Source organism: Symphodus melops (genome assembly GCF_947650265.1).
Source record: "Symphodus melops genome assembly, chromosome: 14".
In the NCBI taxonomy this organism is placed as follows: Eukaryota; Metazoa; Chordata; class Actinopteri; order Labriformes; family Labridae; genus Symphodus; species Symphodus melops.
Window position 1 is genome coordinate 4,667,444 of NC_136704.1, and position 288,358 is coordinate 4,955,801.

Consider the following 288,358-nt stretch of genomic DNA (forward strand, 5'->3'; position numbering starts at 1 on the left):
ATAAGTCTGGATATTTCCCAAAGCTGCAAAAAATATTGCCTGATCCTGTGAAGCCAGTATATATTACGGAATTATTTGAGGATGTCAATTAATATGTTCAGTTGGACTAATCAATAGAGCAAAACTAATGCACCAACATAAAATGACTTCAGTTCAATCAGGAGAGACAAGTGATATTAAGAATGAATTTATTACAGTGAAAGAGTGATTGACAGAATGAGATTTGACAGAACGTTTTGGCGCTTGGACTCTACGGGGTGGAAGATGCGATTTAGTGATGAAGTCCTGCTCGTCATTAGGATAGATCCCCCCATGGAGTCCAGACCCTGGTGGTGGAGGACTGATGATTTGGTGAGACCGAGTTGGAGAAGAATTGATGGGAGTCGACTCTGCTTCTGAAGATGGCGGTGATGGGGAGGTGGAGGGGCGCACGAAGCCAGCTTGAAAGAACTAGGGAAGAAAAAGATTCATATTTAAAAGGAGAGCTGAACGATGATAGGCCGAAAATGAAGGAGGAACGCTGCGCCATTGGCTAGATGAGGTCCGGTGACAGAACAGCTGATTAACCCACAGACAACCCAAACTGACAGCTCGAGAATGACAGCGGAAATGAGATAGTGTGAATAACGGGTGACTGGGAAAACTGATTGTGGATCACTTAAAGTCTTCCTTACGGAACTTTCGCTAAGCTTTATGTGTTACGTACAACAATCAAAAGCAAAGTTGTAAACCTAATGGACACACACACACCTACACACACACATACACAAAGAGTACAGAGATGTGCTGAGGTAAGTTCAAACTTTTAATTCATTTATTGATGTGCAAACTCCACAGTTTTAAACTGTATAAATCTGTTCCTGCAGCTGTTTGAAAAGCTCGTGAAAAGTTTCCCATTAAGTTCAAAATCTTCTTTTCTGTCATATGTTTTTAACGTTGTGTTCATTTTCTTTTTGAACTGTAACAAGTTCCTTTTTGTTGAGGTTTTTTTTTTTCATTTTTCGACATAGGTATGTATGTCGTTTTTTCCAATTTTATGACATAGGTATGTGTGCCGGGTTTTTTTTCTTTTTTTTCGACATAGGTATGTATGTCGTTTTTTCAAATTTACGACATAGGTATGTCTGCTGTTTTTAAAAAAATTTCGACATAGGACATGCATGTCGTTTTTTTCATTTTAAAACATCAGTATGCATGTTGTTCTTTTCATTTCTCGACATAGATATGTAAGTCTTTTTTCCAAATTTTCAACATAGGTATGCATGTCGTTTTCTTCATTTTTCGACATGGGTAGGCATGTCGTTTTTTTCATTTTAAAACATATGTATGTATATCATTTTTTTCCAATTGTACAACATAGGTATGTATGCCCTTCTTTTGTCATTTTTCGACAAAGGTATGCATGTCGGGTTTTTTTTCATTTCTCGTCATTGGTTTGTATGCCGTTTTTTCCACTTTTACAACATAGGTATGTATGCCGTTTTTTTTTTCTTTTTTTTCGACATATGTATGCTTGTTTTTTTCACTTTTTCGACATAGGTATGTATGCTGTCTTTTCATAATATGACATAGGTATGTATGTCGTTTTTTCAAATTTACGACATAGGTATGTCTGCTGTTTTTAAACATTTTTCGACATAGGACATGCATGTCGTTTTTTTCATTTTAAAACATCAGTATGCGTGTCGATTTTTTCATTTTTCGACGTAGATATGTAAGTCTTTTTTCCAAATTTTCAACATAGGTATATATGTCTTTTTTTCCCCCAGTTTTACAATATAGGTATGCATGCCGTTTTTTTCATTTTTCGACATGGGTAGGCATGTTTTTTTTTTTCACTTTTCGACATAGGTATACACATAGTTTTTTCCAATTTTACGACATAGGTATACACGTTTTTTTCAATTTTCGACAAAGGTATGTATGTCGTTTTTAAAATTTTTCGACATAGGTATGCATGTCGTTTTTTTCCCCTTTTCGACAGGTGTACACGTCGTTTTTTCCAATTTTACGATATAGGTATACACGTTTTTTTTCAATTTTCGACAAAGGTATGCATGTCCTCTTTTTTTTCATTTTTTCGACATAGGTATGCATGTGGTTTCTTTCCATTTTTCGACATAGGTATGTATGTCGTTTTTTTCAGTTTTTCGACATAGGTATGCATGTCGCTTTTTTCAATTTTACGACATAGGTTTGTATGCCCTGTTTTCTCTTATTTTTAACATAGGTATGCATGAGGTTTTTTTTCACTTTTCGACATAGGTAAACACATAGTTTTTTCCAATTTTACGACATAGGTATACACGTTGTTTTTTTCAATTTTCGACAAAGGTATGTATGTCGTTTTTTAAATTTTTCGACATAGGTATGCATGTCGTTTTTTTCCCCTTTTCGACATAGGTGTACACGTCGTTTTTTCCAATTTTACGATATAGGTATACACGTTTTTTTTCAATTTTCGACAAAGGTATGCATGTCCTCTTTTTTTTCATTTTTTCGACATAGGTATGCATGTGGTTTTTTTCCATTTTTCGACTTAGATATGCATGTACTTTTTTCCACTTTTTCGACATAGGTATGTATGTCGTTTTTTTCAGTTTTTCGACATAGGTTTGTATGCCCTTTTTTCTCTTATTTTTAACAGGTATGCATGAGGTTTTTTTCACTTTTCAACATAGGTATGTATGCCCTTTTTTTCATTTTTCGTCATAGGTATGCATGTCGTCTTTTTTGTTTTTTTTAACATGGGTATGCCTGACGTTTTTTTCACTTTTCAACATAGGTATGTATGCCCTTTTTTTCATTTTTCGTCATAGGTATGTATGCCGTTTTTTTTTTCATTTCTTTCGACATATGTATGCTTGTTTTTTTTACTTTTTCGACATAGGTATGTATGCTGTCTTTTCATAATATGACATAGGTATGTATGTCGTTTTTTCAAATTTACGACATAGGTATGTCTGCTGTTTTTAAACATTTTTCGACATAGGACATGCATGTCGTTTTTTTCATTTTAAAACATCAGTATGCATGTCGTTTTTTTCATTTTAAAACATCAGTATGCATGTCGATTTTTTCATTTTTCGACGTAGATATGTAAGTCTTTTTTCCAAATTTTCAACATAGGTATATATGTCTTTTTTTTTTTTCCAGTTTTACAATATAGGTATGTATGCCGCTTTTTTGATTTTTCGACAAAGGAATGCATGTGGTTTTTAAAAAAAAAGTTTGACATAGGTATGCATGCCGTTTTTTTCATTTTTCGACATGGGTAGGCATGTTGTTTTTTTTCACTTTTCAATATAGGTATGCATGTCGTTTTTTTTCACTTTTCGACATAGGTATACACATAGTTTTTTCCAATTTTACGACATAGGTATACACGTTGTTTTTTTAAATTTTCGACAAAGGTATGTATGTCGTTTTTTAAATTTTTCGACATAGGTATGCATGTCGTTTTTTTCCCCTTTTCGACATAGGTGTACACGTTGTTTTTTCCAATTTTACGATATAGGTATACACGTTTTTTTTCAATTTTCGACAAAGGTATGCATGTCCTCTTTTTTTTCATTTTTTCGACATAGGTATGCATGTGGTTTTTTTCCATTTTTCGACTTAGATATGCATGTACTTTTTTCCACTTTTTCGACATAGGTATGTATGTCGTTTTTTTCAGTTTTTCGACATAGGTATGCATGTCGCTTTTTTCAATTTTACGACATAGGTTTGTATGCCCTGTTTTCTCTTATTTTTAACATAGGTATGCATGCGGTTTTTTTTCACTTTTCAACATAGGTAAACACATAGTTTTTTCCAATTTTACGACATAGGTATACACGTTGTTTTTTTCAATTTTCGACAAAGGTATGTATGTCGTTTTTTAAATTTTTCGACATAGGTATGCATGTCGTTTTTTTCCCCTTTTCGACATAGGTGTACACGTCGTTTTTTCCAATTTTACGATATAGGTATACACGTTTTTTTTCAATTTTCGACAAAGGTATGCATGTCCTCTTTTTTTTCATTTTTTCGACATAGGTATGCATGTGGTTTTTTTCCATTTTTCGACTTAGATATGCATGTACTTTTTTCCACTTTTTCGACATAGGTATGTATGTCGTTTTTTTCAGTTTTTCGACATAGGTTTGTATGCCCTTTTTTCTCTTATTTTTAACAGGTATGCATGAGGTTTTTTTCACTTTTCAACATAGGTATGTATGCCCTTTTTTTCATTTTTCGTCATAGGTATGCATGTCGTCTTTTTTGTTTTTTTTAACATAGGTATGCCTGACGTTTTTTTCACTTTTCAACATAGGTATGTATGCCCTTTTTTTCATTTTTCGTCATAGGTATGTATGCCGTTTTTTTTTTCATTTCTTTCGACATATGTATGCTTGTTTTTTTTACTTTTTCGACATAGGTATGTATGCTGTCTTTTCATAATATGACATAGGTATGTATGTCGTTTTTTCAAATTTACGACATAGGTATGTCTGCTGTTTTTAAACATTTTTCGACATAGGACATGCATGTCGTTTTTTTCATTTTAAAACATCAGTATGCATGTCGTTTTTTTCATTTTAAAACATCAGTATGCATGTCGATTTTTTCATTTTTCGACGTAGATATGTAAGTCTTTTTTCCAAATTTTCAACATAGGTATATATGTCTTTTTTTTTTTCCAGTTTTACAATATAGGTATGTATGCCGCTTTTTTGATTTTTCGACAAAGGAATGCATGTGGTTTTTAAAAAAAAAGTTTGACATAGGTATGCATGCCGTTTTTTTCATTTTTCGACATGGGTAGGCATGTTGTTTTTTTTCACTTTTCAATATAGGTATGCATGTCGTTTTTTTTCACTTTTCGACATAGGTATACACATAGTTTTTTCCAATTTTACGACATAGGTATACACGTTGTTTTTTTAAATTTTCGACAAAGGTATGTATGTCGTTTTTTAAATTTTTCGACATAGGTATGCATGTCGTTTTTTTCCCCTTTTCGACATAGGTGTACACGTCGTTTTTTCCAATTTTAAGATATAGGTATACACGTTTTTTTTCAATTTTCGACAAAGGTATGCATGTCCTCTTTTTTTTCATTTTTTCGACATAGGTATGCATGTGGTTTTTTTCCATTTTTCGACTTAGATATGCATGTACTTTTTTCCACTTTTTCGACATAGGTATGTATGTCGTTTTTTTCAGTTTTTCGACATAGGTATGCATGTCGCTTTTTTCAATTTTACGACATAGGTTTGTATGCCCTATTTTCTCTTATTTTTAACATAGGTATGCATGAGGTTTTTTTCACTTTTCAACATAGGTATGTATGCCCTTTTTTTCATTTTTCGACATAAATATTTATGCCCTATTTTTCATTTTTCGACAAAGGTATGTATGTCGTTTTTATTCATTTTTCGACATAGGTATGAATGTCATTTTTTCCAATTTTTCAACATAGGTATGTATGCCCTTCTTTTCATTTTTCGACATAGGTATGTATGTCGTTTTTTTCAATTTTTCGACATCGGTGTGTATGCCCTTTTTTTTTCCATTTTTCGACGTAGGTCTGTAAGTTGTTTTTTCCAATTTTTCGACATAGGTATGTATGTCGTTTTTTCCACTGTGACGATATAGGTATGTACGTACTTTTTTACGTACATACCCATGTCGTTTTTTTTTACATTTTTCAACATATTTATGCATGTCGTTTTTTCCTTTTCTTGACATAGATAGATAGATAGATAGATAGATAGATACTTTATTGATCCCGAGGGAAATTCAAGGCATCCAGTAGCAGTATACAGACAGGCAGGACACAAGACATTAGTTACAATACACACCCGCTGCCCCCCCCCCCCCCCCCCCCCCTCTGTATACAATAATCCCCCAAACAAGATTTAGCAGCCACTATGTGACTAAGAATAAACATAATTATATGTTATGACTAAGAATAAACATAATTATATGTTAAAATAAAAGTAGAAGTTGGCACAGAGCCAAAACAAACGAATAACATATCGGACAAGTACGACAGGGACGGAGCTACTGAAAGTGCGGCCACTCACGTCGGCGCACAGGTGAGAAGTGTCGAAATTGAGACATTGGTATGTATGCCGTTTTTTTCAGTTTTTTGACTTAGGTATCTATGTCATTTTTTCAAAATTTTACGACATAGGTATGCATGCCCTTTTTTTTCATTTTTCGACATCGGTATGCATGTTGTTTTTTGTCCTTTTTGACATCGGTATGCATGTTGTTTTTTTCCTTTTTTCGACATAGGTGTGCTTGTCTTTTTTGTCCTTTTTGACATTGGCATCGTTTTGCTCCATTTTTTGACATAGGTATCTATGTCATTTTTTCAAAATTTTACGACAGGTATGCATGCCCTTTTTTTCATTTTTCAACATAGGTATGCATGTCGTTTTTTTTCATTTGTCGACATAGGTACGTATGTCATTTTTTCCAATTTCACGACAAATGTGTGCTGTTTTTTTCTTTTTTTGACATAGCTATGTATGTCATTTTTCGATATGGGTATGCATGTCTTTTTTTGGTTCATTTTTCGACATAGGTATGTTTGTTGTTCTTTCCAATTTTATGACATACTGTGGGTATGTATAATGTTTTTTTTCGACATAGGTATGTATGCTGTTTTCTTCATTTTTATGACATACCTATTCATCGTTGTTGTTTGGAGGTTTTTTAAGTCACCTTGTGCGTGTTGGTTTTGTCAGAGAAGTAAGAGAAGACACTCAGGGTCAAATTGAACAAACCAGAAGGTTTAATGACGGAGTACAATGCACATACCAAGGGTTATTCTCAGCGGAGAGGTCCTCCTCGCTGACAGAGCAGCCAAATACCAGAGAATGGACCTCAAATGTTAGAAGTCACAAAATTATATAGTTATGTGTTTGGTACTTCTTCTAGAATATTTGTATACTGTGTCAGCAGAAGTTTTAGCAGAAATGGCGTGACGCCCTTGAGATTGTGGCACGAGTGGAGAGAAGCGCACAATGTGAAAAAGAAACTAACACCCGACCCCAATCATAACAATGTACTAAATTACCCAACCCTTTTAAATCCCATTAAAAACACAATAATAATAAAAAGTAAAAAGCAAAAGCAATCCTTCATAACTGGGACTAAACAAAATCTGTGTACATCCTGCAGCACCACTCAGTAGTTAACATAACAGCAATGAGCAAAACTTTATTTAATCATGAATGCAAGAAATGGAGTAAGCTTAAACATAGCTGATGTAACATTATGTAATGCGACTATGTGTTGTGAGTGTTGGTGTTCTCAAAAGCGGGAGAGCACGCCAGTCTTGGTCTTTTTCCTCAGCATCAGCATCATCACCATCACCATCTTCATCTTCATGTGGTTTGTATGTATGTTGTGTGAGCGGAATTGTCTCAAGGCCATTTGATATGGGGGGGGGGCTGTTTCTGCAGAGGTTATACACCACTCTGCGAGCGTCCGAGGGGAATGGGATACAGCAACACCCGTAGAACGCCAGCAGGGCCACAACTGTAATGACAGACAGAAAAATAGACGAAATAAGAGCTTTCCATTTACCAAAATGAGAAGTCATCCAATCGTTAAAGGGATTGTCAACACCTGAATGCTCTGCAAGCGTAGTCGACAGGGAACGAAGGCCGTGGAGAGCCCTGGTGACAGAACCATCAGGGGCTGTGTTGTTGGGGATAAACGTGCAACAGGAAGCTCCAAACATGCTGCAAACACCCCCTTCTTTGGCCAACAGCATGTCGAGCGCCATTCTTTTCTGTAAGGTCATAAGTGAGGTTGCACATTATAATGACCGTAATTAATTCTGTCAACATTTTTATTAGGTGTAATCCCAACAAAAAGAGATTCAAAGCCACTGGCAATTTGATCAGAAAGTTTATACTTATCAGGCACTCCACGAGGGACCCAAATAGCAATAGCAACAATATATGTGGGGCCCTTGGAGAGATCAAAATAGTCGGTGAAGCCCGTGGAGACGCCGACTGCTGATCTCCTCTGCCTGGAGGTTTTGTGAGGGATAGAAACATTATAATGGGTTCCCATCAGGGTCACAGGCAGGATCAAGGTCTCCAGGGAACAAACACGAGTCCAATCATTAGTGATGGGTTTCCTAAGGAAATGAAGAGAAGAATGGCAGAATAAATCTGTACAGGCTTCCAGTACTCCATTACATTCATTGTTAACATTAATTAAATGAGAGGGCTGAAAACATACATAAAGTTTTCCATTCTCTTGTTTAGACACTGACACACAAGGGAGGGTTTGACAAACAGATACAACACTTAACTCATTCACACATTTATTCAGAGTCTCTTAGGGAGTCTCTTCCAAAGTCTCAGACTTATGTGAGTAAACCTTCCACCTTGATTTTGCCCAGTCCAACCTTGTGGCTTTCTGCCACACCCAGCTTCATTCCCTTGTTGGTTGGGTGGGATCTTTTGTCCCTGTTGGGAGATACTGTGTGCAATATTACTAAGCTGCTTTAAATAGTCAAAAAATCTTCAGCATGTTTTGTATGCTCTGGTTGTCTTATCTCTATTTTGTCAAGTCTTGAGCTATAACACATTAAAGATGTTTCTGACTCCTCCCTCCCCCTTTTGAAATAGCACAGAATTTACAAAGCCGTGCTTTTCAGAAACATCCAAGTGAAAAGGTTTTAAGTAATCAGGGGAGTTAACCAGGTAACACCTGTAATAATGATTATACCTTTGTTATTCTCAATTTATTTTGGGGGGCATCCTATCCTGCGTCGGCCTCATTACCCCTCAGAGTTCATGAAGTCGTCATGATGGAGTCTAGCCCCCAAAAGACTTTTCATTGTTCATTCTCAATTAAGTCTCTCCTGATTGAACTGTATTTATCATGGCAATATACAATTTTACATTTTACCGCCTTCGACTGTTGCAATTTGACAGTGTTTTACCGTAAATTCTACAGATTTTTTTTACAGTGTGTTTCATGGCCGTATTGCAGTATTGAGTTTTGTTTCGCAACCTGTACCGATGAATTTTAAACACAAGCCTGATTTCCCTACAGGGATCATTAGTGTTTCATCTCAGCTTTTCATCTTAACTTGGAAACCTTTTATATTAAGTGCCGTTGTATTTGCCAATAAAATATGCTTTGATCTGAGTCTAATTTACTTCCTTTGACAGGCGATGATTCTCTTCACAGGATTCCTGAGCTTAACCACTTAGTTGTCAAGGAGAGAAGGAAATGTCCATAAATTGACTTTGTGTGAAACATTGCCAAGTTGTCAGAAGTATAACAAGAGGGCTGTATGAAGAAAAAAAAAAAAAGAAGACATTTCCATTAGGTTTCTAAATAATGGTCACCATGATGTCACTATAAAAGATCTATTCTCTTTAATGACTGAAAGAAGTCCAATCCGACTCATACTGCACCAAAGGTTTAATCCTAACACAGCCCTGTCAACCTCACTGTATCGGCCCTGTCTCGAGTTTGTTCCCCTCACGCCCTTAGCACTCCAATCCAAACACGAGATATGACTCAGCGGATTTGGAGCCCCTTGAGGAAAGGGTCTAATCCAACCCAAAACTGATTTGGTGCTGGTGTGTCCTGCAGTCTTGATGAGGTGCCAGCCCCCACTGGAACTAATGCAAGAGGATTCCAGCATGAGCCGACAGGAGGGAAGATGGAAAAGTTGGTGTAGCATAGTCTCCTAGTATGTGTGCAGATTGCTGGTGTTTACAATGACAGTGCAAGGTTAAAAAGGCAAGTACAAAAGTATTCACTCCCAGGCAACGAAGTGGAGTTAGTTTTTCTACTGGCCACCCTCTATTTGAAATCCACATGCAAACAGTTTGCAAACAATGGATCCTCATATATTAGTGCAAAATCTATAAATATCAGGGCACCATACCAGGCCACATGATTGTTTCTCACCCTCGCCACCCTCTTCTTTGTAACAAACACACTAAGGCGCTGTTCACTGACAGTATGCTGGTAACTTCTTGGCATGTGTTGAGCAGTCTTTAAATCAAACCTGCTCCACAAGGTTTATTTGCTTTTCAGCATATCACCTTTTTCTTTAAATGCAGGACAAAAACGAGAGAGAAAAACTGTTCAAAAAGTGACACTTTTCTCCGTGTGCACCCATACGTTTTTAACAGCAAAGCGTCTACTTGTCACGCCTTTGTTTCCTTAATTTTGTACAGTAAATTTTGTAAAGTACAACATCTGAAAATGAATCAAATAACATTAAAACAGCAATGTGACCTGCCAAACAAAAAACTCTGATCTAAACAAAAAGTCAGAATTTTGCAGAACTTGCTTGAGTTTGGTGTCATTGCTGTTTGATAAAAGGTCAGATATATTGCAAACCCACCCATACAATTTTTACACATTCAATGGTTGAAAACAAAAAGGAAAGCTGTGAAGACATCAACCTCACAGAAGTGTCTAACCTCCTCAGTTAATGTTAAAATGTCTTGGAGGAAAAAATACTTTGAAGTTCGATGGTTTGATCCAAGCAAGTTCAACATGCTAAATCAATATTCATTGCTTTAAGCTGCAACCTCCTCTAATTACTAACCTGATGAGAGCATTAGGTTTGGTGTTGTAAATGGTACAGGTCATTTGTAGGGATATATGTAGCCGATAGCTTCATAATTATGCCCTGATTTTGCTCGTTAATCTTTAATAGCTTCTCGCCGATGCAGCATATCAGAAGTTGTGCTGTCAAAGGGTTCACCTCAAGCAATGCTATGAGCAGCCACTACATGTAGATTTCCAAATGGACTGCAACATGCATGTGCACCAGAGAGTGTAAAAGTGCAAATGCATAAATGCATAAACAGATTACATTGCTGTCATATGCTTCACTTGCTCAAACTTAGAAAACTTAGAACTTAGAACACAACTCTTTTAATCTGAAAAGTCAACATTTCCATTCACTGTTTTTTTTTTAAATATACTTTAGTAATCCCACGGGGGGAAATTCGGTTTTCACTCTGTCTAATGAACACACACATAGGCACTCATGCACAAACAGGGTTCTAGTGACATGCATTAATGGAGAGGTCTCAGAGTGAGGGGGCTGCCTACAGCGAGCGCTCCAGAGCAGTTTTTTGGGGTTCGGTGCCTTGCTCAGGGGCACCTGCTGTGCTCAGGAAATGGACTGGAACCTCTCCAGCTACCAGACCAGTTTCCGGACTTGGTCCGTGCTGGGACTTGAACCGGCGACCCTGCGGTTCCCAACCCAAGTCCCTACAGACTGAGCTACTGCCGCCCCCTAGTTAGATAGTTAGTTCTCAGAGAGCCAAAATACTTTCCTAAATGGCTCTTATTTAAAAATGCTTATAAGACAATGTAGGTTTGTTTTGTCGTTCGTTGAAAGCTATAAACGGCTCAATGTTCGCCAAACACACAAAGCAGGTAAATGACTTTACTCATTGTTATATTTTCTACAAAGACCCGACATCAATCCATCATGAACACCACCATGAGTAACTCAAAGAAAGACAAACCTAAGAATAAACTCAGGGTTCAGGGAGGAAATTGAGATTTAGCTCAAGTTGTAAACAGTCCACAACATTTCACTCCCTGTCTTTTTGTTACAGGTGGTTCGTAAGCCACTTGCCCTGATTTTTGAGATGTGTAACATTTGAGACTTGGTCATGATCTCAAAACATGCTTTAATTTGAGAGTCTTTAATAATTTTCCTCACTTGTTAGATGCTGATGTTTTGAATCCAAATAACATTTTGTTTTCACCTCTCTTCCAACAAATGTGCTGTGGTGTGATGACAGATTTCTGCGTTTCACTTCTGATGTTGTTGTCAAACACAAGTAACTATGTGTGGAGAATTCTTAATATTCACATTAACAACTCCTTAAACAGCGCTGCCTTTGACTATTGCCTTGATCTTGTGTTTACCCTGAGCCTGTCACTCAGCTGTTAACATGGAGGATTTTTACTTCTGATCACAAATGCATTCTCTTTGATTCGGTTCTTCTATCCGCCGCCTCCTCTGAGAGCCTTTCAAAATGCTTTGGCTGATTTAATGAACAAGTGCCTCTGAATCTTCATGTATTTTCATGTAGTTTTTCTCGCTTTATTTTAATGAAGTGTGTCTGTCTGGTTTGAATGTTATTGCACCTCTCAAGCCCACTCATGATGTAACCTGTTCGCCTCAGAGAAGCAACGACCTCCACTGTGTCAGATTAGACTGAAGCTGTGCAAAGTGGAAACTGAATTTTTTTCTGTCAAAGGTTCACTGTTTGAATCTCAGTGTTCACTCGCTTAAAACATTAAATGCCAGTGCAAAAATGAGGCTCTGTTACTTTAGCATGACTGTTAATCTTTTTAACCTGCTGGGGTGAAAGAAAATGAAAAAACAATCAACAGCACTTTTACTGTGAAGAGGAATACACTCCTCTTACTCAAATAAATCATTTGAATAAAATCCTGTTACATTTCTCTCCCTAACCATGTTCCTGATACGTCCTGAGTGTTTTCCTTGTGGCTCCTCGTGGTTTCTCTTTTGAACCTTTGATGAACCTTTACTCCTTGAAAACAGTAAGGTTATGTTTTTGCATTTTTTATCAACGACAAACATGACAGTGCGATTGCTTTGTTGTGGGGAAATATGTTCCCTGCCAGGTCAACCTCGTTTCCATGTTAGTGCCGGAAGAAGGTGAAATGTTTATTCCTTGTTTCAGAAAATACAATGATCAGAAGAAGAAAAAAAAAAGGAGCCAAGAGTAAAATCACAAAAGGAGCACAGGGAAAATCGAACAATGAACTGACACATAAGGTGAGAAACACGGAGTTTAAATTCAAACACAGGAGAGACCGACAATCTCTCACTACTCATTAGTGCTCACTACATAATGAAAAGCCTTTTTGTAGCTTATCATACTTTAAGGTCTATAGTCTATTCACTTGATCCCACAATGCATTGTGAAAATCAGTGTACAACCAATGCTCAATAACTAAGTAATATATACCATCATGCATTGCGGTTCAAAGCTTTTTGTAAGCGGAAAGTGGCGTTTGACTCGGCTGCTTTCAGACGGACGAGAGGAGAGAGCAGCATGAACACAATACATTTTAATATTTTGGGCTTTTTTTACTGAAAGTTGTTTTAATCAAGAGTAGTTTGTCCTAATAATAAACAGATATGAGACAAGAGTGACACGAGTTTTGGTGCCAAAATATCTTCAATCGTTTATGAATCCTTGTAAAGGGAAAATGTTGTGTAAAATCCACTTTGACTGTATTTGTGAACATTTGAGTGTCTACTGACCCACAAAATGTGAATTAAATTCATCCAGTCTTTTGTTTGTTGTCTGCAGAACAACAGAGAGAAAAATGCTCCGTTTTAAATGTTCTCTCCTTGATACATCACAAGTTGGATTGTAATAAAACAATCCCCTCCCCTGATTGTAAGGACTCCACCCCCAGCCTCGAGCTAACTTTTGTGCTGGGCCGCCATTTTCATTCTCGCTAGTAAAGGAGTGATAAGCGGAAAACTCAGGGGGGGTCATTACATTTAAAGAGACACACACACCAAAACAGAGCATTCAGAGAGAGCTGATCTCTACAGGGTCACAAACTTCCTCTGCTGCTTGATTCATGTTATATTTGGACCAAAACACAGAAACACAGATGTTTCATTTAGACCACAGGAGACTGTTTGAAAAGGTAAAAAGTATCTCAGTATGATCTAGTTATCAATAAAATTCATGCCATTATTTACTATTCGCATGATCCTTGGCCACAGTTTACTGTTGTGCGACAGTCGTGCCATCACTGTCAGCAGCCGGTAAGTCAGCAGATAGTGTCTGAAATGTTTTTAATTATCAAGCTGAAGGAATGCACTATATAGTAAACTACATATAACTCACTATACAGGGAGGAGGCAGGTGGGATGAGTGGTTGAATACGGGCGCAACCAAAGGGAGGACGTAACATCAGACCTGAAACACAAGGAGGCAAAAACTACAAAATAAAACGGGAATCAAAACGATGACAAGAGTGAATAATGATAACATCTGCATGATGTGATTATTTTTCTGCCAAAACTCTGCCCCCTTCTCGATTAGATCTCGGGGAGCACATCGAGGAGGCAGAACTTGTTGGCAGATCTGTCAATAAACTGATGAAGACAGGAATCACCGCTTTATTGGCTCTTAATCTTCATTTGACAAGGTTCTGGATCCTTTGTAGCTTTTTGCAGGGCTTGCTTAAGATAACAAATGAGACAAGGTAGAGACAGATTTAAGCCACCATTGAACTGGTTTGGCAGATTTCCTGTCTCAGTAATGAGGCCAAACAGTATAGATTGGATTTCAGCTGGATGGAAAATACAATCCGAACACATTTAAAGGTTGTCTGGCTGATATGTCTGTATGGGTTTGCTTATGTCAGCCTTTCAAGCTCTGTTTTCACATTCAACACAACAATGTGTGACTCAACATTTTTTAAGATGTAAATCACTTTGGGCAGTTTTCTTTCGGGCGGTGGAAGGTGGAAAATTCCTATTTGGTGCGGCTGAAAGGCCAGAAAGAGACAAACTAAAAAAAGGAACTGGATGTGAAGACTGGATGTCACACACTCATATAACATCTGCCATGAAGATGTGTGCGGCACGGTGATCGCCATAGAAGACACTGAACTTCCTGCTGCCCCGATGATTTCATGTCAATCTATATTCCCCTATAAAGTCTTTGTTCCTCACCAAAACACATCATGTGTTTCCTTGAAGATAAAGATGTTTTATGCATTTCATTAACATAACATTTTTTTATTTTTTTTATCAAGCAAATGCTAAATTCTGTATTTCCGTGTTGGTGTTTCCTTCTTTTGCAGCCTTTTCAGAATCAGTTTATGTATGCAGAACATTGAAAGAAAACATGCAAGAATATCCAAGCATATCCAAACAGCACACATCCAGACTGGACAAACTGATCGGGCGGGCCGGCTCTGTGGTCGGCATGAAGCTGGACTCTCTGGTGACGGTGGCAGAGAAGAGGACACTGAACAAACTGCTGGATATTATGGACAATGCCAGCCACCCTCTGCACACCGTCATCAGCAACCAGAGGAGCCGGTTCAGTGAGAGACTGCTCCTTCCCAAGTGCAGAACCAACAGACTTAAGAACTCCTTTGTCCATCATGCCATCACACTCTACAACTCCTCACTTGGGGGGAGGAGGACTAGAGCACACGGGACAGAGGGGTAGGAGTTGGAGCGTCTTTCCTTCTACCCTCATTGTGCAATAACACATGGACACTTTCACTTGTATGTGCAATAATCTCAACCAAGTGCAACAATCGCAATAATAATCATTGCCTTTTTTATAGCCTTTTTTTGTATATTTTTTTCTGCTTCTTCCATTCATATTTTTTTTCCAACGGAAGAGTGTTCTATTATTTATTCTATCTTATTCTTTATATTGTTACTTTTTGTTACCTGCTACATTTTTATTTTATTGTATATGCTGCTGGAACCTAAATTTCCTTGAGGGAGTCATCCCAAAAGGATCAATAAAGTTCAGTCTAAGTCTAAGAAATGTAATGACATCACCAACAAACAAAAGCGTAACCTCTACCCACACACACCGACTCCTGAGGAACAGATCTCTATCTCCTTAGCAGCTAAACGTTTAACTGCTCGTCAACAACATGTCTGCTGAAAGGTCAAAGGACAGAGGTTTCGGTCAACGGGTTTTCTCTGAAAAATTGAACCAACAGTGTGCTACCCATGACTCACACTAGGCAAAATTGTACCGTCCTTGCGCACGACTGTCACCCCTCCCCATTCCTTGCCGGCCTGCACGCAAACTGCTCCAGGACTAAATGGGACTTAGCACAGTTACCTCTTGTACATAACGTCGTAATACACTACATGAAGTGCTTTACAAAGCTAATTATGAAGCATGCTCGGTTTATAAGGTAATGAAGGTTGTCCACATTGTGTACCCGTGCTTGTGCTCGTGCATGACCTGTACTGTGCTGAAGCACTTTCAATTCCATTCAATTCAAAAAACTTTATTTGTCCCCGGGGGGAAAATAAAAAACCCTTCTTCCAAGGGTTCCAGGGCCAAGGACATGTACCTTGCTTGAGCACTAACACTAGTCAAACAAATGTAGGAGTGAAGTGTCGCTTTGGCACAGTACAGATTGCCTTGTGCAACACATACTGTAAGTGACGTCTCCTTTTAGCTGGCACCAAGATACATTTTCTTTAATTTGGCTGATCTGTACTGCATCAGTGCATTCATAAACAAGTGTTTTGTTTCATACAATGTTGACTGCAGGCTGTGATGTATTGCTTTAAACCCTTATTTGAATAACATTAATTTGTTACAGATGTTTCCTGTTGGCTTTGCATACAGCACACTGAACATCTAACAAGTCATCCAACCTCAGAGGTGAACTGAGGAAATTAGGTTACTTCCAACCATGTAAACGCCTCATTCAAACTGCTTTAATCTCCTGTTATTCATTTCAATGAGGCCTCAGTGTGTATGCCAAAGTGTCGAATTACTGTGCCATGGTGGACCTCGTATGGTAATCCATTAAATCGTTCTGCAGACTCATCCTCCTGGTTGTGTGTCTCTTTACTTTCACTGTCACCGCCTTCATTTTTCAATTTTTGTGGAATAATGGAGTGTATTATTAGAAGTAGAAAAGGAAATAGAATCCTTTGCTTTACGCAGCATCGAAAGGTGCTGCTATTTTCTCATATGAGTGATTCTGTTGATTCTCTGACAGAACAGTCCGACTTTAACGAGATCAAACCTGAACTGTCCCCGTGGTGGGACGTATCTGCTTTGATTGACTTATGATATTACTGAGTGAAAGTGACAAGTGGAAGGTAAGAACAGAACAGAGACAAAAAAGAAGAATAGCACTACTTTCCATCTCGACAGTACCCCTTTAGTATGAGCAGATCATAAGAGGCAAAACAGAAGCAGAATACATGCTTTGATTTTGAATGTTGGCAAACTGTTTTTTTGTTCAAACATACCCGTTTCTCATTTTCAATTATCCTCTCCAGTACACAATATCATTTGCATGTGAAATAGGTATTCACTTTTGGTTCAACCAGCTAGTAAGTGCAACAAAAAAATGGAAAGACAAAATGTTCTACAGGGTTTGCCAGATGTTTTTACTTTAGCTCATGCATGATGGGTCAAATATTAGGCCTTAATAAACTAAATTAAAACATTCATAGTGATACATTGATCACCAGATAAAACCCTGCAAATGAGTCAGCAGAGCTTGAACCCCTCTTGTATCCCCAAAATAAATGAACACAGCAATTCAACGTCAGGCCAACAAAGCGCACACACATGCAGTACACTTCAATTTACAATTGATTCAATCATGCAAAAAAAAAAAAACTGTGCCAAAAATACAGCCCCAAAAGTCACTTTTTCAGTAGACAGTCTGACGTAAACACGGTTCGTTGAACATTGGACAGGCAGCGAGCTCTGAGGGAAACCCAACACAAGTAACTGAAGCAGAGTTGTGAGTGTTGGGGGACTTTTAGGGCCTGATTTACTAAACGCTTGCGTGTATTAAAACGTGTGCAAACTTGATACTAACAGCAAAAAATGTGCTATCTGATTTACTAACAGCGTGCAGTGAGAATTGCGTCTTTCATATGACCAAAATAACACGTATTGTCCAAATAGGACGTTTGCCTTAATGAATATGCAACACGAGGCGTTTCTGCCTCAGCGTGCAAAATACTGGGAGGAGAAAATGTAAAGAAGTTAAGTTAGAACACGTAGTGTGATTTATCAAGCCAGGCAAAGGTGATTGTGACGGTGTCTGAATTTAACACCTTTGAAAAGAACGTGCTAACCCAAGAGCCCCAGTGTTACGCACTGCAGGCTGCAGTTAGGGGGAGACATAGGCACAATAAAAGACGCGTTAACATGTTTAAATGACAGAAAAATAAATGGTACGCATTGTCTCTGGAGCGCTCGTCTCTTCACTCTGCAGCCCCCTCCCCTGCTGCTGCGCTGTGGGACGCTCACCATGCTTGTACCCCCAACTTCAGTACCTGTTGCCATGAGATTTATGTCCGATCAGACACAACGCTGACCAGCTTCTGGTGCGCAACGATGGCACGAGTGGCACACACACACTGCGCACCACTGCCACAGAGGACCGTGTTTAATACTGAGGTTTTCTTATAAACCACTTTTTCCTTTTGTTATATTCACATTTATCTGCTATCAATTGAAAATACTGGACGTTCATTTGCCTCTCACTAACACCTATTTTGCGCTTGCAGTCGTCCAGCTTTCCGTCCAAACTCTCTGTGACGTAAACCAGTAGAACATCCAAAAGCCTGACAGAAATACTACCGCCTCCACAAGGTTTGCACCTGACGTCATTCACGCAAATGTTCTTAGTAAATAACCCACAAAACGCCCACAAGCCAAACCAGCAAACTTTTGCAATGAGCACGCAATTTAGTACTCTTTAATTGAGATCTTAGTAAATCTTGCCCTTAGTGTGCAACCAAGGGCTGCCAGACGAGCATTAATCCTTGTATTTACGTTTGAGTTTGGGCCATATTTTACGGACATATTGATCGATTCTTTAAAGAGGTTTTGTCTCTGTGATGTAGGGGAGTTGCATACTTTAAGCCATTTCTTTTTTTTTTTTTCAGAGAATTTTGAAATTCTTTCACTGTTAGAGATATAAATTTGAGGACAAGACACAAAGTTGGCTAAAGGGTTTTTAATAATCTGTAATGGGCTTCATTATGATATTGGCCATCGACCATTTCCAGAAGAGCCACACTGGGATAAAAGTACTGCTCCTCTATCTACATTTTGATACTGCAGATGTACTGTAGCTGCATAGATGATCATGTAAATGACGATGTAGTCTTCGTGACACTTTTGATTACTGAAGGTCAATTTTGAAGCCTAGCAAAGGCGGTCACGTCTTTGTCTGAAAGACGTGACATATTCAGACCAAAATTGTTTTTGTACGAGGCTGTAATTGTGCACTTCTGCTGGAGAAATTGTTTTTTTAACATGGCTGTTTACGGGACTCAAGCAGCTTTTGGAGCAAGCCTTGATTGGAATGCACTTTTTGCCCTTCTGCATTGGCTTCACTTTTTTCAACGCTGGAGATTGCTGCTTGTACTGTGAAAAGATGTGCTGCTAGTAATTAATGGAATCTCAAAAAAATGTGTTCTTGGATTAATCTATGATATTTTTTGTTTCTTATCCAAGTTGAAATGGTCTTTAAAATATGTCAAGCTTCATGATGGAATAATTCAAGTTGCTATTTTGGTGCAGTCAAATATGTCTGATACAAGCATTAATTGTTAGAATAAGATATAGACTACATTTAAGAACTGGTTCAGTCACAGCTTTCAAAGAATATTTTTCTAACTTTACAGCTCAGCTTTTAAGAATTAAGAGAAAGAACCCAAGGTGAGTTCATGAGGTGTAGAAGCCCACCAAAATACCAGAAGGCCAAGCAATTTGCTTGATAATGATTACCTGATTGGCGAGCACCACTGACCTAGCTTCTCCAGCCATTAAAAAAAAAAATTTTGGACAGAGGAGATTGGATTGGAAAGGTTTTCGTGGTTTGGTGTTACTCAGGTTTGGTTTGCTGTGCTATGACAGAAGTACTAACCTTTCTTTGTGGAGATGAAACAACGTAATGTTCTGTCCCATTTCAGCAGATGGAAGCCTTATTTAAACGGCACCCTGACATTTAACATTCAGACAAAGACGATGACATTTTGTTTGCGTTCAGGCATGTTGATCTGTATTCATGAGAGCACATGCACGTGTCATATATCTTTAAAGCAGAACACATGTTTATGCTTGGATCAAATGTTACCTTGCAGCTATTATCCCGTCTTTCTTTGAATGGATTTGGTTGTCTGCATCGATTTGTGCTGCGGTGAGGACACAGATTGACTTTGACATCATATCAAATGATTAGAGGTTCTGTGTTAGGAGCTCTTTGCCTGAATTGATTCTCTTCGGCAGATTTTGATGAGATTCTGCTCAACTGATGTATTTTTCTGCTAACAACTATTGACATCTTTATTCCAAAATAATAGCTTCAGATTTGAAAAGCTCAATCCGTCAAATCCGAGTCAGAATAGTATGTTCTTTAAGATAATGTTGCTCATTTCTCTCATGGTGGATATTTGGGGAAGATTGTCCTGTCACATTGTTCGCAGCTAAATAAAGACATGAGGTTTTTTAGGTTCACAACCCTGTTAGGAACACAAACAAGTTCTGTGGCCTGAGTTTCACTGAACGTCTCCACATTTATAGCTGACTCACTCAGACATCTATCCTTTAATATGGTTTGTATAAAAAAAACCTCAGGGTTGTCATCCGACAGTAGGTGTTAAAAATACAAAGGCATAGATTCTCCACTCTCTTCAGAGGTAAGAAAAGTCTTTTAGACGCATGCATGACCAAAATGCAAATGTCATTGCTCTAAGACACGGTTGGGCACTAGAGGTGTAACTTCTGCACATTTAAAACATTTAGAAAAACACTAAACACTGAACTAGCCAACTGTTTAAACATTAATTAGCTGTTTTTTCAAATGTGGTAACGTGCACATGTCACTGCTGTCACAAGAGGGATGTACGGACAGTGGACCTTATCGCTCTCTCTCTCTTCTGATGCGATTCTGGACTCTTGGTTTTGCTGCGTATTATCTCTCAGCAGGAGTCAAGAGTGAAGGTTTTTATTTTTTTAAACCCGATTCAAGCTTCTTGTGGATGGCGCGCTCGGTCCCTACGACTGTTGAGTCGTTCCATACTCATTGCAGTCAGAGCAGTCCGAAGAACATGAATGAACTTTATGAATAGACTAAATGAAAAATGTAATAAATACAGGTGTGACAGGGCGGGCGTGGGGATTTTATGGATTTTCTCTTAAACTACAAAATAAACTACAGACAACGCCACCTGGGGACTTGCACCCCAGGAGATACACAAATAAGGAAACCAAAACAGGAAAATTAAGGACACATAAGTTCGAAAGAACTGAAGAGGCAGTCGTGTTATCAAAACATAAAAAAGGTATTTATTATAGTAAATCAAAAGGAAACAAAAAGTAGGTTGAACCAAAGCTGTAGGGAGGGAAAACTAAACACAAGGACCAAATACTAATAAGTGGATTAAAATAATTGTTTATTTTAATACAAATTATAATAGTCAAAATCAAATTTACTAAATATATTAAAACACTAATCAAACAAAGGAATAAACAAAACTGAAGCAAAATAAGGCAAAACTGAAGCAAAATAAGGCAAAGCAGGGCAAAACTAGTAACAAAACTGAAGCAAAATAAGGCAAAACAGGGCAAAACAAGTAACAAAACTGAAGCAAAATAAGGCAAAACAGGGCAAAACTAGTAACAAAACTGAAGCAAAATAAGGCAAAACAGGGCAAAACAACAGCAGTTAAAACACCTAAAAAAAGAAGAAAGAAACCATTAATAAAAACACTGATAACGTGTAAAGTAAAACCAAAGCCACCCTACTCACCAGGAACCCTTCAAACAAATGCCAGGCTGATCTCAGGCACTCAGGTGCATTAAATATGCCGACCTGATTGATGAGCAAAGGGGGGAGGGGCAGGTGAGAGGCTGTGTTCAAGAGCAGCATGGTTGGACTCTACTACAATCTACCCCTGGGCTTTGAATCGTCGGCCCGACGATTGTATCACTACTGCCATGGTCTAAACATAGCACAGACAATTGGCACAGGCACTTGAGAGTTCGTAGCCCCTATTGCTCTACTCCTTGCTGCCTGAGGGAGGTGATTAACATTCGGGTGCTGCCCAGCGTTTGTGCGGTTGGTCCTTCTCAGTGCCTCACTGTTGCCAAGGGCAACATGGGGCAACTCTGGTAGTGGGTTCCTCCGACTTCGATCCACAGGAGGTTGTGCTATAGTCTCCAGCTGGACGGGTTGAGCAGCATAAGTCGGCTGACTTGGTGGACCGGTTTCTGGTGTCAGAGTGGGTTTGGAGACCAAAACAAACCATTCACCCTCCGGTGCAGGTTCATCGTCAGGCAGTGGTTCAATCACTTCAGGCAGCTCTGGAAGGTGGCCGTCAATCTCACGATCCAGCTTGCTTTTCAGCAGTGATCGATGGACATGTTTTACCTGGTCGAGGTCATTCACAGGGGCAATGGTGTACACAGACCCTCCTACTACTGGAGCCCTCAGGACCTTGTAGAGTTCTGAGCTCCAGATGTCTTGGATCTTGTGTCGGCCTCTGAGTCCAGTGTCTTTGAGGTACACAATCTGACCTTCTTTCAACGGGACACCCGTCACACGCTGATCATGCCGTTTCTTTCGTTTTTCCGCCGCTTCCTCCAGATGCTTGGTTGCTGCTTCAAAGGCGTGGTGGAGCCTGGTCTGATGTTCTATGATCCATGCATGGGTGCTGCCAGCAACAGGTTCCTGCACTCTGCCCAAAAGGAAATCAACAGGTAACTGAGGATCTTGGCCAAACATTAGAAAATATGGGGACTCAGCAGTGGATTGGTGTGCTGTGGTGTTATAGGAAAAGGTCACTTGTGGCAGATAACAAGCCCAATCCCTCTTCTTGGTAACAGGTAGCGTGCGTAGAAGGTTGTGCAGTGTACGATTAAAGCGCTCACATTGGCCATTGCCAGCTGGATGGTACGGGGTAGTGCGACTTTTCTGTATTCCGTACATACTGCACAGCTGTTGAATTAGGTTGCTCTCAAAATTTCTACCTTGGTCCGAGTGGATACGATTTGGCACCCCAAACCTGCAGAACCAGTCATTAACCAACACCTTTGCAACTGTAGAGGCTTGCTGGTCCCGGGTTGGGACTGCCTGGGTGTATTTGGAAAAAACATCCGTCATCACTAGGACATTCTCAAACCCGTTCTGTGATGGTTCCAGTATCGTGAAGTCAACAGCAAGGATTTGGTTGGGACGGGAGGCAAGCAAATGACCCATGTATGCGCAGGCAGCTGGTTGCGTGTTCTTAGCTACCTGACAACGTTCACACTCCTGGCACCATGTCCTAATGTCATTGTGCATTCCTGGCCAATAGCACCGCTGATGAACCAGATCCGTTGTTCGGTCGACCCCTTGATGTCCATGTTCATGGTGTAGCTGATGCAAAACCTGGTCCTTTAACGACATTGGCAATATCAATTGTAATACCTCCTCACCCTTGGGTCGACAGACTCTCCGATATAGCACTCCATTTCTCTCCACAATCCTGTCCCACTGTCTGACCAGAACCAGAAGATCCTTGGAGGTTTGACGCCGTTCAGTTGCATCGGGGCCCCTCTTCCTGGTCCAAAACTTCCAGAATTCTTGGATGGTGGGATCTGCTTCCTGCAACACCTGCAGGTCAGAGCTAGTATGACAGGGGAAAGATGAGATGGTGGCTTGAATAGCCTGGGTTGCTGTGTTATTTGCAAGGACTTGCTGTAGTGGCGCTGGGAGTCTGACACCAGAGACTTCACAATGTGAAGCATCTGACATGGCTGGTAGCCGTCGTGACAGGGCATCTGCATTTTGGTTGTTCCGACCAGGCTTGTACTTCATGGTGAAATCAAAAGCAGCCAGTTGTGCAGCCCAGCGCTGTTCTGTAGCACCCAGCTTTGCTGTAGATAGATGGCTTAAAGGGTTATTGTCAGTGAACACAATGCATTTCTGACCCAGCAGATAGTCTCTGAATTTTTCAGTCATGGCCCATTTAAGGGCCAGAAACTCAAGTTTCATAGAGCTGTAATTGCTCATGTTACGCTCTGTAGGCTTGAGGCCACGACTAGCATAAGCTATGGGTCTTACTTTTCCATCCTGCTCTTGTGAAAGAACAACACCCAGTCCACTGTAGCTGGCGTCAACCTCAAGTACAAAAGGTAAGGAGAAATTAGCATAGCCTAAAATTGGAGCAGACACAAACCTGCTTTTTAGTCCCTCAAAGCTTTGTTCGCACTCTTCTGTCCATGCAGCAGACAGACTCCTTCCTGTCGGTTTCTTTGACTTTGAGCTAGTTAGTTCAGCCACTACACGATGCAAAGGGGCAGCCAGTTTAGCGAACCCTTCAATGAAGCGACGATAGTAGCTAGCAAATCCTAGGAAGGACCGTAATTCAGACACCTGGTTAGGCCGTGGCCACTTTGACACAACTTCTATTTTTGCAGGGTCAGTGGACACACCTTTACTGGAAATGACATGTCCCAGGTAGCCTACCTCTGACTTGAAGAAAGAGCACTTCTCCAGTTTGGCTTTGAGACCTTCTTTCTGGAGGCGGCCAAGTACAGCGTCCAAGCGTTCCACATGTTCAGCTACGGTAGAAGAGAAGACAACAACATCATCCAGATATAACAACCATGACTGGCAGTGCTGATCTCCGAAGATCCTCTCCATTAACCTCTGGAAAGTGCTTGGTGCATTGCACAACCCAAATGGCATTCGGTTCCATTCAAACAGACCAAAGGGAGTGCAGAATGCAGTTTTCATTTTGTCTTTTTCGGCAACGGGTACTTGATTGTACCCAGCCGCAAGGTCGAGGGTCGAGAACCAGCGGGCCCCTGAGAGGGCGTCGAGGGACTCCTCAATGCGGGGCAGAGGAAAGGCATCTTTACGGGTCTTATTGTTCAAGAGTCGGTAATCCACACACAAACGGAGGCTGCCATCTTTCTTCTTGACCAACACGATGGGAGAGGCAAAGGGGCTACTACTTTCTCTGATTACCTGTGCCTCAAGGAGCTGGTGGATGTGTGCCTTTGCTGCCTCATACTCCGACGGAGGGATCCGCCTGTATCGCTGACGAACAGGGGCCTCATCAACTAGAGGAATTTCATGAAAAATGAGGTTAGTACAACCTAAATCACCTTCATGTGAAGAAAAGACACCACTGTACTTCTGCAACAGAGCCCTGACCTGCACCTGCTCTTCCTGCCTGAGGGCTGTTAAATCAATCGCGGCAATTTTATCCTGCACTGAACTAGTCACAGACTGGGAGGACACTGTGGCAGCCATCTTCCCCTCTTCGAGACCTGATGGAGAGCTTACAAGATCGGCATGACTCAGGGTACCAAGAACAGTGCGAGGGTACAGTACAACATCCTGAGTCCCTACATTGACAATCGGGATATACGCAGTACCTCTTACCACTCGTACAAGCGCTGGGGATGCTAACAGACCTGCAGGCAAGCCATTGCTCAAGGGCTCAAACAACACGGCATCCACCAGGTGTTGAGAGCAGGTGGCTGCCACGATTTTCATGGTACCCCCAGGAACTCTGCAAACTCTCCCCCCCTTCACCTTTGCACGACTTAAGCGATCGGGAGGGGCTTTGGCCTGGGCCTGGTGACACTTTTGGAGAGCCTGCTGAATTTGAGTGGGAGCCTGCAACACAGACGGTAAGTCAAAAAGTGCTGCACCATGCTGTACAAACAACTCCCAGTAACATTCCTTGATAATGTTCATACCAAGCACACCTGGAACTGAAGGTACAATGCCTGGGGGATCTTTGACCACCAGCACCCCTCGTCTGGCCACATTCTTACCACAAAGTTGACCGTTCAGCTCGAGGTAGCCGACATATGGGATAGCCAAACCATTAGCAGCACTCAGATTTAACCAGTTACAAGATTGGAGTTTGTCAGGACCCCATGGTTCGAAATGCTGTGCAAAGAAACTTGCCGTTATAGTGGACACCATTGACCCGGTGTCGACCAGACATGGGACTGTAACACCACCCATAAGCACCGCTAAGGTGGGGCAATCTGCCACCAAACTTTCAGGGTTATCCATTGCAGACTCTGAGCCTAAGGGGCCCCCACCTGAACTTTGGCTCAGTAGTTCAGGGGGCGAAAGTTTTCCTGGTTCTGAGGGCGCTGCCTGCCATTGGAACTGGGGCGCATTGGAGCGGGAACTGGCAGTGGAGCAACATACTCTCCCTCGCACTCCCTGGCAAAGTGGCCTGGCTTTTGACACCTTCTACAGATTACTGTTTTCTTACGATTTGGTTGGGTTCCATGGGGGTTGCTTAGGGTGGCCAGACTTTGCGTCAGGTGATTCAGTTGCTCTTGTTGATTTTTAAGAATGTCTTTTAGTTCACCTAACTCAGCACTAAAAGAGTTACCTGCCTGGCCATAGCTGGGATGGCTTTGCTGAATGGTGTGTTGCAGACCAAATACAGAAGGGACAGAGTGGCTTCTACTCCTCCCACCCCCGGGCACCCCCTCTTGTTCCCACCTAATTGCTTCAGTGCGGACAATGATCAAGGTGGAAGTAGGGTGGCTTCGAACATATTGCTTCAGCTCCCTGCGAAGAGCACAATCAGAAACATGCTCAACAAATTGATCTCTGAGTAACATCTTTGTTTGGCAGGTCATTCGGAGTCTTCAGAACAACTTTTTCCATGAGACACATTAAAGCATGAGAAAATTCTTGCAATGTTTCACCTTCTTGTTGCTTTCTTGAAAAGAACTCTTCTTGCAAAGACACATATGACCTAGTACACCCATACAATTCCTGTAATATAGCTAAGAGCTGTCCTGGATCTTCCTTCTCCTCTCTGGAGCGGTACTTAATCTCTTCCCGAGCCTCTCCCTCTAAATGGTCGAAAATGAAAAGTGCCTGCTCGGCTGGCGACAGGTGTCTGGCACGAATGCTAGCCTGGACCTCCTCGACCCACTCAACAATGTTTAAACCAGTCCTGCCCCGAAACATTGGACATTTCCTCTCTCTCGGTAAATAAACCAGTCTCTCAGTTACCAGACCATTGACTGAAGGGTTTCCGGAGGCAGAGGAGCTTGTTGAGGCGGAGCTGGTCCCAGGAAGACTGTCGTCCCATCGTTGACGCATCTGTCGATTTTCAGCCTGCAGCTGTGCAACCAAGTCCTTTAATTGGGCCATTTCCTCCTCCATGGAAAAGCAGAGCAGAAAGGGTTAACAGAGTACCAGGAGGCAGCGCGGAGATCCTTCCAGGACCTGCTGCTGTTTTGCCCCAAATGCCAAAATTAAACAAACCAAAAAAAATTTGCCTTAACAGTATCCTGCCGACAACGGCAAGAATGTGACAGGGCGGGCGTGGGGATTTTATGGATTTTCTCTTAAACTACAAAATAAACTACAGACAACGCCACCTGGGGACTTGCACCCCAGGAGATACACAAATAAGGAAACCAAAACAGGAAAATTAAGGACACATAAGTTCGAAAGAACTGAAGAGGCAGTCGTGTTATCAAAACATAAAAAAGGTATTTATTATAGTAAATCAAAAGGAAACAAAAAGTAGGTTGAACCAAAGCTGTAGGGAGGGAAAACTAAACACAAGGACCAAATACTAATAAGTGGATTAAAATAATTGTTTATTTTAATACAAATTATAATAGTCAAAATCAAATTTACTAAATATATTAAAACACTAATCAAACAAAGGAATAAACAAAACTGAAGCAAAATAAGGCAAAACTGAAGCAAAATAAGGCAAAGCAGGGCAAAACTAGTAACAAAACTGAAGCAAAATAAGGCAAAACAGGGCAAAACAAGTAACAAAACTGAAGCAAAATAAGGCAAAACAGGGCAAAACTAGTAACAAAACTGAAGCAAAATAAGGCAAAACAGCAGTTAAAACACCTAAAAAAAGAAGAAAGAAACCATTAATAAAAACACTGATAACGTGTAAAGTAAAACCAAAGCCACCCTATTCACCAGGAACCCTTCAAACAAATGCCAGGCTGATCTCAGGCACTCAGGTGCATTAAATATGCCGACCTGATTGATGAGCAAAGGGGGGAGGGGCAGGTGAGAGGCTGTGTTCAAGAGCAGCATGGTTGGACTCTACTACACAGGCAAGAAATGTAGGCTACTTTGGCGGCCCATCATTGTCTGTGTGAGGGAAACACTGCGTTTGTTTAACAAACTAGACAGTCTAGTGGCCATCACATGTTGGCCATCACTACGTTTGAGATAAGATAGCCTCCTTAAAAAGGACCTGAAAGGTGGGAAGTGCAAATTTTATGATATTTATGGTGTTAGCTTCTGAAATGTCAAAAAGGATGTTGGACAGGACTGGAGTTTGGCCCTTAATAGGGACCAACATTCAAATAAGGAAAGTGAACCCTTTTGCATATGTATTTTAAGAGCTTAACAAGTTTGCAAAATTTGATGCTAAAATATTGGAGTTGCCCTTCAACTTTTGGAGCCTGTCAAAAACATGGCTCTTGAAAAAAGAGCAGCATATCAGTGTGAAGTGTACTTTATCTGAATGTTGGTAAAGATGGATGGGGAGGCTAGAACAGAAAACCTGAGGGATCTACAAATATACGACATTCACACACAACAACACACACACATTCACACACACAGTCAGTCATCCTCACTGGCGTATGGCCAAGCTTGATTGAGTATGTAGACTTTGTAGCTTAAGGGATAATTTCACACTCGCATATTAGAATAATTTGCTCTGTGTGGAAATGACATGTGTGGAGGGCATGTACCCACAATGCAACCTGCTGATTCTTTTCCCACTGGGAGCATACAAAGCTGCACAAAATACATGTTGCAGAGACTCATGTGTGTTTGTTGGAGAGTGTGTGGGTCATGTTTATTCAAGACTGAAAGATGTAACAGCAAAACAATGTTGTTGTCACAATGATCCCATTTTCTGCATCACCCCTGTATCACTTTGGTGTTGGGTGTAATTGTAGTTATTATCCTACATCCTTATCCAATTTAGAAGAAATCAGTTCATTTAACATCTAATTATTGTTCAACTGACATGCGCACATTATGGTAAATGGATAATTACACACAGTGAGAAGATGAGGGAACTGGCCCCTGCAGAATAAATGGCCCCGTCCCATTTACATGTATACTTACACATGTACATGAGGGTGTGGAAAGGGAAAGTTTTAACATCAAAGACAGAAAAAACTGCTTGGCTGAAAGTAATGCAGTGAGATGCTAATACAATGATATTTAGTAATCAAAATAAATCAATACCATTGATATAAAATGAAATTCACAGAATGAAAATATGACAAATTGCTTCTGGTGTTTGGTGTTTCTTGCATTTATCACAATAATAATCGATATTGACCCATATGGCAATTTTTATTGTGATAACATTTTTAGTCATATTGCCTATACTCCAAGGATCAAACCACCAATCTTCTAATTGAAAACACAAACTTACCCCTCAGTCACAAATTTCACTTTTGTTTTGATTTATTTTATATAAAAAAAATAATGCTGTTTGAAAGCAGCTATGGACAATGGATACTTTAATGAGCTCTTTTGTTAATACATTTCTGAAAAGAAAAAAATACTTCCTGAATAAATTAGTCTATTCCCCATTGATCTCATTCCTTCTGACCAAGTCTGAACATAAAAAATAAAAATACTAAAATCTGTGTTTGTGTGTCAAACGTATTTATCCACCCATTCTACAAGGCTTAAATACCAAACCGTGCAAAACATTCAGAAACCAAGTGTCCCAAAATGACTGCATGTCAACTGGAGTTTGCAAATCCTTCAAAGTTGACTGAATTAGTTCTCACAACTTTGCTTTTGAAATGTACAGATCTGTCATTGTTACTGGATCACATGGTCCTACCTTGTTTAAGTGTGTGTGTGTATGTGTGTGTGTGTGTGTGTGTGTGTGTTTGTTTGTGTGTGTGTTCATGGCTGGCTGGCTTGGGCTCTTGGTGTATAATTAAGTCAGTGTAGTCCGTACTTGGTGGAAACTTGGAGATGACAAAATCTAAATATGGAAGAGGAAGCAGGAGATGTACGGGCTTTGGGCCAACCGCCTGAGGCGCCCCTAACAGGTTTATTTGGTCATGTGAGTTAACAATAGAGCCTTTTTTCCTGGCAAACATTTTGACATTTGTCATAAGAGAAAAAGCACAGGTGTCAGTCAGAAAAATAATAATGGCTTGGTTCCATTGAAGTGTCACAGTAGGCGACATTTGTGTGCCAGCAGCTACAAGGATCCTGGAACAAGCCCACCGAAATAGCACACAGCTATCACTCAGGTATAAAAACTACCCGTGTGTTTCCTGTCGTGACAATCAAAATGTTTGTCCTTTGTTTACTTTTTGCCAATTTTGTCTTGATTCAACCTTATGCCAAGAATGTAAGCTACATTGAAAAGAAAATCCACATTTGGAGTCTACCTAAATGTTTTATTTGAACCTGCAATCAATTAAAAAGAACCTATTTTCTGAGCGCTGGGCTCACATCATATTTTACGCTAGATAAAAAGACATTCAGCTGACTGAAGTGACTACATTTAAATGTCTCCTGTATCCTCAGCTTTTTTTTTAGAAGCAGCACATGTCAGGAACAAAGCCATTGGGAACAGAGGATAGAAAAGGATCTTTCATGAAAGGGTTTCTTCCATATGAAGAAGTAAACCCAGGTGAATGTGTGTATATAGCAGAGTTACCTTCACCCCAGAGAACTACATCTGAATGACAGAGGTTGTGAGTTGGAGAACTAATAAAAAGCTGTTAAAAAGCTGCACTTGTTACAAAAAGGGTATCAAATAAGTGGGCCTTGGGTTTCTTCAGCATAGCATCGCCCTCCAAAAGCAAAAAAAATAAAAAAAATTCTGATGATTAATGATAGACAAAAAGATACAAAAGACAAGTGGGAGTTAATGAACAGAGGGGTGATGGAAGGAGTCACAAACAGCTGAAAGAAATATGTGTTGTCAAACCACAAACAAACACGACTGAGATTTAGTTAAAAAAGAAATCACAGAAAGCCAACTGATGGTGTTGACTCTCTGGAAACACAACCAACGAAGCAGAGAAACTTCCCCTTCCCTATATAACCTCTAAGCCCAGCTGATCATCATTAGGTGAGGGAGAGCATCATGTGTGCAGTCAATAGCTTCTGATGAGCAAGGAAGCCTGTGAGATTATTCATTGGGAATCTATCCCTAACAATCATATCGGCAGCTATGTTTGCTCACCTTATCATCTGTAAAGTGTTGTGCACGAGAAATCTGAAACCTTTCCGACTCTGCCCTTGAAGGCTTTATCGCTCAGAATTCACCGCAGTTTTCAGAGTAATGGACCCACATTTAAGATGGCAGCAGGATCCCTAAAGAGGCACTGCCCAGGGCAAGTCAGAGTGGGCATGTTTAACAGCCAGCGGGGTGCATTCCATTTCTCGGTGCTCTCCCTGTCTTGTTTTCAGTGTTTGTGCTTATACACTGCAAAAAATAAAGTAATCATGGCAACTCATATCACAGAGCTAGAAGTTAGCGTAAGTGTTGCGATAACTCAAACTCCTGGGCTAATATTTTCCAACGTACCAAATCCGACTCATTTGTAAATTAAGAATGTGATTAAAGGATAATCTGTAATGTAATATTTTACTGACATAACATTAAATGAACGTTAAAGTTGAGAGGCTACTGCTGTTGCCTCACAGCAAGAAGATTTACATCCTGGTTGGGCCCTGAACAAACTGAGTTTGGCAAATAATGTTGTTGTTTTGTTTTTTTTTTGGCTGGTTTAAAACCAGTATCTGCAATTCAGCTTTTCAACTACAATTCAGTCAACTTCAAATTTTAAGGTCGATATTTTACAAACTTTTTGAAGTTTAAAAAAATATTTTTTGTTTGTGTCTGGCACAAAGGGGTAATCCAAGCTCAGAACTGACACAACCCTGTTGGTTACTGTTGGTTTGTCTGCAACTATTAATGTCATCATTTGTTTTTTTACGTACTGTAGTAACAAGTTTGAAAAAGCTGTAGAGGGTAGAGATCCATTGGCAGGGAGTCTTTGTAAAGGAACAGACCTGATTGTGAAGGAGCTTTGACTGCAGGATTTCTGCCAATCAGAGCAGCAGCTCATTAGCAGAAGAGCTGCTGATGTGAAACAGCACCCGATAAATTATAGGTGGAAAACGAGCGCAGGGAAGTGAATTGTTAAGGTAGAGCTAATGGATTTTTACTGCAAGAAACTTAACAGACACGTTCCATCGGCACAAAGTAATTAGAAAACATTGCAGGGGGAAAGTAAAAGGTAGCCAGCTTTAAATATCCATTTTCAGACGCTCTTCTGAACTTTTCTGCTTCGCTTAAAAATGCTGAAGTTTGCAGATTTCATCAGTGGTGGAGACGAGAGTGGGGGGGCTCACACAATGGCTCATGATGGGAGGTTATGGTGCAGATGGCTTCCCTGCTCAGAAAAGGAGCAGAGCAGAGGAAAGTCCTTAAAAGTCATCCAACCCAGGGAAAGGGACCGGCTCCTGATAAATCACAAGCACATCCCCCTCCTCTCTGTCCTGCACTCGCCTCCTCCCTCTCCTCCCGAGGCGTAAAGCTTTATTGATTCAGCTCGCTAACTGCTCTCCCTGTGTGCCCTGTTAGGCAGGCTGAAGTCTTTCTTTAGTCATTTACAACTTTCCACCCCGAATACAGACTTTCAAGACTTGTCTCATTTGGCTGTTATTTTGCACAGCATCTCAACAAGTCTCAAATTTCACTTTCCTACTTCATCTGCTGATTTATTTCAAGGTTTGAAGAATAAAAAGTATTCAAGGTATGACTATAAAACAAAGGTGACAACCATTGGGAAGCAGAGCGGATGTGATAGAAGCTGTTGCGCTATTGCACTTTAGCCCCAGGCCTAGCCGTTGGCTCCAAAAGGGAAACAAAGTGTTGACTCGACCTTTCCCATCTACATATCATCCTCTCTTCACTTTGTTCAGTATAAGCACAAATATTAATGCAGAATCATCGAGAAGAGGAGTCTGAGTGGAGCTTAAAAGACACACTTTTCTGTTTTCATTGAGTGCTTCATCTAACAAACAGAATTCTCTGCATGCACGCTTAAATTAACAACAACACGACAACTTTCTAATTCATGCTTTACACTTGTGTCTGGCACTCGACCGCAGTGACGTTGTTAAATGCACGTTTTGTAATTGAAATGGTGTTTTGGCGCGCATCACGGTGGTAACTGCTCGTATACGTGTTTATAACTTCACCTCGCAAGTGTCAAATTAAATCTTTACAGTGTCTTCAAGTGACTCGCCGCTCAATTTTTTTTTATCAACCTAATCAGTCGAAGTGTCAGCCAACGTGTTACAGTCCAGTTATTGGACACTCTCATCTGCATATACTGCCTGAAGAGTGGATTAAAACCAGAACCAGACTTTTATTAGGACATGAACAAATAAAGCTAAATGTCAGTTGCTCTGTGTAAAACAAAACAAACAAAAAAAATAAACATTGCTTGTATTTATAAAGTGTCCGGAAATCTTCATATTAAACCTCAGTAATCACAGAAATCAAACAGTTCTCCTCCAAAAGTGAGATCTTTTTCAGAAGCATATCCTCCGGAGAGAGAGGAACGGATTTTGCACTGAAGGAACTGTAACTTTTAAAGATAAGAACTTGATTTGACAGACCCAAACTGAAGCCTCGCACTATCTTCAGTAGTGTTGGAATTAACACCAGGGGGGTCTTGGCTTCTCCAGGGAGAACGCTGTAGCCAAAAAGACATCCCACATTCTTCTTTTAAAACATATTCATGCTGCAATGACAGAAGAATGTCCCGTTCTGTCACTTGAAAAATGTGTGCGCAGCTTTGCCCTGGAGAAAAAAAAAATCTGTCTGATTTCTATCCTGTGTAAATAAGTTGAAAATGTACTATCTGGACATGTTGCATTGGAGATATCCATGCGCTCTTTTTTCTAAATGCTGCAATTTTCAGACGTGCAAGCCGAGTGTTCCCTCCTTTCATCAGTGTTCAATAAGCGTTGCTTCTTTCCTGATTACACAGCCGTATGACTGTCAGACGGAACTAAATTTGGGATTGTTGAATAAAAATGGACGGTAGGTAAAACTTTCATTTCTTCCACAAAGGACAACGAACCAAATACAACCTGGTAATTAAAAGCTAAAATAGGCTTTAAACTGTCAGTAAGTGAAGGAATTTTTTGGACTATTATTCATTGCTATATTAGATCTCTCTCTCTCTCTCTCTCTCTTTCTCTCTCTCTCTCTCTCACACGTCTACAACATTCAGATTGAAAGCCAAACGTCAAAGGGGCGTTAACATCTCGGTTTGAACCAGCAGATTGAATAGGGCTTCTCTCTCTTTGTCCCGACTTCTCAAGCTGCTGTTCTGTGACAGAGGGTTGTTTCTCCTCTAGAACTTGAGGTCCAGAGAAAAAAACAAAGATCAGGATAAAAAAAAAATAAAAAAATTGTCAGATCAAAGTAATAGTGTCTTCAGACACTTCTTTCATCCCTCAGCTCCCCCCTTCCCTCCTGTCACCAATCTTCCCCTGCCGCTCCCGTCCGGTTTCACCTGCGAGGTTCTAAGACAGAAGACGGCCACACACAAGTGGAAAGGATAAGCATGCATCTCGAAGCTGATTCGGTTGTTATATGTTTGTCTATTACTGCCATTGGAAATATTCCCTTCTGCTTAGAAATCCTGCACTTTATTATTAAGTCTTAGGCACAGCTTTCTTGAGTGAGTGGGGCTCTTTACCCACTTTGGGCAGGGCTAGATGTTGGAGAGGGAGGGGTTAGATGGATTCATTAAAATAGATATTTTAGTATTTATCTAAAGCAATATGCATTGCCTCTTGACTGATGAGAGAAACATATTCACTTGACTGTGTCCTGATAATCAAGAGATCGAATCATATTTGATCGTAGCTGTTCTGACACTATGTGACTGATCAGCATTCATCAGAGTGACAACTTACAGGAACCAACTGTTTCTGTGTCTGGTTGTTTTGGCGGACAGTCCTCTTTTAAGCCTGCCCGTTTCCTAACCCTGGATCAGTCCTCCTTGGGTCTGTGTCCCCCGTTCTTATAGACTACGGTCAAACCATGTCAGCATTGATGTCATCTTCTGTTCGTGATTTGATTGAAAGCCCCCTGGTGGCAGAATCTACACTTTTTTTTTTTTTTTCACAACAAACAAACATATTATTTTATTTACCAACAAGAACAAATGAGACAAAACACATTGCCCCCTTGAAATCTAGCATTCAGCCTCATAGCTTTTTGTTTTAAACTTTCATTAACATTGTCACAGGGATTGAATATTTGACTAACGTGCATATTTCATCATACCATAACTATCTTACAATAAAAGAAATGGCCGCCATAATCCGACCTGTTCTCTCTACCTTCGTCACTGCTTCTGGCAGGAAAAACACTTTTTTTTATTACAGCAACTGAATGGCAACTTTCTGCTCCGCTACATTACATCATATTATCTTAGACGTAACATTCAGTGTTTCCATGACAACGATAACATGTTGTGTCTGTCATGGCAGCCGCCATGATAATACACATCCCGTTCCAACCATTAAATGAAGGATTTATCTGACTTTGATAACTGTTTGAAATATTTGATTTCATGTCAGTTCCCTACAAAAAGAAAATATAATGGGTGAATTTTAGATTTTTTTTAGACGTTTGAATGTAAAATTGGAATAACATTTTACATACATTTAAAAAGGCAGCTTCTTACAGGTTAAACATTGTTCAAGATAAGAGTTAAAATCTCTGTGATATTCTGTTTCACAAAGCCGGATGGTGGTGGTTCACAAGATGCCAATGAGTATTACTTGTCAGTCAAGATCATTTTTCAGCTCCAAACAATTGATTGATAGCAGCTCAGAATTATATTTTTAACACACTGCTATGTTTGTTTTTTGACAAAAACTAATCCTATAAATAATGACTTTAAAAAAGTGATGTGATGTTTTGAAGGGTATATATACAAGTAAACTGATATCTCAGATATCAGAGACATATAGTATACTCTCCCTGCTCAGAGATCCCCCACCTGTGAGGACCACAGTCAACAGCTGGAGCAAGGAGGCTGTGGGAGAAAAACCAAACAGTCTTGGATGACCTGAGACGCTTTTGATTGAGCGAGCAGCAGTTGTGTGACATACTGTCGACCGTACACATCTCAGAGAGAGCAAGGGAGAAAGAGATGGCTGCAGAATACAGCATCCCCGATCCTCAGTTTGCCAAGGAGCTCAGGGAATAACAGTCAAAATTTATGGCTTTTCAAGGCGATGATGATTTTTTCTTGTGCTTCCACTTTCCACAGTTAATAATGAGAAAATATGTGAAATCTAATTAACATACAACGAGAAAATCCATTTGGGTTAAGGTCATCTCATAAACATCTTCCTCAGCATTCATCAATAATGTAATAAATGTGTGATATAAAAAAAAGCTGTGTCCATGCATGACACTACAGCATGTCGACTTATTAAAGATCAATACAGGACTCATATCAGGCCAGCGATAATGTAGTGATTTAAGGTCCAAAGACAATCTGCACAGAAATGTTCTTCATGCTGAAATCACTTATTAATCACAGGATGGCTCAAGCTCCACCCCCTCTAACAACCCACTCTGAACCCTACATTACATGGATGTAAATGTGTGTCTGCTGAACACAGCCACAAGATCTCTGACTTCCAACTCAGACCTTATGAGTAAAGCTGTGTCGATGTGTCCGAGCATTAATGATAGGAAACATAAATAAAGCAGCTTTTATAACAGAACTCAGGACGACTGCCCCTGAAATGCTTCTCGTCTAGTTATCACCTATAACAGAGGAGGTCTCCTTCAGCAAGACAGGATGTAGACATGACATGACTAACAACATAAAAGTTAGAGAAGAAGCAACAGTGTGTGCTATAATGAGAATATTTGCCTTTTTTTTATCAGTGCTATCTGTAATCCGACAAAATCAAACATCACAAAAAGAGCAGAGAAAAACATTCTGAGAGCAGAAATAACATAATGCAGCAGTTTAATTACGTGCAAAGAGATCACAACGGTCAAGTGCGGATGGTCTATGGTCGGGTTTTTTCTCGTTTCTCGTATATGTAAATGTACTTGGCAATAACAGACGATTCTGATTCTGATTCTGTGCACTGGTTGCCGGGAATTAAAGCACCACCACCTCCCACTTGTTCGAGGTGATTGCCTCCTGCTGAATTCTCACATCGGCTCACTCTGACTTTTCCCACGAAGGGGCGAGCAGGAGAAACTCTCATCAGGTCGAAGTGAAAGACTGAGAACTTCAGGGATTTTCAGGAGTTTGTTTTCCATGTGAGAAAGCAGTTTATGCCTTGCCTTACTCAAAGTCATGAGACCTGACAGGGAATATATTGGTAATGCAACAGAACAACAGAACTGTATCCAAAGACATGAAGAAGACAAATCCAACACACCAGAGGCTGCACCAATTTACAGCTAATGTTCATCAGACATACAGGTGAGGAGACACACCTCCACACAATATAATTCTAATGTCCATATTCCCTTCTTGCCTGCTTCATGAAGACGATCATAACATACTTCTACATTCTATCTTAAAGACAACTGGGCCTGGTTAAAGATCACAAAGCTGTTCGCCTCTCCTCAGAAAGGCTTCTTCAGTTCAAAACTGTCTGCAGTATATTTTCCTTACACAGGAACGGTGATAAAGAAAAGACGAAGCACATGCATTCAAAATTACAAATAAAACTCCCCACAGCGAATATCATGGTGGAAGGTTCTTTTTCTTCCTTCAGATGTTTCTTGTAAAGAACAGCAGGAAACATACAGAAACACCAGGGATAGCATCTGTCAGCTAATAGCATCTAGTCACTAGAGTGTGACATCTTAGTGTGCTTGTGTGGGTGTGTTTGAGCTTTATGCATTCAGAGTACCAGTTTGTGTGAAGCAGTTTGAGCTTTATTCTCTCGGAGTGGGGACTTTGACTGCTGCTTTTTTTTCTTTAAAGAGTAATTAGAGTCTCTGTTTCAGCCTTTTATTTGTTAAACACAGACTTCTAAAAAAATGCTTGTTGAAAGCAAGTGAGGGTGTGATTGTAAGGAATCGGGATGTAGAGATTCTAATGTTTTCTTTTCACTGAATCTCTTTGATAGTAGGCTTATATCTGGAATCACATCTATGGCCGGATATACATTGAGCAAATTGAGGCTGTTTCTTATCCAATTTTTTAATTTGCACGACTGCTTTTAAAGTCAGTAGAACTTCAGCTCAATTGCCAAACAGATCAGATGCTACCAAACTGGTTGACTGGATTTCTGGCCAGTCAGGAATTTTGTTCAGCACTGAAAACACAGCTATAAGAACAGTCCTGGGCTTTTGGGTTTACCCTGATTATGCCTGTGCAAAATGACGTCTTTAACACACACGTCTGAAATCTCCATGACCACAAAGTTGACTCACCTCCATTTCTCTCTGCAAAATGGAAAAAAGGTATTGTCTGGAAGGAGATCCTGTAGACCCGGAGTTTGCTGGAGGGATTATACCGTATATCCGTCTGGCCCCAGAAAGCCTCAATCCCCCAGGAGGAGCTGGAAAACGTTGCTGGGGAGACCTGGTTGACTTACTTGGCCTTCTGCCCCCATGACCAGACCTTTGATAAGCAGAAGAAAATTGATGGATGAATAGATGGATATAATAATAATAATAATAATAATAATAATAATAATAATAATAATAATAATAATAATAATAATGCATTTTATTTAAAGGCACCTTTCAAAACTCTCAAGGTCACCGTACAAAGCAAAGAGATAAAAACAAAAGATATATAAAAGCAAAGTTATAATTACATTTAAAAAAAATAATATTAAAATGAAAAAAAAGGACGTATTGGATTTATGAAACTGGAGAAAGAATAAGGGAATGATCAAACAGAATATGCCAGTTTAAAAAGATGTGTTTTGAGATGAGATTTAAAAATGGAGAGCGAGTCGATGTTACGGATTTGAGGTGGGAGGGAGTTCCAGAGGTGGGGGGCAGATCGACTGAAGGCTCTGGACCCCACATTGTATTGTTTTAAGAGGTTTTAAGCACACAGGATAGGGCAGATCACAGGGCAGCACAATTTTGTTGTTTTGCAAGCGCTGTAGCAATCAGTTTTCTGCAGACTAGCGAAACAACATCTATGGAGAATAAGAAACTGGCTTCATCCCAGTACCGTGTGAACACTAAGGTCATGCATTAACCACTGGATCATACAATGTTAGGACATTATTCATTGTGCTTTTGAAAAGTTTTGCTTTTTCAGAGCGAGTTGTAATTCCAACTCAATAGCCATACAGTTGTACATGACATGTCCAATGTCACGTTAACAGACAAGGCGGCAGAATGAGGAGTTCTTCTGCTGCACGAAGATACAAAAATCACAATCACATATTGTCATTACAGCAGTGATGATATTGGTTGGATTGTTTTCCCATGCTGTTGTATTGGCAGTGCTGTCAGTGTGGCCTCACTCTTCTGCATTGATACTAAAAGGATATGTTTAAGAAATTAGGCTAAATACTTTTTTGATAAACTTTGTTGAACATTTATTTTATATTACTTCAAATGTGCCAAAATGCACTATATCTACTTTTCTTTTTTTTACTGTGCATGCTATCTTTAGCAGTAACTCAAATTGGACCATTAAACAACAAACAACAAACAAACAGTCATGTTAGCAGGTCGATTAGACTGTTGCTCAATGCTGAATGGTGGTATCAGAATGCTAATCTGCTGCTAACAAGACTGGCAAAGTGCTTCACAAGCTGAAGTCTATTTACTATTGGCTTTCAAACATGTGTTTTTACTTCTCTTTTGGAGTTGTATTTACTTCCTAGTCCAAACACTGAATTGAAATCCTTTGTCATATAATAGAATACAACAACATTAAGATCTCCACTCATGGTTGGTACATAGAAGTGAAAAAGTCACACTTTCATACAGTGTTTAAAACATTTGCACAGTCAAGCACATCCTGCACAAAATAACACATTCACGTGGGAAGCCATTCACACTGAATCGTCACAGTTCTGCAGGAAAAGGACCCAATAGATGTATTGCAACAAAAGACCATAAAGCAAAGACTTTCTTTAGAGTTGAAAGATGTCTAAACAGAAAAAATCCACAAAAGAAATCGAAAACACAAGGAGCAATGAGGACTCAGTGGGACAACAGGTAGGAAGACACCTTACGATAACTAACAAGAAGAGGGGTCAGGAACACTGAGACTAAATAGACACTGGGGTAATCAGGCACAGGGAGAGACAATCAGGGCAATCAAAATGAAGGAAAACCAGACTTAGGGGGGAAGTAAGACAAGACAAGAAACACTGGAGACAATAACTACAAAATAAAACAGGAAACACTAAAGACACACAGAGAACGCAAGAATGTAACAACACACACTAAGACACAGGTCAAGGTTATGAAATGACAAAAAAAAACAGGAAAGATTAAATTTGGGAATAAGTCAAGAAAATGACAACTAAGCAACAAAACAAGGAATAAACCAACATAGTAAGATTGAATCCCGACATCAACTCAACAAGCAAACACACACACCAGAAAAAAAATCCAGTAAAACAAATAATCAATCAACCAATCAATCAGTATTTGTATAGCGCCAATTCATAACAAGCGTTATCTCCAGACGCTTTACAATAGAATAGGGATAATATACCGTGCAGGAAAGAGGACGGTGGTGATTGTGGGGAGGACACAGTCCGATGGCGGAAACTCTTGAGCGCTTCCATCGTCCATCTTCCCACACCACAGCGTCATCTGTATCTCAATGTTCCTCTCAAAACAACTAGAGTCTCTTTCTTCAGATGCAATCAGTACAGACCTTGAGTTCGGCTCTTTGTTTTTCAGAACCGTGCAACGAGATGTCACATGCTGGAGTGTGCTTCCTATGTATGTTACAGGCATGAGATTGCACTTTTCTACCACTTAAGTCCTTTCACACTCCATGACACTTTTAAGCACTCATAAACCCAAATTCATACGCTGAAGGAAAAGATGGAACATTTCCATCAGAATAAACTCATCCCTTTCACACACATTCATATTCCTCCAGCTATGCCATAGTGATCCATTTGTTGGTAAGTAAATTGCCCAGGGACATATCTACATGTGCAGGAGGTGAGGGTTCGGACCGAACCTTGAAGACGACCAACTTTACCACAGATCCACAGCCACCTTAAAAACATGTGACCCGAAATGTCCAAATGTGCTTACTTTTGTTAGACTTCAATGAATGGTTTTTCACCCTGTAGCTAGTTATAGTGTAAAGGAGATAATAGATATGAGCCTGAAAAAAAGTATTGAGACAGTTGTAAGTGGTTCACAGAATAGTCAAGGCACATCACAAAGACTTAAGAGCTGACACTGGGCATGTTTGAATAAATTGAATTAGATTACATGACTCAGAAGATGCACTTCTGTCCTTGAATCAAAAAGTTGTCTATGCCTCTGTTTGAAGAGTGAAAGAGAGGTGCTGGCTCTGATATGAAAGACGATCTCATTCAAGATTTGTGTGTGCATGTCAATGAAGCATCTTTGATCATCGCTGGTTCGTGCACAGGGGGTGAGTGCTTGGAGGATTGTTCTTGTCACATGATCCTGTCTTCTGTAAGACAAATTACAATCCACTTTTCTGAGTCCATCTCCACCATCTACCCACTGTTGAAAAATGTTTTCTGGGGTGACTGAGTGACAGAATAAAGGGCGGGGTTAGTGCACTGTGCTCTCTGATCAAATTTGTATCTATTTCATGTCAGAGTGATAAATAGGGGCAAGACTGAGTGAGTTTCAACTCCCAATGGCTCAACAAATGTGCAGTTTTTATTGTAACTAAAGCACTCATCCAAAGTGTAATCACCATTAAAAGTGCATCATAAAAAGAAAATATCTCATATTTAAGTGGAAAAAAATAAATATTGGGAAAAAGGTTTTTTGGTTTAATGATTTGTCTTAATGCATGAGTCAATAAATTCAAACCTGGCAATTTGTCGATTGACCTCTGTGGTTTCAGAACAACGTAGAATTCCCTTGGACTAGTTCATCATTGTTAGGTTACTGTGTGTGATTATTGGCTTCATATCATCATGACATAACACTACATAATCTTCAATAGAGCCAAAGATTCAGGTGGTCAAAGCCAAAAAAGAAAAGAAAACAAAAGGCTTTCCCGAGATGAATTCTCTTTGAGTCATAAGCAAAGCCTGATAAGAACTCTAAATGAATCCAAACACATGGATGTGAACAAGATGTGTTGTCAGTCAGTTTGATTTGAGCTTCATGCTATGTCCTAGCTAATACCGCCAACCATGAAGGAACGCTAGAAAAACTGAAAAGAAAACTTTTAGACAGGACATTTGTTAACTTTACTGAGACGCGACAAGCATCTTTAGGATCACACCTTTCACTTGATCATTCTCTGTATTTTCTTGGAATGCCTATTTTATAAACAGGAAGTTTTTAATCACCAATGAAGTGTCCAAAGTTTCTTAAATTTGAATAAATACAAGCGAAAAAACACTGGGCTTAAATGAGAAAATCAGTCTGAACCTTTGAGTGACAAATCAAAATGAAATTAGTTTTGTCAGCTGGATACCATCAATACCAAAAGACTGATCAATCCCCAAAAGACTGATCTATCTGATATCTGTCTCTGCAATGCCAGCAGTGCAACATCAGGACCAAGAATGAGCACATAGCTTTTTCTAACTCAAACTCTCAAAATGTTATTACGTTTTGACAAACGTGTGTGTAAAGTCTACAATATGGAGATTCTAAAGTCACAAGGAAACCCACCAAGCCCGGCACTCTTACCAGTGTCTTCTGAAATATGAAACCCTTTTCATGCAGTTCATATAAATCATTTCTTTGGTGGAGATCAGTGAGTAAGAGAAGCTGTCTGTGCACCGAGTCATGTATATGCAGGGGGATTTATCAAAAGCTAAAGTTTTGGACCTAAGTATGCAAGAGCATATTCCTGGAAGTAATCATGGCCTAATGTATCAATGACAGACTAATGATAGTCAGCACATAGGCGGAACTGTTTCAGGTGACCTCAGAAATTGAAAGTGATTAAGTGGTGCAACTTGCTGATTTATTTCAAAGGTAGAGGAAACTATGATGCGTGCAGTGTGCTCTACTGTGATTGCACAGCTGCTTTTGGTGGCATGAAGAACTTATCAATCATCAGGGTCACAGATTTAATGGATGAAGCTTTCTCTTCTTCAAAGAGAAACTTGTATAGGTCGGACACCTGAAGGCCAGGATCATGAGTTTGCAGAAACAGTGGTGCAATGTCTGAAGGGTGTAAATGGCAATTATTAATGATATTTACTATGCTCTTAATTGTCGCTTCTCCTTTTGATTTCTGATATTCACAGTTCAGAATAAGCTAGATTCTCTACGATGGACTTACAGGAGGGGACAAACAAATGTGTTTTACAGGTATTTTTTATCACAACCACGTACAAAGAGGACTCAAAAATGCAAACTCAAACAGCAGGATATTCCAGAAAAAGGCAGAGTTTAAAGCTGTCCATGCAGGTCGGTAGACAGAAAGGCAGTCCAAAAGGCAAACAATCCAAAAGGGGCAGGAAGAAGGCAGAACGAAAGGCAGGTAAAAGGTCTAAAACACAAGTAAACTCACAAGGAAAAACGCTAGAACTAGGTGACACAAGAACACACTATGAACTGGCAACAGGAGGAAGGCAGCTCCTAAACATTGGAATAATCTGCCTCAGCACCTTAAACAGGCCCCTTCTCTGTCTGTTTTTAAATCACTTCTTAAAACCCGTCTCTTCTCCCTGGCCTTTGACACTGAGTAAGACGATGATTTTATTTATTTTAAGTATTTTATTTATTTTACAGCATACCATGAGTCATGTTTTTATGTCTTTTAACTTATTGTGTATTATGCCTTTTTTTTTTTTGTTTTGTTAATTTATTGTACAGCACTTTAGTCAGCTGTGGTTGTTTTAAAGCGCTTAATTAAATAAAGTTGGATTGGATTGGATTGGATTGAAGGAAACACAGACAATCAGAGAATAGCAAAACACAGGTGAGGGTAATCAGGGCTGAGCTGACACACGTGGAAGGAACATGAGGAGCAGGATCTGGAAGTCAAAGACAAGGGTAAGTACAAAATAACACAGGAACGGAAAACATCAAATAAATGAGTCGAAACCAAACGTAACTTAAGTAACTTTGCGGATCGGGTCAGTTTTAAATTTCCATTGACTTTACTTCAGCTAATCACAGCTTTGCAGTTATTGGGTTGAAATCAGTCATTTCTCAGGGCTCCTTTTTTTCCTCTTGTGCCAACAGCGAGCCAAATTTTCCAGTTGTACGTACAGAATATTCCGATCTTCACGCTCTCAGGAGAATGCTTTTCAGTTTTCTACACAGCATGATTCTCCTGTCACCACATGCCTCGGGCTAAAATGTCACAGAGAGGATGTAACACCATTTCACAACCAGATTGCTATGGTTAATTCAACACATTTATGCTGAAGAAGTGACCGCATGGTCTTCCTTCTGTGCAAATGTGAGGACAAATATTAAGATCTGTAGCCTAGCAGTTAAAACATTTGCTTAGTGGTCGGTCTGTTAGGCTAGAGACTTAAAAAGAAAAAGAAAAAATATGAAGATTTTTTTTTTAAAATCAGATCAATGACATGCATTCATAAAAGCACAAACACAAAAAGCTATACTCATCAATATTAATGCCAACTTTTAAATGAAGTGATCTCTGAATACAAACATTGGTTGGTGCATTATTTTGTTCTCGTATTGTGTGAATTTGTGCAACTGCATCAGGTGTGTGGAGAGGCCTCTGTACATAAATATAAATCACAGATAATCACTGCTATTTTTCACAATTACAGCCTTCTACACAGAACCATCACATGATTGAGGTAACAACTATTAAATAGCTCACCAATCTACTTTATTTCCTGTAGTGTGTGTTCAGACTTTTCCATTTCACTCCTGCATGTGGCATTAACCAAATGTCTAACCACATGGGATCATCACCTTATTGTGTCTTTAGATGAGGCCATCACTTACAACACAATAAGGTGTTAGCAAGCTGCAACTCCCACAGTTTTTTTCTGAGCTATACCACCAGGTGCTTTAACAACATGAATTGTCTCACTTGGTTGTCACAGGATACATGTGCCCTGCGTTAAGTTCATACCAGACACTACAGGGCTGACAGCATGCCAGAAGCGCCACGTGCTCTGTTCCACTGTAGAAATACTTGGCATGTACATTATTTTTAACGAAGCACTATTAGCAAACATCAAGCTGAACAAAGGCCAGACAGGAATTCAAACATGGGAACATCTGGTCAAATCGAAGTGGAACACAGTTCACATCAAACATCAAACGGGCATTGAATGAACAACAAATCAACACCAGAAAGCCAAATGAAATGCTTTTTAAATGTTGTTCTCTTTATTTCCTCGTGATCTTGTCGTTCCTCTGTGGTCTTGTTAACCTGTGAAAGCAGCTTGGGGCTGAACAATGCCTGGACGGCATGGACCGTTTAGGCGGAAGAAAACCAGTGTTCGGAACATGACGCACAAAAGACCTAATCAGACTTCTGGTTACAGTAGAGTCATTTATTTTAGAGTCCTTACGAAATGAGTGGTCCTTGGCATCTGTTGACTATTTTCTTGCAGCGGTTTTTTTTTCATCATGCCTTCAGAACAAATATGTCTGTCTTTTTTTTACCAAGATTAAAATCCCATGTGGAGAAAAGTTGGCGGACTCTCACATCATTTTGTGAATCCCATTGGCTAACGAGTAAATGTGGTTTGAGCAGACATGGTTCAGGTGTGAAGCTGTAAATACAGAACAGGTTGAGGCTTTCTACTTGTGAACTTTAAAGCCTGTATCACTGATGCTGGTAGCTAACATCCTACTGTATTTGTCTTTGGTGTTCTAAAGGTGTTGGATGAGGTAAAGGTGAAGGACTCTACACACACCAGTCACGCTTTGACACCAAGTTGGAACAAAATGATCATATACTGTATATTATTGTTCTCTGTAGCTTTAAGAGAAAGAAAGAACCTCAGCAAGAAAACGCCTTTAATTCTGTTTAAGGGATTTTTTTGTTGTCGTCTTTGGTTCTTTTAGTAACTGAAAGACCATAATGTTGAAGTGAAGCACTACAACACAGTACAGCAGACCTCTTTCACTGTAACCCCTTTGTACAGCTCAGCAAATGAAGCAAAACTGCTGATTATTGACTACAGCTACTGCCCTATTGGGTGCATTAGGAAGCACTATCTTGTGTGTCCTTTGAAAGGCCAAGCCTTCAATTGTGGCATCATTGCAAAGTAGATGATTAGCGTCCATACAGCAGTTTGGAGTATGTGACTTCACTCTATGACTTTTTGTGAAAGACGGGAAGAAAGGTAGACTCAGAGTAAGACCTCAAAGTAAAACCCACAGCAGTGTGGCATTTAAAATAATGCACTGGTTTCTTGAGGGTAAATATATTTGCTTTTGATGCATCAAGAAACATCTTATGACATGCTTGAAAGTCAGTTACAGAAAAAAATGTAACCAAAAGAGGACATGCTTGATTTCCCATAATGACTTACATGTCTCTCTGCTAATAAAGAAAAACAGCAAAGATGGATGAAAAATGCCAAATATCTTTCTCCGCATGTAATTCCAAGGAAGTTAGTGAATGGGATGGTCCTCTAATTACATCAATTGGATGTAACTAATTATAATTCAAGCGCATCCATGTTAAGGTGTCTATCTCATCACATTTTCCGTGTCATTTCCACACACCAAAAAAAAAAAAAAAAAAAGAGGCCCCAGTGCACATCTCTCTCTCCTTTCAGCACCCTTCTATCGCCACAGTCGCTGCCATTGGGAGCAATTCAGCTCCTGATTGGAACTCATGCCGCTGTAGACAAAAAGTAGTAAAATAGCTCATTTGGTGAGCCATTATTCGCTTCAACTCCCATTCTAAATGAAACACCTGGCTCAGAATGACTTCATTCAATCTGAACTCTCTTTAACTCTACAGCTGGCAGCATTTCACTTATTACAGTACACATAAAGAGCAGAGGCTCAGAGGAGACCAAAAGAGACGGAAATGGGAACATCACGACTCCAAATACATGTCAATTTAAAACTGATACGTTCACACGCAGCAGTCACACCGTAAACCTCCCAAAACTTGTTTCTGCTGAATATGGAGAGCTCCATAATACTGACCTGCAAATAATGGCATATAGTTTACATTTAATGTGAACATAAACATGAATGCATTATCTATAAGGAGCTCTGCAGTAACTGCACTAAAATAGCATCACTAAGGTGCTATGTCTGTGTTTTATTGATAGAGTAATGCGAAGAATCAGAAGCCTAAACCATCTAAACCATCTCCTTTCGATGCAAAGCAGAAGTGGCTCGACTCTGAGCTTCCCCTACACTTTCTGAGCTCCTCACCTTCTCTCTAATGAGTTCTTCTCTCAGGGCTGCATCGTGTTCCAGCATGCTCGGTGAAACAGGACAAGGCTAAACCCTGGACAGGCCCAATCAGTATATTTTCACCCAATTTGGCCACTTGTGATTGTTTGCTGGCTTAATAATGGATGTGTGCAGCGTGTGATAAATCCCCTTGTTCAATTTAGCCAATTGCCTCAATGAACAGTGCAAACAATAGCTGGTCATGGTAATCTTTATACACAACAATTATTACCACATTTACAGACCTGAAGAAACACTGACACATTAATACAAGACTGGAGTCAAAAGAGAAAGGAATCCACAGCCCTCTGCAAAAGAGATTTTCTTTTAAAGAGCAAAGGAGCAGATAAAGGGCTATTCTGCTGTTTTTCAACCTCTGTCCAGATGTTCAGTGATGTGATGAAAGACAAAATCTCATGACAGGGTGGTTGAAAAAAGAATAAATACTTTTTTTGATCTTTTGCTTGTGTTCGTCCATTCATGTCATCCACTCATTGTTCTCTGTTTTATTTGATGAACTCACCTCTATCCTTGTTTCTGTAACTACACTGGCTGACCTTGTGTTCCTCCTCCTGTGTGATTGCCTGCCATGCCCTCATTAGTTTCACCGGTCCCTCGTTAGCGTTCCTTTTGTGGCATATGTTGTCTGTGTTCCCACCTCTCTGTGCCAGTGTGTTATTCCTTCTGTCAAAAGTGTTCCAGCCCAGCGTGAGCGTCTACTCAGATTGTTTTGATCTCTGCTTCGTGTTCATGACCTTGCCTGCTGTTAGAGTTTTTCATTCTCGCCTGTTCCTGATCTCAAATGAATTGAAGGTTTTTTTCCCCCCCCGGTTTTAAATGCTCACGTCACCTTTTTCAACATCACCAGCTACACCAGTCTGGTCTGCATTTGGGTCCTTTTTTCCTATATCACTGTTTCTCTGCCTACATAACGACATCAAAGTGACACCATGGCTCATGGCATTGACTCATGTCGTTTACATAGGTGTTCCCTGCACTTCTTTTCCTTGTAGTCCATCCTTTGCAAGTCACCTTTTGAAATGATTCAGATGGGAGTATTTCATGCCTATGCAAGCCTTATGAGTGATCAAACTGTGAGTAATGTACCTTCAGAAATAGAAGATACGAATGGAAGTCTGGGGACAACAGTGACTGCAACAGAAGGACTCCTTCCACTTTGAATGTCTTTTCATGCCAAAGCCATAGAGAAGTGAAAACCTTCTTATTCCTTATAAGAACGAAAATAGGTCTGCTCCCGTTTAGCGTAACAGTATAGCTCAAGAGGCACCAGTGAGGACCTTGAAAAGCTATTTTGAAAATTCCTCTCGCAGCAAGCAGCTGCACTAATGCTATTTTTAGCTGACCAACAAACAAAAATGTTGGTCAAATAATATAATAGCTCTCCTGTTTGCTATCAAGCCACAACATTGTTTACAGCTGGAATTACATTTTTCATTCCCCTGTTTCAACAATCTTCCAGTCTTTATTGTCTTTATGGGTCAGTGGGTCAATGGTCAGTTTAGCAGACACGGGACATATGTACAAGAGGGGATGTATTTTAAACAGTGGACACATTCAGTCTACCTGGTGCATTCGACGTGCATGGGAACAGACAATCCAACATGGTACATCAATGTTTTACTAAATATGTTAGCATGCTGTTTGCCTTTATTCAAAAGGAAAGCTAAAGAGAAACAGGAAACAGGGAAAGAAAGTTGTGGATTGTTACGACCGTTATGTTATGGGAGTGTATGTGTTAACAAAAACACCGTCCGAACACAAAACCTCAGAAAACAGAAGACACAAGACAATAAGTTCTTTAAAAGAACTGACCAAGCTTCTTTAAGGTGTGTGGCTGCAGGGCTGTCCTCTGATTGGGTAATGTTGCCTCCTGCTCTTCCAGCAGGCAGCACAGGTGAACAAAATGAGGTCTAAATGAGAGGTAAGTTACAAACAGAGGAGAGGGGGCGTGGCTGGGGACGTAACTTAAAGACATACACTGAAATATCGTCAGGATCAGGATGTTAAGCCGTAGTCGTTGACCTGTGCAACCAGGACTGTTGCCTATGCAGTGCCTGCTCTGCCAACAGAGTTAAACCAGCACCTCTCAGCATGAACTTTGGTTTTAAGCCCTCCTGAAATATATCACATGTAAGCAATGACGATAACAAAACTGGATCCAAATGCAAACACAGGAGGGAGCAAGCAGAAACACAGATGCATAACAGTGTTTTCGACAGGATTTAATGAGGCTATGTTGGAGTCACAGGAATCTATCCAGGAGAGGAGGCCCATTGATGGAGACCCTGATGCAAGCAGCCAGGTGCTCTCCTTGCTGCCTATTGAAAAGGTCAGATTTACACAAAAATAAAAGTAAACTACAATTAGCTAAATGAATGTGCAGCATACTGTTTATACATTACTAAAAAAATCAATGAATTGTAATAGTATTATAAATACTTATGAGTGTTAAAAGCAGCTCAAACTTAAGAACATTTACATAGAAAGCAAACCTTACACTGAAGTGGTTCAGACATGGTTTATAAACAGAACAGTGAGGGTGACTGCTTGAAGCAAGCTTGAATCTTGCAGCATGGAGATCAAACAATAAACTGGGAAAAAAATAAGAAAACTTTATTTTTAATATATCATAGAGTAAAGAAAAAACAAGTGAGGTTTAACTCCCTCTGGATTTGTTGTTCTCAGCTCTGTGTTCACATCAAAGGGACTGCACTTCTTTCAGCTAGATCGTGTGTCACTTAGAGGCTCAAACCTGTTTCATACATGTTTTCTAACGTGTACTGTCCTTTTCCAACCGTACAGCCCTGCTTCTCTGTGGAGGAAGAGAGACTGCCCGAGCACTCAGTGATGCTGAATGGAGAGGTACAACGGCAGAGTTTAGTTCAAGGAAAATCTATTCACTTTCCAAACTTAAGAAAATACTAAAACTTAAAAAGTCATGGGAATCAAATAAACGTGTGGGTGCATATCTGAACGGACAATCACTCATAAAGATGTTCCACTTGGTTGGACCTCTGTGGGAGGTTTGGAGGGGAGGGGTGCAGAACAGAGGGCAAAGAAAAGCCTCGTTTTGGTCTGAGACTGATGCTAAAGAACATCTACTTTGAAGGTCACATATTATACATTAAATATTTATTTCCTATTGTGCAACACATAATTTTTTGATAAGCTAGGAACAAGTTCAAACTCCACTGAAGTACACTAACTTGCATCAGTTGCTACTTTAATCTATATGAACATTTTGTTTATTTAATGAACTTTAGATTCAATTGGTAATGTTTTTGCAGAAACTGTCACGTATACAGACGTGGAGATTACATGTGATGGTTCCAGCGTTCATTCTGCCCTCTAAAGACACGATGCAGCCAAAGCACATCTCTTTTTTTAAGGCAAAAGATAAAGAAAAAAATAACGTTTCATTTACTGTTACAGCAGTCTGTTCATTAACAAGCAATTCATAACAACATTCTTTCAACGGCATGGTCAATCAATATTTCCAAACTCAAGAGGATCCCTTAATTTCGGCGTCAGTCCAGGGTTCTTCAAAGTGTTGTCAATTAAAGGTCAAAGAAATAACAACTCCAATATTTTCCTTCTGAACTGGGTAAACAAAAGGGCAGTCATGTCAATCTGTCGGGAACACAACACTGCAAGATTTTGTGGATTTGTTTGGTTGAGATAATTTGGTGTTTTTCGCAATTCCGTATGAAGTTGTGTTTTGGATTCGCTCCACTTTGTCACAATGCATGACATTTCTTGTGCTGCTTGGAATACCTGTCAAAAACCCAAACCAGCTCTGCTTTGAACCACCTGTCACCTGAACAAGTGACCACCTGCTCGCCGGCTGAACAGCACAGACACAGCTTCACCTCTGTGATAATGGCAGACGGCAGCCTGCTGGGGCCTTGCTGCATCACCCAAGGGCCCGGTGGATGGGAGTAGATGGGTGTGAAAGTGGAGACTGTTAGCACTCCCACATCTGTCAGCTGGGGATGGCAACTCACACCCATTGTTTATGTGGGTGGAGACAGATGAGGGCAGAAAGGTAGAAGGAGAGGGAATATACGACTGGATGGCTATATATCATGGATTTGGATTGTTTAAATGTAAAAATACAAAAGTCTTGAAGCAAAATAAAGGCTACATCTTCACTAAACCTGTTTTTAGTGTGTTTGCTTTTACCTTAAACAATGGAAATATTTACCAGCAACAAAAAACTGTTTAAGCCAGGTTAAAACGTCAGTATTACTAAAAATAAATGGTGGACAGTGAAGTACAATTTTGAGATACGAGAACTTTACTTGGGGACTCAAGTTGGATTTAAACCAATCAGCTTTAACATTAACATTACTTTAACACTCCTCCCATCAGGTCAGGGTGGGGCCTGGACTCTGCAGACTTCTAAAGGTGTGGTAACTGGCACCAAGGCATTAGCAGCTCTAACTCTTTTAATTTAAAATGTGGGGCCTCCATGGATCAGATTTGGTTTTGCAGAATTTTAGATTCGATTGAGAAAAAGGGAAAATGGAGGCAAGGTCAACACCTTGAAATCATCATATTACTCAGTGAGTGTGTTTACCTGGACTTCAGCATCCTGATTTTGCTGACCAGGTGGTGCAGTGCTAAACCTCCACAAGGCTTAACCAAAGGCTTGAGGTGAAGAAAATAAAATGTACTATTTCTAAACAATGGCACCTGTCTGTGTGTAGGATACGTTTGGATGCAAGGGAACATTTTGTACTTGAACAGACAGTTGCAAAACAGCAAAATGGAAAATGGTAATTCTGATGAGTGAGTGCATCTCCAAATCTTTTGGGACGTCACTGGTCTGAAGTGGTCAGCTGTACCAAGAGTACAAAGGAAGGAAAACTAGTGAACCTGTGACACGGTCTTGTGTGGCCAAGGCTCACTGATGTGCACAGAACGCAGGGCCAACTCACGTTGTCCAATCCAGCAGATGAGCTACTTGAGCTAAAGTTACTGAAAAAGTTAATCAGCTAGTTGTGATAGAGAGGTGTCAAAACATGCAGCACATCTGTGAACAGAGCAGCATAGCAAGAGTTTGGTCAGCGTGCAGCTTGACTGCACCTGCAACGGGCACGTGAGCATCAGAACTGGACCACTGAGCAATAGAAGCAGTTGGTGCGAAGGGAAACAAAATCAAGATCAAGGTTTTGACTTGGCCTCCAAATCTCCCATATTTCAACACAATCTAGCAGCTGTGGGATAAGTTGGATGACCAAGCCTGAAACATGAAGGCCCCACATTTGTATAAAATGTCTTGGTGCCAGACAGTACACCTCTAGGTCAGGGCTGATTTGGCACTGATCTGCCTGAAAGGGGTGATACACAGTCTAAGGGAGGTGGTCGTTGTGCTGCAGATGGTCCATGTAAGTCAATATTACAGCTTCTTTTAACTGCCCAAGAGTGGCTAAAGCAGGTTTAAAAAATTTAATACTTGCAAGTTATGACACGTTCTGTACAATTTTCTATTTAGTCTAAGGCTTCAATTTATCCGTCAGTCATCTTCCTATATGACTCATGCACTGGCAACCACAGAGGGCTCTCACAGTGTTTAATTATAAAAACTCTGAGTGGTTGATTATCACACTATAATGTGCCGCACAGGAGATTTGTCATAATATTCTATATTTATGACTGTTTGCCTTTGCATGCATTCAGGGGGTATTTTAAACAAATGACTAAACCTTAACATAATCTAAAGCGTGACGCCATCATTTCTTCTGCTTTTTTAAATTCACCTGTTTGGGCCCCAACATCATCATATATATAGTCACTGTTGAATTTGTCAAAAATCCTTAGAGGAGAAATTAAACTGGGACGTTACAATCTTATTCCAACATCATACCTAAAACACAAGGATGAACAAGTGATCCTCAACAGCTCTAACAACTCATTAAGTCTCAAATCTTGTCTTCAAGTATTGGAGCTTTTAGGTCAATTTCAAAATATAAATTCAAACCTGAACCAGACTAAAGCAGTGATTTTCTTCTCACTGAGGCTCATAACTGATTTGAAAACAGCCTTGAGGTAAAAAAGAGAAAATTAATTCCCTGTCTCAGGTTCTCTGTCTGTCTTTTTCATCTCTCTCTGTTTTTCTTAGATGTTTTTTTTAATTTATTTCATATTTCCACTATTTCACATTAAGAAGATCTGCAGGTTAAACTCTGCACACCTCAAGGTTGAATCAACCTTCTTCTCGCTGCTCTGGAGGATGTTTTGTAATTAGAGGGTACATGCATGTGGGCGTGCGTGTGTTGGTGGAAGTCAAGAATGATAAAACAGATTTATTTCGATAAGTAACTGCAGATATTTAGCCGGAAGAGAAACTCATTTTGTGGAAGTCTAAGGGTGCACTCACACGCAAACCTTTGAAACTAGCAGAGAACCAAACTCTGGTCTGATTAAAAAACATTTTACTTTCAAGTGCACCAGAGTTCAGTTCACCGTTGGTGTGAACACATTTTGAACCAAATAAGGGATGTAAGAGTTAAAAGTTAAAAATGATTGAAATATGATAACAGTAATTTCATGTTAAGTTAGAATTTTTAAAACTGTTTTAAAAGCATAATTTAGTCATTTATAAATGATGTTTCTGTTTTGACATTGCTGCGTAGTTAAATATGTAATGTATGTAACATACATACATGTAACAACATACATTGTATTGATTGAAGCCACACAGTTTGTCTGACTGTGTGTTATGTATATTTTTTTCAGTAAACCTTTTGAAATGAAGGAAAGATGTCCTGCCTTTTGTTTGCGCTGCAAATACTGTGAGCTGACTCCATGCAGGTGGTACAGAGGAAAAAGAAAGAGACGGGAAGTGAACCAAATTACAGCTGCAGTGCATTGTGGGTTGAATTAGGCCACCTGTAAACAATGTCAAATAGGTTTGCATGGCTAACCTTGGTTTAGGTATACATGGTTGATATTCCTGTTCTACCTCACACAGTCTGCATATGAAAAGATTTCCATTGTAGAGATGAAAAGAGGCAGTGACCTGAGCTACATGCTGCATTCAGGTGCTTCTTGAATGCACCTGGAGTATGGAAAACCATTCTCTTGACTTCAGTGTATTCAATGTGCTTTCAGAGTGTCTGAATGTTGTTGTGGAATGTCTCTTTTACAAGTTAGGCCTCTATTTGAAGAAAACCGGAAAAATAAGAATTATTCAAAAGTATTTTAAGATTAAAAAACATCCATGTTGATTAGGATTTATTTCAAGGACAGCCCCTTGGAATGCTTCATCTTATTTTCAAGGGGGTCCTTGATGACAAATATGACATCAAGTAGGCATGTTGGACACCTATCTGTGGTGTCCAGCTTGTTTTTCTCACTTCAACAGGGGCTTGTGTGAATTTTCCAACTCAGAAACTTGTTTTCAAGACGTGTCCGACATCACATGAATGCAGCAACAGCCCCAACTAGTGACGGGTGGCTACGGTACGCAACATGAGACAGGTGTTGGTGAAAACAAATGAAAAATGATACACTTTAAAAACTCTGACGGCCATGAATCGCTTTGATTCACTGGACTTTATAATGTAAATGAGCATTTCTTGATGTTTCTACAAAATATTCCAAATTTACATACAACTTCTTTCCAGAGCGTTGACTTTTCTTTTTTTTATTGATAACTGACACTGACGTAACCATGACGATACACCAAATAACCCACAGATGCAACTGTGCTGCCCTGCATTGGTTGGATATAACAATAATATACCTCCGGGCTGTGTGTGTGTGTGTGTGTGTGTCACATCCTATACTTTGGCACTGGTTACACAGGTATAATTAAAACCACTATAAATGTTTGCCTTTCATGAAGGCCTCATTTGCTCTTGACAAGGCTTTTGTATTTGGATAAAACCCACCTTAGAGTCAAGACACTTTTAATCCCATTTAGCCACACGTTAAGCATCTCCGTTAATCAGAGGGGTTTTTTTCTCCCTCAGGTTCTGCTCTCATTCAGAGAGAAGTGGTCTTTAAATGGGTTTCATCATTTGCAATATACCAAATGTTCAGTAATACATTTTAAAAACTAAACACAGATACATGAAATTAACACCAAGTGAGAGAATCTAGATAATGTCTTCACAGGCTGTAATTTATACTAATCCCTCACACGAACACATGATCTATAATTCCACGATTGAATTAATGAATCAGAAAACATCTATTGCTGTCCTCAAAAGACTTTCCATTTTGTTTTATGCCCTCTTCACACGGCAGGATTTTAAAATTGTCAGCCGATTTCCCAAACCTTAGAGACCACACACGTGGCGATAAGTAATTGGAGGTTTCACAGTTCTGGTCGTACAGTGTGTGGCGTGCGGCCACACGGCAATATCAACACACCGAACTGATTTCACTCACAAACATCCCCCGATCAGACAGGAAATCTCACATGATTCCAGAGTCAACAATCATGGTGGACAAAGAGGATGCAATGGCGATTGGTTGTGCTGAAAAAAAAAAAGTTTTAAAAAGGAGGTCAAAGGATGGAGACAATGGGAGCATGGCCTGTACTTGCTATATGGTGATATGGAGTTGAGTTGTTGTTTTTACGTCACCTCGCTTTCTGATTGGCTACGCATCACAGTCAACAGGCTCGTGCTCGTTGGAAACACCACACACGCAGGCCAAAACAATCCAACATGTTGAATATCCCCGATTTGAGATCGGAGCGGCCCTGACATCCTTCCGAGCAGACGAGAGCAGTCTGAACACACCACACACGCCAGGATTATTTTATGAGATTATTTTACGATGATGATGATGATGATGATGATGATGAATTTTTAAAAAATCTCATCCTGTTCCTTTAAAAGTCAGTCATTGAACATTTTGCCATGAAAGTCAAAGAACAAGTCTGTTTATTCATCGTGCTATCAAGTGACACTTATCCAGCAGCAGTCAGGCATTCAAAATATCTCAGTTCTTGTATGTCCATGGTAGTCTTTTCTCCCTTGAGAACATCAGCAGATTAATCATTTTAGGCAGACTCAAGTTGTTATTCTGTAACTGCCACTGCATCCACAAAGGCTGACTGCCAAGTTCCCCATACTTTGTTCTCTGGGACAGTGCGCCCTGACCCACGGGGTCCATTTCCAGAGTGCAAGCACAGCGGAGAGCAGCCATTAACAGTACATGCATCACAGGAGAAACTACCAGATCACACAGGAATAAAGAGAAAAACGTGCAAACCACATTTTGCTTTGTCTTTCTGAGGTTTTGTTGTTCGTTGCCCGTTTTGATGTAAAATTGATGAGTGATGGGAAATAAGGTTGGGAGTCCAAATTAAGTCTTCTTTTGGACTTTCTGTGTGCTTCTTTATCTGTCTGGCTCTATCTATTCCTTATAGCTCCAGGTGCCTGCTCCGAGCAAGCACTGTGGAAAATAGACCTGCAGCAATATTTGAAACAGAGCAGAGTAGAGCTGCTGGCACGCTCCGGAGACGGGGCGCGGAGCTTACTGGAAACAGGAGCAATTACTATAGTGGCAGTTAACGGCACGCTAAGGCGCCGTAAAACTGGTGGAAAGAAGTGACAAAGTCAGAATCTTTGGGTGTTGTTCACACATCAGGGTAAAGAGTGTTGTGAGATTGACAGGCAGGTTGGTGCAGTATCAGTTACGTTACAGCTGTTGAAGAGGCAGCCTGAAGGCAAAGCTTTCAATTTACCAGTCTATTTATTTTCCAACCCTGACCTTTAGTCATGAGCTCTGGGTCCTGACTAAAAGAAGGAGATTCCAGATACCAGCTGCCAAAACGAGTTTCATCGAAGTAGTTTACAGTAAACATCTAGGGGCAGTTTGAAGTACAGCCATTGCTCCTCACTATTGAAAGGAGCCAGTTGAGATGGTTGGAGCATCTGATGATACCTCCAGGACTAATCCCTTTGGGGGCACGTTCAAGTGGGAAGAGACTCCAGGTAGACCCAGAGCTCACTGGAGGGATTTGATATCCCACCTGACTTGGGGAACTCCCCAGGAGGATTTGGAATACATTGCTGGGGAAATGGATGCCTGGGTCTAATTTCCCTGCCTGCTGCCACTGCAACCTGTCCCCAGATCAACAGATAAAAATCAAGGATTGAATTGTTATTTATCCAGTTATATTATAAATGTGATGATTCCTGTGTCTTTAGTATGAAAGATTGCACTAACATGCATCACATGCCCCCTTTTTAGAAAACACACTGAAATACACAAACCATAAGGGAATAATTCAAGCAATACCCAGGAGTGATCAATGCATTATTTATACACACATTAAACTGAATTAAGCTATGACTTTATCTTGGCCCACGATCATTCGCTGTCTTTGAGAAGATCCTCTGCTGGAGGTGTGTCTGCAAGCGTGACAATCTCTATCTTTTAAGGCCCCGAAAGAACTGGTGGCAACAAAGGCTGTCTGAGGCGTCGCCTTTGTGTGTTGGCCAAAAAGAACACAAAGACTGCAGCTGACGGCCAATCACCACTTCCGTTCTACACATGATGGACGCTTCAGAGGAAATAACTCTCTATGCCAGCAGGCGCCGGTTGTCCATTGTTATGATCACCATTTTCACACTGCTGTCGGTCCCCACTCATAATATAGGTATTTTTTTTAATTATATATTTTTGGGATTTTTCTGCCTTTATTATAGAGACAGGACAGTGGACAGAGACAGAAAGCAGGGAGAGACTGTGGGAAAGGAGCCACAGGCCGGACGTGAACCCGGGCCGCCCACGTTGAGGACTAAAGCATCCATTCCTAGGAACGCACGCACTAAACACTGCACACAAATTTAAATGCATAAAAAAAGCATTGAGCTTTTCCTCTTTGATTATAGTCATTGCAGTTTTAATTGAACGGTTAAAGTGTTGACAAGTTTATATAAGATGTGATTACATGTTCAAATAAACTGTTTTTCCACGATAACGCCAACTCAACAGAGTCCTGGCTTAAAGTCATGACCTAGTGGACCCGAGTGAGACACTTTTCCGACTACCTTCTTTTCACTGAAATTCTTTGTAACCTTGTCTAATCTAATGCTTTTATGCAAATAGGGTTTAAATGAAGTTCAGCCAAACTCAAAGTTCAGCAGTAATATTACAGACCACTGAATAGAGAGGTGAGCTGATGCAATGGAAGCTTATCTGATGACACAGAAAAGCTGATCCTCCACAATGTAGAGGCTGAATTGCTGCTCTGTAGGACTGGATGGCTGCTCCAAAGGTCAACGCGATGTTTGAACTTAAAAGAAGAAGGGCTTGTTACTTTAAAACTCTGATGTGATAGAAGTATCTTATAAATCATGTATGACTCATGGTTAATGGAATGAATAGTAAGTAAGTCCTAATTGTCATAAGAAGTTGAAAAAAATGTTAAAGATAAAGAACCAAAGCAGAGAGGGACTAAAATGCGGATTATTTAAAGTGGAAATTTCTATTAGAATCTTATTGACGGTCAAACTAACAATTAAACGATGCCATCTTCACTCACAATAAAGTTACAGTAAAGTCATGTGCCACAGATTGTTGATTTAACAGGGCCTGAGCACCGACCTCGGAGCGAGGAGCTTTTTAAACTGAAGGAGTTGTTATTCTGTGCACAAATTTATTCACTTTTTTGAGGGCTTCAGTTTGCACAAAAACTCAGCAGCCTTACCCAAAATTCACCCTTGCAAGAAATGTACTTATAAAAGTGGTTCGTGCACGAACGTTACCGAATGTCTCCACAGCACCCCCAAACATGAACCATGGTACTGCGATTAACTTACATATATGAACATTGGTGAACATATACATCTCATTGAGATGGCAAATAAAAATGACATTGTGGTCGTACTCTATTTCTTCATGAAGTTGTTTTTTCCCACCAAACTAAGCTCATACCGCCTTCAAATATCCAATACCTATCGAGATTCAATATTCACTGGCACAATGAATAATGAATGACACAATCAATGTTCATTTAAATGAAGGCTTTAAACCATGAACAGTATCACATAGTGCTTAAAGAAATGTTTTAAGGGTGGATTCTAAACAGAAAAAGGGCAAAGAGGTGTGTTCTTGACTGTCAATTAATGAATTGACATAATTGAATATTTTAATAGTAAATTAAATAATGAATTCACATCAATAAAATATGTTTATTTATTACTCTTAAATCTTCAGGCTGTCTGCCAAACTCTCAACATAGATGGTTTTACTGCACCAGTCTTATTTACATTACAACAAGAGCTTAATTAACATCTAGGCGAGGGAGGTTGTTAGACAGAGAGAGAGAGAGAGAGAGAGAGAGAGACAGAGAGAGAGAGGGGGGAAAACGGCAGGAAGTTGGCATAGTAATAAATGTATATCCTGTTTCCTGTTGATTTAAATTACTAACCCAGCGTACATAGTGTCTGTGATGCACAGCTATGCTTTTACTTTAAAAAAAAATTAAGCAAGAAGAACTAACCAGCTTTTCAGAGTTACTTTATTCACTCAATAACTGCTCCTGACAGAACGTGTGATCAACACCACTTTGTGATCAGGCTTTTACTTTGAAAGGTTTAACAGAGCCATGACAGATGCATGTCAGTGGGCCACAACAACGTTATATAAACTAATCACAAAGGATTCTTTAACAGATGTGGATTATAATGTTTGCATTATTATCTGTTCATTGGTTGAAAAGTTGCAGCTGGAGGAGCAGATGGTAAGATGAAAGTGTTTTATTGAATCCTCTTTGCTCTTGCCGCTCCGACTGTAGACACGTATACTGTATGCAGCTCCCACATGAGTTCTGTTCAATCCAACTTATTTTTACCCCCGATGAGCTCTGCTGTTCACTGCAGTGTAATTAGTGGTTCTCAATCGTCAACAAGCAGCACAAGTGTCAATGAATATTTAGACTTTCACTCTAACACACTCTTTAGTGCTAAACACAGGCGGCTGATTATACACTTGTTTGCTAACACATGTTTAACATATACAGTACATATGTGGCTAATTGCTGTGTCTCCGGCTTTTATTCAGGTGATGAGGTCACAGCAACAGAGAAGTTAAAGGCATTATGTGAAATGCTAAGTGAAGCTTGTATCAGAGGTTACTATTATGTTTTAGTTAGCTGCCCATACATTGCAAGTAGATGAAAGAAAGAGAGGGGATGAATTGCAGGGGGGGAAAAAAGAGGATCTCAGCGAGGGAGCAAAAATATTAATCAGCAGCACCCCGCTGATGCCCCTCTTTGGAGTTCTGCCGCCGGAGAAAGATGGGAGATGGTAAGAAAAAAAATCTTCCTCTTAGAAAAAAAACACAAAACCCTCAGTGTGAGTGCAACCTCCAGGAAGCGTTTTACACCTATACAGGAGGGCTCTTCACAATCTCAGCTGCATGTTAGCGAATGGTGGATCTTGTCAAACGTTTAAAAATTGAGTTTTACTTTGTTTGCAAGCGAGTTTTAAACCAGGAAAGAGCCAGAGAGAAGAGAAGGAGAGGCTGCATGATGCAGAATGTCTGAGGGAGAGTGAGGCTGAAAAAGTGGAGAATGGAGCTTTCTTCAGGTTATATTTGGGGTCTCATGTGACAGCTGAATTCCCTTTGCTTCCTTTTCTTCCAGGCATCGTGTATCAGTCTCGGCTGCCAGTGTTAAGATAGGAAAGAGCAGCTGATGAAGAGAGCTACCTCAGACAGCCTCTGCTCGCGCTACACTGCCTCCAAAACCGATCAAGTGTGTTTGTTACAGCGGCTCATGAAAAGAAAGAGACTCCTGACATCAATAGTATTTCTCAACTTTTCATTGTGTTGCAAAAGATCCAATGTCCTCCAATGGTTCGGCATCTGTTCAACACAACTTAAATCTCCAGTTCTTATCTCAAAAGAATCAGCAATATCGACCTCTTTTTATGATACAACTTCTGTTTTTCTCGGAATTTAATCAATTCCTTTATAAACAGCTTAGTTCTTGGGGGGGAGCTTTACGAGTTTTTCAGCTTATAGCACAGATCGATAGGTGCAGTCAGATTAGATGAGGTCTCCGAGGCACAAGCATTATTTCACTCCAGAGAATTTCCGAAACACGGAGGACCAAAACAGCACTCCACACCTGTCGACACTTATCCATATCTGGGGTGCATGTTCCCTGGAAAGCGTATGTGCATTCATGCAACCACACACCCAGACAGACACACACACACACACACACACACTTCCTCCCAAACCAGATGAAGAGGCTGCTACAGGCCAGCAGCTCTCACCCTGCAGCTTCTGTTTGATGTCTGCATGTTTCTGGAGTCAGTGTAGCGCTGTTGTTCTTTTCTATTATTCACTTAGGGTGAACTATGAAGGTGTGTAGCACTTTCAATATCAGTATAAACCATCAACAACACACAGTATTATTTTTTTGTTTTGTTTTTTCTGGAGGGAGATGCATGATGAGAAGTAGTCCCATATACAACTTTCGATGATAAAGGTTCAGTTAACTTGAATTACAGAAACTCCTGCAGCAAGGCGTGATGCAGACAGCTGGCTCGATTTTTCTTCTACACATGCACTTAATGCTAACTATGGGAAAAACAGGGGTTGATGTGGAGAGTGATGTAAGGCAGGGTTTCTTAACCTTTTTGACCTTGGGGCCCAACATTTTCAGGGCAAGGTAGTCTGGGGCCCAATCGAGTGAATGGTTCTGATTTAACTTTTGCGGTCATTTTTATTTAATAGCTATTTGTGTCACTATGTTGTAATAATGAATACTGTTCTTCATTTGTATGTTTTTTAATCAATATATCAACCTATACATTGGCTAATTATGCATAAAACCTTGCACAAGTTAAGATCATTTAATTAATTTTGCTCATATAAAACCATGTTTTAGTGCATGTTTGTCAAATAAGTAACACAATATAAACTTAGCAACAAAAGCAATAAAATTAGGTGCTCAAGGAAGTTAGGTAGATTTGGTAAAATTAAAAAGAGCATTCTGTTTACACGGAGACGCTGTGACAGTAAGACGAAACATTTGGACATGCGCAGTAGTCGAGAACAAACAACAATGGCGGAGGCTATGTGCTTCAGCAGCTATTGGCGTTGTATCGTCTTTTAAAACAGAACCTTGATATGATACATCGTGTGTGTCGCCGCCGAAAGAGCAACGAATACTTGCGGCAAATAGTTCAACCTTTACCCGAGCACAGGGCGACCATACGCAGCATCTAGGTAAGACTTGGGAGAACTAGTCGCTGAGGAGGATGTTGTGGAGGAAGTGGTTATACTGCTGAGTGTTGCGCGTGTCGCGTTGTAAAGTTCCACTGCCCACTACTGGCCGGGCGTGAGAACTACATCGTTTTCACTCAGGCAAGACCTGCTGTGTAGATGGTCTGTACTTCGAATCCGGAGTGCGGTCGTTTCGATGCATTTCTGTCATAGCGTCTCCGTGTAAACGGGGCCTCAGGGTAGTCACCTAGCAGACTTGAGACTTCTCCATAGACGTTAAGCTAAATATTCTTCTCCTTCTCGTGATGTAGGCCTACTTCTAACTGATGATACTGCCTCTGGTGGTCGGAGAGTATATTGCAGGCCAACGATCACGGCCCTTACGGCCCACAGATGCAAACATATTGTCCCCTCGCGGCCCTGCAGGTGGCGCTTGCGGCCCTTCGAAGGGCCGCGGCCCCATGGTTAAGAAACCCTGATGTAAGGGATTGTCAATAAACACATGCAGGTTCAAGAATGATATTTTTACTTGAGAGCAAAATAATAACTACAAAGTATGCCATCTAGAATCACTATTAGGGTTCACTTTTGGGCTTTTTGTGCATTTTTTGGAGAGATAGCAAAGTGCATTTAGTAGGAAATCAAAGGAAGGAGGGAATGGGAAATGACATGCAGGAAAGGAGTCACACTGTTTACTAAGCACTGCGACACCAGCGCCCCATACAGAGTCTTCGGTGGATCCAGAGAGCCACTGCATCAGTGCGATGTGAAGCATGTTTACTGACACTGTGGACAAGCCTTTCTCATGTTTCTGTTTTCTTCATATTTTGAAACATTTTCTCTTGTTTGGTCATTATGTTTCAATCATATATTATATTCATGAGCTGGCTCACACAGGCACTCTTGGGGCAGCTGAGGGTTTTTTTTGGATGCACATGCTTCTTTCAGTAGACCCAGATATTTGGTAATACAGTGTGCAGTCTAAACTGATGTTTCCGTATTTCTACTTGAGCAAAGGTGATGAAACAATGTTTAAAAGGAGTAATGCAGGTGTATACTGAGTACATGAGATTAATGGACTTATATTATAACAAAAAAAAAACTTTTTTTTTTTAAGTTTAACAACTAAATTGATAGTCTTTAAAGGGCCACATTATATGTTTTGCTTGTAAGGAAGAGAGTAGTGTATAGCCACTTGTAGCATGCTGTGTTAGCATGTGCATCTCCAATGTGTTTGGTTTCCAACAGACAACTACAGTAGATCATACAAACTGTAAAACTAACTTTTATAACTTCCTAACACCTTTAATTGAAATAGCACACCAGCGTGATGTGGTTTGCTGAAGCAACAGCTGCCTCCTCTTTTGTACCTTCAATAAAGAGCAGACCTGCTTTCCTCCTGCTGTTTCCACTTTTGGCAACTTTAAAAGTTGCGAACAGCGACCTCCTGCCTGAGTGCTACAAACACACACACAAAACCTCTTCAGTCTCTCAACACCCCGATGAAGGTCTGTGGGTGTTATTAAATGACAATTGTGGAGAAAAGAAAAAAAGAATTGAATAACAATTTTATTGACACAGGCATGTCCAAAGAAAAGGCTGTGTTCAGGAAACACTGTGGCATTTCTGAGAACTAACAGTAACTGTGTTAAGACCTTCAGCTGGTGCTTTCTTTCACTTTCTAGGACACACAACATTACGCTGCACATGTCTCATAAAACAAAGAAAGCAGATTCTTTCCCTCTGACTCACTATTCAACCAACACTTTCAAGCCTTTTTTCACTCCTCTGTCTCTTCCCTTTTCCGTCTTCCCTCAGCCTTCAGCACTCTCCATCCAGCCGGCCGGATCCGTCCCCGTTTCACCTAGGTGACTGGGTATTGCTCATACTCTGCTGTGCCAGAAGAACTTGTTGAATTATGCAAATGGATACTGAGCGACAAAGCTCTTTGGAAGCCGCTAAAACAAACATTTGTGCGCATTAGGAGAACAAACTGTGTTGTGTTGAGAAATTGTATTCTTTCCTGGAAAACCATGCAGAGGCTGTTAACAGCCGTTTGAGTTTGTCTTCATCAAACACAAAAAAGGGAGGATTCATCGACCATTTGTGTTTGTGTTTTGTTTGACTTGCCTTTCTTTCTGAATGGTGACACTTGTCTGAACTTACAAACACACATTCACACTCTTCTTTTTACTTGGACACTCTTACTAATTCTTCATCGCTTTAGCACCACCTGTGTACATCTTGACATCAACATCTTTTGACTTCTCACAACTGACAAGGTACGAGTCAAGATGTATTAAAATATTAGGAGGGGCAGGAACGTTAACATTTATGTTCGTAAGAGTAGCTTGTAGACTTTAAAGTTTAAATTCAGAATCAGTTTGCTTTTCAGTGTTTGCTAAATTAGTAGTTTAGTGGCCTTGTTCACAAGCTCTAAAGGGAGCAGGGATTGGCTCAGAGTGTGTTCCAGGAGTAGCAGCTGGTAAAGGAGGCTCCAACATGCCATCTTATCTTCATGCTTGCTGCCCTGCACCTGCAAGGTTTCAGCGAGACGCGTTAATGGACCCTTCAGCAGGTCTTCCTGCTACCTTGTACTGGATGTTGAATGGAAACGACTCTGCTGCTCGCATCATTTCCAGAACCCGCGTCCATTAATCACATCACCCTTGTCCTTCAGCAGCATCATCGGCACCCGGTTAAATACCACTTTGACTTCAAGATTCTGCTCATCACCTTTAAGGCCATCCATAATCTCGCTCCTCTAATACCTCTCTGAACTGCTGCATTTCAACACACCCACACTCTCAGGTATTCTTCTTCTGTTCGACTGACTGCACCACCCGCCCACCTGTCCGACATGAGGTCCAGAGAGCCTTCAGCTGCTCTGCCCCTCGCCTCGGGAACTCCCTCCCACCAGAGATCTGTAATATTGACTCTCTCTACATGTCAATGAAGAAATGTGTGATGGACACAGCCACACAATAGAAGGTTGGGCCGACACCACATTTTCATTTGCAGTCACACACGGATGATCTCGCCTTGTCATCGCTCATTTAATTAAGCTGCAGTAATTCCCCCATTATGGTGTACTATTCATTAGCTGTGTCTCAATTCTGGGGTAGCATCCTTCAGAGGACGCAGCCTTCCTAGCCCCCTTAGATCGCTAAAAGAGCTTCTGAAATGAGACGGTCTGGTCCACTAAGGATGTTCATTTTGCCGCACCACCTGTCCCTGCCCTTATGCTTTGTTTTTTTTTCTGTTGCCGAGCAACTTGAAATGCTGCACAGGAACGAGCTGACGTGACGTTCCTTCATTTCGTTTTTTTGCCAAACAATTCATCCACAAATGTAGATTGATGAAGACACGATCCCTGATCTTAATCCTCATGAGCAAACAAACTTCAATGAACAGTGACACGCCATACTGATTGATAAGGGTATACTTCTCTTGATTCCTTATTAGATACATATCCTGTTTTTGGTAAACAGAAAAAATGGCACACATTGGATTTTGGGATATGTTTGACCACACATTATGCATGTAATGTATCGTTCTAAAGCTGAGGAAAAAAGGATGTTTTTGAAGGAGCATTTAGAATGGGACAACCTCTGATGCAGCGCTGTGATCGGCACGTTAAAGGATGCAAATTGGGACACAGCAAGTGAGTAGCCCTGTGAGAGATTTGGGACACAGCAATGGTCTGAAAAAAAAAAAAAAAAAAAAAAAGGTTGTGATGTACACCAAATGCTCTGACAGCATTGGGAGGCCGGGTTGGATCACGATTACAACGGGTTCAGTTTTAGTTGTTTGTGTGCACTTCAGTCAGTCAATGCTATTTTGCCCTCTGGGCCTTCTTACTTTCATCCTTTGACTAATTTAGTAACTAGTTTTTGTTCAACATTTTCGATTGAAAAAAAAGTGAGATTTTTGAATTCTTACCCTGAGTTTTGCCTGAACCACAACAAAAGGAATAATCCAGCAGAGCAAGTGGAGGACTTTGAGCCTGAAGACAGGATTTTAAAGCCTGCTGTAACAGCTGCTTCATCTAAATACTGAAGATTTTCTCCCTAGTCAACCTCTGGACACCAGATGGAGTTAGTCACAGCAATTTATTTTGCTCAGGTTTCACTGCTACTTCAGTCTTTTGCTGGAGCTCTGTTTGAAGAATTCCCTTCAGTGGATGCCTTCATTCGTAATCAGAGAAGCCTTTATTGCTCCTGTTGTAGACATGTCGAGGACTGCTGCTTTGTGGAAATTCACAGTGATGTATTAGTGCAAACACAAGAGTAGAAGAGTGTGTAGAGGATTACTTTTAGGGAAACAGTCAAGACTTAGCCATGTAATTTTTGCTTACATCTAAGCAAGTAGGTTCGAGGGTTTGACAAGACTTAATGATATTAGTGCATGAATATTTATCACTGTGTGCAACTTCAACCAGATGTTAACGGTTTTAGCACATTGACACAAAGACATACACTAACAGGATTCAAATGCAGACTCCAAAGAGGAGAACAAAAAGCAGGTTTACAGAAAGTTTGGGTGAGAGAGAGAGAGAGAGAGAGAGAGAGAGAGGGAGATGGACTGCGGACAGCAAACTCCTCCATCTATCCATCCATCCATCCATGTGTGGAGTATGTCTAAATATGCGAGTTGAGCACTGTATGTTAGTTCACATTTGAACACACTTTTGTTTTTTTTCCAGGATCACAAAATGAACTGATTATATTTGAGACTGCAAAGTGTAGAGGAGGTCACTAGAGGTCAAATGCTGAGATGTAAATGCATGAATATCAACTGCACAGTGAACATAGACGCTAAATGTTATTTCAACTATCGGCCTATCCTGTTTACATCATTGTTTGGGGCCTAATTGAATGACCATCACGTAACACGTAAACGGAGGCTTATTACCTGTGGAGTAAAGCAGCCCTTTCATCTCGAGGCTCCTCGACTTAAAGACATGCCATGTTCGACAACATACAGTAGTTTGTCAGGCTATATTAATAACTATTAAAATTAAAACAACCTGGATTTTTATCCAGACTAGCCCCACCTGAGACGGACTGAGGGACAGAATGAGGAAATGACGCAGCGTTTCTGGCTCAGAAAGAGTGAGGAGACAGAGAGAAACTCGGGGTTCATTGAAGAAAACGTGCTCCTCATCAGGTTAGGTTCACATACTGAGTTACCATGGTAACGGACTCCGAGCTAAAGTGAGTTTCCCTCAATTTAGGGTCGAGAGGCCTCTGCAAAGTATCTCCAGTCCAAACTAAAGTAACAAAGCCTTGCAATCTAAATATGCAAGAGACAACAGAAATCTCAAATGGGGAAAAAGTATAAAAATGAAAGATGGGCACTGAAAGCTTCTCACTGCATCGCTGCCCAGAGTCAGTGTGCCAGAGAGTGCTCCTCTTCCTTCATGACTGCAAATTACACAAGTGTTCTGCAGTTAGAGTGAAAAAGAGCTGCATGTAACATACTGTCAAGACAATTTAGATCTATAAGAAATTAAAGCAACATTGACAGTGTGAGTAAAGCAGGGCCAGCTTTAAGTGATAGATAGAATTTCAATATGGAATTCACAGAATTCTACTTGTTTCTGAATCTACGAAAGAAGTTTCATCTTTGATTAGGGCGAAGAATGAATCATGGAAAAACAAAGTTATTCTAGTGCTCAGCGAAGCGGTGTATCCTCGTAAATATTTGATAGCAAAACTCTACAAACGAGTTTGAACTGAGTGAGGTTAAAACCGGAGTAAGAGCAGGGGAAAAAAACACTCAAAGCACTCACTCCTGGTCCCTGAGCTTATTGCTGTGAGCTCTCTGTAATAATTGAAGGCGAATCAGATGAATATGTGACTCTTCTATCAACTCCCCTCTTGCCTCATCTGGATTTTTCCATCCATAAAGTCAGAGTCAATATTCAGGGAGACGTCAGAAAGACAGTGGCCCCGGTGAATTAACAGGGGACTAAAATAGGATTCTGACAAGCGAAAAGAACGTGAACCATTACGCCTTGGAGCTCACACAGTTGGTTTCCTGTTCTTCTATTACTTTGTGCTATAGATATAAATGACTGGTTCTCCAGCTCCATCAACCAGCTTCATCAAGACAGTAGACGAACAAAGCTGTGTATTGAAGTTGCAGTTTTTTAGTAATTACGTTAAACACACAACATTATAATCTTTTCAATGTGGGGACTGACAGGTGTGTATTTTTTTCTCAGTCAAATAAGAACTGGTTATTTCATAATAACAAAAAACACTTCTTTTCTAGTTCAATCAAAAATAAAGCTTAAAGTTGTGTCAATGATGAACAAAGTTAGGATTGTGACTTTGTATCAATCGTCTGATCTTTAAGGTCACATATTGTACTTCTTTTAAACCCGTTTAAAAATAACAAAAAGGATCAACTGTAAGGACCTGTTGTGCGTCTGAATTAATGAATCCTGTTTTATTGTATTTGATATACAGAAACATTTCCTAACACTGCACAATCATCCCTCAAAAGAAGACACAATTCAGCTTTAAAATTTAAAAAAAAAAAAAAAAAAACATTTTCTTTGATTGATTTTTTGATTTAAAGTCTCTGAGCTCCCCAAAACTCGTGTGTGAAGTTTCTTCTCCTTAAAGCAGGCGGCCCCCTGTAGCTCCTTTCCCACATGGCATTCCCTGCTTGCACACATGCACAAGTCACAAGTCTCACTTTTCTTCTAATCTTGTTTTAGATTCCATTTTATTTAACTTTGCACATTTAGATTTTATTAATGTAAATATTATTTATCTTATTTTACCTTGTTTTATTTTATTTTACCGTACCTTTTTTATCTACATTGCACCGTGGGGAGGGGGGAAACGTAATTTCGATTTCACTGTATGTCTGACATGTTTTGGAATTGACAATAAAGTAAACCTTGAACCTTGAACCTGCTCTCTCTCTCTCTCTGTACCTGATTTCTGACTTACATGTAAAATAAAGGCATTAATGTGAAGTTAGCATTGTGGCAAAACATATAAAAATATATAATATAATATGAAAATCCAGAAATGTGTAAAAAGATCCACAAATGCTCACACACATCCACAAATGCATCTACTGGTCTAAAAATATACCAGTTGGAAAAAATAAACACAAATCATTGAGATGTAACGGGCCCTTCCATTGGCCGTCATTTTACAAGTGACTTTTCCAACACTCCAGTCGTGCAAGATCCGCAAATCCGTACACAGATCTTCAAATGTGTGTCCAATAATCTGCAAACACTGCTGTGGGGATTTGTTGCCCTGAGCTCAGGCTCACAGGCATGGCTTCAGCATGGAGACCCCATGTTTAATAACGTCTTTTTTACACATTTTGACACAATGAAAACTTCTTCCATTAAAAAAAACCCCCAAAATAAACATGACAAAAAATAGAAAGTAATTAACTATATAAAAATAAGTCTGTCTTATTAATGATGGCCTTGTATCTTTCATCGGTCACATTGAGGCATCAATATAATTTAAAATCATTTTCAGACCACCTAAAAACTCCTCCTGGTAAACTAAAGATTAAAACCTCCTAAATGCTGATGGTAATTAGAAGTTGCTGAGAGCTAGTTATTTTATGTTCATGTCTCACCACAGTGGTCCAGAACGTCCTCTCGGCGGCATCAGTCTGTTTGAACAGTCCTGTGAACATAACTCAACAACATGATAGACGCTGCACCACAGGCCTTTTGTATAGAGAGGATTACTTAATTAGATTCAAGAGCTGCATTCATCTGCATACTAATGAAGAGCTGTTTTTGATGAAACCATGACTCCATTTGTTATTCTCTTAATGGGATAGGATTCATATGAATTTCATACTGACATCATATTACTACAGTTTGTTATTGAAATCATTTTTAATCGGTCTGAAACAAAGGCAAAGTGTTAAGAAAGAAATCATTCCTGCTTAATGCAATAAATAGCCTAATTAAAATATTCAGCTGGCTGAGATTAAGTGGTAGCTGAAGGGCTTCTGTTCATGCTAATCTTTTTCTTTTTTTTCACTACAGCTAATAAGAGTTGAAGGACACAAATAAAATTAATATTCTTATTTGTTATTTAAGTTTTTTTTTAATTATTATTATTTTACATTTTTGCAAAACCAAGAAGAACCATCAGTCCTCTTCAGCATGAGGGTTGTTAAAAATCGTTGCAAAGAAGTTTCTTAAATAATAATCAAAAAATAACTTATTCATGTAATTAAAGGAGAATAGGGACAAAACACAGGATAACACCAAAATAAGATTTGTTCAGGATGACAGGGCCAGAAAGCAGAGTGGTTGACATTGAATTTTTAGTCTGCTTTGGATGACCCTGACGAAGGCCATGAGCTGAAACGTGTCGGTCGAATTAATTCATAAAGTTGATCTTAATTCAAGCGTTTGCATTTCTTTATGCACCTCGTCGCTTGGTGAAGTTTGTGCCAGATAATCCTCTGCTGCTGATTATGTCGTCAAGAGCATACGACTCGGGTTCAAACCAGAGCTTTAGGTCATTTATGACTCTATCCACTGTCTTCTTAGTCAGCTCCCCTGCAGGTGCCTGATACTGAAATTACCTGTTGTTTAAAAATGATTATGTAGGCTAATAATCTTGACAAACTCCACATGATAAAAAAAAGTCAGAAAAAGGGTGTCACAACCTTGAGGACTTGACTAACTCTTGTGCAATGCATCAAATGGTTACATTTATGTTTTTATTGGTCACTAACAAATAAAGTTCAAATTGAATTGAATATATAAATGTCAGAATATCTTGTAGTTGTGGCTACTGTACAAGGTATTAATGAAACATGATTACAATAGAGAGTGCTTAAGAAATGGCTGTGAGAGGACGACAATTCAATTCAATTCAAAAAACTTTATTTGTCCCGGGGGGCAATTCAAGGGCACACAGAGCAGCAGAAAACGACAAAAGATGTCCCAAGCTAAATAAGCTAAATGAAGATGATGCATTGATTTTATTCAAAGTGTCTCTTTAACAAAAATGTAGTTTTTACTGAAAAAAAAATGTCTTGTGTGTGGCACAGATGGCCCAGCTTTTAGTTCACACCCCATGTACAGGGAGAAGAGTCCTTCAGGTGAGATCCCAACAAGTGAAATCCAACCTCTGCCTCCTTCCCACATGCCATTCCCCACTTCCTATTCTATCCTCCACCCTGTCTGAACAGTAGATATCAGAGAGGATCATTATTTTTTCATTTTCATATTCGGGTGGGAAAAGCTGTATTGATGAGAATGCATTTAAAATTTCTTCCACAGGTTCAGTTTTAGTGATGCAATGCAGCGATCATTTAAGGTCATTCAGTCAGTACTGCTCTTCCCGTGCATACAAGACAAGCCTGAGGCGGGGAGAGATGCAACAAATACTCACATAAAATGATGACGTCATGAAATTGATTAACATCGTAAGAAAGAAGATCTGGAGTGGAGGAAAGTTTCAAATGCACTTTTAAAAGTGTCTTGCAGAGCGAGCAGCGAAGAGTAGGAAAGATTAGGAAAAAGTAGGCAGGCTAGAGACGCTTTAATAAGGCAGAGTGTGATTAGCCAATTGGATGCTTGGAAGCAGATGGCCATCAGCTGATGAGAGGTGGCATGGATTTCAGCTGATATCAATGAAACACTGGCTGTCTAGCAGAATGTGAGCCCTGACTTGCATGAACTAACACTGTGCTCAATTTTTAGATTTTCAACTGAAATAGAAAAATTAGCCCTAATACTGTGAACATAATCTCCCAGAGGGCAACTTAGTTTTCCATGAATTGTAATGCCCCACCGTGAATATCTGTACAAGCGTTCATTAAAACTCATACAACGCCATCCTCTGCAATATAAAATGTAGCCTGCAAGCACGGAGAGCCTGGAGAAATTATAGTCACGGGAACAAAGCTCAGCCAACTGGCAGCTCCTCGCCAGGCTTCAATCAGACAGAAACATAAAGCACAAAGGTGAAGCAGCAATAAAGTCACAACAAAAGTCTTATCGTGGAGTGACACTTTAACAACGGGACCATCAGTTTCATCTAAAAATCAATGACCAGCCATTAGCCAAGCATTAGAGATGTCATGCATTGGTTTTAGAGCTGAATTTCTGCTCTATATTTTTACTTCATGAAGAAAAAATGTTCCTTATGTTCTAATAGATTAGAAAAGTGTGCTCTTGCACAACTATGAAGATCCTCATGCACTCACTGATTTTCTAACAATTAGGTGATTGTGTAGCCCCACAGTGTCAGAGAAAGGCTTCTGTAACCAAACCTCTTAAGATGATATAGCAGTGCGCCATAAAAAACTTTGGACAGGAAGCCAATACTGTATTGGCCCCATATATCAGTCTAATCCTGGAAGCTGCTGTAACTGCAGGGCTCCACACTGTTGTGCTCCTCCATATTGAGGAGGATCCTGAGGGAGCGAGAGGCTGCTACCACTGACCTGAGTGTGCTTCTGATAAACAACATGCACAACGTAAAGGTGCAGTACATAAATCTCAAACAGATGTGCTATAGAAATCTTTAAATCAGAGTCTGATCGGAGAGATGTCAAACGCTTATTTTTGGCAGTTCAACAAAAATGAAGACACAATCAATTAAATCCTTTGCACCTTATTTCACATCATTTTGATGTTGAGGATACTTCATTCATTTTCAGACTGAAGACAGATGTGACAGATAGTTCATCTAGTTGCACCTACAGTGACCTACAGTGAAGGTGTGTAGACAGCCACACACCTATATCACTGCAGCATGAACATATTACACCTCTCTCTGTTTAAATAACATTCTGTTGCATTAGATTAATATACGTTTCAATCAAACCATGTTTTACAGCTTTTAACAGCTGGTTGATATAACATAATTAGTAACTAAACATCATGGGTACTACGGATAATGGAGGACAGCAACTTGAGTTGAGTCTTAGACCACCAAACAGGAGCAACAGACTGAATGGACGGTGTATATAGCCCTGAGGGACACTAAACTTAACCCTTCTCTAATCTTTGGGGTCAATTTGAAGTCTATCTATCTAATTGAATGGGGACTATTTGGAAAACATAAAATAAACGTGATACGTTTTCAATGTCCAGTACACATCTTGAACGCATCACTGTTCTTTGGGGTCAATTTGTCCCGTTTTATATTTCTATCAAAAGAAAAAGGAATGCTTTCAACTTAAAATGTTATTGCCTTGTTGCATTGTCCTTTGTCTGTTTATCTGTTGTGTTTCTTTGTGTCCACCGCTGAACTGAACTTAGCTTATTATTAAAATCCTTGTTTTTCCTGGGGTCAAACTGACCCCGAACAATTCTGTTCTTGATAATAGAAGTTCTTCTTCATTCCAAATGTTATGGATAACAAAAATATGAACTTAGAAAAAATATGAAGCCATTAAAATACCAACAAACATTTCTCTTTCCAATGTTAGTTTAATGAGTGATATTTTATGGTGATCTGCACATTTCTCCATAGTTGTGTAACATTTTATCTAAAGGGATATTTTGGTTGTCAACAAACATAAAGTACCTGACATATAAAGTCAGGTAATTTTTTTCTGGAGGTTTAAATTGCTGGAGTCAAATTGACCCCAAGGACAAAATAAGTTTATACATCGGTAAAAGGAGGTTTAAGGGGAAGGGAATAACTGCTATCATTAATTAAAGTACGCAACTTCAAGTTTACTATTAAGTACATCTATCACAACAGGATACAAGGATTTTTTTCCCGTTACCCATCTTTCCCGGTTTTCAGAGTTCATTCTGTTTGATCAATATGATTTCTATTAATTTCACATCTGCTACCTGTCAGCTCAGTCATGCTGCTTCAACACTTTCTCACAAATATTTCAAATGAGAGATTTTCCAGAAGCTTAAGGGAAATACCTCCTCACTAAAAATCTGCAGGAAATTTTGATTTTCAACCAAAAAAAAAAAGTGACATACTTAGATGAATGGACTCCACTATTGCACTGATTGCAATGTTTATTTTTTTAAATTAGTGTAGATATTATGAAGGGAAAATCATCTCCCTGCAGACAATCATTAAGGAGGGGACGTTTTATGTTCTTTCTCCGTCCTTTTCTAGGTGTTAAATACAATTTCAAAAGTATCAAGCTGATTCCAGGAAGCCTGTTGAATACCAAGCATCTCTCTGGATCCCCTGCTTGTTTGACCTCAAGGCTCCCATCGATCCTCGAATGGTCCCTTGGGAGCTGCAGACCACAGGCTGACACTCGTGAGTTAAAAATAATATATCCAGGTAGTCTCAGTCAGAATGGAAGACCTGGAAAAAAGGTCCTTGAATCCCTTATTTAGGACCTTTTAGTTGAACCGGTTGGAGATATTTATCTGTGTCATTTGGGGCTTTAGAGATGTTGAAGGCTTGGTTGTGTCATAGACAGGGATCCGCCTAAGATGTCATATGTGAAGTTTTTCTTAAAAGGGTCTGATCTTTCAATTTTCACAAATATGCTGTCTCCTTTAAACATTTCTCTTTACCATTATTTTCAGATTGATTACCAGTGAGGGCAATCTGTGAATTTAGAAACAGAAAATCTTATCTGCACAGACAGGGGCAATCTGAGAACTCCTTATGATGAACTTTGAGGTGTTACTGATGGGAGATTTTGCCTCTCTTATGGAAGACTGACTGCACAGTTCAGTTTGAAACAACAACTGAAAACAAGTTGAATTTTACAAAATAGCTGTACCTACTAAACTAAGACAGCTGTACTTATGAAACAACAAGCTCAACCCCAAAAAACATTGGATGTAAGTGCTGTGAAAGGATTTGCGATAACTCCGATAAGATAAATCCTCCCATATTCAATTCCCAGTTTGACCGTAAAGTTAAACAGGAATAGGTTACAGGTAAGAAAGTAAAATATATTCCAGGGAAACTTTGGGCTACATGCCGTAACCCCCCAATTACATCATCATTCAAGGAAACTTATTTTAATGTCTGTTACGCTTTTATAGTTGACAATAAGTTGAGGTAAAAGTTGGGCCAACTCTTTCTTGCCTGCATTTCTCCAAGTTAGATTTTTCAGGAGGGTCTTAACTTTTGCACATCCACAGTGTTAAGGTTAAGAGAGATCATGCGGTTATAATATAAACAAGGGGGTTATGATATCCAGTACTAGTTATTTTACTTTAAAATGACATTTAGACTAAGGCAGTGTTCTACACTATAAGTCTGAAAGAATCCCCGACCGAGAGGGAAAATCTTATGGGAAAACTATTTTTTGGATCAAGTGAAGTTTCACAGAAACTCGTTCCCAAAAATGCAAACCCTACACCAATATGAGAATCCACTGGGACAGCGGAGTCCGGACCTACACTAGCGCGCATGACGCGGGGCAGGAGCTGCAGAGACGGGGCTACAGTGTGGAGGTGCCTGCCGCCAAGGACGAGGAGGATCCCGACGTGACCCGACTGAAAGAGCTGCTGGGCTGGCAGCGACACGGCAGGAACCCGCGGGGAATGACGCCTACTGCGGCCGATAGAGCTAAAGAGAGACTCCGGGAGTTCCAGAGGAGCCCCACAGAGTGACAGGAAAGCTGGCTTTGGGAGCAGCAATATGATGAACATGTAATTCACTTTCTGGATTAACACCTCTGAGCTGGGAGCGGCTCCAGAGACAGGACTGAGATCGTTGGACACATAGGATGGTAGTAGTTTTATTACTAAGCCCCCTAATAGGGCCCTTTCTTTATGACAGGTTTTACCCTAGACCCACCAACGGGGTCATGGAGGAGGAGAGAAATCTGCTCCTCCTTTGGAGTTCCAGGTATTCCCGTTTTGTTCAAGTCAGATGTTCCACTGATACTGTTACTGTTTTTTCTTTGTTTACGGGGCGATTGATCTTTTATGTTAAATGAGTGTGACACATAATATAATATCTTTAAATGTGAATGGCCTTGGTAACCCCATAAAGCGAAGTAAGGTTATAGCAAAACTAAGAACGGCTAAACCAAGTGTAGTGTTCCTGCAAGAAACACATCTATCAAAAAAAGAACATGAAAAGTTTAAAAAGCTGGGCTATGATGTCAACTCCTTGTACAGTTCATGTAAGAATAGTAGAAAAAGAGGTGTAATAACATTGCTACCTAATTCTGTCAATTTTGAATTAATCAAAGAGGAAACTGACAGAGAGGGCAGATATGTGATTGTCAAAGGAAGGATAGACAGTGTTTTGGTCTCTCTAATTAATGTATACGCTCCACCAGAGAGTGACAAAACATTTCTAAAAACAGTTTTTGATCAAATTGAATCAGTGAGTGAGGGAATCGTAATCTGTGCAGGAGACTGGAACATTATTTTAAACTATAATATGGATACAACAAGTATTAAAAGACATAAATATAACTTATCCAAAAGCCTGAATACGTTAATTAAGGAATCCAGCCTGTTTGATGTGTGGAGGGACCTCCATCCACTTGAGTGACTTCACACATTACTCAGCAACTCACAAGGTGCATTCCAGAATAGATTACTTTCTGATGAACATTACAGACAGACACAGGGTTAAAGAATGTACCATAGGGACTGCAGACCTATCGGACCATAATACAATCTATTTAACAACATAAACAAAAATACACTATGGAGATTGAATTTAGGAATTCTAAATAATATGGCAACTGTGGAAGATATAAAGAGTGAAATTAAAGAATGTATTAACATAAATAGAGACAATGAGGTTGACCCAACAATAGTCTGGGACACTGTCAAAGCAGTAATGAGAGGTAATCTGATCTCAAGGACATCCTACATAAATAAAATGAAAAGGCTTACATATGACAAATCACAACAACAGTTAAGGATATTAGAAAAACAACAACAAACAGATCATAGTGACGAACTGGTAGAACAAATAAAAATTATAAGAAAAGACATAGACAATATGGCATCCCAAGAAATGGAAAAGAAATTACGATTTACAAAACAATTATTCTATAAATCCGGACCCAAAGCCACAAAGATTCTGGCGAAGCGCCTCAGAACACAAAAAATCAAACACTCAGTACACAAAATTAGAGAACTAACCAGCAATGAAATAATACATGAACCAGACATAATTCAAAAAACCTTTAAAGATTACTATAAAATGCTGTATTCGCCACCTGAGAATATAAACGAAACGGATATTAAAAATTACTTGCTAAAACTGGATCTCCCCTCCATAGCTACTAACCAAAACAAAGCTCTAACCTCTCCAATAACAAAAGAAGAGTTGGACGAAGCCATCAGTAAACTGAAGGCTAATAAAAGTCCTGGGAGCGATGGATACCCAAATGAGTGGTATAAGACCTTCAGGCAAGAGGTCTCCTCTTTACTGTTGGAGTCCTTTAACTGGACACTCCTGCATGCTAAAATACCCCCCTCCTGGAAGGAAGCGGTCATATCTGTAATCCCCAAAGAAGGTAGAAATAAAGAGTACTGTGAGTCATATCGACCAATCTCTGTCCTTAACATCGATTACAAATTATTCACTTCAGTAATATCCAAAAGACTGGAATATTTATTACCAGAGTTAATAGACGAGGACCAGACAGGTTTCATAAAAGGACGACAAACCCAAGATAATATTAGAAGGACAATACAGCTAATAGATACAATTAACAAACAAAAAACAAGTGCAGCCTTAGCTGGCCCTTTCTTTTCTCTGTGTTGGAGAGGATGGGTTTCAGCAGTCAGTTTATTAAATGTATCCAATCCCTCTATGATGAGCCAACTGCCAGAATTAAGATCAATGGCACCTTAACAGATATTTTTACACTCTATAGAGGCACCCGGCAGGGATGTTGTCTGAGCCCCACACTATTTGCTCTCTTCATAGAGCCGTTGGCCCAGGAAATTAGACAGAATGACGAACTTAAAGGAATCACAATAGCACTAGAAGAACATAAAATAGGATTATTTGCCGACGATATTATCACATGCATAAAGAACCCAGACTCAACATTTCCTAAACTTCTGTCAGTTTTGGATAATTATGGCCTGAAGTCTGGTTACAAACTCAATATTAATAAAACACAGGTTCTGTGTGTGAACTACACACCGAGCAGCTTTATCAGACAAAAATATAAATTAAAATGGGACTCGGAAAGTATAAAATATCTAGGAGTCCTCATTACACAAGACCTGAGTAAACTCTACGAAATAAATTATAATAAAATTAATGACAACATACAGAAAGACCTGTCAAAATGGCTATCATTAACCTTAGATTTTAGCTCAAGAATTGAGGCAATAAAACTGAACATACTACCTAGACTGCTGTACCTATTCCTCTCTTTACCAGTTCGAATCCCAGACTCCCAATTTACAGCATGGGATAAGCAAATATCACGATTAATTTGGGGAGGCAAAAGGCCCAGAGTCAAATTCAAAACACTTCAACTGGAGAAACAAAGGGGAGGCCTTGCATTGCCCAATTTAAGAGAATACTTTTATGCTGCTCAGTTGAAATACATGGCATGTTGGTGTTCTCCAGAATATTATGCCAAATGGAAGAAAATAGAGCTCACCCAGAGCAGAAATCTACCTCAGACCAAACTAGGAGACAAGCACTACAGACACCAGGAAGACGACAACTTTACTGTCTCTGAAACACTAAAAACCTGGACGGATATAGTTAGAAAATATAAAATTGAAGGAGACTGTAGGTTATTGCCATGGCCCTCGCAGACAACTCTTTTCATACCAGGACAAATTGACAAAACCTTTACAACATGGATAGATAGAGGTATTACAGCCATATGCACACTGACAGAAGGGAACATTTTCAAGTCTTTTGAAAGGGTTAAAAACTAATTTAAACTAGAAAATAAAGACTTGTTTTGTTACTTACAACTAAGACACTTTTTTGATAAACAGGTAAAAACAGGTTTATCATCAGAAAGCAATGTGCTGGTTAAAATGATGATGGATGCCTATGAGGAAATGCCTTCCAAAGCTGTCTCTAAACTATATGCATGTCTACAGAAATGTAATGGTAATAACTCTCTGTATATAAAATCTAAATGGGAAGACGAACTACAGACCGAAATTTCAGAGTGTGATTGGCGTTTATTATGCAAGACACAACACAGCTCTACGAGCTCTAAACGCTGGAGAGAGTTCGGCTGGAAAAATCTGACCCGTTTCTTTGTCACTCCGCAAATTAAAAGCAAACAGACTGGACTACAACAAAAATGTTGGAGACAATGTGGAAACTATAATGCCAATCACAGTCATATTTTCTGGTCATGCGCCAAACTACAACCTTTCAGGGACGACAGTATTAGACTCTTGGAGGACATCCTAAAATATAAGGTTCCCAGGGACCCATGGGTTCTGTATCTGGGCTTGATCCTAGAAGGAGTTATTATGAAAGAAGACAGGTACCTCTTCAAAATAATGATTGTTGCGTATAAGAAGGCCATTACAAGGAACTGGTTAAAAAGTGATGCTCCAAAAACAGGGCACTGGATGGTCATCATGGAGGAGATCTATGCAATGGAGAAAATGACTTTTCATCTGCGAATCAAAGCGGGTGACTTTGCACAAAAATGGAGGAAATGGACGTTATTCAAAAACAAGGACAATGTTTACTCAACTGACTGAGAATGTGTATGCCCCCCCCTTTTTGTATTGCTTTATGTTATATAGTTTATTTGTTCCTGCTGTCTCTATATAAAAAAACTAAATCAAAAGTTAAAAAAAAAAAAAAAACTAACTCGGGGGCTGGCAGGAAAAAGTCTGAACAAGTCATTGTGCAAAACCTCAGGCATTTACATTCACACATGCAACAACTCCCAACAATAGGCCAGAACTTTTTCGTAATTCCTGTGCATTAGTTGAAAACTATATTCATAATCTGGACAGTAATCGGCTCTGCCCTTTAAACCCGCTTTTGCCATTTTTTTAAACCTAGTTTCAGTGTTGCTTTTGATGTATTATGTGACCTTGACTGGGGCGACAGCATCGTCTCCTCAAGAGCAACATAAAGTCAACAACAACAGTTTCAAACAATAATTAAAAAGCATGAGGAAGGCTTTTATTTCCCTTACAAACATACAGCAGCATCGGTATCATCGTGTCACCATCACAGGAAAACTGTTGTCACCATCCTTCATCCGTCACAGGGCTGTCAGCAGAAATCCGTTACAAAGTCTATTCCCAGGGCTGTTGTCGCCTGACGCTACGTCCCTGCAACACTTGACAACTGCGACATTTTTTCCCCTTCCGTGTTGGATCCAAACACGCTTCAGCCCTCGAACTGAAGGGCGCTGAGGGTTACGATCACCCTTGAACTGCAGAGGATGGCTGCTCTCGCATTCTCTTTGAAAACTATGTCATGTCTGCAGCCCTTGACTTTAGGAAAAAGCAATAGATGAAGAGGCGGCGGTGAAGGCGGAGGAGGTTGTTGTGGTAGTAGGGGTGCTAATTAAAGCCATGGATTATTTTTTTGCTTCATGGTGGCATTTTGCTTGTTTGCCAAACAGCTGCTGTGGGATGAGCTCTGCCTTAGCTTGGCTGACTGCCGTACACTGGCTGCATTGTAGACACATATGGTTACACACACATTCTCCGGCTCTTGATGTATTCACTGCTGCACGGACAAGTATTTCCTGAAGAATTTTATTCCTGTGAGGGCCAAAACCAAAGCGAAAGTGTTATGCTGGAACTCGCGCTGAATTTGAAATGACCTACAGTGTGAAGGAAGGTGTTGAATTGGAATTGCTGAAAGACCAAATCTATATACTCCATATTCTGGACATTGAATGCTTTCAAAGTGACTGTGGCTGTTTAAAAAAAAATAAAAAAAGCCTTAGGATGATTCCCTTTCACTGATTTGGGTCCTTTTTTGTGGGAGAGCCAAGTCCACAAAGTGTGCCAGGTGCCTCAAGTGACTGACGTAAGAATGACTTATTGTCATGGTAACACTGATAAATTATAATTGGATGTTCAAATGCAAGTTGCATGTAGGTCACTTGCCTTGGGGATCAGATTTGGCACTTTGTGACATATCCATTTGGTCCAGATGGAATTAAAAAAAAAGAAAGAAAAAAAAAGAAAAAGGGATACAACTCCACGAAGCCTTTTGCTGCTTGCACTGATTAAACACATCAGATCTGTGTCACATGTAAGGAGACTGAGAACTGGGACAGTTTGAGCGGCAGCGTGGCAGAAACCTTCAAGTCTTCGCCAGCGCTTATTAAAATTCTTGTAGGTGGGTTACCAGCTTGTTAGAACACGAAAGGTGAGGACAGTTAGGACAGAGCTGTATTAATTATTTGAAGTGAGACTTACAGAAAGTGGACATTTTGCAGCCTATTAAAAAAAAACAACAGAGCACAAAAAGACACATTAATAATGACACACCATACCTTTTTGTTTATTTTTCTGGCGTAACCAATATACCTCTAAAATCTGAGACGCACAGCCACTACTGAGGGTGCAGCAGCCACGTCACTGTGTGCGACCTGATAAAAATACATCCCCAGTCATTGAGTGTTGACAGCTGATTGGACGCTGTGCTGGGAAAGACAATGACACAGACAAGTCTGGCAGTGCTACTTTTCCGACATCTTTTCTTTCTCACGAGGTCATAATCATGCATTTGCAGAAGACGCAGGTATATCTATCCATTAAATTGTTAGCAGGAGAGCAAAATCCCCAAAGTAAAAACAAAGTGAACTAAAAGAGTGACAGAGCTGCATGTTGTTGACGTTACTGAACACAACAGAAATCATCAAGCAGTAAGACAGTTTAAACTTCATTTTCTTTCTGAGAGACCTTCAAAACAGGGTTCTTCTTATATATTGGTGGCAGCTTAAATTCCTGATTTTACGGTACATTTGATAAAACCGTTAAATGTCCAACCACATGTCACATTCAAGGACACAATTTCCTTCTTTCCCTCATCAGGCAGCATGATTCACTTTAATCAAAGAGTAATTCATGACTCATACAAGAAAGCCTGACCACAAATATTACCACTGTATAGTTTGGATTTTATTCTCTTTGAGTTATTGCAAGTGCACAAGTTGTTTCATGAATTGCATTAAATGTATTAATACTTTGATATTTATCCCAAGATAGGCTGCCCTGAAATACTGTCAGTTATGTTATTTAAGCCAGTTGTGGTGACTGCCACTAAAAAGTTTTAGCGTCGGCACAAAGTATACTCCTGTCAACATGATTTTACATGTTTTAAGACAATTTTAAGTTAAGCAGTAGGCATGTTGGTAAGCAAAAAGAGTTTGGCACGTGCAGGTAATAAAAGTACACTTCTGCATCCGATCCATAACAATCAGCTCCGAGAGCCAACATGAGTCAGGGACACATCACGAGATCCCTCTCACATGCGTTAGTCCATGTACCAGTTTAAAAAATAAAACAGCTCTGGTCTGAGGTCCTTATTTTATACAAACCCTAAAATCTAGAGTAAGGTAGGCATTTCAAGCATGCATATAAACATCCAGATGAATGGACAAACTTCCAAGCATTCATTTAAATATGTATTATTTTCAGTTAACCCTCCTCCCCTTTAACTGTCTGTGTTGCAGTTTATTTTGATTGTGTCTTCTGTCTGATCTGATCTTTGTTTGTTATGTGCTGCAGAACAGGAACCTGCTGTAAACCAGTTTTAACTTTTGTTAAAAGTTAGTTATTTGTATTGAAAGTTTAGTGATGTTACTTTTAATCTTTCGTGTACAGAAAAATAAAATGAATCAATTTAAGAAAGGATTGTATAATGTTCTGCTCCGTCATCCAGAATAAATAGTGACCACAAAAACGTCACTGCGATGTCGACTTCACAACTTCACACACATTGTTATCCATCTGCTCGCTCCAAGCAACTTTCAGAGCTGATTTAAAGATTTCAGTTTTGATGTTTAAATTGATACATGGTTGGCCACTTCGCTATAAAAAGATTACTGTGCCCTTTCAAAGTTTAAAAAAAGCAACGGATGTGAAAAATGTAAAAACATGTTTAGCTGCAGCTTTTGCTGGATAGTGTGACCTCTGACTCTGCAACAACCTCCCACATAAAGTGTCAGAAAGCCAAAATACTGCTGTTACAAAAGTTGTGTACATCATTCTTTGCGTACCGTCTCATTTCTTGCTCATTTAAGCTGTAGTGAACTTAAAATACAATACAAAGGAGGGTGCACTATAATTAGTTTGCTTGCTTTCTATGTAATTTTTTGAACGGAAGCAGCAATGATGGCAGCATTGCATGCACGGCCATGATGATTTCCCCCCTCTGTTGATAGAGGTCACTGTTCCAGGGCAGCTAACTGTTGGAGAGGCTCATCTAAAAAATATAAATAGCTGTACTTTTTTTTTTCAGTCGTACGGCGTGAGATGTTCAATAAGATGATTTGTCACACAAAGGTAAAGAGAACAGCCACTTCTTCAAGAATTTCAGCTGCAACATTTAAACCACCACAAAATGACTCAGGTTGTAATTGCTTTGCAGCATGAACCAGAAATATAAAGATCAATCAAATATTTCCTGCAGCTGAAGGACTGACTGAAGTTCAAGTGTTCGATGAAACAGAAGCACTGATTATTATTATTTTTTTTAAAGTTGCAATTACAGTGAAAGTGCTAAGCTGAGATGAAGTAGCATAGCAGTGGAGTGGGGATGGAAGCCATGGAAAGAGTCGGCCAGTTGTAGTGGCAGCTGAAGTGTAGCAATTGAAAAAAGGAGGTAGAGGCATTTGAAAGGGAAGGAGGTGAAGTGGTGCTGGTACACTTGATGACTAAGCATGAATTTAAGGCCCTTTTCCACTGGGAGCCATCATAAAGCGCAAGTGATCTAATTACAGTTGAAAGCAGTTCAACTTCGCGTTCGAATGCTTCTCGATGTGTGTGTGTGTGTGTGTGTGTGTGTGTGTGTGTGTGTGTGTGTGTGTGTGTGTGTGTGTGTGTGTGTGTGTTACCACTTGAGCTCCGTTCACACTGAACACTGCTGATTCAAAAACATCCTTACCGTTATATTTAATTGGAAGGTAAACTTCCACACACTGAATTACTTGCAAACAAACATTTATTGACAACAACTTTAGTGCTAGACCTTCATCAGGCAAACAGTGTGTTAATATGGACAGGATATCTTGAAAAGGAAGTGGCTACCAAACTCCAACCATAAACTTAAGAGACAGTTCAAAAGAACTGATCATGTCCTACATCTACTGTAGGCTTATATTTTTTTTCTGTGCGTTTTGTCCGTTCGTACAAACACAAAAACTTTGTTAGGTCGATGAAAATGCACCTGTTGGATCACTCCTTTCAGGGTGAAGGTTATCAGAAAACTCTGTTTCAGTTGTTTATGTGTAGACAGGGACTGAGTTTTGGGCTTATAACGGCACATGGGCTGGTTTCTCCTCTATTTGACGTCATTGACCAATGAGCGGTCACTTTTGTTTTCAAGGGATTAGTTAGCAGACGTAACCAAACAACTGTTGTGTTGGCGTTTATGTTGCTAACTGGACTTTTTCCTGATTATAAATATATGACTCAGTTGGACTGAGAATGGACAACGCTCAAAACAACAAGCAGACTGATATTATATTTCATTTTTCGTACCCCAACAATATACAGTAGTCCTGTACGATTTGACACATTTGTCACTTTTCATTAAGCAGGTTTTGATTGGTTTCTTCAGTAGAGGGTTGACTTTTGTAACGTGCCATTTGAAACTATAGAATCCTGACAGTGCACACACACAGATTTAAAATGCAAAAACACACACATACAGACAGCAGCAGGCCTGTAGTGGCTTTTGGAAGAACTAGCATGACACAGCAAGGAACAGCGGGATATCAAAAAACATGGAGGGATGTCTGAATCTGATGGGCTGTGTGTGTGTGTGTGTGTGTGTGTGTGTGTGTGTGTGTGTGCGTGCATGCTTGCAGGGGTGTTACAATTAATAAGCAGCCACAGACTGACTGTCCCAAAGCCTCACTTTGATCACTAATGACTTGACACTTCTCCTGCTCTTTCTTACATTCTCCTCTTTGTTCATTATCATGTGTGCTTTGCTGTGGCAATTACTGTGTGATTTGTCCAGAGATATAGTAAGACAGGCAACGGCTTACAGCGATCAATCTCTCTCGTAGAGTCCTGCTGCAGGATCCCGGCGACATGAAGGGCTCTCTGCAGCTCTGATTAGCGCTCAGTGATTGAAGCCGTGCCTTTGAACGGGATCCTTTTAATTGTCAACTCTTCAGACCCCTGTCTCCTGTGATGTCAGCTTCAGATAAAACACAGGCTCGCTTCTCTCACATCGTTCATCGAGAAATACCAGCAGAAAGAGGAACGTGTCATACTACTTAACAGTCAACATCCATTTCTCTTCCTGCAGAATACACCCGATCAACTGATTTTTATTTATAAGCACCAAAGGAGAAAATGATCTCGTGCCATTTTTATTAAGAGCAGGTCTGGACCCAATCGGTGTATTAACTTTGAAAGATGTCTCATCCCTGCTTTGCTGTCATAGAGCAGCACATTAGTACCTCAGACATACTTTCTTAACCTCTCGAGGGTCATTCTTTTTGTATTTTTTTCAATGAACACGCGACACAAGGGCTGCAACTAAAGACTATTTTAATGGTGAACTAGGCATTGATGACTGACATGTCGGGGGGTTGATTCCCATCTGCTGCAGCCACATGTTGAAGAGTCCTTAATTGGGCAAAACACTGAACACACATTTCCTCCTATACTGCTGTGTCACCGGGGTGTGAATGGATGTAAATAGATGAGTTGAGGACATTTTACACAGCAGCCTCTGCCATCAGTCTGTGATAATAGTTCAAAACATAAGTGCAGAATAGGCTCTCTGTGCAACCATGAACGCCCACTTTCTCCACGACCCAAACAGAATGTGTCTTGCATGCTTCTTGTTGAAAAGTTAAAGTGAGGGAGGGGTTAGCTCAGACGTTAATGACATCTTCAGTCCTGGAGCGACTGTACACATTATTTCCCCCTGTATGTTCTGACTCTGGAGCAGGGATGTTTAACATCTGCACACAGCGTACACTGAACGTCAGTCCTTACATTTCCCACAGTCATCAAATTTATTGATGAATCATTTTAATTTTATTTAATCTTTGCATCCACATACTGTGTACTGTTTGAAAAATAAATCTGAATCCTGAATCACTTCCGCAACCCGCACCTTCCCTTTATCACCAGCTGGAGGAGGTATCCTGGATATATCTGGATAAGTTCTGTGGCCCAAGTTCTGAGGCCCTGAGGAATTAGTTTTTTGATTTTATGAACACATCATGAACCTCTTAGATCTCTCTGTGTGAAGAAAGAATCATCAAACACGGGACATCATGGAAAACTCTCCATTGTGCCAATGGGTGGTAAACACATGAGGTTTGCATAGATGCTGAGAGTGGTGTGAGACATTTAGGGACACATCATTAGTGGTGAGTTAAGTCAAATCAAGTTTACATAGCACATTTACAACAGCTTCAGCTGACCATAAAGACTCTCACAGACTTGGCTTGAATCTGTATCGCAAAAGCACCAGCAGAAATTCCATCCTTCACAGACAATCTTTCCACCCGAGTTTGCCCATTTCTCCTTTCAGTCCATCTGCTACAACCCTAGCTCCCATGCTGTTTTCCAATCACAGGCCACAGAAAAACGTTTTCAACAAAGTAGGTATAAACATGAATAGGTCGCTCAAGCGCGTAGCCGCTTTCAAAATGTATCACAAATTGAGCATCTTAGCAACACCAGCTCAAGGTCATCTGAATCCAGAATCCACTGCATCTTCCAGTAGTGGCCTCGAGGCAGAATCAACCATCGTCCAAAAACACTGGCAAATTATTATTTCTGATCCAACAAGTGCTATACTTCAAACAACAATCTCATGACACAGATCCAACATTTGTAACCATGACAGCAGAAACCCAGTAGCGGAACTTTCTACAGAACTCTCCCACAATGTTTTGAATCTTTTACTACTGTGGTGTTAAACTAGTTAAACAACCCAGCCGTGGAGGAAATGACAGTTCTTTACATTTCTACTCTGGACAATCCAAGAGGGTTAAACAAAGACTTTGATTTGAGGCTTTTTCAATGAGGAGTCGGCCATTCTGGGTATCTTAGAAAAAGAGGCATTGATGTCATAAATGTTATATAAATACTTATAATCAACTCGTAAGTCAAATGGGAAATAATTATACATTAAAGTTCATTTGACCATGAGTAACAGATTATATCGGGCCAGTTCCCCTTCTTGCATTTGGCAGCTACAGCTGTGTTGATTCTCTGTTGAATGTCTTTGAATTTGTCTATGTATTAAATTCATGTCTGCGCAATATGTCACTCTGTTGCCACCTTTCTGCACTGCTGTTCATTTTCTGCCTTTTCGTTTTACTATGGGAATTTATTAATAACAATAATTTACAATATTTCCTTCATTGCCTAATTAGTGTGCGGTTTAAAAAAATCGATGCATGCAACTATTTATGAAACAGGCTTACATTCATTACATTTTTCAAGTACTTTTATTTTTCACTTCTTAGAATTTTGTAATTTATGGGTTAAACACGATTTATCACAAATGCATTGGTGAAGTTGGGCTCTAGATGCCAAATGTGAGCAAGGACTTGCTGTGAGAAGGCAACATGATGACATTTGATGATTGCCTTCATTATCACCTATGATCAACTCGTACAATATAAAACACTTTTCCAGCTGAGACATCTTGTTTGATCCCTAAGCTGAAAATCAAACAGGAAGGAGGGGCAGTGTGTGTTATTGCTGCACTTTAGCAGGCTAATTTAACAGGATACAGAAGCTATTTACTCTGTCTGCTAAGCAGGAGATCAATTATAAAGGGAGGCTTTCTTCTGAAATCACAAGGCCTCCCCCTCAGACGGATTCATCATTTCCTGTACTGACCAGAAAATGTCCATTCAAAGATCATTCGTTGTATCTATAACTACTGAAGTTGCATCAGATATACAGTAGAATGAATCATGGAAACCATGGTGGGTGTGAATATAGATAATGTGTATAGATCAACATCTGTGCATTATTTCTTGGGAAAAGTCATGAAAAAGTACAGCTAATGTGATTTTCTGTCCTTCCAGAAAAGATCTCCAGAAAAAAAAGGTTTAACCCTGGGATTATCATCAGTCCAAAGGTGCTTTGTTGTTTTATGCCCTTTATGCAATCTCAAATGCCTGCTGTTTGTTTGGTTTTTTAACTGCTGTATCAAGATCAAGATGTATAAAGATGAAGATGGGATAAAAGAAAGTTTGGGTTCATATTCTTGTGCATTATTTATTTTTCACATTCAGCAGCACATAAAAAGACCACAGCAGGAAACACCAGCACTGTTGGCCCACCCAGGCAGTTTTCTTCCTGCAACATGACGACGAACAAAGACAGCTTTTAAGCACTTATATATGTATTCTCTTTATTGTTCTTGTCCCAGTTTTCCCTTACAATAGCGGAGAGGCAGTCGAAGGTTCCATTGTGCTATCACAGACAAAATACTCTTTCAAAAGCTTTTAGTTCCCGACAACAAAAAGTCTTACTTTAAATGCAGAGTCACTGAAAATGTTTTATTTTCCTCAATTGACTAAAGTATTTGGAACTTCTTGGTCATTATGCCGTACAGTATCTGGGGCAAACCAAAAAGCTGAACACTGCACAGCCTGAGCTGTAGATCCAAACTCTTGCAATTCCTTATCAGACAAAAAAAAATATATCGATAATTCCAGCACAGAAACCTGACTGATGTTAAGATGTCAGTCGCACTCAGCTCAGGATCAATGTTATCTGGAAATGGTGCAACAAACACATACGTCTCCTGGGAAAGACGGGTGGGTCGATGGATGCAGCCGGTGTCACAGTTTGGAAGCACCTTGATGTTTTGATCTCAAAATGTATTATCATTATTTCTTTTTCTTGGACGACCTCCAGCCATCTCTTTGGACTTGCATCGCAATAGGGCGGAACTTTTTGTTTCACAGGGGCTCAGTGGTAGAGTCTGTCATTTCTCAATCCCGAGCTCCTGTAGCCAAACATCTGATGTGTCCACGGGCAAGACATCTAACCCCAAGTTGCACACATTCATGAATGGATATGAACGGATTAGCTAACACTAATGGACATTTCACATAGCAGCTTTGCCATCACTGTGTGGGTGTGTAGGTGTGAAGCACTTTGAGTAGTCACAAGACAAGAAACGCGCTATACAAGCTTAAGTCAATTTACCATCATATATGGATGTGCACATCATGTGCAGCACATGAGCAATAGTCATATCGCACGATGTAAATCATGGGATCTGAAGCATTTCTTGTTGATCCCTTATTGTGCTCATGTTGAGTGAGTCTGTTTGTCACCTTCAGTCGTCACAGAACTGACAGGTGTGCATACAGTCTGTTTCCTCTTCATGAGGAGATGTTGCTGCTGTCACATACCCCAGCACGATGCTCATTTACACAAAACGGGTTCCCTGATTATTCCCACTACCAGCCACATAAGCTTGTTCATGCTGTAGCCACATTTACAGACTGTTAAACTGCAGAGGCTACTGTCCTCGTAGCAGCAGCAGTGGGTTTGAATTCTAACCTCGGCCCTTTGCTACATGTCGTCTCACAGTCTGTCCTCCCAGTCTCTCTAAAGCTGTCATTTTCAATAAAGGCCAAAATGGGCCCCCTTTACAAACAAATCCCAATATAATGCAGAAAGAAAAAAATATGGGGAAGTCCAATATTTCCAATATATTTAGCCCTATAGTGGCACAATAACGTCAATACAGCAATAGAGTTGTTGAATTGGTTAATTTCCCAGACATCCATGTACGCCACAGGGACACCTGGTCATTCAACCCGAAGAATGGCCCAGGCTCCATGTGAGAGAAAAGTCCATCTTACTGAAGCATGTGGGATCTGTCTTTTATCTGTTTTAAATCCACATTAAGCATTAACTGCTAATTTGTTTTGCTTTGAAAACTCTGGATGAATAATGCTGTGGATTTCTCTTGAATCCCTCAAAAAAAGAAATCAAAATCCTGCATTCAAGCGATCCTTACATTTGCTGTCATAAACAACAAATGTCACGGCAAAATGACAACCTCTCTAACTTGCTTCACTCCTAAATGAGCAGCTACTCTTGGTTGTTTTTTTGTAATGCATTGATATGTTCACTAATGAGTGCTCCAAAGTCTCTCTCTCAGCTGTCAACATCCAGCTATATAAGGCCAAACTCCTGTCAGTACCTCCTGTAAAGCCTCTGTAACTGTTTTAAATCTTTCTCTGTTAGCATTTCTTTTCAGCTTCTTTTCTCGCTAAACATCTACGCTAAGCATCTTCCTTGGTGTTTATTAAAAAAAATATATCAGTGAGGAACTTTGTTATATTTGTCATAAGAATGGCAGTTAGCTTCCTTTGGACCCAAAGGTCACTCAACGTTTGGATGTTTTCATTAACATTAAAGTTATGAAGTGGTATTTCTTAGATGTAAATGCAGAGGCAATAACTAAAGAACCAGGAAATAATGTATATACTGTGCAGGCTGATGACTTGATGAGAAACAGAGGAGGAGGCATGCAGGAAGCCGCAATCAGGAGGTGATTATTGGTGGAGCAGGACTACCTTTGTTTATCCATCTCTTATCTGGTATTATCGTGACTATTGCATGAACTGCCTCGAGACTGTGTGGCTTCTCTCAACAGGTTTCTGTGTTAATCAAAAGTCAATGAACTCTTTCTCACCTTCATCAGCAATTCCACCATGTTCACCCCAGTAGCTGATTTGCATCCACTAAGCACTGGCTTTGTTTGGATCCCCATGGGTGTGTACTGTTATGGGCCATTCAGAGCATCCACGCTCCTAACCAGGCATTAGTCTCAAAGGTAGACAACATCAATGTTCGATAAATGTTTGATCAATATACAGTAGCTTTGAATTCAGAAAACCAAATCTCTACTGGTTTCAAACACTATTTCAGGTCTTAAGTTCATATTTGGCAGTTAGTTTAACACAAAAGGACTCTATGTTGCCTCTAAACAGCCCTGTCAAATCTCAAATCTGAGGAACAAGATTGTTCATCGTTGTCAGCTGTCTGTATCTGCAGGATGATTAGATATTTATGGTTAAAGAGCTGACAACATCTTTTTTTTCTGAAAGGCAAACAGCTGTCATGTCAACTGAATGCCGAGATTTCAACGTGACGCCCCAGACTTAATTATTTGAACTTCCTCTTCACTCCCTCCCTCGCTCCCTCTGCATCTCCCACTTGTGTCTCTTTGAGCTCACCTCGTCTATAGATCAACCTTGCCGGAGCCCTCAAGTCTACAACACATATCACTTTTGACTGGTGAATCAATAACTGAATTACGTTTATGAAACCACACCACTAGAAGTGATGAGGGCTCTGCTGCTGCCTCGAGCCAACCACTTAACATTTTTAATCTTGCAGGAGTTCTGTATGGATCTGCCAGTTGGGAAAGAATTGGAGGGAAATCAGACACCCGGATGTTTTTTAATTAGGGGCAGGAGCCAAACAAGCAATGTCAGCTGTGCCTCTTATCAACATTAGTCAGCAATAGTGAGCGTGTATAGAGGGTGGAGGGCAGAAATGTGTATTTGAACAGGTCCCTTTCACACAAGAGTAAAAAAAAAGAAAAAGAAAATACAAGCATGACAGATATTTGGCTGATGCTCTTATCCACAGGAGTTTTCAGAAAGTTGATAGACAGAAAGACAGACAGCTCGGGATGAGTTGGCAGATATAGGCCAGCAGCCTGCCAGACGGTATAGTGAGTGATTCAGACTGCATGTTAAAGGAATTTGAAAGCCCAGTAAGGTCTTCATTATTAACAAGTCTGACATGTCTAGACAGAAATCAGCATACATTTTGCCATCAACTGAACATGTCAGTTTTCAATGTAATTTTAGCACAATTATATTTAAATGTGTCCTTTCATTAGCACATATATGATATGGTCATTTGTATTAAGTTGACACGTAAGTGAGGTAAAAGGCTTCTTCATTTACTTGTGTAATCTAATCGTACTCAGTAATACGTTACCTTTGATAACAAAATTGTTTATATTGGGTATAAGGGTGCAAATCCACCTAACCCTAAAGTCCAGTTCATTTGACCAGCGAGTGCTATGTTCCATCTTCAAGCATTGTACTCTTCCTTGGCCCTGACATGCTTGGAAGGTGTGCTTCAGCATGACACAGTTAATGCAAGAGGACAACACGTGGTCAGCCTTTCATTATCTGACTGAAGTTACTCAAAATAAGCCACAAAGTGTTTAAAGTTGCAGTTTTTTTTGTTTGTTTTTTTCAGTCTGCCTGTCATGTAAACTAAGCATTCTTCATGATCATGTAAAGCCATGCGTGGGTTTTATTGTGGGGGTGCACCTTCACCAATTTGCTCATCTGAAAAACAGGCCTTTAGACCGATTTACCAGGACAGAATGCAGAGTCATGTGCTGACATGACCCTGCCACGATCACCCACTGCACACAAGCTGAACCCCCCACCCCCCACAAAAATCTCACATAGCATCATTTCGACACAACCACTCCTTAAATGTGATTAGTCATATTTAGCCTGATGTCACCATTATTAGGCTTTCATTTTTTTAAATTAGTCTATTTTAGACCTGAATTTTTAAGTGAAACTAAACAGTGAGAACAGATATTGGCAACATTTGTGAAGATTGAAAATAATAAGACAATAAACACACACATACATTTCTATCAAAGGAGCAACAGGAAAGATGCTGGCTTTGTTGTCCAATTTGATGCCATTAAAAAGTCCATTATCCTTAAATGACCAGAATCTCTGTTTTATACAACACATCTATCTCTGTATTCATCATCAATCTCTGTATTCATCATCTACCAATTTAAAAAGGTTTCTCTTCTTGTGTTTGCCAATAATCGGCCCAACAAAGACATACTGGATTATTTAGAGGTGAATGGGGCTTGAGTTCACCTTCATTAGCTCTCTGTCTGACTGTCAATGTGTTTAACTGAACCAGTAATGAACCCGCTAGAAGAGGCTTTAGAATGAAGTGGTTACTTCCCTGTAAGCACACTGAAAGCTGATAACCTCTGCGTGAACCAAACCATCAGCTGGCACTTTTACCAGACACATTGGGCCTCTTCACAGTCAGTGTGGAAATGCTGTTTGAAGGACAGCATCCATTTTATACGTGACCATATTTGGTAATATATTTGCAAAATAGCCTGCAAAAGTGATTGGCTTGGATGGCTGGTGTTTCATCCCGATTGGCTGGCTTTATTAAAGTGTATTATTTGCACAAGGAGGAAATGGCATGTCTTAGAGGACGGGATGGGGTCTGGCAATATTCACGTGGTAGAAATGCAGAAAAGCTCTGTGCATGTCCAACAGTATTAAAAGCCACAGTTATTGGAGTGTCCATGCCAAGCGCACCATTTCCCTTAACGACAGCTTTGAGTTAATGAAGCCTAATTGAAAAAGATAAATAATGTGATTAAAAATAGATTTGTATGAAGTAACTCAAAAAGTACTTTACAAGAAGATAACAGGATTATTGTTGGGGAGGTGTTGAATACACAAGCTGTAGAGATGTAGTAGTTAGATATCGATATACAGATATATTGCGTTGATCCCTCAGCAGTATCAAACACTTTTGAAAAAGATAATGGAAAGTAAACGTTCGTGCATCACTGCCTGAAACTCGAGTCTCAGCAAACCTGTTGTGGTCATTGTAGCGCCCTCTGCTGGTGAAAGAGCACTGCTAGTGAAAGATTATGAACCCCAAGTATAAAGATATTTGACTGGTGAATAAATCTAGTCATAACAGTGCATATCTGTGCTAAAATTAGCACACTTGATATGCTAATGTCAGCTGATTTTATTGGTGGGGCTCCACATATAAGATCACTACACAAACCATTCTAAGCATGTTAAAACGTGTGGAAAAGAGTGTTTTTTACGCCTTCTTTCATGATATATTTACACCTCAACGCTACAGTAACAGTAGCTATCTGTGCGTAACACTGGGCATCTATTTTAAAACCTTCCTCTTAAAAGGTTTTACAGACGTGATCACCAACACCGCCATTTTTTTCAGGCATGGTAAATCACAATGTGTGTACATAAATTACATTTTCTCCTCCCAGTATTTTGCACACTAGGGTCAAAAGGCCTTATATTGTATATTCATGCAGGCAGACGTGCTAAATGGACAATGTGTGTTGTGTTGCTTATTTGAAAGATGCAATCCTTAGTGCATGCCATCAGTAGGCCTTCACTGGCTTGCACATTTGTTTGAGGGTGATATCAAGATAATAAAAGTATTTTCTACACACAGACCTTTAGTTGTGTTCTGGATGAGAAAGTTTGCTTGTTATACAACAGAAGTCCTAAATGTTTCAGTGTCAGGCCACACTTCATGGACTGCCTTCTTATCTATGCTTTTTACTGACTCCTAAAACTGGAAGTAGCTGCAACCTTTAGATTGAACTCGCTCTGTCTTCGGTGAAAGAGCGCTTCATGTTTTTGCTCATGTTTTGTTGTTTTGGTATGAGCTACTTTTTGTCCTTTTGTTGTTCCTTTTTGGAGAATGCTACGCTGCTGTCTTGGCCAGGACTGCCTTGTAAAAGAAAATCTCAATGGGAATATTCCGGTTAAAATGAAGGTCACATAAAAACAAAACAAAAACAAGTATCATGAAAAACAAAGTAACAGTGACTTGTTGTCAATTTTAGGTCAATATATGAAAGGGGAACTTACTATTTAACACATTTCACACATCAAAGTCTGCTACAGGTCAAGGGGAGTTCTACTGCTACCTCCAAAGAAACCCTAAGGTTTTCCAGGGGGAGCTGTGTGAAGTCTAAGAGATTGCCTCGAGTGATATCGCATGAGTCAGAGTCGGTTTGGGCTGATGACTTCTTCTTTGAAAATGAAAAATAAAATCTGGGCCAGTAAAGTCAGAAAGAAGTAAACGTGCCAGACCTCTGAAACCCACTCCTAATCTCTGCTTTGGGATACATGCCAGAGGCTATATGAACCTTTATGAGCAGAACACACCTTGGTCACTTTCCCAACAGTCATCTTGGGCATCAAAACAAAATTATGAAGTCATGAAGATATCCCTGGCTCTATTGTTAAACATGCCATGGGTGCGTTGTAGCAGTGGAATTAACATATGGCCATTTTAAAATCAGTTTTAAAATGTCATGGCCAGGATCAGTGTTCGCCTCATGTGTAGAGGAAGAGGGGGCAAGAGTTTTCGCTCTTCAGCTCGACATCTACATCACAACAGGAGTGTCGGCACGTGTGCAGTTAGCACTGTAGGGGAGGAGAATGGGGTTTCTAGTGTGGGCGTCTGGTGACAGCGGAGGGAACAGGCCCTGGGCCTTTCTGTTGGAGGTTGACCCGGGGAGAGCAGCAGGGGCGAGGGGGAGGGAGAGGAGCAGATTCCTTGGCTTTTCTCTGAGGCCAACAGCCACATGAAGGGGAGAGAACAATATGTCATAGTCAAAGAGATGTGTTTTTTTTTTTTTACATGACAGGATGAAATGACCGCTGGCATACTGGGAGTCTGTTTTAAAGGGCTTATAGAGCCAAACATGAAAAGCAACTTTTGTTTGGCCTTGTGGTACATTTTGCAATCAAAGATGCTTTTGTTTCACAATGGTTTATGGTCATAAAGCGCAAACAAACTTTACAATCTGATACCTACTTTGACATAAGCCTTTGTCCAGCTAAATTAAGATAAGCCACACGCTAAAGTATTGCTTTCATAGAACCAAGCTTATCTTGTTTTGTCATTAAGTTTAAAGTAAAAAGTAGACATAATCTTGCGTTAACCATTAGTTCCTGAGATGGAGCTTTGAACCCAACAATAGTTTCCCCATATTGGAAATGCTGCCTCACGCTAACTTTCAGTTAAGCTCGCAAACTGGAAAAGAGGAGGAAGCGACAAATAACACCAAATGGGGGAAAACATTGGTACGATAGCAGCAGGCTCAAAGGGGTTTTCCAGAACCTGTGTCGAGAGCTGGAGAAAAATAAAACCTCTGAACAGCCAATCAGAGTGATTCCACTCAGCAACCGCGCTGATGCTGCTGACGTCTATTCAACATGTTGAATCGGCCAAAAAAAGGCAGACGGGTAGCGACGGAGCTGGACACAAGAACAGCGACGATCGCTCACTGTCGGTCCAAATAAGACCGACAAGTGACTATGTTCTTGGTCTGACTATGTTCTTGGTGTGACTATGTTCTTGGTGTGCCAGGGCCTTTAAGTGACTCAGGTTAAACAAGCACAATCAAGTAAAATCATTAAGCTGACAGGCTCCTTTTTGAAAGGGTAATGTAAATATTAATTAAGTAATTTAAAAATAAAAGACACGTGATCCAATAACATTAATAACAAGAATATGGGCAAAACAATGTGCATTTTAAAGATAATATCAGCATTAGAAATATAAATATAAACATTTACTTGTGTTTTTTAAATTATTTTCCAGCTGACAAAGTAACTCAGCCACATGAAATACGGTTCCATTTTTTTTTTTTTTTTTACATGTTTAACAGATCCCTTCTTGTAAACTGTAGACACTCTGGTGCCTGACAATCCCTGTTGTTGCCACAGTTTAATGACATTGAAGCCCCAGTGTCTGAAACCAGAAATCATATCACGTTCAAAGAAAATGACACATCTGGCTCATTTTGAGCTTTAGTCAAACAGTAACTGAACCCCTTGACTGTGCCTGTTGGGTATATTGAGCTTCAGCCGCGTGATGCAACGTTTGGAGGAGCAGGCTGTTTGCTTTGCAAGGCAGGTGTTGCAAATGAAGTGGCCACTGAGTGGATATTACACTGAGGGAAGATACAACTGCAGACCAAAATGAAAGAGAATCAGACTGTTTGGCTTGCAAGACATGTCCTGTGTATTGTCATGGAGTGACTCTTCAAACCCTATTTCCCCTCTGAATTTTTCTCATAAGACCATTTCATGAATTGGAGGGGTTTGGTTTTAGTTTCATCTCATGTCTCATGCTGACAAACGTGCAAACAAGCTTTTAATTAAGAGGCCCAAGAGCAGTAATCATCTTATATTAAGAATAAACAATTATTTATCAATGCATACTAGAGATAGTCAGAGCCTTTTACTCAACCACTATAAAGAAAATACATGTTTCCTTCAATGGATGAACGTTTATAGTATAAAGAAGCTGAAAATAAATGAGAGAAACAAAGATCTATGTTTTCAAATTCACACTTGATCATTAAAAACACAGGTGTAATTTATTGAGTATTTGTTCCGGACAAATTCATTTGATTGGACAAATGAAAGACAGGAAACTTCAATTGGCTTCAAAATGTCAATCCAAAGCCCTGAAATTAATCAATTTGTGTTTTTCCTTAATGAACGCCATCAGTCCATTGTAGAAAGACTGCATGCCATGAGATGACTTAATACAGGGTTAAATAATCAGACGCTGAAAAAAGCATGACGAAAATTAACTCAACTATATTATACTGTCACCTCTATCTCATTCCCACAGAGACGTAAAGATCTCTAAATATCTGAACTTTGAGTCACATCTAAATCAAATGCTTCACATATCACTCAGCATGCTTTGTTTTTGTACCATTTTGATTTCTTCATCTTGACTGTACTTGATTTCTGCTATGTGTAAAATCTTGCACATCTTTCCTTCAAGTTCTTGAATCATTTTTTGGATTGTATTCAACAAATGAAGCGGACCAATGACGCCTTGTGTAATTATCAGTCAACAGAACGTTTTCATTGTTAACAATACGATACAAAGTGAAACACATCGATATGATCACTTGATAGAAAGCCTCATAAATAACAATCTTAGGGCATTAGTGGAACCATATCCACTTCAGTCTTTGGACTACTTAGGGGGATGATATTCTATAAATATATGCTTTGGCACAAACACGACACTGCACAGCCTATGGAGGCAGCCATAATACTAATAGCTTTGAATTAAGAAAATTAATACCATTTGGTCAGAGTTGATCAGCATGATAGAAAATTATAAAAGCATAAAGAGTTCAGCTTGTAAGTACAAGTCTGGGAGCCTCTGGCTGTAAACACTGGGCATAAATATTGTGTGGATCTTGTAGAGCTGTAAAACCGAGACTGTATTGGTCCATATTTTACGACGCCGGCGCACGCTGTGTACTACATTAAGAAATTAATTCCCTGCAGAAAGAGAGATACTGACCCTCCTGAGTCAAGCCTGACTCAATTAGCTGCAGAAGATGAATGACGTCTGTTATGACAAAACATACAACCTACATATCATTTGTGCAGCGACTGCAAATGTTATATCACTCTTTATGGCTAATTCAGACAGAGTGGAGTACTCCAAATAAATCATGTAGAGTCACAGCCGTGTGCATGAATGATTAAATTTAATTTCTTAAGTCTCATGTTTGGACATAGTGGTATTTGGCTTTCATATGAAATGAATTGACAATAACCAGACTGCTGACTTCTATCACTCTCCTAGGTGATGTGCGTCACTTACTTCTCTTCATTAATACCTTCCCTTTGTAGCTTTTCTGCTGACCTTGTGCTCATACCTTAGACTCTCATGCTCCTTATCCTGTGTCTTAACAGCAAATCTCTGCTGTAATCTAATACATACAGATGGGAAATAGCAATGAAAAAGTTGCCTTTTAGCGTGTTAAATACACAACTCTTCAGATGCCACTGAAATAACCAAATGTTCCTCCTTGTGCTAATATGTCGTGTTAACCTTCAGGCTCATGCTAAATCAGATGTCATTGGGTTTAACAAATGATCAGCCAATAGAAAAAAGCAACGGTATCACCCATTTTATTATATTACTGCTGCGTCATGAGACCTTGTGGTGACTTCACCAAGCTTGTGTTTTGCTACGTTATACGAACCCGATGCATGGTGATGGATGAATAATGATGCAGGGTTCCATTCTGCAATTTTATTTTGAAAAAACTTGCTGGATGGGCCATTTGAGTGCAAAATTATGTTTAAGTAATGCATTTAGATTCCCCCATTCAACATAAACTAGAAAACATCTGGGACATGTATTGGGGGAATTTGAACACAGCTCCATTGTACAAGAGCTCCGTCAGAGCCACTCTCTATTCTCAGATATCAAATGTGGTGCAATGCGATAACATTCTTGTACTTCCAATGCGCTTATTTGATGATATACAGAATGATTAATATTGTAAAAATGCTTCAGTGTAATTAAACACACACAGACTAAAACCTGTTTCAAGGACACGTAACCTTTTTGCATTCAACATGAGTGACGGCAGAAAGTAACCCAGGTCAGTGCTGCTCCCCGTGTATGCATCTACTCATAGTGATTTACTTTCATTGGTATTGCTCATTGCCAGAGTAACAGAATGGAGCTTGGGGTGATGGATGTGTGTCTCAGTATTGCTTTCAACACTAGAAATCTCGAGTTCACATACTGCCTAATGCTGGAAGCCGGGTGTGACATTTAGCGGCACTGCCTGTCCCTGCAGGGATCGTGTGGGATTTTGAATCTTGCTTCTATAAGATGATTGTTCACTGTCTTTTATTACTGTACCTACAAGAGATGGCAGTCAGATCGCCCACAGTGAGGCGAGGCCAGTCATGGTATCTGCTTCAAATATTAGCTATGTATTGCTTTGTAGTTGGGCAAGAGAAACATCAACTTAATGCTTTAAAAAAGACCTACAATTAAATAAATTACACGTTTTGGAATATTTAAAATGCTTTACTGCCAGACAGTTTTCCTTTTCGCTCCTGTGCTGATCATAAAATGGTTCAGAAAGAGCTGTAAGCGGCTCCGACTTAAACTAAACTCTCCTTTATAAAATATTTCAAAGATGGCTCTTGCTTGAGTTTTTCATGGTTGTTTGAAGAAAATAACTGCCCTTCATCAAATCTCACCTTATTTTGTGGAATTAAATTTGCCCCAGACTTCAACACTTACAACAGTACACCATTATGGCGACTCCAAATTTAATCTTTACTTATAATAAGAGGATTTTTTTGAAAGCACACAAGGTCAGACAGAGACCTACCAAGTAGTACAGAGACAGCCAAAACAACCACATTCCCTCTCAGAATAATGTAACAATCCTCTTGTCCCAACAAAACACACATACTGAATCTTTGCCTTGGAAGAAAAAAAGACAAACATGTTTCAGCTGCATGCTCTAACTTGAGTTATCTGAGACCTTCAGACGGCAGCAGTTTCAGGCATAGAGAAATACAGTTTATAAGATCTGCTTAATCAAAATGTTCTTTTCAAGGTCTCATAGCGTGCTTTTGTCAGCTTTCTTACAAAACCAGTCAAAAACTCTTCACGGGATCTTTAAAGATATATGATACAACTATGGACTCCGTGCTTAGTATTCCTACAGCTGTCTGCAGGACTGATCTTCATTCTGATACGCTGTCCAAATTCGATTTGTCTTCCTTTTCTTCAATGTATTTTATATCAAAGTCTTCTGTGCTTTGGAAAGTCCTTCAGTTGTACTCTTGCAATGATTAGAGCCATTATGCCTCCACTAACAGCGTTCCTGAGTTTACAGGGCTTTCTCTCTTTCCCCATGTGGTGGCAGGGCTAACTGTTGGACAGAGAAAAGTAAAACATCTATTTTTTGTGGTATAAATTTTATCTGCTTTATTAATTTTAAACATGTTGCATATCTTACCTTTAATTTAAAAAAAGGTCTATAATTGGTTGATTTTTATGTAGCTGCTGGGGCGATGGCAGGCCAGGACGTTTTACCTAACAGTGGTTAAGGTAATTGCTGTTTTTTTTTCCCATCACCACCTGTCATTGCATTGGTAACCAGTGCCTGGGCCCAGAGCGTTAGTGTGTGAGCTGAGCCCAGAGCCCATTTGACTCTCAGAAAAGAAAGGGATTATGGCTGATAATTGACAGAGGGCACCAGGATTTGGTGGGATTTACTGCCATCTGAGCACATCCTTGCTCTGACAGCTAACACTGCCAGACCAGCTCCCCAACCCATTGGCTGATTGACAACATCATGTCCTCCAGAATGCCGAGGCCTAGAATGAGCAGTCGTGGCTCAGTGTGAGACAACATGCTCTTTAATTCTTCGACTGTCTTTGTACGTTGAATCCTCAAATAAATGGAAGGATTAAGCGATTAAATACACAAGTGAGAATGAAGTCTGTAATTATTAAAACGGAGAAAAGAGCGGGAGGCTGGGAGACATTGACTGGAGAGTTGTAGGTCAAACTGAAAACAACAGGGCACTTTGAGAAGCTGCTGGGATGAGCAAGTGGTTGTCTAAGTGAAGAAATTAGTGGCCTTTTGTGCCTGGCAATTATGCACTTCAGCACACCCCCACGCACATAAAAGTTTCCCCTGCTTCATCACCCAGAGCTACGCAAACACACATGCAGACGAACACGAAGTCACAGGTGCAGACTGAATTGGTGGCACAAGCTGTCATCCAACCACTCTAAGATCCTGAAGTGGCCAAGAGAGCAATCGACAGACAGGAAGGGTGGGGGGGAGGCTGACAAGCCAGATTGACCTTGTCCGTGCTAACAGGTCATGTAGAATAAATGACAGAAGGCTGAACATCAGTCTTTAAGGCTACGGCAGATGTAGGAGTGATGATTTCCCCCCTCTCCTCTACATCTACACAGAGTGCAGCAAAAGCCTGGCGTTCTCTGTTCAGTGGCCTACAATCCGTTAGATTCTCATTCAGCAAAGTCAGAGTTTTCTTGGCTGTGCTCTCACCTGCAGGATTGTACATCAGATGCGGCTCATTCATCTTCCTAAGGCATGGACCCAGAGGGAATGAGGTGGATGGACCGCAGGAATACCTTAAAAGGGAGAAATGGATTAGGAGGGTAGATGGAAGAAATGGCAACACGGAGCCAAGAGATTGAAAAAGATGAGAGAGATTTTTACTTTTCCAAGGATCAGATTGACTTTGGTCCTGTTTCCACTCAGCCGTCAGGCGAATTTGATCTTGACTTTTACTGTCTCAAAAAGGAAATGTGAAAAGAGTCGTTTCTATCGTCTGGTTTGGATCATAGACCCACCTGAATCTCTTTCCTTTGGGACAGATTGTGTGCGCATTATATAAAATGAAGGGCCCAGTCTTATCTAGGGGGGGGGGGAAAGGTCAGGTTCCTAATACAACTGGGCCAAGAAAGTTTTACTTTTCATGTTTTTTTCTTTGCCTGCTTAATATTTCAAAACCATTATTTAAAAGGACTCAGTTTTGGTGAATTTAAGAGGAAAGTCCATGAAATCAAAGACACCAGGCTTCAGTGTAGATACTGTACATACAGAATAGGATAATGGTTCCATTTAGAGATAATACACCCTTACACATGTTCCCATTACTTGTATAACTGACAGAGAGTGGAGGTGGTCTTTAATAAAAAAGGCCTCGTTAACTGAAGAGCAATAAACCCAGTGAATTTGTCACAGGGACACAATAAAGTCAGGTGAGAGAGAAGATAGAGATCTATTATCCATCAGACTGCGGGAGAGCCGATTGTGGTAATGACGTAAAAATAAAAGAGTAATTACAAATGAAGGAAACGGCCCGGAAATGAATCAATCAAACTGTCCTTGTTTTAAGATGCAGTGGCGTTTGTCGATGTGAAGGCTGTTAGCGAGAGCGGGCCTCCTGCAGGACGCATCCATCAGCTCAGACAGCAGCAAACCAGGGATAATGGTAAACAATGCGTCGCAGAAGAACAGCACAGTGCAATGTGTCAGGTGTACTGAGCAGCAGTATGACACAAACGTACCAATACAATGTGAGAAGTCAACATGTTAGATGAACTTGATGCAGGGATTTTGAGGACTCATGTATTGAAATCAAAGATTGAGCTACAGCCTCGTCTTCACTGACTGCCACAGTCCCAATTCAGTTACACTCGAGGGGAAAAAAGCACATACAGTATTTTGGATGTATACTTTACGTTAAAGACCAGTATATAGGTCACAAGCCTACCAGGGTTCAAGCGACCACCGTTTCACCAACAACCTCCAAATACAACGCCCACCCAAAGCCAGTGCTGATGCTACCGTGAAGGAATGTTTTTGCCATACTTGCATCCATAAGCGTGTCAATCGTCATCATAGCTTAGATCATATTGCTTCATTTGAAATGTCTTTTTTTGGTAATTATGCCACGAGACCCTCCTCCTTCCCGTCCAATGTCCTGTTGTGAGGTTCACGTGTGAATAAGCGAGTGGTAGCCGGCCAGAAGTTTTTTCCAGAAAATAGAAGTGAATTTGTATAAACGTCTATGGCGTTCAAACCAAATAGACGATGTCATTGGACAGAAAAAAAAGAAAAGTCCCAGACGAGGCAATCAGGTGTTTCACCGTTTGTGATGGTTAAAGTGAAATTGAAGTGATGACAGTTTAACAGTTTGATTTGAGGAGCTGGAGGAACATCTTCAGGGTTGTCTCTACGTCTGGTTGCTACTCAAACTGGTGGTGATTCATTCTGCTTTAAACAACCAAATCAACGTACATTATCCTTTATGTTTAAAACAAAGACACCAAACATGCTTAACTCCAGGTATGTTGTATAGGGGTGCAGCAAAGGAGGTTCCTGCTTTATATCCCCGTGTGGCAGGAATCTCTCTGTGTGGAGTTTGCATGTTTTCCTTGTACGTGCGTGGGTGCTCCGGCTTCCTCCCACAGTCCAAAAACAAGCTCATTAGGTTAACTGGTGACTATAAATTGCCTGTCGTTGTGAATGTGAGTGTGGCTGGTTGTCTGTCAGCTCTGTGATTGACTGGTGAGCAGTCCATGGTGTACCCCACCTCTCGCACAATGACAGCTGGGATTGGCTCCGGCCCCCCTGTGACCCCCAGCAGGAATAAGTGGTATAGATAATGGATGAATGGATTTACTCTAGGTTTAGAGGAAATATCTCAACATTAAGGGCCAGATTTACTAAACGTTTGCGTGTATTAAAACGTGTGCAAACTTGATACCACAAGCAAAAAATGTGCTATCTGATTTACTAACAGCGTGCAGTTGTACCCCCAACTTCAGTACCTGTTGCCATGAGATTTATGTCCGATCAGACACAGCGCTGACCAGCTTCTGGTGCGCAACGATGGCACGAGTGGCACACACACACTGCGCACCAGTGCCACAGAGGACCGTGTTTAATACTGAGGTTTTCTTATAAACCACTTTTTCCTTTTGTTATATTCAGATTTATCTGCTATTACTTGAAAATACTGGACGTTCATTTGCCTCTCACTAACACCTATTTTGCGCTTGCAGTCGTCCAGCTTTCCGTCCAAACTCTCTGTGACGTAAACCAGTAGAACATCCAAAAGCCTGACAGAAATACTACCGCCTCCACAAGGTTTGCACCTGACGTCATTCACACAAATGTTCTTAGTAAATCACCCGCAAAACGCCCACAAGCCAAACCAGCAAACTTTTGCAATGAGCACGCAATTTAGTACTCTTTAATTGAGATCTTAGTAAATCTGGCCCTAAGAAGTTTAAAGGTTTCTAACGGTGCTGAGAAGGTGACCTTGACTTGAGAGTTTCTATAAGTTAATGGTATTTTTTTTTTACATATTGCAAAAATACTCTAAAAACAAACTCGTATAACGACTAAAACAATTAAACTGTGACAAAAAATAAATGAACAAAAGCAGCGATTTACTCACTCGGTGGTCCTAAGCAGCTTACTTTTCTCCCGCCTCGGGCTGCCTTCAAACATTTCCTCTCATATTTTCACCAACGTATTTAAAATGCGACACAGAATGGTCAGATCTGTATCACAAAATTGAATTTGCGAATGACTCTTTGAGATGGAATAAGTTTTGAAAGCAGTGAACCAGCAGACAGAACAAAGTGGGCATTTCCTCAGGCAGCAGAAAAACACTGACGCTTTGAAACCACTGTTCTCTCTTTCTGTGTTTGTGAGTTGAAACTGTCTTTTTCTGCTGAGATTATGCTTACCATCGCTGCTTTCTCATTTACCTCACTGCACTGACATACTGTATTTCTCACACTGTGCTCACTTTGCATTCTCCTTTCTATATGCCATGCCATTAAGCCTACGTTAGATAGCGCCATAAAATGCTCCCCTGCTTTAATCTCTGGGAGCAAAAAAGATGGAATATAAAAAGGCTTCATGAAGGTACTTACAGCAGCAATCTGTGACTGGCTGTGCCTGATGGTGCCTTTATTAAAGTCTATTCACTTCTGCAGTATGGCTTCATCAGCAAGAGTGGGTTGTGTGTGCAGAGGTCAACATGAAAGTAGAAGGAAAATGTGTACATCGTGCTTTTGGAAAAGAAACCAATTGTTAGATAAAAAAAAGCAAACAGCATTGATGTCCCTTTAGCCTTAGCCACAAAATGGCTCATCCCTTGGGTCTGCATCTCCCTGAGAGGGGTTCACTGTCTTTGCAAATGCATCTGAACTGGTTCTCCAACACTTGTCTGACCCAATTTAAATGACGTGTGGAGCCGAGCGAGCGGGGGGCATTTAAATGCAGGAGATGACAACATGTTCGCCCCCGCATGTATAGACTGTGCAGCCTCCTCTCGCTCACTTTCACACCACCGCTCTTCTCCCTCCCTTCCTCTCTTCCTACTCGCACTCGTCTTCACTCTCTCTCTTTTTTTTTTTTTGTTCACTCTTCTTCCCGCTCTCTTTTTCCTCTGGTTGCTGCATTAGCATAATGCAGCCTTTGCCTGCCAGTGAAGGGGAGCGTATCCGGCCCACACTTCCCTCAGTTGTAGCATCGTGCCAGCCGCGGTTGTATATACTGTCGAGGCTCACGGAGACGGCGGCGACATTCTCAGCTCACATATGGAACAGCGTTGACAGGATTATAATTAATGGAAAACAGGGGGACCCACACTGCACTCGCAACAAGTTAACTTCGTAAAGCTGCATTCGGAAACAAATCCCACACAGTCCAGTAGTGTTTGGTTCAAGTGCCCGTAACACAAAGAGCCTAATTTGCATCAACTCCAGGAGTGTGTTAGCTAACATGTCATAATACCAAGACAGACAGCGGAGCATGGAAGCTCTAAGCACTGACAATCTCTCAGCTTGAAATTAAAAGAGTTTATCTCAGTCAAGTGCAGTTCAGAGATAGTGAGCATGACAGATTTCCAATTTAGGCTTATCTACTTCAAATATTAAAACACAAATGAAAAATAATCCCAATTGATTTTACACATCGCATACATAACTTCTGTTTGATTTAAATAAAGTTTCTAAAGTGCTCATTTGTTGATACTATTCACTCTTTTTCATACTAAAAGTACAACAAACAGCTTCTATACATTGACTGATGTACCAAGAGGATGCAAGGTTCAGTCAGGAAATCAGGAACAAAAGGATGGTAAATGTAAAAAAGGTGAAACAATGAACAGTTAAACACAAACTTACAGGCATGATGTAAGAATAACTCTGTGTTCACAGGTAAATGACCAGATGTGATTTGTTCATATTCATCTTTTTTCATCTAAAAAGGCAGCAATTTAATTCTTCCGCTACAAATCCAATTACTGTTTTTGCCCATATGAAAATGTCCCCTCAGTGAGTTGCTGCTGTTCGCATAATCCTGTTGATCTAATGAAAAAAGCTAGTGATAAACTTCAACCTTTTTCTTCTGTAGAAAGCAAAGGCTCTCTAGATGATCTCAAACCAGCCAATAGGTGGTCTAATAATAGTGACATCATGGCTGTACACTGTCTGCAGGATGTGAATGTACCATACGTGCAATAATTGTGTGCAATTCAATCTCACTTGAAAAAACTTTTGAGCAGATACCTTAAAAATGTTTTCACAACCTTTAAATATGATATGAGTAGTTTCCTACGATACCGCGGTCAAACATTAGCATCACAATAAGCACCAGTACCAATGTAGGCACCACACATTCTCATTCACACGCCCTCTCTAACACTTCCTTTGATTATGGGCGTTTACTCTTTTAGTAACCAGTCTGCCACAACCTCTCTCAACCAATCATCTTGCTGCTGTCATATTTAACAATTGTTTCTCTCTTTTCACATACTGTGTTCTTATCACCAGTGTCTGGACTCCATCAGCAGGGGCTGAGTCTAATCAGCAAAGACACATTTGTCTTTCCCTGTTCAATAAATATTTGTATAATCTTATACTTAAGTCTCTCCTGATTGAAATAAATGTATATCTATATGAACTAATCACTGGCAGCTACTTCCTTCACAAACAAATTCCTATATTTATGTAATTTAACATTGTCTACAAAAAGTACCGAATGACAACTTCAATATGCAACGACAAACTGAGAAAATGCCTGTCAAGCACCTTTAACAGAGGAAGCATGAAAAGTTATCTTTGAGGTACAGTTACAGTTGTTGTTCCAAACAAGGTTTTTTTTATGCCTCACTCTCTGAAGATGAACAACTTTATTTAAAAAAAACCTTCTTTAAAGGGTTATACTTTGAGTCCTGCAACTATTTCATGAACTAGCTTTGGCTTGTTTTCTGCTACAGATCTTCTCAAATAGGGGCTGCAGATGTAAGGTGACATTTTCAGTGCCCAGCTTTTATCAGTATTTTGTAGTGATTGAGACAACTGCAGAAAAACCTGCGCAGGATGTAGGATAGTGTCAAAAGGAAGGAGAGTTGCTCTCTTCATTACTCCATGTTGTACAGGCGAAGAAAAGGGCGAGATAAACCCGTCATGTTTCCCTCTCTTTGTTTTAGTAGTTGAGACATCTCGAGTAGATTCATCGCCTGACTTATGTTTACCTGGAAGTCCGCTCAAAACATTCACTGTTATTCTTTTTTTTAAAGGGATATATCATGAAAAAATCCAGGATCCATGACGGCTCCTGTGTCTGCAGTTTGACATGCAGTGCACTTTTTAAGATGAAAAGCAGGTATTGAAAAAGAGTCCTATACACCCGGTTTTACCGACAGTATACAAAAGAGGAGTTTGTCTACTTTCTCTTTTATATGACAAGATAACAAGCAGTTCAAGAATGTCATACATGTATGTGACCCTGATAATCAAGTACACTTAGTTATGTAACCTGACTTTCCAGCATGAAATTACTGAGCATTAAGTCAGGGTTTAATAACATCTCTTAACATCAGGACAAGGTAAACACTTGCTAGATTATAAGTTAAGTCTTAGGTCAGGTTAAACAGTCAGCCTGTCCCTGAACCACTTCAGTCCACACTTTGTGTGGTATACTGTAAGTCCCCAACAATTTCACACATCACAACGTAGGAACAACTTCGCCACTGTTTTAGAGTAAATGGCTATCAACTTTTGCAATTCTAAAATTCACTAAGCAAATGTTTTCATCCGAAGTGATGAACATCAGAGAGTAAGTACAACAAAAGCAAGGCGTTAGAGACGAGGTAACAGTGTCAGTAAGTGCAAACGGACAGCTTTAAGTCCGATCTGACACACCGGTGCTGACAGGAAATGACCAGAGGTAGAGCTTTTTTTTCTGTAATGAAAGTTAGAGGTCATATATTATCATCCTTTTCAACCAGTTTAAATTAGTCTCAGAGCTAAAACGATGTGTCAATTTCCTTGTTGTAAATCCACTCTGATCCTGCATTTGATTATGCCTATAAACCCCTCTATTTTAGCCCTGCTCAGAACAGGCTGTTTCTGTAGCTTTAAATGTAAATGAGCTGTGCCTGACCACGCCCCCTCTCTGGAAGGGCTCTGGTTTTCTTGCTCCATGTCCTATCGTTTACGGTGAGAAGGCAGACTCAGAGGGCAGAACAAACATGTAGCTGTGGGAGTGTCACCCACCGTGGAGGAGGGGTTACTGCCCTTTGTGATGTCATAAAGGGAAAATCTCCAAACAGCCTTTTTATGCATACATTTTCTAAAAGTTGAGCAGGCAGAAGACAGAGAGGATGGACTTTTCTCTGAATTGGCGGGTTTGTAGACAGACTCGGACACTATTTGTGTTAGAAAACCGTCACCTTTCATATATCATCATAAACAACATCAACAGCAGCTCCGGAGAACTGGGTCTTTAGCTTTTTCCTGAAGGCGCAAAGGGAGTGGCATTTTTTATCCCACACATTCTTATCAAAACTTGGCTCAAACATTACATTAAAAATACAAATGTGTTTAAATCTTCTGTACTGATTTCTATGTGCACGCACATCTAAGTGTCCATTGTGAGTCAGGGAATATTAAAGGAGCACATCTATAGATAAGCTGAGTACTCTTTCTTGACCACACCGAAGTAATGAGGCGCACTACCAATTATGATGAAAAGGTCGTTCAGGGACCTGTCAATGTGGTCAATATTGTGCTGCTGAATGTCAGTGAAACTCAAATGCTAGATGCTTTTTTGAGGACGCAAGAGAGGAAGAGCAGATTCCTGACAATCAATGAAACACTGAGTGAGAGGCGAAGATCTTCATGTCACTCACGTGCTCAGCACAGAAAACCTATAAACTCGTAAACTAATGTTCAATGTATATAATACATACATTATATATGTATCTAAAGTGAAATATTATTTTTATATGACCTTTAACAGTAAATACTGAGCTTTTTTTTTTTTCATTGCTACATACCTTGCTGAACATACAATATTAGTAGATAGTATAAAAAAGGGCAACAATGACATCACCCCAAAAGTGAAAGCAAAACATTTGGATCAGACCCTGGTAACTGGTCCTAGTCTGGATCATAAGTCTCAGTCATTGTAGCAAGTATGACACAGGTAAAACAGTACAATCTAAATTAAGTGCTACCCTCATGTCTTGATAAATGAAGTCAATGCAGACATGCCACATCCTGCAGTTCGTGTCCACTTGTGGCTGTTTTCAGTAACAAAATGCAGTCTGATTAGCTCAAGTCTAGATTGACGCACACACTGCTTTCTTCCCAATTAGGAACGGAGCTGAGTGACAGACAGGCACGGTGGAACAGTTCGGCCAAGAGGCTTAAAACCCGACTCAGCTCGGGTTCTCAGCCTGTCTTTACGTTCACTGAAAGTGAGGCTGAGACAGGATTTCCAGCATGGCGGCGGCTGCTGCTGATGAGCCTACAGAATGCGCTGCTGGAATGGATGAGTGATGTCACTCAGACATCATCTATTAATATTTAAAGTGCATGATCAAAACAGGTGACCAAAATCAGTTCACAGACATGGTTTCTATCATTATCATAGTTTTTTCATTCATTCATTGTCTTTGTTAGTTATTGCTGACTGGCTGTTGAAAACAAATGATGTTGTGCTTCTCAAAAACAACCAGCAGCTATCATACCATAACCTCATGAAAGTCATAGACTATGAGAACTAATGATATTGAATTTTGTTCCTGTTTATGGATGATAAACAGATTTTGAGTGCATCTTGTCTTTTGAAGGTAACATGTTTGAGACTCACAAACAAGCTGAAGAAAGTTCCGGCCCATCCCTTCTGAACACAGAGCTGAGAAGTGTCATTTCACTCTTTTAAGAAAGGTAATACAAACCAAAATATTATAGGCTGCTGATCTACACGTTAAAAGGCAGAGAAGTGAAAATGTGCACACAGTGCTTGGCCGCAGTAACAGCACTCAGAGGAAAACACTTCCACGTTTAAAGGAGCAGATGGGTTTCTTTGCATCTCTCCGGCTGTTTAATCAATAGAGCATATATTCCAGAGAGAAGGGCATTTTCTGCCTGGCTAAGGTGGAGACGGCCAGAGAATTAACATGTTTAAAAGTCCTGAGAGGGACCTTAGCCGTGAGGTCAGTGTGGCTAACGAGATTATCATGCTTGGCTTGAGTAGCAGCTGAGCGGTAATATTGTTTTGACATCCCTGCATAAAAGATCGGACCATAATTTCACACAAGTCAAGGTGACTGTCCCCGGCACGCTCGTGCAGAAGCTTTACCGGACACTGTTTGAATACATGAGCCGTTGGCTTACACATGAAGGAAGAGGTGATGTTTTTTCTTTTACTTTAGGCTAATTATTTGTTAGTCTTACAGGTTTAGTTTCACAGTCACATATTTTATTTTACATTTCATTTCTGTGAGAGACACTAAGCATTGAAAATGTATAAACAGTGTTATCAGCAGTCAGTTTAATATTCAAATAAATAATACATTTTCAGGTGTTTTTTTTCTACTCTATTTTTGGAACTCAGAGTTTCACAAAATATTTTTGTATTTAGTGAATTAGATAATAAAATCATCTTACACAAAATGTATTTTGCACAGAATATTTGCTTTCAAAAGCCAACAGTTATGAGACATCAAGATAAAGCTGTACGTGGTACAGAGAGCAGGAGGAGACACTTTTTTACTCTTAGGGTATATTTTAGTTTGAGGTTTGTTTTCATATCAAATGTGTTTTTTCCTCTAAATGAATTTAGTTTTTTCAACAAACAAACTATAATCTGCTCCAATTTTCCACACGCGTACACAAACAAAATGAGTGTGCCTTGCACTCATAGCATTAACAGCATGTATTAACACTATTTAAACGAAACCAGGTTTCAGATCTGATATGAGCAAGGGACTTCATCAGTGCATTTACAAGAGGGGTGGACTTTCTCCCTCTCTCTCTCTCTTCAACAACAACTTTCCACAACAGGACTTTTGTTTTGTTGCACTGAGCCATGAGGTCCTCGCACGCGCCTGCATTCTCTCTCGCTTTGGCTCTCTTGTGCACGCAGCAAGTTTTACGAATAAATACATAAATAGATTTTTTTTTAAAAAGTCTTAACTAAACTTGGGTGGTCAGAAATACTTTGACGGTGTGCCCAGGTATCGTCTATGTGGGAAACACTGGACTGAGACAAACACTAGAACATTTTTAATTCTAGTGTTGTCAACTCAGGTTTAATGATGAGGCACAATTCAACAACAAGGCAATTCAAAGTGCTCTTCACAAGACAGAGAGAAAAAGAAACATTAAAATAGAAAGTTTTGGGGTCGCCGGTGGCGCAGCGGCAATGCGCGCGACCCCATGTATTGAGGCTCAGTCCTCACGCGCGGGCGGCCCGGGTTCGCGTCCGGCCTGTGGCCCATTTCCCGCATGTCTCTCCCCGCTCTCTCTCCCTGATTTCCGACTCTGTCCACTGTCCTCCCTTTATAATAAAGGCATAAAAAGCCAAAAAACAAAATCTAAAAAAAAAAAAAAATAGAAAGTTTTAGAAATCACAAAAGCAAACTATTTACCATCACAGAGAAGATTAAATATAGAACAATTTTTAAAGATGATCCAAAAGAAATACAGAAATATGCCTCAAATGTATAATGTTTCACCTTTCAGTGTTATGTTACTCAAAATCCAAGACTACAGAGATTGATTCAGGCTCAAACTTTGTTCCTTCTGAAACCCCACCCAGGGGTGCTGTGGTGGTGAGAGCCACCCTCAGCAGTTCATGTGTTCAGTGTATTTTATTTCAGGAGAACAAGTCAATACATATTTTTGAGACATGAACAACAAACAGTGTGGTTGTTGCATGTCTTCAATCATAAGGTAGTTTCTATAAAAGGGATAAAAGTAAACAGATGAGTGCCTGAAGCAGTGAACCGTCACAAGCTTTCTGCATCAACTGTATTTGGTTGAAGTTGAAGCCGTGTGACTTTCCTAAAGTCGAGCTACATCTTGGCAGGACTGGAAGGTCAGCTGTTTGGGTGTCATTGAGTTATTTTAGGCTATCATGTTGATTTGGCTTTTGAGTGATTTTCAGTGATGCATTATAAATCAAAGGTTGTCCAGGATAGTGAAAGGCATGATGAATAGCATCCTGGGTGATTGCTCACCATGCAAAGAGAAATGCTAAATAACTTGTGAAGTGATCTTTGAATCCTGGTTTGAAGATACAGCACAGATCTTTGTATTTCAAAATAATAGGGCTGTCAGCATCATGATTAAGTCATGTCTGAAATTAATGCATACAATACAAATTCCAAAGTCCAAAGTCATATCCACTTTATGACATCAAACATTTCACTATTTCACTGTTCCTTTGCTCGTCCACTTCCTTTGTATTTAGTTTGTATGTATTTAGTCTGTATTTAGACAGAAGGTCTTTACTTTGTTTCAAAATAAAAGCAGTGTTAATTTCTAACTGTAACTAAAGTACTCTCAGATTAGTATTTTAAATATAAAGTCAAATAATTCTTTGTCTTTAAATGCAAATTAATACATTTTTGGTCATAGCCAAAAAGAGATGCACAGGCAGACATAGATACCGTCTTAATGCACATTGCTACCACAAGTTAGATAAGAACCTAAAACAAATCTGTTCCACTGCATCCTAACCTGACCGTAATATATGGAGTCATATACTGCAAGATTGCCCGCTGGCTATCCACACTGCATCCGTTAAATATTTAATTCTCAGTTCTGGTTGTGACACTTGTCTGACACTCCAACAATAATAATAATTTTATTTACAAAGCACTTTTAATCAAAGTGCTGTACAGGTACTAATATCAACAGGAAACAATAGTATCAAGCTGAATTTGTCAATGACACTCGATCGCGTTGCGTTCTGTTAGAAGAAGCTTTAAGAGGGTTTTTAAATCTGGAAAATACTATTTCTTCAATATAATGTTCTTTCTTTGTACATAAATGTTTTCTTCTGAAAGTTAACATAACTTACGCAAACAGAACTGCATTTTGAGATTTAAAAAAGGTACTTATTTTACAGTAAACAGAGTCTACTTCGACTTCGCCTTTACATTATGTTCACGCCATAGACAAAGACTACAATAAACATTTCCTGAGGTGTTTTTTTTCTGTTTTAACCTTGTTTGACAAAATTTAAAAAACCTTAAGATATCAGAGTATCATTTCCAGAAGTTTCTACTTGCAAACATCAGAGCAAGTTGTGACCTCGATATTTTTAATCATGGCCTGTGTTGCAGGCAAAAATCTATTCATTTTCTGTGAACTGTTCATCTGTTCTGTGCATTGATAAAAAGCTAAATCATTAGGCTTGTGTAACATGTTCTGTGATCACAGAGGCTTGTAATGAATTCAGGAAGAGGAGTAGGACTCAAAAGCAATGTCAAGCTTTTGCCTTAAAGGCGCACCAGCTGGGAACCAGTGAGCTAGGCTAATTGAAGTAAGGCTTTGTTCTGCACCGTGCCCACTGAAAAACAAATTTCTTCAGTTGAAAGTAGTTACTAAAGTTGAGTGAACAGCAGAGAGATTGGCCAAACTTGCCCGAGTCATAAGCTGTTTTGTTAGTGCGGCCCTGAGAAGACCGGGAAGCAGAGACATCATCATCAACAGCTTTCACTTTAGGACTGAACATGCTGTGAGAGAAACTGAAACTATATCTTTAGCAACATCAAACCAAAATAAACTACAAACCAAAAGAATAATTGTCATTCATGCACTTGAAAAACCTTTCCTTAAAGCATAAGGGCTAAATAAGGTCATGAGATTTCGCAAAATGACATCTGATTCACCTCCAAGACTTGGGAAACATTTGCTGTTTACCATGTGTTTACTGTGAAGAATTGTTCTTCCTCAATAATCCACAGTCTAGAATCACCAATTAGCCAAGCTAAGCTTGGCAGTGCACTGTGCTTGTGTACAGAGTGTACAGTGCCATGGAGGCGAAACTTTGACAGAAAAAAAGACAACATGTTATTTACTCTGTCGACAGACCAAGAATTCTCCCCGTGCACAGAAAACACAGAGAGCAGGAGGCTTCGTCTGGCTGACAGCTGGGCTCTAAAACCCTGTTTCTCTTTCCCTTCCAAAACTTTCCAGAAGCGAGTGGATCTGCCATTTGGCATGACAGCACAAGGACAGGATATAGTGAAATGTAGCTGTGCGGATTTGGAAAAAATTACCTTCTGTAGGGACTAAGGAGCAGGACTAAAATCTAAAGCCCAAAGCTGCTGCAGTGTTCATCATAATGTACAATACGAAAGCTCCCTCTGAACAAAGCTGAAACCTGAAGTATGACTTCAGAATACAGGACAAGGGATACAGAATATATGAACTTATTTTCACTGAGTACCTTTCCCATACCAGTGCGCTAACAAATACAGGTAAAAATAATGTTTGATAAAAATTCTTTACTGATTTGATGTGGGACGTTGCTTGGTACACCGCAGTTTAGCATTAAGCTAGCTCCACTCAGAGCGCACTTTTGTTTGATATGTTTACCTTAAATCTGTTCTTCTTTGTCTCTTCTTAAACACTTGTTGCCAATATGCAGTTCCTGTGAGGATACGTTTCTGCAGATATTGCCGAACCAACAACCTGATTGTTCATTTGAGACAGCATCTTAGTGATTTGGTCTGGTCTCAGAACAGTAACCAATCAGTTTAGCTTTTATTTTGCAGAATTAAAAACATAACTGTATATATACAGTAGCTGACGAAGAACTGCTTCTTTCCACCTAGAAAAATCTCCAAACTCAGAAATATGGTTTCATGGAGTGATTTGGAGCTTATCGTCCACACTTTTGAGTCTTCGCATTTAGACTATTGTAACAGTTTGTTATCCTGTCTAAACAAGAAAGAGCTCTCTAGACTGCCATTAGTACAAAACTCTGCAGCGAGAATTCTGACCTGTACTAATAGGAGGACCCACATATCCCCTATTCTAACAGAACTTCATTGGCCGCCAGTGTCCGAGAGGATCAAGTTTAAAATTCTGGTTCTGGCTTTCAGAGCCTTGCATGGTGAGGCTTATATCAGTGATCTGATCCAGCCTTACACTCCTGTGTGGGCTCTGAGGTCTATGGATCAGAATCTGATGAAGGTCCCTCGAGCTCTTTTTCGCACTCGACGTGACCGTTCCTTTCAGGTTGTTGCTCCGAGGCTCTGAAATGAACTTTCGCCATCTTTGTGCTCAATTAAATCTGTTCAGCTTCAAGAGCGAACTGAAGAACTTTTATTTAGCTTCTTTTAGGGCTGCTATGATTTTTGTATGCTTGTTGTATTGTCTTGGCCTTTTATATTGTGTGTGATGTTTTTCAACTATGTTTATGAAGCACATTGTGGCCTTTGTCTGTGAAATGACATTTAGAATAACTTTACAAGTGTAACATATTTTTTTTACACCTGTTCCAACCAGAGCAACAACACGACTAATAACCACAGACTGTATATATCAAAGTTTGAGTCATTAGTTTCAAAAGGGATGTTACGGAGGTCTATCCATGGCGGTTTTCCATTTTGAAAAAGTTGACTCTTTCAAACTTTTGGTCAACACTAACATCAGGTAATCAGCTGGACCTGAGGAAGAGCCAAGACAAACCACGAGTAACCAGCATGCAGTCAAGTTTTCCCTCAGCTAACTATGCATCACCTGTATGCTTTGTAAAATCAGAAGGGGTTGGTTATTAAAAACAAATGCCCCTGCAGTGTGTGTCAATAAAGACATGAACTCCTGAGACCCAAATCTTATTTTGTACCAGGCTGGAAACATTTTCATTGCAGGCAGCCTCAAGTGGACACAAACGGAACTGCATTTTTTTTTTTTTACTTCCACATTATCTTTTTTTTTTTTTAATACAGAGGTTGAAAATTGCCAATAACACACTTAACTTTATACAGAATTAAATAAAAAGGGATATGTGGATAGCAATACAAGGTTAGAGCGTGTTTTTTTTTTTTTTGAACAGAGACAGTTTTAGGCCTGATGGATAAAATATTCCGTTAATTGGTGCCCCTAAAACGTTCAGAAAATTGACTTCTGCAAGTAAAAGTGAGGATAAAGTTTTACCGCTTGATGGGATGATTTATTGAAGTCTGAAGTGCTCAGAGACATTCCCTTTCACTTGATGTCTCATAAATAAATAAAAAAAACATTTGAGGATAACGTCATAATTGTTCAGGGTTGAGATCTTCCGAAAGAGCCGTGTGACTCATCGGGTTGCCATCCTAGCAAAGACTTCCTGGAGAAGCAGCATTTTATGTAGAGTGGTAGGGAAAGTATAATCCCAAACTATATCAGGGAATAACAATATGGACACAATAGAGTTGGTAAAAAGTCAGTGAGTCAATGCTGACCAGATGACTCACTCTTATAATACCAATAAACTTTTTTCTAATTGAGTTCTTCTGTGCAGACGATGATATGATTAACATGTGCCAGGAGCTTTATAGCTCCTGGTGTAAAATACGGACAATAAAAACCTTTATATTCAATAATGACAGTTTTCATCCTCATTGAAAGCAAAATGATGAGGTTAACCTTGAAAACATTGCAGATCTCTATCGGACAATATATTGTTTTGTTTTTCTCCCTCATTTTGTCTTGAAGGAATAAAGAAGACGAGGGTTTCTGCTCGAGTTAATTGTTTGTTTCCTGCTTTGTGCACATGCTGCCACATAAACATTCCTTTCTTTACATGCTCCATCACACTTTCTTTTCAGTGCCATGAACAAAGAAAGATGACTCAGTCCTGGTGATGGAAAACCAAATGGAGTTGGAGCTTTGATGATATGTAACAAGCTTTGAGCACAAGAAGAAAAAAAAAACATTGGTACAAGGTTTAGGCAAAGGTTAGAATCTGGAGTTGAACAAACTTCAAAGTCGTCAGTGAATAGATTGTACTGTCACATAGTGAAGAAACGTCCCTTGGAAAAGCGACTGTACCTTTGAACTCAATGCTTCATAAAAAAGGTTCTATGAAATAGTAAAATACCAGGGTCAGACTTCTCATTGTCTCTGTTTGAAGCTCGGACTGAGACCTATCTCCTGCAAAGTATGACAAATTGCTTCTGCTTCAACAAGATGAGCAAACAGAGCGCACAGTGGCTCCATGATTAAATATGGGTGTCTGGTATCCTCTGTCTGAGCAAATATGGACATGTTCTTATCCATGTCTGTGATGAATATAAGAAATATCAAAGATCTGGAACAGTATTAAGTCAAAAATGAAAAAAAAACCAGCCGCCTGTTCAAAGTACACATCTAGTCCTTCAGAAGTTCATTTATGAAAAGCTTTGCTGGTTCTAGTGAAATGTCAGCTTGTGCAGGCACAGGTGGGAGGGAAAAAAGTGTGGTTCCTGGCAAATGAGGGCTAACTCATTCAAAGCTGTGCAGGTTTCACATACGTTTTTACCAACCATCATTATGTGTAATGGGCAGAACGCACATTCATCAATGTTCCTATGCTGGTTTTGAATAAACATCAGGAAGAATGAGCCATTTGACCCTGGGAGATGAATTAATCATTGCGATGTGTGTGATATTTTAAAAGCAGAGTATTTAGAGTAGTGATGACAAATAAAATAGCAGAAGAATTGGGTAATCCATCTGGCCCGTTTACGTGGGTGCTAGATGAAGTGATCTGATTATGACCTGTGTATACATGCATTAAGCTTTTAGTAAGAAAACAAAAATTGGGGCTGGTGCCTTGTTCTCTAGGGCAGACACTACTTTTTACTAATGAGTCGGGATGTATATCTTAGTTGTTAGCTTGATGCTAACATATCCTGGAGAATGACTTTAATTGGCTAACTATCGGGGTCATTTTAACTCAGGGAACGATCTATTTCAATAACCAAACAACACCATATGCACTCGTACTTACAGGTATATGTTTTCTAAACACTATGGAGATAAACTTGAAAAACTGCTGATTCATGCTTGTCTGGCCCGCTGCTCTGATCCATCTTTATAATAAGCCAAAGCCCTGATCCAGTGACACTGCATGACTCTCTCTTTATGCTTCAGTTTATGGGATGTGCCTTTTGGGTGATGGTGTGTAATGAGTTCCACACACCTACAGATGCCAGACTAACTGGTCACCACAGGGCCGTCACACACATTGCAACCTCAACTGAACAGGACATCACACACTCACTGAACACCCACCCCACCCCAGTTCCCTCAGTACAGGGGGATGAATTCACTGAGGGGCAGAAAGGCTCACCTTGGGAAAAGCCTGATCCCTGCTGTTATAGCTGCCCTGAACTAAAGGCCTCACTGAACAGGCCAGAATGAGAACTTTTTCATATTCTGTATTTGTGTTCTTTGGTGGGGATTGTCTGTTGGACAGAAATGGGGATGTGAAAAGGGATTTCCCCGTGGGGACAGTAAAGTCTGACGTCTTTAAGGTCACTTAAAGTTGCAGGTCTTACAGCCAATCCCCACATATTCTGTGTCGCATTGTCTATTTTAAGATGATTATTTTTTTTTTTTGGTGCCTGGTGTTTTTTTGGTGCCTGGTGATAAGATAAGTTGATAAAGTTGACTCAATTGTGAATCCATATATGGCATTTTATTTTGAAATTGACCGGATGCTCGCTGTGTTTCCTTGTCTCACTTGCTGTCCGGGTTGTCATGTTGTTTCAAACTAGACACGTGCCTGCGGCATGGTTCATCAAAAATGGACTCAGAGCACATTTGAAACACATTTGAGTTTAGTAGCGCTGGTGGCACGATCCAGAGACGGACCGCGGCGCTCGCTGTGGATACACAAGGGGAAGCTGAGGCTCAGTTGGTAGAGTTGTCTCTCAACTGATATGCTACCATGGCATCGCTGGCGGTGTATGAATGGGATTAGTTACTTCTGATGGTCCCACTAAAGATCAACCTCGGCCATCAGTGTGTGAATGGGTTTGAATAAGTAGGTGTGACCTGCGATGTAAAAGCGCGAAACATTTACAATGATTGACGAGGACTGTTAATTGACAAGAGTGGCAGCAAACTACGGCGCACACATAGTTTATTTAAATTGGGGGTTATGGTGCTCATCATGATCATTAAACTGAATTTAAATTCTAAATGTTTTGAAATGGCCCGTTAAAGGACTGATCATGTTACAGACGTGTTTTTAATCAAATAAAGGAAATACGTTCTTCGCAGTCTTTAAAAGTTTCAAAAGTCTTTGCAGCACTAAAATATATTTAAAATTACATTTGACATATAACAGACTCTGCATTTGTTTTCAAGCAGCCACTTATTTACCAAGACAGACATGCCAGGCAAATACTGCAGAATCATATGTACACAGCAACAAAGCAAGAGAAAAGAAATGAAGCAAAACTTTAAAAAGGAAAATTACACAAAGGATGTGAAATTAGTCACTTTGAAAATGTGTTTTTCCTGATCCCAAAGGCACAGAGTAGAGAAAACAAATGAAGCAAAAGGCACAGATCAGAAGTTACTCCACTGAGTGCACCGTTTCTTTGATTCAAGGCAATAACAAAAGTTGGAGCTCAACAGGGCATGACACTGTGGCTTTGTTTTAGCTTCCTGCTACCTTTGCCAGTAAATGACTGAATAAAAGGAGCAGCAACTTGTTTTTTTCCATATGAAGACTTAGAAGGGACTAAGAAAAAAAACCCACTGCAACAAAACAATATTCAGTCCAGGATGAGACCTCTTCTCACCTAATGAAAGCTAAGATCTGCTCTACCCTGAACGAGATGAGCGGTATTATAGGCAATTTCAAGCCATAACCCTTCAATGAAGAACAATGAAGCAGTTCCTCGAGTGTGAAAAGGAGCCAGCTCAAAAAAACTCAGCAGTCATATGTGTGAAAATGCCCCAAGCAGAAATAAACATGTTCACACCCTGATAGAAGATATTATTTTAGTCTGAACAGCTCCCTGAATAGCTGGCCTATTCCATCAAAAATAGACCTGAAGCATATTTCAAACAGAGCAGAGCGTAGAGGCGCTGGTGGCACGCTCCGAAGACGGGCCGCGGCGCCCACTATGGAAACACAATGATTGACTAGAGTGGCAGCGAACTACGCTTGTAGTGTGTATACTACTTATACTTAAGGATAAGTAAAAGTACTTAAAGAGAGGGGCATGACATGTGAGGAGCAGAGCCATGGGTCGAATCTGAAGCTGGGCCGCCCGCATGGAGGACTAACCACGAGACTTCAGGCACCCCCAAAAGAAAACTTTTGAAAGATTGTTCCTTTAAAGACTCTGTACTTTGAAACTTTTCTATAGATGTACTGTTAAACTGCAGACTGAAATATAGCTCTCCAACATCTCTGATACTTTGCTTTAATTGCTTCCATTTATTTTACTAAATAATCAGACCAAAAACTGATTTGCTTATTAACTAACTCATAACTCTTTTCCCTTTGAACAAGTGTTCGGGAAATACGTGGAAAAGTCAAACTCTGTAAAGTGCAGCATAACCGTAAAAGGAGAAGGCTGCAAAAAGCAATCAATACACAGACATAAATGTGTGAAGGCTATGTGGGCAGAAGTGAGACCGCAATAGACTGGTAACTGTATATTTGTGTTATGCACACACGGCATGTTATGCAACCGAACATTGGTTACAAAGCACAGTAAAGCTGAGTGGATACAGGTAGAGCAAAAGTTACATAACCAGCAGGACAAAAACAGGAACACTCACATTTTCAAATCATCCTTGAAGTCTGCTTTTCAACTTGGAACACATTCAGTCAGTTTGACAGAAAGTGTTATATAAAAATGTCATCATGCCATTCAAATGTCAGTTTATTTATCTGTTAGACAAAATGTACATAAGTGACTGTCTGCTGATGGCTTCATTTAAATAATCCCTGCAGCAGACTGAGGAGAAAATCAGGAAGATCCTCTTTGTGCAGAGAGCAGAGGGACTTAATATATCTCAATTATCTCGACTGTTTCCATGCAGTGTGTAAATGTGTGTGTGTGTGTGTGTGTGTGGACACAAATTATTTTCTGCAGCAAACTCCTAATGGACACCCTGCTCTTGGTTTTGTGGATGACTCGCAGGGCTCATAGTCAACATTACATATCAGACACAGTTTTCCTGTTCCCTCCTGCTGAAGTGTCTTATAGCAACCTTCTGCTTTCCGCAAAGCTGCAAAGCCTGACCTTCCTTCTGAGCGCCGAGTGAGGGAGGGATGGAAGAGAAAATCTCCTCCAGCGATAGATAGTTGAAGTACCATTATCAGTAGTGAACTCTGACACTATAGCTTCAATCTGTGGGTTATCTATAGTGCATTAGCAGAATGTCCACGCCAATTCAAAGTTTGGATACAATTATTAATTTTGGCCTCAGGATCAAAATTGTCCATTATTCACAGCAACTGTCTCCTCTCTTGAATCCTGTGATTCTTCTGCCTCTTTGTCCATAATGAGTTTGAGAGGATTTGCATCAGAGTTAAGTCTGACTTTTCACCCCTGGACCGAAGTGAACAATTATAGAGTGTGCTGTTAAGGTAGAGGTAGGGAGAGAGAGAGAGAGAGAGAGAGAGAGAGGTAGAGAGAGCGGGAGAAGAAGCTAATGTGCCACGTCAACAGTGTTTTGATGTCTGTTGAAGCTGCTGCCTGTCAATATGCCAGCTACTATAATCCTTTAAAAAGATTAGGATTAATGGCCCATGGGCCTCGCTGAACGCTCCACTTGGAGAGATGGATACTTATGAATGAGTATACATTAAAATAATCAGCTCGTGTGTGTTCTTTGCTCATATTTCAGAGCAGGGGTCGCTGTTCGACTCCAACAAAGGCTCGATGCGGCCGGCGCTTACACCACCAACGGGGATGTGTTTTGATCATTTTTTCTTAGATTAAATGTTATCTCTTGTTATTAATTTGAGAATTATCTGATTCATAAAATGTTCTGCAGTTTTCTGATTTCTTATCGTTGAAGATTTATTGAATGTTTTTGCCTGTGGAGCAGTTCATATAAGATAAATATAAATAATATGCTTAAAAAAGACTCTGTATGTGAAACTTCAGTAAAACAACACAATAATAGTTGAATAATTAGGAAGATAATTTATTATTTAAACTCATTTATTCTGGGGCATCAGATTTTCAGGAGTGAATATGTTGCATTTACATATTTATCGTAAACATCATACTTAAAATGTCTCATTAAGGCATGATCAACATTTCACAACATCTGGACTATTTAGAAAAGCATCCAATCATAAAAACAGATATATTTACAGCAGATGTATTTTTTGTCTTACGTTTAATCATGATCATTTCATGGTGACCCTTTTAGAGGTTCCTTATTCCTATTGGCTGAAAACCAATGGACTGAACTTGCTGACTAAGTACAAGTTAAAGTATTTAACTTTTCAAACATCCACTTTTTCCTTCTTGACCTCATATGAGTGCACCATGACTTAATGCTATGAATCTAGTTTTGCTGGATATATTACTGCATGAATCAGTCATTCGACAGGGCGGAGAGTCCAGTATAATATCGTCTCACATCAAACGTAATTCAAATACAATACCACCAGCAGTGCTTGGATTAATAATTTCCCTTTCAGCTTCATATGAAAGCAGGCTGCTTCACAGACTTGCCACAGCTGGCGACTGCAAATGGAGTCAGAAGTTCACAGCTTCAAAAATGTTTGAAATTCAATGCCCTCTGTTCAAATCAGATGACATCAGCGTTTCAGATATTACCCCACAGCCGGGCCAGTAAGCTTTATACAAAAGGAAATGTGAAGTGAGACATCTCATGCTGGTGGTTCCAGCATCTCATCAAGGGTTTAACCCTCCTGTTGTCCTCATTTTCTGTATACACCCCGTGTCCTCCGGGTCAAAATGACCCGTCTTCACTAAACCCCTAATATAAGCAGTTTAATTGAATTTAAACACTAAATTTCATCTTGTTTGAAGAAACAATTTGTCATTCACCACAAAATGTGTGAATACCTGAGTTTTCCCTCTTCACTTCATTTCTATAGCTTATGAAAAGAAAAGTTTTGAATGCATTTTTATTCATCCCAATGACTTAGTTTCGTTATTTTCTCTTTCTTTCTTTTTTTCAGTGAACAATTTAAGACAATATACAATACAAAAATATGAAAAATAACATAACCCATTGAACTAATTGGCACATGTAGGGCAGTATGCAAGTGCGCAGCCTTTGCAGATATAGTTCTTACACCTGCAGCACACAGTATTTGTTTTACAGTCCTTCTTTTGAGGGCAGAACTGACATCTCTTTCTCTTACTTGCCCTAGCTGGGGAAGTGGCTGTGGTAGCTAGATCCTCAGGTTGATCAGGAGCTCCAGCACTCTGAATAGCTTTCACAACTGCTGCTGAGGCTTCTGTGCGAGGGACATGCTTCCTTCTTTCAATGAGTGGAATTACAAGTGCCTTTCCCAGCTGCTCCAGGAACACCCTCCTCTTGTTCTGCTTACGAGACATCCAGGTCGGGTTGATCTCTCTCCAAATCACAAAGGCATTGTAGGAGGAAACATCACTGATGTTGTGGAAGATGACCAGGGGCCAGCGGGCAGTCATCCTTCTGCAGCTGTATGTTCCAATCACCTTATCTAGGTTGTCCACACCTCCCTTGTTGCGGTTGTAGTCAAGGATGATGACTGGCTTCCTGTCCTCACTATCGCTAACGTCACCGTTTGTGTGCAGTGTGCTCAGAAGAACTACATTCTTGTTTTTCTTTGGGAGGTAAGAAACTAGAGTGGTGGTGGGCGTGAAGGCAAACTTTGATGAGAATACCTCTCTCTCCTTTGACGCAAGCAGTTCAGGTGGGAGCTCAGGCTTGTTCTTTCGAACTGTACCAACCATGGTGATCTTCCTCTTCAGGAGCTGCTGTCATAAGATGTGAAGAAGTTGTCACATGTAACATTGTGACCCCTCAGTCCCTCTGTCACACCAAGGTATGCCGGCATGAAAAATGGCATACCTTGGTGTCATAAACAGGTAGAATGTAGAGACATGTCATGGGCATTGTTGTCTCTCCCATTGTCATCTTCTTCTTCTGAAGATGATTCATCATGCTCTGGGTTGTATTCCTCCCCATCTTCTTCTTCTGATACATCCTCCACTTCTTCTTCTGAATCAGAGTTGTCTTGCTGGACATCTGAAAAAATCAGCTCTAGAGCCTCTTCAACATTATAACGCACACTCATGGCTTCGGCACAGACAGAATTCGGGGCCCTGTCATCTGCAGCACCTTTATAATCTCTGGAAATCCACAGAAAAAGAGCTCTGCAGTCTGCGAGAACATCTTTGTGTTGTTTACTTCTGCTACTGTCTTGTTTACGTTTACTGCTAATTGATCTGAGACTGATCAAATTCACAGCAGGCTGTGAGAAGACCACTTCTACAACTGCTTGACTAAAACATCTAAAACATTGTAACATTCTGTGGTGTGTAAATAACTCTGTGACCTTGATTTCAACTCTTTTTGTCTCACGGGTCATTTTGACCCGAAGACCACCTTTGTACCTTTTTTTGTACAGCTTACATGGAAATGTGAATAAAAGCAACATTTCACTTTTTCTACTGTTGGTGCCAATCTAGGCAAAGTCATAAAATTTCAAGTTAAAAAAATATTGTTAAGAGGATTTTTTTGGGGGTTTTAACACAGTGGCGGGTCATTTTGACCCGAGGACAACAGGAGGGTTAAGGGCACTTTTAATTTCTTATTATTTTATTATATTTGTGCATTTACTGCGCTTAAGAAATGTGATCATTTTCCATTTTCTCAGTAACCATATATCTTCACAACACATCTATCTCTTTTCAGGTTTAAGAGTTACCCCGCTGACACAGGTAGGATTCTGAAGGAGGACTGCTGTGGAGGAAAGTACATTAAACGGTTTCCTAATGCTACAATGTGTGTGTGTGTGTGTGTGTGTGTGTGTGTGTGGTAAAGGTTTGAGACTGGGCAATAATTGGTGTGGAAAAGGTCTTTACCTACTTACAATACTGGATATCGCTCGTGTTTAATGAACATAACCATGACCAAATTTATTAATTATTGTTTCATAATATAAGACGACCTACACCCTCCCATGGTTCTTTAACATTTTTACTTCGACTAAAGATGGGAGAAAAAGGAGAAATCCTGCCTGCATATTATCCCACAATGCTCTTTTGTAAAGCGTCTCGAGATAACACTTGTTATGAATTGGCAAGGCAGACAACTGCTTGAAGCCACAGGCCAGCAAGGGGCCTCCAAAGGGCTGACGAACTTAAAACCTCAGCAGTGGCTCGAAATGTGCCAAATTTGCAATGACAGTAGGAACCCTCCCTTGGGTTTGTCATGCTATGGTTCTGTGTTTAGTTTCGTCTCGTTTTGGTTTTCATCTTTCCCTGTTTCTGTTTCCTGGTGTTTACTTCAGTCTTTAGTGTGTTTCCCTGTATCCTAGTGTCTTTTATGTTGTCTCTGAGTTTGTTTCCTGTTTCAGTTCTTTTTAGGTTCCTCATTTGGTTTCTTACTCTAGTCTCAAGTGTTTTATTTTGTAATATCAGGTTCAGGGGTCGTCAACCCGTCGTGGTGAAGAAGGAGCTAAGCCGAAAGGCGAAGCTCTCGATTTACCGGTCGATCTTCGTTCCTACCCTCACCTATGGTCATGAGCTTTGGGTTATGAACGAAAGAACGAGATCTCGGATACAAGCGGCCGAAATGGGCTTCCTCCGTAGGGTGGCTGGGCGCACCCTTAGACATAGGGTGAGGAGCTCGGTCACCAGGGAAGAGCTCGGAGTAGAGCCGTTACTCCTCCACATCGAGAGAAGTCAGTTGAGGTGGCCTCGGGGTAGACCCAGGACACGCTGGAGAGACAATGTCTCTCGGCTGGCTTGGGAACGCCTTGGGGTCCCACCGGAAGAGCTGGAGGAGGTGTCTGGGGTGAGGGAAGTCTGGGTGTCTCTGCTTAGACTGCTGCCCCCGCGACCCGGCCCCGGATAAGCGGTAGAAAATGGATGGATGGATGGATGGAGGTTCAGGGGTGGATCTCAAGTCCCTTATTTGCACAGAGTGTCCTCCAAGTTGTCTCCTCCACTTGCGTCTTAGTCCCGCCCACCAGAGATGCACGGAGGAAACGAAGCCGAGGAGAGAGGACCGAGGAAATCAGCTTTGAGACACATGAGACGTCGTTTCCTCGACAGTGTCACATGACGCGACATCAGCTGATCACGTTCAGCTGTCAATCAGCCAAACAGCTGTTTATGTCCACAAAAACACACGCTGTATTATTTCTAATCAAACACACACAGTTACAGTGTTTAGTCTCTTTACCTGATAACAAACACCTGAAGAACAACCTGCAGTCTACTCATAACCAAAAGGACTAGTTTCTACTGACTAAAATATTTCATTTTGAATTGTCTATAATTATTTATTATTATTAAAACAGCTTTGACTTAACCTAGCCTGTATTTAGACAACAAACTCTGTATACTATAAACAGATATTTATGTGTCAGGATACTGAAAATGATTGATTAGAATCTAAATGATGAAACTTTGTGAAGATAAATAAGTGTGAATGTAAAACAGACTCCCTCTTCATCAAACTGTCATCATCTTCAGACATTCAAACAGTCTGAGGGATGATGGACAGAACATGAAGGATGTATTGATTTGATAGAACTTAAAGAGCTTCATTTGGTTGTTAATCTTCACGTCACACTCTTTTTAATCCCAGCTCATCACAGACCGACTCTTTACAAACTCATATTCTCATATTCATCATCTGTTAAAATGTCCGATGCTCCGTTTAGCGTCTTTTTAATGTCCGTCTTTCTCCGGTATTAAACTCGTTTGGTTTTGCTTTTTGTTTAATAAATATTTTGTTATTACCTACAATTGGGTCCTCCCTTCCTGAGTATTTGACAAAATGAACTGACCACAAACATGGACCCGGTGGTTAAGCTTGATGATATGGACCCTTTGTTGACCCTATTTGAAAATGTTTTTGTTTGGTCCGGAGTACTGCCTCATCTGCGCAGTTTCCATGGACTGGTACCCACCTGGCTTTATTTACTGGGAACCGCAGAGGCCGCCATGGCTCCTGTTTGCCAAGCGCCCCAGTGACTCTGCCCTTGTGCTCCACAAAGCCTCAGGTCAAGCCTCAGTCCAAGCCCCGGCTTCCTGTTCCCGCTGAGCGCCCCCTTACTTCCGGATCCTGATTCCGCAGAGCGCCCCTGATTCCTGATTCTGCAGAACGCTCCTGGCTTCCTGAGCCAGGTCCTGCAGAGCGCGTCACGCTTTCAGTTCCTGGTCCCGCAGAGCGCTGTCTGCCTCCTGTTGATGTCTCCTTGGTGGTCCGGGCGACTTCAGACGTTCCCCCGGCCATCCTGCCAATGCCTGACGGCCGGCCTATGCCTGACGTCTCACCAGCAACCCCATCGATGCCTGACGTCACTCTGATGGTCCAGCTGACACTTGATGACGTCTTCCCGGCTGACGCCTGATGAGGTTCCCTCGATGGTGGGACGGGATGTAAGAACTACTGCAATAGAGAAGCTCAGATGGCCTGGTGATTATGTTGCGCCCCATATGGAGGCCTCAGTCCGATTAGTGGGTGGCCCACGCGTTCATGTCCGACCTCTCCTGATTTCCAATTCATATCTACATAAAAGAGAAATTCCCAAAAGTCACTAAAAAAAAATGCTACTTATAACAACAAGAATGAAGGTTGAAATTTAAAACACCTAAAAATTCATGACTTCCAGGTGCACAAAAGGTTTCTCGCAAAAAAAGGGGCACGAAACCTTTTGGATCTTTCTAAGACAACCAAGGTTTGATACAAAGCATTTGTAATCATTGACCTTACATGAGAAGCTAAACTGCAAGCTTCCTGAATTTCATACGTTTTTCAAATAGTGTCAAGGTCGGGTTGGCCAATGACAACCGTCGTTTATTAGTTGGCTGAGGGTTTGATGTGATGATAAATGGAGGATCTCTGTTCTCTCAGTATTTTATATAAAACTTATATGACCGCATGTGTTATAATGCTGGATGCCCATACTCAACGTGATCACTAAACATGATCCCTGATATGAAACCAAGTATTTCAAGAAACCGCCTCAAGAATCCCAAGGCAGCCCTGCAGCGTTCAGCCCATTGGAACACTTACAGGGGGCGGCCAATCAGAAGAAAGCATGTATGGAAGGATGGCCTTAAAGAGCCAGCAGCTGGAATCAACTGTTGTAGACAGAGGCTAAAATTATTTTTAATGACAAATATATATATTTTGGGCTTCACATCATGCAAAACTACTCCATAGAGGCCACAGTTTGACAACGTGAAAGGTGGAAATGACTATAATTTGAATCTTTCAAATACTGTTCGGTCCCTCTTACTTTTAATTTTGAATTCTCAGGTCCTGTCAGAGTGGTCATGTCGCCACAATATAACCTTGACAGCTGTGTGATTCTAATGAAACACAGTCGAGGTGTAAGCTTCCATGCCAGCAAGGTGATCCCAAAACTCAATTTAGCAGACACAACATCCTACTGGGCAGCTTCCTGCACTTGCTGCACTGATTGTGGGCTGCAGTAACGTGATACCGGAGGGCACGGAGGATGCGTTTGCAGCCGCCCTCAGATAACCAGCTCCCACCTTGCACAGTACTGTGAGGAGCTGGATTTAATTGTGGTGATGACTCAACTTCTACATGCAGGAGAGTCCTCTGGGCTTGAAAATCATCGAGTATGTTTTTGTACAGATCATTTCTCTGTACAAAACAAAATTGGGCTGCACCAGGAAGCATTTATCACATGTGACATCATCTTGTATAATACAATTAATCACACTGTAATTAGCACTTTCATTAACTTTAAGTGCAAAGACTGATCAAAATAAACTCATGCACACTGTTTTGTCATAACATCCAACAGTTTCGGCAAGCTCGTTCTCTCCCACTCCAAAAGATGTTTGCATGTATAGACGTCTTCTCTGGCGCTGCTTCTTGGAAAATCTCTTAAGCCCTTCGTTGCCATGGCGATCCAGCTCTGCTGTGCTGGTGAAGGATATGTATGTATGTGCGAGGATCTGTGCACTTGTGCCAAAGCAAAAGTGACAAAAGCATGATTACTGAAATGACTGTGGAGATAATCTGCAAAATGTTGCCAGATTCGCTGAAGTTCCTGGCACAGTTCATCCTCACTTTGTAGACAGTTATTTGTGGCTATTTCACAGGTGACTCTTGCTGGTGGATTAATGCAGACCCTCAGACTTTTCGCTGCCCTCCAGCAGCGGGGAGGGTGCATTAATCTCTCAGCATTAAAGCTTCTCCAGATGTTGACGGTAAGATGCAGGCTTGGATTAATGGGAGGGAGAATTGGAACTTTTTTCTTTGCGTTAAACTTCACAGAATGTTTTGACGGCAATTTAGAAAACATGTAACACACCTGAAGGAACTAAATATAGTCCACTACATTTATAATATCAGACTTTGTAGCTAATGGTCAAACTGGCATAACTGTAATAGTCATTATAGAGGTTTTCAAGCATTTTTACACTTCTATCAGGTGACCTTCACCATCAACAGAATAAAATCAGCAGAAACCAATACATTCTGACCTTCAAACTATGCCTCTGACACCCACGCCACTACTTATATACAATTGTTTAATTTATAGTCTCGAATCAAAGATAAGTGATTAACGTCAGGAGCTGAAGAAGAGAGGCGTACAGACAAGCTGGAGGCAGTAAAGATTGTCTGGATTTGAATGCATCTTGTTGCGTTCAGTATAACAGTAACGTAGATCAGCTGAGAACACACCAAAATAAAAGATGTTGTTCCAAATGAGTCCCTTGTTACCTCTCATCACAATATCTCCCTGATCCACCAACTGAAATAGTAACAGAGGTGTAACAAGGGGGAGGCAGTGTTAAAGTGTCATATCAGGGTGACTCAGCGCTGCGTGTGTGTCTGACTGTGTATACATGAAGCTCCAGCTGTGCATTCACTTCTTCCGCTCGCCTGTCCACAACACCTTAAATTTTTTTTTAAAAATCACACAACCCGACAGCGATATTAAGCCACTGGAGATGCAATGTTTGAGTACAGAGGCATATGACGGCTGAGCTTTGTTCCAGCACTGATGAGCCTCCGGAGCCCCCTGCAGGAACAGATGGCTGACGTCACTCAGGCTTTGTTCATTAATATTTACAGTCTATGGTGTCAACACAGTGGAGCTAGAAAACCAGCCTGCTTCTTTAAAATCAGTTGTGTGACAAAACCTCAGGGTTTGCAATGCTGTCTAACATTAATTAATATAAGGCGGCTTCACTTAGAGATGACAATCACTGGAGCTAGACAAAAGAAAACAGGACTCCAACAACTTAGCCCCATTGTTCTGTTTTTTTTAAAGCCTCTGAATGTGAAATCAGAGGGTTGAAGTCATTAGCAAAGCTAATATATGTTTTCAGGCTATGAGCGCATTATGCTGAAGTACTTTAGAGGTCCTGGGCTTCAAGTGTGAATTTAAAGTGCCGAAGCCTTGTCACAATGTGACATATGCACAATGTGGCTTATGCACATAAACCAGCATGTGGTCCTTTACATGAGCATTGGTTGAGATTGAATAATTGCTGCTCTCGCTGCTCTATAACAGCAGATGGAAATACCTCTTGTCAAACTTCCACCTACACTTCAATTTCAGGAGATTCTCATGCCTGTGTTTTCTATTTTTCAACTTTTTTTGTTAACGTGTCCGACTGTCCATTTCCAGGGAATGAGGGGAATCTAGAAATATGCTTCCCAGACTTACTGCTGCTCCTTTTGAATCAAACTCATACCGAACCGTGACCCCAAACCGGAGTATCGAATCACTACACCCCTACTACTGACACGTTTCACCACCTTAGTCGGAAAGTTAAAAAAAAAGTTTTTCCACATTTTCAAACTCCTCTCTTCTCGCCTGGATCGTATATTTTTCAAACAAATTATCTGTCTCTTTAAGGTAGCAACATGCTACAGGGAGCTATAGGCATACACAGCAGATGAGTGGATGTGACCTTAAAAGTGGTTGCTCATTGGAAATGATTCAGCGAGATCTGGCATCCATCCCACAGGCTGCTGTTACGCTGCAGAGGCTTGTTATTATCACAGAACTGTTATTACAGTGAAGATTGGATATCAGAAGGCACATGTACAGTGGTTTGATGTCTGAGCAACACTGCTGCAATAGTCAGACAGACATTTCTCTTCACTTCGAACACAGCTCCAGGCTGTGCTTTTGTATGGATCCAACATCTGATAAAGAAAGTTGCCCTCTTATCTGGCACGTTGACATCAGCATGCAGGAAGCATGAAAATCCTGATTTAGAAACACAATCTTTCCTCTGAATGCATCCAATTTAAGAAAGAAGAGTGAGAGAATGTATCCATTACACTGATGTACTGTGCTGTAATGAAAACATTAAAGTTGCTTTGAAATGAAAAATGTTTTTTTTTCTCACCTGTTAGCTAATAAACAGACAAAATGGAAATGCTTGCTCCTGGAGACCTTAAGAAAATGCTTTCATTTTACAAGGGCTTCAGAACAGTCACAGACTCAATTAAATGTTCGTCAGAATAGGCTGAGGACAGGAAACAAGCCACTTATGATGATTCATTTCATCACTTTCACTATATACTCTATAAGTGAAGTTTGAACTCAAAGAAAACGTAAGTAAGAGAAAAGCTCCCCTGGGAACAAAAGAATTTAGAGGTTCGCAAATAATGAGTAAGCAGAAGGCAGCCTCTGTTTCACGATTTAAAAGCAGCTACAGTATATAAGGAACTGTATGGATGTTAATTTGAAAGTGTCTAACTAACCAAGATCAGAAATGATGTTGATCGAAACTTTTTAAAGTTAAAGGTCACATATTGTCCTCCTCCTTTAACACCACGAGCAGCAACATATTCATGTTGAACTTGAACATCACATCTCCAGCAGCTGTCTCTCCAAGTATCTCTCACCAACTTTGTTCTACACTGGTGTTTTTATTTTTACTTTTCTCAACATCCCCACTGTCAGCTACTTGGACATTGAGCACTATAAACATACTACGGTGACCACCATCCTCAACAATCCATTGGACATGTCGACATCCTTCAACTAAACAAACACCCATTTTATAATAGTGTCATTTCTTAATTTCCATTCCACACATTTAGATATATTTTGCTTTTCGCCACATCTTTGCATTAAATATTTCCTGTTAAAACCCTGTTTCTAAAGTGAGTTAACCCAGTAGTGATTGAGCACTGAAAGCTGTACTAGTTGATAAAAGAACCACAAATGGATATATATTTTAAGAAAACATTTTTTTGCATCCATTTCTCATTTCTTGTGTTGAGTTATTTTTTTTGTGAACAATTTGAATTGCAGACCTGTTTTTCTGACTTTTTTTTTTTTTAACAGTTTCTATTACATATTGACAAGCAGGAGAAAGGGGATGAATATTTTAAAAATAATTTCCAAGTCAGAAAAAAAGGGACATTTTGGTTTTAAAAATGACCATTGTTTGATTTTGAGTCAAACAAAGGTTCAAGGAAAAACTCAAGATAAAACCAAAAAATCTTAATGTTTGCTTTTCATCTTTTCAATATATTCTCAAATCACACAGCTGAGCCAACAAACAACCAACACAACCAAGAAAAATACATGTGGGACTGTATAATAAAAAATAAAAAAATAAAACATCTGCAATGGCCGCTTGCTTCAGATAAGAAAACGTGTATTTTCATGATTGCTACTTTAATATTTGAGTATATTTCATATTTCAAAAGTTCAGCTTCTTGAAGGAGAGAGGAGCTGGTTTTATGTGAGGCTGTATAAGACGCTTCACATTTAGTAGAGATGTGGGTTCATCCACTAATGAAATAATTCCAGGAGCTGATTGGATCTGCTGCAAGTGCATCAGTGCCAGTGCTGTCTCAGCAAGGAACAGATCAATAATCACTTATGTGTTCAAAATACAATGTTTAGGCTTTTAACCACAGCAAGCAAATACAAATCACATTAAAGTTGTTGTGTTTTTAAAGATTTTTTTTAAGGGCCTTGTCTGCCTTTAAAAAGACAGGACAGTGGATAGAGTCAGAAACGAGAGAGCGAGCGAGATCAGAGAGAGAGAGAGAGAGAGAGAGAGAGAGAGAAAATAGGAAACGACATACAGGGAAGGGGGTACATGTATCTATAACGCAGGCCACCTGCTATCAAGGACTTAGCCTTAACCGCTAGGCTAATGCTGGTCAGAGGCAGCATGTTTAACAGTGTTTTTAATTTGAACATAATTTGCTTTGCCGAATGGAATTATTGTCCATCAATCCAGAACTACTGTACCCTAACACATCGCAATATGGTTAATCAATTTCTAAAACACTGTGTACATTTGTTATTCAGACTGTTTAGACACAAGTGAGTCAACTTGCACCATGTAAACTCTTAAATTGACGAAGACGAGACACATCAGGGAGAAAAAAAAATCCCTTCAAAACCAAGACTTCTAATAGCTGAATTTGGATATTATGGTACTCATGAAAATTGGAATATATTTCTCATTCACTGTGTTGTGCTTATCTAACCAGCTCTGTATGCAATAAACATATGTGGGATCCTTCCTCACTGATAGCTTTTGTTTTGTTGTCTCCTCTGGTTTTCCTGACATTGTCTGCTGACTCACACACGCTCACTGCAGATTGTCGAGCTCTCCTCTTCATTAGCATCTGCATTTCCCTTCCATATAAAAGACCTTTGGATATATAAACCTTAGATTTCCACATTTTTTCAACATGTTTCTTGGTCTATGGAGTCATGCCTACTCTGCTTTCATTAGTGCTCTTGTAGTTTGGCAAGGACCAAGGACAGAGACAATACAATTCATTCTGAGCCAAACTGTACCAGCCTCCTGCAGACTTTACAACACAGCTGACAGTCTTGAAATTTTTCCCAAAATGTTTAACTTGTTGCTTGTTTCTCTTATACTATGGCTGGTAGCTCCATGAACTGGCCTTGAGATGAGATGCACCAACATCTGCTGCTGCTCCATCTCCTCAAACCCCAGGTCCACCACGTGCAGGATCAACTGCAGTTTGCTTAGCAGACGAAGGTGGGCGTGGACGATGCCATCCTCTATCTACTACACAGGCCTTACTCTCATCTGGACATCAGGAGGAGTGCGATGAGAATCATGTTCATTGATTTCTCAAGCACCTTTAACACCATCCACCCCCTCCTAGTGAGAGACAAGCTGACAGAGATGAAGGTGGACTCACTCCTGGTGAGATGGATCACAAATGTTACTACACTACATTAGACTGAAGGAGTGCACATCTGACTGCGTGGTCAGCAGCACCACAGGGTACTGTCCTCTCTCATTTCTTGTTCGCTCGGTATACCTCTGACTTCCAGAATAACTGAGCTCTGCCACATGCATGCAGACATACTCCGATGACACTGCGATAGTAGGTTGTGTCAGAAATGGACAGGAGGAGGAGTACAGGAGCCTGATGGAAGACAGTTTATTTTTATTTTATGCATGTCTTGTAGCTGGCGGCAGTAGCTCAGTCTGTAGGGACTTGGGTTGGGAACCGGAGGGTCGCCGGTTCAAGTCCCGGCACGGACCAAGTCCGGAAACTGGTCTGGTAACTGGAGAGGTGCCAGTCCATTTCCTGAGCACTGCCGAGGTGCCCCTGAGCAAGGCACCGAACCCCAAAACTGCTCTGGAGCGCTCGCTGTGGGCAGCCCCCTCACTCTGAGACCTCTCCATTAATGCATGTCACTAGAACCCTGTTTGTGCATGAGTGTGTATCTCGGCCTATGTGTGTGTTAGACAGAGTGTAAAAAAACTGAATTTCCCCTTGTGGGATTAATAAAGTGTAAATTATTATTATTATACTGCTACTGGATGCCTTGAATTTCCCTTGGGATCAATAAAGTATCTATCCATCTATCAATCTATCATCGTAGTGCAGGACGAAAACCCCTCACAACAACGAAGCACTGAAAATTTAACTCTTTTTAAATATTAACTCAAAATATAAACAAGTAGTTAGAGACTAATATGTACAATACTAAATAAGATAAGGGTGCAGTGGTTAGCGTAATTTCTGCTGAATGGCCACTACCTGTGAGAACATCATCGTTTAATTAAAGCTTAGAAAAAAATGTCATAAGGACTGTAAGGAAGGAATGTACCCCATGAAGTCTTGTCTAAAACATACAGAGAAACCACCAAAGACATTAAACACAGACTCACAGACTGACGTCTGCAAGAGCAGCAGAGTGGATTATTTTTTGTGTTTTCCGATATACCATGCAGACAAAGCCAACAGAAGGCAGACTGTTGTTTATTTTCAGCAGAGAGGAGACACCCTCAGGGGACTTAAAAAAAAAGTCAATGGAAATGATTTTAGAAGTGATCGTTTTCACCTCACCTACAGTGACATTTCCAAAGAGAATATACAAGCCTTTCATTTGAACAGTATTAATATGCAACATTGTGGAGAGCTCATATACAGCCGTGTGTTATTGTTATGGCTCTGTTTTGGTTGGAACAAAGGATGAAGCCGGTATGCGTTCGTCAGACTGTTCTTCTGTTCAATCCTTATTAACTCACTGTATATATATATAGACATCAACAACCAAAGGGGGCGGGCTTTTGAAGTTGGAACTCACTGTTTAAACATCATACGCGTTTCATGTTAGACCTTCACGCCATCATTACAAAGCACTCCTGATTTATTCAAAATGAAGACTGACTCCTGCAGCAACACTGACTATATAATGCAAATGATTGACTTACGGGTGCAGCATGCATCTGTCATTTACCTTTGTAATGAGTACGCATATTTAAAATACATGGTAAACCGACTGCACTTATATAACGCCACTTGAAGCGCTTCATTTCATTTCAGCATCTACCGTGTTTACATTCACACACCGATGAGAGACTCTGCCATGCTCATCAAGCTCTAATCCAATGTGCATTCACACACAGGAACACACTAATGGCACAGCCTTCGAGAGGAATTCAGTGTTAAGTATCTTGCCCAGGGAGAATTTGACCTTGTGACTGGAGAAGCGGAGGATCCCATCACTGAATGTCCATTTTGTTGCACAATCCAATTTACCCTCTAAGCCACAGTCAGTTATATTTGTGACATGGCATTGTTAGGCATAAAGCGATTCCAGCTGCCTTAAGTATCCTGTAAAAGCTCTTGAAATTGTTCATAAGGCTGTGTTTGATGACAGAGGCGCTGCTGCACGGCAGGCGGCACCTTGGGCCGACTCTGGGACCGCCACCATTTGAGGGCGTCAGTTGGATATTACTCTTTTTCCCTTTTTGCAATATCCTCGCATGACCTGGCTGGAAAACAATCCTGTTTCAGATTATTGCTTTGGTTATTGGAACTCTCTGAGTATATCGATGCTTGTTCAAATTATGTTTGCACATTGACGTCGTAAGAAAGGGTAATCATTAACGATACTAAACTTGATTAACTGGCATTTTCTCACCACGAGATGACCGGCTCTTGCTCTTTCTCCAGGGTCGATAAGCAGACATATTGTTAAACTCTAAAGAGTTGTAGGTGTTATTTCACATTTGCAGAGTTGGACGTAATGACTTCAGGAGTTATTAGAGAGGACTGAGTGACCTGTTGAGGTAAATGTCAGAAAGTTACAAAGCCATAATGATCATGGGTTCTGCAAATGTGTCCCATTGATGTGCTTTAGACATGATTTTGGGAACAATTAAGTTTATGGCATAAAGGAATAATATAAACCAAGCTGTGGATTCACACACAATAAGCTACGGGAATCAAGGCTGTTTTAGTTTGCTATGTCATTAAGCTCCGCTTGGTCTTTTTGCTCTTAAACCACTCCTTATTTAGCACTTAAAAAAAAAAAAATGTTTTAATATAATTCGGCTAAATCGATCAATGGTTGGGTATATACCTGCACTTTAATCATAGGTTATCAATACATTTGATAATTCCTACTATATTAAGTAAGCTAAGAAAATGTATAGTGAGTGAACTGCTAATCAGAAAGACTGATAGAATATACAGTTGCATCTGCATCTGTCACAGTCAAGGGGAAAAAACAAACAAGCGATGTGAGTCCCATTGCAGATCACACAAACATTTATTTTAACAAAAGTACAAAAAAAAAAAAAAAGGCTTATTCTTTCAGATGCCATACACGTGTTTGGCAGACCAACCAACTTACAAATTGACAAACATAAGAAACAGGAGAAGTTAAAATAAAGAATAGTAAAAGCACAGATACACTGTGCTATACATACAGTATGTATAGGCCTGGGCGATACGACTACAAATGTTAAAGATAAAAATGTCACATCAGTCGATATTGATAATAATCACGATAAAGGTCAAATCAGTTTTGACGTCTGAATTTTGCTTCTGAGAGAAAGTTGACGAACCCAGATGATATACTGTCGTTCAATAAAACTATACCTGGACAGAAGAACATGTTTTGGGCCTTTCTTTCCTTCAATCTCTTCTGGAACCACTCACAACTCCTCAAAACCGATGGCCTTCCCCCAAACAGACACGGGAGCCGCATGCTAGCGGCTAATATCCAGCACGCTGTCCACACTGCTACATGTGAGCATCCATGACTGTTTACCTGCCACACCCCCCCCAATCACTCTTCTTCTCCTGCCAAAGCTCTACGGTCACCACTACATGCGGTCCCGCCCTCCAGCTCCCCTCCCCGGCCACATCAGTCACTACAACAACAACAACCTATCACACATATCCCCACCATCATTAGTCACAGACGCCTCTGTCCCCTCAACACAAGACATACTAATCCAGCAAATCTCCGTCCACTCCCCCGGTCATCACACCCTCTCCCAAAGCAACATCACCTGAAACTGGCTTTATTCAACACCCGCTCTCTTAATAACAAGAGCCTCATTCTCAGTGAGTTTATCACAGACAATAACCTGGATTTTCTCTGTCTCACCGAAACCTGGCAAAAACCTCTGGACTATCTTCCATTAAACCAAGCCACCCCCACAGGTTTCACCTACACAGACAAACCCCGCACAGAAGGCCGGGGAGGTGGCATTGCTGCCATCTACAAGAAAAACCTAAAAACAACAACCATCCCCATTCCTCCAGCGCCCTCCTTTGAACATCTTGCATACAAACTCTCTGGCCCCTGTCCCCTGGTCACAGCCATCATTTATCGCCCTCCGAAACCACATCCCTCCTTCCTTTCCGATCTTTCAGACTTCCTAACACAGCTATCTGCCATCTCACCATCTGTTCTCCTCCTGGGTGACTTCAACCTTCACATTGACAATACAGACAATAAACCGGCCACAGAATTTCTCGAACTGTTAAAATGCTTCAATTTCTCACAACACATCAACTTCCCAACACACAACCGCGGTCACATTCTGGACTTGGTCTGCTCCACCAATCTTACCATCCTACAGTTAACCAGCCACAACCTGCACATTTCCGACCACCTGGCCATCACCATGGACATAGACATCCCTGTCCCCACCACTAAACAAAACCGGACCATAACTTTCAGAAATCTCAAATCCATCTCCCCCTCAGCTCTCTCAGCCTCACTCACCCACTGTCTGTCCGTCTCTCCTCCACCACCATCCGACGACCCCACAGACCTTGTAAACCATTACAACAACACACTCTCCTCCTGCTTAGATCAGTTAGCTCCCGTCAAAACGAAAACTGTCTCTTTCACACACTCTGCCCCCTGGTTCACCCCCGCACTCCGCCAAATGAAGACCCGGAAAAGGCAACTCGAAAGACTCCACAATAAAACCGGACTATCAGTTCATCGATCGGCATACATAGATCACCTTCAACAATACAAAGAAGAACTCAACGCTGCCCGGTCCACCTACTACTCCCACCTCATCCACTCTGGCTCCAACAACCCCAAGGCTCTGTTTTCCACCATCAACTCCCTCCTCAAACCTCACGACAACATCTCGTCATCATTTACCGCTGAAAAATGCCAAACCTTCTTATCATTCCTCCAATCAAAAATCAACACCATCTACAGTAACCTCAACATCCTCAGGATCCCTCCCATCTCCCAACCTGCGTTCCCCCCTGCCTCACTGCCCACCACTACCCATCACCTGACCCATTTCTCTCCATTACTGCCAGCACAACTTAAAACCATTATGACCGGATTAAAAACCTCCACCTGTACCCTGGACCCCATACCCTCCAAACTCATCAAGGACTGCCTCCATGTCATCTCCCCACTCATCATCGATATCATTAACTCCTCCCTCTGCACAGGCTCTGTTCCCCAAACCCTCAAACTGGCTGCCATCACACCCATCATCAAAAAACCCGGTCTTGATCATGAAAACCCAAACAACTTCCGCCCCATCTCCAACCTCCCCTTCCTGTCAAAAATTCTAGAACGCGCTGTCGCCACACAACTCACAACCCACCTCACCTCCAATAACCTCTTTGAATCATTCCAGTCTGGTTTCCGTTCCAAACACAGCACTGAGACAGCTCTTTTAAAAGTCACCAACGACCTCCTCCTTGCAGCCGACTCCGGACACCTCACCATCCTCATCCTCCTCGACCTCACAGCTGCTTTCGACACCATCAACCACTCCATCCTGCTCTCCCGTCTGGAATCCTGTCTTCACATCACCGGCACAGCACTCTCCTGGTTTCACTCCTACCTCACTGACAGACAACAGTTCATTAAAATCAACAACTGCACCTCTCCCACCGCTCCCCTGTCACAAGGTGTCCCCCAGGGGTCGGTGCTTGGTCCCCTCCTCTTCATTCTTTACCTCCTCCCCCTTGGCCAGATCATCCGTCAACATAACCTTCAGTTTCACTGCTACGCCGATGACATCCAACTATACATCTCCTCCAAAGCCATCTCCAACACCACCCACTCCACACTCAGAAACTGCCTCACCGAAATCAAATCATGGATGCAAGCAAACTATCTTCAACTCAACAGCGATAAATCAGACATAATCATCATTGACCCCACATCCCGCACCAAAGCCAGTCACAACTTCTCCCTCACCTTTGACAACTGCACTCTATCCCCCTCACCGCACACCCGCAACCTAGGAATCATCTTTGACAATAACCTAAGGTTCGACCTCCACATCAAACACATCACCAGGACCGCCTTCTTCCACCTCAAAAACATTGCCCGCCTCCGCCCCTCACTCACATTCCCTGCTGCAGAAACTCTCATCCATGCATTCATCACATCCAGACTAGATTACTGTAACAGCATCCTCCATGGTTTACCATCCAAACTCCTCAATAAACTGCAATACATCCAGAACTCAGCCGCACGCCTGCTCACCCACACCCGCTCCAGAGACCACATCACCCCCGTCCTCCGTGACCTGCACTGGCTCCCCATCACTCACCGCATACAGTTTAAAATCATCCTCCTCACACACAAAGCACTAAATAACCTGGCCCCACCTTACCTCACTGACCTGCTTCACCACCACACCCCCTCCCGTGACCTCCGCTCATCTAAAGGAAACACCCTCTCCCCACCTACACGGACCAAGCACCGAACCTGGGGAGACAGAGCCTTCTCCATCGCTGCCCCCTCCCTCTGGAACTCACTCCCCAAACCCATCCGTTCCTGCACACACCTCCCAACTTTCAAGACCATGCTCAAAACCCACCTCTATAAACTAGCTTTTAATACTTAACTTCTTCTTTCCCCTCTTCTCTTTCTGTTTCTCTGTCTCTTAATGTTCTTCTACTGTTTTTAACTGTTTACTGTGATTTCTTTTTTACATGTAAAGTGCCTTTGAGCCCTCGTAAAAGCGCTTACAAATTAAATGTATTATTATTATTATTATTAACGGGTCATATTATTTGAAATGGGGGGGGGGGGGGGGGGGGGGGGTTTATGTTCTTTAGTCCCGGTAAATGTGTAACTGGGAGATGATGTCTGTCCATCCATTTATATTCCAGTGTACAAGAGTAAATTGTTTAAGACTTACAGGCCGGGCAGACGCTGTTTAGGTTGTGGTCATCTGTCTCCGTTCCAGCTCACCGCCGTCTTCTAACGCTGCTGTTCCCATCAAGTTCCATAAAGTTCTGACATTCATTTCTATGCGATTCTTGGAAGACCGACCATAAACTTTTATAATCTCCTCATTTCCATTCAGCCTTTGTTTCTTCCCGAGCACATCCACCTTGTCCAGTATGGATCCAAATTCCACCTTTATTACATGCTGCTCTCTCTCTCTCAGCAGCCACCATTCTGCGGAGGACTCTCCCATTGTAGCCCCTTGATGAGCAGCTCCTACACCAGCGACAGTACGTTTTCCCTCTGGTTGAAACGAATGCAGATGATGATCACCCACACACCAGGGTCAAAACGAGAGCTTGCTTTGTCCTTCGTCCCCAACTTGCATTTCTTTAATTCGTATCATTAAATGGCTCAACTCCAGATACAAATACCAAGACTTACAAGGAAACTCTTTGAGCTAGGGCAGGTAGACATCACAGGGGCAGTGAGATGAAATGAGCTGACAACAAGAGCAAAAGAACACAGAGACTAAACAGACACTGCAGTAATCAGTCACAGGTGAAGAGAATCAGGGTCAATCAAAACGAAGGGAAGTAAGACAAGACAAGAAACACTGGGGATGAGAACTACAAAATAAAACAGGAAACACTAAAGATTCAACTTGGAAATAAAGCAATAAAAAATACACACAAGCGAAACAAGCAACACAAAAGAAAAACAAACAAACAGGGAATGAAATCCAATCAATGAAATAAAAACACTAAACGAAATCAGAAACTCATGACAGTGTCAATAGCAACACACCAAAATGCTTCTGCTCACATCTACATGTACAGTGTTTTTAACAGTCAGAAGGTAGTCTGTCTTGGCTGTCCATCTGCAATCACAGGTAGGTGGGCGGGGTCTCCCAAGCAACCATCAGGCATACCACCACCAACCGCTAGATGAAGCCAACACTCGGAAACACAAAACAGTACAAAGCAACACACACCAGGACCGTTCATTATGAAACAGTTTGTTAACAAAAAACCTCCAGATGCTTTTGCAAAACATGTCCCGAGTAACCCCAGATTTAGACAGCTGCCACTCAAGTCAATCATTGTTTTTCCTCAGCAAGTGGCGTGGTCCATCTCTGGTGGAGACACGTTTCAAATACGCTGCAAGTCTAGATTCCACAGAATACACAAGCTGGCTGGAATACGACAACCCAGGCTGGAAGTCACACAATGAAACACATAGAACCAGTCAATTTAAAAATAGATCCAGTGGGGCGTGCACACAGTATGGGCTTTTCAGGGTCAGACGTCCTTCACTTGCTCTGTACTTTTGCAGCCCGAACAAACCTATCACACATTTCACCCACATAACAGTCCACATTACTTCTTTCTTTCCATATTTTCATGCAGCCTTAGCTTGGGTTACATATTGTCCTCACTCCACATCACAGCTGTTGACCATTGTGCTTGATGTATTGAGCCAAGTGCTTTCTTATGACCAGCAGCAGTAACCAAAGACCCAATATTACTTGTAGCTACTGACAGAGAGTTCTGGAGCTGCCATGCCTTCAAAAAAAACAAACTTAATTTCACATGTTTGGTTTTTAACCCATAAAATAATGGTCATATTAAACACCCTCACCTTCTTTTTTATACTGGACATTTTGGTGGTGTCATTTATAAATGTCTCAACAACCTTGGCTCTTACTCTTCCTTCCCCTTGAAAGGCGTGTTTGGTCCACCAGTGTTTGTGCTTCCAATGGAGCTCCAGCAGTCCGGAGCGCTCTACAGAAGAGTATCGTATAAAGTCGTGCTGTCACAGGAACTCCTTGGTCTACAAGCTGCCCGGTGAGTGCTGCTCACTTACGCAGCCTGTGGGTGATGATGGACTAATAACGGAGGTGGAGCCATACCCGAGTAGAGCTGACACCCAACGGATACACATCTGGTACAAGTTCTGGGTTAATTTATAACTAAAGTGAGACATATTCAGATTAAGATGTGATTATTCTATTGTGCTGTCTTGAGATCGACAAATAAATCATTGAGCAATGAAGATCTGGGGAACACTTGTGACCCTGAACATCAACTGAGTTCTAATAAGATTTCTAATTGACATGCAGACAGAACCACATAACCAACATTGCACATTGTTTTGTCCTGTTTGTACTTCTCTCTTCAATATTTATCTGATTATAATAACTTTTTCACTGCGAGTTGGATTAAAAATCAAGGTTAGATGCACCTGCAGGAACAATAACAACTTTACGGTATCCCAGCTGGACTTTTGGAAATCAATTTATCAGGGATTCTTCTTTTAGAAGTTATGGGCTTGTGAAAGTAAAAACCAAAGAGCAAAATACATCATTCTGAGCATGCTTTACTTAAAAAAACATGAAAGAAACAACATATGTGTTGCTACGGGGAGTTAGGACAGTATAGCATTGACAGCAGTGTTTAGATAGAGAGGATGAGAGAGTTTGAACTGATGTCGAACCATCACAGGCGTGTGTGAAACAGTGTTCTTCACAGAGACAGCCCGAAGGAAATGTATTCAGTTGGCTGCAGAAAAAACAGTTGGAGGATGAAATAGTGCTGCAGTATCTGGCTGCATGCGCTGATAAGAGTCTTGTTTGGAAGTGAGCAGTGGGTTCACGAATCCCTCCTGCTGAGGGTTTAATAGTCAGAGTGTGGAGAAGACTGGCAGTATCCGGCGCTCTACGACGTGAGGAATCCTGGCCTTTTCTTCTGCTGTCTGAAAATCTCTTATGAAATGCCTGGCAGCCATTCAGCTGTTGTTAAATGCCTGTTGCTTGGCAGACCGTTATTCTATCACGCTGATCTGATGGAGGGATGGGAAGTTTGGAGACAAAGGAACTTACACAAAGACTGAACCAGTCTGGGTTCACGGGAAAGTTCAGCATCCTGACTGGAGTTTAATAGAGACATATTTTGTTCGAGCGATGCTAAGAGATGGATACACAGTTTTGAGGCATTTCCAGTCCACAGCAGCACATTCAATACTCTACTCTAGTTCTCCGTAACAGCAGGAAAATGATAAACAAGTATGAAAATATTACCATTTGTAAATCCACAGTCCGGTTTTCCACTTTCTGTGACATATCTGACTGCCACCGCCTGCTGATATTTAGTGGTATGCTGTCAGTTTGGGATGAATGGTCTGCTCCAATGAGGTGGCTCCAGCATAAGATCGTTGTATGTCCTTGTCTATGCATTTTGGGGTTTTGGACATCATTGGGGAGGAGCGAGATCGATATAACACTGAGGGAAGGACTATCGCAAACCCAGACAATTGTGCCGAGGTCATGGAGCAGGACAAAACCTGAAAATGGAACACCGTGGTTGGGAAACTAACTCAATTTAAACAGTGGTGGTACTGCAACACACATGTATACCATAAAACGTAACAGAAGAATAAGTACTCAACTTTTACCCAGATCAGGAAGTTCCCTCCCCCAACATCCAGGTTACTCAAGAGAAATCAATAATTAATACAACATAAATTAGTGTTTAATCTTACAATGTATAAACTGGGCGCATTGAATTCAAACAGTGCAAGTCTTATGCAATAATAAACTAATAAGAAATTAAACCACTTGTGTAAACCGTTTGTCTGGTTGACTGAAAAATAAACATGTTTGATGGACAACTAATGAGATGAGTGTGGGCGAGTGTGATATATTCCTCTGTGTGGCTTCCATCACAATGATGTCAAATGACATCTTTTTTTCAGTCAGAAATGTGGGAAACCTGGTTCTTGTTGGTGAAGGTGTCAGAAGAGGTCATTATATTTGGCTGTACAATGACAAGGACACCTGAACAAATGTTATATTCACTTAATACAAGTCTATGTAGGGATTCTGCAACAGGCAGTTTATAGAGAAAACAACTTTGAAGACTGAATGACAGAAAAGCAAAACAACACGGGACTTAAAGTTTTGTGCAGAGCTTTCAATTTCCTACTCACAATCCCCACTCATCAGTAGAAATGAGATATTCAGTATATGCATTTGTTTTACATAATTGCTGAATTAACACCTGTAATCTCACTAGCTATTAGTCTTGGGTGTCCTGAGTGCCTGTGCAGGCATTTAGCTGCAAAATACTCATTAAAATAACAACGTATTTGCACAGCAGTTTTTGGACATTAGTGTGCAAAGTGGTTGAAAACAGAAAAGCAGAGTTTTAGGCAGAGACTCCGCAACTTGGACATAATATTTACAATTATTTAAAGTTAATTTTAAATGTCACATTGTGCAAAAAAAACCTTCACTATGTGTCCCTAGTCCATCTACAAAATCTCTATATATGAGAATACTCCATCCTCTCCATGTTTTGCCTGCTTTATGGGGCATGAAGTAAGAAAGCCCAAGCCACATGAATGCTTTTAGAGAGGGGGCGTGGTCAAACACAACTCATTTGCATTTAAAGCTACACACACAGAAACAGCCTGTTCTGAGCAGGGCTGAAATAGAGGCATGATTTAGAAGAATATGTTTTTGGGAGCTGTGACTTCTTTAAACTTGTGGAAAAGGAGACTAATTTGTTACCTATAAACAAGAACAAGGGGCAAAGTTAGAACACTTAACATAAACTAAAAGCTTAGCCAACTGTTTTCACGACAACGTTACTTCTCTTGTCACTTTTCCCACACAAATATGCACTTTGTATGATGTTTAAAACAGCATTAAGATCATTGCCTTTGTTTGTTCATGCTTGATTTGTGCAAAGGAGATGCTACTATTGCATAACGTGTTATAGTTACTTCAAATATCTGATTCCACGACACACCTGTTGAACCTCTGATTTCTGTGACGCTTCAATATCCCTGTGTGGGATTAATGCAGTTTAATATATCCTATCTTCTCTTACAAATGAGTTTTTGATGAGATTTGAACCACTGACAAAATGAGAATTTCTAACATGAAATGATTTATTGTTCCAGACATGGCTGGATGATTAAAATGGGCTGAAAATGAAGCTCTTTTTAACCCCTGTACTCTGACTTGCTGTATAATGTGGTCTGTCCTGAAACGTGTTTTGCTGTGTTGTAATCTCCTTCAAAAAAAAAGAAGCCATATGGATCCACATGTTCCGACATTAAAATGTCTATATTTACAGCAGAAAAAAAAGAACATGTTTACATGTACATTCTGGCTTGATATATTTATTTGACATCAGAAGCTTATTCCTATACTGCAGTGGTGTCCAAACTTTTTTTCTTGCGGGCCAAAATTGTCGCGTTAGAATCGCTCACGGGCCACAGGGTTTTTTTGTTTGTGTTTTTGAAATATTGGAAGGAACTTTTTGTATTTTGACCACTTCAAAAAATACTGTAAATACACAATAATTAATTGCAGTGGGAAACTGTTGTGTTCTAATTTTTTGGAAAGAATAGTCAGGCTTTTATAGGTCTCCCTCGCGAACATGAAAAAGAAAAATAACGAAATATGCCATCTGCTGAGGCCTGGGGCCAAAATCTTCTGATTCTTTGAACGAAGTCAAGGGCCACAAACAATTCACTCAAGGGCCCCAAATGGCCCCCGGGCCGCACTTTGGACACCCCTGCTATACTGGTACACAATTCACTGGGAATGTTTTTCTTTCATTTTCATAAGTCATCTGTTGATGTGCAGGACTGACAAGTGTGAGGGTTAGTCCTGTTTATTAGAGTGAGTGAAAGTTAGGCGGAGTCAGCTTTTTCATCGTAACGCTTTGAAAAAGCTATTTAAGAAATGATAGGTGATGTCACAACCTAAGTCCATGTTTCAAACAGTCTATACAATTTCAACTTGCTTTGGCTCATGTATGGAACAAAGTGTGAACAAAGAAAAAGGTCAGCATACTGTTCAGCTCCCAATGACAAATTTTGTTTAACCAGGACAAGGTTTTAATCTGCAAGATTTGTCTCTAGTCTGAGAAAGGTCTTAATCAAATGTTCAACCAAACATCTGAACTTCAGGTTATTAATTTTCTAGTTGTTTGATTAATTATGACACAAAACAACATGATGTGCTCCAAAATGCTTCCCTGCAATTCAAGTCACTGTTTCAGATCACAAACCTTTATATTATGGATTATTTTGTAAAATTTCAGTATCTGCATGGCAGCCACGGCAACCAAATCAACAGCAACTAAAAGGTTAGACAACTAAATCACTTCATCAGCAGGGTTTGATACACAATACAGGGTTGATACTGCAACATTGGTACTGAATCCTGGCACAGGACATCAATCCTGAGGTCTGAAATAATCCAATAGGAACAAAATTTCTAAGGATACTGATCTGTTAAATTAGAAGGTACTGCTCTGATGATTGCAGACATTAAGTAGGACACTTTGGTCTTAAGGGCTCAGCGAGGTAACATGGACTTTTGCCATTGTTATTTAAATCATTTTAAAATCAATTCCAAAACAAATTGGTTGGCAGTGGAATGACGCGCTGATGATCCCTTTTCCTTCCAGTGAGAGGCTTTGTTAAAAACCGTCAGTTTAGTCTCCCATAGTATATCTGGCAGGTCGTTAGTGAGAGAATGTGTTGCGAGTTCGCTGGCCTGCAGAACGGTGCACTCATTTGAGTTTAATGGTGCAATTGTGTGTAGCTCTCCAATTTCTTAGCTAAACTGACTGAGGCTTTGGCTTCTTTTCAGTGTGCACTTTTTGACAGACGTTGACAGGTCCCGTTGGGCTCTTTTACAGTGCTGACTGCTGACAGGAACATGCTGGAAACGAAACAAAAAAGGTTTCCAGCAGCTCCCCATGTGATTTCTATTCTGCCTGTATCCATACCTGGCCCCTATCAAACAGGCTTCTGCTGACTGACTGATCTGTGCTGTCAAAGGGGGATTTATTTTGGCACCACAATGAGGCCATTTCTAACACCCTATATAGTATATCGCACATTTTGAGAATAACCCATTGCTCATTACAGAATCTGACTTATGTCAAAAAAAAATAATCTTTCATTATCTTGTCATGTCAACCACAAGACGGTTTTCTAATGCCAATCATAAAAAAATATAATTTATTCTACTCCATTCATTTATTAACAATAAAAATGAATTTTCAGTCCAAGTACGATCTCTTACAAGGACTTGGCTCAACATCCAAACGTGTTTCTTTCATCATTTTCTTTTCATAGGTTTTCTTATTTGAACTTAAGCAGCCTCCCTTCGAATCACCATGCACTTTTCTCGAGGCTGTCAATCGTGAGCTACCTGTAGCTTGCGTTACGTTTTTAAGTAGCCCGGCAAGAGGTTAATGGATATCAGGTGTCAATACAACTTGCCAACGTTAGTCAACGTCGTGACATTACCAATCACAGCCATGTAGCAACAACTTTAGGGCTGTACGCTAGTGGAGCTAAAGTGAGAAGTTTGTTACTGTTTGCAGGTCAGTTTGTCCAGAATTATGATGGACAAAGAAGATGGCCATGCCATAACATAGTATTTCCATGGGGATTGGGAAAGAGAGCTGTTTTTTTACACAAAAGGTAAAGGAAAGGTGTGTTTGCATTATCCGCATGAACCATTTGTTTATTAAAATCTACACTCCTCACTGTTACAACCATAATCTGCTAATGCAAACTGTGCTTTCAACAACTTCATTAAAGATGAAAATGATGTTTGATATGTGCCTCGATGCTGCCAGCCGTCTGCCCTCTGAGACTCTGTGGTTGGATGGCTGTCAAAGCTGTTGTTTCAGCTGCCAGTACAGAGGCCAGGAACGTGTTCTTGTCTACCAGTCAAATCAACAGCACTCCCATTTCTAAGTTCAAGTCAACCATTATTCTGTACTCCAAGGTAAATGTCCCCTGCCTTTGCTTTCATGAAAAGTTCACGTGCGGGTGTAAGTTGGCTTCTGCCTTGGAGTGCCTTCATTTTAGGGCACTTCTCCTGTTGAAAATGATGGCTGAAATTACAAAGAGCATAATGCGGTCAATATGTGAATTTGCACATTGGTTGCTACTGCTATCTGCTCCCTTTCGAGGTCCAACTCACAGAACATGTTGTACTAATGACATTTATGCAGAAACACACCCACAAAGTGTTTGTGCACTCTGCTGTTGTTTTGAGCCTTCAGTCCATCATCTCTCGACAGCACTAAGCTCCTCTGTGCTCCCTTCATCTTGTCCACACTTAATTCTCTCAACATGTAGATGATGAGGATGATTTAATTTATTGTACAGTTGAGTCTTAATATATGTGACACAAGTTTCACCATGACTAACAAAACTTATAAAATTGAATATAAATTGACACAGAGAGACGGTGATTTAAAAACACTTGACTTTCAAATAAGCAGTGAGTATAAAAATGTTTTTTTCTCTACTCCTTGGCTAAAAGAACTTTGACATGAAAGGGGAGGAGTCAGCCGTCCTGTCCATATAAACCTGATGTAAACATTTCTTCGACAACAACAAAGCCAGTGGGACTCGCACTTCTCACTCATTGCAGACAGTCATGAACCAGATAGACATTTTGGATATACTTCATTTTTGCTGTATTTGTGTAAAATGTTGCTTCCACTAACAACAATAATGCCATGGTAATATTTTCATACTTAACTTCCAGATAAATAATGTTGGAGGTCATACAGTGAGGGTGTTTATGATCCTGAGAACTAAAACGTTTCTGCATGACATCCCTTATAAATGCTGCATGCACATCAATCACCTCGGTTTAGTGTCAAATTTGTACTCTGCCAGTGGTTATTTGCACCATTCTTTGTGAATGAGGCACTTTTTGAGTTTATGAGTTCACCTGCAAAGAAAGGAAAATGATGCACAATGGCTCATTTAAATACCCGCAAACTGCAGAGAGACGAGATCCTGTGGTCCCCGAACCGGCCCCTGGCTGCACCTAGAAATTCTGTGTTACGCCCCACCATCGGGCGGCCCTATGAGGCTAACAAGAATCCACAAATTAACCCAGTAAAACACACAAACACTAACCAAGTCAAATAAAGGGATTTATTACAATTATACAAACTAAATGATAACGATGATCAACTTAGACTAATGTGACAAAACACACAAAACAATCCCTGACAGACAACCACAGCAGTCCCATCCCCAAAAGTCTTCTGCCTGCTGAAGCCAGCACAAGCCTTTTAAGCACTGAATCCAGGTGAGCCTCGTTGGACAATCAGTGGCCACACCTGTGCAGGAGACAAATAGAAAGGGAACAAAACAGGACAGGGAACATACAGCCGTAACATTCTGTCTCTGCTTTTGGCAGATGATGTGGTCCTGTTGGCTCTATCGAACCTGGACCTTCAGCGCGCACTGGGGTGGTTCGCTACAGAGAGTGAGGCGGCTGGCATGAGGATCAGCACCTCTAAATCTGAGGCCATGGTTCTCGACCGGAAAAAGGTGGCTTGCCCTCTCCGGGTCGGTGGGGAGTCATTGCCCCAGGTGGAGGAGTATCGCGGGGTCTTGTTCACGAGTGGGGGGAAGATGGAGCCTGAGGTCGACAGACGGATCGGTGCGGCGTCCGCAGTCATGCGGTCGCTGTATCGGTCCGTCGTGGTGAAGAAGGAGCTAAGCCGAAAGGCGAGGCTCTCGATTTACCGGTCGATCTTCGTTCCGACCCTCACCTATGGTGATGAGCTCTGGGTTATGAACGAAAGAACGAGATCTCGGATACAAGCGGCTGAAATGGGCTTCCTCCGTAGGGTGGCTGGGCGCACCCTTAGAGATAGGGTGAGGAGCTCGGTCACCAGAGAGGAGCTCGGAGTAGAACCGTTACTCCTCCACATCAAGAGGAGTCAGTTGAGGTGGTTTGCGCATCTGGTCCGGATGCCCCCTGGACGCCTCCCTAGGGAGGTGTTCCGGGCATGTCCCTCCGGGAGGAGGCCTCGGGGTAGACCCAGGACACGCTGGAGCGACTATGTCTCTCGGCTGGCTTGGGAACGACTCGGGGTCCCACCGGAAGAGCTGGTGAAGGTCTCTGGGGCGAGGGAAGTCTGGGCATCTCTGCTTCGACTGCTGCCCCCGTGACCCGGCCCCGGATAAGCGGTAGAAAATGGATGGATGGATGGATGTTTGCGGTGCAGTGTGCTCCACATGTAATCGTTTGATCTGTCTTACTTAAAACAGGTTTAAAGTGCAAAAAATTCACAATATTTCATTAACGTAACAACACTATAATGCTTACATTTAAATGAATGTGCTCCACATTCTCATGTATTTGTACAATATGTGTAGATTGCTCTTTCCAGCTAAAAAGTGTCATGGCTGTATAATCATCTGCTGCCAATACTAAACACTCAATAAAACATCCATCATCAAGCCCATTTAATGACATTCTTAGGTTAGAATTGTAATGTAGAAATAATATGATTATATGAGGTCATGATCACAACATTACGGCCCTCATCACAACATAATCAGTTTTCAACAATCTTTATGAAACCATGTCTAAATAAATATTATTAACCCGCGTGATCCGTTCCTGTGGCTCCGACATCCTTACAGGAACAATTAAGGTGAAGGAATACAGTCATTGTATAGCTTATACTCGAGTGGAAGCTCTTACCTTTGGCATATTTAGAAATGCTCTCAGTGCTTACTGTGATTTATTTGCACTATGGTATAATGCAAGACAGTCCTTGAAGCGATTAAAAGAGTACAATAAATAACATTATGCAAATGTTCTTGTACCTACTTCTCAATTCCAAACAAATCTAGATATTGTAGGAATTAATAAAACGGACATGGACATGCTATGGCCTTGTGGACGCTTTTCTGAGCACATTTCATTGCACAAAATTGCTAGATAGCTCAAATTGCTGTTTAACAGTCCCCCCCTGAAGAGTGGGCAACATCACTCTGCGCTTTGATAGAGGGAGAAGATGACACATCTACTTGCGGTTTAATTTGGATTCACACCGCCATTTCACCAAGCGCAATTTCAAAATGACAATCTTGTAGCATGAAGTGCTGTAGCTTCTGTGTGAGGAGTAAAAAACAAGTCATCGGCTCAATGTGCCACCTTCTTTTCCTACAGCATACCCTCTAGTCCCTTCAGGTTTCCTTAAGTGGAACTCACTATCCACTGAGGACTTTCAGTTGCTCTTGAAAATATAAAGCTTGCTCCGAATTTCTTTTTGATTTAAAAGCCAAGCTGTGCTGGCAGTGACGTGGAGTGTTTAGAAGGGAGGCATGGCTAAAAACATTTTCAGAAATGTATTTGCTTATACTTTTGGAGATCCAGGAAAAACAGTCAGCTTATAAGTGAAAGGTTTAGGAGGACAGCATTTCGCTGATGGACGTGCTGGCTAAATGAAATTTCAGTCCTCTGAATAAGGAAAAAGATGGAGGGCTAAGCTAACTGACAGACAGCTCAGGAGTGTCTGTAACCCAAAACACATTACAGAGCCATCAGACTGAGTGACGTCCCCCAACCCGCCCCCCTCTCCCGTTCCTTTTACTGGAGCCACGATGAATGGCAACTGCTTGTTCTCCCTCTCGAAATGACAACCTCAGAATATCAAACGCCAATTAAATAGGAGACAAGCACGGCTGGAGGAGTGGCATCTAATTCTCATCAACATGATAGGTAGAAGGGGGGAAAAAACTGCAGAGAGAGGGGTCACTTTGAGAGGGCAATCTGGCCATTGTGCCGCACTGAGATATTAAAAGGGAAAGGCAGTGCACAGCTGCTAATAGAAGCCATATCACGGCCGCTTGGTCTAAATCACAAGTGAAAAGTATAGCAAATCTGGTGGCACAAACAGGTGAGCAGCAGTGTGTTTGTTTGTTGGCGGAAAGCTGTTGTTTAGCTGGCTCTGTTAAAGGCAGTTACAGTTTCAGAGTGAAGACATTATGGCATCGCTTCTGCTCTTCAAAAGGAGGTTTAGAAAGTGGTTCCACATTTACTTGCCTCGATAAATGTTACAGTGTGGAAAAAGTGACAGAACATTTGGGAAAATAAGCTTGTTTTCCCTCAAACTGGTTTGTTTACAATGATTGTCATGAGTTCATTTTTATGAAACAAATAGAGTTAAAAAGGAGCCTTTAAATGTTATTTACATGTTGTGTCTTGTTAGCTAGCAAGCTAATGGGAAAACATCTGAGAGGTATCTGATTTTTGTTTAGTGTTGATTTAAAACTTTGATCAAAAGAGGCGATAGCTACTGCTAATTAAACAGCAACCGCTGGTGTTGAAAGAAATGTGGAAGTGCAACAAAGGTGCAGATTCTTGATTGTCCACCTGAGTCAGGCAACAATATGGCCGCCATCGCTCAGAATCAAAACTGTATGGGTATTGCCATCAAAGGCAGACAATCAAAAATAATTGTTGACATTTTTCAGAGGCTGACGTCCTACCTGCCCTTCTCTTTGTAACAATCAACATTATGTTGTGATTTTCAAACATGTATGCTACAAAAACTGGCATGCTGTAAGTCACTCTGTGACTTTGATTTCATCTTTTAATGATAAAAAAAAACAAAAAAAAACCTTGCTGTTAAAAACGTTTAGAGCTCCAGTGTATTCATCTAAGTCTGATATAAGAGTTGACAAAAGTGAAACCTATACAGAAGCCCTACCCATCAGATCCATGAGGATCCACTTGTTTCTGGCTTCAAAAGACCCAGAAGCCAATTTCAAACCCTAGTTAAAAACTCTGAGCAGAAACTAACTGTCTACAGTAGGGTGAACCCATGTCGGCGAGTACTCAACGATTCGTTCATCAGAGCCTCAGTCGACAGCCGGTCTGACAGTCATGCACAAGGATCATTTGGGATCCATTCCAGCTATATGAGGGTGTTAAATGTAAACTGTTGTCCTCGAGTGTGTGCATAAAGACATCACCCGAAGTACTGATTGAAGCTGCACGTTTATGTTCAGAGAATTTCTTTGGCTACAATGCATGTCAGTCATAAGCAGAGTTGTGCACCATTGGCAGTCAGAACAGGTGGAGGCACCTAACTTTAAACATAAGGCTCTAAGTGTCATCAGAAGGTCAGCTGAATAGCAGAGCTTTTGCAGTAACATATGGGTGAGAAAACTTTTATATCCAATTGGGACACACTCCAATTGGTGTTTGATTGTTAACAAGGGGTTAACTGATAGCAGATTATTTCAGGAGCGTTAATATTGACCAGCATCTTTAGGCTGTCATGTTATCAGTCGACTTAAGAAAAAGTGCTGAAACATCCATGTTGCTGATCAGAATACAGAACGCTCAATTGAAAGTCAAGCAGACATTTTGGGGAGTTGAGCTCATGAACTCGTTGAAACATTTATGATGACACATTGCAGAATGGTTGCAGGGCTGTTTGCTGTTAATCATCGACCTGATTATCCGCTGGCCGTAAGGTCTATAGCTCATCTCGTTAAAATTAGAACATAATAGAATATGAATGTAGATGTACACTGAGGCAATTTCCTTTCCTTCCATACAGAGCTGTGAGAGTAGCATGAATCATTAGTGGATTGAAAGCCTGGAGGTGTGGAGCAGCCCAAGGCCGGTGCTGTGGTTTGGACTAATCTTCAGACCAGAGGCTATATTAAAAGTCCTACAACTGCTACACATTGGCTCTAAGCTATGGAATACCTGCTGTCAGGTGGGGACAAGGTAAGTGTTGCTTGACCTTTGTAAAAACAGAAATCCAACACCTCAGCTTTCTCAGGAAATATCATACTCTGACATGGGTATTTTTCTTTTGGTTGTTATCTAAAAGGATGAATGCAGGGATGTGAAGTTAATGCAGCTTCAAAACATTTCTTATATTTGTCATATTTTTAGGCTCTTATCTAATCTTTGCTTACCCCTTGTGAGACATTTTGCAAAACAGGAAAATCACTCCTGTGTTGAACTGCTGACAAGTCACAGATGCACAACCTGTGACAGGGGATCATGGGCAGATAATGGTGTTTTTATCCGATAAGCTGCGTAATATTCTTTATTTTTCACATTGTCAATTCAGTCTTCTGTCAAAAGTAACCCGACAAAGCACTCTCTCAGTCCCTCAATACTTTTCAACTTCACCTCTCGCATCTTAAGGCATCAACCCAGGGTGCGAAATAAGGGGGGGGGGGGGTCTGGATAAAAGATCAACGGCAATTGACTTTACACTGTGTCGTGGACCAGAGAGAGAGAGAGAGATCAATGTCCGCTGTTAGGTCTTTGAATGCAAAGCACACAGCTACAAATGTATTTTCCTGTTATGTTTAGCTGCTTGCTGCAGATGATTCAGCGCTCTTTTGGGTTTGCTTTATCTTCATAAGAAATCTCCCCACATGCAAGTCTGGGATTAGAACTTTTTAAAACGGGAGTTCTGTTGTCTTGCATGCATGGAGCAACCATTAGCAATTTTTTTTTTCCAAGCAGTGTACTGAATCAATGCACGTGCAGACGATTGTGGCTCAAATGGCACAAATGGGTGCATAAAAACTGATCACAATGCTGGAAAATGAATGTTAGGTGTTTGAACCCCCCCGAACCAGTTTGTGAACACTATCAGTGGGCAGTCACTGTTGAGCTCGACATTGCAAACATACTTCATTTTTTTGCTCTTTTCACCCCAAAATCCCCTCCTACATTTACAACACTTGGTACATTAATCTGATACCTGCATGGAGATATAGAGGGACAACGTTTTGAGAAACTAGCAGAACAACACGTTTCGTTGTAAACTTCACAAATAAGCTCTTGACTAACACAGTTATGTTAATTATGTCGTCAAACATTTCTGAAGATGTTCAAATTGAAATTGAATCTGCAGCATCCGGGCACAGGTTTAACTCAGTTGGTGGAGCAGGTGCCACATGTACATAACTACAGCCCTTTTTACATTGCTTGCATCCTCCACTTTCAATCCTGAAGCTGTTTGGTGAGTGTCATACCCTCTGCACATACCCTGTCTCTCTACATCTGTCACGTTAGATAAAGGCCCATTAGAGTAAAAAAAGACACAAAAAAAAGAAAAAGGCCAAAAATCTGAATCAACACTGCCATTTAGAAGTGAATTCTAATCAAACAAAAGCTCAGCATCCTTTGCTGCTGGTGACTCACAAAAAACTACAACATATGTAGGCCACTGGAAGCCACCAAAGGATTCACTGTGCTGCAGAGAATCACATGCATGCGCAAGGTGTTACACTTCTGTGTGTGCCTCGCTGTCTTTTTGTCTACATGTGTCACAGAGTTTGTCTATCTGTGAGGCCGAGACCCACAACTGATGTGGTCTGAGGTTGTGTCTCATGCATTTTTCTTGCAATATGAGTAATGTAAAATATTTAGCTTGGGTTTGTCATTAGTATTCGTGCCCTAATAATGTGGATTGTGGTCTGCTTTACTGAATCAGAATTGTTTTGTATTGCCAAGTACATTTACATGGAATTTGTCTTAGCATATTAGTGTGAAAAAAAAACCCAAGGCTAAAATAACTGAAATAAAATTACAGTCCTGTAATTTACTGATGTAGAGGCAGATAGATGTACAGTATGCAGCACTTGGAGAGTGCTTAAAATTTACTTTTATTCATTTCATTTTGAATGGTATCGCATGACATCACATTACTTTTTGAACCTTTGAGATGTAACTGTCAACCTGCCGCTGGCGACCAAATGTCTCCTCCATTTTTAAAACATTGACTAATTCTAGCAACAATGTTGTGTTCAGAGACAAGACTGCATATATAAAACATATCCATATGATCCAGATCACAACTGAGAATAAGAACCACTCATGGCCTCATTTATGGATCGGATTGATTAGGGAACATCATGTGGTGTCACGTGTGAGGCATTAGAAACAAGATCTGGGACACTCGAAGCAGCCGCATTGCCAGATTGAGACTGATTGAGTTGCAACTCTCCAGGCAGAAGTTATTGCCTTGGCAGACTAATTCATGGAATCTTGTTAAATTATCCTCATTGCCACTCAGCTGCGTGATTCAGACCGAGGAATAGCTTGCATAACTGAAGGTCAATTATAGAGAAAGTACTCCACTTAAACCAGTAATTAGACTTTGGTCATAATGCTTGACAGGAGATGTCCGTGTTTACTTCCAGCTCTACAGTCAGGGTGAAGGATTTCTTTTTGCAAAGTTCTAGATCATTATTTCATTTAATGTTTTTCATAAAGATATTATCCGTTTTCTTTATGAAAGTTATCGCCATCATCTCTCTGAACTTCTGACTTTTAACTTCTGATTTATAATCTGCATACTGTTTCATTTCCTGCAAAGACCTCGAAAAGAAGAACCTTTCAACAGAATTGTATGCATTGGGTTTTTTTTTTCTCTCAAATGAATTGTACACACATTACAAATCAAGTAAAAAACATCCTGTATGTGTCCTTTTTTTTTTCACTCATGCAATGCTCTCAGTCAGTGAGCTGGTCCGAATCAGATAAACAGTAATACAGTTCTGCAAAATGTCTGTATAACTTTAAATGTTGACTTACCTCATAGATTAGTGTTAAAACAACATGGGAAAGTGATTTTTGCACAATGTGTGATCTTTAATGTTTCATAATCTGTGTAGAGCAGCAGCGCACAGGTCAACATCAGGGTTGTGAAGACACTGGCTCCACAGATTATAAAGAAGGTAAATGACACTGATAATACCTAATAATGTGTTACTGTGCTCCTGTTTTTCAACTCTTATCATGAAAACGTGTCTGAAGGAAATTATAATGAAGATTAATTTTATGTAAAGTAATAAATCAAGCAATACAGAAGACTGTGTCCTGTTTACCCAGTTTATGTGACTGAGTGTGCACGTACACGCACACCTTGAATGGAGTACATTTTTGGGCCCCATTGAAAGCCATTATCAGGGATGACTCACAACCAAATGAACAACTTGAAAAAGCTGCAGATTTTCAGATTTTTTTTGGCAAGCAGAATGACGGCAAATAATTGGACAAGACATAAAACATGCAGAAACGAACCCCACTACAGGAAAACCCCGAAGAGCTTCATTACCAGCGCAGACAGGAAGAGATGACCGGTCTGTGAAAATAATTGAACCAAGCAAAAGTCAAACTGGTGGACGAGAAAAAGAGAGGGAGAGCGAGAGAGAGAAAAAATGCAAAATATGATTGCATTAGTTGCAAGGCTGAATATCAATTGCCTTAGACTATAATTTAATATGTCACTAATTAAGTTGTCCAACTTTTTGGAGCCCGCTTTGTCCGACTGACTCACTGTGAGATCGTCCGAGCCTCCGCAGACTCGGAGCCAAGCTCTCCCCTCCCCACCTCCTGATGACAGCAGCACAAGCAGAGATAAGAGGAGTGCGGGAGTCGGACCAGACTGGCTGTCATTTCCGCGAGCTGCATGCTGTAGGAGAGGCCACATCAGAAGACAGTTTACTCTGTGTTGGGATGCATCGAGCCTAATGAGCCACATCCAGATGGGAACAGATCATTAATACTGAGCTGGTGTCGGTAGTCTCTGGGGATAAGAAATGGTGTGAGATACTATATGGCTGCTGATGGGTGCATGATGAAGTACTACATGTCTACAGACTGGGGTCATGTGTTTTTTGTTTGCCTCCCTGAAAACATGAATCCAATGAACTGACGGATATTATAAGAAATCTGTTGCACAGGAGGACGAGCATATGCTGTGGTACTAAAATTTTCAATTTACTGCCATGCAATGTTTTGTTTAAATTTGTCAATCTGGATTTTAAAGAATCCAAATGAGGAGAATTTAGGATGATAAGAGAAATCTTAAATTTGCATTCTTAAGGCCCTTTTAGCCAATAATTTATTATTGCTGTTTCCAAAGAATTTGAGTAATCAGTGGTGTAGTGTTGCCTACTATAAATAAGTTCTTTCCCCACATGTTGTTTTGACCCATCCTGCAGAGTATAAATGGCCTCTGTTATAAACAGTGGCATGCAGACTCCTCTTGCATATTTATTTAGTGCACAACTTGCCAGTTAACGAGAGTAGGGAGGGTAATCCCTTCACCATCCGAGGAGAGATATTACAGCTAGAAGTGGGTACATATGGAGACTTAAAAACAAAGCGGTATACTCAGTATACCTGCATATTCCCTGAACTATGCATCACTGTTTGTAGTCAGCGTGTTTGAACTTTGACCCTTTGATATCATGACTCCTTCGTGCATTGTGCCTGTGATTGTTTTTCTGAATGCAATATGTGGGCATGTTAAGCAGTTTCAGAGAACAGAATTCAGCTTTGAGCATCTTTTTTTGTTTGTTGTTGATTTCAGAGACGCCATATGTATATATGCACCAGTGATTTTGGAAAAGGAAACATACAGCTCACTGTACATTTTTTGACTTGAATGCAACTCTGACCTTCATAAAGTTCGTAGTTTCAGCAGACACTGAGGTGGTGGCAGCACAAACACGCCTTAACAGTTATAATGAAATATACATGACTCTTCCATGGTCTTGTTTACTTTTGTACACAGGCATTGATATTCATTTTTCAGTCTGTTTTAATAACTCAGTTGGTAGAGTCGTCATCTCTCAACCGGAAGGTCGGGGGTTCGATCCCTAGCTCCTGTAAGCAACATGTACGATGTGTCCTTGGGCAAGACACCTAACCCCGAATTGCTCCCCCTGCTAGGTCAGGGGTTCATCCGGGTTGCTGCTCTTTTGGTCGACCGGCTGGTGCTGCTCTGTGAATTTGAATTGCCCCATGGCGATAAATAAAGTTTAAAAAAAATAACTTTGAGTTTGAACTGAGTGAAATCTACAAGATGGTATGACCTGTAACTTCCATAGCCATAAATTTACTCTGTCCTCACTGAGTCCACTCTGAAGCACGAGCCCGACCAGCTGTACTTCACAAGATCAACATGTCACATGCCTGTTCTGACGTTACGTTGATAAAGTGAAGTGATCGGGAGGCCTGCATATTTTGTTTTATTTTGAGATGTACCGTGCGTTCTGTTGTCTAATTGCTCCTCTGATGTGGCCACGCTCTGGAGACAGACCAGGGGCCTGGACTAAAGCGAGTTCAACATATCCAGGATGCTCTCGGGTTTTTGGCTTCACTAACCCTGACATAAGAGATCATGCTTAACAGTCATACAAAGCTGGTTATCAACCTGATAGGGAAACCCTGCGAAGGCACGGTATATTACCAGCTCTAAACAAACTATATTAATAATTTAGTACGAAGACGTTTAAGACAAACAGGCTCAGAGAGAATACAAGTCAGTGAGTATTAATGTATAAACTAATGCTTTTCATATTTCATCAGTTCATCTTAGAACTGACGGTTATAACTCCTGTTTATTCTCTGAACTGGATGCGTTGCTCTTTCATCTTTTATGTAATGTGTTTGAGAAGTTTTATTTCAGCTGCAGCTCCGACCACCACAAACAGAGCGGCATGGAGACACTAAACATTCATATGAAAATATCATTCAAAGCCAGAAGAATCTATTTGCTATCTTAAAACACAACTCATAGACTCAGGTGCTTTTTCTTGTCTCTGAAGAGGATCAGAAAAAAATATTCATTGACTTTATGGACTATAATGTAAATATAGTAATACAGCACAGTATTGCCTGGTATAGCCAAGGTCAAGGTTTCTGAAATTTGTCTCAGATACAGGCAAAAACTTGCTGCAGACAATACAAGGAAAACATAAAAACAAGTAACACAGATGTGCAAAACATCTGCTTATCCTGCGACCAATTTTCCACACACACAGCCATCCAGCATTTACTTTATACATGTTGCTGCATTTGCTAAAGTGTTGCCCACAGTGCTCAGCAGAAACTTCTGGAAAAAGCCTTCAACTAAGGCGATTGACTTCGACACATAATGTGACACTGTAAAACACTGTTCTGATTTCTTTTTTTGTAAAAAAAAATAAATAAATCTGCCAAGTCAGACATGTTCTCATTTCTTTAATATAGTTTCAATTATCACAGGGTATTGTAGTGATTTGGAGCGAGTCATGGTTCAGTGCATCTTTTAACAGAAGACTGTACACAATCTTTAAAAAAAAGAGACACTTGCTGAAGGAGCGGTTGGCTTATCTTTTATTCATGTATACACAGCAGCCTGCAGCAGGTGTGTATAATGGAGAAGTGAGCTGCACAGACAGGAGTTTTATGCTTCCAGTGTTTTCTGTATGGTGGCATCTGATGCCCTCTGAGAGCGGACTGTTTCCTGCAGCACACTCCGACTCCTGTGCACCGTGATGTACAATGCCCCCCCCCCAAAATCTACTGATTTCTCATTCTGCCTTCGGGCCATCCATGTATTTTTCCATACCAGCTTAACTTGTGGAGAGTTGTATCCTCACACGCATTAGGTGAGAGGTGGGGTACACTATGAACAAGTCACCAGCTTACTGCAGCGCTTTGAAAACTTATTTAAAGACAAAATCAGCGCAAGAGTGATGCAATTCCACACTGATGCTAGGTAAGTGTATCCAGAGTATTCTTCCAAGTAAAACTGTCTCTGCAGTTCAACAATGTCTTTTTTTGTTTTGTTTTTTTGCACTTCACAGTGATTCAGTGTGGGGGGGAGAACAAAAGGTAATCTAGTGTAATCCCCCCACCACTGTAAGCTTATTTAGGAGTTTGTAGTTGTTTGTGGTGTTTCTGCTCGTCCCACAAAGGGACATCAGCTTCCCTCCATCGGAGATGCTTTTGCGTTACATTCAGATGGAAACCTTTACCAACACAAAATAACTAAGGCAGAGAGCATACCGCGTTGATGGGAAAGAGGAGGTTCAATAGGTCATGAACAACAACAAGACAATTAGATTCTGAGAATTAAAAACATCAGACGTACTTTTTCCACTCATAAACTTCTATGTAAGCCATTAAAGGTAACTCTTCTGACCTGAAATAACACGTGGTTCTCAGAGTTACAATAGCTTTTGATCAGCGCACAATTTAGTCAATGTTCTCGAATGAGTCAAAGTGGGTCGTTATTTTGAGCCTTTAGTGGTTGCAGCGTGTTTCTTCAATCTCTGCAACACCTAATACAATTATTTTGACCAAATTCAGACGTCAAATTGCAAGGTAATCCACGTTGAACAAACATTTAAATGAATAGTAATATGGATGAACTCCAGACCTGTTTATATATGGCAAGTCCTTCTTATGGGACACACTAAAGAAATGTTTAATTGTGTTTATTTATGATTTTTTAGACTACAAGGTTAGAGCTTCTAACATGTTGTAGTTTGTCCTGTCAGATTTTCTATCTTTTCACTTTTAATAAGCCGAGTACAGTTATCACACATAAGTGGAAGCGATATATAGAGTGGACACTCACAGCATGTCCGTACACCTCTAAACAAGGAGTCAAAAATGACAATCCAAATAAAGGAAAGAAAATAATGTACAAATTCATCTTGCAAAACAGAAGCTTCACTACATTTCCTCATACAGCCTGTTCTATTTTAGAAGAGTAATTTGATATTTCCAGGCAGAAAGTGCCACATTTTACATATATTTACATACAGCAGAAAATAAGCATATCCTCTCTGAGTCATGACTGCCTGCCAACAATGAGTGAGTGAGACGTGTGAGTTCTGCTGTCTTGATGTCGTCTGAGCTGTATATGCATTGTGTATACATGGACAGGACGGCCGGCTCCTCCCCTTGTGTATAAAAGCTTTTTAAGTGAGGGACTGAGAAAAGAATAATAACATACATTATACTGTATAAGTACAGGATACATAGAATAAACATACAGTTCTAACTCTGAATCCCAGTGGTTTGAGTCATCGTCTGTCCTTGTTAATTTACAAGCAATGTCAACTTAAGACATGTTACTTAAGAGTGCTACCATTAGCCTGCTAACACAAAAATGCAGCTTGAGGAGACGAGGACAGTTTTGTCTGACATTTGCATTTATTGCTTTGTGATTACTTCAGGTGGATTCCAATTTGATAACTCTGTAAACTTAAGTGGAGCGGGGTTGTCGCTGCTGGAGAGTGGAGGATTTGCCTAACAGCAGTTTGTTTTGGTTTAGTGTTCGTGTTATTAGTTTATTTAAAAGGGGACAGTGTAATTTCATAAAACACATGATTACACATGGTTAAAAAAAGCCAGAATTAGGCAGAAGGCTAGTTTTCATCTGTAGTCCCCGGGCCATGCTGGTGTTCAAGGGCGCCATCTACTGGATAAAAAAGTCGGACAGTCTTCTTTCAGTGTTGTTACTTTGAATTTTCATGAATTAATTTATTTTGGTAATATTGTGGATACATTTTGAAATACCTCTACCATCTCAGGGTCATTATTTTTCGAGGTATGTTTAGCTGTAAGACATCTCACAGCTGCAGGTCATTTAGGAGTCAGGGGAAGTTTGTGCACTTAAACGGAGATATGACATGGTGAGAAAAATAAAAAGCTTATATCTGACAGTTTCAAGTGAAGGGGATGTCTTCTCTTTATCCCTTTAGAAGTGTACACACATGGAAAGGAATGTGTATGCTGCAGCAGGGCTGGTAACATGAAACAGTTGTTGGTCATTCATTTATCTGAACATTTACAGAAGAGGAAACAGCCCCCACCTAACAAATAGGCTGTAAACAAATCGGTCAGAACAATTTACAATGATTGCCACAGTTTAAGATTATTTAACAAATTAAAAAAGAGGAAAAAAAAAGTCAAACAGCTTTATATATATAAGATTAAAGAACCACCGAAGGAAGACAATGACCTGATGAGTTTTTTTTTTGGGGGGTTGCTAGCTTGTTGATGAGTGTCGAAGACAAGCTAAAGCTGCTAAAAAGTATACTCCTTTAAACTTTATGCTGAGGTTCACTGGATGAGAACCACCTCCTTTTAAGCTCCTCCCAGAATATAACATTTAAATGACAGTGGTCACAAGATCGAGAACTCACAAACACTGCACATTTCACTAAAGCAAACCAAATATGTGGGCCTTAAGTTTTTTAGAGGTTGCAGAAGAATGTAGCCCTCCTAAACCACCAACCGGATCTATCAGAAAGATAGACGAGCATCAAAACACAAGAGAAGAGGAAGTCAAAGAACAGATGGTTGGGAAGGAGTCATTTTCCAAAACACACAACTGAGAACTTCATTACAGAGCAAAAGTACAGCAAGCCAAATGATGGTGTTGACTCTCTGGATACACACAACCAACTGGGCAGGGAACCATCCACCTCTCTATGTAACCTCCCAGTCCAGCTGATGGTCATCAGCCAGTCACAGGTGCAGTCACTCGCTTCTGATGAGCAAGGAAACCTGTGAGCGAGTTCATTGGGAATCTGTCCATTAAACACCAGCATGCTGCTGGTTAAAATGTTTCTATTGAAAGCTCATGCAAGAACAAATCGGAATCCAACTGTTGTTATGTTATGTTACTAATATCATGCAAATGAATTAGTGCAACATGACAAACAATGAAGAGAAATTATTGTTTTGAATAAAAAGCATGATTAAGAAGAAGAGCACCTCTTCAAACTGTGGATTTACTGAGGGGTGATAATTTAACAACATTAACCTCTTCTGAATAAGGAATCTCTGAGCCTTGTTCAATTGTTCAAGAAAAGTTCTCATTGGACATTTGGAGGCTGGACCTGGAAGTGAATGAACAATTATCTGTTGATTGAAATATTTTCCAAAAGATTTTAAGATATTTAAAAAAGGACCAATTCTAAGGATCTTCTACTTCATTAAAAACTCAACCTGCTATTGTATTTTAAAGGTACCCTGTTATGTCATTTTCACGTTAAACGCTGCAGGGCTACCAGAGGACGGCTGCTCTTCAGCACTGGGAAAAGAGAACCTTTGTAATAGGTTTACACTTATGTAGAGGCTTGACGTCGTCTTCTGAAAGTTAAAGTTTCCATTTGGGGAACTGTCGCTTGATTTGCAGAACAAGTAGTTAAGCGCCCTCGATTAGTCTGCAGTCTATTTCTGGATTCTGAGCAACTTCATGAGCTGAAACTTTGCCCACATTTAGTCACATAGTGTTGTGTGACACCATGTTCTTCCATAGTGCGTTCATAGCCAGTGAAGTAGATAACGTTGCTTTAAGGTTTAGTGTTAGTTTGATCTCTTGAACAGTTGACAGAAAGGTCCACAAACAAAAAAAAATGCTGCTTCTGTTAGAGTAGCTATTCTACCCTTGAGTTGCCATTCATTAAATGTTTGTCCTTCCTCCATGTTTCAATTTAAAAAATCCTATTTGGATTCAGTGGACTCGTGCGTGAAAAGTTTAGTTTTCATGGAGGTCTAGTTTAACCGCCAAGAAACTTAGATGACACTTTAATGCCCTTGAAATGGAACAAATTGACACAAATGTGCAAATTCAGCTTAAAGCAGTGTTTCAAATGAAAGTTTTCATGTAATAATGAAGACGGGGAAAAAAAAAAAAAGCTGCAGCAGAAGGATCCAACTCTCTGGCTTAAATTTCAGCGGTGGCAGTCCTTTCAGTCACAGCGGGGATGCAAAACAAATCACATCCATTGGCAGTTGTCCTTAAATCCCAGTTTGGAAACATTGCTGGTGCCCAGTCCTGTTCCTAAACACCATAAACTGTGGAAGCAAACAGTGTGCTGCTTAACATGCGCAGCATCGTTTCCTGATCTGGCAACCACACATGGACAATGTGAATGACCTCTGATCACATAAAACGGGCTGCCTCTGAAAGACAACGTCTTGAGACGACATGTTATCACCTGGACCCTCGCCATCTAACAAGACCTTTTAATAGAGATTGGTTTATCTATTTATAAGGATTTATTGGAAGGTAGGATATTTCCGTCAGTCTTGATAACAAGCCTTCAGGGAGGTGCAGAAATGCTGCAGTGTGTGTGTGTGTGTGTGTGTGTGTGTGTGTGTGTGTGTGTGTGTGTGTGTGTGTGTGTGTGTGTGTGTGTGTGTGTGTGTGAGTGTGTGAAGTGAGTTTCTGTCACCCGGAGACTTAAATGTATGTGAGGGACTGTTTGCTTGAACGTGAAAAGCATCTTTTAGATGCAGTTTTCAAGGACACACACTAAAGGCTTGGCAAGTGGACTCCCAAGCACACATACAAATGAGAGCTGCACTCACACATTTGTCAAACTCTTCATTTGATTCCTCCCAGTTCTACATTTATTCCATAAAACAATACGACCCTAAACCCATAACCCTTCATTTAAATGATACACTGGAAAAGCCTACTTTTTAGTATAGTTCCAGTTTTAAAGGGTCAGTTTAGACTCATTTCTGTTAATGCTGTTTCAGCCTTTTTTGTAAAACCAGGTCCTGTTCAGTTTGGCAAAAACACTCAATCCACACCTTGGATATGTTCACTCATGAGCCCATGGGCTCCCTGGTATCAATGTTTCAGGAATGATTTGGCTCTTTAAAGGTAGGGTTACTAATTCTCTCCAAACACACTTCTTAAGATTTTGGTTCAAACTGATTTTAGGTCATGACAGACATTAACAGCTCATGTACTCTGAAAAAGGAACAAAGAAAATCCATCATCTATATCAGTTGTAAGTCTGTAAAAACTTCAGCCAATGTCTGCCACGAGGTACCAATCACACCATTTCACCGTTTCAACCATATGCATGCATGAGCTGAAATCCGCTTCTGGACCAATGGGGCTTGTGCATGTAAGTGAGGGGCGTGGCTTTTGAGGGAGCAGAGAGGGTAGATGTAGATGGAGCACTGAGGGAGCGCTACTTTTAAAAACATGCTAGTTTTAAATCAATCCATTCGCCTGTCCATCCATCCATCCATCCATCCATCGATACACAAATATTTAACTGTTTATTATTGTAAATTGTTTGTCTGAAACCCTGTAAATCATGCTGCTTGCTTGCTGTCTTGGCCAGGATGTTCATTTTTAATGGCAATGAGACTTTTCCTGGTTAAATAAAGGTAAACAAAAATTGGCATTTAAAGATTTGTATAGCTGAACAAATTCAATCACAGCAAACAACCCCAAAAAACTACTTAGTGTATTATTTATGACCTAATTTGTCCAGGTTTTCACATCCACATCTTTGAAAATTTGCCTGAAGGGCTATACCAACTACAAAGAAATTAATTCTGTTTTTGGTGCTCATAGCTTAATTAATTTGTTCCCTAAACAAAAGACCAAAATAAATTGCCTCTGGGCTGCAGTAATCTGTAATCTATGTTTAATTAATCACAAAAAAAACAACATTTTTTGGGTCTTTGGACTTAAACTTTCTGAAAATAAGTCAAATCCAGCAGCAGATCCTACTGCCTCTGTTCTTCATGATAATTTATAAAACACATTAAGATAAGGACTCCTGTACAGTAAAACAGTGCTACCTTTCAGTTTGATTTAGGCGTCTAAAGTGAGTCTCCATGGTTGGACGAGTCAAAGAATAATGCAGCAATGCAGTAATTCTTTCACATATTTCTCTTTTGTGTTCTTGGTGCTTTCGGCATCTCTGCACTTTTTCCAAACGTGAGCAAGACTGAAATGAGAGAGGGCAGAGAAAAAAATCACACACAGTTTTTTTTTTTTTTTTTTAAAGCAGGGAAAGAATGTGCTTTTATGCAGAAAACTGATAATCAGCATTTACACCTCCCAGGCGGAGCTGAGCTGAAAATGATCTGTTGGGCAATGTGATGTCTTTTTAATTGTACTTGAGAGAACACCAATGAAACTCCCGCCCCTCTACCAGACAATAAAACAGTCTATTATATTCCTTATCAAAGTGTTTAATACAGTCAGCAGTGCAGTGCAAACCTCCGGAGTTACAGCTGCAAAAGGGAATGTTTTTGTAATCTTTCCGGTATTTCATTCTGTCTGCTTTTTGCCTCGACAACTTCTGCATCAGCACACTGCTGCATGCACCCAAGGACAGCTGCAAAACTTCAAATGTTCAGGCTTTTATTACCTTCGGGGTTGAAATAAAAAAGCAATTAAATGAATATATTTTCAAAATCAAAGCCATGTTTTTAAAACGGGAAGTCATTTCTAAATATATAATAAAAACAGAAAGCTTAAATACCTCTGAAGCAGAAAGGGGCACACTGTGAATTTCAATTTTTAGATTTAACCAATCAAGTCCCAAAGCAAATTTACTGTTAGTCACCTAAACTAAAATGAAATTGTTAAATTAAACACATTTAAACCAATGAAAGCAAAGACAAGGCACCTGAATTCACTTGAGCAAATGTAAATTGGCATATTTAGTCAGAAATAACTATAGTCCAATCCACTGAGCTCATTCCTGTGCAGATCCCTGATCATTTGTATCGGTTGTCACAAACAGCCTCCTAACAACTACTTTAAATGTCTGAGGTCTGAGTAGAATAACATGATAAGAAAAGTAAGAGTTTGGGTCACAGGTGACAGCGCAATTAGAGCTAATTGCAGTTATTAGAGTGTGAGCAGGTAGAGCCGACAACAAGTCCTCAAAAGAAACATCACTTTAAAGATCATTCCAATATTTCACCCTTTTTTTATTTTGGCTGTACTTGACTAAATCAGCAAAAAAGAATTAGCAGCAGCCGCGGCCCAATTTTGGTCAAGCCTCACTTCCACTATGTCGAGATATGGAAACACTTGTAAACACAACATGAGCACAGCAGGCGGCCAACTGGGTGTAGCTGTCTTTACCAGCAGGGGCCTCTTTCTGTGTTTGTCATTCAAAGTGAAACTACGAACCAGCCAGTTACTATGATAAACATATTACACATCACACTCCTTCAACACTACAGTTTTGCAATAAGCATATTCTATTCAATGTCTGATAAAGTTTCCACATGTGACGGACAGGTTTTGTGTTTACTTTTGAAGGTCATTTTATTTTCTCATACACTTATTCACATAAAATAACTTGTTTAGTCGTCACAATAGACTGTAAAGACATGGGCGTAGATTCAGTGAAGCCCAGTGATGGCAGTCCCCACATCTGAAATGCTGTCTCAACCTAACGTTTGATTTATAAAGTAACAGGCAGGTGGAGCTGAGGTGGGCCTAACGCCTCTTGACAAACATGTGTTACTCAACTCGGCCATTCCCAAAATCCAGCAAATGAGAATGAACAATTCTTTGGTTTTAATAAAATCCAAACAGATGTGCTTTGAATAAAAAGGAACCAATAAAGACATGAACGGTTGATGCCAAATTCATTGTTTGAACCGAGCTGTAAACATGTTTATTTCGGCTGTGGAAAATGCCACAATGACACGATGTGGATGGCAGCCAATCTCAAGTGGACACTTGAAGAACTGCTGCCTTTTGTGCTCCTGCATTTGCTACATTTTCAAAACCCGAGGATGCCACATGGCTGTCTCCAATGGGTCCCAAAATAAAAGTATTGAAGCCAGTTGGCTGAAAGACCAACAGGAATGGCAGACACGTGCCAACTGTCCCAATTAAGCCATCAAAAACAGAAAATTGTGGCAACAACACTGAATGATAATCTGGCTGACCGCTGATAAAGGACCTGGTGTGCCTGACCTTCAGATCTTACTGCAGTCATGTTATAGTGTCCTTTAGTGTGTTAGCAAACCATGACATCACTGTTGGGTGTTGCGATCCACTGGTAGGACATTAAATGTTCATATTCTGAAAAATAAATGAAAAAAAAAAAAGTCAATGGACTCATACAGCACTTTTATAGTCTTCAGACAGGACTTTTTAGACTATATGTCACATTAATCCCTTCACACATCTGCTGTTCAAAGTGATAAAATTCACCAGCACCAATGTCAGCAGAAACGTGGGGTTCTGTTTTCCAAGTGGCCCAAAGACACAGCACCAGGGACCGATCCACTCTACCAAAAGGCCACAGCCATCCCATTTAAAAAGACATAACTCCTAATTATATAGAGGTTCTTAATTTAACACTGCCAAATTCACTAGACTACAAACTGCAAACAATGCAGAATTTATTTAATATCTAATGAGTAACTTAAAACCATTCTTCTAGCTTGAACAGACAATCTTATATTTCTTCTCCCCCCCGCACATAGAACACATTTCAATCTGTCTCCATTGTTTCTTCAAGATGCATAGACTCATAAGATAACAAATACTGATGCCTTCCTTATACATTTGAAGGGCAGAGCAACACACATGACAAACCCTTCTCTCTGCGTTTGCTCTGTGAATAAATATATATATGAGCACACACCCTGCAAAGTACAAATCAGTGCCTCTGACTTGCTCTAACTGGCATCTTAAATGGCCTGTGATCTTCATTTACACGCTCTAATTGATATAATTGTCAATAAATTATCCTGACATGCATTTAAAGATGCCCTAACAAGTTAAATGTGAGTAGTGTAAGCATGCTTAAAACAGCCAGATGAACAGAAAGGTTTATCATTTGTTGTCACATAGGTAGCCTTAAAGTGTCTTTATTTGGTCCATCATCTCAGCATTATTCTTAATTCATAGGGATAGTTCCATTCTTTTGATTACATGGCAGTGACAACCACAAAAACCAACATCCCAATATTGTAAAAAATAATATACATAGATCCTTTTTTGAAGAGCTTTTACAGACAAATGGCAAAAGTGCTTCTGGACAACCAATAAACAATCTCATCAGGAAGCTGCTGCTCTGAGGTCGTCGGCAGGCCTTGATGCCAGTGAAAGGATACAATGCATAGACAATATTTTTCAAGTACTGTATCTTCACATGCAGAGCTCTAAAGTACCAACTCTTCATTAAAAACAGCCTCATATGACCCGTAACCAAGCAACCAGATGTAACAATGCTTTCCAGCGCTGCTAGAAAAACCAACCATCCCGTCTGGTTTTTCTTCTTGGCATAAATTAACCTTTTCAAAAATGGGGGGAAATTTTGGTGTCAGATATCTTAATGAGACTGCAGTTAGTTGATGATGATGAGTAATTAAATATATTGCTTGGCATAACAGAGAGAATAAGAGGGAGGACACAGGTGACGAATAGTTTATCAGCGAGGGCTCTAAACAAAGAAGAGGAGGAGAGGCAGCGGTTTTATAGTCCATGGTAGTATTGTTGCTTTGGTAATTGATTTATAGTGATTATTATGTTTGCAGAACAGCCTCAATACTGGCAGATTTCCGAACACGAAGTTCCCATTACTCTATTTCTTTTCGGCCCGTTTTCTTCTCATTGGACAGCTGCACTTTTAATAAACTTAACAACTCTCATTTTGTAATGTTACACTCAATATTACGTTGTGATAACAGCTGATTCGTGATTGAGGCTCACTCCTTCAGAGGCTATACAGCAAATGCTCGGGGCAAAGCAAAGGACATTATTCACTTTTTTTATTGAATCGTGGCTGGCGATCTTGTGCGGATACCCTAACCGTTCAGGTATGGACTGTAGTGTCAAAGTAGGCCATGTATACAGCCTACAAAACTTGACCTCTAAGGTTAATGTGGGGTATTTCCTTCTTTTTTTAACAAATATGTTAGACCCCCATCACCCTTATTGCCTTTTCCTTATGCACATAAATAAATACAGCTGTATACCAACAAAAAACACTATAATTATAAATGGAGAATGCATTTTAATACTGACAGCACCTGGTTTTTTGTTAGACTATTTATTTTTTTAAATATTTGATGTTATACTTTATTGTTCAGTGTTTCTGTTTGGGTGGCATAACAATAACAAAAATAAATGCAAAAGTCAAATTTACACAAGCTATAGTCACAATTCATCTCAGAGCCTGAAGTAATAAAAAAAGATTTGAAATGTTTCAAGCGCGTGGACTTTGGCTACCCGTTTCTTACCAGCCTCGAGCTCCGTTAGGCTCCATAATCCAACGCGCATGAAAGCTTTGGATCATCAATTTCCTCTCACTTTAGCTTCCAAATGCGTTGATAAATAATTTATCCACAAGAAAATGATGAATAATATAAGAGTCCAAATATTATAACATTTATTACAGTGTCCTGTAGACATTCGCTGGTGCAGGGGTGGAGACATTAGCCATGCTCTGTGGCCTTTTCTCATCTTCCCGGCTGCATTTCATACATACACAGTTGCTTGTCTTCTGTATCAGTTCACCTCCAGGCAAAAGCTCTGCATTTCCCAGTCAGTTTGTTCTGCAAAGTCAGTCCTTCCAATCCCATCATGGTGGTGTCTGTCCTCCAGCAGCCACTGCACTCAACAAACAGCCCCACCTCCCCCGTAACACTTTCCAATTAAATCTCTTCCATTTATCGACTTGGAGATGCCACCTTTAAGTGAATTATGGTGGAAAATGGAGACGGATAAGAGGGGAGGGTTATGGAAAGGAGGCTCCTGTGTGCCACGTGTGAACTTAAAGACAATGTATCCTCTCAGCACTGAAAGGAGCAGAATTGATAGATGTATAGAGGGAGAAACAATGGAGGAGATAGGTAAAAAAGAGAAGAGAAGGGGAGGGAGAGTGATGCATGACCCACAATTTCTCAAGGCTTTGTAATAAAAGGCTGCTGTGTGGTGCTCTCTGTCTCTGTCAAATTAAAAGTAAATAAGACTAATAGCATGATGCCGAAAACTCCACAGGGCTGGACTGCCCTGAAGTGAAATGTGTGTGTATGTGTTGCAGGGGAGTGTATATCTCGCCTGTCACAAACACTGGCCGCTTATGTTGCTGTGCAATTCCTCCCACCCAAACAGCACCGGCCTCATTACGGATTCATGTGCTGGCAGGATTATGAACCACTCCAACGTCCTCCCAAGGATGGCCACTGAAGTCTGGGACATTGAGGATTTTAGGGGAAATGACCAAACTGTGACGCAGTGGCCTGTTGATTGAGAAACTTTTTCAAATAACATTGTGGCTAATTTATGTAAAGTCTTCAAACTTGGGATGAGAACCCCCTGCTCAGTCTGATTCAAAGTTTAACTCGTACCTTTATGGATTATCTTTCATTGATAGCAGTTTTTGTTATTTTTGTTTCTCATCCTTTACTCAACAAAAGTTGTGTGAAGGATGATACAAAGATACAAAAGGCTGTTATCAGGCAAGTGAGGAATATTTCTTCTAATCGAGAGAATTGGCAGACTTTAACCTTTTAAACTGTGTAACAGAGTGATTGTCCAGCAGTTGTGCTAAGAGTCACAGGACACCAAGCTGGCATCACCGTTTTCAACAAAGAAACATTCATCATTTCCACAGGGCTTCTTTACATTGTGACGGCTTTAGTGAGCAAAACATTTAATGTAATTGTTGTTGTATTTGTTGGATGGCAGCCAGGGCTTGTTCTTCTATTAATGTCTAACATAAAACACAACAACCACCAAAATATGGCACCAGCAATTTTTAATGAACAAAAATATTGAGTCTTTTTATTTCCAAGGCCCAAAAAAATCAATAAAAAAAAATACCTTCTTCAGTATTTTGTGTTTCAGTTCTTAAGTTTTCGTTTCAAAACAAATTGCAGTTTTCGAGGGTAAAAAAAAGAACAGCATCCAGCCATGTTAGGACTGACCTGCTGTCACAGTTTCTTCCTCCTGAGTGAAACGCTGAGTTGATCGGTTAAAGAGGTTTTGCAGTGAAGCACAAAACGACCCAGACTTTACACTATCTATCCACAGGGTGCCGAGTTCTGTAGACACTTGTCTCTCTCTCTTATCACAGACACAAACTTCTTTTTTCCACTGTGACATGAGTGACATCATAAAAATGTGTTGCGACACCATCTGAAGCCAACTCTGTCAAAAGAAAAGAAAACCAAAAAAAAACGGACCTAGTGAGCGAGTCGGCTCATTACAATAGTTCCACCACAAACTGCTGTAACAACTGACCACTTGTCTTTTGGTACTGTGTACAAAGGCAGAAAAGGAAACATTGATTCCAATGTTTCCTTTTATACCAGGGGTGTCCAAAGTGCGGCCCGGGGGCCATTTGTGGCCCTTGAGTGGATTTTTTGTGGCCCTTGACTTCAAATCGAAGAATCAGAAGATTTTGGCCCCAGGCCTCATCAGATGGCATATTTCATCCTTTTTTTCTTTTTCATGTTAGCGAGGGAGACCTATAAAAGCCTGACTATTCTTTCCAAAAAATTAGAACACAACAGTTTCCCACTGCAATTAGTTATTAGTGTATTTACATTCTTTTTTGAAGAGGTCAAAATACAAAAAGTTCCTTCCAATATTTAAAAAAAAACCAAAAAAAAAACCCTGTGGCCCGTGAGCAATTTTTACGCGACAATTTTGGCCCGCAAGAAAAAAAGTTTGGACACCACTGTTTTATACTATCATAGGGTGAACTATGGAGTTGGCTCAAAGAAGAGTCCAACACGAACCACTCAAGTGGAAGTGTTAACAGCTATGCTTATTTCGCTTCCTTGAGAGATTCCATTGTGTGTAATAGCAGCCGTTACTTTGCAAGGACTTGATTTAAATTTGTCTTAGCCTTAGCTAATGTTAAATGTTAAATCTAATGTATTAAAGACTGGAGGTCACTATAGTCATTGGTAGTAGGCTTACATTTGGTAATAGGTGCAATAATGATTGTGATTTATTTTTCAGAACCCTCCAATAAATAGAGCCAGCAACCCATTCACAATATTCCTGACGCTTGACCAGTGATCGGGGGCTTCACATTGTACCTCACAATAGTTGGCATCCACCTATTTGCATTGAAATCCTTTTTCATTGCACTTCATAATAATCCAGCTCCATGACAGATACAATTCACATTGGATCTGTATCTCTAAGCCAGTTGCCTTAACTTAACTAAACCTTCATTTTGAGATAAGGAATCACCACATCAGTCAAATCATACAAGTTGCTTTCATCTAGTAAAGTTAGGAGAACTTGTTGATATAGATATTTGCACATTCTCACTCTGACATTGTTAATTCTCAGTTGGACCAATTTCAGGGCTCATTTCATCAAAGCAACATTATTTAGTTATTCATATTGACAGCTCTGGGATTTCTCTTTGGCTCCTCTTATGGTTGTGCTTCTTTTAACCTGGGTCTTTCCTTTGGGCTTCACGTTCTGATTGAGACCCGGGCCGAGTGGCAGTGTAATCACACCACTCCATGTGAAAACGCTGTGGCTAATTGGACTCCTGGGACTCAAGCAAGTGGTCTGAATTTGGTAGGTGGGTTAGAATGAGTTGTTGGATTATTATTTTTTTTGTTACTCTTTCCATTTCCCTGTCAGTGACAGTTGAGTTCTTTGTGAGTTTTTATTTATTTTATTTTTATTAACTCAAGGGTTTAACATTGGCATTTAGCTGAAATATGTTTAATGATTTGTATTTGCTTTCCTTTTAATGTGAAGCTCATTTCACCGGTGCAGATACAGTATGCTGGCTCTGGGCCTCCCTGGGCCTGATTCACAAAAGGATTGTGCAGCTTTTGTGCCTCCTATACCTGGGCAAGTGAGACAAGAAGATCTAATGTAATTCACAAATTGCATTACAGGCTAAACTTGCTACAGAGCAAGCATCGTGCTAGCAGCCTCGTGCAGTTAACGTTTAAACATTTGAGTGTCTGCTGAGAGTTGGTGGTCACTGCGCCAGAAGTTTTTAAAGGGATGTCACACATAAACTGTCCAGTTGTCAACAATTCCACTTCTGCAACACTTACAAAATGTCTGAAATTAATTCTGAAAATATTACTTTGTTTATGTATTACCCTTATTCATTATAATAATTAGAGTCATGTTTTAAATCAAACCGGGGCTGTCAAAGGCTGACACTTTGATGGGCACATTGACACACACTTTGTCCATATGTGACGGTCTGGGCCTTTCTCATTCAGACAAGCTGAACAATGAACATGGTCTCATATCTGTAAATCCTCCTCCACATGTGGACAGAATCGTGCTCCGTGTGGAAGAGAGTGAACAGCCCACAGAGGAGATGCTGATGGCTCAACTCCACAATCAGATGCTGAATATGAAGAGCAGAGCAACGTAACTGGCGTTTTATGCGCTTGAATATGATTGGTGCAATATGCCTTTTGATTTACACCTTGAGTCGGAGCAGCAGATGCAATTGATGTGCAATACATTTAGCCATAAGCAGCCACAATCCATTCAAAGTGAATTCCCCCATCAGTGTCTTAACATGATGATCCCATAAAGTTACAGCTCTTCTTGAACTTCTACTGGATTTCTCCTTCTGAAAGTGATGTCAAGCTGCAGACTTTCCCCCCGGATTCCCAAATCAACTGTGGGTTAGGGTTATGGTTTTTATTTTATACCCAACCAGGAGCTGTTAAAGTATTTGTGATGGAAAAACCTAACTTAAATGTGTCTTTTCTAAACTGTTACAAAAAGCAGATACATGTTTATACAGCTAAGATTTCTATCATTTGAAGTTCTTGTAGACACTAAATGTTAACTTGTCTGTGTGAGATGTCAAGGTGTGGTGTAGGTTTGAAATATAATTCAACAACAATATGACGTACAATGTATGTAAGGGTGGAATTATTTGTAATTTTGTAAGTTGTCTGACAGGCAATCTCTGTGATTGGACAGTCTGACAGCAGCTGTGAGTCAATCTTCGCTCCAACACACAGTAGTATGACCAGTATGCTCCAGTTTCATTCATAAACATCCAGGTATTTTCCGTGTACACACAATTACATACATGGATTTGAGATCATACAACACACTCGAGCTGACGTCACATTTTAAAAGGAATGTATGAATGTGTGCGGTTTCTGACAAAGTCCGGGCATGGAGAAAAACACAAGAGAAAGTCAGAACTAAACTCAGGAGGAAGGAGGGAAACTCAAGGAATGCAATCAGAATTGTTTTTATTGCCAAGTAAGTTGACACATACGAGGAGTTTGACATTGTGTTTTGGTTCATAACAATTAAAGAAATAGCACTATCACTGCTGTTTGACAGGCTACTCATGACAGGTGGGACAAGTGGTTGTTATTTTACAACAGACAATGAAGACATGGGTCACATAGACAAACTGTGAACTTTGACCTCACCCTGAGCTGCATTGAGCTTCAGACTCTGGTTTCTTACGAATAGTCAACTCAGCATTTCCCCTGGCACTTATCTGGTGTGAATATGTCTGTGTTCACACATGCGTCCGGCAGATCCAGTGTGTGTGTGTGTGTGTGTGTGTGTGTGTGGAAAGTTGGCACTAACAAGTTCCCAACTGAGCAGTATGTTTTATTTAACAAACCACAGTGCCGTCAACACCTGCAGCCATAAACAACCATGGAACAAAACTGCAAGCCTCAGCCAGAGTTACATTAGACGTGACTGGCAGTATACAGATGTAAGGCAGAGAACTAATTTACAGCATCCGTTCAACCAGCAGCTCACCACTACCTGCATGGATTACAGTTAAACCCATTACACTGAAGGTCCCTGTACAAATGGACCATATAAGAGAAAAATAGAATATTATTTTGGTGCAGCTGCATTGGCCATCTGGAGTAGCAACAGAGTCCTCCCTGGGGACAAGTGGAGCTGTAAGCACTGAGACCAGAGACATCGATACTAAAAACAGGCATCTTTTCTCCACAGCAGCTGCAGCAGCCAAGTTTTACCGCTGCTATTGGAGAAGAGGGAACAGGTGAGAGTGAGTTCAACATTTAGGACAAACACACAGAAGAGCACAGAGAAGCATCTACAGCATTAATACAGGAAACTTCTTTTCTAATTTACATAAAGTACATAATAGATGAAGATCACATTTTGATTCTTTGTTTGAGACAGCGTTTCCAAATTTGCAACCATCATTGTTGGGCTTCAGAAACCAATGGGTGACGTCATTAAGACACTTGCCTTGTTCAGTGCTACTCATGTCAAACCCCAAGTCATGTGTGCATTGCCCGAGACTGAACTACTGATTACTGATTTGTAATTTAATATCATTTGTCAACACTGTCATGTTCTAAGCTCTGTTCCTGGAGGGATACAACATGGTAAGTGGCCAGGAGAGCCAGGTTGAAGAGCAGTATGCAATCCAATTAGTGACAGTATAACCGTCGCTAATTGGTAGAAATCCACTTTATTTGTTGCCTATTTACAAAGGGGTCGGGCTGTTCAAACTCGATATTCCAGGAAAGCTATAGAGGACTGTGACAAGAGATTTGCTGTATTTGATTTGTAACAATAGCATGCCCTACTTTAAGGACAATCATTCAGCTGCTCAGCATTAGATCTGCTTCAACAAGGTAGGTAGGAACAATGATATCTTCTCCATCTTACGGCATACATTTTAGGACATCCTCAGGTCTCAGACGAAAAAAGCATCAGTTCTCAGGAAAACCTCCGTCGGGTGTCAGACCTCAGACTAAACGGCCTCAGACCTCAGACTAAACAGCCTCAGATGAAACGGCCTCAGACGAAACTGCCTCAGATGGAACTGTCTCAGACTAAACGGCGTCAGACGAAACGGCGTCAGACGAAACGGCTTCAGACTGAACGGCCTCAGATGAAACTGCCTCAGATGGAACTGCCTCAGACATAATTATTTTATTTATTTATATATTTTTTAATTGGGGGGGAAGAGAAGCGGAGCGGTGCCGGGGAACATGAAACATCATCAAGATGCGACTGTATGTTTTAGTTAAAATATATTAACAATGGCATAAGCAAAAGAAACAGAACGGCGAGCGTTAACTAAAACTTACTGTTGTGTATTTGAATTCCGCGCCCATAGATGCGCCAGGGTTGTTGTGGTCGCATCTTGATGACGTTTCATGTTCCCCAGCACCGCTCCGCTTCTCTCCCCCCCCCAATTTAAAAATATATAAATAAATAAAATAATTATGTCTGAGGCCGCTTAGTCTGAGGTGTGACACCCGACGGAGGTTTTCCTGAGAACTGATGCTTTTTCGTCTGAGGTCTGACACCTTCGTCTGAGACCTGAGGATGTCCTAAAATGTATGCCGTACCATCTACATGTATGATCACTTTAAGGGCTTGCCAGTGCAACGTTCACTGTCATCTCAGTGTGCAATGTCAGCTTTACTTATTGCTTGCTCTGCTGTTGCTCGTCTATGTTCTGTGTGATTGCAGGTGTCTGTGCTTTTGATATAGTTCAAACAGTGTGAGAACTGCAGCAATTAGCAGTGTATCAGTAGTTGTTGTTCCTGCACCTCTGAAAGTCTCTGATGTTGTTTGAGTTTCGGTGGATTATTACAGACTGACTCATGTTACTTACGTAATCACCAAAGTGTTAAAAGTTATTCTGAGCAGTATTTAAAGCGTATTTCATTCTGCAGTATACAGAGAAGTTTCTGTTGTTTTGCCAACTCACTTTGACATAACTGGTGTTGATGCAATAAAGACCAATTCAACAGCACCATTTACTATGGCTTCAAAAACGATCATGCAGATGAAATAACAGCTTAATTGTAGCGTTCATCAAAGGAGGATTCATTCATGGATTATTGCGCTCAATAGCACAAGTGAAAGCTTCAGGGGGATCTTAAAATACATGGACATTTTGTGTATTTTAACAAATCAAACCCCCCCTAATAATGGCAGTTTTTGCATTAGCAGCAGTGTTGATTTTTGAATCTGTTTTAGATTTAGTCTTCAGATCAATACAATTATATAATTTTAAAAAGTCTGAGTCATTTTTAGTCGAGTTATAGCTGATGATAACTAAAACGTTTTAGTCTAGTTTAAGTCTATAAAACTAGGCAAAATGGACAAAGCTAATTACCATAGGTAAAAAGGGAGCTGAATCTAAAGCTTTAAATTTTCCAGTCAATCTTCGTTCAAAATTTTACCTACGGACATGAGCTTTGGTTTGTGACCAAAATAATAATTTCATACAAGAGGCCGAAATGAGTTGCCTTTTAAGGGTGGCTGGACTCAACCTTCGAGATAGGAGCTCGACGAAGAACTGCTACTCCTTTGCATCGAAAGGAGCCAGTTGGGCATCATTAGGATGCCTTCTAGATGCCTCCCTTCAGAGTATTTCCGAGCTTTCCCAACATGGAGGAGACCCCGGGGTAGACCCAGAGGTCGTTGCATGGTTTGTTTATCTGTTCTGGCCCGGGAAAGCCTCGGAATCCCCCAGAAGGAGCTGGAAAACATTTCTGGAGAGAGGGAAAGAAGATGCAATTTTGTGTATCCTTTTATACTTATTATATGAGCAACTTGCAATGAAACCCATTTTAGTTTCGGTCCAGACCTTGAGAGGCCCAAAGCCTTTTCAATTAAAATGTTTTTTTTTAGTTGTTTTTTTTAAACAGCATCGCAACCAATTAAAAAGCTTTAATTCTCTTTGCGACTGCTTTGCAAATCAAACCCATCTGAATATTCAGATGAAAAGGGCCTTAGGCTTTGTCCACATTTAACCAATGCACCTGCTATTATTCTACTTATTCCATTGTACAATTTATGAAGGAACTGTACAGATGTTGTAATATAATACAGACTTCCAGTAGTATTAAAGGAGAGCTGGTTCTCTCCTCAAACCCCCCAGAGGGATTTTGTTCCACTGAGATATTCAGACTTGAAATTCATCCTCATACCCTATGCAGTACCAGGTGGTTAGGATAATGAGCTATTAACATTTCATTTTCATTACTTTCATGCAGTAAGAGGTTCAGTCACTGTGTCGGTTAATTCTCTACAAAAGCCCTTCTCTACAATGTATTTTTAGTCTGCTACATGGCTGTTAACAAGCTGCAAAGGGAGGAAAGCACACTAGCTTGAGTGCCATCCACAGAGAGGGATGGAGAGGAAGTGGTCGAGGGAAAAATGACAATGTAGACCAAGTAAGGGAATACACGACAGGCTGAGAAAGTCTGTTTAGCATAATGTGTGTTTCAATAAGTGTACACAGTTCAGTCAGCATCTGGTGGAGATGCGGATGGGGTTGAGCTGTGTGTGGATAATGATATACCTAGGCACTGTTTCTCCCAGTCTGTGCATTCTTATGCTCTCCACTAACTTGGAGTCTACCCACGACGCAAGTGTTAACAACCAGCTATGCAGTCTCAATACAAAAATGATGACTGATAGTGTTTACATCGGGGATTCGGTGCAGATACAGACGCCTCTTAAAGAACTTCTCTTCAACAGCTTCATTCTCAAAATAAGGACAGGATGTAAAAGCTGACAAAGCTCTTGGTTTTATAAATGTGCCCGAGGACAGACACTGCTTTTTACTCAGATCACTCACATCACTTCCAAATGGTCCATTAGGTAAGACTGATCACCTTTATTAAGTTTCCTCAGGGAGTGAAACAACCGAGAGGTGGGACAAGGGAGCGTCTGATTGAGAAAAACGTCTTCTGCATTCAGAAGCCAGTTTTGCTTTAAGTGCTTTTTGACGCTATTCTCTTTGGTTTAAAGTTTTTACATCCAAGGCTACAGCTAAATGACGGTGATGTCAGAGTTATCCTTGGACTCGACAGAAGTCAAGGGATTGATGTCTTCATTCAATGATCATCGTTGAATGGCTTTATAAGAAACACATTCAATGAGTGTTTTATGAAAAGGCTAAGTGGACTTGAGCTTATATAACACGTTTCTAGTCTTTAGACAACTTAAAGCTCTTTTACAGATGACCCTGATGGCAGAGGCTGCTGTGTATCGTGAGACCATTAGTATTAACTAATCCCATTAATACACCACAGACGAAGCAGCGGGAGCAATTTGGAGTCAAGTGTCTTGCCCAAGGACACATAGGACATGTTGCTGCAGGAGCTGGGGATCGAACCCTCCCCCCTCGGATTAAGAGACAACGACTGAGCCACAGCTGAACAGTGTGTCCAGGAGGAAAGTCCCCTATATATTAACTATCTCACAATTGAAAAATTGATAGCACATGATTGTGATGTAGAACCAAATGTAATTATTTTGAAGGTTTTAGGATTTATCGTTGGTAACAAAAACAGCTTCATTTGTCTTTTCCAGAAAGGGGCCTCAAGGGTTGGTGGTATCAAAAGTGACAATAAAAATGTATGGGAATTGAAAATAAAAGTGATCAGTTAATAATCATTTATTGCTTTTACAATGAGCTGTTTTTTTTTTTAATTTGACTTTTATCGTTTACAGCACACATTGTCACTTCTATCTTATAAAAAAAGAAAAGAAACACAAGGAATAACTCAACTATTATTGTCTGCACAGCAGGGGAGGCCGAGGTGATTCTTGGAGTTTGTTTTATTTTTTACTTGAATTTTTCTCAGTGAGTTCTCTTCTGGACGTTTTTAAGGCGAGAAATTGACATTAGAGATGATTCAAATGTAACAGTGATGTGTGTTCAATCCGTCTGCGCTCCGCCACAGCTGAGGAGCTGTCAATTTCTCAGATAAAACGTTCATTTTTGACAGTTCAGAACAATTACCTTGTGTGTGTTTGTTAATGTGTTTATTAGGGTTTCCCACCAAATACATCTTATGCTGTTGCGAGTGTAATTTATAATAACCGTGGCAACTCCCTTGCCTCAGCACCTCCTGCTCGCCACACAGACCGCGTGTTAACGGACGAGGTAGCACGGACTCAAAAAGAGCAGAGAGAGTTGCAATGCACACGTATATGGGAGGACGTACAGTTTCATGTTTGTTTAGATCAACATTTCTTCCCACCATCTTTTGAGTCGAGGAGCTCGACAAGCTCGACAGGCCAATCACGGCGGTCAGCACGCACGCTGACACAGAAAACGACACCCACATCATTTAGATCCAGATAATAATAATAATTAGCTTCTTGATTTACTGAGTCATCAACTTGTCTGTGTGTCTGTGTGTGTGTGTGTGTGTGTGTGTGTGTGTGTGTGTGTGTGTAAGCAGGACTGAAAAACTTGACATTGTTCCGTCTACTGTTGCCAAAGATGCAAAACCTCCCACATTATGTCCATCCCTCAGTCCATTAAGAGATGTCTACTTTGGTCTACCAGTCTGAAGTATCTCAGCATGGCTGTGGTTCAGTTTGAGCCACAATGAATGACAGAATAATCCTTTTTGATCATTTCTATTTATCAGTTTAACCAGTGTCACTGAGGTTTCACAATGTTTCCAACTGGTATAAACCAAAACCACTGCTTACAGCATTTGGTTTTAAAGACTGCAGCTCTTTGCTATAAACTGTATTTTCTGTATTGTCCCAACATTAACTATGAATTTTGAAACACTAACTCTATCTATCCTTATTCCACTTTAATTCACCCACTCCTGATCTACTGTCAGTGACTGTGTTTGCGGTGAGTGTGGGTACGTCTCTGAAATGCAATGAGCATGTAAGGATGTATCAGAGCACACCATCACGGTGGCCCTGTGATAACACATCTCTGTGTCCCAAATTGCCTGTCTAGAAGTCAAGGAGATTAGACGTAAACGGGCCCTCCTAAATTCAGCAGCCATTACTCTCTAAATCGAAACACTCCATACAGTCCTGTGTGCGCGCGCACACACACACACACACACACACACACACACACACACACACACACACACACACACACACACACACACACACACACACACACACACACACACACACACACACACACACACACACACACACACACACACACACACACACACACACACACACACACACACACACACACACACACACACACACACACACACACACACACACACACACAGAGTGCAAGTGCTTAACCTGTCCAAACAATCCATCAGGAGAGATTGTGGAGATAATAATGTCCTGTTTTCTCCCTCACCTTTTAAACCCTGCTCATTCTTCTGGGTCTTTGATTGGAACACATATCACTTAAAACATTGCTGCATTTGATATCTGTTCCCTTCATAACATATCTACACCATGGGTTTGGTATTCAAAGGCTGCACCAGATCATCCTTCACCTCTACGGCTTCGAATGGCTACAAGAGATCACAGTTTGAAAAATGTGAACTTCAATACCTAAGAATCCTGAAAGGTGATGTAAGTGTGCTGCCAGAGCTGTGACACCGGTGTGATTGCTTTATACCAAAGGATACCAAAGGGATGAGGGAGGGAAATGATTGAATGTTGGTTGATTGTGTTTTTTTTTCTTCTTCACTCTGGATAGAGAGCTTCCTCGCTCTTGGTGTTGAGGAAACGCTGCTGAATTCAACTCTTCAGACCCAATTTGTCCTCCTCTGCAAGACATTTTCCACCAGTGACCAAGCTGTCACAATAATTTAATTCGAGCAAATAAGTTAGCTCTTGCAGCAGCTTAATTAGTGTGCCAGAGTTCTCCTCTGTATGCATTGTGCACATATTAAAGCTGACAATAAGATTTAGCCAAAAGAACTTTGGAGGATAATTTCCTCTGCAAATGATTCTTGCATAGAGCCTTTTAAAGGTAAAGCAACAAGGACAAAGACGGTAAAGATGAAAGGAAATGATGAAGACAAGACAGCGAGGTTGTCAAAAACTTTTATTTCTTTAAAACTTTTTAATTCCATGTGCTTGAAAACGGACTAATCTCGGTTTTTAGTCAATTCGTTCAATCCAGACACATTTGACTCATTTTTTGTCAACAGCTGCACTGAAAGAGAGAGAGAGCTGCATGGTCTATTAATATATAGGTTAATAAGAGAGAGCAAGTGACACTAATGACAACAAAGTGGTGCTATAAGTAAGATGATCTTTTTGATATACACCGCTGTGTATACACACACATATATACACAAACATGCAGGAAGGTGCAGGATTTTGATTTGATTGCTGCTGACGTTGCACTCCTTCCTCCCCGCCCTGTGTGTTTCTTAAGCAGAATCCACCATTGTTGAATAATTAAGTTAAAGCAATTGTGTAAAATTCTGCAGTTTTTCGAGTGTCCCCATGAGACTGGCTACAAAAGCACTGCAAGTCGTATACACACCCCATTAAAAAAAGCCAGTTTTTATAGCAGAAATGAATACGTTTACAGCCTGGTTAAAGAAAACAAAACCAGTCTGATCAGCTCATGTGTCTGTACAGAAGACGCAAAGCTGACCTGATTGACAGGTGGGCACGATTTAACGGTTTGTCAGGAGGCTTAAAGCCAGCCTCAGCTCCAGCACTCAGCCTGTCGTTAGGTTGACTGAAAGTTAGTTTAAGACAACATTTCCAGCTTCATGACAGCCATAGATGGGACTGCCGAGCCCCTCGCAGTAACCGATGGGTTATGTCACTCAAGCTTAGTCCATACAGTCAAAGATGTCTATGCTCCGCCCTCCAGCAGCCACCATACCGCTAACTGTTTTATTCACCAATCCACAAATACTAACGCATTACGTTCTTTTAGAAAGATGGACGTGTCATTAGTGTCTTGTTCTCTATGTCAGTGATTCTCAAAGTGGGGCCTCAGAATCCAGAGGAGTCTGAGGAATAATTTACAAAAATTGTAAAAGTTGAACTTTGAAAAAGCATATCTACAAGCTTGTTGTGGATGATGTGGTCCTGTTGGCTCCATCGAACCTGGCCTTCCAGCGTGCACTGGGGCGGTTCACTACCGAGTGTGAGGCGGCTGGGATGAGGATCAGCACCTCTAAATCTGAGGCCATGGTTCTCGGCTGGAAAAAGGTGGAGGAGTTTAAGTATCTCAGCATCTTGTTCGAGTGGGGGTACGATGGAGTGCAAGATCGACAGACGGATCGGTGCAGCGTCCGCAGTCATGCGGTCGCTGTATCGGTCCGTCGTGGTGAAGAAGGAGCTAAGCTGAGAGGCGAGGCTTATTGGTCGATCTTCACTCCGACCCTCACCTATGGTCATGAGCTTTGGGTCATGACCGAAAGAACGAGATCCTGGATACAAGCAGCTGAAATGGGCTTCCTCCGTAGGATGGCTGGGCGCACCCTTAGAGATAGGGTGAGGAGCTCGGTCACCAGGGAGGAGCTCGGAGTAGAGCCGTTACTCCTTCACATCGAGAGGAGTCAGCTGAGATGGCTCGGGCAGCTGTTCCGGATGCCTCCCTAGGGAGGTATTCCGGGCATGTCCCTCCGGGAGGAGGCCTCGGGGTAGGCCCAGGACACGCTGGAGAGACTATGTCTCTCGGCTGGCTTGGGAACACCTTGGGGTCCCACCGGGAGAGCTGATGGAGGTGTCTGTGGCGAGGGAAGTCTGGGCGTCTCTGCTTCGACTGCTGCCCCCGCGACCCGGCCCCGGATAAGCGGTAGAAAAAGTATAAAAATAAATTTAAAAAAAAGCTAACATTAGCTCCATCCTGACGCCAGTGTCTGATAAAGCACATCAGAACGATTGATTGTCTTATTAGAGAGCTCCTCTCTGATTGGCCCGAGAGGACAGGTAAGGTGTGTGAGATCCGCAGACTGATTGAGCAAACATTTTCTCGAAGGTTATCAAAATACTTGGAAAGTATAAAATGTAGCTTTAAGGAAAGGGCAAAGAGAAGAGCCAGTTTTTTGTTCTCTGTTTATTTGGCTGTTTGAGAAAGGCGTGAAGGCATTTTTTCTGTGTGCGTTTGTGTGCCTGTAACCTGAATGACCTTTAATTACAGCTGAGAAAATTTGCAACCTGTTTGTCCAGCTTTTTCCACTCACACAGCCTGCGATTCAAAAGTACAAGAGCAGGCAATAAAGCAATGAAGTGGTTATGTTCCATTTTAAAAGGTTTTTGTCTAATACACACATGATCACTTTTATTTTCAAGAGCCTTTTTTTCTGCTGCATTCAGGGATGGCTGGTTATACGTAAGTGGCCTGACAAATTGTAAACCTAATAGTGACAACAAAAAGCCCTGATATCTCTAAATGGGCTCATATGTTACTGCCCAAGCACTGCTGTTGTATCTATTTACGTCCTTGGTGTAAATGAATGACGGCGTTCATGGCTCCACCTCTTAACTGTTGATCATTTGAATTTATTCAGTCAACAAGCCACTGGGTTTTGAGCGATGACTCAACAGTAACATTACGACCGATTCAACAAGATTTTACTGTCCCTGAAGAACATCTGCCTTGGAGTCAAAATGCTGCCAAACTTTCTGCTGCGTTCACTAGAATAATAATTTAAAAAAGTATGTTACAGAAGTACAAAGAAACGACTGTAAAATCTCTTAACTCGAAAGACTTACACTTTCTTTAATGTCATTCAAACTTTAAGTTTACAGTGCACACAAGAACAACATTTTGTCGCATTGCTTAAAAACAACACGACTTACAAACATAAAGCTCCTGTCAGGTACTTGGCGTCCTATGCGGACAAAGAGGGACGTCTTATCTCATGCTGTACATGAGTAAGTTGAGTTAAGCAACAACGAGAAAAAAAACAAAAAACAACTCATATTCAAAATTTCAAATGTGTCAACTTCTGTGTTTTTTCTTGAACGAATTCAGTGGCTTGTTTTAACCACTTTCTGTCACCAGCAACAGCAAAGAAATAAATAAATGTTTAGCGTAAGTTTGCCACATCGGTGTTCGAAATGACTTCAGACTGTTTTCTAACAAAGAAACTTGATGTTGTTGAGAATAATAGATTGTTTCTTTAGTTTAAATTATCGCAATCACATTGCTAACTTAGTTAGCATGTGAAAGGCAATTTCCATTGTGTCTTAGCATCAAGCAAACAAACTAAGATCTACATTTTACATGCACCTTCCCCCACTGGCTCCATGTGTTCATGTCATACATCGGCCTACTGGTCACATTATAAAGACACTCCTTTCTAATGTGACTCCAATCTTCTCACCTTACACAGAGCCAGAAACACAAAAATAAGTTGTATCTATCCTGTGCAGCTCTGCACGTACAATGTGTATGGAAAATAATGGGGGACATTTGTACTTCAAACTCTACTTATACATTTGATTTGTCTGCTGAAACCAAATTGCAAGATATAAGAGCGACCAACGTAGATAACAGTGTAGAGAGAGCAGCAAACAGTAAAAGATGGTTTTTGAGGAGAAGCTCATGTTGAGTTTCACATTCAAATCAAAGCTCTGCACCGACTCGACATGAAGACAGGACTCTGGATGGGGATTCAGGCCTGGTGGGTTTAAGGGGAAACACACAGAAAAACAAACAGAAGGGTGAAAAAAAAAAAGATTGGGCAAGCAGACGGCAACCACTGTGCTCCCAGATATGATAGCACCTCGAGCTAACCTGTGTGCGCGTGATAAGCGGTGGCTCCTGGTTTGTGTAAGCTCACACAGGATTCAAGTTTGGCTCAACACATTAATCTGATTCTCTCCCTAAATGTCCATTACATACCCATCCATCATTTAGGAGTTGGAGGTTTTGTTCGTTTTCAGTTTCACGCAAGCCTTCACTTCAGTTTACCCAAGCTCAAAATATGTGCACATAAAAAATATTATGGAAGAAACCCTGATATTTCTACAAATCCAAAATATGTTGACAGCTTTTGGGCATTTTTGTTCAGAGGATGTTTAAGACTCACGGGTTATGATGATCATGCTGCAATCGTCCACACCTTTTTGTGAGGTTATAAATTGTATCTCTGCCCTGCTCTTGGGTAATAAAAAAATTATTGTAGTTTGTAAATTATAAAATCAGATCATTGTTGCTCTTGATGTAATGAAAAAAGGCAGATTATTGAGCAAATGTTATTAAAGAGCATTCAAATAAACTCACTTTGCTTTAAACAGGAGCAGTTAAAGGTCACATCTTTAGCATTTAATTAATTAGAACTCAAGACAAGAAAAAAAAAATCTTTTCCACATCTTCAAAATAATCTTATGTAAACAATCAATCAAAATTCTCTGTTTCCCCCAAAAGCCTGCCAACAAAGAAGATTCTGGAGATAGGATGGGGCTGTTCCCCGGTGTGAGCGCCTTGCTCCTGCAATATGAAAGACAAACAGTGCACAGTGTGAGGTGTTGGATGAGATAGCTCTGACAAACAGGCTTGCAGTGTCAGGGGTATAAGCCCCAGAAGTGAGACCCAGAGCTGCCCATATACTCTTTGTTTGTTTGAATGATATAAAATACCTCAGCGGTCGAGTAGCAGAGACAAGATGTCGTTCTGAAAGGGCAGATGCGGTTCAGATGACACTGCTGATACAGAGGACTTTTTTTTTTTTTTTTTTAAAATGGTACACATAGTTTTTTGAGAGTCATAAAAGTTTGGGAAAAAACATTGTAGGCATTCAAAACATGAGCGTGCGCATAGCAAACATGGTTGCATCTTTGAACTCTGCCGAGCTGGAATTTAGGTGACCGGAGCGGAGAAAGGTCGCAGCGATCTCACTGAAATGACCAACTGGAATTGAAAGAGGTCGTGGCATGATCTTGTTGGATCATTACTTAAAGAGTAAACGGCCATAATCAGCTGATCACCGGAGCAGGGAGACGAAGGGAGTTAGAAGAGTGCAAGAGTCTTCCTGCTTCGACTTACGCTGACCTCAATATAACCTCGTAATACTTTAAGTTCACAAGTGGTCAATCTTTGGAATTTACTTCACAGCAAATAAAAATGTATGAATCTTTTTTTCCTCCGAATACACAAAATCTGAAACAAATTCACTTTCAACAACACTCAATGTGATTTTCACAGCAGCGCAACACAAAGTGCAGACACAGAGGTTATTAAAGAAATAAATAACAGCAACAAAGTAAACTGCTGTGTTGTTAAAGTGAAAACTGTATTGTGTATCGCAAATTACAGATTGATCATGGAATGCAGCACAAAAGCATCCTGTTAGCAGAGATGAAAAGAGGATTGTTGGTGTGACTGAGTGATGATGAAGGCTGTTTGAAATCACAGATGGAGGGATTTTTTTTTTTTTCAACAAAAGTTACCTTGACCTTACCACTTTTCTACATGTTATGTTGCAATGCACCCACAAATTACAACCATGACAAATATGAAGCATTTATTTTCAGTTCTGAAGATTACACTGTTATTTTCTGAACTGTAAAGAGGAGAGGGTTCTGAAATAGCCAAAATGTGTTATGAACAAATGTAAAAAAAAATAATAAAAAAAAAAAAAAAACACCCCCCCCCCCTAGAAAAAAAAAAAAATCAAGAGGAAAATGTGTTTTTGTTATCACGCCAAGGCCAAAGCTTGTAAGGAGCTGCAGAGTCCCTACTGAGGTGGAGGCTGATAACATGGCTGTTTGCAGAGCAAACCTGCAGGATCAAGTCCGCCTCAACGACTGTCTGTTTCTCAGAGTATCTCCAGAATGTTCAGCTAGCTACGCAGGAGCAGCCATGCTTCGGTCAACACTGATTAAAATGGTCTTGTAGAGAGTTCAGCGCAGGGCCGAGCAGAGTAGATTAGAGAAAGTGGGGGATGTGGATCCAGACCGGACCCTGGGGGAACCCAGAGGAGAAGCTGCAACATGGAGCGCTCCCCTCAATTACATCTGATAAGTGTGGCTCGACAGGTGGGAGGTAATCCCTGTGAGATCTCAGGTCGGCATGGATGACGAGGAGCATCGGCTGGTCGACAGTATCAAAAGGCAGCAGCTAGGTGGAGGATGAAAAGGATCAGAAGCAGGAACAATTCCAGCAGAGGAGCTCTTCTGTCTCACTAGAGTTGGCCTTCAAGGAAACAGTTTGAGAAAGAAATCAATTTGTTGGTACATTTCAGCTTTTTATTGAGTTTTTTTGCTGACTTTCCAGTCTGTTGTCTCCATCTCAGCAGTAGCTGCAATCTGACACTGCCACTCCAAGAAGAACTCCACAGACTTAGGCCCCTTCTCCACCAAGCTGTTTCCTTTGCACCAGCATTTTTGTTCAATTGTTTTCAATGTGGAGAGAGCGCTTGCAGCAGCAGCTGGCCATTGGACAAATAGCTCAGTGCCCACTGTCTTTTATAATGGCGCTCGGCCCCTCCAAGCACTTTCAGTTAAAAATCTTTCATTTTTTTCAGAAAGGTGTTTTTGACGTCACTGGGACTTTTTTTCCCCTACAAAATATACAGAATGATATTCTTCACATGTTTGCATCTGTTGGAGATTGAGGGTATCCAAGTTGCAATGCAGCAATACAAAATCACAAGGATGTTTAAACCAATGTTTAAAAAAAACAAGAATCCATGTGTTACATGTTGAGTCCTTTATTTTAGCAGCTATGAAAGGACAGTAAAAAAAACCCTCCATCATTTCCTGCCCTCTCTGACATTCATCTTAAAAAGAGCGACATTTTACACAGAGATGCAGCAGAAATGTAGTATATCAGCACGACCTTGCAAAGCTGCACATTCTTCCTTTAAAAAAACAAACACAACACAAAGGAGGACTTTTGTTGTGAAGAACTTTCCGGAAAAAGTGTTTTTCATCATCTGGACTGTGCTTAAGCTGCTCAATCACACTGTATGGAGTTGAAGCACTTTTAGCAGGATCACTAAGAGAGACATTATTGTCAATATTTCTGAAGCTAACTTTATGCTCAGCATCTTTCACTCCGACTATGATGGAGTGCTACCAAAAACAAAGCAACAAAATCTGTGTCGTGATTCTGCCTAAATTGGTTCTGGTTCTGGATGTTGGTACCCATCCAGTGTATAGTGTGAAGTGTTTTAATCATAGGAACCATTATGTGAAGCCTTATAAAACCCACACACAGAAGGGTTGTTTTTTGGGTTTTTTTATAGAGGAAAACACATTTCAACAATTTGAACATTATGAATAAACATTAGTCCGCTGGTTCAGCTTGTGTGTCAGGTGCAAGCATACTGCTGAAAGAATGCAATTGAATCACTGCAGACAATTTATGTGTTGATGGGGGGGGAGGCAATGCAGTCACTGTGGGAGTGTGCTCAGCAGGTATCTGGGTGGTCTTGCCTCAAGAAGAGGTTTTGTAGTAAAAAGTTTACAATGTAGTAAACACTGTCTGTGAGGGCCAGACCTCAGGGAGTCACAAAACCCTCTGTGAAGAGGACACAGGTCTTGAACAGGGTCAGTGGAAGGCTGCAGAGAGATCTAGGACGTTCACATTTTGAACAGTGGAAGCTGTCAGACTGTATTCTGATTTCAAACTCATTTCTCAATTGATACATTCCTCATAATGGAAATATGGTTTATGAAGATTTTTTTTTCAAGAAACCAGTGTTTGAGAGAGACATGTTGCATGGTTTGGGAGGGCGTCATTGTCAGGGTTTTACTTGCAGTTCAGCAGAAGTAATTAAATAAAATTTAAAAAAAGTAATTACAAAAAAAAAACAGGACAGACGAGTTATATGACACACATCCAGGCGTGACGCAGAGAGGTTGACAAATGACAAACTGACACACACACTAAATAGACTCAGGGTGATTGGACACAGGTGTGACAGTCAAGACAGGTGAAACTGATGAGGGCAATCAAAGAAGCGAGCAAGGAGTACAACTCAACATGAAATTCAAAACTGCAATAATTATATTAAAAGCAAGAAATAATTCACTTCCAGGCAACGTTTAAAAACGTGTTTTGAGATAGGGTTGTGATTTAAGAGGAACATGTATTTTCGTACAACAGAGTTAGTGTATTTCAGGGTACGGGCTGGAGTTGTTAAATGGGTTAAGCAGGGTAAACACTACAAGATAATCGGGAGGATTTTGGGCCTGAATCCCTCCTTCAGACTATCTGATGGACCTGAAGATTAGTGTGACAGATTCTCCGGTGGTGTTTTAACCTCCTCCATCTGCTCTGAAAGTGATATGGCTGCACCGATTTGAAATCATAAATATTAAACGTGTTCAATATTTATAAATCACAAATACCGCTGCGTGGGGAGAACACCGAGGACGGCTGACTCTGTGAATGGTCACGTTAAATGGAACATTAGCCAATAGGGAAGCAAACTGAAGCAGCAAGCACGTTACCATGGCGACAACAGCAAACGTGAAGTATAAAGTTAAATGGATGTTCTAAATTCAGGACTGAGTGTTTTCAATACATGTCCTGTAAAACACAACACAGTCCAACTGACAAGGAAATGAGCAGGATCAGAAAGTTTGAGCTACGAGCTAACAGCTAGCCACAATTAGCGTCAATTAAACGAGACTCACGAGATTAACCAGACTCTGTTAGTGTGTGTTGTGATGAGCTGGTCGTCTCGTTGCACCGCACACACACAAAGAACTGATGTGAGTGTGTCAGGCACGAGGTGAAGAGCTGAAACAAAGCATGAACATAAATCTAGTCAAAAAAACTATACAAAAAATATATATTCCTGATAGCTATAAAGAGGAGAAGTTCTTTTAGCGCACTGCACTCTCAGGTCTGTTTATGAGAAAAGACCAGGAAATACTACAGGCAAACTGAGGACTCAGCTATACGACAGAAACACAACACACAAGGAGCAAGAAACACAAGGAAAGGAAGAGACAGACTAATACAGGAAGCAGTAACAGAATAACATACGAAACAAATCCTCAAACTCAGGACAGTAATGCTGCAGTAACAAAAGAGCCTTGGTAAGCATAGGTTTGAATAAAAAACTATTTGACAACTAGTTGCTGTAGCTTAGTCGTTCTCTGACTTTCTGTCAATCGCCACTTCTTTGAGGAGGAGAAATGTTCCAAAAAAATCCACAATGTGATTCAGTGATTCAATGATCAGATTTGGATTTTCACTTGGGGTCGAGAAAAAGTTCAAATTACTTCAAAACAGCTTCCTCGTAACCATAGTAACTCCATCACACCTGCCCATGTGTGCACTAAACAAGAGAAGAGACAGTGTTAGAGGCTGCGTTAAATTCACCGTCCTGACCAGACTGTTAAATCTAAGGGCGGGTCTGGATCACAGGTGCAATCAGTTTGTCTTTCAAATGGAACGTCCTGGGTTTGATCCCCCAGCTCCTGTAGTCACGTCACAGTGTCCTTGTGCTGAACACTTAACGTGCCGCCTGCTGCATGAGATAGACTATGAATCGGATTTGTTTACTACTGATGGACACTTTTCAAAGCCTCCTCGGACATCAGTGTGAGACTGAAGTTAAAGTGTGGCCTGCAGTGTGAAGCACTTTGAGTACTTTAAAAAGGAGAGAACTGCTTTACAAGCTCAAGTTCATTGATCAAAAATAACAGTGACTTTTCTATCACTGTTACGACAGGTGAGCCTTGTGTAGGGAGGTTGGTTAAATACTGACAAAGCCAAACCAAGAGACTGCATAATGACAATCTCTTTCAGCTGCACAAAATCATTACAGCCAATTTATAAAGTTTGTATTTAACACAACACTTCGCACTGCAACCAATACATTTTCAAGAAAGACACCACAGCAGACGTCCCTCCTCTCTCTCATTATCTGTACAGTATAAAGACGCCATCTGCAACATGTATGCAAGGGGTGCGGAGCGAGTGGAGAGTTCTTGGGAGTTTATCTTAGGTGGACAAAAAATAAAAAATAAAATGCAAAAAAACTGTCCGCAGCTCCATCCAAGCAGCTGAAATAACCCAGACCATCTATGTGCAGGGAATCCTCTTGTTCCGGGTTAAATGAGGAGTTTCATGTTCATCTTAGCGTAAGAACAGCTTCAACTATGAGCAATGGATAAGAATGATAGTTAAAAAACTTTCTGAACCAGAGTTGCAGAAGAAGCTCCTCCCACTTCACAGGCTGAGATCTACAGAGAGATTATCCAAGTGTCTGCTTCCTTCAGCATTGTGCTACTTTTATGTTCATCCTACCAAATGTTGAAAAGTGAAACAATCCTGCCTCAAAGGAGTTGTTTAATTCAGTGTCTAAGTCTTTGATTATAGGCTTCTGTACCTTTTTTTTTTTTTCCCCATGCAGCCTTGCACTGACACCCACACACCCGTGCATTGTTTAGTTGTGCTGCTGCTGTTTACGTGAATTGCTCTTTGGCCCCACAGCTTGGGAACATAAAGTACATTTTTAAAAAGCAAACAAACAAAAAAAAAAAAAAAAGAGAGAGACTGCAGTATGGCCGTCTGTCGCTCCATGACACTGTGCCCCTCCGGTTGGCCACAGATTTCATATTGCATTCTCACTTCTCACATTCCTCCAAAGAAAGAAGCCACGCTGAAAAAAGGAGTGCGAAGAAGTGTGTGTGTGTGTGTGTGTGTGTGAGAGGGGGGTGTCTGTGATCGATTCAAGTGCTCAAAGTGAGTCAGATGTGAGTGTGTCCACAGAGAGAGAGAGGGCGAGGAAGGCTGTGCTCGAGCTGATTGCCTCCTTCTCTTGAATTGCTCCAAGATGTGCCTCTTCTTCTTCAGTTCCACTGTAGGCTAGTGTGCATTAAATACTTGATCACCTGGCTTACACCCTCTGCAGAACTTGGCTCCCCCCCCCCCGTGTCCTCGGTGGCACGGAGAGACGTCTCTCATACATCAGTGAAGCTCAGTTTGAAATGAACAAACGAGGAACTGCAACGCAATCCCCACAGTTGGACCATCACAATTCAACAGCTCGCCCACAGCGGGTAATACATAAGGAGGCAATCAATAGCAGCCTGGCCATTACACTGATAGATAAGGGGCTGAAATTAAAAGAGACCTAAACTCTAATGAGGGAGATGGGTGGAGACAGACGGGGAATTGTTTCGCTTTCTCCGTCGATTAGCCAGAACAAACGTTCAAGCTTTTATGCAAACAGACAAACTGAATAATAGGACGCACTCGGGAACAGCGGGGAGGATGGCCGGACGAGCGAGGGCGGGGTGGAGCAGTTTACAGATTTATTTTATAAATCCTTTGGACTCGTGCAGGCAGACGAGGACGGCTGCTCTTTAATGAAACTGTCAGGCCATGTGAAAGCCTGATGAGGTTCTCCTAACGCTACATTAACGGTAGCCCCTCGGCCACCTTCTCATGCCAAACATAATTACAGCATCATTACCAGCGCCGTCCAGGTCTCTGCTGGACACACTAACCCCTCTCCCTCCACACCCCCCCTTGCCACCGCCTTCCCGACTCCTTGATCCCTCGTTCCACCCCCCACCCCTCTACCCCCCCATAATCACACTGCTTCTCTGCATTGCGGCAGGGGAGGGAAAAAAAGCAACAAAAAAAAACAGCAATTGATAGTCTCATTAGTTTTCCCGTGTCCTTCCTGTCGTGCCATTTTCACATGGAATGAAAAGAAGGGAGACAACAAACAAACTGCTGCGGGAGGCAGGGGGGAGAGCCGGCAGAAAGGGAGGGAAGTGTTGACAGAAAAGTAAACAACTGACATCAAATGGGAAGTTAAGAAGTTCTTCTTTTGAGCATGTTATTCAAGATGTCCCTGAATCCTAATGTGAAATATACAGAAGAGTAAAAAGGCCAGTGAAATGAGAAAAAAAAAAAACACTTGAGGAGAAACTTTGAAAACCCTCTATCTGGAGAGTTATGTTGAAATGCTAAACGGTGAATGAACTTGAGCTTGTATAGTGCTTTTTTAATCTTCAGACTTCTTAAAGTGCTTTTGAGAGGAAGGGTCACACCACGGGTCACACCTACTCTTCACAGCACATTCACACACTGAGAGCAGAGGCTGCTTTGTAAAATGACCATTGGAAGTAACTAATCCTATTCACACTCTGCCAGCGAAGCAGCGGGACCAACACAGGGTTAAGTGTCTTCCTACAGGATACAGGAGCTGGGCATCAGACCCCTGACCTTAAGGTAAGGAGAAAAATAACTCCACCAACTGAGCCAAAGCCGAGCTAACTATCCTCTGCAGTATATAGAGACTATAGTTCTTGACCTGGCAGCCCAGGATGAAAGCCCAATTCTCAGTCACTTTCTAAAAGTCATCCAACCCATCTCATCCTAACATTTCTCTCCTCAACTCTACTGTCATGTGAATAAAAAAAGGGGCCACACATACGGACACTAATCAATAAAAAGCTCAACTTGATTAATGTTTCTACTTTTTCTAAAATGGCAGAACAAGAAAAGACTGGCCCTCTTTGAGACTCATCGTCTGTTTGAATCTTACAGGAAGAAGGTGGGACTTTTTCATCCATTAGATGTCGCCGTTGAGCACCAACGTTAAAACCAAAACAAGCCTCCACCCTCCTCCAACCCCTCTCCTTTAAATCCTGCTTGCACAAAAGGACTAATCGATAGAACACACCATGTTTAAGCAACATGAAGCGCAGCTGGCGGACAGACTTGTAGTTGGCTGGCGCTGCAACATCCTGTCTCCTGCATAGGTGTGTAAGCAGGCTAATGTTAGCACACTGTAACTCACAGCTTCGTATTGCACATAAATGGACGCTGAATGACCACGATAGAAGTCAGACAACCAGCCACACTTACATTCACTAACTACGAGCTATTTAGAGTCACCCGCTAACCTAACAAGCTCGTCTTATATCCTCCCTTCAAATGTCTAGAGGGGTATTTCAGTCATTACTTCAGATTGTAGGAGAGGATAGTTTTATTGTATACAATTACAATTTGAGTTGGTAAAACATGCAAACCACCAATGTGGTCTTCAGTATGTTGATAAAAAAAACTCATTGACCTTCATCCCAACATTCCTCCTTCTCTCCCTTACCTTCATAACTCCTTTCCTCCTTCCCTCAACCCTGACCTTCATCCCTCCTTCACTCAACCCTGACCTTCATCCATCCTTTCCTTTACCCTTACCTTTAGCTCTCCTTCCCTTAAACCTAACCTTCATCTCTTCTTTCCTCATTGTCTCAACCCATACCTTCATCTCTTCGTCTCCCACCCTGAAATCTTCCAGTCATCCAACCTCGCTCGTCATTTCGTTCTCCATCATATCTCCATCATTACAGTAAATTACTCTAAATTAATATCTGTCTTGGTGTGGTCTTTGTTTGTAAAATGGACATTATAAGGACAATGTGAGTTAATAGCTCCTCATGTTGGATTCAAAAACAACTATTGTTGTTATTCTAAGTGGAGCCCAAGACATTGAGAACAAGATCAATGTAAAAAAAAAACAAAAAAATAAATAAATTTTTGACAAAGACGGCAAGTTTCATCAGATCTAAAGCACAAGTCCTCTCTCTCTCTCGCTCTCTCTCTATAAATCCTGACAAAGCTACAAATATTGACTTATGGGAACACGCCTAGTGATTCTGGCTCGAGTGATTTAAAAAGTCGTATGGATGTAAGTTTCACTTTGACCGGAGAGGACATCTACACAGAGTGCATTATGCTCCACAGCCTTTGTTTATCAAAGGCTCAATTCAGATCTAACAAAGCGAGCCGCTGGTTTGCATAAAGTTTCCCAGAGCTTAAACTCCATCGCTTTCCTTTCATGTTACTTTTTTTTTTTTTTTTTAACAGATGGAGCTGAGTCGGCAGATAATGCACAATGCAAACCTCTCCCAGAAACAAAGACGGCGCCGGCGTTTTGTTGTAAGAGCTCTGACACAAGTTAAAGCGAACATGGTTTTGTATTGATTAGCTGCGACAGGAACCTTTTCAGTGGACTCGGAGATGTATGTGTATTCACTGAGAAACACGCACAAGACAAATATTGATGCGTAAGCATTACGCACTGCCCATCCTTAATAATGCATCAGTGAAAGTGGAGCCGAGAGCAGAGGAATCCTCAGACTTAGAACAATGATATACTGTAAAAAAAAAAAAAGAAAGAAAAAAAAGATAATGGCTCACCATAATTTTTCACTTTGCCTCTATTGGATAGGACAGCTGAAGGGAGAGCAAATGTTTAGAAGGAGAAAATAGGAAACAACATGCAGCAAAGGGCCAAGGTCAGATTCAAACCCACAGAGGACTGTAGGCTCCGTACATGGGACAAGCATCAGGCCCGCTAGGCTATCGCACACCCCAGAAAATTAAGTCATCCAACAAGTCACTCTTTCACTCTTTACGTTTAATATACGTAATCTAAAAATACATTTGTTCTTTGTTTTAATTTCTTATTGGAAAGAAGCATGTCTGTCTCTTTTTTTTTTTTTTTATTAAGTAGTGAGGTGCTCCTCTGCCAAAATAAATTAATATGGTTCTCACATCACTGTCAGCTCAAATTACCTCCTGTGCTACTAAATAATTGGCTGTGACAAAGCAAAATATATGCTGCTGGTGATGGTGTGGGCGGGGCTGAGGGTGCAGAACATATTAAAAATGTCAATATCGCTACGTTTCTTTGAGAATGGAAAAAAAGAAGACGTCTAATCACGGGAAACGTTATCTGGTCAGAATTTAATAAACTAAATACCGTAAATTCCGGACTATAAGCCGCTACTTTTTTGTCACGGTTTGAACACTGCGGCTTTTACAAGGATGAAGCTTATTTATGGATTTTTCTTGGGGGGACAATGAGCTTCTGCCGCAAAAACATTTGACCTCGTCACGTCGGATCTTAATATCACTCATTTTGCGCTTCATGCACGCACCCCCATCATGGAAAACACACGGAGAAATACATATGATGCAGCTTTCAAGTTAAAGGCGATCGACCTGGCTGTCAAAGAAGGAAATAGAGCTGCTGCACGTAAAGTTGACACTGACAGCGACAACGAAAAAGAGACTGAGGAAGTGAGTAATGAAGTCATTCTGAGGCAGTGAATGGATGGACTTTTTCTAGTGAAATGTATTACGATAATCTTTTTCATTAGCTGTGTTACAGACACTGTTCGACAAAGGATTTCCACTAGGCTTCATATTTGCGGATGTTACCGGTAGCCTACGTATTTAATTAAATGTTAAAACAATGTTTTTGTGTCACGGCTTTCTGTGCAAATAGCTCTGTTACAACGTGGACACCTGCGGCTTATAATCAAGTGCGGCTTATATACTGTATGTACAAATACATTTATTTACTTATTTTTAGCTGGTGCGGCTGATATCTAGGTGCGCTCAATAGTCCTGAATTTACGGTATCTGGTGTGGATATGATACAAGTGTCAATTGATTCCTAAGTGATGAGCCAAAGTTTGGCCAAAGACCCAAGGTTAAAGTCAAAACTTTTTTGTTCAGGGGAGACTTTGCTATGACAGAGCCGACACCCAGATATACGTTTGATCCAGTTCAGCCCTCCAGCTGCTGTGAATAATAAAGTAAAGAAGCAGCAGCACCTACTGGACCTGCATAATCCATTTGCTCTGAGCCTACCGGTGACTCTTCTATTGTTTATCACAATGCGTCACTGACTTGGTATGCTGCCTTATTTCCCATTTGTGCCATACTGAGGATATTAAAGGTCTACACATCACATCAAATCTTATAGTTCAGTTGCCTTGAGGCCTGGAATAAAATCTCATTAAATCACACTCTCAGTTCCATTTAAATATAGTCGCATGACAGCGAATTGAAGTGACACAAATGTGATTTCTTTTGATTCTATAAAAATGGCTTTTAAATGCGACAATGGAGAGATTGGAGTGATAGTCCAGAGGATGTTATAGAGCCCTACATGCAGGTAAAATAACTCAGGATGTTGCTTGGGCCAGAACTTCAAACACAATTTTATTTGCGTGTTTGTGATCAAGGAAGCTTTAAAATGTAAGCACTGATAGCAGAGAGTTGATTTCTGAACAGATACCAGTTAAATACAAACTCACTGAAAGAGAAAGAGAGAGCGGTTCCTTCTGTAAGCCACACCTTTTGTTTGCTGCTTTCACAACTACATGTTGGGGCTGTGAAAGTCTGACGGCCAACTTCGAGATGATAGGTCTCACGTTATTCAAAGTGTGTTCTTCCACTGGGTCTGCTGTGCTGCCTCTTAGCTCCGGCAGTTCGGAGACATTCGAAGCAGCGAAGGCTTCTATTTTAGCAGAGAAAGAAACAACTGGGACGGAAAAGACAGACACCAATACAACATCAAAACATCGGGTGTTTTTAACCCCTTGACGCTGCGAATTTGTTTCCAAGAATCAAAATACTTTTTTGTCTGTTGTGTGTATGTGTTTCTACTTTAAAGTAGATGCTAAATGAAGTTAAGAATGTTTATTTGAAAATAGCACATAATAAATAGAATAGAATACATAAAAACAGCACTTACATAGCGCATCAAAAGGATGTTGTTCCGTCCCCGACTGGTCCTAGGACAAACTAATGCTTGCTAAAGGTTCCTATTGAAAGTGCATCAACCAGCAGTGGAAGAAGACTGACGCTATCTTGGCTGCATTCGGAGCGGAAGCGGTTTGATGCAAATTTGCGACAATATGCCTAAAGGGGTTAAAAACAAAAACAAAACAACAACTTAGTTCTGTCAGTTTAGAAAAATTACCATGTTTGTTTATGTTTGTAAGGTTTTAAGTTTTATACCAAACACATTGTAGCATCATTGTTCAAACCCTTTTGGGCATGGTGCAGATTGATAAGTGTGAGTGCACCCTCAAACGACTTTTAGGTGTAGGGTTGATATGATATGCTATATAACACATTTTTATTCCAATTCCTTCTTTTACAAATATACTTAGGTTGACATGTTTTGTACCTTAAGCCTACTTGCAAATCCCTTGTAGTTAATGAAATAACTATTTTGCAAATTTGAAGTTTTGCATCATTTCCATTTACTTTTAATATTTAAGAACTTATAAGGAAGGTGGCAATACAGTGCAAACTTTTTTATGTATTTATTTAGCGAGGTTAGTTTGTAAACACTTAATGAAGACCATGCATTAATCAACCACAGTGGATCCTCACATTAGCTCATGAACAAATCAATTATTGTTGGAATCAAACAAGGAACAATTCAAGTTCTGCTTCCTGATATATTTCTACGTCCTCACTCCCCAAACTGACCCAAGTACATTTCCCCCGGTAACGTGTCCATTTCCACCACTGGTTTGAGGTAACGACAGTCGGACGACCTAATTGACCATTAACTTGACAAATAGCTTTAATGAAAATAGCTGTGTTGTTATGTTTTAAAGCTTTGTAGATGATATCATGTGTTTAGTTTCTGAATGTTTGTAACATAAATGGTAAATGTAGTTGAGCTCCAAGAGCATTTCTAGTCGTCGAGGCGCTTTTACACTGCACTGAGATTAGTGAGACCATCAGAGGTAACAAATCACATTCGTCACATTCACGACTCTATCAACTGAGCCAGAGCTGGCCACCTCATATATAGTACTTACAAATCAAATTCTGCCTCCATTTTGCTCTGAATATCCCAATCCCTACATAATTCTCATGGGAGGGAAAGGCACTGTAATTGTCAAGCCTGTTTCAGGTTCAAAATACTTCAATGTACCACCAGCTGTATTTAAATCTTTTGTACTTTCACGGATGTTAAGAGAAGCTCTTACAGCACTCCATTAGATAGCTGAACAGCAGCCATTGAATGTGAGTGGACCCACAGAGACACTGTCTGTTAAATCCAATGATATGAAACATTTTTAACTATATACTCACCCTGACATTATCATTATCTTTAAATGGAATACCATCCATTAAAGGGGACATATTATACCCTTTCTTCACCTTTGCAAACAGTTTCCTGTGGTCTAAATGAGACGTCTCTGCTGTGCTTTGGTCCAAATATAACATGAATGAAGCACCAGAGGAGGTTTGTGACCCTGTAGAAACCAGCTCTCTCTGAACGCTCCCTTTGGTGTGTGTGTCTCTTTAAATGTATTGATACCCTCTGAGTTTTCCCCGTAGACATCTCTCCTCTGAGGTGAGAATGGAATCTGAAATGGATCTGATCGGACTAAGGAAGACCACGAAACAAAGGACTGGGTGGATTTATTTCAAATTGTGTGGCTCAATAGACACTCAGGTTAACCAAATAAATGTTCAAAAACACTGTAAAAGTGGATTTTTCATATGTACCCACTAAAAGTGCAGCAGAGAAGCAGGAAGCTTTGAGATTTTTTTTTTTCTAGGGAAAAGAACCCTGCCCTGCAGGTTAAATCATTTTGCTACTACCCATGTGGTTTTTAAAACGCTTAACTTTAAATCACAGTGAAATAAAAAGCTGAAATCAAGACTGCACAAAACCAATCACAACACATTGATTGGCTAATGCCTGTTGCATAGCGCTCTTAATGGCTCTTCTGTTCGTTCTCTTCCCCTAGTGATGGATCTGGTGTCTACGGCATCATGTTGAGCCAGTTATTACAGATATCCCTTCACCCAGCTACGTTTTGCAGCTGCTGCTTTGGGATCCTGAGGCATACCCGGGCCATATGAGATATATAATCCCTCTAACAAGTTCTGAGTCTACCCTGGGGTTTCCTCCTGTTTGGAAGTGCCTTGTAAACCTGCAAAGGGAGTTTTCCCAAGGGGCAGCAGCTTCCCGTCTGAGCTGCCTCATAGCGCTTTATCCTACCTCCAAGGATGAGCAAAGCCACCCTGCAGAGAAAACTCATTTTAATAGGATAAATCCTTAAGAGTTGAGGGTTGGAACACATTAAGACCTCTACATTTGGATTAGATCTCTTTGGTTCGATCTATTAGATTGAACTGCCTGTCCATCTAATGTGCCAATTTACTTTTACTCATGAACATGATCCAGAACTCATTGAATTGGGCAGCAGCAAGCTCCTTCCCTGGAGGGAGTAAATCCAGTGATTTTGGAGGGTCAAGATCGATGAAAATAAATAAAACCCCACTATTTGCAAAAGCAGGGATTGAAACCCAAGATCCTCGAACCAGATCCTCAATTAAAACCTACTTTGACCAAACCCATAAAATTCCCGATCAAAACCCATCAAGAGACAAAGATGTCAGTTTCCTGCTAAAGTAAATTACCTGAAGTGTCTAACATAACCCTTTTAATTTTGTCTCCCTTTGAGGACATATCTGATTACTTTATTGCGGTTGTCTGACTGTAGCTGTGTCCCAATTTAGGGGCTGCGTCCTTTGAGGGGCCCTTTAGAAAATGATTGCATCACAGCGGCGCATCAAAGGCGGTCCAATTTCAATGGCTCCTTTAAATGTGTCCTCCTTTTCCTGGTCCACGAAGGATTCATCTGGTGCATCAAGATTCATCATTAATTTTTACTTTATTTGTCCCATAAAAGGGAGAAATTTGTCTTGGGCTCTTCCCCAAAGACTCATCCTTTGTGGACCAACATATCCTGTTACTAAAATGTGCCAAAACAAAAGACAAGGTGGACTCTTAAGCAGACAATGATTAATTGGTTGATTAGAGGGAGATGCCAACAGTAAATTCCCTGTTGACCCGACCATATCCTTTCAGTTCTGCACGGTGGTCTAGTCGAGCTCTGAAGACGAGGTCCTTCATTGTCTGGGTCCGTGAAGACTGCTACCCATGAATTTGGACAAATGCATGGAAGTTGGGCAGAGAAAACTCAACCTATGCTCCCATGAGTTGTGCTCCCAAGACCGAGCAACATAATGGAAGAAGAGGACTACTGAACAGGACAACTTTTCTGTCCTGAGGATGCTTTGCCCAGACTTTAAGTAAGGACATAGGAAGATTTAGGGCTGAGCTTTTCATTGTAAGCTTACTGCGCCTCACCTTGACAACAACTTTGGTATTTGTCATAAAGAACTACATGGCACTGCTTCTTCGCTTCATAGACTTTGGAACACATTTTGCTTGAACTTTAAGGCAATCATAACAAGTTAGTTTGTGCACTTCATGACACAAACTGGACCTGAGATGTTTGAATTGCAACAGGGAGTTACTTTGATACGATTCAAGTCAGCGCACTGGGAAGAAAGGCTGCAGGTTTTCTCTGAAAGTATAACATGACATGTCACAGCATCTGTTGGACATATTGCTTGTCCATGTGTTTTGACGTTTTCCCTTTCACCTTTAATTCAGAAAATGAAGTGTTATGTCTTTACTCGCTGTCATGACTGCCTGGATCTGTGCAAATGGGATGTTAAAGAAAGAACCCCCCTCTGTAAGCCCTACAAGAAAAACATTAACTGCATTATCAAGTTGAAAAGGTTTGGTTATTACATTTGAAAATGTTTGTGAAGTCTGTCTCTACCAGCTTCACATATATTCCACTTTCAGAAGTCTTTGATTTAGCCTAACTCCCTCAAGCTCCAGCTTGTTGGCATGCACAGAGATGTATTGTTGTCACCTGTGTATATATCTGCTTTCACTTGTATTCACTTGCTAAGCAGTGAGTAAGAAGCTGTCATGTTGCTCAGGAGGACTTCCCAGAGGGAAGCAGATGTTCTTTCATCAAGCTCTCCAGCAGAGTAGAGAAAAGGGAAGGAAATGGAAGTACAGGAAGGAGAGAAAAAAAGAGAAGAAAAAATACAAAAGAGTGCAACACAGAGGGAGAGTGAAGGAGGCAGACGTGGTGGAGAATAAGATTGATGTTGAAGAAGAGAGCAAAGCTTACACGGCTTCATGCCAGACACTCAGAATGATTTTCCTGCAATCTGTATATTAGCAAAATGCTAATGAGCGAAAGCAAGGGCTTGGCATCATATTTGAAATCATTTGTGGTTTTCTATTAGCCTGTTTTCTCTCTTTGGGAGAGATTTTAATTATTTCAAAGCATCCCCAACCAACACTATATCTTCGTTGAGAACTTTCATTCAAAGTGGGCATCTCGGAGTGTTTTTCTCTTTAATTATTTACAACCATTTGCATCTCTTATTTGAATTGCAGATCTCGTTCTCTCATTGAAGCACACTTCTTTTGCTCTCTGCTACAGACTTACAACCCCCTCCTCATCAGCCTGCTCAATTTGCCTCAAAGCAGACACAACAGGTGCCATGTAAAACAGAGAAGACAACGGCTTAATGAGAAGATCAGTAAATCATATGTTTACAGAAAAGCCCCTCATGGCAGAGCTATTCGGAGAGGCTCGCTTTGCTCTTTCCGAAGCCGAGCAAACAGACTGCCTTGGCAACATGTGTCCTATTAATTCAGTCCATGAGGGTTCATAGACTGCGAGTGCTGCTGCTCCTGTGGAGGAGGAGGAGGAGGAGGTGCAGCCACCAACAGGACACACATGATTCATCTCCGCTTCCCCCCCGTCCACTTTCAACAACACACGGGGATGGAATACATATCCTCAAAAGGTTGAAATATGACTGCAGTGTTTGTAAGTGCTGCATCATTTCAGAGAAAACAAACTTCGGCTTTGGGCATGGTAAAAACCACTGCTGAATGCACGCCATGTATTACTGTTCACAAGACAGATGTTAGATTGCTCTGCTGAGAATAAATAAAGAATTGAGGAGAATAATGAAACAGACGTTCCTCTCATTTCATCTGGGAATGTACAAATATAAGAGATATCTCGCACAGTGATATCAATGTTGTATATTTTGATAACTCTTCTCTGTTTGCTTTATTTGATCAACAGAGTAATTGAGCTCCTGTGGCTGCTGGGCTGTTTTAAGCATCCCTGGATAGTCTAAATGTTAAACTGTTTTCACCCCAAGATCAGGATATGAAATATAAATCTATGACACGTCACATTTACAATGGAATGAAACATTTCATAAATGAGGATAGAATACCTTTATTTTGACGTTTATAAAAACAAATTGCTGTGCATCACCTAAAAAAAAAAGTACAACATTCAGTACATGCCCACATGCTCTCATCACACATGCATGCACATATTTTAATAGTAATTCTGAAAAAGATGAGGATCAACAGTGCATAATGTGAGTGTCTCGCTAGTTTCTAATTTTTTACATAATGACACTATACATTAGCGTGCTAACATGTTGGTTATATTACCCTTCAGTGCAGTAACTATGACGCTTGGATGATAGTTATTGATGACGTTAGTTCCTAAGTGGCAAATGACTACTTTAATTACTAACAACAGGACAGAAATATTGCAACAAGGGGGATACAATTGAGCCAGCTGTTGCATTCTTCCGATTCCTTTCCATCAACTGCAGCATAATGAAGCTCTTCAATCGTCACGTCTTCGTATTTTTAAATTGATCCTGCTTCGGCGCAATAGTGGTGTCCCAGAGTGTGATTTCACATGGCGGTAAAACACTGCACAGATGGGACATTTGAACAAACAACAGCAGCTTCACATACACACACACACTCACGCATGCACACACACACACACACACACACACAAATCACCAGAGTCGAACACTGTGCACACAGGTTGCCATCTTGAACATGGAAGCTTCAGCCAGCTCGACATCCGTCTTGAAACCTTTCTGCACTCTAACGCCTCTTCATTTTTTAAAAGCATCTTGAATATTTATCCGAGTTCTACCACGTTTCTGCTTGTGGAGCTTCTTGGGAACATGTCACGGTTTGTTAGGTCGACTAGAATCAGTTACAATCAGAACCGGTTTGCTAGCTTGCTTGCTCCCATCGCTGCAACACCTGTTGGGGCATCTAAAAGGGCCAGGTGTGGGCGTCTTACATTCTCTGGTCCAAACAAAAAAAAAAAGAAGCCATTTAGGACCAGAATTAAAACTTACAAGGAAGACATACTGGCTGCTGCACCGTTGTCAGAGAAACCAGAACTTCAACATAGTATGTCTCCTTGACATTGTATGATATAGTATGGCAAATATTATGATTTAATTCAGTTGATATCTTACAGATTATTGCATTAGTTAAAGAAGTATGACATCTTGTTGAGTCTCTCTATACATGCCAAGTACATGACAAGGGACAACTTGTTGGACTCAAAAGACACCGAGAAAAGCTGAGGATCAAGTCATAAAGACAACATGGGTCCAAACACCAAAGGGGCGCGGTACATATTATGGCCCATCCAGAGCTCTTTCGCCTTCTAATAAGATGAACAAATAAACTAATCTATGAGTTCTCTTCCCAGACTTACATTAAACAGAGATGTTCTTTTCACAGTTCAGTTCTCGTCTCTTCCTCTTAATTAAGCCTTGAAAGCAACATTTGTCATATATGGGCAAAAAACTCCCCCAGCCACACTGTGTACAACATTCACAACATCCAAAACACATTCAACAAAATTCTGACAAAAAACCCCCCCTCATTTCTAGGATAATATACATGTTCAACTCTGTGGCTCAGAATCTGATCATCATCATGACATTACCTTGTTGTAAAAGCTCAGGTGAGGGTGTAAGTGTGAGGCACAGAAGGCGCCAGAAGACCAGCATCAAAAAAAATAAAATAGACTTAAACATACTTTTTGGTTGAACAACTTCAGCGCTCTGTTGGCCTGAATGGATCCACTTTTCATAACTCTGATTTTTTATTCTACATGAGTAAACGTGGAAATATGTAGGACATTAGATAGATAGATAGATAGATAGATAGATAGATACTTTATTGATCCCGAGGGAAATTCAAGGCATCCAGTAGCAGTATACAGACAGGCAGGACACAAGACATTAGTTACAATACACACCCGCTGTCCCCCCTCCCCTCTGTATACAATAATCCCCATACAAGATTTAGCAGCCCCTATGTGACTAAGAGTAAACATAATTACAGGTTAAGTCTGTGCAGTTAGCATTGGAGTTAAAGCCAAACATTTGGCTGCGTGGAGGGTTCTCACATCTTGCCAAAAAGCCGATAAAATGCACAACTCCTTCACTTTCATGTTTGAATGCAGTTTTTCACATTTATCAAAAGCAAGTTCTGGTCAAGGCTACAAGCGGAGGATGAGGAGTTGAGTTTGTTCCCATATATATGGCATCCCCATTCAATCGCACATGTGCTCTAAAGATGCCAGCTCATGGGGCAGTGGTCTACAGAGCAACACTTTAGACTAAAATTTGACCAATACATTTAAACTTTGATTCTAGTGATGAAGAAGTTGAGTACTTTGATCAGCCCTGCTTACAAGAAAAGACTCAGAGAAAATAAAAACAAATATTACAACTTGTAAAATGATTAGCACTTACTTTCATATTGATCCAATTATTTTCAGTCATGCAAGATCATAATGCAGGTTCAACAACTTCCTCATATTCAATAAGAAGTAATGAGGAGGGGATTGAGGAGAAACTCGTACTTAACGGGATATTAGTTGTAGACTTTGGTCATGTACTACTTATACGTGTTTAATAATGACTAATGAGCAGCCAGCTAACTAGCAACTAGTTAAAGTTGAATATTGTGACCTTAAAGGCAGGGTTGGTAATTTTCTCCAGATGCACTTTTTAATATTGTGGTTGAAATAGTTTTCAGGTCCTGACAGACATTACTAAGTCATGAAAAAGAAAAAAAGAAAATCCTTCATCTGTAGTAGCAATAAACTATGAAAACACAGTTTATACAGTGAGGATGTGATTTTTGTTGTTGCGTACAGAGCGTGGCTTTTAAGCGAGCAGAGAGGGGCTTGTGTTCATTTTTGTTAAAAATGACCAACCATGCCTATAATATAAGGTGTAACCGAAAAGTTGTGTTCCAAGGATAAAAAGAAGCACTAATCTTGTGCATATGTGTCACACAAAGAGTTGCTTTGTCCATGCTTTCGTTATGAGGCCATTCTTTGTATAAAGTTTTCAGAGGGAAATCAAAAAATGTGCATCTCATTTTGTGGTACAAGGCATCGCAGGGAATCACCACGTTATCTCGAAGCTGAGACACATTTTCTGCTCAGTCTCAGATGAAGTTGGGATTCAGTGCGAGTCTTGAGGACCTACAGCGTCACAAATTATGTTTACACACACACACACACAAATAAAGTAGCTTTGAAACATTTTTTATGGAGATTGTCTCCCTCAAACGAGCTGAAGTTAATGCACGTCTACTCGCTCCTCCACTTTTAATTGATTCTGTGTAATAAGCTGCAATCCACCACAAGCAACAATAACAATACATTCTGAAAAACAATGGAGTAGTTTAATGACAAACAAAATCAGGAGCGGATTTCTCCGACCTCCAGATTGGCTGGAAAGGTTCGTGCTGCATTAGTATTTCAGTGCCTCAAACATGTATGAGCGTGCATAATGAATACCGCTGGGCTTGTCTCACTGCGGACATACTTTCAAGAATGAAAAACATGAAAAATGTCATCAGCACATCACACGCAGATGCAATGAAAACAAAATCTCTCTCTCTCTCTCTCTCTATAAATATATATATATATATATATATATATATATATATATATATATATATATATATATATATATAAGTCAAATCATTCTCTCCATTAATCAGAATATTGTTTCTGTTTATCAGTAGGTTTTGTTTTCAGGATAACGTCATGGAAACAACAGGATCCATAATAACACTTGTGGATGGTAGAAATCTAAGGTAGTTCTAAAAACTTTGTGCTCAGGGATTTTTTGGAGCTGTATGTAAGGTTAAAAGGTCAAATAAGCAGCATAAAAAACATATTAGGATAAGTGAAATAAGGAAACACAGAGTGTGGGCAGATGCATTTGTTGAATAATATACAATGAATACCAAGTGCAGTAAGGCATCAGCTGCATGCAGGTGAGTCCAGTGAGCCTTCAGGCATGTGCAAACAGAATCACATTCTGTAGATTCTGCTGTCCTTATAGGTACCCGAGCAGCACAGGGTGTGGACGGAGCTATGGAGAAGGACCTGTCCCCAAAACGTTTTGGATGTGCATGTGTGGGATGTGATCAGAGCCTCTTCGAGACCTGGCTGTTTATAATATGAAAGCTCTGCAATGTAGCGCGGAGCAAACCCACGAGGTAGTGGAAGCACAAGCATCTTTAAACATGAAAGAAACATAACAAAATGAGAGAACCATTGGTAGAGTTACAGAATAAATGTAATGTTATTCAACACATGTCAATATACAGTGTGCCGACCTTAACTGACACTATTCTTCAACCCTTTTCAGTGGTTACTATCTGTATCTTTTACCTCTGATTTGGTGTGCTGAAAATCTTTTAAAATCACTGATATGAATAATAAATATGCATTCTTTTTGTTGTAATATCTCAGAAGAAGTAGTGAGAGTGATCATGAAGCTTAACTCATTGACTTTCCCTTCAATACATAAAAGAAAGGATGCCTTTTTAGGGACAATCATGTGTCTTCTTATTACCTCTGGGATTTAGATTCACTTCTATTTTTCTACTTGCACTTATTATGCATAACTGTAGATTTATCGACACTCAGATTAATTGAATTTCTCCAGTCAATGCAGTGCATTCATGTTTTTATGATGATGTACGGGCCACACTGGAGATTTTCTGCCTCATGATCTCTCTGAATGAGGATTATAAAAGCTGTACAACACACAGCCTTTTTATTCCATTGAGATATTTCAGGACTATTTCAAATAACGGCTTTGTTTTGCATACAGTCCATCCTGGTGCTTACACTGGACACTTAATCCACAACATACTGCCTGGGATGTAAGTCTCCTGCAGCTTGTATGTTGTCAGAGCTTTTGCATCCTTTTCCCCCTGGAGGTTTGTGATGCTGTCAACATGTTCGGTTTGGAGGCTAAGATGAAAACAGTTTTCCTTAACACATCTTTTTCTAAATACAGTGATATAGTTTCAACAACATCAGCCAGTCTGCATGTTTCCTGCATGGACGTGACAGTTAGCATCTCTGAAGAAAATATGTTGTTCAAAGAGGTAGAAAAGAAGGAAAAAAAGAAAAGGAGGCGGATACCAGGCTGGAGCTGAGAAAGTGAAAAACAGCCCAAGGCTTTATGTTTGTTTGCTGCCTTTGCAACACTGCAGTGTGCTGATGCATGTTTGTGCATGTGCATGCATGTGTCTTTGTAGTGCGTGTGTGTGTGTGTGTGTGTGTGTGTGTGTGCAAACTTCTGCTTTAATCTTATTTTATTGACACTGCTGCGTTACCTGCTGGATTTTAATGTGGGATGATCTTTTTCTGCCCCTCAGCTCAAGGTGCAGCCAGAGATATCCCACATGTTTCAAAACACCCCCCCCCCCCCCCCGCGCCCAACCCCCCGTGACGGGCTGGAAGATCAGCGGGAAGGCACGGCTTGTTACCTAGCAGTTGTTCACCAAGATAATTTATCTCATGTTTTTATTTATATTTCATTGGCTTTATGAACAGAGGCATGGCAGAGGGAAAACTGGGTTCGGTAATGCATTTAAAGCATGAGGGTGACACCTGTTGTGCTTATTTTTGTTGCTGTTTTCTGACACCGTATGTGCTCACTGTCCTTAAGCTTTTCAAACTCTCCCCTGAGAATTGAATCAGCATGAGAAAGATTTCATGGGATCAAATTAGGATTAATCTGTGATTGCAGCCACTGAAAATCAAAAAAGATTTAAAGACCCCCTATTTTTCTGTTTCCTATTTAAAAAAACAAAACAGCACGTTACACTGTTGGTGATCCATACCAAATCAAACGTTGATCTCATGCAATGATATTTGTTGGAGTGGTTTAAAGGATCCGGCTGCACTCAACAGCATAATCAGGCGAGGGTTCCACGAGTCCTTAAAAGAATCACGACACAAGTGGAAATCCTTACGCAAGCCAGTACAATTACCGTACGTATGTTTGTATTAGAGCTGCAGCTATCGAATATTTTAGTAATCAAGTATTCTATCGAATATCCCGGCGATTAATCGAGTAATCGAATAAATCATACTTTTGCTTAATTAAGGTTTAACTCATCTTGGGTCGTCCCTACAAACCTGCTTCTTTGCAGTTACCATAGTAACGCCTGCTTGTTACAACCAACCACCTCTGCTCCACAGCTGCTGACACTCACCATATTACTGACAGTCACCCAAATAAACTTTTGATTCACTGGTCAAGGCGGCAGGTAGATGAAAAATACAGGCCAAACACATTTTAATGGCTGAAATAGCAAATAGTGTTTTGTGTAGCCTACACATCTGTTACAGTACATTTAATTGAGAAAGCATTATGTTCTGTTGAATCAATCACAGAATCAATCATTATGTCAGATAAGGAAATTGAGAAACGTTCAATATATATTTGCTAAATTATTATTCCACAAACAAGTTCTGTCTTGATTTAGCTTTGAAGACATCAGACATTTAATATTATCAGCCTGTTTATTGATAAAAGTGTATCTCTGTCTGCTCCTGCAGCGCGTGCATTCAGCGCGCTCACAGACTACAGAGACCAGAGACGCGTCTATGACAGAGACTGTGAGAGGACGTTGCTATCGTTATGTTAGCTGAGACTACAGAGACCATAGACGAGTCTATGACAGAGACTGTGAGAGGACGTTGCTATCGTTATGTTAGCTGCAAACACGGAGAGAGTGAACGGAGAAAAGCCGACGGTTTGACCGGATCACGTGTTCCCGACTCGGTCGTATGGATCACGGATCAACTGTGTGCTGACTAAAAGTTAAAAGGGGCACGCCGCGCTCGCGTGTGCGTGTTGAAGTGTCTGTGTGTAAGAGAGAGGAGCAGGTAGCTGCAGCTACATTGGACGTGTTTTATACTCATACCAAAGTTTTGATGACGCAAAAAAGAAATAAAAAAATTAACGAAGCCTCGAGGCAGCGAAAATTCCTCTATGAATTTTTGTAATCGAGTTATTCAAGGAATCGTTTCAGCCCTAGTTTGTATACAAGTGTAAGAAAACGCAACAGGAGACGGCACTTGTGAGGTAAAGATAGCTATTGCGAGCTTACAGAAACCATCAGGGTGATAACACTGGTTTATCTTCAGCTGAACAATGGGAGACCTCAGCCTGGGACTCCCTGCTGTCAGCCAGATCCTCTCAAATTTGGGAAACTGAATCCACTTCCCCTTTACCCCAAACGTATGTGCAGAGAATGCTGGGAATCAAGAGTTCTTGCAGGTCCTTTGTTGGAGGACCTGCAAGAACTGGGGCTACAGCTCAGAGTCCACAGAAGAAATCAGCATCAGCATGAGCACAACACAACGTTACGCACGCACACACTGAAGAATAGCCAACTGGCAACTGACTGTCCTGCTCTTTGTACTCTTGCCTTTGATTGGCAAGTTGGCACAGGTGAGCTCAATCATCAGCTGCATTGATGAGCTGGAAAGGAAAATCAGTGGATACAAACACAAACAACTACCCCGCATTTAATGCTGAAATAAAAAGTATACATTTGCACAAATCAGCAACCTCTGGAGTAAAAAAACATGAAGCCAATACGGAAGTGAAAAAAAAAAGTCTGTTTAAAGTATCAAACACCCCGTTATTAATTAATTGTAATTTATTGTTTTGACAGCAAAAATAACTGGTTTAAAACCGAAAAAAAAAAAAAGTGTTTTTGGCTTTATCGCCACAAACTGTAAAGGGGCTAAATAATTACTAATTTAACTCACCTGTTTTGATTTTATGAAGAAGAGATACATAGGAGAGGGAGTGGCAGATCTAAATGCAAGCGGCTGCTTTGTAGCGGTTCATCAGTAGGCTCAGGGCTGGCCTCAGCCTCTGGGGTTTATTGTTTTTAGGTTGATCAAAAATGTGATAGATTCACTAGTTCCTACTTGACATGGCACCATCGAGAATGGGCATCCTCAACAGTCTTACAGAAACAAATGGGTGACGTCACTCAGGCTTCGTCCAAGTTTAGTTACAGTCCATCATTTGCACACGTACAGTACTTAATTCCACTCCTGCAAATGCAATGATGTGGTGCGTTATAAAAAAGGAAAGTGCAATCCGCTCTGAACTGTTCATGTTCCGAGGAGAAACCAGGACGTTCTGTCGAAGCTGCGGTTGTGATGTACAGCAGTACAACAAACCGTACATCACCGCTTCCTCGAGAACAGCTGCACTCAAAATGAGAGCAGGATGAAAGTCAATAAAGTCATCAGCTGAAGCACAGTGCAGAATCTCCTGTAATGATTATTGAAAAGTGGCTGTGTCAGTAATCCTTTGTGATTAGAAGAGAAAGTGAATCTAACTGATGCACGAGCTTCTGCACTCTGGTTTTATGTCCCGTTTCAGTATCTTCAACATCAAACTCCTTCACTAATATCTTGCCTTCTACAGTACTTAATCACTGTTATAATAATAGAGCAGTTTCACACGACTCAATGAAAATACATAGGATCAGTCAGTTAACACAGACCTGTGTTTCATTCGTGGACTCGGCCTAGAAGGTTGGAGAAAACAGCTTTCTGGTTGGTCTGTGGTTGTCACTGTTCAGGAGGAGGGTTTGAAAGAGACAGTTTCATTTGTCTGTGCTGTGAGGGTTTTCTGTTTTTGTCTGCAAAAGGACCTTGAGGTGTTCAATAAAGGATTGTTTTTGTGTTTACTTTTCTGTTGTTTGTGGCCTGCCTGAATAAATCAAAATCCAATCCATCCTTCTGACACACACACACACACACACAACTGAAGCACAACGTCAGAAAAGTCTAATATGATTGATAACATTTAAATATATTTTGCATTACCACACGTGAATATTCTACTTTGTATTTTTTATTCTTTAGGATAGTTGGAGTTTGTGTATGCAACCCTTCACAAAAGCCAGAGGTTTGGATTTGAACCCAGGGACACACTAAAAACTACAGGTACAAAGCCATAACTGACCTCCTAAACTAAAATCGTTCATCAAAACTGATTAACTGAACCACTTCTGCCATGCAGCTGAACCAGAGCCAGGAAACACGAAAAGTAAAGGGAGAGGCTGCCAGAGAGACTTTTGATAACTTAACAGTCTGGAGTCAAGACAACACTATCCAGCACCCCAAGATATACACTGCGTGGCAGGCAATTGGAAAATAATACAAACAAAAGATCTTAGGTGGTGTTTATGTTTACACACTGACTACTTCAGGAAACACAGGGAGAACCTCTCACTGCCTCTGAAGGTGAGACAATGAGTCAGCACAGAGCACTGGAGACTCAGGGTTTAGAAAAGCTCCTCACACCTGGACTTAATCTAAGCCAATCAGTGCAACACACACCTGACTGCAGTGAGTTGATTCTCTCACCTCTATCATGTGAAGGCCTGACATGATGTGAGAATTAACTTTAGTCCTTAAAGTTTAAATAACATTGTCTTCGGTTTTAATGATCTATCTGAACACACTTTCAGATTTCATTGGGCCTTTACCTCGTACATTTCTGAATATTAAAATGCAATGTGTTATGAATTAGTCATTTAATGCTATTCAACCCACATCATGGCGCTCCAAGGACAACGTGTTCTCCAGCTGCACTTAGTCTTCCCAAGGCTGGGCTATTAGGCCCATTAAGACCAGTAGGGTTTCAATTCTGGCCCTGCGGGCCATTGGTCTTGAAATACATTGGCAGATACGCTGATGGGACGTGGAATCATCCAACATAGATATCATTTCCAATGACACTGCAATGTAGCATAGCATGTGCTGGCCATGCAGGGGAGAAAGCATGCGCCCAGCCTCACTGGGTTTCTGGAGCGGAGCACAGCAATGAGTGTCACGGGAGGATAACACGGGACTAAAGAGATGAATGTTGTTACGACCGGCTCTCAAGCCACAACAAAAAGTGTGTATCAGAATCAGTAGTGTATGTAAGTGTGTGGGTGCTTGATCAATGTATGGTGGGTGTTGTAGGTTCGACAAAGTAAGCAAATAAGGCAAACAAAGAACAAAAGGTCTGCTGTGGTGCAAGTCAAAGGGAGAACTGGAGCGAAGGTAGGCGGGCCTATTTATCCTGTGGATGCACCGACCAGCTTGACCTTATTAGCAATCAAGCTCCAATCAGTCCTGCAACAGAAAAAGACAACCAGTACCCAGTGTTTGGAAGTGGTGTTGGTAATGTTGACAGTGATGGAAGTCTGTATATTGTGTTTTATTTTAAAATTGACCAGATGCTGTGTGTTTCCTTGTCTGACTTCCTGATCAATCTATTCTGTTCAGCTTGATACGTGCTTGCTTGAGGCTCAGTCAAAAATAGGCTATATATATCGCTGGCTGATCGCAGCATGCAATAAAGATGTGTGATGTGTGAAAATTGGCAGTGAGACAAAACAAATAGTACACTTTAATTTTACAAGACAGCAAAAAAAAAAAACATTTAAAAACAACTCAGGTAAGATAATGACAGGTACCTGCCAAGCATAACTTAAAAATCTGTTTGTGGATTTTTGGTGTGTATGTATAAACTGTATAAATGTATAAACTTGAACATAATTATTGGAGGAGATCCCACATGTGCTCTATATGCAACAGACAATAATGACAATATGAGATAAAAGATTAGCGATTATTTCAAAAGTAGACAAGCATCTTACCTAAATTCAGTCCCTATGGCGCTCAATTTTATCATTAAATCCAACATTTGAGCCAGCACTGTCATTTCTGCCCTCCTGCTGCTTCCTCTAATGATCCTCCCATTAACGTCACACTCAGATGTACTGACCTGGTGATCTCTCAGAGAGGCTTCTGAGCAATTCTCCATCTTAGAGGCTCTCTTAAGTGGCCTCGTTGACTGTTTTTAACTATATTAGAAATTTCAGTAACACACTGGCAATTCAGACCTCATCTATGTCAGTAAGTGCTGTGTATAAATGTCATACTCGGTTGGAAGCATCAACAATTTATGTTCCGTGAAATACACAGCATTTGTACTGATATAACCTCAGGATTAAAATAAACTTTATTGAGATAAAAATCTATAGAATGTCTCGATGGTCTATCAAAGGTTTAACAAACAACTGCATGTCAATAACAACGTGAGTAGCATAAAGATGCAGTCAGCAAACAATATTCTTGACTGTAAAGATCCAGATCTGTTCTTCTAGTCTTGACTCTTTTTTTTCACAGAGCATGTGACATTCACCCATTCACACACCAATGGCTTTTTTTTCCCTTTTTTTTTTTTTTTTTACAGTATCGTTTGTGTCAGCGTCTCTTTTGAAAACCTTTGAAATTATTTTAGAATACGTTGGTGAACATTACATCTGTCATTGTAACCTGACAGTTTGTTGCCGGAGGTAGAGCTTGGTTTCATGTCTAACTCTGAATGCGTGCATCAGAACAGTCAATGCGTCTCACTGGATTACTGGTCACATTTGGTACTGGTGTTGGAAGATGTTTTTAAAGATCCTCTTTGAAAACAGACAGCAAAGGCACCTCAGCTTCAGAGTCTTTGAACATCTTCCAGAACCTGTCGCAAAAAGGTCTAAGAACTAAGAAGGATGACTTTGGTGTCACCAGGTTTTTTTCTTCCAATCCTGTGAATTAATTCAGTTATTTTGAGACATTTGTCTTTGATGCACCAATGCATTATGACATCTGTCAATCACTGTCTTTATCCCTATTTCTCCTTCTTTAGGCAGGTTGGTGGGTGTGCATTGAGATTTTCTTTTTGTTGCACTTCGACTCTATATTATCTTTTCTCCAAAGACGTCTTTGTTAAAGTCTGCTGACTCCATCAAGTGTCTGCTGTACTTTACCGTTAATTTTCTTTTGTGTCAGGGGAGAATAAATTGTAAAAAGATTCCAGCTTTTTCTAAACATTTCTTAATCAAATTGCCAGTTTCTCAGGAGCTGTTGCATAGCCTTACTATTGTTGGCCATTTACTGTTTGCCAAAGAAAATGTCACAAGATGAATGTGTAAGTGGCTGGATTCTATTTTATACACTAATTGTAGCAAATCCATTCATTCATAATCCTCTCTGATTAGACTGGAACAGAGTGTGATGGATTCTCTCATCTTCACACAGCTCTATTTGTGTGCAAATTGTAAACATGGACAATAAAAGACAAATGGAAACGGACTTTGTGAAGTTAGTGTCATACATCATGTTGATTGAGAAAGACGGAAAGCTAGTATTTGTCCAAGGCCAACGAGTGGTCTCATGTGATAATCTGCCAACTCACAGCTAGATTTTATAGCTATATACGGTATATATTGGAGCAAAAATATGTTGCTGTATTTTTGCAGAAGGTTGGCAGTCCTCATGTCAACATGTCCTTTGGCAAGACAATGGACCTCAAATGGCTTCCAATGGCATTGCCAGCAGATGTGTATGTGTATGAATGGTATTAGTAAATACTGATGAGCTCTCTACATAGTTTCCTGTGCCATCAGTGTATAGATATTGTGTAAATGTGACACATAGGGAGAGTAAGGAGCTTAGAGTGGTTAGAAGACTAGAAAAGTGCTACTTCAGTAGAGTTAACCATTAATAATTATTATACCGCATTTCCTGTTTGGGGTCGTGGGGGGCTGAAGCTGATCCCAGCTGTCACTGGGCGAGAGGTGGGGTACACTCTGGACAGTCAATCACAGGGCTTACATAGAGACAAACAACCAGCCACATTCACAATCACACAGAACAAACATGTCTATTGACTGTGGGAAGAAGCTGGAGTACCCAGAGAAAAATTACACATGCACAGAAAGAACTAGCAAACTGCACAGAGAGAGGCCCTCGGAGTAGAACCAGGAACCTCCTCGCTGTGAGGCTACAGAGCTAACCACTGCACCAATATGCAGCCCTAAGTACAACTACCCATTTATTTTATTGTTATAGGAGATGCAAGGTCAAACAATGTTTTGCATTTATGCATGCAATTCATAATTACAAGGAACAGCAGGTAGAGCCTTGGTTTGGTGTGCATAAATCCAAGACTCGTGGTAATTATCGGTAGGTTTATTTTTGGAAGCAAACCTTTTTGGCCTCTTACACATGCAATTTTTGAGCGTACCAGTTTTATGTTAGATTGGACTGGATTATTGGAATCCACATTTAATTGACATATTTCCAGAACCTACTGGAAGGTTAGATACAATGATCAGTATATTCAAACTGATGTTACACACTGGACATTTCATATTCATATTGGCAGTAGGAGTGTATTATATTCAAAGACGCATTAAATGGGGAACATCTCACCCACACGTATGTACTAATGGTCTTCTTTCTAATGAAGTTATACCTCTTTACAGCGTCCTCTTTCTTGCCAACAGTTACACAATTCCATTACTTAGATATACAGGTCACAACCAGTCCCCACTTCAACACATCGTTTCATTACATACCATTACTGTCACCTAGCAACCTGCAAGATGTGTGTCTTTAACTGTTGCCTAAAACTGTGTGTTTGAGTATTTGTGTGCATCATTGTCACTTAGCAATCAGCCAACATTCTTCTTTAGTGAATTTCTTTTTTTCCAAGCATGCCTGTGAATAATAGGCTGCTGCTAAAAAGGGACACTGAATGAGGACAGTCCCTTCCACAGCCACTCACAATGACACTGATGGACCCAGGTTTGAACGATGGCATGGTAATGAAGATCTGCAGCCAGAGCTTTCAATACAATAGGTTTATGCTCAAGTTATTTGTTATTGCATCTGAGGCCACTTTTAGATGGTTAGAAGGAAACTGAACTCACAAACCATTCTGTTAATAAACAGGAACAAAGACACAAAAAAAGAAAAGGGCATTGTCTTCGTGTTACTGTGACACACTGTTGTTTAATTTCCCTGCAATTACAATCAAAGAGTTGTATATTTGTAAAGCAGTTTGGGCAATAATAATAATACTAATAATACTAATAATAATGATAATAAAAGAGCTACAGGCTATACCCTAACCCAGCCCGCCTGCCTGGAGACCATAGCCTCTGCACATGGGGTACGCACCAAACACTAGGCCACTATTGTCCCACACTCAAAATATTTATGAGGTCAATTTGACAATTATTCTGCTGGTTAAATAGATTAAGATGAAAATAAAGATGTCTGTCTTACACCAATGGTACACCAATCAATTTGATTAATGCTCTGGTATATCAACTGAGTAAACGCTTGCGTGGTCCTAATACTAGTATGAATGGTACTTGCATGCATATATGTGTTATTATTTAAATAAATTGTGATGAGATGAATATAGAGGGACTTTGAGATTGCATAAAGGCCAAGTGCATTCAGTCCTTTATACCATTCACACACTGTTATTTTTATATTTTGGATCATTCCACACTGACTAGAATTAAAACCAGAATCCAACTGATACCGTTTGGCAAATGATTGAGTGTTAAGATTTGTATCGTAATTTGCCAAAGTGTCTTCTGAGAAATTTAGCAGTAACTATGCTGCTACTAGCACATCAGAAAGCCAAGTCTCCAGCGTGTACACGACAAGACGAGTGCACTGTTTCCACGGCAACACTTGCTGAAAAGTTTTTGATATATTTGAACACACTCATCAGATCTGATTCCTTGCAATGAACTGTCTAGACAGTGAGTTTTAAAAATCTGGTCTGAGGAACAGATGTGATTTTGCTGCCTTACAAACATAACCATATTGTTTGTTTTTACATCTCAACATTGAAATATTCATACAGCATTACACTTTAGAGACTGAATTTCATCTCAATATGACTTTAGATAAGACATATTTTGACAATGCACTCTCAGGTTTTATGTTACCAGTCATAATTTAAATATGTTTGCTATTTAAATAGAATTTTTATTTTCATTTTTCATCTATGTTACATGAATTTAACATCAGGGTTTGGTGTCAGAAAGAGGCAGAGTTTCTATCTGGAGCCATCACTTTTCACTGACGTTCGACAGTCATACAGAGACACATCCATCACGGAGGAGGCAGACATACCAATTCCTGCTCTGACAGTATCGCTCTGGCAGACCTGACTTCTGAAAGGCTTGAAGTCATGCAGAGTTTTGTTTTTATTTGACTGGAAACTCTGCCCATCTTACCATTACTGTCACTCCAGCCTTATTTTCTTTCCCCCCTCTGTATACATATATATATATATATAAAACAGTTGGATGCAACAAGTCAGAAGAGGATTCTTGAAAGCCTACCAGGTAATTCCAGGGTATGGAGAAAATGTCAACAAGTTATTTAAGTAAGCAAGACATGAATAGAAAAGTGAATAGAAATGTAGATTGATTCAAACATTTCCACCATCTTTAGTCATTATATGATTACCCAACATTTCTATCTGGACAGATATTGATCAAGTACAATATCTTTTTCATTACATGCTAATTAGACTCCACTTCTTTATTGCCTTTTAATTCTTCCTCATTCAAAGTGTAGTAAAATACAGCCCATTTACCCGATTAACACAGAAAGCAATGCAATGTATAGCAATTTCCAAAAGGACACTTTGACAGGTGGAACTAAGGATTGGACCACCGGCCTTCCTACGAGCGAACAACTGTAGAACTACAGCAACCCAAATCGACCACACCATTTTACTGGAGTAGTGCTGTAGTCAAAACCACACTAACCAAGACCAAGACATACCCAAGACCAGGGTGCTCTGAGACCGAGACATTTAGGGATAATGACCGAGTTAGGGCCAAGACCAAGGTAGCGCGAGACCAAGGCAAGCCCTAGACCATAAATGTCACTGAAAATCATGTTCTTGTGTGCAGGGGGCATATCACTCATTTAGATCGTAACACAAGGAAAGGTTGAAGCCGTAACTGGGGGATTAAAATCAATCTACAATTGAATTGAAGTTAGTAATTATTTTCGAAAGCGGTATTTTTCTTCTCATAACAGTAATGACGTGGAACAACAATTGATCAGTGGTGGTCTTGACAGGTCTTGATTTAAGATCCACCCAATCTGAGACCAAAACATCATCAAAGAAAAATGTTAAATGAGTAGTACAACGCAACTCACTATGTTAACTGTCTGTAAAGAAACCCAGCCAGAATACCACTGGACCATGTGGACACTTGGAAAACATGTTTGGGCGCAACCTGCTTTTAACCTTTCAAGACTTTTTTATGTTGCCATTGCTTTTTGAACTTGAAATGTTTTTTTTACAAGAAAACCTTACAGCAAGTGAATAATCACTGAGGTTATTTTGCAGCTTTTCACCAACAGCAGTTGCCCACTGTTTAGCCAAGATGAATTGGTGGAGGGACTCAATCGTAACTCTTGTTGGGCATACTTAATTGTTGTTGCTAAAAAAAAAATAGGTTACCAATAAAACAGCAGATTTTGATATTATTGTGAGCCATGTCCATCCATTAAGAAGTCAGACAACCATGAAAATAACATGACAATAATGGACTTAGACATTCAACCACTGTAAATGCTATTACTAAATATACTTGCTAGTATATATAGGGGCTCAGGTTGTTGTCAAGATCCTTGCCGTTTTCAACACATGCACTACCCTATCAAATGTTGAGACTTCATTGGACCTTTCTTGTATCGAGCAACACATGCAGTAAACTTATCTGACAGGTAACCAGACAAAAGCTTGTCACACCAAAAGAGGGCAACAGCCTTGATAAAGAGGCAGCAACAAAAGTTTTAACACCAATTACCATTAAGCTTTCAGTATACATCTTTAAATGATATATCCGTGTCTGAGAAATCATGCTTCAATATAGTGCAAATTGTCATTGCCACTTCAATATTTTCACAAACCCAAATACACACTCTCTAACCTCAAGAGATTACCGTAAATTCCGGACTATAAGCCGCTACTTTTTTCTCACACTTCGAGCACTGCGGCTTCTACTCCGGTGCGGCTAATGCATGGATTTTTTATGGGGGACAATGAGCTTCTGCCGCAAAAACATTTGACTTCGTCACGTCGGATCTTAATATCAGTCATTTTGCGCTTCATGCACGCACCCTCATGATGGAAAACACACGGAGAAATACATATGATGCAGCTTTCAAGTTAAAGGCGATCGACCTGGCTGTCAAAGAAGCTAACAGAGCTGCTGCACGTTAAGATGACACTGACAGCGACAACAGAGACTGAGGAAGTGAGTAATGAAGTCATTCTGAGGCAGTGAATGGATGGACTTTTTCTTGTGAAATATATTACGGTCATCTTTTTCATCAGCCGTGTTACAGACACCGTCGGCTAGGCTTCGTATTGTGACGGTTCATGTTGTAAAGTCAGTAGTTGATAATGTGTTCATAATTCCGATTATGTGGAGAGTCAGTGAATGCACCAGCGAGAACGTGTCGAGTGGCTGTATGAGAGAACGCTAGGGGAGAGAGTTGGATTGTTACGGCAAGTTATGTGTTGCTCTCTGCTGTAAACGGCGTGGTCACGGCCGACAGTGATCGGGTTATTAAAAGTTATTAATATTTGAACGCTCCTTTAACGTCCGTACGGACGCTACAGTATTTGCGGATGTTACCGGTAGCCTACGTCTGTGTAAATACCTCTTGTTATAGCGTGGACACCTGCGGCTTATAATCAAGTGCGGCTTATATATGTACAAATACATTTATTTACTTATTTTTAGCCGGTGCGGCTTATATCCAGGTGCGCTCAATAGTACGGAATTTACGGTAGTTGTTGTTGCAATAAAAATGCCCTTTTTTCAATTATCCAACAGCCTATTCAAGTAAAAGGACAAAGTTGAAGGAAGCTGCCTTACAGTATGGCGCTGTCTCCCAATTCTAGCCCTTTTGAAAAATGAGGGCAAGTCAAAGTTAATAATTATATTAAAAGCCTGCCCTGGTGATGCATTCTCCTTTGACACATCCATTTGTCACGCTTGTGTCGTGAAATGTTTCCCTCTGATAAATATTTTCAGGGATCAAAATGGAGCGCTGGGAAACAATATTGCGAAAGACTCATTGATATTTCCCCCCACAAGGCAACAGGCTGCATTGAAGAGCACTATACTAAGTAAAAGGATATTGATTTGTCTAAATGAATGCCTGGCCTAACCTTCAGGACTGCATGAATTGAGGGCATGTGTCTTGTAAATTACTTATGGCAGACGTGCTTTAATATCCAAAAGAAGCGCTGTGATTCTTCTGGACATTGTGATGTACTGAACTGTACATCATGTAATATCAGTGGTTGAGCTTACAAGCTGAGCAGAGTAAACTTTTGTTTTATGGCTTGGGAGCACAGACTAACAGGAAAACAGTCGGTTGGCAGAAAACCTGACAGTTTGCCGACCTCTATTTTACTTACAAAATTGCTGACTTTGACCTGTACTGGCTGCAGTGTGATTTTATAGGTCCATGTGGGACTGCGCTTGTAAACAGAAGATGAGACAATAAATTCCTACTCTGTGAAACAGTCAAGTGATTCAGTTGCGCCCGTTGTGATGCTCCCGGATATACAAAACCTTAAAAATGGCTCAGCAGAAAATACGACAAGAGTGTTTGACATGCACTGTGTAAAAACTTTTTCAAGTTATTCCTGGCTCACATCGAAGATTGCCTTTGAAAACTGGCGAGGTCATCCTGACCGGCTGTCTTTTCTCCGATCTGACATGTTGTACTTCTTACATTTACTATCCTCACCACTTGACAGACACATTTCTTTGATATAAAGATGGCGTCCCAGTCTTGGATACATAATTGATGTTAAGCTGGTGGTGAGACGGTAGCTTTTTAACTTGAAGGCAGTGGAGCATCTCCTACATTCATCTGAACACTTTGTAGTTATATTCACACTCACTTAAGTATGCATATGCTTTGCGTGTGTATCGTCTTCTGTGAACAGACTTAAATGTGCAGCAGAGGACATTGTGTCTCCTTCAGATTTCCAGATTCTCAGACTATTCACAATAAATAATTGAATATTTTTTCTCATGAACTCTTCAAACTCCATTATAAACACTTAAATATCGCAGACATCAGCATATTGATATTTTATTGTTTAAGCATTACACAAACAAAAATGAATCTCATTACTTCCATTTAAAGAGTCACTATAGTTTTAAAGTTCCTTGAAGAGGGAGGGGGGTCAAATGCAGTCATTTTATGTTATCTTAAATTATACCTTTAATATCACTCACTTACATGCACGACTTGGGCTCGTACATGCACGTTGTCCAGACCTGATTGGTTCATCAGATTGGCACCTTATGGCAGACATTGGTCAATGTTTTTACAGGCTACAGTTGATGGATTTTATGTTAAGTTATTCATTTCTGTCAGGACGTAAAGACTATTTCAACCAAAACCTTAACTGAATCTGGAGAAAATGACCAACCCTGCCTTTAAAAAAGGAGTCTAGACCTTTTAAATTATCTTTGAAAATACAGTTTTGTCATGAGCCCGCGTCTATTGAAGATTTCTACCTGTTAAAGGAACGTTTTTTCTCGCCACACTAGTAAGGTCTTCTGCCTGCTTTTTGTAAACATAATGATGAGCTTGGTCTCTTTACCTGCTCTTTTGTAAAGTGTCTTGAGATAACACTTGTGAATTGACGCTATACAAATAAAGATTAGAGATAAAGATTAAAGCTCATGTTATGGGCCGTTACAGTACAATGGGTAGTTCTGGTTCAGCATGAACATGATTCCTGTGGCTATTTTATGTGCTAACGTTAATGTGTATATATGAAATACTAGAACAAAAGTTGGTATTTGGGGTCAGACAATTAAAAAGTGTCTGGTTCCATTGCTTAAGGATCAATACTGCCTAATTATTATTTGGCTACATTTGAATTTAAGAGGTCAGAGGTTATGTTTTAAGCCTTCACAGTGGGAAGATAAATTGTTTTTAAGTTCTGATTGCCTCACCAAAAACAAAGAGAGAGTTAGAGAGAGAGGGAAAGACATCATTCAAACTGCTGTCCATTGCATTACTATGCCTTTCTTAAATGTTTGTCCAGTAAGTGGGGAGCAGACAGACTTAAGAGCTATTACCTCTATATCATATTGTACTCTCATACAAAAATAAGACAGGCATACGAAAATATTTCCCCCTATTCATTTCAGCAGAGTTTCCCTCCATTCACTACGTTGTCAATCATGGCAGTTGTTGCTTAGCACCGTGGCAGAGAGATTGGTTTTGTGATTGAGACACTAAAAGGTTCAAAACACTTAGACCCTGTTTTCTGGGTTGGCAATGCTGTGCACACCGACTCCCTACGGCAACACTGATAGATGCTGCTCCTGCATGATAAGCCCATTCATCACTCTAAATATTTAGGGTGAATTCCATTTGCACCCTTGCAGCCTCTATCATTAGTCAGCATCATTATGTTTGAAACACTTTGGAGAGTTTGTTTGCTTGCTCTGCACTGAGGATGAAATGACGGATTCAGTTTAATGTGAGAAGGCCAAGGAAAAGGAGAAATGGAAGTGAAAAAGGTTTTTGCTCATGCAATATAAGCCGGTCAATAATTTTCATCCATTGTAAAACTATCTGACGTGCTCTAGCCGCTGTTATTGAAACATGCAGTACTTTCCACAATTTGAATTATGAATCCCAGCACCAGAAAAGGAAACGGTAAATGACACACACAGCCAGCTTTGAATGCCTAAATAATCACGGAGCTTTAAATGAATACAATAGTGATTGCAGGTGGAGTGTCAGTGATGTGCAAGGGTGTATGGGGAGACCAACTAATGGTATCACAGTCCATTGCTGACGTGAGATGACAGCTCGGTTTCAGCAATCGTAGTGCATCCAATGACTACAACAACTTCAATGGTCAGAAGCATTGCTGACAATTTTGCATTCAGGTAACAGTCTTATAAAGGCCATGGTTACTTTTTGTGATATAGGAATGTTCTAGTATGTTACTGGTTGCAGCTGGCAAGGTCATATGTTGATAACATTTATGATGGTCCCACTATACTGTTTACATTATTGTTCACTTCTCTACCTCAGGTCTTGGTCGGTTGTAGGAACATACAATGCTAAAATAATTGTGGCTTTATTTGTTTTATTTGTTTTAGCTCTAATATTAAGCTTTATTTATATTTCACCTCTCAGTATGTCACAGAGTCAGCAGATATGTTAGCACTCGTTTAACCCCTAGCTTCTCAGTGTTGTATGAAATATAAACCATGTAAAAACAAACAGTGGAGAACAAAGGGAGGGATAAATTATCCAATTATTGTTTGTATTGTTCATGAGCTTCATAAAAAAAGTCACTATTGAAGAAAAAAAAAAAAGTTCCAATGTTCCCTGTCATCAAGTTGAGGTGTGCAGGAAGAAGAAAGCCTTATCACATGGAACACACTTCAGATCTTTTCAAAACATTTCACAGCACCGTGTACTTTCTTGTCCTGCAGTCCCTTGACACTGACGATTGTTGTTTTCCATTAGAGAGCACAGAACACATTTTTCAACACCTACTCCTCGGTGTCCAAAGTCCCACAGAGCTGTCAGGAGGCCTCTGCTTAAAATAGTATTTATTTATCCAGACTGTGCATGGTCTGAATCAGAGTGGATGATTTGTATATAAGTGTTTCATTCTGGTCTTCGGAGAATGTGACACATCCGCCATTTAAAAAGAAATGTATTCACTCATTTCAGTTTATTTCATGATAACTGCTATATTTGCTTGTGCAGTTATGACATACTTTAATATTGAAGCACACATTTGGCCAATTCCGGCTTCAATCATATTTCAAAAGGTCACGCACCACCATCCTTTGTTATTGGTTGCTTCCTAAATATGCTAGATTCAACATGAAGGAATAGCACTCTGCTCCGTGTTGGTGCTGAGGGAGGTGTAGACTTAAAGCAAGAATACAGCACAAATCAAGTCTTTCCTGTTTAAATGTCTCTCTAAGTCATGACGGCCTACAATGAGTGAGACGAATGAGTCCACTCGGCTTCGTTGTTGTTGGAGCTGTGTTTACATCATGTTCAAATGGACAGGACGGGCGACTCTTCCCCTTTTGTAGAAAAGTCAAGGAGTAGATCGAAGAACAAAAAAATACTAACTGCTTATTTGTATGTCGTATAAGCATTTTAGATCGCATCCTGTGTAAATATAGGTGCAATGTGAAGCTACAAGTTAACTAAGGAGTGATGACATGTTATCAACAATGCAGGACAGGTAACTCCAGCTCAAGACTAAATTGTCAAAATGGTCCGCTTGCACTCAATGTTGCTTTCCGTTTGGGGTTGGAGTTGTGTCGCTGAAGGAGGTCAGTGGATTTAATGTGGCGGAGATGTCCCTTAACAGCAGTTGATTTTGGTTTCATGTTGGTGCTCAAGGGCGACATCTCCTGGATCAAAAAGTCACGCAATCCTTTAAGCTTAACAGTGTCATAGAAGCCTTTGTAAACAGCTATCAGATCAAATGAACCCAACCCATAAAAGTCTGTCTGTCTCTAACTTCTACTAAAAGTGTGGTCCCATAATTCAAGACGTTTAACTATAACCAACGCCATGTAGGTGAAATTGACCCTGAGAGAAAGCTTTGATTTGCTCACTCTTAATTTTACGCCCCTTGATAAACTGCAGACTGTTCTCTGGCAACGCCTTCCGTCTACTACTGCGCTGCCTAATTGAATGTCCTAAACTTATGTTCCACGGGTAGAAGAGAGACTTCTAAATTTAAAGCAGACTGGAGATGTGTGTAATGCATGAAGCAACAAAGAATCTGATGGTGGTGAAGTCCTGACTGCAGTCCTGAGAGGATTCTGGATCCGACAGATCAGAATCTGATGGTGATCCAGTTCTCACTCTGTGGTTAATGTGTTATTTTTCGATGGTAAGTGTTTTATGAATAACAATCATTTTATTTCTCATTTTCATTTTGTGAATATGTGAAGTCACTACAACTACTATTTTTATACAACCTGTGGTGTAGAATGATAAAAAGAAAATGTGATGATGATGATGATGATGCAAAACTCACAAGCAACTGCCAACAAAATATCCACTTCTTACAACTGTTTTTTTTTTTTTAGTAAAAAAGAAATATATAAGTTCATTTCATCAAATCTTTCCAGAAATGACCAAGAGCAAGGCTTCAGAGAAGTGAGCCCTCAGACGACTGCCAGGCTAATAGTTTTGGCATTGATGCTTACAATGATAGAAAAAACAATATTTCAGGTTTCAATATTTATTCTACTGCCTAAAAGACAGGCAAAATATAAGGGCCGTAATATTTCTCTTGCTGCCCACCATGAACTTATCTTGATGTGTGTAGGTGGGTACACTTTCGGAGAGTGACTAATGTTCATGATTGAGGAATATAAAGAGGTATAAAGGAAGGTTGTATGCAGTCGAAGGAAAACATATTTAGAGAAAGGCTAAAAATCAAAGTTCAGAAAGTAAGTTCAGGCGTATGAACTGAAACAGAAGGAAATGAACACAGAGGCTAAATAGACACTGAGGCAATCAAGACCAGAAGTGACAGACAGCACAGGTAAAACACATGAAGGCAATCAAAAGGAGGGCAACAAAAAACGGGAGGAAGTTAGACGGGACAAGAAACACTGGGGGACAGAACTCCAGCAAAGTAAAACACAAAACACCACCTTCAAGAGGAAGGATAAACATCTACAGCTACTCAACCACACATTAAAAACATCACCAGGACTGCCTTCTTCCACCTCTGAAACATCTCCAGACTCCGCCCATCTCTGTCACAGTCCAGCACCAAAATCCTGGTTCATTAATTTGCCACTTTCCGCATCAATGACTGTAATAGCCTCCTTACCGGACTCCCTGCCAAACTCATCAACAGACTGCAAACCATCCAGAACTCAGCCGCCGTGATCATCACCCGCACCAAATCATCTGACCACGTCACCCACACACACACTGTGAGCCCAGTCGGTAGAGTCATTGTCTCTTAACCAGAAGGTCGAGGGTTTGATCCCCATGTCTGATGTGTCCTTGGGCAAGACACTTAACCCCAAATTGCTTCCCCTGCCAGGGGTTGTCAGGGTCGTGTGAATGTGTATAAATGCAATTAGTTAATTCTCATGGTCAATATACATACAATTTTTGAGTGTTTTCTTAACATAGGGGGCGCTATAAATCAGGGACAGCTGGTTTAAATCGGTCAGTCGGACTAAGCCCGATCTTTCTTTTGCAATAAAGATGAGAAAAAAATTCAATTACAAATCATTTAAGTGGAATTTTTACTTCCATCCTACAATACAAGAACATAGCATATGGACCATTCAGATGTTTATACAAGTACTGGTCACATTTCCTTGGGCTCTCTGATCGTCCTCATCTAATTAATTTAAAAAAATGATTCAGCCTATGTAATATTTTGTTTCTGTAAAGTACTTACAATACTTTAAATATTTCCAACAGTTATCAAAGCCACAGACATCTGCCATGTTACAGCTGTAACGGGGCTGCCGTGACAGACAGGAAATGTTTATGGCTGCCAAGGAAACACTGGACGTTGCTGCTACTGAAAGCTGCTATGCTTTGTACTGCTCGGAAAAAAACGTTATGTAATATATACTTGGATACATCTCCGCTAACCCTTTTTTTCTTCCTCAGGGCGGTTTCACTTGTTCATACTGACTAGTAGTAGTAGTGGTAGTAGCAGAGAGAACTCCCATGATTCCCCACCCGCCTTGACGTCATCTTGTCTTTATTGTCTTAATTAAGAGCCCCTTTGTGGCAAATTTTACATACTGTGTGTTGAAGTGTACATGCTTCATCTTTTGGATATCAAAAATGTGATCCAGTTTTTAAAAAAATAGACATGGTAGCATTAGAGAGAAAAAACAGGGCTTCAGCTCTCAGACATTGTTGTACCAAGCTTAACAATAAACATGTACCTGATATAAAACTACATTGTAAGCATCTTATCAACATAGTTTCCTCCTTTGTGTACTTACATTTTTCTGATTCACATCAAAACAACTGCATTTTCAACTAAGGCGCCATTGTTGTGTCATAATCGCCAGAATCTGCAAACACACCAACAACGTTTTAGCATTAGTATTTTGAGAATTTGGTTTGTTGTATTTGTCTCAAACTTTTAGTAGCCTACAGATTTCTCGAACACAAGTTTCAATCAAACCAACTTTAATACCTTTATACTACCTTTATATTGAGTCTCACAGTGACACATGTATAACAAAGGGGTCAGTGCACCAATTTGTGATCTGCATGGACACAAAACATCAAGTTTGAAGGGGAAGTTATTAAACCTGCCTTTATAAACAGCCTTCACAGTTTCACTCAAACTTTCTGCTTAAACTTTGTCCCACTTTACTCACTGTATAGTTGTGTGCTCACAGTTCCCCTGTGCAACGAGACAATATTACTGTATTAAGGGTGTATGCACTTTACTTCCCAATAAATTGGTTTAGATTGAGCTGCAGCACGGCCAATAAAGAATATTGCAACACAATAATGCCAAACCAGATTCGAGATTATTTTAGTGAGTGAGTGTCTCCATTCGGAGTTCATTCACCAGTAAGTGTTAACTGGAAAGGTGCTACGTTCAGAGGCGTACAGGGGCAGGCTGTACTTCAACTGCTTTATCAGCTTGATAACAACCAATTAAATCATACTAGGATCAACCCTGCCTGCAAGCTCACAATATTCATCATCAACAATTAGTTGTTAGCATGCTAATTAGTAGCATACTGGCCGCTAATGTGGATGAGGAAGGAGTGGAGGGACAAGAAACCAAAGCTTCATTTGATCATCTGCCCAATTGTAACTCAATGTAGTACAATGTGAAGAACACTGTAGACTGCAGTCTTTGTTAACATACTGACGCTGTCTCACTTTAACGCTTCCATCGTGAACTTAGTGCGCATCAGTGTCCACACATCGGCACGTTGCCTGTATGAAATGAATAGATCCTCTCTGCTTTGTTTTTCATCAAGAAGGAGCTGGTTACAACCCATGTCTGTGTGACACTGTCAGTGTGAGGTTTGTTGTCTGTTTAAGCGCAAGATAATTTCCAACCACCATTTGTTGTCTTGAAGTCTTTGTAAGAGACAGTCTTAACATTGAACATAAATACGAACACTGTTGTGCAGTGGTGGCTGCTTGTGGTATAAACTAAATTTATGCAGAGTTAAACAGACACGGTTCTTGTTTTTCATGCAAACAATCAGATAAAGCTTGAAACTTGGTGGTATAAAATGAGGGAGTAAAAGCTGCCAGAAAGCCCTTCATTTAAAGAAAACCAATTCCCAATGTATAGCATGCATAAAGCGGATGTTTCATCTTATTAACAGCTCAGTGTGAGAATTAGTTCTTTTGTAAATGTGGCTGTCAAAAGGGTTGAAGGTGTCCTCTGGGCGTACAGTGACATTCCCTGCCCTGAACTATTAAAATTGTTCTATAATAAAGAACATTCTGGTATAAAAAAGTATATAAGAAGTAAAACATTGGTTCTGCAAATTTAATGGAGTAATTCCTTTTCTTTGGAGCGGCTTCAGATTTACATGTTAATGAAACTTTAGCCTCGGGGAATGGCTCTATGGTTTCTCACTTAGAAAAAGTTATTAATGCTCCTGCAGCAGTGAACTGTAACAGACAGTGCAGGGACTGGTGAGTAGTTGTTTACACAGTTTTGATTTAAGATCTTTTTTTTTACAAGTTGTGTTGGTGTCTCGGGGACAACAGTTCATTGTCTGAGTACAGATGAGATCAGACACAGCGATGGCTGCACCTTCTCCCCAGTGGAGTCAAAGAGCAGTCAAGTATTGATTCATAAAATGCAATGTTCATAAAAGAGGAAATGGAAACACTTCTTATATCACTGTTTCTAAGTTCACTCACATTATATGATGACTCACTGAGCAGCCTTATAGTCTATAGCAAAAATCGATATGCTTCAAAGAGGGGTTGATGACCTTGAGGATGTTCATGTGCAAAGACAGTACAAATTACACTCTTGGTCTTTATGCTTATTTCAAGCATTAAAGAAACAATGTGCAACATTCTACACATAAACACAGCAGAAGTCAAGTGCTGCATATCCTGTAAATGTCTCGATTGTCTGCAATGACAGAGAAGCTCGAGTCCTGCCAGCTGTAGCCTATTGTTGTCAGAGCCGTGTTTACATGGACGGAACGGCCTTGCGTATGAAGCCATTTAAGTGAAGGATAAGGGAAAAGAAGACAAACAGACTGCTCGTTTGGATGTCTCCTAAGTTTCTTTCACTCTCGGTCATTCCGTGTTAATTTCTGTGCAATAGCTACGAGTTAACCACTGTTGGCTAACATTGGCCTGCTAACACAACATGCAGACGACAGGCAAGTACAGCTCGAGCAAAGCACCATTTCATCTGCTGCTTGCATTTAAAGGTGCTAATTATTTGAGATGTGCCACTGGAGGAGAGCGGAGGCATCAGAAAAGACGGCGGGAGGGTGTCATCTAGCTCTGTGTGTGTGTGTGTGTGTGTGTGACAGACGCTCGATGAACTGCAGGAGTTTTAACTTCTGCATAAGCTTCATTTCTCAACACCTGATATTTGCTGCTTGCTTCTTCTCATGATTGTGTTGGCATGTGTTGGCCCACTTCATCACTTAATTCATAAGGCTCCTTTTATCCTAAATGTGTTGCTTTAATCCACAAGAGACAAAAGATAAACAAATACAACATATCCACTGCAAAGCTCCATATGCACCAACCTGATTTCTTCTTGACGATCTTCTTCTTTTTTCTTTTTTCATATTTAAGTGCCTGTAGACATTCTCCTCTTCGTTACTCCATCATTAATTACTTAATAAAAAGCTAAACGACAAAGCAGATGCTGTGGTTACATTCTACCTTTACATACAGCTGTTGGATGTTTCTCGTTCCAGTTGTATTCATGAATCCATTAAAATCTACCTCTAAACCATCATTGGGAGATACACTTTTGAGAGGTTATTAATCATCTGGGTGTTAGCGTTCATGTGGAAGTGATTGATCACAAAAAAAGTCATTTATGAGACTTTAGTAAGAATTTTACAAAGTATTAGCAATCTTTCAAAACTTCCTTAAGTTATACAAAAACAGTGTGTAATTCACAGATTCTGGCTCCACCTTTATTTTTTCTTCACCTGTTCATACCACACTTGAGATCGAGCCAGAAAACCATTACCTGTCAGTGTCGGAAGAATGGAGTGGTTGTGCACTTCCTCAGTGCACTGCTGACCTTCTATATATTAAGTTTATACACATGAAATGGAAACTGTCCTCTAGAGAGAAAACAGCAGGGATGTGTTTCATCCTCATCCTCCCAGCAGTGAATAGGCTGCCAACTTCTGCTGTGCTCGTCCCCTCAGCTGTGTCCTCGGCACTTTAACTTGTTTGTGAATGTGAAACAGATAAGAAAGTTCCCTAAAGCTCCTGTTCAGAATATTTCACCACCGTTTTTGTTGTTGTTGTTAACTAAGACTTTGTATTAGACTTTTTTTTTCTTCATAAAACAGCATTGAGAAACATTCATTCCGTTTGAATGATGTTGGTCACTTAACCAACACAATAGAACAAATCAAACCAACAAATGGATCTGTCACTCTTAAAACGTCAAACACAATGTCTTCTCATTATTATTATTATTTTTTTTTGTGGTCATTCCTTCACATGTTCGAAATATAAAAAACAACATTTTTTTCCCATTCTAATAAAGTCTTATTTGTTCAGTGCTGTGCAATGACGAAGTAGCTGTGAAATAAAATATCTTGTTTAATAGAAGAAGACTTGTTTGGTTTAAAAAAAATAAATGAGGCTGAAAAGCAGAATGCCATCGTCAAAACATTGTTTGGAATAGTTTCATGACAGGCACAGAGTGGGGACACATCTTGCATAGAAAATGGATTCCAAAACTGAAAGGGAAAAGAAACCACACTCACAGAATCATGCCAACATAATGCTTCCTTTCATTCCCACTGATGTAGGATAAAGCTCAGAGAGTGAATGTATGACTGAGTCCTTTTTGGGGTTTTTTTTTCTCCCAATGAGACATTTCAGGTTCAATCAGAGGAGAGCCAGTTACACAATCGTGGGAGGCCTTTATCAAAGCACAGATTGCTTTGTTTAGGGGTGAAGGCGCGGAGGAGATTAAAGCGAGATAAAGACGAGGAGGAAGGTTTTCTTTTTGGGAGGTGGCAGTGTGGGGGAGTCTGAAAAGAAAAAAAAACATGGCTTCAACATGGCTTTAAACAAAAATGTAACAGCAGTGAGACTGTTTCGCTCCAACAGTGAGATTTGAGCTTTCTTATTTTTAGAATCACTGATGAATCCAGCCGCATGCATATAAATTTCTCTTGTCGGAGATGAGCATTCAGATCATCGTGTCAGGTGTCATTTCAATGTCATAGAAGCTGACATTTGATTTTAATGTGCCTTCATGTGTATGCTCATGTGTCCTCCGTCACATTAAACTCATGTTGCATGTCTGAAGATGAATTATAAGAAACTCAGAAATTTGGCTTTTGAATGGTCTTGGTTACTGCTTCTGTGCGCGTGTGCAGTCACACATTCTCACAGATACGCGCTCCCTGTGACTCCATCCATCAGTCTAATTACACATCAATCCTGTTAATTCTTCATTATCATTAACCTTGGCAATCTTCCCCTTAGAACACTGCCATCTGGTAATTCTTTCAGAACTTGCCATTTGAGTATACTGCATTCACTCGTACACAAACACACATCTTTGAGTGTGTCAAGGAAGCTACTCCGTCTCTGCTGGTTGTTCCTGCAGCACAGTCTCTGAAGAGACTTGTGCGGTGCGATAAAAGTTGGGGCTGCACACGTCTACCTCAGTTAATGAACCCCTGCTGCTGAATCCTTGTTAATGGATTAGTCCATTATGATTAGAGCATGATAGCCGCAGTGCCCCTCCCAAGCCCATCATTTGTCATTTTACACGCAGCAGCGAGCCTTCCTCATTATTTCACATTAATCAATTGATCATGAAGTGCTATTTAATTGGAGACTGATTGATTGATGAACAAGCAAGCATATTTCTCTTATCCTTTGTACTCCCATTAATGTGCCCTGGGCTCAGATGATCAACGTATAAGTGGAGTTGCAAACTTTATGTTCACTATGATAGATGGAGAAACACACTGGGCAACATGGATCGTGGCCTGAGGAGATTTGTCAAATTACAATGTTCCGAGTCTGCACAGTGACCAGTATGCTGGCCAGGAGAAAGACATTACATACATTCAGCTTTATTGAAATGTATGCGTTTGTCACTTCAATAATGTGTGTATCAAAGCGTTATCATCAGATACTTCTGATTTCATTTAAAAAACAATGCAGAAGGTTGTTTTTTTGTTTTTTTTTAAAACATCACCGAAATGGACGTGGTTCTTTGTGGGACCTGTACGTTTTCATAAAATAACATGCCGTCCTTTGTTAGCTTTATAGGTTAAAGGTATAATATGCAACATTTGAAACATTAGCAGATAGAAATACATTAGGTCAGGGTATATTTGATGAGAAAAATGACTTTTAAGGAAAACAAACTGTGAAGTCAAACTCCCTCAGGGTTTGTAGCTCTCAGCCTTGTGTTCACACTGACAGGACTTTGCTTCCTTCAGCTTTTTATGCAACACAAGGTTGGTTTTTTTCTGGTTTTTTTCCCACATGAACCCACTCCCTGTCCACTCAGGGATGCTGTTAGGAGAGGTGTAATAGCAAAGTGTCAATGCTAGCAGACTCTTCAAACTGAAGAAATTAATTTCTTTGGTCTATTTGGTTCAAATATATTAAACAAGAATCCTCTTTGGTCTGAATATCAGAAAAGTTGATCAGGTTAATGGGAAAGGAGGTATGGCCGATGAAAATTGTGTCAGAATGCAACATCTAATGGACATGTTCCTTAAAAGTTGCATATCATACCGCTACAGGGGCAAAGGCCCTTCATTAACTGATATGGTTTGACTTATGTTTGAATAATCTTCAAAACCAAGATAGAGCTAAATGTGTCCACAGTTTACATGCAGGCCAAAGTGCAACCAATTTGGGGAAAAGCTTGGGTTCCAGAAGTCAAACCAGCAAGTCCTCAAACCTAAATAACAATGTCTTAGAGTATTGTAATACCCATATATGCAGATTAAATTTAAATAATTTCAAATAAGGTTCCACAAATATCAATATCAGGATTAAAATTAATCATTTTGATTGATGGTAGATGACAGCAAGTCAAAGACAATTTGCAAAGTTGTTATTAATATTGTTAATGACTTCTGACATCCATTAAAGTTCCAGTGTTATTAGAAAGTTCCACCACTACCACTGATTTAACACTCTGTATTTATTAAGTTATTAGTTTGCTTGTCATTATTAACAATTAAAACAATCTATAAATGGAAAAACTCTTTCTAAAAGCAGGATGGAAGATGGTACAATAACTTAGATACAAAGATATGTCTTTAGAAAGGACATCAAATGCAACTGTTTAGAAGCAAGAGTACTCTTAGTTCACCCAATGAAATATTCCAAGGTCAGGAATTGCTCCGTTATAAGTACTAACTGTGCATGTTCTGGAAAAGCCTGGAAACCCTGGACAAATAGCTAAAGGGCTCTTATACAGCTGTTGAGGGGCAACAAGGTCACACGCAATTCAGACCAGATCTTGTTTAGTCTTAAATAGTAAAACTCAATATTGATTCTGTTATTTAGCGGTAGCCAGTGAAGGGAGGTTAAAAGGTTAAGATGGATGGTGATGTGGAGGCACTTTCCGGAGCTGCTTAAGCTCCTAACTGCTGCAATTTCGACCAACTGCAGTCCTGAAAGAGTAATTTGACTCTACACGTAATAAATCACCACTGTGCATGATCATTTTCCACATAGAAAGGCTTTGGCAATGTGTTCCAAACAGTCACATAAGGTTTTTCAGGGGTAGACATCCGACATCCTAATGGACTTTGACAATGTGTATGAGTGGGAGGGTTGCACCCTTTTGTTAGTTATTCTGCAGCAGAGCATAACCGGTCATAGCACCTCTACCTCCACCGCATACGTCCATTTGAAATATATATATAGACTATACATGCATATACTATACATACATGGTTGATGCAATCATTTCACAGCTGTGCGTACAACCATTGAACAAAATGGGGAATCCAGTTAGCAATTCATCATGAGGGGTGTACCCTTACATTTCTGGAAGTCAACACAAAGAGCAGTTTTAAGGCTGTGAACTTTTTCAGAATGCTGCTCGACGTCTGTCCACTCTCTCTGACTTTGGATGAAGTTGACAAAACCACTTGTGAGCCTTGCTGTGTTATTGTTCCAATACCCCCTGCGATGCTGCATTTAGAGACTCCATGGTGGCTGGGGTTTCAATAACTGAAAAAGACTTGTTTTACAGTAAAGATGGCGTTTAAACCAGCCCATCATGATGCATGCATGTATGTGTAAAATTAATAAGTGTCACCAAATGGAAAGGTTATATATTGTATAATGAACACACTTCTCAAAGTAAAGAAATGACAGGAACCAAAACTATCATATGGAGGCAATACATTTGAACAGAAATTCAAATTCAAACTTTGAAATATGTTTTTCATTTATAAAGTTAGCAAAAATAAAGTTAATCATGGACTAACATTCCTCCAAAGGACATGGGGTTAACAATACTATGCTGACCATGGTGTCATACTACTCCCCCCTGAACTGCTACCTTATCGTGGTGGGGGAGTTTGAGCACCCGAATGACCCTAGGAGCTATGTTGTCGGGGGCTTTATGCCCCCAGCAGGGTCACCCAAGGCAAACAGGTCCTAGGTGACGGGTCAGACCAAAAGCAGTTCACAAAACCCCTATGACAGAAATAAAATCAAGGACCGTGACGTCGCCCGGCATGGCGGAGCCGGGGCCCCACCCTGGAGCCAGGCCTGGGGTTGGGGCCCGCAGGAGAGCACCTGGTGGCCGGGCTTTTTCCCGTGGGGCCCGGCCGGGCTCAGCCCGAAAGGATGACGCGGGCCCGTCCTCCTGTGGACTTACCACCCGCAGAGGAAGCCGTAGGGGTCGGGTGCAATGTGGATCGGGCGGCAGTCGACGGCGGGGGCCTCTGCGACCCGATCCCTGGACGCAGCTTCTGGCGTTTGGGATGTGGAACGTCACCTCACTGGGGGGGAAGGAGCCTGAGCTTGTGCAGGAGGTTGAGAGGTACCGGCTAGATATAGTCGGGCTCACCTACACACACTGCTTGGGCTCTGGAACCCAGCTCCTCGAGAGGGGCTGGACTCTCTACTTCTCTGGAGTTGCCTGCAGTGAGAGGCGGCGGGCTGGTGTGGGCTTGCTCATAGCCCCACAGCTCAGCCGCCAGGTGTTGGAGTTCACTCCGGTGAACGAGAGGGTCGTGTCCCTGCACCTTCGGGTAGGGGACAGGTCTCTCACTGTCGTCTCGGCCTACGGCCCGAACGGCAGTGCGGAGTACCCGGCCTTCTTGGAGTCCCTAGGAGGGGTGCTGGACAGTGCTCCGACTGGGGACTCCATTGTTCTACTGGGGGACTTCAATGCTCACGTGGGCAACGACAGTGAGATCTGGAGTGGGGTGATTGGGATGAATGGCCTCCCTGATCTGAACCAGAGTGGTGTTCTGTTATTGGACTTCTGTGCTAGTCACAGTTTGTCCATAACAAACACCATGTTCGAGCACAGGGATGTCCATAAGTGCACGTGGCACCAGGACTCCCTAGGCCGGAGGTCGATGATAGACTTTGTGGTCGTGTCATCTGACCTTCGGCCGTGTGTCTCGGACACTCGGGTGAAGAGAAGGGCTGAGCTGTCAACTGATCACCACCTGGTGGTGAGCTGGATGCGCTGGCAGGGGAGGAAGCCGGTCAGACTCGGCAGGCCCAAACGTGTAGTGAGGGTCTGCTGGGAACGTCTGGCCGAACCCTCTGTTAGTGAGGTCTTCAACTCCCACCTCCGGACAAGCTTTTCACAGATCCCGGGGGAGGCTGGGGACATTGAGTCCGAGTGGACCATGTTCTCCACCTCCATTGTCAAAGCAGCTGCTCTGAGCTGTGGTCGCAGGGTCTCTGGTGCCTGTCGTGGCGGCAATCCCCGAACCCGGTGGTGGACACCGGAAGTAAGGGAGGCCGTCAAGCTGAAGAAGGAGTCCTATCGGGCGTTGCTAGCGCATAGGACTCCTGAGGCAGCTGACGGGTACCGGCAGGCCAGGCGTTCCGCAGCCCGGGCGGTCGTGGAGGCAAAAACTCGGGCCTGGGAGGAGTTCGGGGAGGCCATGGAGGAGGACTTTCGGTCGGCCTCGAGGAAATTCTGGCAAACCGTCCGTCGCCTCAGGAGGGGGAAGCAGTGCTTCACCAACACTGTTTACAGTGGAGGTGGGGAGCTGCTGACCTCAACTGGGGATGTAGTCGGACGGTGGAAGGAATACTTCGAGGATCTCCTCAATCCCACCATCACGTCTTCCACCGAGGAAGCAGAGGCTGAGTTCTCACAGGTAGACTCGTCCATCACCCAAGCCGAAGTCACCTAGGTAGTTGGCAAGCTTCTTGGTGGCAAGGCTCTTGGTGTGGATGAGATTCGCCCTGAGTATCTTAAGTCTCTGGATGTGCAGGGGCTGTCATGGTTGACACGCCTCTGTAACATCGCGTGGAGGTCGGGGACAGTGCCTCTGGACTGGCAAACCGGGGTGGTGGTCCCTCTTTTCAAGAAGGGGGACTGGAGGGTATGTTCCAATTACCGGGGAATCACACTCCTCAGCCTCCCTGGGGAAGTCTATTCCAGGGTACTGGAGAGGAGGATCCGGCTGTTTGTCGAACCTCAGATTCAAGAGGAACAATGCGGTTTTCGTCCTGGCCATGGAACACTGGACCAGCTCTACACTCTCCAGCGGGTGCTCGAGGGTTCATGGGAGTTTGCCCAACCAGTCCACATGTGCTTTGTGGATCTGGAGAAGGCATTCGACCGTGTCCCTCGCGGCGCCCTGTGGGGGGTGCTCCGGGAGTATGGGGTTCAGGGCCCTTTGCTAAGGGCGGTCCGGTCCTTGGTTCGCATTGCCGGCAGTAAGTCGGACCTGTTCCCGGTGCGCGTTGGCCTCCGGCAGGGCTGCCCTTTGTCACCGGTTCTGTTCATTATTTTTATGGACAGAATTTCTAGGCGCAGCCAGGGGCCGGAGGGGGTCCGGTTTGGGGACCACAGGATCTCGTCTCTGCTTTTTGCAGATGATGTGGTCTTGTTGGCTCCATCGAACCCGGACCTCCAGCGCGCACTGGGGCGGTTCGCTACCGAGTGTGAGGCGGCTGGGATGAGGATCAGCACCTCTAAATCTGAGGCCATGGTTCTCGACCGGAAAAAAGGTGGTTTGCCCTCTTCGGGTCGCTGGGGAGTCCTTGCCCCAGGTGGAGGAGTTTAAGTATCTCGGGGTCTTGTTCACGAGTGGGGGGAAGATGGAACGTGAGATCGACAGACGGATCGGTGCCCCGGATAAGCGGCAGAAAATGGATGGATGGATGGATGGTGTCAAACTAAACATTATGGCAGTATGGCCAGTTATGTGATATGTTGGCCAGTTGTTATGTGATAAGATATCAACATGATATGATGAGATCTTTCCTGAAAAAGTTCATCTCAACCTTTTCTCCCAAACTATTATTATTTTTCATTCTTTCTGCGACGGTTGTGGACAGTGTATCCTCATTACAGAAATACACACTCTGTGAAGCGATAGCGTTAGACCCATCAATAAATCAATGAACCACTCAGAAGCCATTATAATTCCCATGGATCACCAGCAGTTGGGAGCAGCAGGATCTAATAGATACAGTTGGATTAGATGAAGTTGTCCACATGCTCCATGTCAAATAGTGACAAAGAACCATGTTGCAGCCCATTACTCACTGAGCTCATTAAGAGGCTGACAGCTAGCCTTTATTCATATTTATGCACCTTTGTCTTCTGTATGGTTTTCCAACAATAGTGGGGTGCGGGCCATTTCAGACAAAGAAAAGGCCTCCATGTGCTCGACTTGTGTGGTCTGACAGATGAGAAGTCTAATAATTATTATGAGAATAGTCCATATATTTCCCCTTTATATTTGGACAATCATTATGAGGCCGCAGCAGATTAGAGAATGTGTACTATCGCTGAAGTGAAATTGACCAAAATAGGATCAACAGGCCATGAAATTGCTGCAGATCCTGTGCAAGTGCTGCTATTTTACAGACTGTGAGAGTCCTAAATGAGCTGCAAAATGAAGCTGCTTTGTCTTTAGGGTACAGGGTAGGAAAAGAAGCTAGAAAGAATAATGGATTTTTCTACCTTCTTTGAGAAAGTGAGAAGAGACACTCAGATACTGTGTTTGGTCACGCCATGGTAAGACTGAAGAATTACTATCAGATGCTCTACTTGGTAGCAATAAATGTTTTTCTTTATCGTTGCCGTTCATGTCCTGGCATGTTGTCGGATGATTGACTGTATCCAGCACTATTATCACATGAAGCCAAGAAAATGAGGTGATTTTCGACGTTCTGTCAGACGATGTCACTCCTTTCGGTCTGAACACTAGAGCTTATGCATAATTGATCAACATGAAAAGGATTTGCAGGAAACCGAAATTCATTTTCATCTTCGAGGTAAAAGAGGAGTTCAGCCCCGTCGCCATGGACACCCATGGGTTCCCGAGGCGGCTGAACCTCGTTGCTTTACATGGAAGTGGGGGTGGATGTCACAAGAACTGACAGGCCTCCATCCATCTGAGAGCTCATTATCACTGATGACTACTTTGGTATTCCTCTTTAGGTGCACTCCCAGCATGCTAATGGGTAGTTAATGCTCTGGTAAATGCATTCACATGACCGTGCCACGTTCACAGACATTAATGTGCCATGCCGTGTGATGGAATCACGTTTTCAGTCTAAATTCACTTTGCAGGACTCTGGAAGATATTTTTGCTTAAGGTACAGGTGTTGTTTTTTTAAAGATTTTTTGGGAAGCTCTTTATTTAGAGACAGAGTCTGAAATCGCAGAGCGAGAATGTGGAATGACGTGCAAGAAAGCAGCCGCATGTCGGATTCAAACACAGGCCATCCCACTTGGAGGAGACTCGCACTAACCAAAAGGCTCCCGGGGCTCCAGGTGTTAGGTTTTTTTGACATTTTTAAACCACATATAGATGAATACATTGTGTACTAAAAACATACGTTATTCACTAAGAGAAGGGTAATAATAATCAGTACAGTTAAATAGCAAGCAGCACTTTTCATGTGTGACCTGAGCATTGTTTTGTTAGCATTAACATGCTTCAGACAGCGGAGTGACATTCCAATAAGCAACACCTCGTTTGGACAGTCAGCCTTCTGTGTTGTCGGAGTGACACTTTGGAAGAGTCTCCCTACTGAACTAATAATGCATCACAGTTTAAATGTTTTTAACTAAAAAGGTATTTAATTATGGCTAAAGGAGAAACAACATTGTTCACACACTCCGAAATTAAGTTCACAAATGTTTGTAGCAGCTGTTTTACTGCCTCTTTATTTCATGCATTTTATCTGTTTGCGTTCATAACTGCACTGTTTTTTTGGGGGGTTTTTTAAACTGAACTTTTCTGATTGTCTGCTATGTTTGAACTTTCTTTTCCTCTGTTATTTCTGCATCAGCATGGTTACATGTTACAGCACCAATGTGACAATGTGACCAGATTAAAGAAACAACAAAAAAAAATGTGTTTCTGGTTTTCATTTTTCTTACAAACTTTTAGGTTTTCACTTTCACTTCAAGAGATCAAATCCTAGACATGCTACTTGTAGCATTACTGGTTGTAAGTCTACATGAAACATGGGATTAAAGTGTGGCTTTTGTGCACTGATGGTGAGTAAAAAGATTCGTCCTTTTAGAAGATATGCTCAGGGGGTGGAAATCGTTGCAATTTGGCAGATTTGTTCACCAAAGAGTTAAGAAGGCCAACACACAGGAGTCACAGGTTAAAACATAAAGCTTCTAGACTAAATACATTGAAAGAAGACACTGGCTCACAGCAAGCTGCCAGCAACAACAATGTTCCCCTGAGCCTACGGCTGAGTCTACTTTTATTTCTCCCTTGGCCCCGCCCTAATTGGAGCAAACCATCACAGGAGTAAAGGGTATGGAAGAACATAATTCCCCCTGAAACATCAGTAAATCATCATACAGCAACAAAGCATGACAACATTTAAAGTAGGAAGCTAAAGCTGAATGCAAACTAACTAATGATAAACATGACACTTGTTTTATGTAACCTATTGAGGTAAAAGCAGAAACACTACACAAACTGAAGGCTTCACTCCAATTAGACACAGGTGACCTGACTCAGTCTAATCACTCTGCTGGCTGCAGGAAGTGTCGGGCTAGGTGAACAAACTATGGAGGAACCTTTTCACATGAGTCTTTATTTTAACCCATAAAGTAGTAAAAAAGAAACACTGGGAGATGAACGTATGAACTGAAGCAAAAGGGAAGAAAACAGAGGCTGTGTCCAAAATCTCATTCCCTACTACTTCCTCTACTAAAATGTAAAAATACACACAAATAAATCAAGAAGTTGTTGTGTACAGGAAAGAACTATTTAGAGAAAAAAACATGGCACTGTACTTACTGTACATTTAGAGAGCAGGGATGACGCACTGTTACTTCTAGAGGATGTATTATAAAACATCTCTATATGGATTATGTGTCTCATCTTTAGATCCTGTTTATGGCACAGGGCCAATTTGCCCTTCAGGTATTGATTAACACTCCTCTGATCATTTTTAGTCAAAGATGATGTATGTCATAACTTTAGAGGATTACATCAATAACCCCACAGTCTGTAAGTGATTAAAAAAAATCACTCCGACTGGATCTCAAAATGTGACTGCAAGGTGAGTGATGTCACGGCCACTCTCAGAGGGAAGCTGCCTCTGCTTTTCTCTTCCTACCAGTCCCTTTTGTTTGGCTCCATCATGCTTTTTGTTTGTCAAGCAGAGGATGTTCCTCAGTCATCCTCAATGCTGGCGCTTATAAGGTCATTACCCAGGTGTGTTCAGCTTGTGGTCGCCATCCCCAGCCATCCATTCAGCTTGTTATACGTGACCTTTTGTCCCTGCGTCCTCCTGCCAGTGTCCTGCGATACAGCTGCATGTCATCTTCTGGTATTGATTTCTCGACACAATGGGACCTGACTGGGAAAAGACAGCTCATTTGGCAAATGTGTGGCCATATGTGAACATGTTCGCTTGACTCTCAGTTTGTGAAAATTCACCTTTGTTTAGCCAGCATGTTTGATGTATATCATATCTTTTATTTCCCCAGCCGAGTAACGAGGGCGCCCTGAATCCCCGAACAGCCGCTGCTCCGACTTCATATACGTGTCAACATGTCATATTGTATGCCCTCCTGTCTTTCTGTCTGCAGAGCGGATTTCCTCATGAAAAAATAGAGCTGAGTGCAGCCGGTCTCACAGACAACGGGGCTCACATGTTCATTAGAGTTCACGCCAGTTCTCCTCTGTTACATGCAGAGTCTGGTCTGAGTCATTCAAAGCACTCACTGGGAGAGAGTGTCAGCAGCTACCTTCTTTAAATAAACTTTCTAATTGAGCTTTGTAAGGTGCAAAAGTGTCCCCTGGGACTCTGCGTGTGTGTGCATGTGTTACCTGATCATGGTTTGCAGGCCGAGCATTCCCATGCTCGCGGTCTGAGTCTTCTCCTAGTGAGTGTAAAGAAATATTTGCTTTCATTCACAGGCCTGATCACCAGGATCATAGATCCAAGTTACTTCTTTCAAAGATTTCAAAAAGGACTTTGATGTACTTGTAAACATACTGTGTTGCTTGAATTGACATCGATGGAGGTCTGTTCCTTTGTGCTTCTTGGAACTCGATAAAGCCCGACATATTGTAACAACTAAATGTTAGAAAGGATCGAAAAGAAAGGTTGTGGTCGTGGCTGCAAACACATCCCTGTAAATCATTTCAGTGGTCGCTAACATTTCAAAAATGTGTGTTTGACACGTGACAGCCAATGAGAGCCTGAGTTCAAATGTGATGCCTCCTCCCTGTTCTAATGGCCAATTGCAGGCAACGACTGACTTCTCTTGTAGCTAATGAAATTCTCCAACATAATTTTGATACTTCATGATGTCGTCATGCACACATGAAGGGTGTTAAGGACATGTGCTTTTCTAAAGGGCATCAGCTTTTACATAATTGTTTTTACATTGTTTGCATTTGACGAGAGCTGAGCAACAGAATCTGCGCCGTTGTATGTCCATTTTGAAATGAATAGTGTATTACAACTAGACAGGTGTCAAATGGTCTTTGTTTACTTCTGAGAATGTTCCTGCAGAAATTCAAACCCATCACAGCATTTTCTCGCTTGTCAATCTGGGTGTTATGGTCTTTTTTATTTGTTTTTTAAGTATCAGGAAGCAAAAGGCAGACAGCAGATACCGCCCCCTGGCTTGGAGTGTAAATACTGCTTTGTGTGGTTGCCTTTTTATCTCCACTTAGACATATTTGTTGTATGACTAAATGCACCAAACCGTAATACACGTACTAAATAGTTTGGGAAGAATACAAGAACAGTTAACAGGCCTGAAAATGTTCTCCTGCTTTGTGTGGACTGGACTTTAAAAGGTTTGACTTTATTCTGGTTCTCAACTGCTCGAGCTTCAGGACTCACCACCAAGTCCTTCATGAAAAACACAGACTATTTTTCAATCAGTCAGATTTTATTTAATGACAAATTGTGCAGTTTGGACCTCAGACTGTACGAAATGATAAAACAAAGAAACTGAAAGAACCCATCTTGTTTAAAAAAAGTGCTCTATAGATTTTTTAACACAATTTTTCTTACAGGAACCAGAGACTTTTGTGACCCACCGAAAACAGATCTGAGACCATCTGCTGATGTAAAGCATTTTGATATGACTGGGTATACATTAAAACAATATGTATACCCAGTATACTATGAAAATATGCTATGAAATATGCTATGAATGCATGGATCCACTCATACTATGAAGATCTTATTATTTTTTTCGACATTTTACAGGCAATCATGACTTTGGTTTTGAGCTCTAAAAAATAAACTAAAACTAAGGGCTAAATGAAATTAACTGCCTTTAATAGAAGATGAAGTCCTCATTTACCTCCAATTTCTCTGAAACAATCTGACCTAAGCTCCCTTAATGAAAGCTTAATTGAATTTGATCTAATTTAATTAGTTTAAGACTCATAATTACTCATCGTAGAAGACAACTTCAGTGTGCTCACATTAAGCACAACTGTTAGTCACTCTCTGTTGACACGGGTGAACCATGGTAGCCTCTAACAACAAATTATACACCCACAATTTACAATCTGAAACAATTTCTGGTTACATAACGCAATATGATGTCCTGATTTAAAACATAAAGCACCAGGACACACACTCAGTTATTCCTTTCAAAGCATCAAGGTTCTTCAAGTTGTCACAGATGCTTGCCTGCCTGCATGTTTTGTAGAAGCACCGTGGATTATATAACCATTTTATTCTGATGTTGAGTTTAAGCTTTGACACATTGTGACATTGTGAAAACACAAAATCCTGATCACATTTAAATATGCTAATGCTACTTAAACCACACACTAAGAAAACCAACACGAACACTTTGGTACATTTTCTGCACAAATCCTGTTGATTTTAAAGCCCACTCGCTGTGGCGTTCACCGCTTGTTGATGCCTCCCCAGCAGACACATCTCATCCCTCCTTGTCTTATTTTTGGCCCTCCATGTTACTGCTAAGAGCCCCACGGGATGTTGTATAACTTATTTACACATCCAATCTGAAGCCGCTCTTGCTTTTTCCTGGTAAACTCTCAGTGTACTTCTGTTGACCATAAACAGCAGATAAAATAGTCCTTGCTGTTATTTTTACCGCTTCAAAAAAATGATGATAAAGAGAAACCATCATGGGTAATGCATACATACACTCTAGCTGTACTCTATTCCATGCTTTTAAAGCGTATATGTCTCGGACAGGGGTGAAGTGCACCCACTGGCATTAAAATGCAGCAGTGGAACAGCTGGAGGCAGAATAACTGAGTTGACAATGCTGCATTGAGACCAGGCAATCCATTATGAAGTCCTTCAGCCTGTTTTTTTTTTTTTTTAAATAAACTTTAAACTGCAAAATTCCTGAAGTCACACTGAAGGAAATGAGGCTCCGACTTCAATCAGTAAAACCATAAAGTTACCATACAAATTGTTTCTTTATTAGGGAAATCAAAAGAGTCAAGAAGATTGTTCCTTTTTACCCCCAAGTCGCTGCCAACAGCGGAGGGAGGATGTTAAAAGATACAAAAACTGGATAGCTTCGCAGTTAGGTGGTGCACCCCATATACAGAGGCTAAAGTCGTCATTGCAGCAGATTAAGGTTCAAATACCACCTTGGCCTTGCCTCTATGTTTTCACCTGACTCTCTCCTACCAGCATGTCGTGTCAATCTTTAGCTTGCCTATTTAATCCCAGCAAAATATCTTAAAGTTCTAGAAGAAGGCACTTGAAGACAACAAAGTCATTAAACATTGAATGGGATGGAGTGATGTTTAAAGACCCGCGAATGGAAAAAATAAAAAATAACAGACTCACGTCGACATCTTGTCAGGTTCTGCCCTGATCAATTTGAACCATCTCACCTTGTCTCACTTTACCATCAGTAAACATGTTCACCATTACCAACAATATAATATCCAAATCAATAGTTTGTGACAAAAGATTATTTATTGAGAAAGTAGTTGAGCAATAAGAGAGATAATGTATAGTTAGCAGGTTATTGTCACGGTGGAACGGGGTCTGGTCAGGGTTCCTCCCAGTAACTCAACTCGCTCACTCAATTCGCAGAACAAATCGAAGGCTTTTCCCCTTCTCTTGTCATAAACTCAGAGTGCTCGTTCTCGAATTCAGTTGCGAGATTTGAGATTTGATTGAAACATAACACAAGTATTGTTGTATTTGTTGGACTCTTTTGTGGAGCAATCAGAAAAACTTTTATTCACTTGAACCATTGCGGTGAATCGTTCCCTTTCTTTCTAACCGAGCCCAATCCTGACTCATTTAATGAGAGATAACCAAAGCTGCTTTTGAATTGGTACATTTTACATGTTAATTTAACTTGACTGATGAAGAAAATATGTTTGGGGTGCAGATGGATGAGTGGTAAGTTTGAGCACCCAATGGACAAAAGATGTAGTCCTCAAAGCAGGTGGCCAGTGTTCAAATGCGACTTGAGGCTGCTTTCCCGCATGTCATTGATTTCTGACTCTATCCGCGACCTTCAAAGCACAACAAAACTTCAGCAATAAAGCATATAATCAAGAATACCTCAGCAGATTTTAAACCCTCATTCTAGCCTAAAGTAGTAGACCTAAATTAAACAGAAACCAAGATTAGTTAATCCACTTATTCAATGAAGACAGAGAGACAATCAGTAGTTCACTCCTAAATCATAGTGTCCAGATTTGGTTCTCTGGTGTTTTATGAGAATAAAAAAAGATTGCACTGGAATCAGTGCAGACATGACCACTGAGGAAAGAGCACATTGATAAACCGCGACTGTTCAGAATAATCCCTATACATGAAATATAATAATGACTAAATAATGTGCATGTGTTGTGCCACGTGCTGCTGTTTGGATGTGAACTGATGCATATAGCACGCAGACCATAAGGTATGACTGTGTGTGATACAGACAAGGGAATGTGTTGATCCAGGGGAAGAATGTGAAAAGAAAAAAAAAAACACAGCTGCCTTTGTGAAGATCTAAAGGCATCAATGCTGAGGAAAAGGACAGGTTCATCCTGAGGCATCAGTGTGTCCAAGTCATGATGATGCGTGTGAAGACATAACGTGTGTTTTGCCACAAGTCTCACAGCGCCACGTGAGCCTTATCAGTAAATTGCTTTGACAGTGCGGCATTACAAAACAGAGCATGACATTACCTAATTGAAGAGGGCTCTCTCTAGGGTTGTATGAATCCTCCCTGCAAAAGTGCAGGTCATACATTGCAGACATTACCTTTCCGTTTTTTTCTCTGAGTTTGCATATGCAATGTCTAGATCTCTGAACCAGACCATCTGCCCGGCCCACGACCTGTAGCTATTTTCCTGCAGGTGACTCACCGCTCACAAACCCCCAATTATGAGAAAAGTCCTCTTTGTCTTCAACCTGCTACCGCTAAATGTTTGCTTTTATTTTGATATTACAATATGAATCCATTATTTATGTAGCCAATCAACTGTTTTATTTCGGAAATGCAAATGTGTGCATATAGCATATATGTATGTATATTAAAACATTTATGTGAACATGCAACTTAGAATAGGTACCCCCCCCCATGTCTATATCCAAGCCCTATCCTGTTGAGTGGCAACTGGACATTCTGACCTGAGATGTGCTCGATCAGTTCCTTAGAGCCTTCCCCGCAGGATGAGGCTATTACTATTGTGTTTAATTTTGTGTTTATGTTTTGTCTTGTTGCAAATAGTTGTCCTTGTGTGTTTTATCCTGCTCTGTCTGGATTTCTATCATTTTGAAAAACTAAATAATTATATATAAATTAAAAAAAGACAGGAAGAAAATATGTTCTCAAACAGGCTGTTTGGAGATCTTCCCTTTGTGACATCACAAAGGGCAGTAACCCTTACCTCAGGTGGGTGAAAAGTGACATACTACATCAGAAGGATCTAAAAATGAGAACACAATCTATATCTGCCTTCTCACTGTAAACAATAGGTCATGGTGAAAGAAAGTCCGAGCCACCTGAGTCCTTCCAGAGAGGGGGCGTGGTTAGACACAGCACATTTACTTTTAAAGCTACAGACACAGAAACAGCCAGTTCTGAGCAGGGCTGAAAGAGAGGGGTTTATAGGCATGATCAAATCCTGGATCACAGTGGATTTAGAATAACAAACTTCACACATGTTTTGGGGAGCTCTGAGACTCCTTTAAACTGTTTGAAAACAACAGAAATATGTCAACTTTTTTTTTTTTTTAACAAAATGGTGTTCCTAAACTTGTCATATCAAATGAACATTTTATTTGATTGAGTAAATGCAGAACTTTTAAGTGTATTACCTTTTAACATTCACTCTCCTTCCACTGACTGATGAGGCCATTTGGCAAAGTGCAGACATTTGTGACAGAATCAAAAGATGCAAAGTCAACATGTACTTGAAAGATTCACAGAACAAGGACATTTAGTATGATGCATAAAACCCCCATAAAAAGCCATCAAAGTGAGGGAGGAAAGACGATCAATGAATAGATCTTTTGAACTTTGATTGTGCTGCCACATTGTTGACTTGGCTACTCACTTTCCAGTTTGAGCCACAGTGAGAATCAGGGGCTGGTGTTGCATCAGTATTCTCCCTGCAGGAACTGCATCATTTAAACACTGACCATAAATGCTGTCTGGCAGGAGAGCGCTGTGAGTGATGAAGACAGACCAAAGAGGGGGGAAATGACAACACGCTCACTCTCTAAAAACCCCTCCATTAGCCATCTGAAGAGATGAACAGACGCTGTGGCTGCTTGAGAACTGATGATCCGGTCCGCCTCAGTTTTAATCTTGGATAAGTGTTTCTTTACTCTTTTCTTTCATCTTGTTTATCTGGCTTGTTAAATACAATTTTTATAAAAACATAAAAATGTTCGCAGTCAACTCGTATCAGAGTCCTGGGTGTCACATTTCTCCTTTTTCCAGCTCCAAATCAGAGCAAACAGCGATAAAGAGTAAGTAATCTGTCTCTAGATCTGACTGTGTGAAAATCTTTGAGACGCAGGGCTCAAACTTAAGGTCATCTTTTAAAAAGTACAAGGCCCGCTCCAGCAGCATCATTTATTAAACAGCTTTACTGAAGCCTGTATGTCATTTAAGGCTTTTCGTGTTGTTTATTGAGTCTCTGCCACACTGCTGCTACAGACACATGTCTGATCTAATTCTGGCTGGTCATGTATGGCACTTTTCAATACAGGTCACAAAGTGCTGAGTAGAGTAAAATATTAGAGATTAAAATGAAATCACAAATTAAACAAGGGATTGACTCTGCAAGGTGGAACTCCTCTGGCACACTGTCCCCTTTTAGTTTTTAGCCTGCAGCTTTAAACAGCCAGTAGAGCTCTACCTGTGGATCTCAGACTGCATCCTGTTTCATAAGGGGTTAAAAGCTCGGACATGTAGAAGTAAAGCCAGCCCATGTTGTGCCTGAAAAGTCATGAGAAGAATCTCAAAGGTTGTCCCCCAAAGAGCAACCTCCTTTGAAGCTGATCTTGCTTGCTTTCATTTCCCACAGATCCGTCCAGCTGATCTTCCTCCGCTCCACACCTTCCCACTGCATCCATTACCCCCGTTTGGCCTGAGAGACCGCCTTTGCACTTCTTGCAGCCTCCTCCCGTCGCCACACCTCTTCGACCACCAGTGGCCTCGGCTCTAATGTTGTGGCCTTTTGCCAAGTTGGTTTGTAAGGTTGTAATGAGCTGATGTGTAGATCCAGCAGGTTACAGTCTGGAACATTTACCACGACAAGTGAACCGGCTGACGATGTCTTTTATGTTGAGCAGAGTTTAGCTGCCTAACACTTTTTTCTGCTTGCCTTAGTTGTTTGTATCATATGTTACAAACCATTGTACATTTTCTTGTGAAATTGACCCAGACTCCATTCCCATTTAATTCCCACTCCAACATGCTTTATCCAGGTGACATCTCCTAAACCAAACAGAGTCTTTGGAGTTGTAAGAGTGGATCCGATTGGCTCCTGCTACACCATACATGTGTGATAGACAACTATTCTAGAAAATTCCCAAACCGTCCCAAAAATGGTCTCCAATTTCCAGGAGTCGATGTGTGAAAAGGGGATTAAGTAGGTGAGCATTGCATCTGCTAGACCTTGTCGGCATGGCAACCATACCCTCTCGATAACCCTCAAATAAATTCAGACATCCTCCATCCTCCAATCTTCTCGTCAATATAAAGATATGTGTTTACTGGATGCGATTGTGAATTGAAGCAAGGTTCCTTAAAAAGATTCAAATGTAAAATCATAAATGTGATGTTATTCTGTAGAACTGTGCAGTTTAAGGACTCCGCCATCTATTTTCCTGAAGGCCAAACCTTTCAGTTCCACAGTCAGAGGTAATATATCACACTCTTACTCTATCAAGCAAATCCCCTTCCTAAATGTATTTGAAGGCCCTTTGATTTTTTTTTTTTTTTTTTGCTTCATTCTTAGCCCACAGTGCCAGCTCAACCACAGACACTGTTCTGCTGCAGAGAAGTCCCAATAGTATGTTTTGCTCAATCACATTGTCCAAAATCTCACAAATGGAACAAAAGGACTTTGTCGCAGCTGGTAGTGTTCCAGGAAATGCTGCATAGAGATCAGTTTCTCCGCAGGAAATAACATAAGCAATGTTGGCAGTGCTGAGAGAGTTTTTAATCAACAAATCCATTTCTTACTTCTTATGTAAGGGAGGAGGAACATTTTGGTCTCTGGGGGCTTTGGAGTATCCCAATACAAATACACATCTGCCAATCAGAGGAAGATTTCTGCCTTTATTAAGAAACATCAGCCCCATACTGAACCCTCTGTACACTCTCATTTCAGTTTTTGTTTTTCACACATGACTGAATCACTGTCACCTGGGTTGACAGCATTAAAGGTTTTACCCAACCATCGCCCCTTACCACAGCAGACAACAGACTGACTTTGATTATGTCACCTTCCTCTCGTCTGGTTAGAAATCCAAATAAGTTCCTGAACTGGGTTAAAATAAGAATCATAGAGCATTTCTTTCAGCAGGTATGAATACAAACATTTTTCTTTTTAAATCAATGCAACTACTCAGATATTCAGAAGTCCCCAGTACACCTGAAAAAAAGCGCCAATAGCAAACGTGAACTCGTTTCATACCATGCATGAATTGGTTCGGCCTCTGCAAATACTCAAAATAAGAACCTACGATGAACTGTAAAAAGTATACTTCTAGGATCTGTTACTTGAATGCACATAACTTTTTGAGGAAAAGGTATGCAGTACATTTATTTTACCCTCCCTGTACAGCAAAAGGATGTTGTACAGTTCTGTTCTGTCAAAGTGATGTGAGGTCTGAAAAGGGTATAAAAAAAAGGAAAGGTCAATCATGGCCAGAGGGCAAACGTGCTCTCCTGTAGCGAAGCTTCAACTGCTCTTTGGGCTTGATTGTTTGGAAAAATTCCCCGACTGCAGTCTGGGGGAAAAAAGCTGCACGTAAAAAGAACTACAGCTGAACTACAGTCAAGACATCCAAGAGTACATTTCAGTCCACAGAGCCGCTGAAGCACATGTTCACTGACTGCTCAGTAAAGAGGGTTAATTCCTAAGTCCTGTGTCTTGAGGGCTTCTGTAATAATGGCAGCTTATCAAAAGGAGTCCTCTTTGTTCCGAGCTAAAATTACCATGTAGCCCCAAGTGTACACACTCTGTAACACATCACCAGCACAAGACGGAAAAGTTGAGCTGAAAACTAGCTGTGAACTTCCATTACTGCTGACTGACTGAAGCACAGCAGCTTCTCTGCTTCTTTGTTTATGACAGCTGGTATAAATTAACCCCTGCATACAGCACAGAAAGGTTTGGTTTTTTTTGGCTGGTTTTTCCCCCCGAAAAATGACCCACATTGTTATATATGGCTACAACTACTTTTTTATGAAATATAAGTCACATTGCATCAGAATGAGAGGGAGTGGCTCAGTTAAATGAAAACTGAATGATGTGTGAGAGAATATACCCAGACCAGATTAAACACAGACTACACATGACGCTCAAACAAACTACAATGAACTGACAGCACCAGGGAAAGAATACAGAGACTAAACAGACATGGGGTAATCAGACACAGGTGAGATGAATAAGACAGGTGAGGACAATCAGGGTAATCAAGAAAGGAGGGAAACACAGAGAGGCAGAAAACCAGACAACACTGAAGACCAGAACCACAACTTCTAAAGACTAAGAAACACACATGAGGCGACACAAGATAATTAATAAAACAGAGCTTAAAACACTGAAATACAACATAAGAAACCGAACCATGACACTATCAGCTCTAACACTGGATATAATTGGTTACCTCGAAGCAGTGATTTAGGCAGAAATGGGAAAACAGGGGGTGTTACTTGCGGTGGCGCAGCAGAGCGGAGGTTATGTGCTCCCTAACACGCTGGTTTAGAAAAAAACTGAATAAGTCTCTAAATGGTGCATTCTGTTCAATAAGATGCATTGTTACACATTTTAGTTTTCCCAAGCTTGATAATGTTGATTTACTGTACAGCCCCTGCCTGACACACCCCTTTGTCATTTGACTGCTACTCACTTGGTTCATGTTGTCTAACCCCTTTGTTGGCCCACTACTTCTATCTGCACTTTCTTTAAAAAACAAACAACAAATAAACTTATAATATTACATGTGTCCTCTAGTAATAATAGATCCCTAGACCTTAATAAGTCAATCAGCTGTCAGCATGTTCAAATGTGGAGCTGACACGAAAAGGTGGAGCTAAACACTGCAGTCCGTTGATTGGTTGAAAAAATCGTCACTTCCCGTGTTACGTCGGGAAACAAAACGCCGCCGTGTTTAAACCATTGACTGTAACACAGCTGATTGTTTACGTCTGTATTTCTCCTCGTGGCACACATCCTTCTCTGAAACAAAGCTGGATTGAGTTTTGTAATAAAGAGTCACATGTCAGTGACAGGTGAACTGCTGGATGTCTTCCAGCGTTGGTTTTGTTTGTGTAGCATTTTCCTCCTTTGTTGAATTTATTAGTTAGTGGTTAGCTGTTAGCTGCTGTCATATGACACTATTTACATAGCGGCTATCGTCATCCGGCTTACACGCCGCCTACCATATAGGGCACAGGTGGCTGTGGAAACGCAAACGGGATCGGGCTTAAGCTTGTCGGTACCGGTATTCAGCAAACAAATTCTTTGCCAGAATTAGAATGTAGCCTAATCAGATATTTAGCGCACTGTATAGAAACCTGTGTAGCACTTCTATTAAATGTAGATATTTGCACGGCCTAGTTCAAGCCATGCAATCATTTCAAGGCCGTGTTTTTTTAAAATAGGCCGTGCAAAAAGCGGTTTCGCGACAGGCTACCTAATTCTATGCCATGTCCACTTTAGTGTACATGGCAGGCTAAAATATGAATCCAGAAGATGTTATTGAAAAAGATATGGTTTACCATTTAGTGTTCGACTCTACAGCGCTAAAAGACCTGTTCTAAGAAATACTGCAGCTGCAATGTACTCTGGTACATGTAGGCACTGCTGTCGCTGCTCAGCGAGCTGGATAACTCAGCTTTCTTGGTCGATGTAGCACACACTGAGGGATTTATTGCATCAGTTGACCACATTAACATAAACAATGTTTGGACACTGACATGGCAAACATCCCTTTGAGAAAATAAACGATCCCACAATTTCCTTTTTAAGGTTGAGTGGTTCAGTAGACCTATACACTGAACCGGTTTGAACCACGTTGACTCAATCAGGCGTTTGAGTCCAGAAAATAATATCCAGAAGCATTTCCTGTTACATGTTTTGTAAATGAAATAAAAATCAAAATACATCTGATATCTTCCATTAGAGAAGCTGGAGAAAAGAAGGGTCTTCCTAGTCTGGGTTCCCCAGACCAGTCAGGAAGACGAGTGGTGAGGGAGCACTATGAGAGCATTTACAAAGTCATTACATTCCCAGATTAAAACCTATTACTAATACTGATTGCTAAAGTCCAATGAGGCATAAAATGCAGTTGTTTTTTTCTTGGTCGCAATCAAGGTCAACAGAGTGATGGACTTGAATGTGAAGGCAGAGTGGTGAGCCCCTCTCAGAGAGGCAACCATGTCCAGCTGATGTTGTTTCCCTTTCTTTTGCTTAAGCCGTTTCGGCCTGCATAGATGAGCACATAAAGTATGAATTATGCAGGAGTGTCCCCTTTAACTTCAAACCACCTTGCTCTAATAAGGAGTATAGAATTTAATGAACGTATGAATAGCATTGAAACCGTTCCAGATTGTTAGAGAAGCTGTGGTGCTTCTGATCATGCACATGCACACACACACACACACACACACACACACACAGAGGTTTATTTGTTTCCTGGCCTGAATTCAGAAGCACCGATTGGTCATTAGACAAATGAATGCAATCATGTGTAGATAAGTGGAGGATCATACAGGCCAAAGACTCTTCAATGTGGGTCAAGAGACTCTGCTGGTGACTAATAATGACATCTGCACAGAAACTGCAGTAATGACCGAGAGCACACACACACACACACACACACACACACACACACACTATGAGCACATCACCAAGTGCATCACCTTGAACAGCACTGCACTATGTGTGACCAGGGACCGAGCACTGCTGTGATAGTTTGAAGTTCTTTGTATCAACAAGTGTTTCATAAACTTTTTGGTTTTAGATGGTAAAATTTATTTTCTAGTCTTCTGACTATTCAAAGTGCTTTTATACCGCAGGTCACACGGTCACATTCACACACTGATGGCAGAGGCTGCTGTGTAAAGAGACCATCAGAAGAAAGGAATTCATACACATTCATACACCGCTGACAAATCAGCAGGAGCAACATGGGGTTAGGTGTCTTGCTCAAGGACACATGGGACATGTTGCTGTTGCAGCTGGGGATCAAACCCCCACCTTGACCTGCTGGGTGAGAGATGACCGACTGAACCAACTGAGCCACAGCTGCCTAATTTCCATCCAATTTCTGACCACTTGTGTAGACTGCCCTTTAGCAATGTATAGTATGTTACATGCATTCATAACATACTCGACACAAACAAATCTATGTTCATTTAAATTACATTTTATTCTCATCAAAGATTTTTGCTGCAAGGAAAATGCATAATCCCATAGAGCCTGTTGTATATGAAAGTAACTTAGATAAGAGAAACTCAGTAGATTTAAATATGCTGACTCAGCAGAAGTTGGTACAAATGTTTTCCCGCATTTCTTGCAACCAAGTTGAAGTTGTGCACTTGGACCTAAGTTCAGTTATAGGATAGCCATGTTTTCATATCATCAAACCAAATCAGAATAAATAGAGCACTATTCCCTGGCACAAAGCCTGACCGGGAAATCCACAATATCAGCCCGGCCCAATCTTCACAAGTTCACAACAGACCTAAAATGTAAGCATGTGGATGACACATTTTCTGATTTCTCTTGACACGCATGCTGCTCAAACGCGCCACACTTCAACGTGTTTATACGTTTTTTTAAAACACAGAATCAGCTGTTGAAGGATTGCAGTTTTTGAAATGCATAACCTTTCCAACATGTTTTAACTTGTTTACACCAACACAAACCTTGTCTTGTGAACACGACTGTCATTTAGCAGCATCTCTCTTTCACACTTTTCCACACTTCATGCACTGACTGAAGGGGTTTTTGTTTGTATGTGTGTGACCAAGAGACTGTGATAACAGGTCGAGATACACTATCAGGCTAAAAGCAGGCGGTCAACAGTTCACAGTGGCTTTAGAGGCTCTTGCTTGTTTTTGTTTTGATGTGCACACTTTTCATTTTTAGACTTTGGCCTGACAATAAGCTGTCAAGGCCACCTAGAAAGCCTCTGGTGATCCTGATATTTAGTGTGGGCAAGTGCTAGCAGATACAGACTCTATATCTACGCAGCAGGGAACACTAGCAATGTTCTTTTATTTATCTTAGGCACCAAGTGAAGACAGTTTTTAGACGCACAAATGTCAGTATGCTTGCAGTCACAGGTTCAGCACCTTGGAGAGCGCCTGACACACATTTGGTGAACTTTCATGTCATCGTCAGAGTTCTCATATTGAGTTCTTTTAACTAAAAAACCTTAAGAGTCCAGACTGAAAACAAGGATCCTACCATCAGATGTCTAACTTATAAACTATGAAAGACCACCTTCTTATTAAAGATGAAACAAGAGAGATGGACCGACAGCCATCAATTTCACAAGAATGCCCAAATAGACTTTACCTCCAGCACGTAACTGGGGGAGTGAGGCCTAATATCTTATGAAGGTAAATAAAAACATGAGGAGTTATGAGACTGGGATCATTAACTAGAATGGATGTGTAATGGCTGCAATGAACATGATGAAGTCGACCACAACCTGGACAAAGACAGTGAGGTTAATAAATCAATGAGTGGAAACCAGACGACGTAGAAAGATGGGACACAAAAGCAAAGGTAGAAAATGTGTTTGCTGTCAGTGTATACACACACAAACACACACACACACATACACACACACACACACACACACACACACACACATTGAGACATGCAGACAGGCAGGGAGTGTAATGGTGCAGATAGACTTATAGGCAGCCACAAACTGGTTTCCCAATGGACAATTCCTCCCATATATTCTGCTTTAAACAGAGTTAAGAGAAGAGACTGCCGCACACTCCCATATGGAGAACTCCATTATCCACCCCCTGAGTCTGGCAATGTCGTGTGGGGTCAACAGGGCTGTCAAGTTTCAAAGGCTTCTCTAAACCCACCATACCAGTGGGAAGTAAAATCAAAAATGGATTCAGTCTATTTAGTGCTTCGTTGCAAACAAGTTTGCATGTATAAGGGCAACTAGGGAAGAATGCATCCACACTGTGACCTCAGAAACTATAGAAGTATGTATTTCCTCTGTAGTTATACCCTCAAAATGCAGTGTTGCAGTTATTGTCCAACATTTTCCCGTTTCATGTAAAGCAATAGAGCCCGACTTCAGAGAGAATAAAGGGGTTGCAAGCAAAAGAGCAACTCCACCCAGACATCTTGTTAAGATTTGTCTTTACATATTTGTTTCAATATGAAAAGTTTCAAAGCAGTGCTGCCAGAATTGTTATTTTCACCATGAAAGAACAGAAGTATTGTAAAAATCAAGTTGAAAAGGAGCAGAAGGTGTAGGTGTCCATCTTTTAAAAAGCTAAATGTGTAGAGTGAAAACACAGAGGACATGGCCTTTGTGCCAAAATGCTGTTAGGAAGCTTTGAAAGTTTTAAACTGCTTATTGCTTATTTATTAAACGTGTATCCAAACTGTGAATGACTGCCTTGTATTTTTTTTTTAAAACTCTTTTGTGACTTATCACTTTTTCAAACAAAGCATACATCCCTAACTTTGATAGAGAGACTGTTGGACACTGAAACACTACCATCAACCCATATTGGCAACGTTCAGCAAAGAAAATAAATAAATAAATAATAATAATATATATATATATAATTTCACTGTATTTTCTTTGTAAAATATAATTTTGATATTTTGGACTTCTCAAAGCCTCACTGTTTTCAAGATTTGCTTATCTTACAGTGATTCATGCATGGCAGCTTTTCCTTAGATACACAATGGCAACTTTCTACTGTTACAGATAAAGACTGGGTCCGTTTTCTCCTCAACAGGCAGTGCGGACAATGTGACAATAACAACTGATACTGTTGTTCAGTTCTTAGGAGTCGATTTCGACCCTCGTGCAGTGGGGCACACTGACATTCAGAATGGCTGCTGTCATTCCTTCAAGATGCATGCTTACGTCACCAACAAATCAGAAAGCAGGTCGTTGGAGGAGGGGGGGATTGGGTTGTGTGTGTGTGTGTGGGGTGGTGGTGGTGGTGGTGGTGGTGGTGGTGGGGGGGGGGGGGGGGGGGGGGGGGGTTCCGGTTTCCGGATCTCAGATTAGATCAGAGGACACTCCAATTATGAAGAGGCTTTGGGGCACACGTCTGCCAGCGCGGGTGAATTAGTCTTCCAGCTGAATCACACGAGCTGTGGTTGCAGTGGCTGATGAAGGGGCTCTTTGCTTTTGCAATGCTCCTTCTGAGGGCTTGTTTGTGCCACAACTTGATTACCATACATTTCTGGTGAGTGAGATGAATTCCCCGTCAATTGAACCAACGGAAGCCCAAACAATGTACACCCTAGATTCTTTTCAAGTCCAATCACATTTCTAGATAAATTATTTTTGCATGACCACACTGTTGTTATTTTTCATTCTCGGGATCTGACTTTTTTTTTTCATAGAAAAAGTGACTTCAAGTGTGACAATAGTACTGTAATTGGGAGCCAGATGTTAAAAAACATCTGTCTTCTTATTTTTTGGGAACATTCAGCTGACTTAGCAGGGAATAGTTTGGGATCAAATTAATAGACTGGAAATATGTTTACTGGAAGGAGTTCTTCACGCTGAATAACAAGTCATGTATCTTCTCCCTCATTAGTGATATGAGTGGTATATATGTTTAGCAGGCAGTCTTTTTATACAGGGATCATTGCAGTATGTACTACTGTTTTGGATGCCATTATATTTGTTTGTGTAATGGAGCCATCTGCTTTCCATTCCCTCCATACACTTCCATTAATTAGTGCCACAGTTGATATTCGAAACACACCATTGAGGGATGAACGGAGGACAGAAAAGGAGGAGAAAAGAACGAGAGGGCAGAGGTAAAGTTCCATCAAAGAGAAGAAGAGAGGATGAGAAAAAGAAAGAAAACAAGGAGATAAGAAAGAGGAAGAAAATGAGCATGGCTGGGAGTGACTGCAAAATGCAGATGGCTATGAAGCAAAGGCAGATGGCGTGTCAGATTGATTATTGTCGCCAGCGCTGCGTGATAGATACAAGGCGAACACTGAGCTCTCCCCTCATTTCAGATGACACAGAGTGATAGAGACGTGTCAGCTCGCGGGGTTAATCTGAACGCCATTCAAGCTGTTCTGAACCATTTAGAGCCATCCATGTATGCCAGCCCATTCATTCCTGACAAGCCGATTACACCTGTAAATAAATACAGCTCCGCACTTACCATCATGTGGCCAACAGGTGCGATATTGCGGCGGAAGACGAGGATTTTGTCCGTCATGGTGCCTTAGCACTATCTCACTGCAGCAGAGGGGAGCATTCTCTCCGGTCTCATCATTTCGTACGGGTGGCATTTTAGCTGACCTGTCTGGGAACAAAAGCAGCTTATGGCTGCGTCTCAGCCTCCAGCGTGAAATATCAGGAGCCAAATGACATCTGACAATATGTTGGGTGTAAGCTGGCCTGTACGTGCTACGATGTGAGACTGAATCCACTTTAATTTTCTGTGTTTTATGTGAAAGATGGTACACAAAATACATCTGAAGTGAATTGTCTAAATGTAGCAGGTCAGTGATATGTACAGTACACATTGGATGATGTAGATTGATTCATACAGAAAGCTGTCTCTTTAACTCTGAAATTGGATCAGGTGGAAAAAAAGGGCCCCAAAAAAAGCTACAGCTATGATACCTATATATAAGGAGCCAGACGCAAGCTGAATGTTCTAAACCTTGATGCAGTGAAATACTTCGACCTCCAGTGAATCTGCCTCCATCTGGACATTAGATGTTCTCAAATGATGGATAAAAAAAGTGCATGCTCATGACGAGTGTCAGGTAGAGACTGAATGTTTCTACATACTTTTCTAAAGACTGATAGCTTATTTGTAGTTTTCCAACCAATCAATCTGTTTTTGTTGAATGCAGGGCGCCGCTTGCCTGGTCGGGAGTTTGTGATCCCACCAACAGAGGTTGCAGTCCTGTGCATTTCTGATCTCTGGCTTCCTTCTGGAATGTGATCTCCCACTCTGCTGTTTTGCCTTTAAGAGCCCCCATAACGTAATATTTAATGCTAATGCACCAAATCATAAAGAATATCCGAGATCCAGTGTGAAAGCTCCCCAGCAAGCTTATAGCAATAAAAACTTTGGCTGGTCCAAGCCTAAGTCCACCTTTAAAAATGTAAATGTTTTAAGGTGTCTTTTTCCCAGACCTTGGCTAGTAGGTGAGCATCATATGCAATGGCTCTGCATCCCATGGTACTTTTAGAGACCGTAGGTAACATAAACAGGCCTGAAATCTGGAGCGTAATGTTCAACGGTTTAAAATTCAGTTTCGATCGAAACCTGATGTTATGTCATTTAAGTTTCTGTAAACTTGTTGACAACAATAAACACATCTTTACAGATAAGAGCATTCCTTCCTTCCTTGCGTTCAAGAAGCAGGTTTGTGTGTAGTACGCAGTAACACAATACAAAGAAGGCCTAAATCTGGAGCTATGCCAAGGACACCGGTCAAGGAAGTTGGTGGTTTAGTATCTTGGACATAGTTTGAAAAACATCTGTCTGTTTCAACCAAACCAACCTGCCATCAACAAGCAAAGTATGTTTGATCCAGTCAATATGACCCAGGTGATGTGTATAACCTGCAGCTGAATGTTCGAAGTGCAGACTGCCAAATGAGCTTTGAATAGATGTGAAGGGTTCCTTTTAACCTCTCAACTTTGATATCATTCATACTTATTTCCTATTCAAAGCAAAAAACCCGGAGGCTTCGAGAAAAATGCTGCTACTGAATTTCCTCAAGCAATAAATCCCAAAACGAGCATGGTCATGAAAAGAACAAGGCCAGTCCTGAAACCTCTGAGACACCTTTAAAGTAGGAATTGACAAACTGTTAGACCACCAACATGTATTCAAGTTGACTTTAAAATAGCAGTTTTATGCAAGTCCAGGCCAGAATGCAACATGTTAAGCAATAATGTGGTGACATTTACTCTATAATGTGTCATTATTGAGGTGATGCAAAATGTCGTAAATTTGTTAATTATGTAATTACACATAACTTTAAATGTGTCACTTAGTGCCATGAGACAATGCAGCATTGTAAGGATGGGAATGGGTGTATTGGTATCATTGTCCCTGGCGTTATTTATCAAGAAATTGTGTGAGCCTTTGTAAACTGTTAATAGGTGAAAAGTTCAGTCAGCATCCCCAGTGAGTGCAAACCACCTGAATCTACGTTTACGTTTGTAATGTTTGGAATCTACGTAATTGTTGTTATTGTCAATGGTGTTGTGTTGCGAGTGAAGCATTAAGGCGACCGAGACGTTCAGATTGAGTCAGATCTGTAGAAATCAGGTGTTGGGAATTTTCAGGAGCGAATATCTGACCAACGGTTATGTTGGGTTTTATGACGTAAAATTTGATTGTCAAAATAAATTAATAATTAAGTTTATTTAATTATTAATCTAAATCAATAATTGTTATTAAACTGCATTTAATAAACCTCGGGGCACCACCCTGTAAACAGGGAACAACCAAAATATTACCAATATCAGTCTCAAATTATTTAATTAAATACCAATATCATTAATAATTAATAATCTGTATTTAATTGAAGGTGTGAAATCCGAACACAAAGCCCTTTCACCCAGCCTAAGTCACAAAGCAAATTCACAGTGATCACAAACAACGACTTTTTAAGATATAATAGAATTTATTTAACAAAGCAACATCAAGTAAATCAATGAAACCCAATCAAACAAATAACCATCATAAGCCAAACTACAATTAACAAACAAAACAAACAAGCGTGGCACATGTGTGTGTGTGTGTGTGTGTGTGTGTGTGTGTGAGAGAGTGAGAGAGAGAGAGAGAGAGAGAAAGGGGGGGGGGAAGACAGACAGAGACAGACAAAATGGTGGTGACCACGTGATGGCGGACACAGAACGTGATCTACGTTTCAGCAGCGTCTGGAAAGCCACAGATCTATGTGTGTGCGTCTACCGAAAGGTGTGTGTGTAAAGGCGAGAGAGCGAGAGAAAACAACGCACCTCGACAGCTCAATCTCGGACTGGAGCTCACCACAACTCAGAGCATAGTTTACTTCGCTATCAGAAACCAGCGGCCGGGTTTGTATCAGACGGCGTTCACACTAGTCTTTCTGATAGTGAGTCTATTACCCGGTTATGACGTGGGAGCTCACAGATAAACACACGGGACACAGCGGCACAAATGTAAAGGCGAGAGAGCGAGAGAAAACAACGCACCTCGACAGCTCAATCTCGGACTGGAGCTCACCACAACTCAGAGCATAGTTTACTTCACGTACCAGAAGCTAGTGGCCGGATTTGTATCAGACGGCGTTCACACTAGTCTTTCTGATAGTGAGTCTATTACCCGGTTATGACGCGGGAGCTCACAGATAAACACACGGGACACAGCGGCACAAGTAAAGGAAACAAAAGAGATTTTACTCTGGTAAAATCTAAGACACAGTGGTCAAACACCAAGCAAATATTATCACCGTTTCACTATAATAACTCAGTTATTAAACACACTCTCTATATCTAACTGCCCAGACCTAGCTAAGCCTCACTTGAAACCGTTTCGTCCACGGTTGATGAAAGGAAGAAAAGAGGTTCTGGAGCGGCCTTTCTGCAGTTGTAAGGTGATGGCGGTGCGTGTCCAATGGGGTTGAGCAGGGCCGTCGTGTCCTCCGTCGAGCGAGGTGATCTCCGTGGGTGTCCTTTCTTTAAAGGACGGAACGAGACGTAATCCTTCCAGTCTCTCTCAATACCGTTTTAATACGGGAGAAATAGAACGCTATACTTCTGAGATGCGTTCAAGTGGATGATCTAGGCTCGGAAATTAGGACGTCGGTGTGCTTCAAGGCCTTGGATCAGCTGCGCGCCAAAACTTTTAAACAAAGAGAAGCGTGCTGGAAACAGGAACAGAGTTGGGTATCCTCGGACGTCGCCAGACGACGTTTGAAAGAGGCAGAACAATGAAGCATGGCCGGCTTTATACCTCCCAGACTTCACACCTATGTGTTAGGTGTGGCAAAGCATTCTGGGAGTACCTGCAAGGCATGCTGGGATAAAGAGTCTTTTGTTGTAGTTCTCCAAACGACACAGCCTGAGTTCTGTCATTCTGGCTGGACCCCAACACAGGTTTGAATCAGATTCTAAACGACCTCCTCAAGTGGTTTGAATCAGATTTGGAATAATTAGATCTCATGAGGCGTTTTGTGTTCAGACTGGCAAAAAAAAAAATCAAACCACATACAATCTGGATGAACTAAAAATGGGACTTGGAGGTGCAATGTGAACAAGGCCATAGACACTGTATGTACGAGACCCACTGGTCTCTGTCACATTACTCCTGATATGTTCACACCAAGTTTCGCTTCACTTTGCAGCCTCTAAGATGTTGAAACACTCATACATGATTTTGTCCCTTTCAGACATGACTGCATCATTTCTCATTGGGATCCCTGACGAGGGCACATGCCACCAATCCTGCACTCACTACAATCTCCTCCTGTTTCAAGATGGAAGACAAAATCACAACACTCACCCATGAATGCTTCCACCTTAATGCCCCTCCATACTTCAGAGAACTGCTTACCCTACAAACTCGCATAAGACACTTCCAAACTGCAAATACCAACCACCTCCAACCCCCCCAGGCCTACACTCTGCTCTATGAGCGACAGAGCTTTTTAATCTGCTGCCCTACGACAGTGAAATGCTCTCCCTGGTCACCTGAGGGCCACACAGACTGTTGACGCCAAAACACAACAGGATTGAAAGCATTTCTCTTTAAAATAGCCTTGTTATATCCACCACTGTCTTCGCTGTTGATGTTCTGCATGTTTTGTGACGATGCATCTGTCTGCATAATTACTGCCATGTTATTTCTGTTTGTCGCTTTTAGCAATGTTTTAATTTGTTTTGATTTTCCTGGGAGCCTTTTTTCAAATCTGGCCAGGGACAACAGACTAAAATTAGCCTTTTGGCTAACTCTGGTATATATATTTATTTTTTAATATGCATTGTCCTTATAAAATAAAAATAACAATATAAATAAATGCAAAATAAATAAATGTACTATTATCATAAATTAGTCTGAGATAAGAGAAGAAACAGTTTTAAAGTGTGTCCGGTATAGACTGGTTTTGGTCTCTGTAAAAGGAGCGGTGATTTTCTGTCTGGGATTAATTTTGAGTTTATCAAAGCAGCTCAATCTAATTTAGGACAAATGATGCATGTAAGTCTTATTTCTTCTTTGATGAGTCACTTGTTTTAAGACAAATTTAGACTAATTAAAAGTTTTGTAAAGACCAAAATAAGACAAGAGTCTCAACTTCTTATTGTCATATTTTGTCTCCAGCCACATTGTATTTGATGCTGAACAAAGTGATGACAAACTGTGAGAAAACGTTCACTCTCAAAGTTAAGTCAAGTTCTTCTTTGTCTCTGCTTGATCATGGTGTCGGCTGCCAGCTTTCTTAAAAAAACAATCCCAAATCACCAGAAAAAAACAAGCGCTACCTTTAGATTTGTAACTTAACATCACTATAATAAACTCGACTCCCGTATTAGCTAAGGATACTGATTGTGGATGCCAGGTGTGTCCCCTCCCTCATCACCTCCTCTCCCCCAGCTCCTCAGTCTCTCTAGCCGAGGCTGTAATCAAAGGAGCAGAGGACTACAGTCCTTCGTCCCCAGAGACTCTCACTGAATGCCTCCTCTGCCATCAAAAGCATGCAGTTGTTGGTTTTCTATATTTAACCCATTACAGTGGGACACTCGTCTTTGTATTTCAGAAGAAAGATGTGTTACTCCCAAAGGTACTTGGACCCCCGAGTATGTGAGCGCACACAAAGGGAGTACGACAGTGAGGCCTCAAATTAAAAAGACATTAGAACTGACACTTAGTCATGCTGTTTAGCATAGCATAGGGTGAATGGGGCTACTTTTTAATTGAAATATAAATAATCAATAATGATGTTTGTAATGTGTTGATACTTGACTTTACAGTTAGAAAATACTTTGACTTAAACAAACCAAACAGTTGAGGTGCTGATAGTCGAACGGGGCAACCCATGTACAGAGGCTGTAGTCCTCTATCCACTGTCCTATCTCTACATTAAAAGGCATCCATCTTTAAAAAATGAACAGACAGAAATGACGGCACAAGATCAAACATGAAGGTGACTGAAAGGCATCAAAAGTTCCGAAGTCAGAGATATTAGAAAATAGTTCAAGTCTTGAGAAATGAATTGCCATTTTTTCTCATTTGACCTTTAAGGGCTTCCATATAAATCCATTTATATAGATAATAAAACAAAAATAAAAAAATAATCATAATATTGTATCAACAAGTTTTAAACATTGTTACTGTAACATAACAGAAACGTACATGTTGACGTCAGGGTGGCAGATTCAAATTTCCGTTGAGTCAAGTTACTTTTTCCGTCAATTTAAAAGGAAAGATTGAGGTATTTTTAAAGTTGGGTTGTATGATTGAGTTGGTCAAGGAGGGAGGAGCAGTCAAAGAAAAGACCCCACAAACAGCACTGCAGGTCTTCTCTGGGTGTCGACAGTTGACCTGGCCATCACGTATCACCCAGTCTGCATTAAGACCCGACATCCTCTTTGATTCTGAGGCCAACAACAAGGTGAGAGGAGGCACACGAGAGGAAGAGGCTCATGTACCAGAAGTCTATGCAGGACTGCTGTATGGCGGGAGATCAAGGTGTGTGCCAGCTGAGGTGGGCTGCAGAGGGTTTGCCAGCCAGTCCCTCAGCAAGGCCTTGGTATAACAGACGCTATCAGGAGAGGAGCCATCAACAATACCATTGAAGCAGCTGAGAAAGCCTCCAGATGGCTCTGGCTTAAAAGAGAAGACCAATCGGGGTCAAAAGAGGGCCACTTGGACACAGGCCGGGGTTTGATCAACCTTGGTCGGGTCGTCTGCATGAGAATGTGACAAGAAAATGTGACGACTTGTATCTCGGCCTGTTCAACGGTGAGTAATGAGAGCCAGACTTCTTTCTTTTGTAGTTGCCTCAATCAACACAAAAAATAAATCAAAATCAAAGCATTAACATTAACTAGCGAGGTAGTCTTACATATGCTCCCCAGACTTAAGAAGATCTGTAGCACAAAGCAAGCAGACAGTCATTGAAATGATTGCAGGGCTGGAAGTATAAATCTTAAAAGAAGTTTTCCTTCAATGTTTGTATGTTCAGGGAGTTGCTCATCTTCAAAGATTCAGGTGTTTCAAGGACATCCTTTTGTTAAAACTTCAAAATGTGGAAGCTTTATGTTTGAGAATAAATATATGTATTTGTTAGCAAAGAGAATGAGTTTGGGAACAACTAATTTGAAATAATGATGTTCACATCTTTGTGATTTTGTTTCAACTAAAAAAGTATATCTAAATGACTTTGAACACCTCATATACGATCATCTAGAGATGGCGCTAGTTCACTTTCCAAGCATTGTTAAGGTGCTCATGAGCAAGCTCATCCAATCCTTAACTGCCCAAGCACTAAGTGTGAAGCCCCTGACTCTGACCTTCCTCCATTACATCCAATCCACACATTATCCATGCATGCCCCGGTCTGTCAGCACCACGGCTGTGCTCCGTCAGACAGCGCGTGTCCTGACCCACATGATCATTTCTGGATCGTTAGCACAGCCATCATCAGTCCACACATCAAGAGAGAGCTACTGGATAAGATCACACGGGAAAACAGAACAACGCATGTTTGCTACTGTTGATAAAGTAATAAAGAACATGATTGTGAGTCTGTATATTATCAGGATGCTCTGTGCGTTTCCTTGTCTAACTTCCTGCCTGGATTGTCATATTCTGTCCAGCTTGACGCGTGCCTGCAGCGTCCTCTGTTGAAAATAGACTCGCAGCGTATTTGAAACGGAGCAGATTGAAGCGGTGCTGCTGGCGTCACTGTGAAAAAACAGTAATTGACTACAGTGGCAGCGAGCTGTGGGGTATTACTGTATGTGGCACTAACGGACCGCAGTGCAGTATGTGGGGATTTTAGTGCATTTCTACGTCTCTTCCTTCATAACAATAATCACTAATATTAAAGGAGCTCTGAACAAAAGTTAATGACTTAACAAGTTCAACAAGTGGTTTTCTGTCTCTTTATGTCAGCCCTGAGATTGACTGGCAAACAGTCCAGGGTGCATCACGCCTCTCACCCAATGACAGCTGGGATCATCTACAGCACCCCGCAACCTTGAACATTAAAAATCAGTTTAGATAATAAGTGGATGGATAAGTAATCAAGTTCAATGCCAACAGTAAAAGTATGCACCTGCAGTCCATGTCTGTCTTTATGGTTATCAGTATTATTCTATGATTCTCCCTCACTGAAACACATTCTCTCATGAATTGACCAATGAAGATAACATGGAAGACAGCTTAACAACAAATCGATTTTTCATTAGAATTTAGACAGAAAGGTCAACAGTCAAACAAAATCATAAAACAGTAATTCATCCCTTCGGAGGTTAACAAACAGGCGCCATTATTCAGAAACACGTCGCCAACACTTCATGATGAAACATGTCAGCACAGCTTGCGCGTGAAGGCTCTGCACCTTACAACACTCCTCCATCGATGGTCCGACATGAGGAACTTGAACTCGTCAATCACCATGCAGAAGATGGCAAACCTGCTATAAATGTGCATCACCACTTGTAAAATACTTCATACAGATGTTTTTCGCTCATAAACCATGGAGTCTTTTTGCAAATGGCAGTGAGCAATCAGCAACGGGCATTGATTGTGAACACAGATGTTCACTGGCTCGCTGAGGCAGAGGCAGAAGTGGCGGAGCTTTGTTTGAAAGATTCCTCGACAGGCTCAGAGACAGCTGGAGTGGGAACACTTCCCTTTCCGATTTTCGTTCATCTTGCCCCCAAAAGTTTTTTTTCTATTTTCCAGCATTTTGTTTTTCTGAAATTGAAACTAGACCACCAAAGACTTAAGGAAATGCTAAACATGAGCTTGTGTGACGTTTTTATAATCTTCTGACATCTCAAAGCGCTTTCACACTGCAGGGCACACCTACACATTCATAGACCATAATATGCAGTTCAGTCAAGACCACTTAGTCCAAATGGATACTTTGATGCAATTATTTGTATTTGGCGGTATGGCTCTGAGGGATCTCCCTGCCCTTCCATGTGCTTATGTGGAACGCATTAGGCAGGGACAGCACACATCCCTGCCCTTCCTGTGCAGACAAGGAATGCTATAAAGCAGGGAGATAAGCAGCAACCCCCCCTCCAGAGCAAGCATCAATGACAAACATGACATCGTCTAAGTCACAACAGCATAAATGAAAGAGCAGGGTAGGAGGGGGGTTGCAAATGGGGCACGCAGAGAAGCATAGGAAGGCTAGTTTAACTAAGGCGGCACAAGAACTGTTTGACCAATAGGATGCTTTCAGAAGATCAGCTGATGTGAGGCTTGTGTGAGTTCAGAACAGTTGATGAAAACTGTGGCCTGCATGAACTAACACAACTCTCCATTTAAAACACTAAGTACAATATATGTTGCATTTCTAAGCATGATCTTTGGTTCCCTTTTTTTCCACTGCAGAGAAATAATTGACTTGGGTATATGCTTTCTAACCCTGAGACCTTGGGAACAAAAGCCCATCATTAATTATGGGTGTATGATGTGACTGTTTCTCACAACCCTCACCAGCTTTGTGATTGCTGTGTTGTTTTAGTCGTTTTGTTTCTCTCCTAAAAAATGTGTTTGTAACTCCTGTGCTTCTCTTATGGGAAGTTAAAATGAACGGCTGGTGCGTATGTACATTTAAGTGTTGTCATTCCCTCAGTGTTGATAGTCAGGGCAAAGTCTTTGGAGACAACAGAATCCAACCTGAAGGTCAAAATGCAAACGTTCAATAAAACATTGGTGTTCTTAAGCTATAATGCACAAAGGCCATTCAAGCGACTTTGAAGTTCAGTGTACTTCAATCATGCATTAGCAGCACGTGAATGAATGATGCTTTGGGAGTGACTTTCAGCCGTCAGTAGTGTCAGGCTGCATTGGTTTGCCTGTCAGCTCGCCCTGCGGGGGAGCCTTTTGTAGTGCTTTTCTGCTGCAGTGTCTGGGGCCACACTCACACTGGTAACATGGGTCTTAGTAAACAACACTTGTGTCACTCTTGTCAGCACTCTGCTTCACCAAGTTTGAAGGTTTCGTGACACTATTCACTCTCTGGAGAAAGAAGGACACACTCAGGGAAGGCTGTTACTACTATCGTCTTTCCACTATGAGCAGTGATTTAGGGACCAATCATGAGTACACATTAAGTTAAGTTTTCCCACAAGACTAAACATGCTTACTTGTTTTTTTTCTGATGTTTTTCTTGGTGGTCTTAAAATTTTTTATGAGCCCAAGGGTACATTAGATCATATTTCCAGTCTTTCTTAGGCAATCTCATAAACATTGAAATAGCTTTTGCACAGAAAAAAATAATCAAATGTCAATGTAATTTAATAGGTAAACAGCTGACATGTCAGCGTTATAGTCTGAAATTTAAGGATTCTGAACCTCCTTCTACGTTTACATGATGGAGATGGCGTGACACCATGGGTTTTAAATTGATCGCCTTGTGCACATCATGTGTATTTGTTTCCATGAAGAAAAAAAAAAAAAAAAAAACAGGGACTCACTCATAAAAAGAAACGCTCCCTAGCATTAGCAGAGGTCAAAAGCTCCACAGGGTGCCTTTAATATGAGGCTGCTGGTTGCCACAGCTGGAGTGACATCTGGCCAGGCCTGAGCAAAAGCTTTGCCTTCTAAAGCAGAGCTGATAAATACGGGAAGTCGGGTTTCAAAAGTGGTTTGACATGCCATTTATTACTTCAAAGTGTGTGTGTGTGTGTGTGTGTGTGTGTGTGTGTCTGTGTGTGTGTGTGTGAAGGTGTGGGCATACTTGGGGTTAGTTTGTAAGGTTAATTTGGTCAGTTCAGTACACTGTAAAACATGAGAGCCCCATTAAGTTATGTGAACTTGTTTTGTTTTTTTTACTCAAATTGTCATGGTAAGTTTTGAATATTGAACTCATATTTATAAGTTTTAGAAAAATAAACTTAAAGTAATTAATTGTCTTGACTATTTGTAAGTTTTGTCATGACTGTCAGTGTTGATTCAACTTATTTCTGTAAGTTATACCTTGAAAAAAAGAAACGGGGGAGGAGGGGTGCTGCTGAAGAAATACCACCTGTTTTGGGGTTAGTCAAAAATAAAACTGTAAAGCTATGATACTTAAGAAGTATAGTGCTCACCAGTTCGCTAAACTGGATAAACCATAGTATTTCAACCACAACTTAATTATTGACGCAACAATAGAGAAAACAGCAGTGGACTACTTTCAGCTGCGGAGGGACGCACTTTTCAAGCTAGCTGCAATTAAACGTAGGTTTAGTGCAACTGCACAGTGGACCAGGGCGGAGGTCCACGACGACATTCTGCTGGGAGAAAAGACGCGGCAAGGAGGTAAGTTATCTTTTAAAAGTGCTTTTGAGTTTGTGTCGATAAAATTAAATAACACTGTCAGTTCCTTCTGTGATAAAAGGGAAAAAATTCAGCACATTGGCAGAGTTTTGCGAATATGACTACATTACCGTGTTTTTCTCTTTGCTAGTCCATCGTGTTAATCGAATTTTCAAATGGCGAATAAGTTTTATTACACCACTATTGTCCATAGGGGACATTTTAGTAGGCGTTCGTTTAGGTTATAAATGCTTCAGACGTGACGGGAGCAAAAAAAAAACTTTTCAACTAAACATTTGCCTGCAAGCACGTGCTGGCTAGCTAGCTAGTTGGCGACACGGTCAAGTCTAAGTAATTGCCGATGTGTTTTGGCATGCCGAGCCCCGGAGGATCTCTAAGTTCAGAAAACGGTCACTTTCACTGTTGCCGTGATCCAATGACGTTTTTATTATATAAACATGATTGACTGGTACTGACATTTAAAATACGATCCGCTCATAGAAAACTTTGCTAATAGAAAACAGCGCAGGTCGATAAAAATCACTCGGTTTCAACCTGATAATTCTGTGTAGAACTGCTGCTTCACTGCAGCCGCCTGCTGCAGCCAGCATGTGAGGCGTTTTGGGAGCATTGGTAAGATATAGTACAGTCGTGGCCAAAAGTTTAGAGAATTTGTGGTCAATCCTCAAGCAGCGGGTGGACAAACAAAAACCCACACATTATTAATTAAACTGATTATTCATATTGCTCGGTCAGGATGTGGCCCAGAAGTTGATTGACAGCATGCCAGGGTGGATTGTATCCCTGAAAGTCATTGCACCACAACTAGGTTATGCAAAAACAGCTATTCATCAGCAGGCATAGAGGATTAATAGCTGTGGCCATACTGCAGTGCAACCAATATAAGGAGGTGAAGGTGGGGCAACCAAATCATTTGCTGGTGCACTTAGAAATGTGGTGCTACTGGTGGAAAAGTTAGTTTGGAGCCCTGTTATAATATATATTATAAGATAAGACAATATTTATGCTATAACATAACATTTGCACACAGCAATGTGCCTACATATATTTTACTTTTATGTATTCCATGTATACATTGAGTGCAGAGGCGATTATTTAACAATATGTTAAGGAGTAGTTACATTTATACAGTCTTACAATTACAACCGGCCCTTTGAGGGCAACCATAATGCTTATGTGGCCCGGGATGGACATGAGTTTGACGCCCCTTGCTTAGCTCATAGTTAGTTCCTCTTTAACCCAGCTATGGTATGTATGCTAGCGACAGTGGGAATTTAATAATGTGGCCGCTCGATACCTGATATATTTTTCAGAGTAATCATCACCACATTAGTGCAAATAAAGGTGATTTGTTCAAAAGATTGCTTGATTGATCTTTTTTTATATTTTTAAAAATGTTATGTAAAACTAAAAAAGAAGTACAGATAGAATACCGTTAAAGTATGATTGACAAGAAGTATCGGTAAAAGTAGTAGTACCGATAAAATCAATCCCCATCCTTAGTCACCACCCAGAGTCAGGGCTTACTTTTTAACTGTCTGCACGGTAAGTTTTTAACTTATGAAATAACATGTTAATGGAGTCTAAAATAATTAGTTGTTGTTTTTCTCTACAGATTTCTTCAAGCATGTCCCTCTCATGAAGTGGAAATGTAAGTTTTGTGCATTTTCAACGAATTGCCAAGGGAAAATACTACAGCACTACAAAGAGCGACATGGGCATCATCGAAGGAGTTCAGGCCTCATCTGTATTCACAAAGACTGTTTAAAAACTTTTCAAACACAGGCTGAACTTAAAATTCATTTGAAAGATCATACAAAAGCTTCTACTATTGGAACCAAATTATCTTGTGATTTGTGTACATTCTCAGATCCTAGTGACATTAACAAATACTTTGCACACTTGAAGACTCATTTGAGAAAGAGAGAAACTGTTAAATGTCCCTTTGTGGGGTGCTTTTTCAAGTCTTGTGTGTTGTCAACTTTTACAGCTCATAGGAGTCGCAATCATAAGTCTTCCACCTTAGAAGATTTCAGGCCAGAGCTTTTTGCACTGACTACACTTTCATTGCCTGTAATAGAGGAGGATTTTGTTTCAGACACTGAAGATATACTTGTATCTGAAGCTGAATCTGGACTTGATAATGAAACGTCCATTCAACATCAATTGGGATCTCTGTTTCTCCGCATGCAAACACTTTTGCATGTGTCAATTTCAGCAGTACAGGAAATAATTGATGAGTTATTTGACATTGGAGAATTAGCTCATCAAAATATAAAGACAGTCATTGATAAAGTTTTGAAAGACAATAATTGCATCGCTTATGCCTCTGTGGTTGCTTCATTGACTGAACAATTGCAAGCTTTGAACCCACTCAAATTTCTCTCAAGGGACGGGCCTCTTGGCACTGATCGCAAAAGACAGTCATTTTATAGAAAGAACTTTACAGTTATTGAACCAGTTGAATATTTGTTTAATACACAAGAAAAAAAGTGCTCATTTGTTTATGTTCCTATTTTACAAGTGCTCAGTAAGCTGTTGGAAAGAAATGAAATCCTTCAGACACTAAAGACCTCCTGTCAACAAGATGGTCATTACAGTTCTTTTCAAGACGGAGAATACTTTAAAGAGAACAAAATTTTATCTGAAGGATTAGGAATAGCTCTTGGACTATATATTGATGATTTCGAAATTTGTAATCCATTAGGCACTTCAAAAAAGAAGCACAAAGTTTGTGGGATCTATTGGGTGATTGCCAACTTACCTATAAGACTACGATCATCATTATCATCAATCTATTTGGCTGTGTTATGCAAAACCGTCCATGTAAAAGAACATGGTTACAGCAAGGTTCTAGGGCCTCTAATTAGAGATCTTGAGTTCCTTGAGAGAGAAGGTGTGTTTGTTCAACGTCTTGGCTCAAATATTAAAGGAACAGTTTTATATATATCTGCAGACAACTTGGGTGCACATTCACTTGCTGGATTCCAAGAGTCTTTTAATGTTCAAAAGTTTTGCAGATTTTGCTTGGCAAATCGTCAAGATATCCAGAAATTTGATGTTAGAAGTGGGGTTTTTACTTTAAGAACACCAGCATTGTTTGATGAGGCTGTTAATGTGCTTAAACAGAGTGATGAGTCTTGTGTTGATGGTGTGAAGAAAGACTGTCCTTTAAACAGACTGACCCATTTTCATGCTGCAAAAGGGTTTCCACCAGATTTTCTACACGACGCCTTAGAAGGAATTGTACCTGTGGAACTCTGCATATGCATTTCAGATCTCATTGCAAAGAAGTATTTCACATTGACTGAACTTAATTGTAAAATATTGACATTCCCCTTTCAATTCTATGACAAAACTAACAGGCCTCAGACAATACAGACAAACTTTCGAAAAAATGGAACCATTAATGGCAATGGACATGAGAACTGGACGCTTCTGAGATTTCTTCCGCTGTTTATTGGCCATCAGATCCCAGAGGATGAAAAAACTTGGCATATAATTCTTGAATTAAAAGACATTGTTGAGTTGTTAGCCAGCCCCTCATTCACAACAGAAACCCTGTGCTACCTACAAGCTAAAATCTCTGACCACCGACAGTTGCTTTTAGAAGTTTTTCCTTGTACAAAATTGCGCCCTAAACATCACTATCTGGAACATTATCCGACATTAATCAAAAAATTTGGTCCTGTAATTGACTTTTGGACAATAAGATTTGAGGCTAAACATTCCTTTTTCAAAAAGGTGGTTCGTGATGCTGGCAACTTCAAAAATATTTTGCACACTTTGGCTACAAGACATCAACTAATGCTGGCATATTACCTAGAGATGCCAAGTGTTTTTAAGCCAAGCATCGAAACAGGACGGGTATCTGTTGTGTCTGTGGGTATTTTAGATGCTTCTGTCAATGTGGCTATTCGGAACAAGTTTAGAGGTCTGGACTCCGTTTCACTCACCTCCACTGCCTTTTTGAATGGGACGAAATATTCAAAAGGAATGGTACTCTCAGTTGGGCACACAAGTGGACTGCCTGATTTTGGGAGAATATTGGACATTTGTTTAGTGGAAGGCCGCATATTTTTTGTTGCTGAACTCTTTACAGCTGGATTTTTGGACCATCTAAGGTGTTACCAGCTGACCAAAAAAGAGCCTGCAGTAGCTGTGGTTGTTGATCCGGACCAGCTAAATGACTACACTCCTCTGGCTGCGTAAAGTGTTGATGGAAAGCTGCTCATCAGTCCAAGGACATTCATGTTACAATAAGGTATCTATAAAAACACCCATGGTCATTTAAATCCTTTTTATTTAACACTTGTTAAAGTTAAGCCTTGCTAACTTACTGCTTGCCTAACATAATCCCACACATTATTTCAGACTATGCATTTCTTCACTCTTATACTACAGCTGTGGTCAAAAGTTTTTAGAATGACACAAAAATGAGTTTTCACAAAGTTCACTGCTTCAGTGTTTTTAGATCTTTTAGTAAAATGTTACTCTGGTATACTGAAGTATAATTACAAGCATTTTATAATTATCAAAAGCTTTTATTGACAATAAATAGAGTTTATGCAAAGAGTCAATATTTGCTGTGTTTACCTTCTTTTTAAGACCTCTGCAATTCACCCTGGCATGCTGTCAATCAACTTCTGAGCCACAACCTGACCGAGGAATATGAATAATCAGTTTAATAATTTGTCAGAATTTGTGGGTTTTTGTTTGTCCACCCGCCGCTTGAGGATTGACCACAAATTCTCAAAACTTTTGGCCACGGCTGTACAATTTGTAGTCCAGGCTGCTTCTACTGTTTGTCAGTTTTCAGCTTTGTTTTTTTTCTGTGTGTGTCTGTGTTAAAGCTGTAGGTGCCTCCAAGATGCTTCTCCGAGTCATTGTGTCCCCTCAAGAGATAAGGCGTGTCACCTTAGAGACCATTCCGGAGTCTGTCGACAAGTTATGTGAAGAACTGCGCAGCAGTATTGGCTTACGAGGAAACTTCCTTCTGCAGTTTGAAGATCCAGACTTTGGAAATGAGCTTTGCAATTTGACAGATATCAAAGATCTGCCAACGGACCGAGCAACGCTGAAAGTTTTGTTCACATATTCTGATGCTGTTTCTGATTCAACATTGGATACTGCAAGTTTGAGTTCCCCGAGTAACAGTTCATCAGTGGAATGGCCAGATCCATTTATTATCCCTGATTTCTCCCATGATGTTGAACTTCAGCTGACCGCAGCTAATGATGCCTATGCCAAGGAAGGAACAGTGATGGTCATCTCCAAGGGCATCAAAAGTGAAATACTGGACAAACTAGCCGATATGATATCCAAAATCACCGCCTATCCGAGTAAGGAACATTATGAAAGTGTAGCTACAACTCTTGTAGCAAAGCACCCTTGTCTCAAAGAGCCGGGGTCTGAGAAGGGATGGTATTGCTGGGTATTCAGCTTGAAATTCAAGATGGGCAATTACCGTCAGCGACTGATGGCAGCTGGATGCCCTGAAGTTCTTGTAAATAAGAGAAAAAGGGGACAAACAAGCAGCAAGGTGTTAAAAAAGTCAAAGAAGGGAGAGGTCCATTACTTGCCAGATCCACCTGCAGGACAAAGCGCCTTTACATCTGAGGAGAATCGGAAGACCATGCTTCTAGAGGTGCAGAAGTGTGATCCAGACTTGCAGTTCCTGGATGAACTGATGACTGCAACATTCTCTCAGCGAAGAAAAGAAGTAATTGGTGACGAGCCACCCGTCTCTGAACTCATGAACAGATGGCCTGCATTGTTCAATGAGAGACAGGTAACTATTGCTAACTCAGACATCCACAAACACAAATGTTCTGTATTTGTCTACTTTAGCAGCAGTGCTATCAGATAGGATGTAATCTTCATATGTCATAATTTGATCTTTACTGGCTTCCCCACTACTTGTGTTTCAGATAAGAGCTGAGTTCGGTAGAATAGTGACCACTGATCTGCTGTCATTCCTGGAGGGACTTGATGCTTGGGTGCCGAGACTCTTGCAGTTGTATAAAGCAGCCATTTCATCAGGCAGGAGGTTGGCCCTTCAAAGTGTTATGCAGTGCCTTGATAAAGAGGTATGTATAGTGTGAATTTGTCAATGTGAACTTCCATTAGGACTCTAGTTTAAATATTGCATGAACTCACTTTTGTGTAACTTTATGTAGGACACAAACCAGAATCGGAGGACAGCTGCCCTTCTTGGTCTTCCATGTTTCTTCTCAGAGGATACTTCAGAGATCATCAGGATGTGTGATGTAAGAAAATATATTAACATGTAAACATCCCTTTTTTTCCACAACATTGCGGAACCTTTTTCATTTAACGTTTAGTACATCATTCAAAACTTACTGGCAGTTCAAATGTTTAAAAATTAACTGATAGGCAGTTTTGAAAACAGAATGTGATGATGATATAGACTGCTGAACTTCATAAGTTAATCACAATAAATGCATAGCTGAGTATGAGGTATATTTTAATACAACCATCATTTTTAACCATTTCCAGGCAGTTTTTATTTTTGTTTTGTTAAAACGTTGCTCTCCATGCTTGTAGCCTGCTCCTCAGTACCTTTTGTAGGTAGTCCAGTGGTGCAACTGAATTATAAGAACCAAAACTAAGTTTGAACGGGTGTTGTGTGGGGATATTTCTTGCATCAAAAGTATGCCAATAAAAGTGTTAGTTTTGTTACTAACTAGCTCAGATTGCTATAATAAGTGTCTGACAACATTATGGAGACAAATTCTACCTTTTTATTTACCTGATGTCGCTTCTCGTCTTTGTTTACATCCTGTTATGTCTGTTATTTGAAGCAGGGGAGTATGGGTGGAGCTGCAGGTACAGAAAGTTGTAGTTTATTTCTGAAGTGATGGCTGAATATTTTGAATATTTTGAACAGTTGGGTGAGGTATTTAAATTTGATGGCCTACATTATTTTTTTGAATTGATGAGAAGCTTCAACAGAAGTACAGAGGGAGAGAGAGGCTGCAGAGTTTCAGCCAGCTATGCTGTTGTGATACTCAGGTGTTTGTTTTGTTACTCCTATTAATACATACATTATTGTAAGGATTTGACAACATTATGGAGAGAATCCACAAATCAAATTAAAGTATCACATCAAAGTATTCTGAATCGTCTAAATATTCAGCCATGACTTCAGAAATAAACTATAAGTTAACTAATAGAGGACGATGGCTCCCCCTGAGCTTTTTAAAGGCAGCAAAGTCTCTGGTCTATCTAAAGGAGACAAACAATTTTTTTTAAACAATACACCGGTTGAATTGCAATAATATAATGTACACTTTTTTTTAGTTGATGTTTTTCTTCTTCTTGCATTCTCAATCATGAACAAGTTTTGCCAATTTAGTGGCAACTTATCACTAACATTATTTTTCTGAATTACATGCAACAAAATAACAATTGAATTTGTCCAATTGTTTCAGGTTCATGGTGAAACCCTGGACATCTTAATGAAGGGAATGCGTGTCGGACTTCTCATTGGACATGAAGGCGTTCTGCATGATGCATTCCCAATGCAAGTCTTTAATGTGGCTGTGGTGGTAGAGGAGACAATCGTTCTTTCTAATGTAAGAGATGTGGCCACTGGTTTCGCGATGCTAATGGGAACAATCTACTGCCTGAATCTGGAATATCCTTCTGAGATGAAGTACTCATTTGAATTCATGCAAAGGGTCATCATGAAAATAAAACCTGACCACTGTTCAGCCAGGATACATGGACTCAGAAACAAGCTACTGAGGTATCGTTTGTAAACTGAAAAGGATGCCTGTAAGTCCTAACTGGAAGAAAGCCTTTTCTGCTTTGCTCATTGTTACTTCTCGAGAAAGCAGTTTATGTACCGAAGATGGAAAAATCAAAAACAATACAGAATTGTTGTGTCCTCTGGAGAAGAATAAAGAGCCTTCTGATCCATTCAGAACTACAGGCCAAGTCGAACCAAATTGAAGCACTACTATAAGAACTGTCGGAATAAATGTCCAGACTGTTTATGTACTTTTTTGACATTGTGAAGAATGTTAGTGAAGTTAATGTTCTGCATTGTTCATAACTGAGTTTGCACAGAACAACTTGATACAATATTGTTAAAGCAGTGACCTTAGTGATGTGTAAACCAATGCCATAGCATTATATAAACCTGTTCATATAGAGAATAACTTCAGCATCACTATTTTTCGCAAAACATGTTGCAAAACATATCGCAAGATCTTAACTGAGAGGAATGTTATTGTTATTCTGCACTGTTCATAATTGCTTTTGGACAGAACAGCTTGATATATATTGTTGAAACAGCCATTTTGTGGTGTGCAAGCTAAGGTCAAAAAGTCAGCTTTAACTTTAAAATAATTGTTAAGCAATATTGTTATGCTCTTGTCTATTAATTTTACTTAGCTTATTATATTAAAGCTATGTAAATGTTTTGGTACACCTAGCCAGCTGCGCAACTGCTGTGTCTAATCTCCACTTTCTAGTGTTGTATGGGGACAATACATTGCAAATGTTAAGGCATGAGCATTGTTAAAATAAAGTTTTGTTTTTGAACAAAGAAGCTCTAAATTGATTCACTGTGAAGTCTAGATTAGTATAGTCAAGAGTAGGAATAAAGTTGAAACAATTTAAATACTTTAGCCCTTTTAACTTAAAATAGCACTTAATATGAAATATTACAAAGTCATTTTAACTTAAAAGTGTAAGTTGAAATGACAGGGAATTGTAAGTTTACAGGACAAGATAATGTGAGTTTTCATGAATGGACAATTCAACATAGTAAGTGGACTTAACTTTGAGACTCAAGTTGAAAATACAAACTATCATTAGTTAAACAACTTGTATAACTTAACAGTTTGAGTTCAAACAATGGTTACTTTCAAGTTGAGTTTACTCACATTTGTAAGGCAGCAGGTGAACTTTCATTTCTAAGTTTTACTGACTTAAAATGTCTTACAGTGTATCTGTGAATAATAATTAGTCATAGAGTTAAGTCTGTTTCAGCTGACCTCTGTTGTGGGCACAAACTCATCAGCCTCAGCCAATGGGGCTGCATGTGTCACAGTAAAAAAAAACAAAAAACAATAGCACCAAAATGCACACTAAACTAAAGCATTCACTGAGCAATACATCAAAAAGAAAGGAATAGAAATAAATCACAGAAAGACCGTGTGCATCATGTCATGTCTGTAGAATGAACTGAAACAGCAGGGAAGGACCACTGAAAACTTAAACTTCACAATCACACTTTAACATGGCAATAGGTTTGATCAGCTGGCATCAGCCTGAGTCACTGCACCTGTCACACACCACTCTATTAGCTCCAAAATCCTTTTACACACAGCACAAAGAAATCATCTTAGACAATCTAAGCACGTTATTGAATAGCTCTCCATATCCATCACGCAAACATGCGCACAAAATAACACTGTTTTTCTCCGTCTCCAGCCTTTTTACGCAAACCACAAAGACATAATCTCAGACTATTTACACGTTATTCAACAGTTCTCCAAATCCATGATGCACAGAACACACGATCAAAATAACACTCTCAATCCCCACCACCTTGCAAAAATACTATAGTTAAACCGCATAGATGTGAAGGTGCGCGGCAGCACCATGATATTACTTTGAGCTGCAGACAGGCTGCCCTAGTTACAGGTGTCCAAATGTCCAGGGGTCGTGGAAAGAAAGTCTGTAATGAGGGGACGGATGTCCAGGGAGTTCATGATGTCTTTGTGGGTAGCATCAATTAAAGGTTTGTGAGTCTTTTCTGGGTCATAGTCCAGCGTACCCGTGTCTTCAAAAGACGCAAGGCTGAGAAAGTGCGCTCAGGTGAGGCCACAGAGACGGGCAGGCACAGACGTAACTCAATCAGTTTTTCTGTCTCTGTAAACATGGCTCTTGTTTGTTACTGGAGCTTACTCCAACATGATGCTACATCTAGAACTGTGACACTCGTAGACCGGACATGGAGCGAACTGGGAACCTTTTCACTTTACCCGGCATCTGCAACAACGTGCCTACCTGACGTTGACAACGTAACTTCCGTGAGCTTGTGTTGAGTATGCCTAGAAAAAAATAATTAAATCAAAATAAAATATACACGTATTAGCCTACGTGTGTCAAAATCTTTTCCCAGAAGATTCCTAAGGAATTTATAAATTGTGCAAAAATATTTTTAATACATTTAAAAAAAAAAAAGAAATATCCCCCTCGCCACTACTGTGTGCTGCAGCCACTTCCCGCGGCCATGTGAGCAACTGCTTCCTAATGTATAGGACATCTAATGTCCTTGTTTCCATCTACCCACATCTGGGTTCATGTTCAGCAGTTGATTCAGATCATGTTGTTACTGCTGATCAATGAAAGCACTGTGCTCTCGAAAGATGGCTGAGTCCTGCATTATTAGGTGTCTGTGAGTTTGAAAAATACTGTTCTTACCTGGTCAAAGAAAGCTCATTTGATGAGGGGGGAGGACGTATATAAGGTGGGATTAAATGTAGGCAAAGACTGTCGGTGTCCGTATTTCAACAACAGAAAATCTAATTCCAGCATGGAAATACTGTCATTAAAAAATGATGGAGAAAAAAAAACATTTGCATCATATAGTGAGTGCAACCCTATGATATGATGATTTTTAAAAGCATCATGAAAAGAAATAGGTGCATGTGTTATCAGGGATTAGAAATGGGTAACTGATCTCTTTTTTATATCCTCGTGGCAGTATTCTGAAACTATTGACAAGTTTTGAAATACACTTTTAGAAAGCACCGTAAGGACATTACAATTGAGACAAGTAAGGGAAGGACTGTCACACTGCTGTCATTTTGTGAATCCAAAATATTGTACGGTGTGATGACCCTGCTGGTCTTGTTTGCTGGTTGTGTATTTTGTGTTTCAGGCTCGAGGCTGCCAAGGAGATTGGGAACGCCGTGGCCCTGGTGTTCTCCCTCCATTTAAGCTGGCTTCACTTCCATGTTTGGGGGAGACTTGAAGGAAGAAGTTGAGAAGAGGGGCAGCTTTCAATGCTCTGAGTCATATGGTTTGACTTAAACCGTGGCTGGTTAATAAACTTGTGTAATTTATCAAACTGAACTCCTTGTCTCCTCCACTCATTTGTGCATCTCTGAGCTGGCAGTGACAAATGGTTTGACATCAACATACAGTATATAAGCATGGCCTCGAACTTTAAGATGCTGACCCTTATCCCAGCCACTTTGCACTTTGTAAACAGCCCCAATGCATGCTGCAGGCAAGAGGAAGCTAGCAAAACCACATCACCTGCAAAAAGCAGAGGGGTGATTTTGAGGTATACCAAACTGGAAAACCTCCTTCCCATGGCTACGCCTTGAGATACTGTCTATGAAAATCACAAACAGAATTGGCAACCCTGGTGGATAACACACACCAGCAATGTGTCTGACTTAATGCAGAGGATGTGGATACACAGCTCTCACTTTGGTGATCGAGGCCCCAAAGTGACAGCCCCTGGACCCCATATTCCCACAGGATGCCCCACATGACTCCCGCTAGACTCCAGGGCCCTCTTTAAGTCCACATAAAACATGTAGACTGGATGGGCAAACACTCACTGGTGTGACACTGCATCTTTACATACCTCAGCAGCTAGATATGCTGATCAATTTAACCAAAATGAAAACTGAGAAAATGTGTTCTATTCCTCTTTGATTATCATTATTTATTCCAGTGATTCCGAAAGAGGACGCAGACCTCCCTGTGGGGCTCAGAGTTGTGACAGGGGAGCACCTGCGAGGCTTAAAAAACACTGCACACCCTCTCACACTGCAAGCAAAGAACAGCAAATTGTGGGAGGATTTTCGAGTGAATGGATTGATAACAAATGCACCAGATGTCACAGGTTTGGAAGTGTTTATCCAACCAAAAAAACAAAACAAAACTGGGAACCACTGATGTATTCAAAAAGCAAAAAATGAGGTAAAGAGTGCTCAGAACAATGATGACCATCTTTTACCGAGCAGGAAATCAGAGGTGTTAAGACATTTTGCCTATGTCACAGTTTTGATTTGTTGATTTCTGTGACTGCAGTCCTAACTCATCTTGCAATCTGATCATGGAAACCATGGCAACAGGACCCTCTCACTACAAGCTTTTAGGATATTGAAAAGGTAAATCTACTTTGCATCACCCCGTCAGATAAACCTTCATAATCAACAACTCCCACTTGATGCGTGACCAGAAGCAGCCCATGTCACTAGGCCGCTAATATACAGCTCAAAGCGGGAAGCAATAAAACACTTGATCTAGCAGTGAATAATGCCCCACTTTAACTGTGTCTCCTATGCAGTTAATGCTGCACCTGGTGTTTGCAGCAGTTGGTTAAGTGACCAAGCACAGAAAAATGCACAAAGTCCATAATTTATTTCTTTCGTTCCTCTCTAAATGTTGGAAATGTAATCATGGCAACGTAAACATACAGTGCTGCAGATAACCTAGATACAGCCATGTTTGCTCATTATAACCCTTTTCTTGTACATGCACATAGATCGTTGGCTTGTCATTAAAGGGTCAGCTCTTGAAATCATCTGATCAGGATCTCTCCGCAGAAGTGATGCAAACCTCAAGTAATACTTCTTCCTTAATGTACTCTCAGGCTCAGCCAATTAATGCCAGATTACTTTTTTTCTTTGTTTCTTTGAGGGTGGATTTGCAGTACACAGTTTGCGTCAGTGTGTTGTGTTTTCCCACATCACCTGCAGTACCTGTTACAATAAGATAATCCCTGCCTGCTGTGAAGACTCTGCAATCTGTGATTAAATCTTTTATTTCTTATGTTTCATCATGGGATGCAGAAAAGTACTCAGTTAAGAAGCGAAGACAGTCATCTCTTTAAGTCTGCAGATAGTTACTTCTCAGGCTCTGAGAAATGGGATTCAGTGTACTTAAAACATGTTGTCTTTATAAGGAGCGAACCCGGGTGGTGCAAAGGTATTTTTAAATCAGTGAGACGTTATTGTAAATGTTTTCATCTGCAATTTTATATAGAGGGATATGCAAGTCAAATATTCATAATAGAGTTTTGAGGTTTTTGCAAAATCATTGCAAAGACCTCAGACATTTTTATCAAATTCCGGTAAATGACAACACAACACAATAATCTCAAGAAATGAAGATTCACATTATGTATTCGTCAGTTTTCCAGCAATTCTTTTTGATAAATGGTCACTTTGAGGAGCATAATGCTCTCATAGTTTACATTTGTTTTCTATTGGATGCTGTGGATTATGAGGCTGTTTTTCCTTCTTCATCACTGAACAGTAGGACAGCCATAATCAAGTCCTTCTCTTCCTGTTATGAACGTCCTCTGGGTACACCGAGTCGCTGTCACCCGTCGCACATCAGAAAGCATGTGAATACCACAAAGAAGAGGTTCAGAAGATTTGACATTAATGCGGCACTAAAGGAGTTGCTCTTTGAGCTCCCCTTGTCTTGTCAGTCTACTCAGCCGGTGTAGTCTTTAGGGTTTTTAATGACCTTGCTTTCACTGTCACGCACCAACAAGCGACATTTCTTAGTTTTCATGTTCAACAGGGCGGCAGCAGACAGTGATACGTTCATATTCTGCGACAAAAACTCTGTCAGGGAGATCAGCAGCTCAGGAGCTTTGACTCTATTCTCTGCTTGTCTCCTCGAGGATGTGTGGAGGTGTAGATCAAGATCTTGGTTGAACTGTTTTAAGTTTAGTGAGCACAGGGCAGCTTGCTCTCTTTTTCCCATTGAATTCA

General features: G+C 40.6%; 1 protein-coding gene and 1 long non-coding RNA gene across 6 annotated transcripts; one reads left to right on the top strand and one right to left on the bottom strand.

Moving 5' to 3' along the window:
- Positions 1-7,450: 7,450 nt before the first annotated feature.
- Positions 7,451-142,920, bottom strand: LOC306834816. 4 transcript variants are annotated; one of them, XR_013780537.1, is made up of 3 exons: positions 142,333-142,920; positions 102,435-102,520; positions 7,451-7,539 (listed from the first exon to the last, which is right to left on the bottom strand). It is a non-coding gene; the product is annotated as an uncharacterized lncRNA (long non-coding RNA). The 4 variants fall into 4 exon arrangements; XR_013780538.1 differs by lacking the exon at positions 7,451-7,539 and adding an exon at positions 71,434-71,801; XR_013780539.1 differs by lacking the exon at positions 7,451-7,539 and adding an exon at positions 88,941-89,024.
- A 131,284-nt stretch (positions 142,921-274,204) lies between these two features.
- On the top strand, positions 274,205-283,140 carry LOC306834899 (uncharacterized protein). Of its 2 annotated transcripts, none has more exons than XM_079361177.1 (5): positions 274,205-274,556; positions 279,428-280,365; positions 280,505-280,663; positions 280,754-280,843; positions 282,029-283,140. In XM_079361177.1, the coding sequence occupies exons 2-5, from the start codon at positions 279,445-279,447 to the stop codon at positions 282,356-282,358; spliced, it is 1,500 nt and encodes a 499-aa protein (XP_079217303.1). In that variant the 5' UTR covers positions 274,205-274,556; positions 279,428-279,444; the 3' UTR covers positions 282,359-283,140. The 2 variants fall into 2 exon arrangements, with proteins under 2 accessions (XP_079217303.1, XP_079217302.1); XM_079361176.1 differs by lacking the exon at positions 274,205-274,556 and adding an exon at positions 278,787-278,838.
- Positions 283,141-288,358: the final 5,218 nt, after the last annotated feature.

Coding starts and splice junctions, on each gene's coding strand:
- LOC306834899 (XM_079361177.1), top strand. CDS start 279,445: ATGCTTCTCCGAGTCATTGTGTCCCCTCAAGAGATAAGGCGTGTCACC. Junction 280,664..280,753: donor TGCAGTGCCTTGATAAAGAG/GTATGTATAGTG, acceptor AACTTTATGTAG/GACACAAACCAGAATCGGAG. Junction 280,844..282,028: donor AGATCATCAGGATGTGTGAT/GTAAGAAAATAT, acceptor CAATTGTTTCAG/GTTCATGGTGAAACCCTGGA.